The following is a 279870-nucleotide window of genomic DNA, read 5'->3' on the forward strand; positions in this document are numbered from 1 at the left end:
TGTTAAAAAATAACTTTGAGTATGGGTGTAATGGGCCTCCAAGGTGTGGTGTGAAGATGCCCTTTTTAATCTGTTAACATTTAACATTCTTGTTCCAATGCAATCGGCTCTGTATTATATGTATAAATAATGTCATTCTGCAATTGGGGAAATGGTCGCTTCAGGAGTACTTTTCATCTTCTAAGAGTGATATTTCTAATTCACAAAAAAATTAATATTAAAACTTTCTTGAATATACCATTTGTTTATCTTCTGTTAAATTGGCTCAACTTTTACTGTATTGTTTTTGTTGAATTAAATGTTTACACCATGTCCCTTGCAGCCCTGATGTGAGGCAGGCTCTTCAAGACCGTGGCTCATCCGGAGAGCCCTTCGGTTCTCTGGGCCCTTCTTGCCGTCTCCCCATCTTCGGCCTTTGTGGGCAGCTGCCCATGCGTGCGGACTGTGGTCTCAGGGAACAGTTTTCTCCTTACAGGTTCAAGTCCACGAGTCCACCTTCTGTTGTTGGAAGATCACACACGACTCTGTACGGTGAGTGTGAAAGTGCTTTGTTAAGGATGCAGAGAAAAGGCTGATGACAATTACATGGGATTTTTATTTGGCTGAAGCCAGCTGGTGAGCAGCTTGGTCATGCCCACGCCTACTTGTAGACGCTACAGGGAACTAGAATCATTACAGTGTAGCTGCCAAGTACTGGAACTTTTCTCAATTGAAGAAAATCATACACAGTTGAACCCTTTGAAGGCCTTTTTATGTGGTCAGATTCTAAACCATGAAGTGCCTAAAACACATTTCTCTTAAGTGATCCCATTAAACTGGGGGCGCGTCTAAGTGATTTTAGGCTAGAAAAGATGTGTCCACGCTCCATTTCCATCACTTCTGTGAACGTAGCAACAGGATAACGTTACTGTTGCAGAAAAGTCCTCATCCGCCTGGGTCTTGGCTTCCTTCTCAGAGGAGAGGAGGAGGGTCAGGCAGCCAGTTCTTCACCGGCCGCCGGGCCGGGCCGGGGCTGCTCCACGGGGACCTCCGCCACCGCCGAGCCTCCGTCACACGGCAGGGGAGCCTTCGCGAAAGGTGGAAACCACCGCACACCAGGACACCCCCTCGCTGTAAGTGAACGAATCAGGATTTATATGCTGTACACATTCAGAATGCCCTTCCTATGAAAACATCAGCACATTTTAGATAGTTTGGTATTCGTCATCTTAGTCAAAGCACTGGTCTCTAAGTACTGTCCGTCACACAGGAGACCTACGAGGAAGCCGCGCGTATTTCCGCAGATCAGAAAAGGCCGCCTCGGAACTCGAGTCCAGAATCCTGAGCCTTGCGGTCCTCCTGGGTCGACTCCTTTTCCTGTGAACTTCCCGCGTGTTTGTAGGAAGTGACGGGTGGGTACCTGGTGGCCCCAGGACAACAGCAGTGTGAAAAGTCCGAGGCCCCAGGGTGCGGCCCAGCTCTCAGCGCCCCGAGGCTGACGTCGCTCGGGGCGGTCAGCCCTACTAGCTCCGCCCACCGCCCTCCGTCCGACTCTGCGCTGCAGTTTGCGAGATGCATCCGTGCTGGGAACGCATCTTTCTTTTTTTGTCTGGTCCCCGGCCAAGTGGTCCAAGGTGGCTTCCAAAATCGGCCGGCCTCCTACCCGCCCCCGCCGGCCCCGCCGGCACGCGCCCCGCGGCCGCAGGCCCAGGGCAGAGGGTCCCCAGGCCGGCCCCCACCCCTCCTCTCGGAAGCCGCGGAGGGTCGGCTCGGCGCACCTGGTACGCTTCGTCGGCCCTTACTGCTCGCCTGGCGCGCTCTCATCCCTCGGCAGCGTCGCCCCTGCTCTGTCTCCTCGGGGACAGGTTTACCTCGACAGCCGGCAGGGCCGGGCTATTTGGACTGGCGTGTCCGCCCGCGGCCTCTGCCCCCAACCGCGTCTCAAACGTGGACGAGGGAGTTGGTCGGGGTGGTGATGAGGGAGCTCCCTTGCTCGGGTCTGCGGAGATGGGCCCTCCTGTGGCCCCAGGGAGGCTGAGATGGCCCAGCCGCCCGGCCTCGCAACCGGTCAGGTTTGGGGTGCATGGAGACCCACCAGCGCTCCGGCAGCAGGGCCCGGCGGCCTCCTGTGCCCCCAAAGCCTGGCCGGCGCCAGGCCCATGGAGCACAGAGACCTGGTGGACGCAGGGGCCCCCGGGGAAAGCGGACCCGCCCCCTGCAGCCGAGGCGGAGCCCCACGGGGCCCAGGGCACCGCGCCCGCAGGGAGGAGGGTTCCTTCTCAAGAAGGTACAGCGCCGAAGAACTGTAGAGAGGCCCTTCGCGTTTATATACTTAAAGGGGGTGACGATTTCCCTAAATTGTCCTTGCACGTGCCCTCACCCGGAGCCGGGCTCAGAGCGCGGGCCGTCCCTGGCCTCTTCCGACTCCGCCGAGCCCGCAGCGCCCCCGGGACGCGGCGCCCCCAGCCCTCTGCCTGCCCCGCCCCGACGCCACTTCCACCCGTGGCGTCCCCGAAGCCCCCCAGGTCTCCCCACGTGCACCGGCTCTGCCCGCCCTGGGCCCGCCCGCACCCGTGCCCATGGCTCCCCCTCCCCCGGGCACCGGGAAATGCTGGCCACGGCCTGGTCCCCCCCCCACCACGGGGGCCACGTCCACCTCCCCCAGCCCTGCTTCCCGTCCCTCCTGGCCCCTTGCCCTGCCCCTTCCGGCGCCACCGCTGCTCTGCCACCTCCCCTCCCTCCCCCACGGGAAACAGGTTTCTTCTTGTGCCCGCTTATTGCTGGCACCCCAGAAACGAAGCTGGGCACGCCCGCAGGCCATCGGGAAGCAGCAGCCTCTACTCACGGAGAAAGCTGGGCCTTGGGAGCTGGACCGGCGACCTGCCCGCGGCCCGCACCCGGGGGCTCCGAGGGCTGAGTGCCAGCCTGTGTCGTTCCTCAGTGGACGGTCAAGGGAAACAGTGAAGCTGCACCGAAGTCTCCCCAACAAAATCAATGCCCCTGATACACTCACAAAAGTCCAAATAAAGGAATGGATAATCAGGACACATGTTTAACTCAAAATATATTAAGATGCAAAACTGTAATGATAGCTTATTGTTTAATAAAAATCAGGGGTCTCCAATGGTATAATCTGGAAGCCAAACGTGCTACGACACTGGTGGTGATGGATGGACTAAAGAAGGCACCGTGTGCAGAGCCCTCGGCGGAACCAGGCCTAAATAATCCATAACAAAGCATAATTTCTGCTTTGATTCATACAAAAAATTACAAAATATTCCCTGCCCCAAATTCTTACGTTACGGAAATGAAACGAAACCCTAGAATGAGGTGATTTTACAAAGGTATTAGACCGGAACATACAGTACAGCCGCCTTTAGGATGCAAGCAGCCTCGGGCCGGCGGGCTGCAGGCCGAGGCGCTGGTGCTGGTCTGGGGGCAGCTCTCCCGGGCCGCCGGGCCGCTCGCTGGTGCCCCCGCCCCGCCCGCTGGTGCCCGGCCGGGCGGACCCGCCCCGCGCAGGGGAGCCGCAGCGCCGCTCAGCAGCCGCCTCCTCTCCGCGCTACCGTGGGCAGGCGGTGCTGTTTCAGGCTAGGCTTGACGTCCTTCTGTGTGTCTGTCTGTTAAAGAAAGTGACAGACACTCAGCAGAGACCGGGATGGGCGCGAGCGCGGCGCCAGGGGAACCAGTGGGACGCCCACCTTCTGGTTTGGGCCAACACACTTGAGGGGTCTCAGCACCGGGACCTTCCGCGTCGCTCCGGGGGCAAACACGGGCTGCAGCGCCGGGCTGGAGTACGAGGACAGCTTGGTCACTCCCGACAGCTTGAGCTCGGGCAGTTCCGTCACGCGGGCTGGTCCCTGTCTCCTGGGATGGTCCTTCTCTTGCTTTAGGGGCTGTTTCTAGAAACAAAGCAAAGGTCAGATGAACATACGATGCTTTCCCCTTTGTGGGAATAGGAAAAGCAGAAGGGGCTCTTCTGTACTACTTTTTTTTTTTTTTTTTTAATTTTTAAAATTTATTATTTATTTATTATTTTTATTTTTGGCTGTGTTGGGTCTTCGTTTCTGTGTGAGGGCTTTCTCCAGTTGCGGCGAGTGGGGGCCACTCTTCATCGCGGTGCGCGGGCCTCTCACTATCGCAGCCTCTCTTGTTGCGGAGCACAGGCTCCAGACGCGCAGGCTCAGTAGTTGTGGCTCACGGGCCCAGTTGCTCCGCGGCATGTGGTATCTTCCCAGACCAGGGCTCCAACCCGTGTCCCCTGCATTGGCAGGCAGATTCTCAACCACTGCGCCACCAGGGAAGCCCTGTACTACTTTTGCCTCATACAATTTCTTGACCGTGAGGCGTGACAGTGTGGTGACTGGACAACACGCACCGCGTCCCAGCCCTCCGGGAGTGCGGTGGCCGCTCTCTGGGCCGGGGCCGGGGCTGACAGCGGGGGAAGCCGCGCTAACGTGCGCCCGGCTCCGAGGGCCGAGGCCACGGTGACGCTTCCCGCTCGGACACCCTGAGGTCGGCCAAAGCGGCCTGCAGCCTGCTTCTGTGTGGCCAGTGCGCTAAGAACGGATTTCACATCTTCTAATAGTTGGAGAAGATTTCACGGCATGTGATTATGAGACTCCAGTTTCAGGGTCCACAGTTGTATTGAAGCCCATCCCCACCATTCGTTTACGTATGGTCCGCGGTGCCGCCGGCCTGAAGAGTGGGCAGTCGCGCCAGATGTGATGGCCAGCACAGCCTGAACCCTTACTCGGGGGCCCTGGCAGACAGCATGCGCCTCGGCTCTGCCACAGGGGCGCCCGCGGCGGGTGCCAGCAGGAGAGACCCCAACAGCTGACCAAGAGGGGGAGGAGGCCCGGCAGGGAGGGCAGTTAGGGGCAAAGGGAGGGAGGCTCAGCCGGGGGGCGCGGGTGGGCTTCGCCCCCTGTTGGTGGCCTGAGCAGCTGAAAGGGAGCTGCCTTCATCCGCCCTTGGAGGGAAGGCACGGGGAGAGAGGCAGGTCTGGGGGGGAGACAGGAGATCGGGTCGGAACAAGTCTGCCTTTTGGACACGCAGCTGGAGCCATCAAGCAGGTGGCTGGACACGGGGGTCCGGATTTCTGGAAAGCAGCCCGGCTGCAGGTATACCTGCGTCCTCGGCTCCCAGCGCAGTGTGACACTCAACAGATGCTGGGCTGAGTGAAAACGATGGAAGGCCACGGCTACCACAGGGCTTGGTGCCAGCCCACAACTGTAGAACTGGAGGAGCCGAGCAAAGGGGGGCCCGCGGCACGTGAGAGAAAGGCGGAGCTATCGCGGGATGCAGCTACGGTTTCTACACCAAAAAGCGTGCGAGACCACCTCCGTGCCAGGCGGAGCGCTCCCCTGGGGCCTGCGGCTCTCGCAGGGGCTCCGTGGCCGAGTGGGGACGGTCACCTGGGCCAGTGCTGGCTTCCCGGTGCCCCGGCTAGGGTCCTCTGCGGGCACGACGCGGTGACGTCTGCCCGGTGCTTGGGCACCGGCCTGGCCCTGCGGCTGGGAGGATCCCAGCCCGCGACGCCGTGGACCTTAGCTGGTGGCGCAGAAAGTGCCGTCTGGCGCGGCGGCAGGTCGCTGACGGGCGCCCTTTCCTGACAGATGTGGCACCTCCACAGGTGGCATCTGCGTCAGAGACACACGGGCCCCTGAGGGCGTCCGGTCCCAGCTCGGACGGCCTGATCGCTCAGTACCTGCTTGCTGCCCTCCTGTGCCGGCTGCCAGTTGTTACTGAGTGGTTCCGGTGCCACCGGCCGCTTGGGGCAGAGAGCGGAGGCCTTCCTCCTGGCCCTGGCCGGAGCCTGCTTCTCAGCTGCCCTACAGGACGGAAGGGACAAGGGGCGCCTCTGCTGAGAACACGGCCGCCACAGGCCTCCTCTGTCTCCAGCGCGGGCTTGTGCCTGTCGCCCCTCCTCTCATCCACGTGAGCCATATCCCGAGGAGCTTTTCCTTTCCTGTCTCAGCCTGACAGCCTCTGGGCTCCGGAGCCGTGGGCCCACCCCTGCCCAGTGACTCGAGTTTCCGGTCAGACGTCACCCACGTCACACACGCACGAGGGGACAGAGGGGTGGAGTCCGAAGCCCTCAGGGCAGGTACCTCCAATGGCAGGTGTCGCCCAACGCACGCGCCCTGGAACCTCACAGCGAGCGAGCTCAGCCCGCTCCCCCTGCCGTGTGCCACGTGACCCTCCGGGGCTTAACACCACAGCCTTGGCATCAACCGCAAAGCAGCCACAGACCCTCCTTCCACCCTGCCGTGATGACTAATCGTCTCCTTCTGGGGGAGGATACCAGGAAGGAGCGAGGCGCGGGTTCCCAGAGGGACCGGCACCGTTCCCGGGGACCAGGCACCCATCCGCGTGCCCGACGGGAACCCGGCAGGGCGCCTACCTCTGCTCTTGGAAGTAGGGGTGCTGCAGGGCCTGGTGGGCGGTGATTCTCTCATCGGGGTCATAGGCCACCATTGCGTGCAGGAGGGAGAGGCATTGCGGGGACAAACTGGCTGTCAGGAGAGGTATTCCTGATCCCTTTTTAAAAGTAAAATCAAAACTCATAGCTCTCGACCTGTATTAAAAGCCCAATGATAATAAACGATCACGCCATCATTTAGAGCACGTGGCCAGTCCAGCATCACGACCCTACAGGGACCTGCACTGAAGGTAACAGTTTACAATCTAAAAAGGGCGGGGGGCAGGGGGGCATAAAGCCCATAGAACACAAGATCCTCGTGGAGACCGTGGACTTTGGGTGAGAATGATGTGTCAGCGTAGGTTCGATGATAGCAGGCGTGCCACCCCGGGGCCGGTGCTGGTGGCCGGGAGGCTGTGCGCTGCGTGGGGCCAGGCGGTAGATGGGAAATCTTTGTACCTTCCGCTCAGTTCTTCTGTGAACCTAAAACCGCTCTAAAAAAATTAAGTCTGTTTTTTTAAAAAGGGTGGGAGGTCGTGAAATCTGTTATGCTATAAGTGTAAGAAAACTTTTTCTTGAGAAGACTAATACCACATTCCCACCAGAAAAGAATGAAATAAAGTTTTAAAAAAGAAAAAGAATCCAGCGTGGTTGTCATCTCCTTACCTCCCTAGGGTTCTGGGAGCTGCTGGGTGCTGCCCACCCCCCCGAGTCCCCCCCCTCCAGGGGTCAGTGTGGCCAAGGTGCCGGTGGCGGCTCCCCACGGTCCGTGCGTGCAGCCTGTGCTGGGGAGCCTTTCCCACTCAAAGACCTCTGTGGCCGGAGTGAACATTCCAGGGACAAAACCCGACTGCCGGGCTCGCGGGGTTGTGAGGAGGCCCCTGGGGGCGACAGAGGCAGGGCGAGTCCGCGGTGGTGGGGCGGCCCGGGGGGCTGCACTTACCGTTTGAACTTGGTGAGGGTCTTCCCAGCAGGCGTGCCAATGACGTCGTGGATCCTCGAGATCTGGTCCAGCTCGTTGGCTCCGGGGAAGAGGGGCTGCAGGCTGGGCGGGCGGCCAGGGCTGTGGTCAGGGCGGCGACCTCCCAGCAGAGGGACCTCCAGCCCCCCGCCCATGCTTGGGCCTTTCCCCTCCTACTGTCCCTACGGGTCGGTGTCTTTCTAAGGGACAGAGCCACACTCCCGAATCTGCACAGCAGGTGTCTCTGCCGGCTGAGAGATGAAAGCCCCCAGAGCCTCCTCACGGCCCCAGGGAGTTTTGTTGACAAAAATTCAGGCTGGGTCAGGTCGGGTTGTGTAGACAAATGAGGTCCGAGGAGCGTTTAGGTTTTGGAGCAGTCACGGATTTGGGAGTTGTGGATAAAAGATTTTAGACCCATAACACATTACAGGCCACAAAGAAGAGTTTAAAAACGTAGCTCTGATGGTAAGATGACTTCTATTCAGGGAAAACGGCAGGAGCTCAGGCCGCAGGGGAGAAGAGGAAACGCCGGGGAGCTGGACGGCTCTGAGGTGGGGCAGGCCGGGCACAGGGTGCAGTGAGCGAGGCTCAGCGTGGGCTGCCCCAGGCCCTGAGTGGATGCCGCCGGCACCAGCGCCTCTGACATCCCTCCAAACTGACTCAGGGATTTTAGCACAGGGGAAAAGATCATCTGTTGGTACTTTAGCATCAGTGAAGTCACCACTCTCCTTTCCAAAAATAGCAGTCACTTATCAATACGAATGATCTAGAATCAGAAGGCGTGTCCCGAAGGGCCCAACATCTGTATTTATCAAGGGGTCAGTTGAGCAGGTGGGACTGGACGACCCGGGTCCTGCCTGCGCTGGGCTGTACCATCCTGATGTGCGTCACCCCGACGTTAAATCCACCCACCCGTCCTGCGTGACCCACTACGAGCAGGTGCCGCCCCACCTCCTCCCGGGGCTTCTTCCATCCAGTGCCCCCGCCGCTGGTGGATGGGACAGGCCCTCCGCCCTTCCCGGGCCTCTGCCCTGGCCCTGCTGCGCCCAGCGGTGAAGCCCAAAGGCTGGGGGAGGGGAGGACGGTTAGGGCTGGGGCTTCCTGGCCTCCATCCAGCTCGCCCTCACTCCCGGGGCCAGAGCACCCCACCCAAAGGACTGCACTCTGAGGGTAGACGGGGGGCACCGCTCGCACGCCGCCCCCACGGCAGGCCCCACGGGGCGGCAGGAAGCAGGCCTCGACTCTGTTCCTTCATCTGGCTTCATCAGTCCTATCGCTGGTGAGGCCAAATGGAGAGGCCCACCGAGCCAGGGCTGGGCCGGGCCAGTGGGAAAGAAGTAACTGATGGTGTTCTTTCCTCCATACCCAGAAAGCAAGGAAAAGCGTTTGACACATTTCCTGTCGAGTTAAAAAACCACCACGACACCAGAAGGACTGTAAACTCTGCACCGTAGAGAGAGGGACTGGTGCGAAGCCACTGGACGGCCGAGCCCCGCGTGGACCGGCCTCAGGACCCTGACACAGCGCCCCCCCCACCCCCCCCACCCCCCCGCTAGCCCAGCAGCAGCTGCGACTCTGGTGCCACCTGGCCATCTCATAGAGCACGCAGCCCGCGCTCCACAGGTCCATCTTGTAGGTGTAGAAGCCATCAGTGAGGAGACACTCTGGGGCCCGGTACCAGCGGGTGGAGATGTATTCTGTGTACGGCTGCTTAGAATAGATACTCCGGCAGGACCCAAAGTCCCCTAATTTCAGGACATCCTGCTGCAAGGGGGGAGAGAAGCAGGGACAAATAACATCTCGTCAGGCAGCGATTGTAATACAAACCATTTCAAATATTTATACACCAACGGGAAAATTCCTAGCACCTAAACTAGCTTGTAGAACATAAAGTACTGGCTTTATAAGCACCTGAAATTGCCTCTAGCCGGTGAGGAAGTGGTATTTCTCTTCAGTGGAACACATTTACGAATATTCTGGCTATGTTTAACAGACATTTCAAAATGTCTACAGGTTTTGGAAATTTTTAAGTCGCAGTGTAAGTCTACAGATGAACTATACACCCTGGTCACATGCCCTGTTATGCCTCAAACTCCCCACCGCGTCCAGTGCTTCTGGCAGCTTGGTTCCCATTCGGGGGAGGCTGGGGGCCTGGCCTACACCACATGGGATCCTTGAAGGAAGTCAGACAGCCCAGGGAAACAGGTTTCAAAGTGTTTCTTCCATCTTCTCTACCTCTCACATTCAAGTAATAAAATTCATGCTGTCAATAAATTTGAAGCCTCTGGCACCTACAGCTAGAGCAAACATTAAACAGCAGTCCTCTTAGCCAGATTATCAAGAAACCTACGCTGACAGCCTTTTACCTCTGTTCCCATTCCCCAATACATTCAACAAAAATTACAAGGCATATTAAAAGGCAAGAAAAAATAGTCTGAAGAGACAAAGCATGCATCAAAACCAGACTCAGATATGGCGCGGGTTTTAGAATTTTAGAATTCCCAGACAGGAAATTTAAAATAACTATGATTAATTTGTTAAGGGCTCTAATGGAAAAAGAAGACAGCATGCAAGTTCAGATGGGAAACGTAAGCAGAGAGATGGAAACCCTAAGAAAACCTCAAAAGGAAACACTAGAAATAAAAAACACAGTAACAGGGACTTGCCTGGTGGGACAGCGGTTAAGAATCCACCTGCCAAAGCAGGGGACATGGGTTCAAGCCCTGGTCCAGGAAGATCTCATATGCCGCGGAGCAACTAAGCCCGTGCGCCACAACTACTGAGCCCATGAGCCACAACTACTGAGCCCATGCGCGCCTAGAGCCCGGGCTCCGCAACAAGAGAAGCCACCGCAACGAGAAGCCCGTGCACCACACGAAGAGTAGCCCCCGCTCGCCACAACTGGAAAAAGCCGGCATGCAGCAACAAAGACCCAATGCAGCCAAAAATAAAAAAAATTAAAAACAAACAAACAAAAAGCACTGTAACAAAAATTTTAAAAGACTTTGATAGACTCAACACAGCCAAGGAAAGAATCAGTGAGCTTGAAGATATGCCAATAGAAACTTCCCAAACTGAAATGCAAAGCAATAGAAGAACGTCAGAAACAAAACCGAACATCCAAGAACTGTGGGACAATTTCGAAAGGCGTGGTACACACACTACAATGTGGATGAACCTCAAAATAACGACGCTGAGTGAAAGCCAGACCAAAAAAGAGTACATGCTATGTAATTCCATTTATAGAACATTCTAGCTCGTCTTTGCCTGGGGACAAGGGACAGGGAGCAAGGACTACCAAAGGGCAAGAGGAGGCTTTCGGGGGTTTGGATTTGTTTGTGAAGTTGATTGCGATGATGGTTTCATGCGTGTACACATATGCCCAAACTGAGCAAATTGTACACTTTACACAGGTATAGTTTAAGGGCTTTCAAGTGAGACATATCAGAGCTCAAATCCTGCCTCTTCCACTTTTATATTTAGAGTGTTTAGAATGATAATTTAAATAGAGTTTATTTTTTGTATATAGTATAAGAAGGGTGCCTTTTTCCAGATGTACAGTTATGTTGATGGCATTTATTAAATTAACCACTTTTTTCCAAACTGGAAGGAAAAAAACAAACATGTTATAACAAACATGGTATCCATTGGGATTGAAAACATATCCAGTGAAAAGTTTTTATATTCTACCTTTATTCTGATATCAATTTTTCATATAAAAGTTCTTACCTTTATTAATATATTTTCTGGTTTTACATCTCTGTGAAATATTCCATTTCTACATTCAATATAAAAGGAAGGATAGAATTAATTGTACCTCATTCATTCAAATTCTCTTATACTATATTCTTAATGAACAGTAATACATTTTATGAATTTGAAAGCTGCCAGGTCTCCAAGTGCCTACCTGTGCATGTGATCAAGGGATTTACACAACTGGTACATATAGTGCATAATCTTTTTTTCTGATAATGGGTGTCTTCTCCCTGTGCCATCAAGGAAATAGGCAAATATGGTTACCAATGAATGGTCCATATCCCCGTTTTTGAAACAAAAGATGGAATCCATTTTTATTTAGCAATGTGTGAAAATCTAACTTCCTCAGTGAAAAATAACCTGGAGTAGTTCTAGGAAATATGGAGTCTATCTACAAAATATGCCATTTAAAACTCTACATACTGGCATGATTTCATTTAAAATCACAGAGCGCAAGGCCTTCTGATGGCAGTAGAACAGTGCTGAGCGATCACTGCAAGGGCAGCTCGGGCCGCAGGTCCTAACACAGCCTCGGGTGGGCCTCCAGGGAACCCTCCTTCACGCTGATTATGAGCTCAAATCTAGGGTTTTCCTCGGCTTCCTGGCTACACGGAGATCTCCGTCTTCAAGGGGATGGATCACGTTTTCTTAACCCAAGAAGACCAACGGCTGCTCTCACTTGCACAGCCACACGTTCCTCTCTGACAGAAGGAAGCAGTCACTGGGCGCCAGCTGACAGCGCCCTGCAGCAGCCTGTAATCTACACCTTCTCCCCTCCTGCAGCTTTCAGGACGCTCCGAAACTCTTAATACTACACTCCAGCATCAGAGCTGCCCTTGCTCTCGAAGGTGTCACATTTTACTTGATTTTAATATCAGAGGTATGTGTTTTTAAGTCATTAGGTTTTAAATCTGCAAAATACCCACTCTCACCTAACAACTCAAAAAACCACTTTCCCCTCCGTGAGCACATATCCCACTAGACATTTTTCATCCTAAGTTTGCAATTTCTGTCGAAAAATTAATGTATTCTTTTTCTCGCATAACAAGACTGTTTATGTTAATAATAGAAAGTAATTTAAATTACAAAATGTCTAAGTGCAATGAATTTTTTCCATGGCATACTATAATCTTTTTATTCTGTTTCACATAATTTATCATCAGTTTTCCAGAATTTAAATTGAAAGAATTAAAACTAAGACTTTGTCAGCTTCCCCCCGCTTGAGGAATTTTATCAAATTATTATCTATATAAAGGTGAAAAGAAAGTAAAATTTCTATTCTCTGTCACATGCGAGGCTGGACGAAGCTTCGTGAGGTTCGGCCCTCATCGGGCAGGGGGTCTCGCTGCCCACTGACTAGCCCGGCTCTCCAGACCCCCCTCAGCAGACTCCCTCCCAGCACAGGGCTCTCAGGACCCAGGAGCACCCGAGTCCCCTGGGGGCTTGTGAAGATACAGAATGCTCCCCATCCTCACCCCCGGCATTCCTGGTTCAGTAGGTCTGTGGCGGGGCCCCAAAAGCTGCCTTTCCAGCAAGTTCTCAGAATGGGCCGCCAGGCCTGGTCCCTCACCTTGGGAACTGCGCCCCATCATATCCCGCTTGTTTATCGAAGGCTCCAGCCACATTCACTTGGGGACGTTTCTGCACGCGCCCCCAAAGCTCTCCTGCTGCATGTTGTACTCATGCTGCTCTGTTCCTAGAAGCATCTGTCCCAGCCATATCCACACGTCCACATCTTATAGCATAAAACTGCCATTACAGTCATCTGAACTTGAACTCAGAAAAGGTGGACTCTTTTAGGAAAAGTCTAATCCATCCAATCTTCATAAGCACCTAGGGATCTTTTAAAAAGTAGATTCCAAGGCCCAAACCTAGACCCAGTGAATCACAAATTCAGGCGGGTGGGCCAGGAATCTGCATTTTCGGCTGCCTTCAGTCCCCAGTGGCGGAGGGCTCTTTGGATGCCTGCCCTTCCTTTCCTCCTGGGCCTCCCCCGCTCCACCCGTTCACAGCCGTGGGGCAAGGCCATGACGCCCTCCCCTGTCCTCCGTGAGAGTCCTGCCTGCACACGGGGGCTCCTAGTGGACAGAGGCGCCCTCATGAACCACGTGGGCCACTGGTCAGAACAACAGGAGTCCACACCCTTGACAAGGAGGGGACTGACCACTCACTTTCACACTGTTTTCCCAAAACAAGATCCTAACTCGCCAGGCCCCAGACTGCATCTGGTTCCCACCGGATTCTTGTTCACAAACATCTTGAAACAAATACATACAGTACAATTAATAAACCACTCTGAAGTTCCTTGTATGACCCTTTACTGAATGCCAGCAGACCGCAAACAGTATTTCTCTCTTTTGGCTCTCCCGACCAAATTAATTTTCCCAAGTTAATTTTTACCCGATATTCTCATTAAGAAGGTACTAAAAAACATCATATACAATACCAGCAATGTAAAAAATCTGAAGTGAACACAATGATTAACTATGGCATTGGCTGTCAGTACTAACAGAAGGAAAAGGGCCTCCTGTGTAGCCAGCGTTGTAACAGAATATCCAGCACGCTGCCTTCCCACAAGAGCCCCTGTACCCAGGCCTGCGCCTGGCTTTCCTGGTCAGGCTTGGGGTGCATTCTGGGTCCACCATGGCACAGCCAAATGCCCACAGTCTGCACTTGGGCCCGGAGGCTACGCCCGGCGGCACCGTGTGAGCACGTGTCTGCCACCGGTGTTTTCCAAAGGAGAGCCTTGCCTGATGGCGCCCGGTTCTGAGAGGAGTTACGGGGAGCAGGTGGGGTGTCAGACTCAGCATGGGGCTGGAGCCATCGCCAGCACCCCTCTCACCACAAGACACAATTCGAGGAGGGGTCCTCCCAGCTCTGCTCTTTGAAGCTGGCTCGTCTCAGGCAAGGGCTCTAACTTCTTGGAAGTTCAACTGCCTCACCTCTGTAATGGAGTTGAGCTCACAGAAGCAGAAAGAGCAAATGCAGGAACACAGAGCAAGCACACTATAAACTGTAAAGTAATAATGATGATGGTGGTGATGACAGCAGTTGACCTCGACTGAAGGCCACGCAAGCCAGCACTGCTCCAAACACCTCACACGTATTATTACTCCTCACAACAACCCTAAGAGTCAGACACTATGATTATCCCCATTTTCTAGACAAGGACTAAGGCTCAAAGAGCCTAACCAGGACCTACCATCATGAAATGCACACGGCACTGGGCATGCTCTACCCAGTGTGTTGACGTGGGACATCCAAGCTGCGTCAACACAGCCAAACTGGAATGGCGCTTCCCAGAAGCACCAGCATGAAAAGTAACAGGATGGGCTTCCCTGGGGGTGCAGCGGTTAAGAATCCGCCTGCCAAGGCAGGGGACACGGGTTAGAGCACCTGTCCAGGAAGATCCCACATGCCACCGAACAACTAAGCCCATGCGCCACAACTACTGAGCCTGTGCGTTGCAACTACTGAAGCCTGTGTGCCTAGAGCCTGTGCTCTGCAACAAGAGAAGCCACCGCAATGAGAAGCCTGCACTCCGCAACGAAGAGTAGCCCCCGCTCGCCGCAACTAGAGAAAGCCTGTGCGCAGCAACGAAGACCCAACGCAGCCAAAAATAAATAAATAAAATAAATTTACTAAAAAAAGAAAGGAAATGAATGAGCATTCTGCAATACAGGGGACTTCATAAGAATGCAAACAGGAGGAGGTTCCCTCTCAGAGGGATTATCTGAGCAGCGAACCCTGCCTCATGCTGAAGCATAGAGTAGAATGTCCAGCAGCAGCACAGCCGGGAAAGATGCTAGAAGGGGACAGGCTTGAGGAAGGGCTGAGCTGCCGCCGCCCTCTGCGCCCTCCTCACCGTGTCACCCAGCCGGCCTGAACGCCTCGCGGCTCTGCTCTTTCGCAGCTGAGTTCTGAGCAGACAAGACTGCCAGAGAAACACCTCCCGTGAGTACTGTACGTTTACAGCCCAGTACCGTATATTTAGATGCAACTACTGCACGAATGATTTTGAGAACTAAAACAAATATATGGGAACTACAAGCTTTAAAAGATCTTAGATTAGCTTTGAAATTATTCTACGTACCTCGTATTAGTTCATAAATATTCATGTCCATAAGTTCACATATTAGTGCAAGAGAACCAGATTTTCTGTCACTGAAGAAGAAAGCAGGTTTTTAAAATGTTTTTTTTCTTGTCTTCATCAGAAAAAATAATCAAATATTTAATTCATTTGTAAACACTTCTGATAAACACAAAGCACTCCTACATCAGACAAAGTCCAAAGTGTAATGATTGAAACAGCAGAAGTTTTGATTTTTAATCAACGTTTCAGGCAAAAGTAATTTTAAATAATAGTAAAACCCTACTTCAGGCAAAAATTCTAAAAGCCCCCCTCCCCACAATTTTTAAAGAGAAGAGTCTTGAAAATAGAAAAGTAACTATCAGCAGAAAGAAGAAATGAGGTTTGAGGAGCTGCAGAAGCAAAACAAAGTAGGATTTGATTCACGCTCTGTGGCTGCAAGTTTAGTTTTAATTTACCTAAATGACTTCCATGTGATTGGGATACATCAGTGCAGGAAGCAAAACCCAAAATCCAGCCGAGACAAAAGGGAGAAAGGTGAGTCACATCATGCCCCTGCAGTGTCACCCCCGGGCCCTGCTCCAGGCGCCCCTGGTGGGGCTGGAACGGGTCCCCGCTGTCACTCAGGACTGTCAGGAGGCCCACGTGCAACCGTGCGCAGAAGTGCTTTGCAGAGTGCACATAAACCATCCTCAGCACAGGCAGGGCTGTGACCGTCACACACAGACTGCGGTCTCTGGACCTGGCCCCGACTAATGGCTCAGAGCACGCAGGCCAGGACACCACACAGCCATGACAAGACATTGCATTTTGAGCTTAGAACTGTTCAGCCTCCTGATTAAAATCTCCTGCACTTTAACGGTCAGAGGCTGCGGTTTCTCGGCTGGTTGTACAGGCCAGGCTTCCTGCTGAGGGGCGCGGTCTCAGAGCTCCAGGCCAGGACCCCAGCCCCAGCCCCTGGCAGACAAGCCCCTCCAGACAAGCTGTGCTCTGCCTTCTTGATCAACAGGTAAACCTTACGGAAGCTACTCTATAATTAGAACAGAAATTAAAAATCCCCTGAAATTATGTCAATTGTAGTAAGAAAGGCTGCATGAGACCACACAGAGATGGCAAGTGGCAGCAATAAAGTGCAGTCCCTGAAAGAGGACAACAGGGGCTTTCCCAGTAGGTCACAACTCACACTTGGATGCCCAGGGCCACCACTGTCTACACAGAAGCCCAGCTGCTACAGGAGAGGAACCGTTTGAATGTTGTTTGCTTTTATGAGGTGGAGACACTGAAATGAAGGCCTTTCCACATTAGGACTCAGATACAGACACTGGTCCAAATAAGTAAGTGACTTAAGATAAAACAAAAATTATTATTCTCTGAGCTACAAAGCAAATATTTAAAATGTCTACCATGGTTTTCTTTCTTAAAAAGAGATTTAATAATTATCATCAAATTTAGATAATGTTTAAAGCCCCGAATATACTTACAAAACCACTTCGTGCAACGTAAGAATGTTTGGGTGAGGATTCAGGTGCCTCAGTGCTTGTATCTCTCGTAGATTGTTCACTTGCTCAATACTATCGTGTAGGTAAAAATAAATAACTAATTTATAATTCAGGTCAACTTTAAAATCAGGGTTATCAAATCATTATTTATTGTCTACAATCACAACTGAAAAACTCAAAAATATTTCAAGCAAGTTAATCAGATTTTATTTCTCCCATTAGCAACTGATCTTAAGCATACCTCGTTTCTACATTACCTTATAAAACTCAAGGTTCTTATAGCTTTGGACATATATTCAAACTTTTCCCATCTAAGTTCCTGAAAGAATACCTTGGTAGTTTCTCTTACAATTAATAAATATAGAAACAGATACTAAAATTTCCTATTAATCAGTTTATAGGAACTAACTGAGCAATGTAAATACCATCTGAAAATAAACATTTCACATTCAGACCCAGTCTTTTATTTTTTTTTTGAGATAAATATTTTAATTCAATATTTTTTAAAATTATTTTTTTAACATCTTTATTGGAGTATAATTGCTTTACAATGTTGTGTTAGTTTCTGCTTTATAACAAAGTGAATCAGCTATACATATACATACATCCCCATAACTCCTCCCTCTTGTGTCTCCCTGCCACCCTCCCTATCCCACCCCTCTAGGTGGACACAAAGCACCGAGCTGATCTCCCTGTGCTACGCGGCTGCTTCCCACTAGCTAACTATTTTACATTTGGTAGTGTATATATGTCCATGCCGCTCTCTCACTTCGTCCCAGCTTACTCTTCCCCCTCCACACGTCCTCAAGTCCATTCTCTGGTAGGTCCGCGTCTTTATTTCTGTCCTGCCCCTAGGTTCTTCAGAACCTTTTTTTTTTTTTTTTAGATTCCATATATATGTGTTAGCATACAGTATTTGTTTTTCTCTTTCTGACTTACTTCACTCTGTATGACAGTCTCTAGGTCCATCCACCTCACTACAAATAACTCAAATTCGTTTCTTTTTATGGCTGAGTAATATTCCATTGTATATATGTGCCACATCTTCTTTATCCATTCATCTGTCGATGGACACTTAGGTTGCTTCCATGTCCTGGCAATTGTAAATAGAGCTGCAATGAACATTGTGGTACATGACTCTTTTTGAATTATGGTTTTCTCGGGGTATATGCCCGGTAGTGGGATTGCTGGGTCGTATGGTAGTTCTATTTTTAGTTTTTTGAGGAACCTCCATACTGTTCTCCATAGTGGCTGTATCAATTTACATTCCCACCAACAGTGCAAAAGGGTTCCCTTTTCACCACACCCTCTCCAGCATTTATTGTTTGTAGATTTTCTGATGATGGTCATTCTGACTGGTCTGAGGTGATACCTCATTGTAGTTTTGATTTGCGATTCTCTAATGATTAGTGATGTTGAGCATCCTTTCATGTGTTTGTTGGCAATCTGTATATCTTCTTCGGAGAAATGTGTATTTAGGTCTTATGCCCATTTTTATACTGGGTTGTTTGTTTTTTTGATATTGAGCTGCATGAGCTGCTTGTATACTTTGGAGATTAATCCTTTGTCAGTTGCTTCGTTTGCAAATATTTTCTCCCATTCTGAGGGTTGTCTTTTCGTCTTGTTTACGGTTTCCTTTGCTGTGCAAAAGCTTTTAAGTTTCATTAAGTCCCATTTGTTTATTTTTGTTTTTATTTCCATTTCTCTAGGAGGTGGCAGACCCAGTCTTCTTTCTTATCTTTTTTTTTTTCTCTTTACAACTTTTTTTTTTTTTAAGATTTATTTATTGATTGATTGATTGCTATGTTGGGTCTTCGTTTCTGTGCTAGGGCTTTCTCTAGTTGCGGCAAGCGGGGGCCACTCTTCATTGCGGTGCGCGGGCCTCTCACTATCGTGGCCTCTCTTGTTGCAGAGCATAGGCTCCAGACGCACAGGCTCAGTAGTTGTGGCTCATGGGCCCAGCTGCTCCGCGGCATGTGGGATCTTCCCAGACCAGGACTCGAACCCGTGTCCCCTGCATTGGCAGGCAGACTCTCAACCACTGCGCCACCAGGGAAGCCCTTCTTTCTTATCTTTAATGAAGGCTGTACATTTTTTCAATGTCATTCACCTGGGGAGAGGTGTTCTCTTGGCAGGTGTGTCTTACTGCGGGCTTTTCTTTATGAAGACTGCTCTGCCTGCCACCATGTTCACATCCCAAATTACAATACAAGTAATAGAGGCTGACGGCCTGAGGCTGGCTGTCACCACCCTCCAGACTGACTCTTACAAGAGACCCCCTTCCCCACGGCTGGGCCCATGGGGTCATACCCAGTCGAATGACTCCATCCACCAGAGACTTAGTTCCCTGACCAGGGATCGAACCTGGGCCCACAGCAATGAAAGCGCCGAGTCCTAACCACTGGACCACTGGGGAATTCTTAGAAAGTAAGTTTTTCTAACCAATCGAATCTGTAGGAAGAAAGTCCTCAAGGTAAAGGGGGGAAAGAAGTGGTTTTATTCCTATTAGATAAAATAGATTTCACAATAAGGATTGTTACCAGGTATGATTTCATGATGATATAAAGGGCAGTACATCAGGAAGACATGACAATTATAAATGTGTATTTCTAAATAATAGAGGTTCAATATACAAGATGTAAAAACTGACAGAACTAAAGTAAGAGAGTTGGAGATTTCAACACCCCTCTACCATAACTGATAGAATAATCACTCAAAAAATCAGCAAAGATACAGAAGATCCTGACAGCATTATTAACCACCTTGACCTAACTGACATTTACATAACAGTATATTCAACACCTACAGATAAAATATGTTTTTCAAGTATATATGGAACACTCACTCAGAGGAACAAGATGCTGGACCAAAAGATCAATCTCAATAAATTTCAAAATGCTGAAGACTTATGGAACAGGTTCTCTGACCACAGTGGAATTAAACTAGAAATCACGAACAGTAAGCAATCCAGAAAATTCCTAAATATTTGCAAATTACATAACACACTTGTAAATAACCCATTGGTAAAGAAGAAATCACAAGGGAAATTAGAAAACATTTCCAAGCAAGTAATAAAGAAAGCACTTTTCAAAATGTATAGGAGGCAGGTAAAACAACGCTTAGAAGAATACTTATGGCTTTAAACGCTTATGTTAGAAAGGAAGAAATGGTTAAAATCAATGGTCTAAATTTTTGCCTTAAGAAGGTAGAATAAGAAGAGCAAATTAAATCCAAAGTAAGTTGAAGAAAAGCAATAATAGGGCTTCCCTGGCAGCGCAGTGGTTGGGAATTTGCCTGCCAACGCAGGGGACACGGGTTGGAGCCCTGGTCCAGGAAGATCCCACATGCCGCGGAGCAACTAAGCCCATGCGCCACAACTACTAAGCCTGCGCTCTAGAGCTCGTGAGCCACAACTACTGAGCCTGCGTGCCACAACTACTAAAGCCTGTGTGCCACAACTACTGAAGCCCATGAGCCTAGAGCCCGTGCTCCGCAACAAGAGAAGCCACCACAGCGAGAAGCCCGGGCACCGCAATGAAGAGCAGCTCCCGCTCGCTGCAACTAGAGAAAGCCCACGTGCAGCAACGAAGACCCAACACAGCCAAAATTAAATAAGTTAATTTAAAAAGAAAGAAAAGCAATAATAAAGAGCAGAAATCAATGAAATACAAAACAGACAAACAATAGAGAAAATTGACAAAGCCCAAAGTTGGTTCTTTGAAAAGATTAGCAAAACTGATAAACTCCCAGCAAGACCAATGGAGGAAAAAAAGACAAAAAACACAATACAACCAACTGATATCAGGAATGAAAGAGGGGATATTGTAACAGATAGATATTGAAAAGAGAAGGGAGTATTATGAACTGTATGTCAATAAATAGGACAATTTAGGTTAAATGGACAAATTCCTTGAAAAACATAATTACCAAATCTGACATGAAATAAAATTGAAAATCAAAATAGCCCTATGTTTATCAAAGAAGCTGAATTTGTTACTGAAAGTCTCTGCACAGGTGACAGAAGTGTTCGAAAATGGTATTATGGTGATAGTTGCACAACTGCACAAATTTCCTAAAATTCACAATGGGTGGATTTTATGATATGCAAATTATATCTCAATAAAGCTTTAAAAAATCTTACAGGGCTTCCCTGGTGGCGCAGTGGTTGAGAATCTGCCTGCTAATGCAGGGGACACGGGTTCGAGCCCTGGTCTGGGAAGATCCCACATGCCACGGAGCAGCTGGGCCGGTGAGCCACAACTACTGAGCCTGCGCGTCTGGAGCCTGTGCCCCGCAACGGGAGGGGCCGCGATGGTGAAAGGCCCGCGCACCGCGATGAAGAGCAGTCCCCGCACCGCGATGAAGAGTGGCCCCCACTTGCCGCAACTAAAGAAAGCCCTCGCACGAACCGAAGACCCAACACAGCCAAAAAAAAATAAATAAATAAAATAAATAAATAAATAAATAAATAAAGTAGCTATAAAAAAAAAAATCTTACAAAAATCCAAATTATTTGGCGTTGTTCTATGTGATTGTTGACTGTTCCATGGTGCGATGTACCATGTTATCACCCATTCCACTACTTCATTTTGTTTCTAGCTTACTGTAACAAACACTGTAGGGGGATGGGAGTGAAAGCTCCCCACAAAGAAAACTTCTAGGCCCGGTGAATTATTTTAAACATTTAAGAAAGAAACACTCGGGCTTCCCTGGTGGCGCAGTGGTTAGGAATCCACCTGTCAATGCAAGGGACACGGGTTCGAGCCCTGGTCCGGGAAGATCCCACATGCCGTGGAGCAACTAAGCCTGTGCGCCACAACTACTGAGCCTGCGCTCTAGAGCCTGTGTGCCACAACTACTGAAGCCACGCGCCTAGAGCCCATGCTCCACAACGAGAGAAGCCACCGCAGTGAGAAGCCCGCGCACCACAATGAAGAGCAGCCCCCGCTCGCCACAACTAGAGAAAGCCCGTGCGCAGCAACAAAGACCCAGTGCAGCCAAAAATAAATAAAATTAATTAATTAATTTTTAAAAAATGAAAACATATAACCACAAGAAGTCTTGTATAAAGTTTTATAGCAGTTTTATTCAGAGCAGTCCAAAACCAGAAACAACCCAAAAGTTCCTCAAGAGGAGACCAGATAAACAAGTTGTTTTGTAGTCATAGATTGGAATGAATACTACTCAGCAGTAAAAAGGTATGAACTACTGGTACGACAGTATGGATGAATCTCAAGGACTTTGTGCTGTGCTAAAGGAGCTGGACACGAGAGCACAAACTGTGAGATTCCATTTAATATGAATTTCTAGGGACTTCCCTGGTGGTACAGTGGGTAAGACCCCGCGCTCCCAATGCAAGTGGCCTGGGTTCGATCCTGGTCACGGAACTAGATCCCGCATGCATGCAGCAACTAAGAGTCTGCATGTTGCAATGAAGATCCCGTGTGCCGCAACAAAGACCCGGTGCAGCCAAATACATAAATAAATATTAAAAAACAAAGAATTGTATAATAATAACCAAGTGGGGAAGGAGACTGGGTGGAGGTATAGATTAAATAAAAATCACAGGGGCTTCCTTGGTGGTGCAGTGGTTAAGAATCCGCCTGCCAATGCAGGGGACACAGGTTCGATCCCTGGTCCAGGAAGATCCAACCTGCCGCGGAGCAACAAAGCCCGTGCGCCACAACTACTGAGCCTGCGCTCTAGAGCCCGCAAGCCACAGCTACTGAGCCCATATGCCACAACTACTGAAGCCCATGCGCCTAGAGCCCGTGCTCCGCAACAAGAGAAGCCACCGCAATGAGAAGCCCGCGCACCGCAATGAAGAGTAGCCCCCGCTCACCGCAACTAGAGAAAGCCTGCACATAGCAATGAAGACCCAACACAGCCAAAAAATAAAGAAAAAAAGAAATTTATTTTAAAAAAAAACAAACATAAAAAACAACTTGGTCATGTTGCGGGCCTTACACAAGTAACTAACTTCGTTATCTCCAAACTGAGACTTTGAGCCCCTGAGGAAAACGATCCTCAGCAGCTGAAAGCACCCCTCCTGACACAGTACTAATGAACTGGCTTATTAAAACCTTACCCGGACTTCCTATGAGCAAAGATTACTGCAAAAGCCATCAATTTCTGGGAGGAGGTGGGGTCAGAGGCTCCAAAACCAAGCTCCTTCTGCCTGTGACTCAGCGTGCTTTTCCTCTGTTACTGACTCTCGTTTCTCACATCACCCACACAACTGGGCGAGGTGACTGTGAGGGTTCCGTTAGGCAACGATAAGCAGAGCAGAAGTGGATTTTTAAAGGAACCTAAAATCATTCTTCAAGTGAATAAGATTAAACTGTTTTATAATGATGATAGATATTCCGGAACTCTATAAGCTAAAGAGATTATTTTCACAGTTGAAAAACAAAAATAAAACCAAAGAACAGCATAAAACTTGTGGATCAAGGATCAGTGACACTGGACCATCCAATAAATTATTAGCAATAATATTCCTAGAAATGACACCAAAAGCAGTTGTCTTTCTTCTAGAACTTTCTTCTAGAAACTATAAAGTCATTTCTTCCTGTAAATCAGAAATAATAGCAATACCCTTTTCATGTTAGAAGCTATGTGCAGTATGACTCATTCCAGATCCTCTATGGTCATCTTCTGTTTGTTTTGATTTTTTTTATATAAGTTTATTTATTTATTTATTTGTTTGTTTTTGGCTGTGTTGGGTCTTCGTTGCTGTGCGCGGGCTTTCTCTAGTTGTGGCGAGCGGGGGCTACTCTTCGTTGCGGTGCGCGGGCTTGTCATTGTGGTGGCTTCTCTTGTTGCAGAGCACGGGCTCCAGGCGCGCGGGCTCAGTAGTTGTGGTGCGCGGGCTTAGTTGCTCCACGGCATGTGGGATCTTCCCAGACCAGGGCTCGTACCCGTGTCCCCTGAATTAGCAGGCGGATTCTTAACCACTGTGCCACCAGGGAAGTCCTGTTTTGATTTGTTTTTTACTTTTAATTCTGAAATTATTTTAGACTAACAGAAGAGTTGCAACGATAGTAAAGGAAGTCCCCTTCACCTGGCTTCCCCTAATGTTAACATCTTACATAACATTTATCAAAACTAAAAATTAACATTGGTACAAATCTATTAACTACACTAGACACTTTATTTGGATTTCCCCGGTTCTTCCACTAATGTCTTTTTCTCTTCCAGGATCCAGGAGACCACACTTCAATTAAGATGTCATGTCCCCTCAGTCACCTCCACTCTGTGACAGCTCCACAGTCTGTCTTTGTTTTTCCTTATCTTCACAGTTTTGAAGAGTACTGGGCATGTATTTTGTAGAATGACCCTCAATTTGGTCTCTTCTGATGTATTCTCATAATTCAACTGAGATTATGGATCTTTGGGAAAGAACACCATGGAAGTGACATGCTCTTCCCATGCCACTTTATCAGAAGGTACATGATATCAATATGTCTTATTATTGATGATGTTAATCTTAATCATTTAGTTAAGCTGGTATCTACCAGGTTTCTCATTGTAAAGTTACTATCTTTCCCTTTCTATTTTCTATTCTTTATCAGCAAGTCAGCAAGTCTAGCCCACAGTCAAACAGAAGGAAAATAAGCCTCACCTCCTGGAGGAAGGAATATCAAACAATTTGTGGATATAAGTTAAAACCACCACAGTAATTAATAAATATTTGGGAGGCAATCACTTGAGGCTGTGCAGAAATTCTGTTCCATTTATTTATTTAAACTCTTTTTGGCCACACCACAGGGCATGCAGGATCTCAGCTCCCCGACCAGGGATCGAACCTGTGGCCCCTGCAGTGGTAGCTCGGAGTCTTAACCACCAAACCAACAGGGAAGTCCCAGAAATTCTGTTCTCTTTAAAGTTTCACCTTACTAATTTTAGCATTCATCAGTTTATCTTGCCTGCAGAAATTATTACTATGTATTCTAATGATGATTTTCCATTTCCCTCATTCCTCTGTATTTATGAATTAGAATTCTTCTATAAGGAAGAATTTTCCCCTCATCCCAATTTGTTTATTCATTCGGCCATTTATTTACATCAGTACACACACATGGTAATTTGAATGAAGAGGGAGAGAGAGGGGTGCACACATGGGTTAGTATACATACACACTAGCTCCGTCTGTTCAGAGGACCCAGACGTGCTGACATCCCAGGAGCAATGAGCACACCTGGTGCCAAGGTCTTATTTTCTAAATACCTTTCTCCAATAAAAGGGACCAAAACTCCTTTGAGAAATGGAAGATTCTAGGGGCAGGGAAAATACAAGATGAGCTTAGAGAATCTTGTAGTACCAAAAAGTAAAGAAGTGTTAAAAAAAAAAGAAAATGATGGGGGATGTCAAAGGAACATAGGAGCCAACTTGAAAGTGCTCCCCACGGCCAGAGCGGGCTCAATTTCAGCTGGAACAATTATCAAATAAATAACGATAGCACTGGATTATAATCGCCTATAGTTTTGGACGTATGTATCAAGAGCAAATGAGAACTCACAAGAGAAAACCCAAAATCCAACTCCCCGTGGGTTTAGATTACACAGGCTAGCAGACACCTATCAGAACTAAGCTGGAGACCCTGTCACTGATTCTGGACATCCAAGGGCCACAAAACACCACCAGCTCAAAGTGCATTTCCTTTTAAGTAAAGGAAATATGTGACAGTGGCTGACAATAACTGCCCCCCCACACACAAACTTTGAAAAAAAAAGTAAAGTATCACTGATTCAGTGGTATTTTATTTTAAAATATCTTTACTTATTATGGGATTTTAAAAGAAAAATATGTGTTCTAATCAACCACTTTTAAAGTTAAGACAATGAATTGTTTCTGAAATGTGACAATCACACGTCCTATAATGCAGGCCACCATCTGGTGAGTGTCTATCACGCACCCTGCGTCGCCAGCTCCTGTCTCCTCGCTGCCTTGGTCAGTCCTCCAGCGCCTCACGACAGGAAGCCAAGGCTCGGGGGGACGAGGCACTTCCAGCATCGGGGGCCTGATGGATCCAGGACACGCTTCACTGCTAGGAAACCACGGCCCTCAGGTAACTCCACATTCTCCCCAGGGACTGAGGTTACCCGAAGGTACTTTTCCAGATAAACTGAGTGTTTCCGCCTCCCCAGAGGACTGCCCTCAAAGCATTCTAATCTTCTTTCATGGGAATATTTCTAAAATGTTACAGATCCCTCTACCTTCCTGAAGGCACATCGGTGACCCAGTATGACCTCTCCTTGACGGCTGGCTCAACAGAGCGAACGCGACTGTGCATCGTTCTGACACAGCGACAACCCCAGGAGCGTCTAAAGTCTGCAGGCTGTTTGTCCGGTCCACTTTTGTATTTATCTCTTCACTAAAATAAGACCTGGCGGGGCTTCCCTGGTGGCGCAGTGGTTGAGAATCTGCCTGCCAATGCAGGGGACACGGGTTCGAGCCCTGGTCTGGGAAGATCCCACATGCCGCGGAGCAAGTGGGCCCGTGAGCCACAACTACTGAGCCTGCGCGTCTGGAGCCTGTGCTCCGCAACAAGAGAGGCCGCGACAGTGAGAGGCCCGCGCACCGCGATGAAGAGTGGCCCCCGCTTGCCACAACTAGAGAAAGCCCTTGCACAGAAATGAAGACCCAACACAGCCATAAATAAATAAATTTAAAAATAAAAAAAAATTAAAAAAATAAAGGCAGAAAAAAATTTTTTAAAAAAATAAAATAAAATAACACCTGGCAAGTCCTGCTGTCTGCAAGTACATCTACCCCTGAACCCGACAGAGTTCCCTCTCCACAAACTGCAACTGATCACTCCCAGGGAATATATTTCTCTAATCCTATCTGAAACTCATTTTTCAATATATTCAATAGTAACTGATTTACAACTAATTAAATCACAAGGACCTCTAATATCTTTTTTTTTTTAACTTTTTTTTTTTGGACCGCATGGCATGTGGGATCCTAGTTCCCCGACCAGGGATCAAACCCACGCCCCCTGCATTGGAAGCGCAGAGTCCTAACCACTGGTCTACCAGGGAAGTCCCTGGACCTCCAATATCTTTTTTTAAAATTAATTAATTAATTAATTAATTAATTTTTTTAAATTAATTAATTTATTTATTTTTGGCTGTGTTGGGTCTTCATTTCTGTGCGAGGGCTTTCTCTAGTTGCGGCAAGCGGGGGCCACTCTTCATTGCGGTGCGCGGCCTCTCTTGTTGCGGAGCATGGGCTCCAGACGCGCAGGCTCAGTAGTTGTGGCACACGGGCCTAGTTGCTCCGTGGCATGTGGGATCTTCCCAGACCAGGGCTCGAACCCGTGTCCCCTGCATTGGCAGGCAGATTCTCAACCTCTGCGCCACCAGGGAAGCCCCCCTCCAATATCTTAAATCTAAGGTTTCAATTATAAAAATCCAACATACACACAACTCTTAGGAACATATAGACTGTTTAAAGTGAGGCATACTTCTACCACTTAAATTCTTTGTGACCATCAATCATTGATATTGTAGTAAACTTGGACATGAATAAACTCCAGTACGATAATATAAAATTAGCCTATAATCCTCACTGCCCAAAGAACTCTGTTATGACATGTTATCCCATGAATACAATTTTCCCATTAAGTTGCTCTCATCGATTTAAACCTGTGTCTGCAGATGTAGAGAACAAACGTATGGACACCAAGGGGGGAAAGTGGCGGGGGGTGGTGGTGGTGGTGGGATGAACTGGGAGATTGGGATCGACATGTATACACTAATATGTATAAAATGGATAACTAATAAGAACGTGCTGTATAAAAAAATAAATAAAATAAAATTCAAAAATCAAAAAAAAAACGAAAACAAAAACCTGTGTCTGTATTTAGTCTCAAATAGGTCTCACGTTGCCTACCTTTCAAAGTGCTGTTTCATTTGTTTACATGCATAATAGTTTCCATCTCTCAGGTTCTGCATCTTCATGACTTCAGAAAACGTTCCCTCTCCTATTTTGCCAATTGCTTTATAGTCTATAAATGAAAACAATTATAAAAATAAAAGTTTACTTATGCATCTGTTTTGTACTCACTTCCAGATAGCAGACGTCTTTATCTGTAAAATAATCCAACGGCAATATATTGAGGATACTTCGCCTATGTTTTCTAAGGTTCAGTGTTGCCCTTATTTCAGGAGAAACTGGGCTGTATGTTGGCAACGCGCAGTCTCTGCTCCCCCTCGTGCAGCGGGGAACCACATGACCTGAATCCTGACCAGCGAGGAAAGGCTCATCTCCCCTATGAGATGCTCGCAGACCAAGCATCCACTGAGCCTGTCGGCCCAGGGAAAGTGGCGGGAAGAGTCAGAATGACAGTGCGTTGAACACTACTGACTGCCTGGGCAAGAGATCTCAGGACAAAAGTGAGCTCAGGAGAGAACAGCTACTTTCCAAGCAGAAATGGAAGCAATGAGAGAAGCCCAGAAAGCAAAAGTCTCTTTGGGTTGGAAAAGCTTCCGCAGCCCAAATAATAGGAGGATAAAACCAAAAAAACCTTGACAGAAAGCAGCTGTGAGACTTGACAGACAAACAAGCGAGTCAGCCTTGCACCAAGGTCACAGGAAGGCAGCCACTCCCCACCCGACCCAGGCGCTTGCCTCAGAGAGGAGAGACGCTCCCGCACATTGAGACAGAGAAGCAAAACAGCAAGGCCCCAAAGAAATACGACAGGCTTGAGAAGCATGCTTAGAAAAGAACCTTGAGTGTGGAACTGACCAGAAGCAAACAGATCAGAAACCTATTAAACAAACTTGGACCAAAAGGAGCCCATCACCTTTGGGTCCCAAACCGACATCAACACAGAGCAGGCTTTCAAAACTGTCCCCGCTCCAAAGGAGGGCCTCCCCTTCAACACCTCTTCTAGACAGAGCACAATTTTAACACCTTGTGTGAATTCTGATTTGAACAAACCAACAGAAAAAAGGCACAACTGTTTTTAGAATAATGTTTTTTAGAAATGATATGTTTAAAGATTTTAAAAGTCCTTATCTGTTAGCAAGAAGTACTAAACTGTTTCCGGATGAAATGATACTATGTTTAGATTTGCTTTAAAAGCCTATACATTCCCATTCACTTCTGCCGGAAGTATAAACTGGTATAGTCATGTTGGAGGGCAATTTGACAATATCTATTAAATATTTTAGATGTGTATATCCTTTGACCCAGCAATTCCAATTCTACAACTTATCCTGCAAAGCATACTTGCTCAAGTACATGTGAGGTGAGAATGTCAGCATAACATTACTTAATAGGCGAAAACTAACGCCCCCAAACAGAAAACGGTATAAATTAAATGCGGTTTATCTATACAATGGGATGTATTGAATATATTTGAAAGAATGACACAGATACACAGATCCTTAAAAATAATGTCCCTAAAGACAATACACATACACACACACACACACACCACAGTTTGCGGCTGCTCTGAGGGATAAGGTTGCAGGTATCTCACTATCTAAGTCAGGTATATCCCATAAGGAAAGTACTATTTTATTTAAAAAACAACAATAAAAAATAAAGACTCCAGGAAAAAAAAGTGATGGGGGTAAAAATGACAAAATGTTGATCACTGTTGAAACTAGGTCACAGATACACAAGAGCATTCACTCTACTAATTTCTCTACTTCTGGCATGCTTAAAAATTGCCATGATGAAAAGTTAAAACAAAAGGGCAAAACCTCCTCCAGGATCCTCCCTGCCCATGCCCCCTTGTGACTAGCCAGAATAGAAATGACCTCCAGGAGACCTTGGGAGCCATGACATAAAGATGGTGGAAAAGCCACCCGGAAAGACTCTCAACCAGGAATACCCACGTAGGACATTTACACGAACAAGAAAAATACCTCCTGGTATAAAGGCCATGAGAATTGGGGGTTTAACCATTACAGCAGCTAGTAAGCATTATCCTAACATACTAATATATAAATAAATATCATAATTTATAAAACAAATAGAATAGACTTTTCAGACTTTGTATTTGTAAGATTTCACATGTTTACATTTGTCTGAGATTTTATCCCACTTGTAAGTTACTATCTTAGCCTGTCACTGTTTCATGGATGCTGGCAGAAGACACAGCCTCTTGGATCAGAGACAAAGGACTTCATTTCTCATGGTACAGCAAGGCATATGAGCATCAGCATATTAGCATTGGTTCCCCTTGCCCCGAAGTCCCATGGGGGTGACAGGATGGGCCCAGGTGACACCTGCACACACAGTGGATTGCTTTACAGGAGAGGAATCTAGGGCCAATGGCCCAGCACTTTTCAACAAGCAGTAAACAAGATGGATAAGCCTTGCCATCTGGCACACTCAGCAAGAACATGCAGGGAAGCTCAGGGCCTGAGGCAAATTGTTTTCCCAATGGTTCATTACAGTTTAATACGTACATTAACCAGTTTTGCTGATACAGAGTACTTGGTATGGTATTACTCTTACTTATAAAAATTCATATATAGGTAATATGATTTTAATGATGCTTTTTTTCTTTTTTGGCTGTGTTGGGTCTTCGTTGCTGCGCGCGGGCTTTTCTCTAGTTGCGGCGAGCAGGGGCTACTCTTTGTTGCAGTGCACGGGCTTCTCATTGAGGTGGCTTCTCTTGTTGCGGAGGACAGGCTCTAGGTGCGCAGGCTTCAGTAGTTGTGGCACGAGGGCTCAGTAGTTGTGGCTCACGGGCTCTAGAGCGCAGGCTCAGTAGTTGTGGCGCACGGGCTTAGTTGCTCGACGGCATGTGGGATCTTCCCAGACCAGGGCTCAAACCTGTGTCCCCTGCATTGGCAGGTGGATTCTTAACCACTGAGCCACCAGGGAAGTCCCTAATGCCGCTTTTTAATCTTACTAAAAAATAACAATTTCAGTGTACATTTTCACATATACTAGCTTCAGGCCATGCAAAATAAGAAAATCCTATTTGTAATCACATATTTGTAGAAATTGGAAAAACTACTTTTCCCCCAAAACAGCATCTAACCATGTTATTACCATTCAAAATACTGTATACCACTACCAGACTGTAGTAACTGTCACAGGAAGAAAGGAGAACCTGTAACTGCTGTGCATATGGTAGATGCTCAACAACTCCTGAAGAGAAGGGTTGAAGAAAATAATTCTTAAAGCTTTTCACAAAAATTTATTTTCCAAAGATGATTTCTAGAGAGGAAGATAAAAGCACTGATAGTGTGAAGTGAGTTGAATGGTGGTCCCCAAAAAGACATGTCCTCGTCCTAAGCCCCGGTACCTGTGAATGTGACCTTATTTGGAAATAAGGTCTTTGCAGGTGTGATTAAGTTAAGGAGCTTGAAATGAGAACGTCCTGGACTATCTGGGTGGGCCCTAAGTCCAGTGACAAGTGTCCTTATAAGAGACACACAGAGAAAGTAGAATGGTGGTTCCAGGGGCTGGTGGGAGGGGGAAATGGGGAGGTGTTGCTGAATGGGTACCGAGTTTCAGTCATGCAAGATAAAAAAGTTCTAGAGATTTGTAGTACACAATGTGCACACAGTTAACAATACTATACACTTAAAAATTTATTAAGAGGGTAGATCTCACGTTATGTGATTTTTACGACAACAAGAAAAGAGAGACACACACATAACAGACGTAGAAGAGGAGCCCGTGTGAACACAGGGGCAGAGACTGGAGGGACGCGGCCACAAGCCAAGGGACGCCCGGAGCCACCAGAGGCGGGAGGAGGAGGAGGGGTCCTGCCCTGGCGGCCTCGGAGGGAGCGCGGCCCTGCCCACACCTTGATTTCAGGCTTCTGCCTCCAGAACTGGAGAGAAGAAATTTCTGTTGTATTAAGCCACCAAATTTGTGACAAATTGTTGCAGCAGCCCCAGAAATTTAACATAGAATGTAACTGATATCTTTTTTAATCTAAGGAAAACATTCATTTTTTTCACTAAAGGAGAAAGACTTTCTAAGCATAACAAGGTAAGAAGTCACTCAGAAGAGGCTGATTTATTTGACTACGTAAAATTAAAAAGTCTAGCACCTCAAGAAACACCCGAAAAATGGTTAAATAAATTATGAAAAAGCCATACAAAGGACTATTATACGGCAAATAAAGAGGGGTAAGGCAGCTCTTTAGCTTCTGACAGGGAATATCCTTTCAAGATATAGTATTAAATGAAAAAGACAGGGACTTCCCTGGTGGCACAGTGGTTAAGAATCCGCCTGCTAATGCAGGGGGACACGGGTTCGATCCCTGGTCCGGGAAGGTCCCACATGCCGTGGAGCAACTAAGCCCGTGCGCCACAGCTACTGAGCCTGTGCTCTAGAGCCCGCGAGCCACAACTGCTGAGCCCGTGTGACACAACTACTGAAGCCTGCACGCCTAGAGCCTGTGCTTCGCAACAAGAGAAGCCACTGCAATGAGAAGCCCGCGCACCGCAACGAAGAGTAGCCTCCGCTCGCCGCAACTAGAGAAAGCCCGCACGCAGCAAAGAAGACCCAACGCAGCCAAAAATAAATAAATAAAAATTTAAATAAATAAATAAAGACATAATTTTTTTAAAAAATGAAAAAGACACACGAAAGAATGGTGTGTAAACCGTGTTAACATTGCTTTCAAAAAAGTTTCCACACTGTGTCAGGCAGGATAACGGCCCCCAGCAATGTCCACGCTCTAATCCCTGGAGCCTGAGAATGTCAGGCTGCACAGCAGGAGGGAGTTAACGGCTACGACTGCTGACGAGCCGGCCTTAAAACAAGGGCGTGATCTCAGATTTACTGGGTGGGCGCAGTGCGTCAGCCACAGGGAGCTCACCAGTGGCAGAAGGAGGAAGAGGAAACAGAATCAGAGACAGGCGGGAAGATGTGACGCTTTGCAGGCGGAGGACAGACGGGAAGATGTGACGCTGCTGGCTTTGCAGATGGAGGAGAGGCTACAAGTCAAGGAGCACAGGTGGCCTCTGGAAGCTGGACAAGACCGGGAGACAGATTCTCCCCCGGAGCCTCCAGGAGGGATGCCACCCTGCCAGCAACTCGATCTTAGTCCAGGGAGATTCGTTTACGTTGTGTGGTTTTAAGCCACTGAGTTTGTGACAATTTGTTATAGCAGCAATAAAAAACGAATACAGGGGCTTCCCTGGTGGCGCAGTGGTTGAGAATCTGCCTGCCAATGCAGGGCACACGGGTTCAAGCCCTGGTCTGGGAAGATCCCGCATGCCGCGGAGCAGCTGGGCCCGTGAGCCACAACTACTGAGCCTGCACGTCTGGAGCCTGTGCTCCACAACAAGAGAGGCCGCGATAGTGAGAGGCCCGCGCACCGTGATGAAGAGTGGCCCCCACTTGCCGCAACTAGAGAAAGCCCTCGCACAGAAACGAAGACCCAACACAGCCAAAAATAAATATATAAAAAAATTAATAAAACAAAAACAAAAAACGAATACACACAACACTCACACATTTATGCTAACCTATACACAGAAGGAACACAAGAAAGTGCCACAGTGGTTACTTTGCGGGGGACGGTTTAGATGGGTGGGAGGGCAGGAATGGAAGAGAGACTCACTTTTCACTATATATCCATCTGTGCTTCTTTTTGTGTTACACTTTGTATATGTATTAATTTTTTAAAGTAATTAAAAACAATTTTTAAGGGGTGAGAGACATTTTCTTTATGATTCCTTTAAGGAAAATGGCGTTTGAGATTAAAAGGTAAGTATATTGATTTTTATATAATATCATCGTAAAGAAAGTGGCAATTTATGAAATATAAATAATTGACAAGAAAATTAAAAATAACAAAAACATAAGACACCACTTCACACCCACTAGAATGGCTAGACTCAAAAAGATAGATAACAACAAGTATTGCTGAGGACGTGGATAAGTGAGAACTCTCATACGTTGCTGGTGGAAATGCAAAATGGTGCAGCCACTGTGGAAAACAGTTTAGCAGCTCAAGATATTAAACGGAGTCCCACATGACTCAGAATTCCACTCCTAGGTATATACTCAAGAAAAATGAAAACATATGTCCAAACAATAACCTGTACACATATGTTCATGGAAGCATTACTCATAATAGCCAAAGGTGGAAACAACACAAATGTCCATCATCTAATGAATGGATAAACAAAATATGGTCTATCCATACAATGGACTGTTATTCAGCCACAGACACATGCTGCAACGTGGATGAACCCTGAAAACGTTACGCTAAGTAAAAGAAGCCAAGCACAAAAGGCCATTTACATGAAATGTCCAGAATAGGCAAATCCACGGACACGAAAGTAGATTAGTGGTTACCTAGGGTGGGTGGGGTCTGGGGGAAACGGGGAATCAATGCTAATTTCTTTTGGGGATGATGAAAGTGTTTTAACAGATGATGATGATGGTTGCACCACTCACTAAAAATACCTAAAATCACTGAATTGTATACTTTAACTGGGTGAACTATATAGTATGTAAATTGTATCTCAATGAAGCTGTTAAAACAAACAAATCTGTGATGCCTGAGTCAGAGCAGCGGTTACCCTGGGGACTTCCAGGACACGGGTAACACTCTGTTCCTTGATCTTGGAGCAGGTTACACAAGCATGTTCACTTTCTGAAAATTCAGCAACCTGTACTTGTAATTCGTGCAGTTTACTGGATGTATGTTATACTCCAATATTTAAAAATTGGAAGAAAAAAAGCAAGCCAAAGTTAGGAATAAGCAGAAAGTATGAGGAACAGAAAGATATACAGTAAAGAGTATATTCAAGGAAAGGCACAAAGAAAAACAGATTCAGATCATATTAATGTCGGGATAATCACATCCACAAATTCCCACTGCTGAGACCCAACAAGGAGCTGCTTTAACCATGGTTCTAGTTCCCAGGAGGACCAGGCCTTCCTGCTCTAGAGTTTTCCTGTTCTCAAGCTCACCCTTAATTGATTGTTATAATTATAATACGCTTCCATATTGTGAGCTGTAGTCAGACTTACTGGTCTTCACAACTGAAACAGACTAAAACAACCTCTTGAATGAGAACAAAGTTTAGGGGCCACTTATATTCTTCAACAGATCCCCCCCGCAACAGGGAGACTGGATATCCTCTGCCATGGTTAGCTCCAGAGAGCCTCTTCTGGTTCCCTGCAACAGGCCTCCATCCTATTTCCCAGATGGCTCCTTTGTCCTAAGTGAAAACCCTCTGGGAAGGACTGCCAGCCCCAGCACTAACATTTCTTAGTCCTGGCAACTAACAAGAGTTGGAGACAAACTACATTACACCAAGACAAAGAAACACATAAAGACAACAGCAGAAACAAAGAATGCTTGGGGCAATGGAATATGATTTTAGTACTAAGACCATTCCATTCATAAGTAAGGAAATCTGTACACTACAAGCCACAGTCCTCAGCAAACACTGCGATGGAAGCCAAGCCTCGCGATCGCCTGTGCCTTGTGTGAGAAGAGGGGGGGCCATCACACCGGGAGGGGCCTCCCTGCACATCATCAGCAGGGAAAGCCACCTGAGGGTGCTGAATCGCTAGACTAGCATTTTCCGAATTGAGTTCCTCAAAACACTAGTACCCCCCAAACACTAATGGGTATTCCACAAAAGGGGGTTCTATGAGCAAATAAACCTAGGAAATGCAGGGCTAAATAAAGAGAAACACGTTTGACTACAGAATTCCTCAGTGCTTCTCCCTGAAAAGGCAGTGTGTCTCTAGGGCACCGAGGAGGACACAGGAGGGGTGTGCTGTGTGTAAGCAGACATGTCTCCCAAGAATACCAGTCAATACCCCAGGGCTGCTCTACACCCCCAAACTGAAGACCTTTAAACTAAGCTAGCAGAATCCCCCTTAACCATGTCTTCCCTGAATAAAAAATTAACTGATCTAGTTCCCAGCAAGGCAGGATTTCAAGGCTATTCTGCCAGTTTTACAGTCCTTCCCACTCGCCCTCTAAGAGAAGTTGGCTAGAGCAAGGCAGGGCTCAGCCCTGGTGGAGTCTTCAGGACTGAAGTGTCAGATCCCTTCTGATAAAACCCAGAAGCTGTAACTTGCTTGACAACCACAGCTTAAACTGAATCCCAGAGCCTCTCTAAAACAGGTAACCTGCGCAGTAAGTCCTGGAAACAAGACACGTAAGATTCTTGGGTGAATCTCCCGAAAAGCTTCTTCAAAACAAACTGACCAAAATACAGGCCCTGTGGCTTACCACTAATCTGTCCAGTTTGGAACTTTATAAAACAACTTTGACCAATTTCTCAAGGAGCCTCCAAACTTGAAATTCTGTGGGAAAATTCAACCAGCCGGACCCTTTTACTGAGTGATACACCCTCCTGCCCTCAAGAAGACCCACCCTGACCTGCCTAACCCCACTCTCACTCGTCAAGCAATAGCCAGGGAATAGCTGCTGCTTGTTAAAACAACACCAACCCTTTCCCTTCTCTTGGATGGACTAGACTGGAATGCCCAGAAATTTCCCTGAAAGGAGACACAGTCTATTACTGTGCAGAAAAGAGTTCACATGGCAGGCCTAAGACCACTCTCCTTAGAAAGGTCTGCTTGCAAGGTCGGCCCTTGGGGAGGGTTTCCACCAGCCCCTGCACAATAAGAGGGACTCACGGCGCCCACACTGTCGGAGCGAGCAATGGGGTTGACGCTGAATCTGCTTTCCTCCTCGGAGCTGGGATTTGCTATGTTCTGGGCAGAGGGTGCCTGCGTTATCAGCGCCCAGTAAAAATCCTGGGCACTGGGGCTCTAATGAGCTTCCCTTATAGAAAATACCCCACACGTGTTGTCACAGTTTGCTGCTGCAAGAACTAAGCACGTCCGCCCTGTGTGACTCCACTGGGAGAGGGATCTTGCGAGCTTGCGTCTCGTTTCCTCCAGACTTTGCCCCACGTCCCTTTCTCTGCTCATCTCGCTCTGCACCCTCTCACTGGAGTGCGTCGCAGCCACGAGTACGAGCACATCCTGAGTCCTGTGAGTCCTCTGAGCAAGTCATGGAACCAAGGGGTGGTCTTGGGACCCGCCCCCCCCAACGCAATTTATGCTGTACTTCAGCCTAAATGAATTAAACATCCCTGGTGGTGTGACTACATCACTGTGGGTGTCAATAAAGATTTATTAGCATCAGCTATGCACTGTGCCATGCACTGAAGACAAAGATCAGTAAGACACAATCCCTCACATTGAGGACTTAGCATGTGTTCCTGTGCCCCCAGTTTTAGGTCCTTTACTTAAAAAGAGAGGCGGGGGAGAGAGCCACGCTCGTGTTTAGATAATATTAAAGGCCAAATGAATGAGTACACGGTGTCCAAAATTGAGTACATGATGCTGTAGATTCTAATCCCCCAGGACCAACCCGGTAGGTAGGCGTTAGAGCAGATGTTTTTCCACCTTCTGTACGTACCCTGTCCTCTGCCACAGACCTGCCCGTGGTCCACTTTGCACCTTCTCTCCATAGGGCCATAAGCCTCTTAAAGGCAAAGTCTACTATCTATTCTCTTTCGTGCCCTGTACATACTCAACAAATGAATCAAAGAGGAAATGTCAGGTCACACGCCCCATAATCTAATATTCCTATAATACCCCGGACATATACTGCAGGGGGAACTTTGCTGACAAATGAATCACAAAATTATTACTATTGACTAATTGGCAACCAACACTTTTTTATTCATCTGTCTTTAAATACTGGGTATGTCCAATCACAGTGAGAGAGAACTCTTGTCCCTTAGGTTACCTCCTTTCCCAGGTCAGACCATCCGCATAAATGCAACAGTGAGATTGGAAGGGTAAGAAGAATAAAATGACTGGAAGGGTGCTATTTAAATTAACTTCATAGCCCTGCAATCAAACTGTCTTTTATAAATCTATTTATTTATTTTTGGCTGCATTGGATCTTCGTTGCTGCGCGCAGGCTTTCTCTAGTTGCGGCGAGCGGGGGCTACTCTTTGTTGCAGTGCGCGGGCTTCTCACTGCGGTGGCTTCTCTTGCTGCGGAGCACAGGCTCTAGGTGCACGGGCTTCAGTAGTTGTGGCTCGCGGGCTCCAGTAGCTGTGGCTCATGGGCTCTAGAGCGCAGGCTCAGTAGTTGTGGTGCATGGGCTTAGTTGCTCCGCGGCACGTGGGATCTTCCCGGACCAGGGCTCGAACCCGTGTCCCCTGCACTGGCAGGTGGATTCTTAACCACTGCGCCACTAGGGAAGTCCCCAAACTGTCTTTTAGAATATGTTTTCATTAATATTAGTATGGATCCATGGATATTTATTTTATACTTCGGGATAATCTAATACTACTTTATCTTGTTGCTTCAAATTGTTCCAGCTTTGGCCTTAGGGAGCTCTTTCAGTTGGCTCCTTTGTCCCTTTGACATGCTCCCGTCAATAAGGGGTTTGTTTCTTTTTCAGTACTTTCTTACTTTCTGGCACTACAAAATCTTATGCATTTCCTGCTTCAGTCCTAGGATAAACCACTTCACCAAGGAGCCCTGGCTCCTTCTACTGGAAAAAAATATTTATTAAACACCAAGATCTGAACACTAGGTGCCAGGCACCATTTTTCACTTAATCATCTCAAAAGTCCCATGCAGTAGGCATCCCATTAACCCATCTTACAAATGCGGAACTAAGGCACTGAGAGGTTAGGTAGCCTGCCCAAGGTCACATCCATAAGCAGCAGGCTTTAAACACAGGGAGTCTGACCCCAAAGCATTTCCCAAGCACGCTGCCACTGCTGTCTTCCCTGAGCAGAACACTGTCCAGGAGACGCAGATAAAGTCACACACGTGACTTATAAGAGCAGTGACCACGGTAACAGATCCTTTCCAAAGTAACTGGCTCAGCTGACAAGGTCCATGACAAGAGCAGAATCTGGGAACCCCACTGCCAGTGATATAGGGACACATTCTTCGGTGTGAGGAGCAGTGAAAGCACAGCTCCAGTTGAGAGTGGAATAGTGATCTCTGGAGTCAGGAGTAGGGAGAGGGGACTGACTGCAAAGGAGCACAAGACAACTTCTGGGGGTGACAGAAAGGTTCTGTATCTTGTTTTTGTTTTTTCTGGGTTTTTTTTGGCCACACGATGCGGCTTGCTAGATCTCAGGTCCCTGATCAGGATTTGAACCTGGGCCCTCGGCAGTGAAAGCACACAGCCCTAACTGCTGGACTGCCAGGGAATTCCCAAAGGTTCTATATCTTAACTGTGGAGACACTACTGTCTATATTTGCCAAAACTCATCAAACTATACTCTTAAAATAGGTGAATTTTATTGTGTGCAAATTATACCTCAATAAAGCTGATTAATCTGGGAGATTTCACATTAAAAAATTCAAGTTAGATCCTTATTCCACAATACACTTAAAAATCGGTAAATGAGAATTCCCTGGTGATCCAGTGGTTAAGACTCCACTCTCCCAATGCAGGGGGCCCAGGTTCGATCCCTGGTCAGGGTTGCTGCCTGCCGCAACTAAAAGATCCTGCATGCCACAACTAAGACCTGGAGCAGCCAAATAAATAAACTAACTAAATAAATATTTAAAATAATAATAATAATAAATGCTGGAGAGGGTGTGGAGAAAAGGGAACCCTCCTATACTGCTGGTGGGAGTGTAAATTGGTGCAGCCACTATGGAGAACAGTATGGAGGTTCCTCAAAAAACTAAAAATAGAGTTACCACATGATCCAGCAATCCCACTCCCATGCATATATCTGGGGAAAACGCTAACTCGAAAAGATACATGCACCCCTATGTTCATAGCAGCACTATTCACAATAGCCAAGACATGGAAACAACCTAAATGTCCATCGACAGATGAATGGATAAAGAAGACGTGGTACCTATAAACAATGGAATACTACTCAGCCATAAGAAAGAATGAAATAATGTCATTTGCAGCAACATGGATGAACCTAGAGATTGTCATACTGAGTGAAGTAAGTCAGAAAGGGAAATACAAATACTATATGATTTCACTTATATGTGGAATCTAAAATATGACACAATGAAATTATCTATGGAAAAAAAAAACAGACTCACAAACATAGGAAACAGACTTGTGGTTACCAAGGGGAGGGGGTGGGGGAGAGATGGATGGGGAATTTGGGATTAGGAGATGCAAACTATTAAATATAGAATGGATAAACAACAAGGTCCTACTGTATAGCACAGGGAACTATATTCAATCTCCTGTGATAAACCATAATGGAAAAGAATATGAAAAAGAATATACATGTATAACTGAATCACTTTGCTGTACAGTAGAAATTAACACAACATTGTAAATCAACTATACTTCAATAAAATAAATTTTTTGTAAAATGATGCTTTCAAATAACATTTAACAATATAAGAAACTGTTCAGCCATAATTTAATACTAAGTGAAAAAAGGATGGTAGTGATCATACGAATACATATACATGCAGACTTGCTTTTAAAAAAAAGTCAACTCTGCACTTTATTTATTTAGGCCAAGCCCCACAGCTTGCAGGATCTTAGTCACCGAACAGGGATTGAACCCGGGCCACAGCAGTGAAAGAGCCGAGTCCTGACCACTGGACCACCAGGGAATTCCCAACTCCGCATTTTAAAATAGTTTAAGTACAAACTCCAAGTGTGCACCAGCATTCCAAGTTGGCTCCAGACCATCATGACCAGCCAGCAATAAATGGAACCCATAGCCCTGCAGATGGCTGCGGGGGATAAAGAATTACTTGTTTCCTCCATGGCTCTTCCAATAGACAAAGGGTCTGGGTGTAACAAGGATGAAAGGCAGGGGAGAGAAAAAGAGAAACACCCCTATGAGAAAACACTTACTTAGGAAAAGTATCTTCCTATTCTCTCCAACAGGCCTTTACTGTTAGATAAGAAACATTAAGATGAACACAAAGCACAACACAAAGTTATGAAGGATATAGAGCTATGCTAGTATAAAAAAAAAAAAAATCCTGCCCCACATTAACGGGAATAGAGAGAGTAAACAATCACTAAAAAACAAACCGACCAAAAAATCACCCAGACTCAAGGGCAAAGAAAAGTTTAAATAACATAGCTATATGAAAAAGGTAGATAGGGACTTCCCTGGTGGTCCATTGGTTAAGACTCCGTGCTCCCAATGCAAGGGGCCCAGGTTCAATCCCTGATCAGGGAACTAGATCCTGCACGCCACAACTAAGACCCAGTGTGGTCAAATAAATAAATATTTAAAAAATAATAATAAAACATTGTTGCTTTTGTTGTGGTCATCCATGTACAATGCTTGGTGTCAGTCTATTTATCTCTTGTAAAAATAAAATACAGTGTGTGTGTGTGGAAAAAAAAATAATAATAAAAGACAAACTCAAGGGTCAAGACTTAATAAAATTAATATTTTTTTTAAAAGGGGAGATAGAACAAGGAGGATAAATAAGTCTGTTCATATTAATTAAGATTCTATTCATTTTTACCAAACCAGATAGAACAAGGAGGATAAATAAGTCTGTTCATATTAATTAAGATTCTATTCATTTTTACCAAACCAAGGCTTGTTTAAGTGGAATTTAAGCCTTATTTAAAGCGTGAAAATGGAGTTCAAATTCATTTTTTGTGAAATTCTAAACCTGTCACACCCAAATCCAAATATTTGTATTCAAACACTGCTTCTAAAGATTTTAATCAAGGCAGGTGATAAGCATCAGAACGACGGGGCTTCACCAGTGGAGGGGTGAAAAGAATTGAGGGAGGTTAATTAGTGAGTATAACCCTCAACTAGAGCTTAAAAGGAAGAGGATTCAGCTTGTAATTCCCACTCTCCGTGAGAGATTAAGTATTTCAAACCAAATCACTAAAACAAGGTCAGGAACCTTCAATCAAGAAGGCTGTACCCAATTAATGACTTGCTGTAGTGTGGAAAATTGTGACCTGAATTACCAAACATAGTGAAAACACAAAAGGACGTAAAAGTATTCATAAACTCATAAAAATGGTGATCATTTTGTAATGTGCGGAAACACTGAATCACTATGCTGTGCATCTGGAACTAGCATAGTGTTGTAGGTCAATTATACTTTAAAAAAAACACACTTAGACTTTAAAATTTAAACTGCACCCTTTAACCCAATCAATGTATGCCACTGATAAACATGAAGAATTACTCAAAGATCTATGTTCAAACATCTTCATTGAAGGATCATCCTAACAGGCTACAGTACAACATATTTAATATAATCACATATAATTTTAGAACAAATACATACATATACACACACACACCTACACACAAAATGCACAGAAAATTTATGGACGTACATCTAAGAAAGTGTTACCCAGGACGGACTCTGCCCACTAGGGAAGGGTCCTGAGACTAATTTAAAACCTTTCACTGCTTGAATTTATCACAAAGCTATGATTATTTTTACTTAATTTTGTTTTATTTAAAGAGAAAAAGTTGCTAGTCGATGCATCTATTTATAAAACAGAAGGTGATATGCACACTAGGAAGGAGAGCATGGAACAACATTATGTGAAGTCCCTTGCAACTCTGATTCTATAAAAATACTGACATAAATTGTTACCAAACCAAACTTGGGTCCCCTCGCCATTTCGCAGTAAAGCCAGTCTACTGACACCAGGTTGTGGTGAAGGAAAGCACAGCATTTATTGTAGGGCGCTAGATAAGGAGTCCAGGAGAGCTAGTGCTTAAAATACCCAAACTCCTCAATGGGTTTCAGCAAAGCATTTAAAAAAAAATTTTTTTTAATTTTTATTTATTTATTTATTTATTTTGATTTGTCTGCACCGGGTCTTAGTTGCAGCATGTGGGATCTTTCTTGCCATGTGTGGTATTTTTAGTTGTGGCATGCAGGCTCTTAGTTGCAGCAGGTGGGATCTAGTTCCCTTCAGGGATCAAACCCAAACCCCCTGCATTGGGAGCATGGAGTCCCAACCACTGGACCACCAGGGAAGTCCCTCAGCAAAGCATTTTTAAAGGCCCAGTGAGGGAGAGGTGTCCCAGGGTATGTGATCAGCTCATGCACAATTCTCTGATTGGTTGATGGTGAGGTAACAGGGTGACGTCACAGGGGTTAACATTATCAATCCTTAAGTACCAGTAGGTCTGGGAGCTATTTGTTTATGGTCACCAAGTAGTTAATTTCTCCCATTTGGTGGTGGTTCTAGCACCTGTAAACTCAGGAGTTTACAGAGGACATGGGGGAGGGACATGGGGGAGGGGTCTGTCCCAGGAAGGCTCCATAGGGTCCTGCTCAGTTACATTATGAGGGACAGAAAGCTGAAACCTCACTGCAATTACAACAGATAATTTTTAAAACTCTCTCTGTGATATAATAGCAAACTGTTACTGCCTTCAGAACATGTAGTTTTTTCTCTTTTTATAGATATGTTTTGAATAATCCATTAAAAAGTACAGACAGGGGGCTTCCCTGGTGGCGCAGTGGTTGAGAATCTGCCTGCCAATGCAGGGGACATGGGTTCGAGCCCTGGTCTGGGAGGATCCCACATGCCGCGGAGCAACTGGGCCCGTGAGCCACAACTACTGAGCCTGCGCGTCTGGAGCCTGTGCTCCGCAACAAGAGAGGCCGCGATAGTGAGAGGCCCGCGCACCGCGATGAAGAGTGGTCCCCACTTGCCGCAACTAGAGAAAGCCCTCGCACAGAAACGAAGACCCAACACAGCCGTAAATACATAAATAAATAACAATTAAACTTTAAAAAAAAAAAGTACAGACAGGAAAAAAAATTGATACTCCCATTAGATTAGGTAAGGGTAAATTTTTTCAAAGTAAGGATCTGACTGATGTTTGCCATTCTTTCCCCTTTTACATCCTTGCCTTCCATCCACTGGGATACCAAATGATAACTCATTCACATTTTACCATGTACCAGACACTACGCTGTAAGTTTTATGTAGATTATCTCATTTAACTTTGAAACAATCCTATAAAATAGGTATTATTATGCCTGTTTAAAGATGAGTGTGGAAGGTTTTATTTTCCAAAGATGGCAGCCTCTAGATATCCCATCCCACATGCTCATCTCACTATGTGTCTTTGTCACTCCTCCATCGAGAGATGGGATCTATGTTCTCTCTTCTCAAATATGAGGGATGCAGAAGTAACATTATGCCACTTCTGAGGCTAGGTCAGAGAATGTAATGCTGCTTCCACCAAACTCTCGGGATGCTCCTTCTCAGAACCCAGCTGCCATATTGTGAGGAGGCCCAAGACACATGGAGGTTCTGAGTGCTATGTTCTGGCTGACAGCCCATGCTGAGGTCCCAGCTGATAGCCAGCACCAACCACCAGACACTTGTGTGAGGAAACTTCTGAGATGACTCCAGCTCCAGCCACCATCTAACTGCAACCACGTGAGAGACTCCAAGTGAAACCTGCTTAGTTGGATCCAGGCAACTCACAGAACCATGGGAGAGAATAATGATTGTTATTGTAAGCCACTAAATTGGGGTAATTTGTTACACAGCAATAGAAAACCAGAATGATGAAGAAAACCAGCATAAGAAAAGAAAGGTCGGTAACCTGCCAGAGGATACCTTGTCTGCCTGGCTCCAAAGCCCACACCAACTAAGCAACTAAGCTGTGTTACTCCTTGCTCCCTACTACTGCAAACGATGCAAAGCAAAAAGGAGGTGATCAGGAATAATCCACAGAATGATCAATATATCCCCAAGCACTTGGGCGTTGCCTGGAAAACAAATAAGAAAATACATCTAGGGGCTTCCCTGGTGGCGCAGTGGTTAAGAATCCGCCTGCCAATGCAGGGGACACGGGTTTGAGCCCTGGTCTGGGAAGATCCCACATGCCATGGGGCAACTAAGCCCGTGCAGCACAACTACTGAGCCTGCGCTCTAGAGCCCGCGAGCCCCAACTACTGAGCCCATGTGCCACAACTACTGAAGCCCGTGTGCCTAGAGCCCACACTCCACAACAAGAGAAGCCACTGCAATGAGAAGCCCGCGCAACACAACGAAGAGTAGCCCCCGCTCTCCGCAACTAGAGAAAAACCCGCACACAGCAACAAAGACCCAACACAGCTAAAAAAATAAATAAAATTAAAATAAAAATAAAAAAAAAGAAAATACATCTAGAAAACCGTAAAATAAAGACCAGCATGATAATCTAGCACTCCCAGCCCCACTCAATGACCTCAAGCTACAAGTCCAATTTCACCATTACACACTCTTCCTGTTCATTCTAATTCCATGACTCTGTGTCTGTGACTTCCTGTTCTGGAATATTCTCTCCACTGTTAACTATTTGTTAAGCATTTAATTAATGATCAGGACTTAAACCTGAAGGACAATAGGTTACACCAGCTCTCAGACTGGATTTTAAGGTAGAAGGAAGGGAGAATAAAGATGCACCACCAAACCAAGTAATTAAAACTACCAAAATGGCCATCTAAAAGAACATATCAAATAATACCTAATATATATTTTTAAAACCCCAGAAGTTAAAAGGATATAAATCATAAAATGCAAATGTTAACATATATATCAATGTGTATATATACGTGTGTGTATATATATAAATGCTAACATTAGTATTTTTTTTTATTAATAGCTACTTTATTTATTTATTTATTTATTTATTTATTTATTTATTTTTGGCTGTGTTGGGTCTTCGTTTCGTGCAAGGGCTTTCTCTAGTTGCGGCAAGCGGGGGCCGCTCTTCATCACGGTGCGCGGGCTTTTCACTATCACGGCCCCTCCTGTTGCGGGGCACAGGCTCCAGACACGCAGGCTCAGCAGTTGTGGTGCACGAGCCTAGTTGCTCCGCGGCATGTGGGACCTTCCCAGACCAGGGCTTGAACCCGTGTCCCCTGCTTTAGCAGGCAGATTCTCAACCACTGCGCCACCAGGGAAGCTCCAAACGTTAGTATTTTTAAAAGAGGATAGATACACAATAATTTACGCATACATACATACATATAGACGCACAGGAAACTGGTAAGAGTGGTTGACTCTAGGAAGAGAAGCACGAAGGGTCTAAGAGGCAAAGGTGAATAAACGGAACAATCAAATGATCAAACCTAGCTTCAACAAAACTAAGACATGCTGACATCGGACACTCTAGATGGGACACAGTGACAGGGACACGACTTCACCTCTGATGTATTCCTGACGAAAATATTTAAGCTAAAGCTAATCATGAGGTTTAGAAAACCGGAAGTGCCCATGGCTGTCGTGCAAACCTTGTCCTCTGAGCCTAGCACGAGTCACAACCACTAGCTATTTGCTTCCTAGGGCACAAGGACCGTCGCTGCTACTTTCAAACGTCTGCCTTATTAACATGCTTGTGAGATCTTGGTTCCCAGGCCGGAGGTCAGGCCTGAGCTCCTGTGGTGGGACCTCCAAGTCCAAACCGCTGGACTAACAGAGAACCTCAGACCCCAGGGAATATTAATCAGAGTGAGGCCTCCCAGAGGTCCTCACTTCAGCACCAAGACCTGGCTCTAACCAACTGCCTGCAAACACCAGTGCTGGACGTCTCAGGGCAAACAACCAGTAAGACAGGAAGAGAGCACCACCCATCAAAAAGAGAAGAAAAAAAAATGAAATGACAAAAAATTACGTTACAAATGAAGGAGAAAGGTGAAAACCTACAAGACCAAATAAATGAAAATGAAATAGGCAATCTACCTGAAAAAGAATTCAGAGTGCTGATAGTAAAGATGATCCAAAATCTCGGAAACAGAATGAAGAAAATACAAGAAACATTTAACAAGGATCTAGAAGAACTAAAGAGCAAACAAACAGTGATGAACAACACAATTACTGAAATTAAAAATACTCTAGAAGGAATGAATAGCAGAATAACTGAGGCAGAAGAACGGATAAGTGAGCTGGAAGATAAAATGGTGGAAATAACTGCCAGAGAGCAGAATAAAGAAAAAAGAATGAAAAGAATTGAGGACAATCCCAGAGACCTCTGGAACAATATTAAATGCACCAACATTCGAATTATAGGGGTCCCAGAAGAAGAACAGAAAAAGAAAGGGGCTGAGAAAACATTTGAAGAGATTATAGTCAAAAACTTCCCTAACATGGGAAAGGAAATAGTCAATCAAGTCCAGGATGCACAGAGAGTACCATACAGGATAAGCCCAAAGAAAAACACACTGAGACACATATTAATAAAACTATCAAAAATTAAATGCAAAGAAAAAATATTAAAAGCAGCAAGGGAAAAGCAAAAAATAACATACAAGGGAATCCCCATAAGGTTAACAGCTGATTTTTCAGCAGAAACTCTGCAAGCCAGAAGGGAGTGGCAGGACATATTTAAAGTGATGAAAGGGAAAAACCTACAATCAAGATTACTCTACCCAGCAAGGATCTTATTCAGATTCGATGGAGAAATTAAAACCTTTACAGATAAGCAAAAGTTAAGAGAATTTAGCACCACCAAACCAGCTTTACAACAAATGCAAAAGGAACTTCTCTAGGCAGGAAACACAAGAGAAGGAAAAGACCTACAATAACAAACTGAAAACAATTAAGAAAATGGTAATAGGAACATACATATCGATAATTACCTTAAATGTAAATGCTCCAACCAAAAGACATAGACTGGCTGAATGGATACAAAAACAAGACCCGTACATATGCTGTCTACAAGAGACTCACTTCAGACCTAGGACACATACAGACTGAAAGCGAGGGGATGGAAAAAGATATTCCATGCAAATGGAAACCAAAAGAAAACTGGAGTAGCAAGCCTCGTATCAGACAAAATAGACTTTAAAACAAAGATTATTACAAGAGACAAAGAAGAATACTACATAATGATCAAGGGATCAATCCAAGAAGAAGATATAACAATTGTAAATATTTATGCACCCAACATAGGAGCACCTCAACACATACAGAAAATGCTAACAGCCATAAAAGGGGAAAGCAACAGTAACACAATAATAGTAAGGGACTTTAACACCCCACTTTCACCAATGGACAGATCATCCAAAATGAAAGTAAATAAGGAAACAAAAACTTTAAATGACACATTGAACAAGATGGACTTAATTGATATTTATAGGACATTCCATCCAAAAACAACAGAGTATACTTTCTTCTCAAGTGCTCATGGAACATTCTCCAGGATAGACCATATCCTGGGTCACAAAGCAAGCCTTGGTAAATTTAAGAAAATTGAGATCGTATCAAGCATCTTTTCTGACCACAACGCTATGAGACTAGATATCACTTACAGGAAAAAAAACTGTAAAAAATACAAACACATGGAGGCTAAACAATATGCTACTAAATAATCAAGAGGTCACTGAAGAAATCAAAGAGGAAATCAAAAAATACCTAGAAACAAATGACAATGAAACCACAATGACCCAAAACCTATGGGATGCAGCAAAAGCAGTTCTAAGAGGGAAGTTTATAGCAATACAATCCTACCCCAAGAAACAAGAAAAATCCAAATAAACAACACTAAAAGCACCTAGAGCGCCTAAAGCAATTAGAGAAAGAAGACCAAAAATACCCAAGGTTAGCAGAAGGAAAGAAATCATAATCATAAAGATCAGATCAGAAATAAATGAAAAAGAAATGAAGGAAAAATAGCAAAGATCAATAAAACTAAAAGCTGGTTCTTTGAGAAGATAAACAAAATTGATAAACCATTAGCCAGACTCATCAAGAAAAAAAAGGGAGAAGACTCAAATCAACAGAATTAGAAATGAAAAAGGAGAAGTAACAACTGACACTGAAGAAATACACAGGATCATGAGAGATTACTACAAGCAACTATATGCCAATAAAATGGACAACCTGGAAGAAATGGACAAATTCTTAGAAAAGCACAACCTTCTGAGACTGAACCAGGAAGAAATAGAAAATATGAACAGACCAATCACAAGCACTGAAATTGAAAATGTGATTAAAAATCTTCCAAAAAACAAAAGCCCAGGACCAGATGGCTTCACAGGCAGATTCTATCAAACATTTAGAGAAGAGCTAACACCTATCCTTCTCAAACTCTTCCAAAATATAGCAGAGGGAGGAACACTCCCAAACTCATTCTACGAGGCCACCATCACCCTGATACCAAAACCAGACAAAGATGTCACAAAAAAAGAAAACTACAGGCCAATATCTCTGATGAACACAGATGAAAAAATCCTCAACAAAATACTAGCAAACAGAACCCAACAGCACATTAAAAGGATCATACACCATGATCAAGTGGGGTTTATCCCAGGAATGCAAGGATTCTTCAATATACGCAAATCAATGTGATACACCATATTAACAAAATGAAGGATAAAAACCATATCATCATCTCAATAGATGAAGAAAAAGCTTTTGACAAAATTCAACACCCATTTATGATAAAAAAAAACTCTCCAGGGACTTCCCTGGTGGCACAGTGGTTAAGAATCCGCCCGCCAACACACAGGACACAGGTTCGAGCCCTGGTCCGGGAAGATCCCACATGCCGCGGAGCAACTAAGCCCGTGAGCCAAACTACTGAGCCTGTGTGCCACAACTACTGAAGCCTGTGCACCTAGATCCTGTGCTCCACAACAAGAGAAGACACTGCAGTGAGAAGCCCGTGCACCGCAATGAAGAGTCACCCCTACCTGCCACAACTAGAGAAAGCCCGTGCACAGCAACGAAGACCCAATGCAGCCAAAACTAACTAAATAAATAAATGTATTAAAAAAAAAAAAACTCTCCAGAAAGTAGGCATAGAGGGAACCTACTTCAACATAATAAAGGCCATACATGACAAACCCACAACCAACATCATTCTCAATGGTGAAAAACTGAAACCATTTCCTCTAAGATCAGGAACAAGACAAGGTTGCCCACTCTCACCACTATTACTCAACATAGTTTTCGAAGTTTTAGCCACAGCAATCAGAGAAGAAAAAGGAATAAAAGGAATCCAAATCAGAAAAGAAGTAAAACTGTCACTGTTTGCAGATGGTATGATACTATACATAGAGAGTCCTAAAGATGCTCCCAGAAAACTACTAGAGCTAATCAATGAATCTGGTAGAGTAGCAGGATACAAAATTAATGCACAGAAATCTCTTGCATTCCTATATACTAACGATGAAAAATCTGAAAGAGAAATTAAGGAAACACTCCCATTTACCACTGCAACAAAAAGAATAAAATACCTAGAAATAAACCTACCTAAAGAGATAAAAGACCTGTATGCAGAAAACTATAAGACACTGATGAAAGAAATTAAAGATGATACAAACAGATGGAGAGATATACCATGTTCTTGGATTGGAAGAATCAACATGGTGAAAATGACTATACTACCCAAAGCAATCTACACAATCCCTATCAAACTACCACTGGCATTTTTCACAGAACTAGAACAAAAAATTTCACAATTTGTATGGAAACACAAAAGACCCCGAATAGCCAAAGCAATATTGAGAAAGAAAGACGGAGCTGGAGGATTCAGGCTCCTGGACTTCAGACTACACTACAAAGCTACAGTAATCAAGACAGTATGGTACTGGCACAAAAACAGAAATATAGATCAGTAGAACAGGAAAGAAAGCCCAGACATAAACCCACACACATATGGTCACCTTATCTTTGATAAAGGAGGCAAGAGTATACAATGGAGGAAAGACTGCCTCTTCAATAAGTGGTGCTGGGAAAACTGGACAGATACATGTAAAAGAATGAAATTAGAACACTTCCTAACACCATACACAAAAATAAACTCAAAATGGATTAAAGACCTAAATGTAGGGCCAGACACTATAAAACTCTTAGAGGAAAACATAGGCAGAACACTCTATGACATAAATCACAGCAAGATCCTTTTTGACCCACCTCCTAGAGAAATGGAAATAAAAACAAACAAATGGGACCTAATGAAACTTAAAAGCTTTTGCACAGCTAAGGAAACCATAAACAAGACAAAGAGACAACCTCAGAATGGGAGAAAATATTTGCAAATGAAGCAACTGACAAAGGATTAATCTCCAAAATCAAGCAGCTCATGCAGATCAATATCAAAAAAACAAACAACAAAAAACAAACAAACAGGGGCTTCCCTCGTGGCGCAGTGGTTGAGAATGTGCCTGCCAATGCAGGGGACATGGGTTCGAGCCCTGGTCTGGGAAGATCCCACATGCCGCGGAGCAACTGGGCCCGTGAGCCACAACTACTGAGCCTGCGTGTCTGGAGCCTGTGCTCCACAACAAGAGAGGCCGCGATATTAAGAGGCCTGCACACCACGATGAAGAGTGGTCCCCGCTGGCCGCAACTACAGAAAGCCCTCTCACAGAAACAAAGACCCAACACAGCCAAAAATAAATAAATAAATTTATAAAAACAAACAAACAACCCAATCCAAAAATGGGCAGAAGACCTAAGTAGACATTTCTCCAAAGAAGATATACAGATTGCCAACAAACACATGAAAAGATGCTCAACATCACTAATCATTAGAGAAATGCAAATCAAAACTACAATGAGGTATCACCTCACACCAGTCAGAATGACCATCATCAAAAAATCTACAAACAATAAATGCTGGAGAGGGTGTGGAGAAAAGGGAACCCTCCTGCACTGTTGGTGGGAATGTAAATTGATACAGCCACTGTGGAGAACAGTATGGAGGTTCCTCAAAAAACTAAAAATAGAACTACCATACGACCCAGCAATCCCACTACCGGGCATATACCCCGAGAAAACCATAATTCAAAAAGAGTCATGTACCACAATGTTCATTGCAGCACTATTTACAATAGCCAGGACATGGAAGCAACCTAAGTGTCCATCGACAGACGAATGGATAAAGAAGATGTGGCACATATATACAATGGAATATTACTCAGCCATAAAAAGAAATGAAATTGAGTTATTTGTAGTGAGGTGGATGGACCTAGAGTCTGTTATACAGAGTGAAGTAAGTCAGAAAGAGGAAAACAAATACCGTATGCTAACACATACATATGGAATCTAAAAAAAAAAAAAAAAAAGGTTCTGATGAACCTAGGGGCAGGACAGGAATAAAGATGCAGACGTAGAGAATGGACTTGAGGACACGGGGAGGGGGAAGGGTAAGCTGGGACGAAGTGAGAGAGTGGCACGGACATATATACACTACCAAATGTAAAATAGATAGCTAGTGGGAAGCAGCCGCATAGCACAGGGAGATCAGCTCGGTGCTTTGCAACCACCTAGAGGAGTGGGATAAGGAGGGTGGGAGGGAGACGCAAGAGGGAGGGGATGTGGGGATATACGTATGCATATAGCTGATTCACTTTGTTATACAGCAGAAACTAACACAACATTGTAAAGCAATTATATTCCAATAAAGATGTTAAAGAAAAAAAGAAAAAAAAAAAGCTAATCATGAGGAAACTATCAGACAAATCCAAATTGTGGGCCATTCTGCAAAACACATGGCCTGGATTCTGGAAAAATGTTGTCATCAAAGACACAAAAGGCAAGACACTGTGCCAGCTAAAGGACACCAAAAAGATATGGCAACAAAATGCAATGTCATTTTTGACTGGGATCCTGGAAAAAATAAAAACACCTGTAATGGATATTATTGGGATAACTGGGAAAATGTGAGATATAGACTGCATATTACATAACAGCATTGTATCAGCATGTTATTTGTACTGTGATTATGTAGGAGAATGTTCTTCTTCTTAGGGGATACTTGCTGAATTATTAGTGGTGAAATGTAATGATGTCTACAACTACTCTCAAAAGGTTCAGTGAAAATAAATAAATACATAATTAAGAGAGAGAGAGAAAATGCCAGAGCACAAGTGAGACGGCACACAAACATAAGGCAAAATGGTGCACCTAGGTGAAGGGTGTATGAATATTCACGGTACTCTTCCTGCAACTTTTCTGTAGATTCGAAATTTTTCAAAATAAATAGTTGGGAAGGAAAAAAGGAATACCGTAAACAAATATGTGTATATAACTCCACAGTATACGTAAAATATGTGTATATAAGTCCACACTTTACGTATACGCCATATACCAACTACCAACTGACAATTAGAATACAATGCAAATTAAACGTTATAACTACACCTAACATAATCTTTTCACAGCAAGAGAGGTCGGAATTTTTCTGCACTTCTGGCTCACAAGCATAAATGACAATTATATCCGTAAAGTAACGTAAAAAAAAAAAAAAAGAAGAAGACCACTCTAGTTGTTACACTTGGATTGTCCATAATGCACAAATCGAAGCACAGGTAAATGTCTTACCCCTACCTCATTTCACAACTTCCCAGTACACTCTTTCACTAAAAAGTTGTTTCAAAATTTCTATAAGGAAGTTCCGATAAAAACACTACTGCTTGACCCAAAAATAATAATAAAAGCAAATGCACAGCCCAGCTTTCCTCTCAATTGTCCATTAAACCAATGTCAATAAAAGGCAGGAAGCCACACAGTAACCGCTCACTACATTACTGCCGAATGTTCAAGAAAAGAATCTCAGGTTCAATCCAGCCTTTTAAAAAATTTAAAAAAATTTTTTTTTTCAGTCAACTCCCCAAACTCTAACATAACCTCGCATCAAAATAAGCGTCATCTGGACTCGGGTCGGCGCTGTGGGACCCCTCACGGCCCCCAGAGAAGCCCCGAACCCCTCGGGCTACCCCAGCAGGCGCGGGTTTCGAACAGCCCAGGGAGGTTTGGGGTCCCCACCCTCGGTGCCTCCCACCGCCCTCTGAGCGGCTGCGGAAGCCGGCCCCCGTCCCGCCGCCACTCTCCCTCTCATCCCGCCTCTCCCCGGCCCCACTCAACTCTTCATCATGGATGCGGAAGCCGGCGACAACCCCTTGCCGATAGTGGAAGGAGAAGAAAGGGACAGAAAGGGTGGCCCCTGGCTTCCACTCCTTTGAGGCAGGGTCCCGAACTAGGACCTCCGCGGTGGTCCCTAGATGGAGAGCGTTAGGATCCGGCCGCCATGTTGTATTCCTGTCACCCTAGCAACCGTCTGGCCCTGAACGCCTCGAGGCCGTAGCCCGCGCGTGCGCAAAACGCCCTGTCCGCGTGCGCAAAACGCCCTGTCCGCGCCCGCCAGCCCTAAGTGTACGCGTGCGCACTGCGGCCCGCCTCCTCGCTCTAGTTGCTAAGCAATCTCCGGCAGCCTCAGGCAGTTCCCTGCCTAAATTATTGTGTAGGCGGCCTTCCCTGGGATCGCTCTCCCCAGCGGTCCTGAGAATTTAGCGATTTGGGACCTAATGCCTGGACAACAGCCTTGAGCTTTAACTGGCCTGGGACACACTAAATAATTGTCAGTTGATACCTGTTCTTTGCAGGTATTGTTCTCATCTTACAATTGAACATCCACTAACTTTAATATATTAATATTAATATATTAATATAAAATAGATAATACATTAACATGATTCAAGATTCAAAAATAACGAAAACAGAGCTAACAAAGTGGAAGTCCTCCCTCCTACCCCTCCGTCCGCAGTTCCTCTCCCCATAGGGTAGATCTCCCCAAAGATCTCATGTTATATGAGATCTTTTATTCTTTTATTCCCTTTTTGTTGCACCAACGGTAGCATAGTATAGATTCTGCTCTGTGTTTTGTATTTTTTACTTGACTCTTTAACTTGGAGATTTTCCCCTACCAGTACCCAAAGAGCTTTATTATTTTATTTAATGGCTATACTAGTTCATGGTTGTACCATCCCTTATTTAACTTGTCCTCTACTGATGGTCATCTAGATTGCTTCTTTTTTAAAAAAATGTATTTATTTTAATTTTATTTATCTTTGGCTGTGTTGCGTCTTTGTTGCTGCGCGCGGACTTTCTCTAGTTGCGGAGAATGGGGGCTACTCTTCCTTGTGGTGCACGGGCTTCTCATTCCGGTGGCTTCTCTGGTTGCGGAGCATGGGCTCTAGTCGCGCGGGCTTCAGTAGATGTGGCGTTCAGGCTCAGTAGTTGTGGCTCTCTGGCTTAGTTGCTCCACGGCATGTGGGATCCTCTCTGACCAGGGCTCGAACCCGTGTCCCCTGCAGGCGGATTCTTAACCACCGCGCCACCAGGGAAGCCCTAGGTTGTTTCTAATAGCCTGATCTTTCAAACACTGCTGCAGTGACCAGCCCTGAATATATATCATTTCCTATATGTTTATGTGTACCCATAGGAGAAATTCCTAAAGTGGAGCTGCTGAGTCAAAGCATATCTGCCTTGATTTTTTTTTTTTACTTCTGTTTAAAAATGTGAGTCAAAATTCACATAATGTAGAATCAACCATTTTAAAGTGTGACATTTAGTACGTCCACAATGTTGTGGAAGCATCACCTTTATCTAGCTCCAAAACATTTTCATCACCCCAAAAGGAAACCCTAAACCCATTAATCAGTCTCAAAATCATGATGCTAAGTGAAAGAAGCCAGACACTAAAGGCCACCCTATTGTATGATTTCATTTACAGGATATTCCCAGACTAGACAAATCCATAGAGACAGAAAATAGATTAATGGCTGCCAGGGGCTGGGGGAACGGCTGTGAATGCTAACAGGTACTGGGTTTCTTTTTGTGGTGTTGGCAACGTTCTGGAATTAGATAGTGGTGATGGTTGCACACCTTTGTAAGTCTACTAAAAGCCGCTGAATTGTACATATCAAATAGTTAGAATGGTATGTTATGTGAATTTTATCAATTGAAAAAAACAAAGGGTGGTTATTGCTGGTATTATTATTGTTGATGGTACTGTCTTTGTTGGCTCTGAAAAGCCACATCTAATCTCTCCAGATCACTGGAATTTGATTTCTCTCTTCTTTCCTTGTGGTCTTTCCCCTTATGTGGGGACTTGTCTTTAAGTCACATTTATCTTTCTCTCACTGTCTCTTTCATGTTCCTTTCTGCCACCCAGGTGGGTTCTAAGCTCCTTGGGCAGCCCACCCACCTGTCTTTCATCTCTTCTGGAGGCAGAGCGAGTTTCTGGATATTCATGGAATACCTGTTAAACAGGCGAATGCAGTTAGCAGGTGAGCCCCTGCCTCATCGATTCCGATGTGCATTTTCTGTTCACCTTCACTGTGGACAAGTAGTAGTGAAATCCTAAAGGAGACCAGGTGGGTCCTGATCCTGAGGAGGCGTTAGAGCAAGGCGCCCCCTGTAGGTAGACGCGGCATTGGTGTGCCTCCGCAGGTGAGCAGGGGCTAGTGGACTTCAGCCCTCAAGTGCCACGCAGCCTGCACCCTGGTCCACAACCTGCACTTCGTACCTGGAGGCCCTGGGAGAGGGAGCGCGGAAGGGCCTCCGGAATGGAAGATCAAAGGATACAAACAGGGACCTTAGCAGGAAGACAAAAAGGGAATTGGTGCGAGAATTTGCCCAGAGCAGTGGTTTTCGATCTTTAGCCTGCACCGAAATCACCTGCCTTCAGGTGACTCTGGATTCTGCAGGGCCCCACCCCCAAAGTTTCTGAGGTGGGGTTTGAAATTTCGCGTCTCTAACAGAATCCCAGGTAATGCTGCTGCTGCACTTTTTTTTTTTTTTTTTTTTGCCACACTGAGTAGCTTGCGGGATCTTAGTTCCTTGACCAGGGATTGAACCTGGGCCATGGCAGTGAAAGCGCTGAGTCCTAATCCCTGGACCACCACGGAATTCCCAGCCTTATTCTTTTTTTAATTCTAAATAGACTAGGAAATACTACTTCGAAAAGCAATTGCTGAGGAAGGTCTCTCCCTATAGTTTATAGACAGAGGGGTCAGCCTTTTCAGGTTTCAGCTGTGTGGCCTGGTTAACCTGCTTCCTTAGACCACTCATGCCCTAAATGACAAAAAAGAATTGGCAGATGAGAAATAACAGGCTGTGAGCCCCTCCAGGGAGGGCCCCGCCCTGAGCCCCTTGCCCGCCCAGCGCACCCAGTGCCAGCAGCCAGGCATATATTACGTGCTCAAAAGACGCTTGTGAAACGGAGCTAGCCTGCATCCCAGGAGCTCTGCTTTTAAAACTCTGCCGGAACGCTACCTAATTATAGCCACTTGCACTTTTGACTCATTCTAAAACTGTTCCTCAGACAGTCCATCCTGTATCCTAGCACTAGCTTTTCCCTAATTTCCAATGTCAAGAGATTCAGCCGTTAGGCTATGTTTAGCAGACAATCTGTTTCTGCTGAGCATCTTAATTAACGTTCAAACCAGGAAACGGGCAGAAGTTAGAAAGAAAAATTAGGAAGGACAGAAATTTCAAACATGTTAACCTTGGTAAGGTGGGTAAAATGCAAATCTACCTACAGATATTAGAAATTAGATTCGTTTTAGAAAATAATAAGGGGTTCCCTGGTGGCCTACTGGTTAGGATTCTGGGCTTTCACTGATGAGGCCTGGGTTCAATCCCTGGTCGGGGAATTGAGATCCCCCAAGCCACGCCACACAGCCAAAATAATAGTAATAATAATAATAATAATAAATGTATCTCAGAGGAAACTAAGCATGAGCAGGAATATGAAATAAGAGCAAGAAGAACGTTAGCCATTCAAATTAACACGAAGAATGGTGGTTAACCAAACACTATGAATGAGATTGTGGTCTAGTGTGGATGCAAAAGAGGTCCAATGTCAGGCTAGAGAGACGTCTATGCACTTTTCTTACAAAAAGGCACATGGAACAATAGACTTTTTTTTTTAAATGCAAGAAAAGTTTTCCTAGAAGGAGAATAGAAAAGTTCCTAAAATGTGGGCTTCCCTGGTGGTACAGTGGTTAAGACTCCGCCCTTCCACTGCTGGGGCGCAGGTTCTATCCCTGGGAGGGGAAGTTCTGCATGCTGTGTGGTGGAGCCAAAAGAAAAAAAAAGTTCTTAAAGTGCTAGGGGAGTGAGGGTCACACCGGGTGACCCCAGCCAAGTTACAGGACCACTGTTTCCTCATTTCATGTACAATGAGGATAAAAATACACTCTCCAAAGAGTGGTGGTGAAAATTAAATACCATGTCCGTGGTGCACTATACAATACTGTTTGATTTTTGCCCAGAGTCTGAAACTGACCAGGACCCTGTGGGGCTCCAGGGCACAAAAGCCTTTCTGTGTACCCCATTTCTTGTTTGCAGGAAATACGCTTCATTCAGCCTCCACGACCTTCCCTGAATTACAAAGGGGAGGTTCAAACAGTTGCTAATAAGGAAGGGAGGGGACTCGGAGACAAGGGGGGAGCAGTCAAGCCAAGGGGGAGATGGTGGGGGTGGATTGGGAGTTGGGATTAGCAGATGCAAACTGGTACATATAGAATGGATAAACAACAAGGTCCTACTGTACAGCACAGGGAACTATATTCAATATCCTGTGATAAACCATAATGGAAAAGAATATGAAAAATAATGTGTATATGTGTATAACTGAGTCACTTTGCTGTACAGCAGTAATTAACACAACATATAGTAATTCAACTATACATCAATAAAAAATAAATTTAAAAAAGAAAACAATAGTGCAGCCTTGGGGCGGAGTCCTGGTTCCCCCTCAAGGGATACACATAACAATATCTTGAGCCGTTTTGCAGATACTGAAGCTCCCACCAGGTGGGAGAAGTTAACTGTCTGCTGCCCACAAGCACGGAGACCCCAGACCAGTTGGAACCAGAAGGTTGATGATGCCGACTCCCACTTACCTCACCACCAACCAATCAGAAGATTGTCCACTAGCTGATCACGCCCTCTGTGAACCATTACTAGAAAACTCCTCACTACCCTCTCCAGGTTGGGACACAACAGTTTTGAGGGCATTAGCCTGCTGTGTCCCCCTTTGCCTGGCAAAGCAATAAAGCTATTCTTTTCTGCTTCACCCAAAACTCTGTCTACGAGATTTAATTTGGTATCCGTGTACAGACGCCAGATTCAACAGCAAGTCTAACACAGGCCTGGCACAGAGCAAATGTTCAATAGATGTTGTTGACTAATCAAGAAACATCATCAGCTGTCACCTGCTCTGTCATTCCTCTATGACAGGGGCAAGGCAATGATTTTCACTGATTATTGAGCATCTAGGACAAACTTTAATCATTGATAGGGAAGAATGAAACAGGCAGACTGACAGGGTGTAGAAGCCATGTGGCCTGTTGTTGGGGACCCAGAGAGGGGAAGGGCTTTGCCAAGATCACCCACTTGCTGGTGGCCACCCAGGGCTCTGACCCGAGTCTGCGGCTTCCAGCTCTCTGTGCCTCTATAGCTGTCTCTTGTGTCTAAAAGAGACCTTTGTAAAAGCTTTGAAATGATTGTACATACTCTAAGGAAGTACATTTTTTAAAATGTATTTATTTTATTTATCCTTTTTTTTTTTTTTTTTTGTTGGCTACGTTGGCCATTGCTGCACGCGGGCTTTCTCTAGTTGAGGTGAGCAGGGGCTACTCTTCGTTGTAGTGTACGGGCTTCTCATTGCGGTGGCTTCTCTTATTGCGGGGCACAGGCTCTAGGTGTGCGGGCTTCAGTAGTTGCAGCGTGCTGGTTCAGTAGTTGTGGCACACGGGCTTAGTTGCTCCACAGGGTGTGGGATCTTCCCAAACCAGGGATTGAACTGGTGTTCCCTGCATTGGCAGGTGGGTTCCTAACCACTGTGCCACCAGAGAAGTCCCAGAAGTGCATTTTTTTTTTTTTAAACGTTTCTTTAATTAATTAAGTAATTTATATTTATTTTTTTGGCTGTGTTGGGTCTTCGTTTCTGTGCGAGGGCTTTCTCCAGTTGCGGCGAGCGGGGGCCACTCTTCATCGCGGTGCGCGGGCCTCTCTCTGTCGCGGCCTCTCCCGTTGCGGAGCACAGGCTCCAGACGCGCAGGCTCAGTAGTTGTGGCTCACGGGCTTAGTTGCTCCGCGGCATGTGGGATCTTCCCAGACCAGGGCTCGAACCCGTGTTCCCTGCCTTGGCAGGCAGATTCTTAACCACTGCGCCACCAGGGAAGCCCCAAGAAGTGCATTTTTTAAAGTCCCCGGAACCAACTGATTTGTTGTAGCAAATTAGAAGCAACATCTGAAAAACCCTTCTATTTGTCTATTTTTCTTTTGTATTGTCTAACAGCTTTGACATAGTACATATCGTACAATGAAGCATTTCATTTCTCTTCCCCCCCTTTCTTTCCTTTTTTTCCAGAATCAACGGGCAAGAAGTCAGCTTCAGTACTGAAAGTGTTTTGCTCTCTCCTTGTCTGTGTGTACCAGGGCCCCGAGGCAAAATAAAAATGTAAAAAGAAGGTTGGAAAAAAGTTCAAGGAAATTGTCCAGGAGACAGACAAAAGAGAGAAGAAAATTAGAGAATCAACCCAGAAGGTCTGACCTCTGAAGAATGGTGTTCCAGAAAAAGAAAAGAGAGCATATGAAGTGAAGGAGGTGGTCAAATCTCCTTCAGGAACATTCATCAGAAATGTTTCATCAGGATGAAGGGACATGTTTCCAACTTGAAAAGTCCCGTGGGATGCCCAGCACAATGAATTTACCATTCATTCAACAAATACTTATTGAACACGTGCTACGTGCCTGGCACTGTTCTAGGAAGTTGGGATCCATGAATGGAGGCAGAGATCAGAGTGATGCTTCTACAAGCCCAGGGACATCAAAGATTGCCAGCAAACCACCAGAAGCTGGGGGAGGGGCATGGACCAGATTCTTCCTCAGAACCTTCAGAAGGAACCAACCCCAAGGACACCTTGATCTTGGACTTCTGGCCTCCAAAACTGTGAGAGAATAATTCTGTTGTTTAAGTCGCCCAGTTCGTGGTATTTTACTATGGTAGCTCTAGGAAACGACTAGAGTGTGCCTTTATTTTCATACCAAAGGATCCAACTTATAAGCAGAATGACAAGTTTTATAAGTTGAATTTAAAGCAAATGACTATTTAAAATCCAAGGTAGCGGCATGAGCCAAAGTCCCCCCCTCGGACATTTAAAAACCCGAGTAATAATACTCAATACCGTTTAATTCTGATCATGTATGTTTGCGTTTTCCTAACTCAAAGAATGAAAATTAGGGATTGTTTGTCTTGGAAGCCCTGTAAGATGGAGTGAGAATGGCCGGACAAGTTCAGAGACTTTTGGAGAATAGCAGTGGGTAAAGGCCCAAGCCCTCCGTCAGCACCGGGCTCCGAGGAGCCCAGGCGCCCAAGTGCGAAGCTGACTACGTAGATCTAGGGTGCCCCCTGCCGTCTATATTCAGTCACTGCGTCTCCCCAGCCTCGGGTCCTGGCCTTGGAATAGACTTGGCCAGGAGCGCCCCGCCCACTCAGGACACGCGGCTGGAACACCAGGAAGGAAGGTGATAGTGGCAGAGGCAATGCGGGAAAGGAGCTGGTTAGGTGAGGCCTTTCAAACGGCTGTTACTCTGGCTGCGGGATGGCCAGATACGGTACAGGATGCCCAGTTGAAGTTGAATTCCAGATCAACAACTAATACTGGTTGAGTACAAGCATGTCCCAAATATTGCATGGGACATACTTATTATGCTAAATTAGTTGCTAAATCTGGCAACCCTATCAGGGCTGGGCCAGAAGGGGACAGTGTGGACAGAAAGAAATAACTTTATCTGACTTGCTTTTTTGTTGTTGTTGTTGTTTGTTTTTGATGTGGACCATTTTAGAAGTCTTTATTGAATTTGTTACAATATTGCTTCTGTTTTATGTTTTGCTTTTTGGCCCCAAGGCATGTGGGATCTTAGCTCCCTGAACCTGCACCCACTGCACTGGAAGGTGAAGTCTTAACCACTGAACCGCCAGGGGAAGTCCCCATCTGACCTTGCTTTAAAGTGTAAGATAATTTTGGAATTAGCTCGTTCATCCATCTTGTAACTGAGCACAACCCTATGGGACCTTCCCGGGACAGACCCCTCCCCCATATCTTCTGCTCTAGGTCCTCTCGGAAGTACCTAGATAATAGATAATAATAGATAATAGATAATAGTATCTGATGCACATTTCCTGAGTTGTTTTACAGATGCTAAAAACCACCACCAAGGGGAAGAAATTAACTACTTGATGACCATGAGCATGAAGCCCCCAGACCTACTGGTGCCTAAGGATTGATAATGTTAAGCCCTGTGACACCATCTTGTTACTGCCATCAACCAATCAGAGAATTGTGCACAAGCTGATCACGTACCCTGCAACGCCCCTCCCTCACCTGGCCTTTAAAAATGCTTTGCTGACTCCCATCGGGGAGTTGGGGTATTTTGAGCACTCGCACTCCTGAACTCCTTGCTTGGTGCCCTACAATAAACGCTGTGCTTTCCTTCACCACAACTCGGGGTCAGTAGATGGGCTTTACAGTGAATGGGCGAGGGGACCCAAGTTTGGTTTGGTAACAATCCGATTCCTATTTATTAAACACATATTATTGCAGACAGAGTGCTAGGCTCTGGGCATTCAGCTGTAAGCAAAATGGACAGGATGCCTGCCGTCACGGGCAGCTCACTCTACCCCCTTGGCCTACATTTATCTGTCCTAATCAAGTGTCCCAGTCTCCAGGAACTTGCTCAACCCTCCACCACCAGCACAGTTTACTTACAGCACAGCACCTAAACCTTTCCACTCACTCTAACACCTGTCTTTGCTACACTGAGCTCCGTGAGGACAGGATTCGGTCTGTTTTGCTCGCAGCTGATTCCCTGGGGTTAGGGCATTGCCAGGGTGAATGAGAATGTTTTGACCGAGTGGCTCTTTGTCCGCACTTGGTTCTCCAGCCTTCCTGGTGGTGGGGTGAGCTACTTCACATCTTTTCAGTTAAATCTCTTCTGTTAAGATTAGCTAGAGTTGGCTTCTGCTGCTCGCAACAGGGAACCTTGATGAGACATCTGCCGTGGGAGATGGTTACCGCTTTTTGGAGTAATCAGACCAGAGCCGTGGACAGTGTGAAAAGCTGGTGCTCCCCTCCTGTACTCCTGGAGCGTCTGCCCCAGAAGCACAGGTGGCTAGGGCCTCTCAGAGACCAAGAGACCCCTGGGACATACAGGTGGGGGAATGGACATCTTTGAGTTTTGTCTTTCCAGCATTTTTTCTCCTTTTTTTTGCATACAGACCCTATGCCTTTGCAGTGGCTGTCATATTGCCCATTCTGCCCCTATTTTATGATTTATTCATGTGCTGAATAGCAAGAGAGGGCAAAATGACAACAATTTCCAGACATTCCAGAGGAGGGGGAAGGAAGAACTATGCCTTACCTACTTGAAGAAACACTGAGGAACCATTTTAAATGACATTTTCAATTACTGAAGGATATGCTTATAATAGAATATTAAGTACAAAAAGTAACATAAAAATTATATTCTTTTTAACAAGGTTGAATTGAATCTATATATATATATCTATATCTATCTATCTATCTATCTATATAGATAGATAGATATTTTTTAATACACCGTACAGTGAAAAAAGATTGGCCAGAAGGATGCCAAGTCTCCAGTAGCCGTTGTTTCGGGGCGGTGGGGAATTCGGTGGTTCTTTTGTCCTTTATCTGGTTTTCTGCATTTTCCAAGCTGTATTTAGCCTTGCCAAATGCTCTTGATACACGAAGTTTCCATGCTGCAAGGATTTTCAGAGATGACTACAAATTGCACTGAGTTGCAATATTGGAAAATCCTACTCCCGAATTAAGTTTTAAGAGCAGCTTGCATTTCCCCTGCGAAAGCCTCCGATTCGCTGTAAGAAGTCACCTCCCTTCTCCTTAAAGGCCCCAGGGTCTCAGTTGTTTCATCTGGCCAATGGGGACGACAACAGCCCTCCGCGGGAGCCGGCTGGGAGTCAGTGCGGTGACTCCGCCTAGAGGCGCTTGGCCAGCTCACGGCCCGGAGCAGGCGGAAAAACCTCGTAGGTGCGCCGGCGGCGGTAATGTGTCGAGTGGCCGGTTAGCTCAGTTGGTTAGAGCGTGGTGCTAATAACGCCAAGGTCGCGGGTTCGATCCCCGTACGGGCCACGAGTACGGCTTTTTTTCTTTCCCTCCCCCACGTTATGGGTTTCTTTTACAACTGTAACTGTCTTTGAAAAATATGCCTTTTGAGTGCTGTGCACCGCGTGCAAACAGGAGGGAGTCGCGGAATCATTCTGGACTCGGCCCGGAAGTTGGGGCAGGCTGCCGGTGGGGAGGGAGGGCAGCATCCCGCGCGGGCTCGGGCTGTGACTGGTTACCCCAAGTCCCGGCGCTTTGCAAGCCTGAAGCCCACTTAGGGTCTTGCTTTAGGATGCTCTCAGTTGCCACCACCGGTTGTTACCTAATGCAGAGCTTCTGAGGCCCCTCGGGGGGAGACCTCAGTTTTCTGGAGTTCTTAGAATTGAAAATCCAGGCTTGGAATTCATTCATTCCCCCCTTTTTTTGTTTTTTTTTTTTGCTGTTGTTTTGGTTTTTGTTTTTTGAATATGGAACTCTTCAAGAATTTGAGTGTCATCCTTGCGCGAGGGCCATGCTAATCTTCTCCGTATCCTTCCTATTTTAGTATATGTGCTGCCAAGGAGAGCACCATTCCACACATGTTAATGGAGAGCCTACTGCATGCCCGGCATCCTAGTCTAGGCAGGGAGCAGTAAATGAGAGACACAAATTCCAACCCACATGGAAACAGTGACCAGCCAATGACTGCCATGTTTTTAGTGAGGCCCTTCTGGTTGTGGAAGTGTAAGCAGATTGGGCATCAGGCAGGAGAAAGAGAACCAGGCATGGCTTTCTTGACATGAGAGAAGTCCTTTCAGGCCTAAGTCATTTTGTGATCTAAGCCTGGCCACAATGCTTGCTCTTGAACAGGTCTCAGTAACAATGATCTTAAGGGAACGAAAGAACAAACTGTTATTGAGCTAGAGAAGTAACAGTACCAAAGATAATAAATCAGTTGTAAAGACTCCCAGTTCTGTTTCAGTGGTAAAGATTAGCCAGAAGCACTTTCTTGAGCTATTTTGCAGAATTTAAACTTTCTTCACCAGATCTACTGGAACCTAAAGATTGATGATGTTGACCTTTTCTGACCCTCGTGATTTCAATCAACAACTCTGCCCCAGTTCTAGGCTGAATTCTCCTCTGCACAAGCCCCTTCATGAATATGCATATACCACCCAAGCCCCTTCATGAATATACATATACCACCCAAGCCCTTTCCACAGTTTTGCTATTTGGATTGACACCTCTTTGAGAGAGATCCCTGGTGTTCTCCTTACTCTCTGCAAGTAATACATCCTTCCTTCTCTCAATTTTTGGCTTGGTTGTCTTTTGGTTCCACACCCACCAAGAGGCGAACCCAGTTTTTGGGTAACAGAAGCATCTGGAAACCTCTTGCTACTTTTTTGTTTTTCAGAGAGCTCTTAGACTTCACGTTTCTTCCTCCTGGTTCTGCAGTGTGTAGCCAGAGGGCAGCTGGATGAATTTCTCACTCATAGTCCAAATCAGGCATTTTTAGTTTAACAAAGTCTAGCTTTTTAGGGTGAATGCCATATTATATCAGGGTCCAACTGTAACCGAAAGTGGGTTCTGGCTGCTCGCTGCTCAAAAGCCAATAAAGAGGCAAGGTTGGTGGAAAGGAAAGTTTGCTTTATTTCAGATGCTGACAGTGAGGGGAGGGGGGTGGCAGGGAGTGAGGCCGGACTCCTGTCCAAAGGCCAACTCCCCACCACCGACAACCAGTGGGCAAGAGCTTTTATAGACAGAGGGAGGGGCTACATGCAGAAACAGCACAGTCAGCTCTGACGGTCATCTTGAAATTTGCGGTGCTCTAATCAGCGTCATCTTGATTGTTTTCAGTACAGTTAATCTTCAGTTCCAGGGTCGGTTTGTTCCCATTTCTTTGGGGCCAATTCTCAGAATTGTGGCAGCTTCTGTCATGGCTACGGTCTGGTCATCATGTAGTTACTTTCTTCCACCTGGTGGGGATTTCAGTACCTACAAGACAGCTCCCAGGATACGGCTCAGAATACTATGTATAGCCCTTGAGGAGGAACTAAAGGTCCTTGACTTTGCTTTCTGACTAAACTATTATTGTTTTGTCCTGTTTGACTGTCTTCCTTTGCTTCTGTATTTTCTCACTTCTCTGGTTACACTTATTCTTTGGCTAAAGTTTTTCTACAGACAAAAGGCAGGCGGAGGACATGGCGGGGAAAGACCATAAAGTCCGGCTCCATTTCACAACCATGCTTGAAAAATCTCCAGTGAGAACATCTACTAGATCATTCATTCTTTTTTTTTTTTTTTCCCCAAGCCCTGCAGCTTGCCGGATCTTAGTTCTCAGACCAGGGGTTGAACCCGGCCCAGCAGTGAGAGCACTGAGTCCTAACCACTGGACCCTGAGGGCGCTGTTCTCAGCTTGTCACGGGGCCATGGGGGCAATCATTCATTCTTTTCTTAAATAGGTCTTAAGCTCTGACTTAAATCTGTAACGGCTCAAGGCTTAAAGCCACAGACCACAGGCTTAAAGCCGCTGGCAAGCGCTCAGTGTGTACTAAAAGTGCCCACTAAATGCCAGCTATGGGACCGTTGTTATTATGAACAGTTAGAAGGAGAACCTAGGGCTGCTGACCTCTAGAATAGACACCTGTACACTGGTTGCATTTCACACCTTGGATGTGTGTTACAGGCACCGTGTTAGATGTGGGGACCTTGCAGAGGAGAAGCCAGCCGAGGTTGCTGCCCTCAGAGCCCATACTTTCCTAAACAAGGGCTTGAAGGGGTCCAGAATACACCTCTGCGGCATAAAAATTATTTTGAGCAGAAGCCATTTGAGTTCCTGAAAAGCCTCATCTGCCTAAAGTAGAGCCTTCCAAAAGAACTCAAAAGAATTCATTTGTCATAAATCCCCAGGGAACAATCAGGCAAGACTGACTTTTATCACTGGAGAGGAGAAGCTGGCATCACACCTAAACAGGCATTGTCATAAAACTATCTTATCTCCCATCTACTCTAGGTAAGAGCCTATTTATCTTTCCTAAGTTGTTTGTTTTCCGGTAAGTGCCCTCTCCACCCATCCCCTCCCCTGTTAAGATAATACTATATAAGCCCCACATTCTAACTGCCTCTTTGAGTCACATTTTTCTGTGAATTCCTGTAGGTACATGAATAAAAATACATTATTAAAAACGGCCTTTTTTCTTGTTAATCTGTCTTTTGTCGGTTTAATTCACACTCCCCCAGAGACTGAACCTGAGAGGACAGAGGAAAAGTTTTTCCTCCCTGACAGGCTCAAAAAGATAAATGGGATACTGTGTTCTAGATGAGGGGCAGTTCTTGGCTTAGGGATCAGAGAGGATCTTTCTGACATCTGAGGATGGAAGGATGAGAAGGTCTTTCTAGCAAGAAAGAAAGGAAGAAAGAAAAAACAAAAGGATTAAGAAATTGAAACAGGGACTTCCCTGGTGGTCCAGGGGCTAAGACTCTGCGCTCCCAATGCAGGGGGCCCCCGGTTCGATCCCTGGTCGGGGAAATAGATCCCACATGCTGCAACTTAAAGATCCCGCATGCCTCAAGGAAGATCCTGCATGCTGCAACAAAGATCCCAGATCCTGAGTGCCGCAACTAAGACCCGGCGCAGCCAAATACATAAATATTGAGGGAAAAAAAAAAAAGAAATAAAGAAATTGAAACAAATTCCACAAATCTAATCTCCCCTCTGGCCAATCCTTAGTGAGGCTACTAATGATAGACGCTGCAGGGAGCATAGCGAATGCGAGAGTATTGACCATGATGATGATGACGATGGTGGTCCTGCGGAGAGAAAAATGATCAGAAAGTTCACTGGAAACTTCTCAAACACCAGCCTGGCCCCCAGCTGCCCCCACCATGAGCATCATGGCATTCACCATATTATACTGCAAATGCTGGTTTTGTCTTCCTTCTTCCAGCCTAGACTCTATACAGAGGGCAGCGATGATGACTCACCCAACAAGCGCTTAGTGTTTGTTGATCAATGGCTCTATTGCCCCCTTGAGACAGGTGCACGCACTAGCGGCTACAAGACACGCGGAATCAGGAGAGTAAAAGGCGGGGAGACTGGGAAAGGATGGGCCGAAGAAGTGGGGGCGGTAGAGCTGCGGACTGAGCTGTGAAGAGGGGTGGGGCGGTTCATTCGCTCGTTTGTTCATTCATTCATATTCGTCCATCATTCATTCCCTGAGCGTGCACCGCTGGACACTGAATGAGTAAAACTACACCCTCGAGGTGCGCCCCGTCTGGGTGAGTGGGTAGGGAGGAGGGGGCCGGCATGGAAACAATTTCGGGGTTGGGGAGCACACTTGTTAAAAATGCACACTTTGAGGGACCTCCCTGGTGGCGCAGTGGTTAAGAATCCTCCTGCCAAGGCAGGGGACACGGGTTCCAGCTCTGGTCCGGGAAGATCCCACATGCCGTGGGGCAACTAAGCCCGTGCGCCACAACTACTGAGCCTGCGCTCTGGAGCCCACGTGCCACAACTACTGAAGCCCGCGTGCCTAGAGCCTGTGCTGCGCAACAAGAGAAGCCACCGCAATGAGAAGCCCGCACACCACAACGAAGAGTAGCCCCCGCTCGCCGCAACTAGAGGAAGCCCGCGTGCAGCAAAGAAGACGAAACGCAGTCAAAAATAAATAAATAAAATAAAACAAATTTATAAAAAAAAATTCACACTTTGAACCACCTCTCGGATATATTAAATCGGAAGGTGTGGAGGTGGGGCCTAGGAGTCTACATCCAGGCAGGGTCTTCACGTGACGTTGAGAACATTTGGCCAGGGTGATGTTAGGGCCGGGGCTCTGGAACCTCGAGGACCGTTGCCTGAGAGTTCCCGAACAGCTCCTGGAGGAGGTGATATGTGAACGATAAATACGTCCACGACAAGCCCTAAGAAAATACGGCCGGGTCCTGTTGTTGGCGACGCGGTGGCAGAGCCGGGACAGCTCAGGCCCCGCCTACCGATCTGCTCGGTCAGGTGCGTTCGCCTTCCGAGGTGTCTTGGCCTGCGGGGCACTCGTAGCTGCCCCCTTTCCCAGGTGACGCACATTTGAGCGGCCGGCGCTCGGCGACCCGGGTTCGAGTCCCCGCCTCGGCCGTCATGGCGGACGCGGAGCCGGAGGCTGAGGACGGCAGTGAGGATGGCGGCGGCGGCGGCCGGGCTCCCGCAGGCCAGAGCGGCAGCGCCGCGCGCGTGGCCCCGCTGGGCCCCGAGCAGCTGCGGCGGGTCCTGGAGCAGGTGACGAAGGCTCAGCCACCCGCGAAGCCGCCGCCGCCGCCCTTCGTGCTGCAGGACGCGGCGCTGCGGTTGCGGGACGCGGCCCAGCAGGCCGCCCTGCAGCGGGGTCCCGGGGCCGAGCCCCCGCGCCCGCCGCGCCTGCTGCCGCCGCAGGTGAGGCGCCGGGAGGGACCTCCGGGGAAACTGAGGCCCGGAGGGGGCCGAGGCCTCGCGGCGGGCAGGCCGGAGCTCGCGCCCGCGCTTCCCCTCAGGCCTTAGAGCTGCCCAGCCCGAGAGACCGGTGTCCGCCCGCACAATTCAGGGCGTCCCCACACTCAGCTCCATGGGGACCGCAGGCCACCCGCACCTGTCACCGCCCCAGCGTGTTCAGCTCCTCCCCCGCGCCGGGCCCTCGGAGCCTGTGCCCGTGGCGGCCCCTGCCTGGGACCCAGCCCTCATCAGGGCTCCTCCGTGCCGCCTGGCTCCTCTCGCAGTCCTTCGTCCGTTCATTCCGCCTTCCTTGAGCACTCGCGGTGTTCCGGGCCCTGCCCGAGGCGCAGCGTCGACCGCAGCCCTGAAGAACGTGAGGCACGTTGTGGGCCTGACACGGGGGCTGCTGTAGAGGGAGCAGTCCTTAGGCCTGACACCGGAGCGGAGACCTGAATGAGTTAGAAGGACATTAAGAGGAGAATTTTCCAGGTGGAAGGTGCTGCGAGTGGCCGAGACTCGGGACAGAATAAGTACATTGCAGTAACTTGGTGCAGGGCTTGTGGCAGTGCCTGTGTCTGTAACCCCAGTGACAAATGGCCCAGCACGTGCCCGACATTCGCTTAATGAATGACATACGTGAAAGCACTCTGTATACTGGCCAACATCCTTTCTCAGCGGTGCTGTTTCCCCGTCACACAGCTCTTGGCTGCTAGGAAAGCTGGATCTAGAACATGGTCTTCCGAGCCCAGAGGGTCCGGTGTAGCACCTGAAGCCTGAGGTCCTTCCCATCACGTGTAAAGTCACATCCCCTTTCAGCACTGGGCTTGTAAAGGACAATGCTTCTCACTCCAGAATTGCCATAGATTGTTCTTGCACTAGAATAAATAGGCAGAGAATAGAATCAGCAGTCTTCACAGGGTTTCACTTACGGTTTTGTTTTTGACTGGGTGATTTTGACAGTTTAGAGGCATACCCAGTTGGTCATCAAGACTGGAAAGGTTGTCTCACTAAAGTTTGGGAAGACAAGTATGATTCTGCCCAAATGCCATACTTCATAGAGGTGGGACCTTGGGTAACGCGACCTCTTTGGGCTTTAGTTTCCTTACTTGCAGGAGGTTTGGCTCCTTGGGTGAGCTTTCCAGCTCGTACTCTGCTGGAGAAACAGATGCTTCTCCCATAAGCCCTGCACAGCAGGTCTGTGGAGTCAGAAGGGTGCCAGTGGCTCGTTTGCCGGCCTCTGCTCCGTGCCCGGCGCTGTGCTGAGCCGCTTGGCTCTCAGCAGACACACAAAAGTGCTTTTATCAGCATTTTACAGGTGAGGAACTAGCTCAGAGGGGTTGAGTGATTTTTGCCCAGGGTCCCCCCTGTGTGGCTACTCTCCGGGGCCTGTTGAACGTGGCTACAGCTTTTGGGGTTTGGTAGCTTAGGAAGGAGTCCAAAAATGACGTGTTCCAGAAAACGAACGCAAACTTAGGTAGCATGACTGTGTTCGGTAGCTAATCTAGTTGGAATGATATAAGTTCTACCTGCATTCACGACGATGTAATTTTGCAGTCTGTTCAGCTAATATTCTTTGCCCGCCTCCCCCCCGCCCCAAGCTGTGCCATGGAGGCCACAAAGACAAATCAGACGTGTACCTTGCCCCTAGGGAGGTTATGATGTCACCAGGGAGGTAAAACATGACTCAGGATAACTTCTGATCAAGGTCAGAAAGCTAGAGGTACGATAAAGAACTAAATGCATTGAGAGAAAGGGAGAGGTTATTTCTGGCTGCGTGGATCAGAAGAGGTGGCATCTGAACTAGATCTGCAAGGGTGGGTCCAAGTTGAAAATACAGGAGAGGAGAGGCAGTGCTGGAGGTGGGGCAGGGTGTGCCTTTGGAGATCCCCGGCCCCGTGGTTCTCTGTCGGGGGTGGTGTGGATTAGGAGGCACAGACCAAGTGGACGCACTCCCACAGGTCAGCCCCTATCCCTCCCATCCTTCCCGTTCCTGCCCCACAGAAACATTTTCAGTTTCCTACCACGCGGCGTGCCCTTTCTCATGCACCCCCGCGTTCACACGTTTTTCCTTACACCTAGACTATGTGTTCCATCTGGCAAAAATTCTACTCAGCCTTCAAGGCCCCCCGTGGAGGTCACCGCTTCTGGGAAGCCTACCAGGCCTGAACTCTTCCTGCCCCTCTTACTGCACCCCTTGCACCATGGTGTCGTTTTCCTATCGGTGTTCCTTAGGAAACCTAGTCTGCCTTCAGAATCATCAGTGGAGCTTTGAAAGTACAGATTTTGAGGCGGGATATCCTGAGTCAGCAGGTCTGTAGCTGACTGAGGTGGGGCAGGGGAAACACCCCCTCCCCAAAGGTGAGGCTGGGACTTAACTTTTGTTTGTGTATTGGCACCCAGAGATACTTAGCAAAACTTTGTTGAATGAAATAGACATATAAGAAAGTATCAAGTATAGTACCCACTTGGTAAACTGGTCTGGAAAGCAGATGAAAGGATTAGACCAGCTTGGCCACTTGTGGTAATTCTAAAGCAATAGGATTTGGCATGCGTGTTGGGGGGGGGGGTTCTATCTGTCTGTCTGTCTTTAATGGCATTATCTGGTAATACCCCAAGAGCTTAGAGACACATTCTAAGTAATTGGTAGTAAAGTGAAACAAATGTGATTCTTAAAAGATGTGCAAGTAAATCTAGTTGTCATTGGATTCACAGTAGCCCAGGACCAGCTCTGTACCCTTCCTCAAAAACCAATATGTTGACTTGTCTTTGCTGTTTGTAGTAAGTGTATAACATGCACTCAGACAGATACACTCCAGCTTGATGTCAGTGAGGGTTTCCATTCTGTCCTGTGTGATATTTTTATTGACCCTCTACTTGGTAGAGGGTTGAGTCCAAAGAGGGCCTGTTGGTGACCCCAAGTTGGTGGTTCTCAACTGGGGGCAGTTTTGCCCCACGGGGGGTGTTTGGCACTGTCTGGAGACATTTTTGATTGTCACAGCCTGGGGAGTGCTACTGGCATCTGGTGGGTGGAGGCTGGGATGGCGCTCAACAGTGCACAGCACGCCTGCCACGACTCACTTACTGGTCCGAAACGTCAGTTATGCTGTGGTTGAGAAAGCTGGCTCTGGGTGATGAGGTTTGTCTGTCTTTTCTCCCTGGAGAAAGATGCTCATTGTTTCTGCTCGGTGAGGGCAGGAGCCTTGTTTTGCTGCCCCTTCCCCGAGCCCATGACAGCTGTCTCGGTAACACCTGCGGCGCTGTGTCGGGCACCCGGGCACTGCTCAGTATTTGTGGAACCTTGTTGGCAGCAGCCCTTCCCTTCGGTGGGTGCTTTGCTGTTACAGACAGTGCTGCCTTGAACCTCCCAGACATACATCTTTGTGCCTGTGCCAGTGTTTCTTCTGGGATCCAAGAAGCAGGATTGCTGGGGATCAAAAAGCACATGCATTTAAAACTTCTTTAGATGTCAAAAAAAAAAAAGTTGGTGAAGAAATGCAGCCCCACTCCTAGGTGTGTACCCTGGAGAAACTCACACGTGTATACACACACATACGTCACAGCACAGAGCAGACCAGAGTGCAGGGCTGGCGACCACCTGTCCTCTGACAGGAGAACGTTGTTCTCGTGCTGCAGAGCAAGTGAACGCCTGAGAGCTGCACACCCCAATATGGATGAATTTCACAGGCAAGATAGGGAGGAGAAAGCCCCGACAAGATACCGGAGATGATATTCACTGACCTAAAGCTTAAAAACACATCAAAACGGAACTGCGTATTTTTAGGGATATCTACAAGTGTAATATAAAGAATGCATGAGAATGGTAAAGTGCAGATTCAGGATAGGGCGAAGAAAAAGGCATGCGGGTTGGGGGCATAGCAGAGGGCTTTCCCTGGGTAGTAATGTTGCATGTTGTAAGGTAGGTGGTAGCGACCTGAATTACATAGTTCTTCATGGCTTTTTTGGTTTCCAGAATTTCACTGAAAACTTTTAAAAAAGAGGCCACATATTGAATTGAGTCCAATTTAGAGTACTAAGAACTCCAAGTTAATACACCTGTGGTAAAACTATCAAGAAGGATATTCATGAGCTCATTTGTGGGTCATGACTGGTATTTTTTTTTTAAAGTGATGTAGAGTAGATACTATCAGAAGGCATTTATGTAGGAATGGTAAGTGCATGAACTTTTTATTTTGTTTATATATGCAAATGTTTCTGCCAGCACGAGGGGTGTGACGTAAAATAGATTACTGTGGACTGGGCAGAAAGGCTGAGAAACACCACTGTAAACAGTACAGATACATTATATAGACATTTTTCTATGTAAGATGCGTAAGTTAGAAAAAAATCTCAACAGTAGATTTAAGATGAGAGTAAAATTGCAGAAATGTTGATAAGCATGGTGCTTCTTTTCTCCTTCTGTGTTTAAGCAATTGGAAGCCATTTGTGTCAGGGTTACATCTGGAGAGACGAAAGCTCAGGAGAAGCCGATGCCTGCACTGGCCACCATCCAGCCCAAGACAGCCAGGCCGAGCCAGCCGCTCGGGAGACACTGCAGCGCGCTGGGGCTCAGCGTCGCCAGCTCTCGGCTGCCCAGGCCGCAGACCCTCCTGAGCCCCGGGCCACGGCCGCGTTTCCCGAGTCACCCACCTCAGCCTCCCGTTCAGGTGTTCGTCCAGAGGCCACCGCTCGCCCTCCGACCAGTCCCTGCGCGGAGAGTCTTGGCCTCTGAGGCCCTGAGTGGACAAGGCACCACGCCGCCCCCTCTGCCAGCCTCTGACCCGCCGGCAGGAACATCTGCTTCATCCAGTCCAGCAAATTTATTTATTTCCAGCTCGCAAACAAAATGCACCAAGAAACTAAAAAAATCTTTAAAAGTGAAAACACGTTCTGGACGGATATCTCGACCTCCCAAGTATAAAGCTAAAGATTATAAATTCATAAAAACAGAGGATCTGGCCGACGGTCACCCCTCAGACTCTGACGACTACTCAGAACTGAGCGTGGAGGAAGATGAAGACCACAGGGGAAGGCAGGCGCTCTTTGATTTATCGAGCTGCTCTCTGAGGCCCAAAACTTTTAAGTGTCAGACCTGTGAAAAGTCATATATAGGAAAGGGGGGGCTCGCCCGGCACTTTAAACTGAATCCAGGCCATGGCCACCTGGAGCCTGAGCCGTTGCTGTCTAAGAAAGCCAATGGGAGCATGATCCCGGGCCCCACGGAGGGCAGGACCGCCAGCCTGGCATCCCCGGAGCTGTCCACGCCAGCTCTTCTAAGTGAGGAAGGGGCCCGCTCAGCACGGGGTGGCCTGCAGGTAACGTTTCTGTCTGGTGATAGCGTCCTGATTCCTGCCCATCCTTTTTTTTTTTTTTTTTTTTTAATCTTTTTTTTGGCCACGCTGTACGGCATGTGGGATCTTAGTTCCCTGACCAGGGATCGAACCCGCGCCCCCTGCATTGGCAGCACGGAGCCTTAACCACTGGACCTCCAGGGAAGTCCCCTGCCCATCAACCTTAAGTTAACTTTATGGTGTCTGCACTGCTGCCAGGTAATCGAGGAGAAGTGTGTCTTCCGTCTAGTGCAGACGGTTTACTGATGGGAACGCAGGCACCAGTCCTGTAGATCCGGTCAGTAAAACTAATCGCAAGCACTCTTGGCTGATGCTGACATGACTGTGGTCCTGGGAAAGGTCCAAGTGGGGGGCGCCAGTCCACAGGGCTGCTTCCTGGGGCGTCCGCAGTAAGACGTCTGCTTGCCGTGTTCTCTCCTTGCTTTGCCCCTTCCGAGACTCAATCAGACAAAGCAGATACGAGTCACCGTGAGTTTGCATCACCACGTCAACGTTTATTTACTGAAATTTTAACTTACCCAACATGTGTGGTGAGCATTTGTGTGCCGTGTACAATAGGTCAGTTATTTAAAAAACAGCAGGTGGATCACTTTAACAAATGTCAGGCCTCTGTGGTCGCCCTCATCCCACTTTGTCTTAAGCTTCCTTCCTTTTCCTTTGACTTGTGTTAGCTGTTGTTCGTTATTTGTAGTTTTCAGACGTTAAATAGAGAAACCGGCGTTGGAACTGATGTGACTACTTGATGGGAGTTTGTGACTTTAGGGACCTGGAAGCTGTTGAAAATGCGTGTTTGCCTGCTCGTGGCGACCTCATTCCCAGCAGCGGACGGGGTTCCGGCAGGAGGGCCGAGGCCGGCTTCTGCTTCCGCTTTCACATCCGCTCCTTGGGACCTGAACAGACAGACACCTCCTGGGCCCAGGAGATCTGTACCGAGTGAGGCCTAGTGGTAGAACCATGGGACAGCCCTGTGTTAGGATTCAAAAACATTGTCTCACCTTGCAGCCTCAGTAATAATAGTAATAACAGTCACACCGTTTGTTGCACGCCTGCTTTGGGCGGGAGCATCACGTACATTCGCTCAATCCTGTGAGAGCCCTAAAGGCAGGTGCAGGGGTCCCTACTGGAGACGAGGCGCGTGGGGCTCAGCGGGGACGACGGGCTCCCCGTCGAGGCACGCCTAGGACTCTGTCCGGGCTGGGGTTAGACCCAGGTCTTTTGACCTCAAAGCCTGCACTCTAGGCCCGGCTGCCTCTGCTAGGAGGTTCTACGCCTCTCACAGCTGGCAAGAGCCCGACTTTCGAGAGACCTCTAACTTTTCTTAAGTTGTGGTAGGACCAGGATGCCCATGTAGTTTGTCACCCAAACCCAGACATTCTGAGAATGAAAGGGGCACTATTAATCATTCCAGGAGACAGCAGGCGCAGCCAGGACTGCCTCAGACAAACTGGACGACCAGGCCGGCTGGCACCTTCCATTTCCTTCAGTAATGAAATCTTACACCACAGCAAAAGCAGCTTCTGGATATCTGACTTCTGGAATTTAGGCACCTAGCCTTGCTCCAGACGGCTTTGAGGCCGTGGGGTCCCAGAGCGGCTCCCTCCAACCAGAACTATGTCTCCTCTCCTCTCCTGAGTCGGCCGTGGATGGCCACGTGGTGCTTAAGGCCACAGGCAGACCTGGCGTTCCTCCTGAGGATCCATTTTAATGAAGATTTGGAGGGAAGATTCTTTAAGAGGACACACTTTGTGCTAGCTTTCCTTGTATTTAACCTTCCACCAGTCCTGGGAGATGTAGGTGTATTATTCCTTTTTTCAGAGGAGAAGGAAATTGGCACAGAATGAGGAAATAGCTAGCTAGTGTTAGATCCCGATTCTCTTTCCAAAGCTGTGCAAATCCATGGAGACAGAAAGTAGATTAGTGGCTGCTGGGTCTGGAGGGAGGGAGGAATGTGTGATAATGTGTAGGGTTTCTTTGGGGGATGATGAAACTGTTCTAGGATTAGATAGTGGTGATGGTTACACAAGCTTGTGAATATCCTAAAATCCACCTAATTGTATGTTTCCAAAGGATGAATTTTATGGTATTTGAAATACATCCAATAAAAAATAATTTTAAAAATCTAAAAGTCATGGGTAAATTATGAATTAACAAAATTCAGGTCAGTTTTTAAGATGGTAGTGACATCAGAAAAGTCTTTTGTTTCATTTTGGGCAACACCCCAGGGTTAGGGTTTGTCAGCCCTGACTTGCAGGGTAGTATTCGTCTGGTGTCTTAAAGGGATACTTGATTTACGTGTAAGATGCATTGATTATAGTTAATGTGTCTTAATTATGCAAAGAAGAAGAAGTTAGCAAGTTCCTTGCTTTTGACTTGACATTGTTCTGCTTTAAGGTTTTCATCATGGTGTATAAAGCATGATTATTTTATTTTTGTTTGGGTGTGCAACCCTATCTAGAATGGTCAGTCTGTAGACGTTGAAGAGGCGCTGGTGTCTGAACCAAAAAATGGAAGTTTTTCAGCCCTTTTGGGATCAGAGAGACACCCCGGACCTAGAAGAAGCGGCTACTGCGTGGCCCTCCCAGAGCCCAGCACCGCCGTCCTGGAGCAGAGCGGAGCGGTTCGCCCGCAGGTGGGCGTTGGGGCAGTTTGTGCACAGGGCCCAGCAAGGAGCAGAGCCAGGCTCCTGGAGGTGCGTCGCTGTTAGAACCCTGTTCTTGAAACCTGTGTCTCTGGCATCGTACGTGGCGGTTCACTATTAGGTTTCTGAATTTAGAAGTAAAATACCCAGTTTAGGTCAACTAAACAGTTCACCTGATATGTGTAATCAGATGAAGTGTGTAATAAATTCAAAGACAGCATTATCTGAAATAACTCCTAGGTGTACCTGTTTGAAATGACCAGAGGGCCTTAAGTATAGAGCTGCTTGCCTTTTTCAGTTTTAGAATAATTATAAGCTGTGTTTTCATGGAAGCAGTTTAGAAAACAACAGAAATGGTTTTCTGTTTTTTTGTAAAAAGTTTCAAGGTATAAAAGCATGTTTCAGGTTTCGAACTCTAGAATCTCCATTCCACCCCCTTGAAAGTAAGTTTTTCGAATTTAGTTGGATTGGCTTAGAAAAGCGGAAACCCAAACTTACCCAAATTGTCTTTGACTAGGATGTATTTATTTGCCTGCTAATGGCTGGATGAGTATCTTAAAGAAAAGAAGTGAAAAACAGCAGGAGAGAGCACGAGATAAGTTAGTGAGACAACTGGCCCCAGAAAGAGTGGCCGCCGTCAGGGGCCCGGCCTCCCGGCTCCTACACACGAGCTTCCCGCTGGCCCCTCGGCGGCGCCGGCTGCCGTGCCTCCTGCTCGGTTCCAGCCGTGCCTCGTTTCACTGATGCCCTGACCCTTAGCAGCTCCACTTAGGTGAGAAACCTGAACCTCACAGAGGCTGTTAACTTGTACCAGGTCACCCCGCAGGTCGGTGGCGGATCCAGAATTTGGATCTGAGACCAGTGAGGCGACCCTAGCACGTCACCTTGACTCGCAGTGCCACACCTGTCACACACAGAGTCGAGGAGTGCTCCGAACAGCACCGCTCTCGATCTCACAGACGGGAGTCTCCCCAGAAACGGGCATTCATCTACACAGGAACTGGGTGTCCGTCCAGTATCGGGCCCTGTCCTGGCTGGGCGGGGACGCTGTGCAGGGGGAGAGGTGCGGCCAGAGCAGCCAGCGGCAGCACTGCCAGGTGCGCGTGGCTGGGGAGCGGGGGACCGAGGAGGCGCCCCCTCTGCTGCCGTGACGCGCGTCCTGGACGTCCGGACGTGGGCCAGGCCGCAGAGGGGCCGTGCCCCGCACGCCCGCCTTCTCACGCCTCCTGAGTGCTGGAAACCAGCTGCTCGTTTTGCTCTAAGGGCTCTTGAAAGTCACGATTAGACATTTTTATCTTGCAAATGAAAAGGTTTTCCTTTTGCTTTTTGACTGTTTTATGACCATCTGTGGCTTCCTCGGAACCCCTGCCAGTTTGCAGCTCCCAACTGATGGCCCTTCCTAAGCCCTGAGCCCATGACCTCCCTGAGCCTTGTATGACTGTTTCTAGGACTTGTCGGTTTTGCCCTGACATTCTTGCCTCCCTGGGTGATCTCACCCATCCTCCTGGTTTCTCAAACCACCTTCCGTCTGGTGACTCTCACGCCTGTACTTCTGTCCAGACCACTCCCGAGCTTCAGAGCTGATTTCAGGCATCCCCACCTGCTGTCCTGTAGACCCGTCCACATCCTGCCAGAGCCCACAGGCTGGCTTCCTGCCCCACCCCCTGTTATCAGGGGGCTGCCCACGTGCTCAGCTGGGAGCCCAGAGGCACCCATGACCCCTCTTTTCCCCCTTCACTCACCCCTCCCCCATCCTGAGGACTGAGGATGGTGCCCTCCCTGCATCCTCCCCTCCCCCACCTTGGGTCCTAGTCTCCTCGTCTGTCCTGCCTGTACGTGTACTTTGGTGGTGGTCTCCTGGCAGCGGGCTGCCCTGGGATTTGCTTGCATTTTCGTCTCGGGCACTAGTTGGTGAGCCCTGGAGAGCAGGAAGCACGTTTCCCCACCGCTGTGTCCTTCTCCAGGCGCCCACCACTCGCTCAGTGCTGTCGTGCGGGAGCCAGACTCTGAACCCAGCGTCGACCACGGGGCTTTGTCAGTGTGCGAGCAAGTGTGATACTTAACAGGGCAGAACGTTTACAGTCGAGAGGCGCGTAATCACTGAGAATTTAGGGAACTTTCTGCCTTCTGTGTTCTTTGCTACAACAACTCATTGGCTGCTGGGAAATTCTTTCCATGCTTTCAGAGATGTCAAACGCTTTCTTCTGGTAGTTTCTCCACCAGTGTGACCGGGAGGATCTAGTGGAGTTGGCTCTGCCTCTGCTGGCTCAGGTCGTGACCGTGTCTGAATTTCTTCTGATGAAGGTGAGTCTCCTTAGTGTTTCTAAGTGATTGAGGGGATGATTTGAAGCTATTTAGAAAGGCGTCCTTCGTATTTCCTTAGAAGGAGCCAGGCCCTTGGGAATCCTCTCCCTCCCCCAGGACAGAGCTGAAATGAGCCTGCCGGCCCTGCCCGGATGCCCGGCACACGGCTCTCAGGCAGGCCGCGCGTGGACTCCGTGGCTGTTTTCACTTTGGGTGGGAGGAGCGACAGTCACCTTTCTCCTGGCACCCACCCACCCTGCCAGCCTCCTCCACTGCAGCTCTGCCCCCGGTGAGCCCGCTCTGAGATGCGGCCTCACCGCCGGCACCCACGCTTCCTGGAGGCACCCCGAGGGGCAGAGGCCTGGCCCTCCCTGGCCTGCAGGCCCCAGAATGTGCCCGTTTTCGTCCTCAGGGTCTTTCTGCCTTCCCGTACCGCTCCCCTGGCCACCATCCTCTGGTGGCCCTCATCTGGGCTGGTTTGTTTCCTGGGCCGCTTCTCCCAGGCCCATTCTGGTGCCCCCCACCGAGCACAATGCTGGGCACACGTAGGCTCTCGCTGGGGAGCGAAGGCAGTGCCTGTGTTGATGGCTGCTGAGGGCTGAGGAACTTGAGTCCTTCCCTCTTTCAGATTTCTCTCTGTATTTTCCATTTCATTGCCTTGGGTTTAAACATTTTTTTTTGTCATCTTTATCTTCACTAAGGTTGAAAAACGTCATCTAGCAAAACCTTTCTTCCCAGCTGTGTACAAGGAATTTGAAGAGTTGCATAAAATGGTTAAGAAAATGTGTCAAGATTACCTCCGTAGCTCTGCTCCCTGTTCTCTGGAAATAAACAACAGTAAGGTAACAAGCTCACAAGAGAGACTCGCTCTTATAGCCGAAAGAAGGCTGTCCATTAAAAAAGGAGAATGTTTATTTTAGTAGTGACATCTTCACAGTCAACTTCTTCTAGCTTTTTCTTCCGTCAAGTGCAGGGTTTTTTTCTTAATATAAAAGCGATACATGCTTTTTTCAGAAAACTCGGAAATGCAGATAAGCTAAAAGAAAATTGCAAACACCCATAATCCTCCCACTCACCGATGATCACAGTTATTAATAGACTGTGTCTTCAGTGTGTAGGTGTTTGCAAAGGGCTGAGTTACACAGGGACCAGTAGTTATTGTTTGTGGTTGCGTTGACAGAATTCTCATTTCAGTGTCATTGCCTTTAGCTATATTGGGTCCTTGACAAAAATATGTTGTGAACTGATACGGATATACTTGTCTTGGATCAAACCCTTTGCTGGGCAGAGTGTGGCCCGTGGTCAGGTCACCCAGGGGCCTCTCGCTGTGTCCAGCACGGAGACTCAGGTCTGTGCCTCCACCGAGCAGCTCACTGACTCCTGGCAAGTCCCTGCACCCTCCACCCCTCTGCCAAAGGGCAGCACTGAGTTCACGGGCTTTTCCGGCTCTCACGTGCCGGGGCTGTAATAGTCTGGTTTCGCCAGACAATTGAACAACATGGATGGGCTTGGAGGGCATTATGCTGAGGGAGGTAAGTCAGAGGAAGACAAATGCTGTATGACATCAATTATATGCGGGATCTAAGAAATACAACCAGCTAGTGAATACAGGTACATAAGTAGGTCAGAAGGTAAATACGTGGTGTCAGGTTTACTAAAAAATCACTCACACAACAATGAAGACTGCTTAGGCCATGTTGACTTTGACTGCTCCTACCATTTGATTACACTGGCGATGGAGCTGCCTGTCTGTGATTGGAAAGGTGAGTGTTTTCTCAGTGCAGAGCAGGTACTTCTGTAGCAAGAAGTCTTAATCTACACTGTAATATAATACATGGGTTTTTTGGGTTTTGTTTTTTTTGGTTTTTTTGGGTCATGATCATTAGTTTTATACAAATTCAATATTTAATATAACCTAATAAACTCTTTTTATTTTCTTAAATCATATATTTTAAAAATGCAATGGATTCTTTGCTAAGCCTCCCATAGATGCCCCCGTTGGCAGTGGTCACCTACCTGTTTATAAACCGTCGGTTAAGCCGGTGTGGGAACCATCCTGTTACGGAGCAGACATGATGTGCACGGACGCTGTGCATGCTCACTGGGACCCTCCTTTGTGGGCAGTTCGGGATGTGACGCAGCCTCTCTGGAGCGAAGACAGTGGCTCTGTTGGCAGGGGACACTGTCAGGTTGTTGGGCACTAAGCTTGCCGACCCCTGTTCTCTAGCTTAACTGTGACCTGCTGCCCTTCCTTCCTGCCCCACCCCTTGCCTGCTCTATGGTGTTCTCTTTATGCTGTCCAGGTATCAGTGATGATGGCTGTTGGTTATTACCTTAACATCCAGTGCTTTACATAGGTTTTGCATAGGGAGTCTAATCTAATCTTTACAAAGTCCCTTCAGGGCAACTGTGGTCTCCCTCATAAGATAAGGAGACTTAGCAGGTAGGTGGCTGCCAAGGTCACCCAGGCTCTGAGCAGAGATGCTGGGGTCCAGCTCTGGCTCTCAAACCCACATCCTTTCCACCAACTGGGAAAGGAGATCTGGTCCCAGAATAGGCAGGATTATCTTTCTGAAGATACCAGTGAGAATTCAAAAAAGGAGGAATAATGGGCAAGAAAGTTACCATGGTGTGAGACTAACATTATGAAGCTTGTGACGACAATTTATCTTCATTTTTCCCACTGTTTAGGTGGCACCTTGCTGTACAAAGGGACTTCATAGATTTAAGCTCAGCCCTTTGTTCTTAAGTGTTGACATGATTCCGAATCTTGTGTTTTGAGTGGAGCGTCTCTATGGGCCCCTTTCTGCTCAGGTTGCCGAGTCCTTAGGAATCACAGAAGAATTCCTGAGGAAAAAAGAAATACACACGGACTGCACTCCTCCCAAGTGCACCAGCCGAGAGGAGGACCGGGAGGCGCTGGAGGACGCTGGCCCACAGAAGAGGGAGAACGAGGTGGGCATGGCCGTGCGGGGGCGCCCGGCTACTGTCCGTTCAACATTGGATTATTGGGGTTGGATCTCTTCAACTCACAACACTGTTTTCCAGGAAGAAAAGGTGCAAGGTGGCCTGTTTCTCCCTAGTCTTAGCTGGTTGCATCTTCTCTTCCTAGACCGCAGAGGAGAGGCTGGCTTCGGTGAAAAGGACCAGAAGAGAACCTGTGCCCCGGGACACCACAGAGTATTCTGCCGATGGTGGAGGCCTGCAGGGGCCGGCCTCATGCGCCCCAGCGGCCAGTGCGGGTAAAATGCTCTTTGCGGGGTGCACCCTGGGGCTCAGAGGCCTGCTGCTCGGGTGGGTGCCCCTGTGGCCACGTCTCAGAGAACCCTCTGCTTTCTCAAGAGTTTTACCCCAGCCTCCCAGTGTTCTGTGGGTCCATGTTTATTCCCTGTGAGTCTTGGGGTCTTTGGGGTTTTCTTGCGTCCCTTATTGAAATGAAGAGCTGCCTCGTGGTACTGAGTCGGTTGTACCTGGCGGGGGGGGGGGGGGCGGGTCCCAAGAAGTTAGGCAGACCTGAGACCAGGGACAGGTCCCACGGACACACCAAGTCCATGGCTTGGCTTTCGTGAGACTTGGCCCTAAGTGCCAGCTGAGAGTTAACATTCGAAAATGAGACATGTTCTAGCTTTTATTTCGGCTCTAGCCAGAACTGATCAATGAGACAGTTGGAACGTACGGCAGGCATACTGAGAATGATTATATAACTTTCTAAAATCTTATCAGGGCTGCCTGATACCTTGCCTGATCCTAAAGTCTCTAATTTAAAGAGGCATTCTCCATTCTAGAACTTACTACCTAATTCTTCCGGAGGGGAGGGCCGATTTGTTCGTTGAGGACGATGAAGACCCTCTGGCACCTGCTTGGAACACAGCTCCGCTCCCCTAACTAGTCTGGGTTTCCTCTTTTAATTTCATCTATTCTTGGAAGCTACCAAGTAACAAGGAGGGTGGATGCTTTCATTGCTGGGGCAAGACAATTACTTTGGACTAGCTTGTTTTGGATAGTGAGCACAGTGACCGGCCATAGCAGTACACAAATGATTGTCTGTTTTCCCAACTGTTTAGGTTTTGCCCCTGGAGTAAATGGGGGCGCCTCTCACCCACCTGAAGAAAGTCCCATGATGCCGGCTTCTGAGCTCGACAGCAGCACAGCACAGGCGGGCCAGCAGCTGAAAGCGTTTGCTGACTCAGCTGCCGGGAGTGGGTCTGCAGACCCTGCTCTCTTGTTTCGAGAAGCCCGTGGGCCGGGGGTTTATACTCAGTTAGGAAAACCAGGATCGCTGGCCCAGGTGGCAACGTCCTCTGGGGAGAAGGCCCAGGAACACTCGTCAGAACAGGACGCTGGGGACGGCCCGGGAAGCCGGGCTCTCTGCGGCACCGCGATGGCCCTGCCACCTGGCCGGCCTGGAAGTGCAGAGGCGGGAAGCCTCCGCGAGGTGTGTAGCCCCGGCGAGGTCCTGCTTCCGGAGGCCGCGGCCCCGCCGCAGGAGAAAGCATGGTCCGTGGACGTCATGCCAGCCGGCTATGCCTACGGCACCACATCCGAGCCGGGGCCTCAGCCCAGCCGGGGCGGATTGCGGGGTCCTGAAGGGGGCCTCACAGGCCACGCGGGGGACTTGGACCAGTCGCCCTGCAGGACTGAGACACCCGCTGACCGGAGGGAGCTGGAGGGCATCACTGCCGTCAGGGAAGCCATGGCTTTTGAAAATGCCAGTGGGGGCCCCACGTTGCTGTCCCAGCGACAGGAGCAGATATTTATCCAGACTTCTGATGGGCGTATCTTGTCCCATCCAGGCTCCGTAGTGTCTGGGGAGGGGGATGTTGTCATGGTGACCGACACAGAGGGGCCTGCCCTGCAGGCGGGCCCCCCGGAAGGGGTTCCTGTGGAAGCCGTGGAGACGGAGCCCCTCCGTGAGCCGGAGCCGGAGCTGCAGTCCTAGATTTGTATGTATTTCACCCGGAGGTCTACTTCGAGGAATGTTTATTTTTCTAATGTGAATACTGACACACAAGTGAACATTTTATTTATAAAGAATAATGTCTTTCTACCCCACTGTCTACCTTTTTCTACATCTTGCTCATTGTAATAATGGCAGATACGTTACCTGATAACAAATTCCTGATAACATCTAACTCCTAGGAGCTTTTGACAACTTTTGCAGTTAATACCACTACACTATTTCTTGAGTCTCCCCTGCTCCCCAGTTCCAAAAAACTATGCCCCCTTTCTCTTCGGTGATATGCTGCTCTTTCACCAGACTTGGTCCATACTAGAAGCTTCTTTTGGGCTCAATAAAAAAATATGTAAGCTTGCCATCTGGGCAGCATTTTATTGGGAAGTAGGAAAGAAAGTTGTTTCTACTGACACATTATGGATGAGGAAAGTGAGGCATAGGGATGGGACCCCCAGTCCTTTGATGTCCCACATGTAAAGTCACTTATCAAGATCTCTCTTTTTTTGGAATGTGTTCCTTGGCTCTATTACGGAGAGAGAAAGGGAGGGCCATTTGCCCACACTCAGACGAGAGCATCAAGAGGGCACAGCTGTCCTCTGCCCCCAGTGGCAGAGACTGTCAGGAGAGACCCCGGGCAGGCGGAGCTGGGGGTCGTGGGCCGCACCCCCTGGTGCTGTGCTCCCGCCAGGCCCGCTGTGGAGGGGCGGGCTTTATTCTTGGGGGGCCGCATTGCCTACAGCCCTCTCAGGGACTGGGGGCGTTTTCCGGTCCTCTGACTTGATAGCAAAGCGGGTCCAACAGGAAGAGAAGGGCAGGCGTCCCTGCAGGACGGAATGAGTAAACCACAGCTGCTCAGGAGCGTCGGGCTCGAGGGTCAGGCCGTGGCACTGGTGCCGAGAGCTCAGCTTCTCTGTACGCTGGTGCCCAGTCCAATCTCGGAGACAGAGTTTTGGGTGAAGTAGAAAAGGACAGCTTTATTACTCTGCCAGACAAAGGGGGACACAGTGGGCTCCTGCCTTGGAAAGACCATGTGTCCCAACCCAGGAGGATTTGATAAGGAGTTTTATAACAATACCTCCCAAGGGTGGGGTTGCTGATAAGATGAGGGGGTGTGCAGGGTCTCAGGTGGCCGGGTCTCCTAGTCTTGATGAGCTTCTCTGGTCCCTTTACTCTTGCCTCCAGTGATTTCTTAGCTGCTCCTCCCTTGATTAGCAACTGTTCGAACCTGCCCTTTGGAACCTAGGGGAGGTCATGGAGGCTGCAGTCCTGCCTACAAGAAACGGGGGACAAAAAGGCCTCCATGCCCGGGAGCCCCACTGGGCCCCGCTCGGTTTCAGCACATCCTGTGGACTCAGGGGCACTTCTCGGGAACCCAGAGCCGCGCGAAACCACTGGGGGTGCAGTCCTGGGGTCCTGGAGCGTGGGGGTTAGGACTTCAACACACGACCTTGGGGGGACGTATCCAGAGCATGGCGCCTCTCAAGTACACACGTGAGCCGCTGGGCATTCAGGGAGCTGAGTGGCTCTGCTCCAGAGGTGGTCCAGACCCAGGTCGCTTCCGCACCTGGGGTGCCCTCTTCCCAGAGGTCTCGGAAGGCTCGCCGCCTCGTGTGTCTGCTCCATCGCCCGGGAAGTGAGGAGGGGCAGGAGGAGCGCGCGGCCTGCCAGGGCCGCGATCTGGAAGACGCACACGGGGCCTCTGCTCACGTCTCGCTAGTCCTGTGGCCACACCTTGCTGCACAGAAGGCTCTGAGGCCTCCTCCTCCATAGGTAGCCACACGCCAGGTAACACCTAAATGAAGCGGAGAGTCGATACCAAAGGACGAGCAGCCAAACCCCTCCCCCAGAGGGGTTAAAACTCCTTCGGGTCAGTCTGGAGAGGTGGTAGTAACAGCTCTGAAAAACCTCAGCAGCTTGAAACAACAGAGGGGCGTGTGTCTCCTGCTCCCAAGTCGTCTCACTCAGAGGTCGGTGGGGGACCCAGCAGGGGCAGCCAGAACTCAAGCACTGCCGGCGGCGCCCCCAGAGGGAGAGAGCTCCGCGAGAGGTTAGACCCACCACGAGAGGCATGTCAGTGGCCACAGGGTCCCACCCAACCCCAAGGGCACTGAAGTGCAGGCTTTCCATGGGCCGGGAAGGCAGGAGTCTGGGAGTATTTGGTGAATAGCACGAGTGGTTGATCAACAGAGGTCACATTATCACTGATGACATGCACTGTTGTTCACAGCTGTGCTGTGTTCAGTACCTTGTGATTACTTTGATGGTTTGTCTAAGCTTTTGTGTTTCCTGGAAAGAGAGAGAGAGGGAATTTTTTTTTTTAGTTTTCATTAAATGTACTTATCGTGAATTCATCTTGAACTGCTTCCCCAACCCAGTTCTGTTTTTGTGGATTCTACCTGTTAATATTTCTTTACTGTCTATTTTGCAAGATTTCCAGAGGCAGAGCAGATATCTGGTGATCAATCCACTATGCTTAGAAGTCCAATATGGGTTCTCCAATGGCTTCTCTGTTCCTTTCAGATAGAAGCTGTCCTATTAGTTGTGTAATGACTTTGGAACTCAGCAAACTCAACAGCCGAGAGCTCTTCCATCAATTTGATGCCTCTTCCATGTGTGAGGGACCCCTGGGCTAATGCCACGGGACACTTGGCTCATTCATTCGTTTGTCCTTTGCAGTGAAACGGAGCAGGACCCTGTGGGACTCCCGGGCACAAGTCTTTCCATGTCACCCATTTCTTGTTTGTAGGAAATTGGTTTCATTCAGCTTCCATGGCCTTCCCTGAGTTCCAAAGGGCAGGTTCAAACAGTCGCTAATCAGGGAACGGAGGGGATGCAGAGACAAGGGTGGAGCAGTCAGGAAACAAGAGTGCAGCCTTGGGGCAGGGTCCTGCTTCCTCCTCAAGGGGTACACGTGACAATACCTTTGAGCTCTTCTGCAGAACTAAAACCCCCAACCAACAGAAGACGTTAACTACTTGATGAAGCACCCTTTATTCCAGAGAGGCCACAGTTCGATGATACCGCCTGATGCCAGGTGATATTTGGACTGAAGGAACGAGGGCCCGGCACAAACCCTCATCCTTATCAGCAACCCCACCCCAGGGTGGGACACACAGTTTTGAGGGCATTAGCCCGCTGTGGCCCCCTTTGCCTGGCAAAGCAATAAAGCTATTCTTTTCTACTTCACCGCAAACTCTGTCTGCAAGATTCAATTCAGTGCTAGTGCACAGAGGGGGGGTTTTGGCATCAGCAGCATTGATCGTTTCCATTAGTTCTCCTGGGCAACCTGGGTGTCCGGGGACGAGGCATCACGAACACAGGAAATGTCCTAGAAAGGGCTAGAAATTCTTCAGGGTCTCCTCTGAAGAGCATTTGTGCTTTAAGTACCACACCCCACCCCAAACATAAAACTGACCTCGTGCCTCGGAGGGCGGAGGGCCCGTCCCGCCTGTCTGGCTCAGGACTGCAGCCTGCTGTCTAAGCTGCAGGAAGCAGGGGGCAGGCTGCCACTTTTGCCGAATGCTGACCAGGCGGTTTCCAGACTGCAGGACATCTGACAGGCTGCTTTTCTGAGGGTTAGATTTTAATAAATACTGCAAAGGAAAGAGAAATTCTAAGACATGTTGCCTTTAAATGCTTTGGCTACGCCAACTTACACAGTGAGATATCCTTTCGCTCAAAATACATTCCCATCATATATAAAGTCTTTTATTTTGGGAATATTTTCTTTCTTTGCCTGGGAAGCACTTGTTCTTTGCCTGGGATGCTAGAAGTTCAGTTTCATGAGGTTACATCCTGTATCACACAGCATGAAGTTTCTTAGATTTCTGTTTCTGGGGAGCAATGGCAGGACTGACCCCTGATATCTGGTTGCAAATATTGCCAAATTATAGGATTTATGCCCGGAGAATGACATGGAAGACACTTCACTTGGCCTGTCACAGCCTCAGTACAAAAATAGGGGTAATTTTTTGGGAGCCAGTTTTCATTTCCATGACGCTGGTCTTTGCTCAGTGACTCTACGGTACTTTAAAGATTAGTTGTGATTACAAAACTAATACGGTCCCACAGTTTAAACAATACGCAAAAATATTAAACCAGGGATTTTCTACATAAATGTAATCTATGTAAAATACACCTCATTTACAAAAACAAGATCACTTAGTCATTCTGTTGAGGAACTCATTTATTTCGGGCAGAAGTCTTCATAGTGACACATTCACAATAGGTGCAGATGACGCTGAGTGGTGGACGGCAGGCAGCAGTGATAACCGAAGAGAGCTGGTGAAATGATCAGGTCTGGAAGATCCTAAGGTCAGTGGGTGGCTGCGCCAGAGCACGGGGCGTGATCCCGGGGTGCGGCGGGGCGTGATCCCAGGGTGCGACAGGGGCCGTGATCCCGGGGTGCGGCAGCGGCCGTGATCTCGGGGTGCGGCAGGGGCGTGATCCCGGGGTGCGACAGGGGCCGTGATCCCGGGGTGCGGCAGGGGCCGTGATCCCGGGGTGCGACAGGGGCGTGATCCCGGGGTGTGACAGGGGCCGTGATCCCGGGGTGCAGCAGGGGCGTGATCCCGGGGTGCGACAGGGGCGTGATCCCGGGGTGTGGTAGGGGCGTGATCCCGGGGTGCGGCGGGGCGTGATCCCGGGGTGCGACAGGGGCCGTGATCCCGGGGTGCGGCAGGGGCCGTGATCCCGGGGTGCGGCAGGGGCGTGATCCCGGGGTGCGGCAGGGGCGTGATCTCGGGGTGCGACAGGGGCCGTGATCCCGGGGTGCGACAGGGGCCGTGATCCCGGGGTGCGGCAGGGGCCGTGATCCCGGGGTGCGGCAGGGGCGTGATCCCGGGGTGCGACGGGGGGCGTGATCCCGGGGTGCGGCAGGGGCGTGATCCCGGGGTGCGGCAGGGGCGTGTCCCGGGGTGCGGCACGGGGCGTGATCCCGGGGTGCGGCATGGGCGTGATCCCGGGGTGCGGCGGGGCGTGATCCCGGGGTGCGGCACGGGGTGTGATCCCGGGGTGCGGCACGGGCCGTGATCGGGGTGCGGCACGGGCCGTGATCCCGGGGTGCGGCACGGGCCCACCCAAAGGACCGTCGGCCGTGGGAGCTGCAGAAGCTGAGGTCCAGAGCCCAGAGGTGCGCGGAGCCTCGCTGGGAGGTCACAGCGCTCGGTGGCCCGTTTCAAGCAGCATGCTTTCCAGAAGCAGCGTGCTGTCGGCCTCCAGGTAGGGCTGGTGCAGCCACATGGAGAGGAAGCTCAGCGCCAGGTCGCGGTCGGCCGTGTGCGCCAGCTGCTCCACGACGGTGCGCTTCAGGCGGAGCTCCCGGCTGTACATGTCGGAGAGCTTGCGGGAGACCTCGTCTGAAAGGAACGCGAGCCGTCCTTGAACAGTGGCGTTCAAGGGGGTACCCTTGACTAGGGACGACCTGCCACTGTTTTTTTTTTTTGGCCACGCTGTGCAGCTTGCGGGACCTTAATTCCCAGACCAGGGATGGAACCCGCACCGTCCGAAGTGAAAGCACTGAGTCTTAACCACTGGACAGCAGTGGGACTTCGCAAAGCTCCTCCTTAAAAGCTAGAGTCAGCGACAGCACAAGAGGAAGAAAGGCTCCAGCTGGTGCAGATTAGAGTCAGATAACATGGTAAATAAGTGTCATGAAATCAAAAAGTACCTGTTACCTTTTCCACCGGACTCTTAGGAACTGGCAATCATTATACATAGCAGACTGACCTCAAACTGACAATGTTCAATAAACACGTTACATTAGGTGATTTTCTCCCTTATTTAAGTCTCAAAGCAACATCAAATAGCTTAGTCCTTCTTTTAAACTAAAAAAGCAAAAAAACAGCCCTTACCTCACAGCTTATTTAAGTAATGGAGTTTGTTTTCCCAGCAGTCTTCTTCCATGGGGCTGGCTGAAGTGACCCCCCCACCATGTACTTTTTAAATAAAACAAAACAAAAAGCAAAAACCCATCCTTCTTGAAAAACAAAAACGAGATTGCTGCCTCTACAGAGGAGGCGAAGTGCATTCTACCTGTTGGCCTTAAAGGGCTAATAATGGCAACTTGCTTCATGGGTCTCTAATTACATTTAATATTCTTTGCTGATTAGTAGGTAATTAAAGGCAAGAAGAAACACTCCTCTAAGATGTCCTCATCTCCTTCCTTCCCAATGGATCCTCTTCAATTGAATTTCAAAGCCTGTCAGCTTCTTAGAGGGCCAGATCTAAATGACACCAAATGCTCTCATAACCTACCCCTGAAAATCAATGCAGAAAGAACTACTTACAAAAATAGGCTGTGGGCCACGTGTGGAACAGGGTGGGCCGTTTTCCCTCCTCCCTGTAATGGTAATCTTCTAGTTCACAAATCCCCTTGGTAGTGGAAGACAGCTTTTCCATTTTCATCTGTATTTTGGTCTGAAAAGATATTAATTTAGAATATGAGATTAGTATTTGAAATCCTGTCTTAGATTCAATAACTCTAAGATTTCAAAGCTAAGAAATGTAAGCCTGTTGAGATCGTAAGTCCAATGATCCAACGCCATTAACTCCATGTGCAGCAAATTTCCAGGGAGAAGGAGACTGACAGTTGCTACGACTTCACTAATTTGGATTACTTCAGTAATAAAGCCCACATCTCCAGTGCTGGAGAAGAGGAAGCTTGCTGGGTCCCGCTTCATTAAGATTTCCAAACATCACTAATTTTTTAGCACCAAAGACCTGGAGGGGTGGCAAGGCAGGCTCTCGCTTTTACGGAATGAGAGGAGAAGAGGCATTAAGTGAGCTCATTTCTGACTCTTTTTTAAAAACTTAATTAATTAATTTATCTTTGGCTGCGTTGGGTCTTCGTTGCTGCACGCGGGGGCTACTCTTCATTGCCGTGCGTGGACTTCTCATTGCAGTGGCTTCTCTTGTCGCGGAGCACAGGATCTAGGCGTGCCGGCTCAGTAGTTGTGGCGCACGGGCTTACTTGCTCCATGGCATGTGGGATCTTCCTGGACCCCAGGGATCAAACCCGTGTCCCCTGCCTTGGCAGGTGGATTCTTAACCACTGCACCAACCAGGGAAGTCCCTCATTTCTGACTCTTATGAACTGCCTTTGAGTTTAATGCCAAAAGTTCGGCCTCTGTGCACCAGTGTCGAGTCAAATCTCAGAGACAGAGTTTTGGGTGAAGTAGAAAAGAATAGCTTTATTGCTTTGCCAGGCAAAGGGGGACACAGCGGGCTCCTGCCCTGAAAAACTATGTGTCCCCAACCCGGGAGGATTTGATAAGGGGTTTTATAGCAACAGTTCAAGGGTGGGGTTGCTGATAAGATTAGAGTGTGTGTGGGGCCTGCACTCCTTTAATCTGGTCTCACGTGGTCTTCTCCTAATCTTGATGAGCTTCTCTGGTCCCTTTAATCTTTCTTTCTTTCTTTTCTTCCTTCCTTCCTTCCTTCCTTCCTCCCTCCCTCCCTTCCTTCTTTCTTTCCTTTCTTTTTTTCTTTCTCTTTCTCTCCCTCCCTCCCTCTCTCTCTCTCTTTTCTTTCTTTCTTTCCCTTTCTTTCTTTCTTTTTCTTTCTTTCTTTCTTTCTCTTTCTTCCTCCCTCCCTCCCTCCTTCTATATCTATCTATCTATCTATCTATCTATCTATTTATTTATGGCTGTGTTGGGTCTTCATTTCTGGGCAAGGGCTTTCTCTAGTTGCCGCGAGCGGGGGCCACTCTTCATCGTGGCGCGCGGGCCTCTCATCATCGCGGCCTCTCTTGTTGCATAGCACAGGCTCCAGACGCGCAGGCTCTGTAGTTGTGGCTCACGGGCCCAGTTGCTCCGCGGCATGTGGGATCTTCCCGGACCAGGGCTTGAACCCGTGTCCCCTGCATTGGCAGGCAGATTCTCAACCACTGCGCCACCAGGGAAGCCCCTGGTCCCTTGAATCTCGCCTCAGGTGGTTTCTTGGCTACTCTTCCTTTGCTCAGCAACTGTTGGAACCTGCCCTTTGGAACTCAGGGAAGGTCATGGAGGCTGGAGTCTTGTCTACAAACAAGAAACGGGGGACGGAAAGGCTTCCATGCCCAGGAGCCCCACAGGGTCCTGCTCTGTTTCCAGTTTACTGAAACCTCTTTGAGGCTTGTTTCCTTGTTTATAAAATGGTAATAACGAAAGGCAGCCCTACACACTTCACACAGGAAGGAAATGGTGAGGACGTGACATGGACGGTACCTCAGTGTACGCCAGGCTCTGTGCTGCAGCACAGACAAAGTGCCTGCTTCCACAGGGGGTCGGGGGACTAAGTTAGTACTTGTGGAGCACCTGGTCGGAGCTACGTAAGGGTTTGTTAAGTAAAACAAATGGGTGAAGTACCAAAGATTCCAGATATCAGCAGCATGGGTCTACTAAGACCACAAGTCTAGGTCCTAAGTATGGACTTAGCTTTATGTACACAGGGGGTATAAGCAAAGATATATAAATCGTCAAAATCTTAATTCCTGGGCTTCCCTGGTGGCGCAGTGGTTGAGAATCTGCCTGCCAATGCAGGGGACACGGGTTCAAGCCCTGGTCTGGGAAGATGCCACATGCCGCAGAGCAACTAGGCCCGTGAGCCACAACTACTGAGCCTGCGCGTCTGGAGCTTGTGCTCCACAACAAGAGAGGCCGCGATAGTGAGAGGCCCGCGCACCGCAATGAAGAGTGGCCCCCGCTTGCCGCAACTAGAGAACGCCCTCGCGCAGAAACGAAGACCCAACACAACCAAAAATAAATAAATAAATAAATAAAAAATAAAAATAAAGGAATTCCTTTAAAAAAAAATCTTAATTCCTTGCACTTAGTCCTTCAACCACCCTCCAATTACATCTGAAGAGGCATGCACTAAATTTAGCTAACATGAATTTTTAAAGGACTAGACTCCTTTCCCAAATCTTTCCAGGTTCGATATTTCACTTGACCCAACCCCAAGAGGCAGGACTCACCATTTCCGTACCACAGGTGGGAAAATGCTCAAGGTTGCTGAGCTAGGGAAGGACGAGGCCAGGACTTGATACCACGCTTTCCGACCCCAAGTCTCTTGACACCCAGTCCTAAGCTCTCTCCTCTGCGTCCTGCAGCAGCTCCACCTAATGCTAAGAAAAGCTGATAAAGGTCAGGAGAGCCAAGAAAATCCTGGAGGCTTGACACCGCCGGGCCAGAGGTGCCAGCCCCATCCTGGGGCTCACTCATCAATGACAATACCGAAGTCCCACGCACGTGCAGCCCTAAGGTGACAGCAGCTGGACACGCTCTCAGCTCCACGTCCCCTCCCAAAGCCAACAGCCCACACCTCGAGATGTTCGTCCAGCTTAGGGACAAGGGTGCCTCCACCCTCTACCGATGTCAGATTCAAGACAAAGTCAAGTCTGGGAAACCATTCTCTCTAAAGGATGGAGGAAAACAGGAAAAATAATATCAATATCCTTATAACATCAACATTGGTTTTGAACCTAAGAATGAGAACTAATTCTCAAATCACTTTATTTTACTTTATATTTTGGCCGCGCTGTACGGCTTGCGGGATCTTAGTTCCCTGACCAGGGATCGAACCCAGACCCCCAGCAGTGAAAGTGCAGAGTCTTAACCACTGGACCGCCAGGGAAGTCCCTCAAACCACTTTAAAATAGAATAAATTCACTGGAGCAGAACTTTGGGGCCTGACAGCTAGCACCCGTGGTCAGCCCAGGCTTTGTCTGAAGACCCTGGGAACTCAGGTCACTATGGGCACGCAGTCACCTAAAACCTTGTAGCCACTTTCAGCTGCCCTGCCAGGCCACGCCCCCTCACCCTGGACCCGTGCTGTGGGTAGAGGGACCAGAGACAGGACGTGTCACCTGTTACTGCTCAGTCCCTCAAGCCGCTGGCTGGATGTTCTGGACCTTGACTCTACCTCCTAACATCCTCCCAGGCCGTCCCTCCTCCGTGCGGGTCAGTGGGACTGAGGAAGGGGTCCCGTGGTACCAGACAGCCACTTAAGAATGGGGAGAACCAAGGATGGACAAGTAAAACCCGTCAGTCATTCCTGACATGCCTGAAATGGAAGGCAAAATGCCTCTTCCCCCTCGTCCTGCGCAGACGCTCTTCCCTAACGAGGTGTGCATATGTATAGAGTTATAAATGAGGACTTGTGAACTAAAGAAAGCCAAATGGCATTTAGAAACAAAATCCTTCCCAGGGTTTTCACATTTTATAAAAGTCACATTAGTATACGTCAGAAGTGTTTCTCATTTTAACCCAGTTTGGGGATTCTGTGAAACGTTTTATGGCAGAAAGGAAGATGGAGGGTCAGGGATGAAGAGGTTCTGGTGGGAGTGTTGCCACATCTAACGAACGACAGACGACCGAGCCCAGCATCGTGTGTGTAACTTTGTTGGCTGTTTAAAGTATTTCAGCATACACAGGGAACTGTATTCAATATCCCTTAATAAACCATAATGGAAAAGGATATGAGAAAGAATATGTATTTATATGTCTAACTGAATCACTTTGCTGTACATCAGAAACTAACACAACATTGGAAATCAACTATACTTCAATGAAACAACAACAACAAAAACTGACAATTAGGGCTTCCCTGGTGGCGCAGTGGTTGAGAATCTGCCTGCCAATGCAGGCGACACGGGTTCGAGCCCTGGTCTGGGAAGATCCCACATGCCGCGGAGCAACTAGGCCCATGAGCCACAACTACTGAGCCTGCGCGTCTGGAGCCTGTGCTCCACAACAAGAGAGGCCACGATGGTGACAGGGCCCGCGCACCGCGATGAAGAGTGGCCCCCACTTGCCGCAATTAGAGAAAGCCCTAGCACAGAAACGAAGACCCAACACAGCCATAAATAAATAAATAAATAAATAAATAAATAAATAAAATTAAAAATTAAAAAAAAAAAACAAACAAAAAAACTGACAATTAAAAGCTAAGTGTGGGACTTCCCTGGTGGCGCAGTGGCTAAGAATCTGCTTGCCAATGCAGGGGACATGGGTTCGAGCTCTGGTCCAGAAAGATCCCACATGCCAGGGAGCAACTAAGCCCGTGAGCCACAACTACTGAGCCCGCGTGCCACAACTACTGAAGCCCACGCGCCTAGAGCCCATGCTCTGCAACAAAAGAAGCCACCGCAATGAGAGGCCCGCGCACCACAAGGAAGAGTAGCCCCCACTCACCGCAACTAGAGAAAGCCTGCACGCAGCAACGAAGACCCAAAGCAGCCAAAAATAAATAAATAAATAAATAGATTAATTAATTAATTAAAAAAAAGCTAAGTGTGACCAGGAAATAAATAAATAAAATATTTCAATATAGGAACTTAGCCATTCAGTTTCTTCTCTTTCAAGCAATATGTGTGCCCATGCTTGGTCCAAACAAAACCACTTGCCATAATCAAATGGGTTAATTTGGGGAAAAAAACATACACATGGTCAGTTTTCAATTGGGTCGTTCTGGAAATTTCGATTGATTACTCTGCCTGTGTTAATTCTCTACTGGTCCAGAAGTCTAGGTCTAGAACTCAACTACTGGAGACACAGCTGTGAACCTGGAGATAAAACAAAGAAAACACCAAGCCCACACACCTTATCCTCCAGGCTTCCTGTGAGTGGGGCTTAAAACAAAGTGACTGATGACCCAGGCCTGTCTTGTTCCTGCTTGAGCACCAGGTGGAGAGCCTGGGCAGGGGGGCAAGTGTTTCTTATCACAGCACAATCCGAAGGCAGCATCACAAAACAGACGGGACAACTACAAAAACCTAATCATTTATTTAGAGGAGACAAATAGCCCCATACACGGCAAAATATCCTGAAGACAGTATCGCATTTCAATCAAAGAAAAGGCTAAATCACCGAAATGTTCTCAATGCACTATTTATTTTTCTCATTTTAATGATTCAGAAACCATTACGTCTTACAATGGATGTGATGTTTAAAAGGGCAGTGCTTCTTTCCTGAAAAACTCTTAAACCTATAGTCCGCCTCATAATACGTGGAACCCTAACTTTGAATAAGTGGTATCTTGAAGAAATACAATTATATTTGACATATTCTGTTTAAAAAGGCAAGGAAGCATGTAAAACATTAGAAACATTTCCATCAAGAAAGGTTAAACTATACAGACTTTCTATGTTTGTGGGGAGCTTTAGTTAGTTAGTTCAAAGGTGTGCAACACCTTATCCCTGTGTCTGGCCGAGATGAGGTGCTTCGTGCACACGTGGCGGCCAGCATGGTGGGTACTGACACCCAGACTTTAGTTCAACAACATATAAGAGCATCTCTTACGTGCGAGATCAAGCCTCACAGGTCCAATCCAGCTCAAAGCCTATTTCTGTGCGTCCCTTGAGCTAAGAATGGGTTTTACATTTTTAAGTGGTTGGAAAAAAAAAAAAATCAAAAGCAGAATATTTTGTGACACATGAAAATTATCTGAAATGCAAAGTTCAGCATCCATAAATAGAGTTTTATGGGAACACAGCTGCACCCACTCGCCTCCGTACTGTCACTGAGTAGAGGTGAGAGTGACTGCAGGGTCCCCAAAGCCTGACACACTTCCTGTGGAGCCTGGGAGTGGGTGAAATTGCCCTGGCAACACGCAGGACTAAAAGAACCAAGGTCTAGGACAGCATTTTGGGAAACAAGATTTATGGGACACGTAGAGCGAGAGAGACCAACGGAGGAGGTTGAGGAAGGAAAAACGAAAGCCTGGTGAAGGAAAGCCCGACCCACCACGTGGAACGCTGCGAGGCGCTTGTGCAAACGCGACACCCGGGGATCCCTGCACCTTACCAGAGCATCCAGGGTGGTCTGCAGCCCCTCGCACAGCATCTCGAGCTCCCTGCTGTATTCTGTGTGCTCCTTTTCTGCATTTTCATCAGAAGCCAGGCTGCTGCTCTCTAATCCTATCGTGTCTTTGCTCCTGGACAAGATGGAAACGAGTGGGAACAAAATACACTCCACAGGCTTGCCTCATTTCGTTGTGATGAACCCTTGAAAACTCAATATCCACGTACTTATGTCATCATCGACTTTTTCCATTGGCGTCGTTTCACGTCATCACGTTTACATGTTATTTATATATACAACGAATGTGTCCATCCGCTACTCAATTCTGCCCCAGAACAAGTCAGTTCAATCCAGCCCTGTGGCATCCTCAGGGGGTAAGACACGGATCATTTCCTCAGAGTCCAACAGCTAGGAATGCGTTTTGTAAACGGAAGGCTGTGACCCACAGCGCCTGAAATTAATCTAGTGGGGCCACAATCAACAATTAAGGAACAAAATTAGGGACTTCCCTGGTGGTCCAGTGGTTAAAACTCTGCGCTTCCACTGCAGGGAACATGGGTTGGATCCCTGGTCGGGGAACTAAGATCCCACATGCCGTGTGGCACGGCCAAAAAAAAAAAAAAAAAAAATTTAAGGAAAAAAATTAAACATTAGAATAGAAAATATCAGAGAGCATCTTATGCAGTAAGGTAAGAACTGTTTCATGGAACTTGCTGAGCAGGAAAAGGCAGCAGAGGGCCAACGTGTGTGATGTGTTTGAAAGAACTGGAAAGAGCCAGGGGCCCAGGCCAGAAAGTTAAGACTCTAGACCCTGGCCAGTAGACAAAGATATACAAATATATAATTACAACATTGAGAAATTAAAACTACACATATATAGATCCATACTCATGTTTCTCTTCAGATCATATAAATCTTTCGCATTTTACTAAAGATGCTCGTGGGTAGGAACAAGCTTGAGTCTTGCTTACATTTTTGGAGGCCTTGCATAAGCAAAGCTGATTAAAAAAAACAAAAACATAAATATAGGAAAGTGCAAGAACAGTAAAGCAAATCTTCCAATTAGAATTGGCAACTGCCAACAGTTTTTTTTCACCACTCCTTTGTCTTTTTAGAAGAACTTGCTAAGGGAAAACATGCCCCTGTGTGTCTCCTCTGCTCTGAATACCCCTCTCTACTTCTGACACCTGGTCATCAAAGGGAGGGGGGGCGGTTCTCCACACCAAGCAATTCTCAGGTTCTCCGGACACCAGCTGGGTGTCTCACAATGTAACTCAATCCTGATACTGTCTACCAGAGACAGCATCAGATCCCACAGGTTAAGGGCTCTGTCCCACAAGACTGCCCCCGTCTCAACTTCAGACACCAATCACAAGTTCAGGTTGTTACCTGTGCTTAGGACCGACCAGCTGTCAATTGGAAGTTCCCACGACCCCCTCCTTGGGTTCAATTAATTTGCTAGACCAGCTCACAGGACTCAGTAAAACAGTTTACTTTCTAGATTACTGGTTTATTACAAAGGATATTAAAGGATACAAATATCCTTTATTCATATCCTTTATTCGTATCCTTTATTCATATACCTGTAGACAAGAGGTACTCAAGGCAAGGTCTGGAAGGTCGAGCAAAGGAGCTTCTGTCCCTGAGGAGTCTGGGGTACATTTCCCTTCAGGCACATGGAAGCGTTCTGGTTCCCCAACCCGGAAGCTCTCCAAACCCCCGTCCTTTTGGGTTTTTACGGAGGCTTCATTATGAAGGCATGATTGATTAAATGATTGGCCATCGGTGATTAATTCAACTTCCAGCCCTTCTCACCTCCCTAGAGGTGAGGTAAGGGGGTGGGGCTGATAGTGCCAACTCTAATCACGTGGTTACTGCCTCCCTCCTTAGGGTTTTCCAGAAGCCCCCTCATTAACACGAACTCAGGTGTGTAGAAAGGGGCTTGTTATGATGACAGGAGACTCCTTTCCCCTTTATCACTCTGGAGCTATTCCAGGAACTGGAGAACAAAAGAACAAATCTTAGCGTAACTAAAGATTCTCCCATTGCTCATATCCCTAAGGAAATTATAAGGGTTTTAAGAGCCGTGTGTCAGGAACAGGGACAAAGACCAAACATATATATTTTTTTACTATAAATCACAATACCACAGAAATAAAATGCAGCATTATGAAGTGATACTTCTTCCTAGAAGATACCAGTGTCATGAATTGAGTCTGTATCCTTCCAATCCATTTTTATAATTTTATATACAGATATAACCATGAACAATTTGTAGTATAATTTTGCATTTAAAATGTACACACACAGTTCATACTTGCATGCATCATTTTATCACTTGCTTTTTCACTTTATATAATTTATCCATGTTCCTAGAGACTACCCTTCCCATTCTAAAAGACTGCCATGAAATTTCTGCACAATCATTAAGGGTGAAGAACACAGAGCAGACTTTGTAGGTACTTACAATAAACTCATTTTCAGGTTGGCAATATTATTTGCAGTAGCAAAACCTCCATCATTGAGGGTTTCCCATTTCAGGATTAAATTATGCCAATCGGCTGCATTGTCCTTAATTTTCCTTGCACTGACAGATAAGACAGGTTTTCTGGGCGTTGCACTTCCAAGAGTCTTTGCTGATAGGGAGCAAAAGAAACATAATATTATGAAATTCATGATCACGGTTGGGGGGAAAACCCAAACTGTTCTAATTTGCAACAGTAAAACTATCGGAAACACTACATCCACTGGACAAATCACGTTGTGGAAATGAAGATGTGTGGATGAATGTGAAAGTCCCTGGAACAAGACAAAACACAATTGTTTTTACATTTTTAGGTCTCACCAGATATATGAATCCTCTCGAAGCTTAATGGCTCCACGAAGTTTTACCCCAAGCACTTTGACCACTTTCAAAGGTTGGGAAGGAGGTGGAGCTGTGACTTTCCGCTACGAGGCTCCGATGCCCCTGCCTTACTGCGCCCATTCTCCAGTCTCTGGAACTTTGATACCTGACGTTTGCTCGGAGCTTTGTGGGTCAGCAGAGCTCATCACTCCAACACACTGACAAGGCTGAACCCCAGAGATGCAGTGATGATCTCCACGCTAGGAATGCAGGAGGAGGTCCAAAGGCCTTCAGGACCTGGCTCCTCTGCCTCAACACTCACCTCAACCCCGACCTTGAAGCCCCTCGATCTCTAGCTAAAATCAACTACTGGCAGCTCTTGAAAAGTCCTTTGCATGTGCAGTTCTCTCTGCTAGAAAGCTCTTTCCTTCCTCGGGCTAACGCTGCCCATACCCCAGGACTCACCCAGATCCCAGCTCCTGTGGGAAGCAACACCCAGACCACTCAGGCTGTTTGGGCCCTCCCAGCCCTCCTGTGCCCTCTCTTCTTCTCTACTTAGAATCCTTCAAAGGCGTCTCATGGCCCACAGGATAAGGTCCAAATTCTGAGAGAGGCCCCTTAAGCAATCCAGGACACACAATGGCGGTATAGTTTGGAGTCTAGACTCTGAAGACCAGAATGATTGGGTTTGAATCCCAGCTCTGTCACTGCCAGTTGTACAATCTTGGGTAAGTTAGTTAACCTCTCAGAGCCTCAAAGTGCCTATCTGTAAAATGGGGATAAAATATATCTACTACAAAGAGTTGATGTGAAGATCAGATAATATAGATAAAGTTGGGAATTCCTTGGCAGTCCAGTGGTTAGGACTCCACGCTTCCACTGCAGGGGGCGTGGGTTCGATCCTTGGTCGGGGAACTAAGATCCTACACGCCACGCAGCGCGGCCAAAAAAACCCCCCAAAAAACATATACATATATGTAAAGCTGTGAGGGTGTGAGGGCCTGGCACGTGGCAAGTATCCAACATAGGATGTATTACCACAAGGCCCTCTCCAACGTGTTTTTCCCACTACCACCAAGCAATAAACTCGATTCTGACACTATCTATCTGGAGATGGCATCAGATTCCACAAGTTAATGGCTCAGTCCTGTAACACTCTCCCCCGCCTCCACTTTAGACACCTGTCTCAAGTCCAGGTTGTCACCTGTGCTTCTGACCTACCCGCTACAGGTTGGAGGTTCCAAAGACCCCCCTCCCCAGGATTTGATTAATTTGCTAGAGTGGCTCACAGAAAACTCAGGAAAACATTTTACTTACTAGATTACTAGGAAGAGCCAGATGGAAGAGATGCATAGGGTAACATACATGGGCAGGGGTACAGAGCTGCCAAGCTCTCTCCAAGTGCCGCTCTCCCTGCGTCTCCACCTGTTCACCAACCTGGAAGCTCTCACAACCCTCTGCTTTTGTTTTTTTATGGAGGCTTCATTACATGGGCAGGATTGATTAAATGACTGACCATTGGTGACTGACTTAACCTCCAGCCTCTCTTGCCTTGTTGGAGATGGGGGTTTGGGGGGTGGGGGTGGGACTGAAAGTTCCAGCTCTCTAATCACATGATTGGTTCCCCTGACAACCAGCCCCCATCCTTAGGTTACCTAGGAGCTCCACTTTTAAATATCATATTGATTTTTCATTCACTCTTTACTTATACAACTAACCAATATTCGCCAAGTGCCTACATTATGCCAGCTGTGGGGGCTGAAGTGACTGAATTAGATAGACCAGGACCATTTTCATGGAACTTACTTTCCAAAGATGAGGTGGATAACAGACAATTAGATGATCATCAGTTTAGATCATAAGTGCCACAAAATAAAACAGGGTCTTGTGTTAGCATGAACCCCTGAGACGTTGTCATTTAGGCTGAAACCTGAATGATGAGAAGTCAACAGCAGGGGCCCTAAGGTGAGAATGAGCTTGGTGAGTGTGAGAAAAGAACAAGACCAGTGTGGCTAGAATGAAATGGAGAGAGATGAGACAGTCAGACAGCTAGAAACTTATAGGCCAAGATAAGAAGCTTGGGTTTATTCCAAGTCAATGGAAAGCAAGCAGTAAGCTTTGAGTTGGGAAGTGACATGATCTGATGTAGGTTTTTAGAAAGTCACTTCCACAAAGAAGTCCTCCTGGACCCGCAGGTTGGGTAAGGACTCACTGCACTATATATCTGGAACACCCTGTACTTCATTGAGCTTCATTCATGACACTCACCAGTGTAGTGTATTTGCTTGTTTAATGTCCAGTACATTCCTTGATAGACTGTTAAGTTCCACCAGAGTAGGGACTAAGACTGTCTTGGTCCCTCTCATAATCTCAGCACGTAGTAGGTGCTGACTAGAATGTGTTAAATGGAGAAAAAGCTCTTACCACCTGTACTATAATCTTCTAAGGGTTTCCCTCCTCCAGTAGGGGCTCCTTGCGGGCGAGGACCACATGTGATTCATCGTGTCTGACCCCTACCCAGCACATATTTAGGAACCAAAAACAATGTTCTGACTTGAAGAAACTCACAGTCTAGCTGGGAAAGAGATCAGTTATCAATCACAGGGCAGGGCAGTAGCACAGTGGCTACGTTACTTATCCCCTCCGAGCCTCGACTCCCCACCTGTTGACGTTACTTCATGGGATCGCTGTGCGCCTCAAACGGGCTGATCCACTGAAAGTACTTAGAACACGATTTGGCGCACAGTGAGCACTCGCTGAATGATAGCTTTTATTACAAGCAGAAAGCTCTGTGGCCGGGAATTCTGAGGGGAGTTCAGGGAAAGTGCTCCGCTGGTCCTAATTTATAACGACAATTACAATTTGAGTGTCAGGATCTGCTGACACTCCTTTGCATCATCTCGTTCTACACATGAAAAAATCGAGGCTCGGCAAAACTGACTCCCGGGCCGACCGCAGAGCCTGATCGGGGCCAGCGGGCTGGGCTGGGGCAAGGGACGGACCGTCATTCAACCCGGGAGGCCTCCGGCCTCAGGCCAGCCCGAAGATCAAACTATAACAATGGTACCCTCCCTGCCTGGGGGAACTTGCCCTTCTCACGCACCTTCCATGCTGGCCGCAAAGATCCCGGGAGAGACCCGGAGCCCCGCCCACGCACGCCGGAAGTCCGGCTACGTCACTTCCGATCCCGCCCGCCCCCTCCCGAGGCTCTGCCGCTCTAGCCGCCGGCGGAGCCAGCTGCTGCTCGTCGGTGCCGGCCCCGTTGCCCAGGGAACGGGCTCCCGGCAGCCCCCGCGGTTCGGAGTTCATCCCCGCCTCCTCCGGCCCGGCGGGGCCGAAGAGTCCGGAGGGGCTGCAGCGGGAGGTGAGTCCCGCGACGCCGCCCGGCCCCGCGCCCCTCCCTCGGCCTTCCCGCCGCCGCTCACGCAGCCCCTGGGCCACCCTCCCTCGCCTCAGGGTCTCACTGCCCGTTTCGCCCCCTTTCCCGGACTCCGTCTCGCCCGCGCCGGATGGCCGAGGCCGAATGCCCTGGCACACGAAGCGCCACGCTGCCTGCCCGGCAGAAGCCGGCAGTCCGCCGAGGGAGTAGTCGTCGCCCACCCCTCCTGGGCGCCGCGGGTCTGCCGACGCCTCCCGCGGGCCCTCCGCCCCACGCGACCCGGCTCGCTCGCCCTTCCCCTTCCGCGCCTTCCCTCCCCTGTGCCGCACCCTCGCATCCCCTTTGCGCCGCCGGCCCGAGGCGCCGAGCTCCGTGGTCTTATGATTGGCGCTGCGTCCTATCCCCCGAACTTCTCAGTCCCCGTCCCTTCATCCACCCACCAGCGCCTGGCACCACGCCTTGGCATGTACCCAGTAGGTGCTCAGTAAGTGTTCATTAAATGGATAAATGAACGACTTGTCTCCCAGTCCTGCCTTAAGGCCTCAGAGGCAGAATAGTGAGTGCAGGTTGAAGAGTGGGGTACCCTGGAATCAGACGCGGCTCACAGCGCTGCCCCTTCCTAGCTGTGTGCTCAGGGCAAGTGATGTCTCACTAAACTTCATGTTCATCATCAGTAATGTAGGGATGGTAATAGTTTCTAGCTCTGGCTTGGTGGAAGGATTAAACGGGTCAGTGCGTGTGAATTGCTCAGCACCGTGCCTGGCACGCGGTCCATTTCAGTAAAGGCTAGCCCCTGCTCTCCTTACCCGCATACCCTACTTCCTTTTCTCCTCCCTGCTCTTTGTTCTTCCTCACTCTCTCGCTGAGATTCAGGAATTTTATTCTGTTCTGTTGCTTCTGTTAACATTTGTAGGCAGAGTTTGGGGTACCAGCATGGATGTACCTTTGCCTTATCTGCTGGAGTGATCAGTTGCCCTTGGGGTTGACTTCCTCCTTGTAGCCAAGGTCTTGAGAACTTTAAGGAAAGGAGTTCTGGAAATCCCCAAACCCAGATCCCAGCCTGGGCAGAATCTGGGAATAAAGCCACTGTAGCCCTTGTGGTCACCAGTGACTCCTGCAAGGAGCTGCAGCAGCATTTTGTACTTTCTCTCACCCAGCTACAATGTACCTTGATAAAACTCTGACCTTGCCTTTTTTTTTTTTTTTTGCCAACATCTCTTGTTGGTTCATTCAGCAGATAGTTATTTGGGGCCTGTTGTATGCCAGCCACAGTACCAGCTTCTAGGAATGCTGTGGTGGACCAGCCAGACCCAGTCCCTGCCCTCAGGGAACTTTCACACTTGAGAACCAGCAGGCATAGATACAGGGGATGCTCTGTTTGAGTTTTCAGGACTGGCTTGGAGACTGGTGGTGGGACAAGGAAAGTCCCCTTCGGAAGGAGTGACTAGTAAGTAGCTTTTGTTAGGTTTAAGTTATTTTGTTGTCACATTGTCTTTTTCAATAGAAGACTGGCTCCTACTGGATTTGTTTTCAGTTTTCTCTTAGAGAAATTACACTTCAAGTTTGAGGAAAGTCTCACTTCATATTAGCTTCTATGTAGTTTGAACAAAATGGCTCCTGGAACTTAATGAGGAAAAAGGGAAGGAAACAGGCGTCAGGCAGAGCAGTTGATTAAACTTAGAATAAGTGAAGAACAGATGAGGAAACAGTTACACACATAATGAAGACAAGCTTCGGAGTCGAGCATGGAGAGATTTCTAGATACAGTGGAGCTCAAGGAGCTTGATAGAATCCAGAGGGAGTAGTTGATCGCTCCGTGAACTGCTGAGGTGGAAGTGAGCTGTTGTTCAAAGTGTGTGTCAATTTTAAATGAACATATTCTTTGGATCCAGACATAAAAGACCAGTGAAGTTTTGCATAATGATGGATGTAACTGAGGTAGAGTGGCTATTTATATTTTGTTCTGTCATACTTGGGGAATTCTGGCACAGTGTTTTGAGGGAGATTAATTCAACAAATATGTGTTGAGCGTTGATTGTACCACACTCCCCATTGGTCTTTTGAAGCGCTGCAAATTTGTGGATGAACAGGCTGTAGATGAAGAGTAGAAAGAAGCCATTGAGGAAGATAGAGAACAAATCATGATGGTGCTGTGTGATAACTGCCCGCAAAGCGTTCCGTGAAAGCAGAGAAAGACCAACTGAGTGTCCGAGGGAGGCTGAAGGCTTCCTGTGGAGAACTTGTTCTTACAAGATGTGTGTGGGGGATGGGGAAGGAACGAAAGGGACTTTGCAGAGACACACAGGTCGCGGTGTGTTCCGGGACTGTGGTGGCTGCAGTGTGGAGTATGTGGAGGGAAGAGTGGCCTGAGATGAAGCTGGACGCAGACTGGTTTGTTGAACTGCTCAGCTTCACGCTGTCGTCAGGCTTTAGACTGAGCACTGGCTCGCCGGCGGGCTTGGGATCAGAAAAGTGACAAAACTTCATCTGGAAGATAAATGACTGCCTCCATCTCATTATGTTCAGCCATAAGATTTTAACATTTAAAAGAACAGTGGATGTTGTAGCCAGACTTCAAAAATAGACTGTATGGGAGGGAGACACAAGAGGGAGGAGATATGGGGACATGTGTATACGTATAGCTGATTCACTTTGTTATACAGCAGAAACTAACACACCATTGTAAAGCAATTGTACGCCAATAAAGATGTTAAAAAAAAAAAAAAGACTGTACAACAGGGAGTGACTGACTGTCACTTCCTAGAGATTTTGGAGAGAACCCTTAAACCATTAGAGTTGTCAGGGTGCTCTGGCAACTTCCGATCGCTGTACTAAGTAGATGATTTAGACTATGTGTTATTAGTCCTAGCTCCAATTTTTAAAAACTGCCCATCAGGCATTTGGGTGCTATCAGTCAGTGTGAAAGTCAGCTCCCACCTTCCAGGTGTATGGGATTGTGGTGCTAATGGGGGAGAGAATTATCCTGCCTCAAAGAAGAGTGTTTTGATGTTTTGTATTTTTTTTTTTTAAAGTATTTGTTTATTTATTTATTTATGGCTGTGTTGGGTCTTCGTTTCTGTGCGAGGGCTTTCTCTAGTTGTGGCAAGTGGGGGCCACTCTTCATCGCGGTGCGCGGGCCTCTCACTGTCGCGGCCTCTCTTGTTGCGGAGCACAGGCTCCAGACGCGCAGGCTCAGTAATTGTGGCTCACGGGCCCAGCTGCTCCGCGGCATGTGGGATCTTCCCAGAGCAGGGCTCGAACCCGTGTCCCCTGCATTAGCAGGCGGATTCTCAACCACCGCGCCACCAGGGAAGCCCTGATGTTTTGTATTTTTAATGGAAATATTCAGGACCAGGGAAGCATTATTGATTTTAAAGATTGGATTGAGAATATTCTTTTGCTGTAAGACCTGAAGTTAACATTTTATTTATTCATTCAACAAATCTTTATTGAACATCTACTCCGTGCCAAAGATAGTGTTACGTATGAGCCTTTTCATTGGTAAACGAGAGAATTTATGTTGTTTACATTCTCATGAGAGAGATGATCATTAAACTGTTTATCAAATAAAGTAATTAAAGGTTGTGATGAGAATTATGAAGGACATAAACAGGATGATATGTTAGAAGGAAGAGGGGAGTGATGGATACTGTAAGTGATCTGATCAGGGAAGGCCTTTCTGAAGCCTGGTGTGTGGAGAGAGATGAACGATCGTAGGGGGAATAGTCAGTTCTGAAGCCTGAGGAGGGAAGAGTGGGCCAGTGGAGCTAGAGCTTGGGGGATGAGTGGAGAGAGGTGGAGATGTGATGGGGGAGCCAGGAAGGGGTCAGACCACATGGCCTGTAGGCCACAGAAAGGTATTTGGTTATTCTCAGAGCACTGGGGAACCACTGTAGAATGTTGAATAGGGTGAGTGGTATGAGATCCAGCCATTTCTCTTTCAAAGAACTTTTTTTTTTTTTAAACACTTTTTTTCAGAGCAGTTTTAGGTTCACAGCAAAACTGAGGGGAAGCTACAGAGATTTTCCGTATACTCCCTGCCCCACCCGCATGCATGGCCTCCCCCTTATCAGCATCTCCCACCAGAGTGGGGCATTTGTTACAACTGATGAACCTGCACTGATACAGCATAATCACCCAGAGTCCATCGTTCACCTTAGAGTTGGTGTTGTGCGTTCTGTAGGATTCGGCAAATGTGTAGTGACATGTATCCATCTTTATGGTGTTAGTATTTTTATTGCCCTAAAAATCCTCTGTGCTCTGCCTACTTATCCCTTCCCCTCCCCCACACAAACCCTGGCAACCACTGATCGTTTTACTGTCTCCATAGCTTTGCCTTTTCCAGAAGGTTACAGAGTTGGAATTATATAGCATGCAGCCTTTTCAGATTGCCTTCTTTCACTTAGTAATGTGCACTTCAAGTTCCTCCATGTCTTTTCATGGTTTGATAGCCCATTTCTTTGTAGTGCTGAATAATATTCTAGTGTCTGGATGTACCAAAGTTTATTCATTCACTTACTAAAGTGCTAGTTGCTTCCAGATTTTTACAATAATGAATAAAGATGTTGTAAACATCCTGGTGAAGGTTTTGTGTGGGCATAAGTTTTGAACTCCTTTAGATAAGTACCAAGGGCTGCAACTGCTGGATCATATGGTAAGATTATGTTTAGTTTTGTAAGAAACCTTCAAATTTTCTTCCTAAGCGGCTGTACCATTTTGCATCCCCACCAGCAATGAATGAGAGTTCCTGTTGCTCCACATTCTCACCAGCATTTGGTGTTGTCAGTGTTCCAGATTTTGGCCATTCTACTAGGTGTGTGGTGGTATCTCGTTTTAATTTGCATTCTCCTGATGACATATGATGTGGAGCATCTTTTCATAAGACTTATTTGACATCTGTATGTCTTCTTTGGTGAGGTGTTTATTAAGATCTTTGGCCCGTATTTTAATTGGGTTGTTGAGTTTTAAAAGTTCTTTGTATATTTTGGATAACAGCCCTTTATCAGATAGGTAAGTTTTGCAGTTTTTCTCCCCATCTGTGGCTTGTCTTCTCCTTCATTTGACATTGTATTTTGCAGAGCAGAAGTTTTAAGTTTTAATGAAGTCTAGCTTATCAGTTACTTCTTTCATGGATCATGCCTTTGGTGATTTTTTTATTTAATTAATTTATTTATTTTTGGCTGTGTTGGGTCTTCATTGCCGGGCACGGGCTTTCTCTAGTTGCGGCGAGCGGGGGCTACTCTTCGTTGCGGTGCGCGGGCTTCTCACTGTGGTGGCTTCTCTTGTTGCGGAGCACAGGCTCTAGGCACGCGGGCTTCAGTAGTTATGGCACGTGGGCTCAGTAGTTGTGGCTCGTGGGCTCTAGAGCGCAGGCTCAGTAGTTGTGGCGCACGGGCTTAGTTGCTCCGCAACATGTGGGATCTTCCCGGACCAGGGCTCGAACCCTTGTCCCCTGCAATGGCAGGCGGATTCTTAACCACTGCGCCACCAAGGAAGCCCGCCTTTGGTGATATTATTTAAAATGTCATCACCATACCCAAGGTCATCTGGGTTTTCTCCTATATTGCCTTCTAGAAGTTTTATAGCTTTTGTGCTGTACATTTAGGTCTGTGATCCTTTTTTTTTGGCTGCGTTTGGTCTTCGTTGCTGCGCGCGGGCTTTCTCTAGTTGCCGAGTGGGGCCTACTCTTCATTGAGGTGCTTAGACTTCTCATTGCGGTGGCTTCTCTTGTTGCGGAGGACGGGCTCTAGGCGCTCGGGCTTCAGTAGTTGTGGCTCATGGGCTTAGTTACTCCGTGACATGTGGCATCTTCCCGGACCAGGGATGGAGCCCATGTCCCCTGCATTGGCTGGTGGATTCTTAACCACTGTGCCACTAGGGAAGTCCCTGTGATACATTTTGAGTTAATTTTTGTGAAAAGTCTATGCCTATATTCACTTTTTTATATGTGGATGTCCAGTTGTTCCAGCGCCATTTGTTGAAAAGGCTGTCTTTGCTCCACTGTTTTGCCTTTGCTCCTTTGTCAGAGATCAGCTGGCTGTATTTATGTGGGTCTATATCTGGGCTTTCTCTTCTGTTCTGTTGATCCATTTGTTCTTTTGCCAGTACCACACTGTCTTGATAATTGATGCTTTATAATAAGTTTTGCAGTTGGATAGTATCAGTCCTCTAACTTTGTTTTTCTCCTTCAATATTGTGTTGGCTATTTTGGGTCTTTTGTCTCTCTATACAAACTTTAGAATTATTTTGTTGGTATCCACAAAATAACTCATTGGGATTACACTGAATCTGTACATCCAGTTGGGAGGAATTGACATCTTAACAATATTGAATTTTCTTATCTGTGAACATGGGATATCTCTGTTTACTTAGTTGTTCTTTGATTTTGTTCATGTGAGTTTTATACTTTTCCTTGTATAGCTCTTTACATATTTTGTTAGATTTATACCTAAGTATTTTGTTTGGGGGGATGCAAATGTAAATGATACTGTGTTTTTTTTTTCCTTTTTTTAAACATCTTTATTGAAGTATAATTGCTTTACAATGGTGTGTTAGTTTCTGCTTTATAACAAAGTGAATCAGTTATACATATACATATGTTCCCATATCTCTTCCCTCTTGCATCTCCCTCCCTCCCACCCTCCCTATCCCACCCCTCTAGGTGGTCACAAAGCACCGAGCTGATCTCCCTGTGCTATGCGGCTGCTTCCCACTAGCTATCTGTTTTACGTTTGGTAGTGTGTATATGTCCATGCCACTCTCTCACCCTGTCACATCGCACCCCTCCCACTCCCCATATCCTCAAGTCCATTCTCTAGTAGGTCTGTGTCTTTATTCCCGTCTTGCCACTAGGTTCTTCATGACCTTTTTTTTTCTTTTTTTCCCTTAGATTCCATATATATGCGTTAATATACAATATTTGTTTTTCTCTTTCTGACTTACTTCACTCTGTATGACAGACTCTAACTCCATCCACCTCATTACAAATACCTCCATTTCATTTCTTTTTATGGCTGAGTAATATTCCATTGTATATATGTGCCACATCTTCTTTATCCCTTCATCCGATGATGGACACTTAGGTTGCTTCCATGTCCTGGCTATTGTAAATAGAGCTGCAATGAACATTTTGGTACATGACTCTTTTTGAATTATGGTTTTCTCAGGGTATATGCCCAGTAGTGGGATTGCTGGGTCGTATGGTAGTTCTATTTTTAGTTTTTTAAGGAACCTCCATACTGTTCTCCATAGTGGCTGTATCAATTTTTTTTTTACATTCCCACCAACAGTTCAAGAGTGTTCCCTTTTCTCCACACCCTCTCCAGCATTTATTGTTTCTAGATTTTTTGATGATGGCCATTCTGACCGGTGTGAGATGATACCTCATTGTAGTTTTGATTTGCATTTCTCTAATGATTAATGATGTTGAGCATTCTTTCATGTGTCTGTTGGCCATCTGTATATCTTCTTTGGAGAAATGTCTATTTAGGTCTTCTGCCCATTTTTGGATTGGGTTGTTTGTTTTTTTGTTATTGAGCTGCATGAGCTGCTTGTAAATCTTGGAGATTAATCCTTTGTCAGTTGCTTCATTTGCAAATATTTTCTCCCATTCTGAGGGTTGTCTTTTGGTCTTGTTTATGGTTTCCTTTGCTGTGCAAAAGCTTTTAAGTTTCATTAGGTCCCATTTGTTTATTTGTGTTTTTATTTCCATTTCTCTAGGGGCTGGGTCAAAAAGGATCTTGCTGTGATTTATGTCATAGAGTGTTCTGCCTATGTTTTCCTCTAAGAGTTTGATAGTGTCTGGCCTTACACTTAGGTCTTTAATCCATTTTGATTTTATTTTTGTATATGATGTCAGGGAGTGTTCTAATTTCATACTTTTACATGTACCTGTCCAATTTTCCCAGCACCACTTATTGAAGAGGCTATCTTTTCTCCACTGTATATGCTTGCCTCCTTTATCGAAGATAAGGTGACCATATGTGCGTGGGTTTATCTCTGGGCTTTCTATCCTGTTCCATTGATCTATATTTCTGTTTTTGTGCCAGTACCAAACTGTCTTGATTACTGTAGCTTTGTAATATAGTCTGAAGTCAGGGAGCCTGATTCCTCCAGCTCCATTTTTCGTTCTCAAGATTGCTGTGGCTATTCGGGGTCTTTTGTGTCTCCATACAAATTGTGAAATTTTTTGTTCTAGTTCTGTGAAAAATGCCAGTGGTAGTTTGATAGGGATTGCATTGAATCTGTAGATTGCTTTGGGTAGTAGAGTCATTTTCACAATGTTGATTCTTCCAATCCAAGAACATGGTATATCTCTCCATCTATTTGTATCATCTTTAATTTCTTTCATCAGTGTCCTATAATTTTCTGCATACAGGTCTTTTGTCTCCTTAGGTAGGTTTATTCCTAGATATTTTATTCTTTTTGTTGCAATGGTAAATGGGAGTGTTTTCTTAATTTCACTTTCAGATTTTTCATCATTGGTATATAGGAATGCAAGAGATTTCTGTGCATTAATTTTGTATCCTGCTACTTTACCAAATTCATTGATTAGCTCTAGTAGTTTCCTGGTAGCATCTTTAGGATTCTCTATGTATAGTATCATGTCATCTGCAAACAGTGACAGCTTTACTTCTTCTTTTCCTATTTGGATTCCTTTTATTTCTTTTTCTTTTCTGATTGCTGTGGCTAACACTTCCAAAACCATGTTGAATAATAGTGGTGAGAGTGGGCAACCTTTTCTTGTTCCTGATCTTAGTGGAAATGGTTTCAGTTTTTCACCATTGAGGACAATGTTGGCTGTGGGTTTGTCATATATGGCCTTTATTATGTTGAGGAAAGTTCCCTCTATGCCTACTTTCTTCAGGGCTTTTATCATAAATGGGTGTTGAATTTTGTCGAAAGCTTTCTCTGCATCTATTGAGATGATCATATGGTTTTTCTCCTTCAATTTGTTAATATGATATATCACGTTGATTGATTTGCGTATATTGAAGAATCAATCCTTGCATTCCTTGAATAAACCCCACTTGATCATGGTGTATGATCCTTTTAATGGGCTGTTGGATTCTGTTTGCTAGTATTTTGTTGAGGATTTTTGCATCTATGTTCATCAGTGATATTGGCCTGTAGCTTTCTTTCTTTGTGACATCTTTGTCTGGTTTTGGTATCAGGGTGATGGTGGCCTCGTAGAATGAGTTGGGGAGTGTTCCTCCCTCTGCAATATTTTGGAAGAGTTTGAGAAGGATAGGTGTTAGCTCTTCTCTAAATGTTTGATAGAATTCGCCTGTGAAGCCACCTGGTCCTGGGCTTTTGTTTGTTGGAAGGTTTTTAATCACAGTTTCAATTTCAGTGCTTGTGATTGGTCTGTTCATATTTTCTATTTCTTCCTGGTTCAGTCTCGGTAGGTTGTGCATTTCTAAGAATCTGTCCATTTCTTCCAGGTTGTCCATTTTATTGGCATAGAGTTGCTTGTAATAATCTCTCATGATCGTTTGTATTTCTGCAGTGTCAGTGGTTACTTCTCCTTTTTCATTTCTAATTCTATTGATTTGAGTCTTCTCCCTTTTTCTCTTGATGAGTCTGGCTAATGGTTTATCAATTTTGTTTATCTTCTCGAAGAACCAGCTTTTAGTTTCATTGATTTTTGCTATTGTTTCCTTCATTTCTTTTTCATTTATTTCTGATCTGATCTTTATGATTTCTTTCCTTCTGCTAGCTTTGGGGTTTTTTTGCTCTTCTTTCTCTAATTGCTTTAGGTGCAAGGTTAGGTTGTTTATTTGAGATGTTTCCTGTTTCTTGATGTAGGCTTGTATTGCTATAAACTTCCCTCTTAGAACTGCTTTTGCTGCATCCCATAGGTTTTGGGTCGTCGTGTCTCCATTGTCATTTGTTTCTAGGTATTTTTTGATTTCCCCTTTGATTTCTTCAATGATCACTTCGTTATTAAGTAGTGTATTGTGTAGCCTCCATGTGTTTGTATTTTTTACAGATCTTTTCCTGTAATTGATATCTAGTCTCATAGCGTTGTGGTCGGAAAAGATACTTGATACGATTTCAATTTTCTTAAATTTACCAAGGCTTGATTTGTGACCCAAGATATGATCTATCCTGGAGAATGTTCCATGAGCACTTGAGAAAAATGTGTATTCTGTTGTTTTTGGGTGGAATGTCCTATAAATATCAATTAAGTCCATCTTGTTTAATGTATCATTTAAAGCTTGTGTTTCCTTATTTATTTTCATTTTGGATGATCTGTCCATTGGTGAAAGTGGGGTGTTAAAGTCCCCTACTATGATTGTGTTACTGTCGATTTCCCCTTTTATGGCTGTTAGTATTTGCCTTATGTATTGAGGTGCTCCTATGTTGGGTGCATAAATATTTACAATTGTTATACCTTCCTCTTGGATCGATCCCTTGATCATTATATAGTGTCCTTCCTTGTCTCTTGTAATAGTCTTTATTTTAAAGTCTATTTTGTCTGATATGAGAATTGCTACTCCAGCTTTCTTCTGATTTCCATTTGCATGGAATATCTTTTTCCATCCCCTCACTTTCAGTCTGTATGTGTCTCTAGGTCTGAAGTGGGTCTCTTGTAGACAGCATATATACGGGTCTTGTTTTTGTATCCATTCAGCCAGTCTGTGTCTTTTGGTGGGAGCATTTAATCCATTTACATTTAAGGTAATTATTGATATGTATGTTCCTATTCCCATTTTCTTAAATATTTTGGGTTTGTTATTGTAGGTGTTTTCCTTCTCTTGTGTTTCTTGCCTAGAGAAGTTCCTTTAGCATTTGTTGTAAAGCTGGTTTGGTGGTTCTGAACTCTCTCAGCTTTTGCTTGTCTGTAAAGGTTTTAATTTCTCCATCAAATCTGAATGAGATCCTTGCTGGGTAGAGTAACCTTGGTTGTAGGTTTTTCTCCTTCATGACTTTAAGTATATCCTGCCACTCCCTTCTGGCTTGCAGAGTTTCTGCTGAAAGATCAGCTGTTAACCTTATGGGGATTCCCTTGTGTGTCATTTGTTGTTTTTCCCTTGCTGCTTTTAATATGTTTTCTTTATATTTAACTTTTGATAGTTTGATTAATATGTGTCTTGGCGTGTTTCTCCTTGGATTTTTCCTGTATGGGACTCTCTGTGCTTCCAGGACTTGATTAACTATTTCCTTTCCCATAGTAGGGAAGTTTTCAACTATAATCTCTTCAAATGTTTTCTCAGTCCCTTTCTTTTTCTCTTCTTCTTCTGGGACCCCTATATTTCGAATGTTGGTGTGTTTAATGTTGTCCCAGAGGTCTCTGAGACTGTCCTCAGTTCTTTTCATTATTTTTTCTTTATTCTGCTCTGCAGTAGTTATTTCCACTATTTTATCTTCCAGGTCACTTATCCGTTCTTCTGCCTCAGTTATTCTGCTATTGATCCTGTCTAGAGTATTTTTAATTTCATTTATTGTGTTTTTCATCATTGCTTGGTTCCTCTTTAGTTCTTCTACGTCCTTGTTAAATGTTTCTTGCATTTTGTCTATTCTATTTCCAAGATTTTGGATCATCTTTACTATCATTATTCTGAATTCTTTTTCAGGTAGACTGCCTATTTCCTCTTCATTTGTTAGGTCTGGTGTGTTTTGACCCTGCTCCTTCACCTGCTGTGTGTTTTTTTGTCTTCTCATTTTGCTTATCTTACTGTGTTTGGGGTCTCCTTTTCACAGGCTGCAGGTTCGTAGTTCCCGTTGTTTTTGGTATCTGTCCCCAGTGGCTAAGGTTGGTTCAGTGGGTTGTGTAGGCTTCCTGGTGGAGGGAACTAGTGCCTGTGTTCTGGTGGATGAGGCTGGATCTTGTCTTTCTGGTGGGCACGTCCACGTCTGGTGGTGTGTTTTGGGGTGTCTGTGGCCTTATTATGATCTTAGGCAGCCACTCTGCTAATGGATGGGGCTGTGTTCCTGTCTTGCTAGTTGTTTGGCATAGGGTGTCCAGCACTGTAGCTTGCTGGTCGTTGAGTGAAGCTGGGTCTTGATGTTGAGATGGAGATCTCTGAGAGATTTTCGCCATTTGGTATTCCATGGAGCTGGGAGGTCTCTTGTGGACCAGTGTCCTGAAGTTGGCTCTCCCGCCTCAGAGGCACAGCCCTGATGCCTGGCTGGAGCACCAAGAGCCTTTCATCCACACGGCTCAGAATAAAAGGGAGAAAAAAATAGAAAGAAAGAAAGAGGATAAAATAAAATAAAATAAAGCTATTATAATAAAAAATAAGAAAAAAATTATTAAGAAAAAATTATTAAGAAAAAATTTTTTTTAATATTTAAAAATAGATTTATTAATTTTTTATAAGAAAAAAAATTAATTTTTAAAATAAAAAATATGAAAAAACTTATTAAAAATTTTTTTAATTTCTAAAAATAGAAAATAAGGAAAAAATTATTAAGAAAACATTTATTAGGAAAAAAATTTTTTTAAGTAAAAAAACAAAAAAAAAAACAAAAAAAAACCCCCAAAAAATGGATGGACCTAACCCTAGGACTAATGGTGAAAGCAAAGCTGTGCAGACAAAATCTCACCCAGAAGCATACACATATACACTCACAAAAAAAAGGAAAAGGGGAAGAATTAATATCTCCTGCTCCCAGAGTCCCCCTCCTGAATTTGGGCTGATTCGTTGTCTATTCACGTGTTCAACAGAGGCAGGCACATCAAGGTGTTTGTGGAGCTTTAATCCGCTGCTCCTGAGGCTGCTGGGAGAGATTTCCCTTTCTCTTCCCTGTTCGCACAGCTCCTGGGGTTCAGCTTTGGATTTGGACCCGCCTCTGCGTGTAGGTCGCCTGAGGGCGTCTGTTCCCCGCCCAGACAGGACGGGGTTAAAGGAGCAGCTGCTTCGGGGGCTCTGGCTCACTCAGGACGGTGGGAGGGAGGGGTACGGATGCGGGGCGAGCCTGCGGCGGCAGAGGCCGGCGTGACGTTGCAGCAGCCTGAGGCGCGCCGGGCGTTCTCCTGGGGAAGTTGTCCCCGGATCACGGGACCCTGGCAGTGGCGGGCTGCACCGGCTCCCCGGAGGGGCGGTGTGGAGAGTGACCTGTGCTCGCACACAGGCTTCTTGGTGGCGGCAGCAGCAGCCTTAGCGTCTCCTGCCCGTCTCTGGGGTCCGCACTGATAGCCGCAGCTTGCGCCCGCCTCTGGGGTCCGCGCTGATGGCCGCGGCTCACGCCTGCCTCTGGGGTCTGCGCTGATAGCCGCGGCTCGCGCCCGTCTCTGGAGCTGGTTTAGGCGGCACTCTGAATCCCCTCTCCTTGCGCGCGCCATGAAACAAAGAGGCAAGAAAAAGTCTCTTGCCTCTTCAGCAGCTGCAGACTTTTTCCCGGACTCCCTCCCGGCTAGCACCGAAGCCGGAGCCTCAGCTCCCAGCCCCCGCCCGCCCCGGCGGCTGAGCAGACAAGCCTCTCGGGCCGGTGAGCGCTACTCAGCACCGATCCTCCGTGCGAGAATCTCTCCTCTTTGCCCTCCGCACCCCTGTGGCTGCGCTCTCCTCCGTGGCTCCGAAGCTCCCCCCTCCGCCACCCGCAGTCTCTGCCCGCGAAGGGGCTCCTAGTGTGTGGAAACCTTTCCTCCTTCACAGCTCCCTCCCACTGGTGCAGGTCTGGTCCCTATTCTTTTGTCTCTGTTGTTTCTTTTTTCTTTTGCCCTACCCAAGTACGTGGGGATTTTCTTGCCTTTTGGGAGGTCTGACGTCTTCTGCCAGCGTCCAGTGGGTGTTCTGTAGGAGCAGTTCCACGTGTAGATGTATTTCTACTGTATCTGTGGGAAGGAAGGTGATCTCCGCGTCTTACTCTTCCGCCATCTTGCCCAGACCGATACTGTGTTTTTAATTTAAAATTCCACTTGTTCATAGCTGGTATATAGGAAAGTGATTGACTTTTGTATATTAATCTTGTATCCTGAAACCTTGCTATAATTGCCTATTAGTTTCAGAAGTTTTTTTATTGATTCTTTCAGATTTTCTACATAGATGAACATGTCATCCACAAACATAGTTTTATTTCTTCCTTCCCAATCTGTATACCTTTTATTTCCTTGTCTTATTGCATTAATTGGAACTTCCAGTAAGTGTTGAAAAGGAGTGGTGAGAGGGGGACATCCTTGCTTTGTACCTGATCTTAGTTGGGGAAGCTTTTTTTTTTTCATTTTTTTATTTACTTATTTATTTTTTATTTTTGGCTGCATTGGGTCTTCATTGCTGCGCGTGGGCTTTCTCTAGTTGTGTTGAGCGGGGACTACTCTTTGTTTTGGTGTGCGGGCTTCTCATTGCGGTGCCTTCTCGTTGTGGAGCACGGGCTCTAGGCGCATGGGCTTCAGTAGTTGTGGCACATGGGCTCTAGAGCGCAGGCTCAGCAGTTTTGGCACACGGGCTTAGTTGCTCCGCGGCATGTGGGATCTTCCTGGACCAGGGCTCGAATCCGTGTCCCCTGCATGGGAGGTGGATTCTTAACCACTGCGCCACCAGGGAAGCCCAGTTGGGGAAGCTCTGAGTTTCTCAACATTAAGTATGATGTTAGTTGTTGGGTTTTTTTTGTAGATATTCCTTATCAGGTTGAGGAAGTTCCCCTCTGTTTCTGGTTTACTGAAGTTTTTGTCATGAATGCATGTTGGAGAGCTGATTCTACTTTTTTTGTTTTGTTTTGTTTTTGGGGTTTTTTTTTGTTTGATTTTTTGGGCTAATAGCTTCATTGAGATTTCACATACCATATATATTAACCACTCAAGGTGTACAATTCAGTGTTTTTTAGTATATTCACAGAGTTATGCAACAATCAGTTTTAGGACATACCACCCTAAAAAGAAACACCATACCCTTTAGCAGTCATCCCCACCCTCACTCTCTTCTCTCGGCTTCAGGCAATCATTGCTGTACTTTCTGTCTATAGATTTGCTTATTCTGGCCATTTGCTGTTTCATATAAATGGAATCATGCAAATGTGTGGTCTTTCGTGTCTGGTTTCTTTCACTTAGCATAATGTTTTCAAGGTTCATCATATTGTAGCATAATATATCAGTACTTCATTCCTTTTTATTGCTGAATAATAGTTGCATGGATATACCATGTTTTGTTTATCCATTCATCAGTCGATGGACAGTTGGGTTGTTTTACTTTTTGGCTTTTATGAATAGTAATATGAAATTCTGTATACAAGTTTTTGTGTAGACATATGTTTTCATTTCTCTTAGGTATATAACTAGGAGTAGAATTACTGGGTCATATGGTAACTGTATGTTTAACCTTTTGAGGAACTGCCAGTGACTGCCACATTTTATTTTCTACCAACAATGTATGAGGGTTCCAGTTTCTCTACATCCTTGTTAACACTTATCTGTCTTTTTGATTATAGCCATCCTAGTGAGTGTGAAGTGATATCTCGTGGTTTTGTTTTGCATTTTCTCTGATGATTAATGACATTGAGCATCTTTTCATGTGCTTATTGGCCATTTGTATGTCTTCCGGGGAGAAATGTCTATTCAGATCTGTTGCCCACTTAAAAATTACCTTTTAATTATTAAGTTTTAAGCATTTCTCATATATTCTGGATACGAGTCCTTTGTCAGATGTATGATTAACAAGTATTTTCTCTCTGTGGGTTGTCTTTTTACTTTTCTTGATGGTGTCCTTCGGAGCACAAAAGTTTTTAATTTTGTTGAAGTCAGAGAGCTTATTCTGACTGCTCTGTGTGAATCTGGATTCCAGGGACAGGTGTGGAAGCAGGAGAGCAGTTGTTACGAGAACAATGCAGTGGTCCAAGTGAGAGGTGTACTGGCTTTATCTCAGGCAGGGCCACAGAGTTGGTGAGAAGGGGCCAACTGTGAGGTAGGTTAGGACATAGAGCTGATGGAACAAGGTGAGGGATTACTGTAGGGGTGAGGGAGAGGGAGAAATCATGGATGAATGCTAGGGTTTCAGCTTAAATAATTTTTTTTTCTTTTTTTAGAGGGAAGGATTTTTTAATTAATTAAGTTATTTATTTTTGGCTGTGTTGGGTCTTCGTTTTGTGCGAGGGCTTTCTCTAGTTGCAGCAAGTGGGGGCCACTCTTCATCGCGGTACGCGGGCCTTTCACTATCGCGGCCTCTCTTGTTGCGGGACACAGGCTCCAGACGCGCAGGCTCAGTAGTTGTGGCTCACGGGCCTAGTTGCTCCGTGGCATGTGGGATCTCCCAGACCAGGGCTCGAACCCGTGTTCCCTGCATTGGCAGGCAGATTCTCAACCACTGCGCCACCAGGGAAGCCCTCAGCTTAAATAATTTTGATCCAAAATTTGATTGTGCTGTCTGTTACCTGCTACAGAATTATGATAGTTTTTAATGGAGTTTGGCCAGCGAGTCCTGCACTCCCTTCTTACACATTTGAAGTTGCTTTTGATTGTATGATCACTGATTGTGCCAAGGAGATGGTTCCAGAGACTCTGACCTTCCATATTACCCTCTAATACTGCCTAAGCCACCTCAAATAAACATATTTTCTAAGTGAGACTAGTGTGCCTGCTTTACAAGTGCAGTTTCGAGGCAAGTCCTCTGCCCCCTTCTAACCAGACTGCAATCTCAAAGCCCCTTCTGTGTAGAGATTATGGAACTCTCAGTGAATAGTATCAGTTCAAGGGAATGAGTTTTTGAAATCTAAATGTCATAATTTGACAGAGCTACTTTGAGGAAAAAGACTTTTAAAGGAGGAATTAATATCAGCTGACATTTGTGAAGTGCTTAGTACCTCTGCTTGCTTCCTAGGAGATCTCATCAGCTAAAGTGGAAATTAAAACACTTTGAGAAAATCTTGGTTTATGAATATAGCATGTTCTCTTGGTTTATGAATATAGCGTGTTCTCTGCAGTTTTTTTATATGGTCACTAAAAATCTTATTCTAGGGAAGTATTTAATGACATGGCAAATGCTCATGATTTATTAAGTGAAAAACTGTGTGTGTTTACACACATGTAGCTATACCCTATCTATATATGTAACATGTCTCTATGATGGGATTATGAGTGGCATTTATTTCATTCTTTGTACTTTTCTGTATTGCTACATTTTTGATAGTGAACATTTATAACTTTTATAAAAATGAAATTTTATTTTAAAAAATCACGTAAATCATGGTGCATCAGTGTTTGTGTGCACACACGCATCAAGGAAGTACATCTTTTCCTGCTCCTGTGATGCCCTTCTGCTTGAAGCTGGAGAGGAACTGTTGAAATGAGAACATTTCTCGCCTGTAAGGTGGAGATAACAGTGGTGCCAACCTCCTGAGGTTTTTTGTGAGGATTTAATGAGTTCGTGCGCTAAAACAGTTTCCGTTAAGTAATAGTGTTCACTGTTACCATTGTTGCTATTTTCATTGTTAGTTTGGCTTTAGTGTCCTCCTTACAATGATCTACGTGCTCTCCCAAGGTGTCTGACTGCGGCTGTTCTCGCTTGTGTTTGCCTGATAGCCGTTTCATTTTCATTTGATTTCGGGGTCATGTGGGTTTTGCCCACCTCTCTGGAGTACTTGTACAAACCAAAGATTGGGGAGCATGGATATATTTTAGCCAAGGCAGTCTTGACCTTACAAAGTTGTAAATTTATGAAGTATGCTGCTGTATGGACAGGATCAACATTCACCGTCAAAATTCCACTTAAAATTATATGACCCTGGGCAAATTTCTGAACCTCCCAGAGCTTCAACTTCTGCTAAAAGAGGGTATATTAATGTTCTTGACCATTGCAGAGGGACTTATTACTGTTTGCTTACCTTTAGGAAAGGTGCTTGTAAGTTACCCTGCCTGCTTCACTGTATGTGTTGTCTATTGTGGCTGTCAAATGAAATAGGAGTCTGAAAATGATCTAGAGGATTTTTATTCCAGCATTGAACTGGGGCCATATTGGAGAAAAGATGATATTTTGTTTCTTTTCCATTCTTTTTTTTTTTTTTTTTTAATATTTATTTATTTATTTATTTATTTATTTATTTATTTATTTATTTATTTATGGCTGTGTTGGGTCTTCGTTTCTGTGCGAGGGCTTTCTGTAGTTGTGGCAAGCGGGGGCCACTCTTCATCGCGGTGCGCGGGCCTCTCACTATCGTGGCCTCTCTTGTTGCGGAGCACAGGCTCCAGATGCGCAGGCTCAGTAATTGTGGCTCACGGGCCTAGTTGCTCCGTGGCATGTGGGATCCTCCCAGACCAGGGCTCGAACCCGTGTCCCCTGCATTGGCAGGCGGATTCTCAACCACTGCGCCACCAGGGAAGCCCTCTTTTCCATTCTTGAACTCACTCCTTCCTTGCAGATTTTCCTTTTTTATAACTCATTCATTTATTCAATAAATACTTAGTGTGGGACTTCCCTGGTGGCGCAGTGGTTGAGAGTCCGCCTGCCAATGTAGGGGACACGGGTTCGAGCCCTGGTCCGGGAGGATCCCACATGCTGCAGAGCAACTAGGCCCATGCGCCACAACTGCTGAGCCTGTGCTCTAGAACCTGTGAGGCACAACTACTGAGCCCGCATATTGCACCTACTGAAGCCCGCGCACCTAGAGCCCGTGCTCCACAACAAAAGAAGCCCGCGCACCGCAACGAAGAGTAGCCCCTGCTCTCAGCAGTTAGAGAAAGCCCGCGCACAGCAACGAAGTCCCAATGCAGCCAAAAATACATAAATAAATAAAATAAATAAATTTATAAAAAAATAAATTAATTAATACTTAGTGCCTCCGACGTGCCTGACCCTTTTCTAGGTTCCAGGGGCTAGAGGGGTAAGTGAGGTGAATGTGGCCTGTGCTCTTGGGCGTACAGACCAGTGGTGGAGGGGCCAGGCAGAGATGGCCATCAGCAGCAGAGGAAGAGGATGTGTGGGGAAGGAGAAGCAGGGGGTGGGGGTGTGATAGAGAGTCCTTTGGAAAGGGCTGAGGCCTTGAAGGGCAAAGGCCTAGATTCAGGTCTTGCCCGTGTGGTCTTGAGCAAGTCTTGCGACCCTCTGGCCCTCAGTAGCTTATGTAAAAGTTTTTTTTTTTTTAAGTGCTTCTATAGCACCTTGTTTTTTTAATTTATTTTATTTAATTAATTAATTAATTTATTTATTTATTTATGGCTGCGTTGGGTCTTCGTTTCTGTGTGAGGGCTTTCTCTAGTTGCGGCAAGCGGGGGCCACTCTTCATCGCGGTGCGCGGGCCTCTCACTATCGCGGCCTCTCTTGTTGCGGAGCACAGGCTCCAGACGCGCAGGCTCAGCAATTGTGGCTCACGGGCCCAGTTGCTCCGCGGCATGTGGGATCCTCCCAGACCAGGGCTCGAACCCGTGTCCTCTGCACTGGCAGGCAGATTCTCAACCACTGCACCACCAGGGAAGCCCAAGTTTTTTTTTTTTAAATTAGAGTATAATTGCTTTACAACGTTGTGTTGGTTTCTGCTGTACAATGAAGTGAATCAGCTATATGCATACATATATCCCCTCCCTCTTGGACCTCCCTCCCACCCCCTCCCAACCCACCCATCTAGGTCATCACAGAGCACCGAGTTGAGCTTCCTGTGCTTTATAGCAAGTTCCCACAGGCTATCTATTTTACGCATGTTAGTGTATTTATGTCAATTCTAATCTCCCATTTCGTCCCACCCACCCCTTCCCCTCCTGTGTCCACGTGTCCATTCTCTATGTCTACGTCTCTATTCCTGCCCTGCACATAGGTTCATCTGTACCATTTTTCTAGATTCCACATATATGCGTTAATATACAATATTTGTTTTTCTCTTTCTGGCTTACTTCACTCTGTATAACAGACTCTAGATCCATCCACATCTCTACAAATGACCCAACTTCATTCCTTTCTATGGCTGAGTGATATTCCATTGTATATATATACCACATCTTCTTTATTCATTCATCTGTCTTTGGACATTTAGGTTGTTTCCATGTCCTGGCTATTGTAAACAGTGCTGCAATGAACCAGTTGGGGTACATGTGTCCTTTTGAGTTATGGTTTTCTCAGGGTATATGCTCAGTAGTGGGATTGCTGGGTCATATGTAGTTCTATTTCTAGTTTTTTAGGGAATCTCCATACTGTTCTCCACAGTGGCTGTATCAATTTACATTCCCACCAACAGTGCAAGAGGGTTCCCTTTGCTCCACACCCTCTCCAGCATTTATTGTTTGTAGACTTTTTAAAAATACATTTATTTATTTTATTTATTTATTTTTGGCTGAGTTGGGTCTTTGCTGCTGCACGTGGGCTTTCTCTGGTTGCGGCGAGCGGGGCTGCTCTTTGTTGCAGTGCGCGGGCTTCTCATTGTGGTGGCTTCTCTTGTGGAGCATGGGCTCTAGGTGCGCGGGCTTCAGTAGTTGTGGCTTGCAGGTTCTAGAGCGCAAGCTCAGTAGTTGTGGCACATGGGCTTAGTTGCTCCATGGCATGTGAGATCTTCCTGGACCAAGGATCGAACCTGTTTCCTCTGCATTGGCAGGCGGACTCTTACCACTGCACCGCCAGGGAAGCCCTGTAGTTTTTTTTTTTTTTAATTAATTAATTAATTTATTTATTTATGGCTGTGTTGGGTCTTCGTTTCTGTGCGAGGGCTTTCTCTAGTTGCGGCAAGCGGGGGCCACTCTTCATCGCGGTGCACGGGCCTCTCACTGTCGCGGCCTCTCTTGTTGCGGGACACAGGCTCCAGACGTGCAAGCTCAGTAGTTGTGGCTCACGGGCCTAGTTGCTCTGCGGCATGTGGGATCTTCCCAGACCAGGGCTCAAACCCGTGTCCCCTGCATTGGCAGGCAGATTCTCAACCACTGCGCCACCAGGGAAGCCCCCTGTAGATTTTTTGATGATGGTCATTCTGACCCGTGTGAGGTGATACTTCATTGTAGTTGTTTTTTGTTTGTTTGGTTTTTTTTGGCTGAGTTGGGTCTTCGTTGCTGCTAACGGGCTTTCTCTAGTTGCCGAGCGGGGGCTACTCTTTGTTGCGGTGCACGGACTTCTCATTGCGGTGGTTTCTCTTGTTGTGGAGCATGGGCTCTAGGCACACCGGCTCAGTAGTTGCAGTGCGTGGGCTCTAGGGCATGCAGGCTTCAGTAGTTGTGGCGCGTGGGCTCTAGAATGCAGTGCTCAACTAAGCACATGGGCTTAGTTGCTCCATGGCATGTGGGATCTTCCAGGACCAGGGATCGAGCCTGTGTCCCCTGCATTGGCAGGTGGATTCTTAACCACTGTGCCACCAGGGAAGTCCCCTCATTGTAGGTTTGATTTGCATTTCACTAATAATTAGTGATGCTGAGCATCCTTTTATGTGCCCCTTGGCCATCTGTATGTCCTCCTTGGAGAGATGTCTATTTAGTTCTGCCCATATTTCAATTGGGTTGTTTGTTTTTTTGATATTGAGCTCCATGAGCTGTTCGTATATTTTGGAGATTAATCCTTTGTCTGTTCCTTTGTTTGCAAATATTTTCTCCCATTCTGAGGGTTGTCTTTTCGTTTTGTTTATGGTTTCCTTTGCTGGGCAAAAGCTTTTAGATTTAAATAAGTCCCATTTGTTTATTTTTGTTTTTATTTCCTTTACTCTAGGAGGTGGGTCAAAAAAGATCTTGCTGTGGTTTACGTCAAAGTGTGTTTTTCCTATGTTTTCCTCTAAGAGTTTTATAGTGTCTGGTCTTACATTTAGGTCTTTAATCCATTTTGAGTTTATTTTTGTGTATGGTGTTAAGTAGTGTTCTAATTTCATTCCTTTACGTGTAGCTGTGCAGTTTTCCCAGCACCACTTATTGAAGAGGCTGTCTTTTCTCCACTGTATGTTCTTGCCTCCTTTGTCCTAAATTAGGTGACCATATGTATACGGGTTTATCTCTGGGCTTTCTATTCTGTACCATTGATCTATATTTCTGTTTTTGCCAGTACCATACTTGTCTTGATTACTGTAGCTTTGTAGTATAGTTTGAAGTTGGAGAGCCTGATTCCTCCAGCTCTGCTTTTCTTTCTCAAGATTGCTTTGCTATTTGGGGTCCTTTGTGTTTCCATACAAATTGTAAAATTTTTTGTTCTAATTCTGTGAAGAATGCCATTGGTAATTTGATAGGGATTGCACTGAATCTGTAGATTGCTTTGGGTAGTATAGTCATTATCACAATATTGATTCGTCCAATCCAAGAACATGGTGTATTTCTCCATCTGTTTACGTCATCTTTGATTTCTTTCATCAGTGTCTTATAGTTTTCTGAGTACAGGTCTTTTGCCTCCTTAGTAGGTTTATTCCCAGGTATATTATTCTTTTTGTTGCGATGGTAAATGGGATTCTTCCTCAATTTCTCTTTCTGATCTTTCATTGTTAGTGCATAGGAATGAAAGAGATTTCTGTGCATTAATTTTGTATCCTGCAACCTTACCAAATTCATTGATTAGTTCTAGTAGTTTTCTGGTGTCATCTTTAGGATTTTCTATGTATAGTCTCATGTCATCTGCAAACGGTGACAGTTTTACTTCTTTTCCAATTTGTATTCCTTTTATTTCTTTTTCTTCTCTGATTGCCGTGGCTGGGACTTCCAAAACCATGTAAAAGTTTGTAGGGTAAGGATTAAATGGGTGAATGAACACTTCATAAAGTATAACACGCTGTGTGATGATATATAACATGCTTCCCTTTATTGAGGGAAGCTTTGAATCCAAATTTTCCGGAGGTGTGGGTGTCAGTGCAGAACAGATAGGAGGTGTTGTGTAGCTGAGGTTCTGAGTGCTGTGGAGGCTGTGGCTATCCAGCCGGGGGACATGTTTCTCCACCACCTCGACACAGTGAGCTTATTCCTACGTCTGGATTGGTCCACTGTTCTCCTAGTGCAGTGTCTTTACTGTTTCTTTTCCACACGCTTTTTTTTTTTTGGCCATGTGGCTTGCGGAATCTTAGTTCCCCGACCAGGGATCGAATCTGTGTCCCCTGCAGTGGAAGTGCGGACTGCCAGGGAATTCCTCTTCTCCACATGCTGTCCTTCCTGGTGGGCTTCAGAATTCTGGATGTTTCTGGTGAAGCTTTCTCCACACTCTAGTCCACACTGCTCTCTCCCTCTTCTCATTAAGACCCACAGATTAGCACCTAATCACATCTGGTTTTATGTCTCTTCACAGTTTCTTTTGCCTCCCTAACTAGATCATAAGCTACTTGAGATTAAGAACTATTTTTAATACTTTTTCCACCCCTTCTCCTCCATAGCATTTATCACAATATAAATTACAGGGGCCAGCACATGTTAAAGTGAGTTTTGAATTAAAATGCTCAAAAGTGATCTTAATGACACTTGTTTTACTTTCTCTGTTTAATTCAGCTCTGACTATAATTCATACCCACCTGAAATTTCCTCGTTCCCACTATTATACCTGACTTCTCTTTGCATGACTAGATGTTGAAAGCATTATAATGCCTTGTTCTTTAGCCCCCAGGTTTCCCTAGATGCCAGTTAAAATTCCTTGTCCTGCTTGAAGATCATCTGTGGAAACGTTGGCCATGGCATCCGTATCAGAGTCTATTACATTCAGAGAGTTCTGCCCTTTGTACTATCTCCTCAATGCCATTCCCACAAAGATCCAGAAGGGGTTCCGCTCCATAGTGGTCTACCTCACGGCCCTGGACGCCAACGGGGACTACATTGCCGTGGGCAGTAGCATTGGCATGCTCTACCTGTACTGCCGGCACTTGAACCAGATGAAGAAGTACAACTTTGAGGTGAGTCGTGCTTGTCCTCACCTAAGCATGTGTGAGCCCTGGCTAATGTTTAACATGCTTGTGAGCTCCAGGACGGGGTAATTTACTTCTGATTTGCTAGAATATGGCCTGAGTGCCCTTGCCAAACAATACTTTACGACCATTTTTAATTGAGGTGGAGTACAGCTAAAAATGTTGATGTTTTAACTTTTTTTCCTGCCTCCAAAAATCCAGAGTTACTTTAAGAGAGAAGATTATAGTGTTTAACACTTAATAGAAAACTTTGAAAGTAGGCATGTTTTTCTAAGTGTTTTCTTTTTTGTTTTGGTTTGTTTGTTTTTTTGGCTGCACCGTACGATATGCAGGATCTTAGTTCATCGACCAGGGATCGAACCTGTGCCCCCTACAGTGGGGGCGTGGACTCTTAGCCACCAGACCACCAGGGAAGTCCCTCTACGTGTTTCCTACGTGTTTTGTTTCTCAAAATACCTTACCTGACTTACTCAAATAATCTCTAGCTACTCTGGTGAAATTACTGTGAAAACAGGATTAGGATCAATGTTGGCTGGCTGCCAGAACACGTGCCTCTTAAAGGAGGTCATTTCTGTAGAGCACTGCCATTGGGGTCTTGACCGACCTCTGTTCTGTGCTGGTTGACTCAGGCATCTCCGTGTATTGTAGGTGTTGGGGAGGTGGACTGAATTCACCCTCTGAGTTGATACCTGTGATTTACGAGTGCTCGGGTTTTGTGAGAGACTCAGGGGTGACTGAGTTGTGTCTCCCGCCTCACAGCCTCATGGGGTTCTGCTCTGCCTGTGGTCAGTGGACCTTTACAGCCTAAGACAAGGCTTTTGTGTTTAAGAGAAGTGTTTACAAATATCTATATTTTAATCAGTATTCAACTTAAAGTTTAACTTAAAAAGTTAGTGTTTGTTAAGCCTCTATACTCAATTTAGAATAACACAAATGGTTAGCATGCATATAGCACTTACTGTGTGCCAGGCATTATTGTAAACCGTTACATATATTAACGCATTTCATCCTCACAAGACTCTGTGAGGTAGATGATGTTTTCTCATCCCCACGTCACCAGGGAGACAACTGAGGTACCGAGAGGTTGAGTGACCTGTGAGGTGGTTAGGAAGTGGTGGCACCATTGTCTGAACTTGGGCAGATTGGCTCTAGAGTTTATATTCGTATTTTTTGTATGAAAATTAAAACTCTTGCTATTTCTTTTCTTTATTTAATAGCTTATGGATTTGACTGCTCAAATTCCCCACACATTTAAAACCATTACATAGTTAATCTTTAAAACTATGGTTATGGATTAATATATCTGAGATCTCTCAGATACTTCAGCACTTAACAAAAAAGACTTATGAATCCAGCAGTGAACCCCTAACAGGATAGACCAAAGAAATCCATGCCCAGACATATCCTAATCAGACTTCTAAAAACTAAAGACAAAGAGAAATCTTAAAAGTAGCCAGAGAATGACACATTACCTGTAAGGGACAATGATTTGAATGACCGCAAATTTCTCATCAGGAACTATGGAGGCTAGAAGACAGTGGTACAACATTTATAAAGTCTTGAAAGAACAGAATGGTCAGCTCAGAATTTTTACACAATAAAAATATCTACTAGGAAAGAAAGTGAAATAAAAATATTCTCAGATGAAGGAAAACTAGGAGGATTCATTGCCAGCAGACCTGCTCTAAATAATTGCTTCAGGAAGTTCTTTAGGCAAACGAGAAACGATACCAGAAGGAAACTTGGAACATCAGTAATGAAGGAAGAATAATAGTAAATACAGTAGACTGTTTCTCTCCTTATGAGTTCTTTTTTTTAAAAATAAATTTATTTATTTTTGGCTGTATTGGGTCTCCGTTGCTGTGCGCAGGCTTTCTCTAGTTGTGGTGAGAGGGGGCTACTCTTCGTTGCGGTGCGCGGGCTTCTCATTGTGGTGGCTTCTCTTGTTGCGGAGCACGGGCTCTAGGCGTGTGGGCTTCAGTAGTTGTGGCATGTGGGCTCAGTAGTTGTGGCTCGCGGGCTCTAGAGCACAGGCTCAGTAGTTGTGGCACACGGGCTCAGTTGCTCCGCGGCATGTGGGATCTTCCCGGACCAGGGCTTGAACCCGTGTCGCCTGCATTGGCAGGCGGATTCTTAACCACTGTGCCACCAGGGAAGCCCTTGAGTTCTTTAAAATATACTTGACAGCAAAAATTATAACACTGATCGAGTTTTCAGTGTGTATACATGTAGTAATATATAAGATAACTATAATGTAAGAGGGGAGAGTAAGGGACCTATATGGTAGTAAGGTTTCTACATTTTTTTTTAATATATATAATTTTATTTATTTATTTATGGCTGTGTTGGGTCTTCGTTGCTGTGCGCGGGCTTTCTCTAGTTGCAGTGAGCGGGGGCTACTCTTCGTTGCGGTGCGTGGGCTTCTCATTGCTGTGGCTTCTCTTGTTGCGGAGCATGGGCTCTAGGTGCGTAGGCTTCAGTAATTGTGGCACGTGGGCTCAGTAGTTGTGGCTTGCGGGCTCTAGAGCGCAGACTCAGGAGTTGTGGCGCACGGGCTTAGTTGCTCCATGGCATGTGGGATCTTCCCGGACCAGGGCACGAACCCGTGTCCCCTGTGTTGGCAGGCGGATTCTTTTTTTTTTTAAGAATGTAGGAGTGCTATTTATTTATTTATTTATTTTTTGGCTGTGTTGGGTCTTCGTTTCTGTGTGAGGGCTTTCTTTAGTCGTGACAAGCGGGGGCCACTCTTCATCACGGTGCGTGGGCCTCTTACTATCGCGGCCTTTCATTGTGGAGCGCAGGCTCAGTAGTTGTGGCTCACGGGCCTAGTTGCTCCGCGGCATGTGGGATCTTCCCAGACCAGGGCTCGAACCCGTGTCCCCTGCATTGGCAGGCAGATTCTCAACCACTACGCCACCAGGGAAGCCCGGCAGGCAGATTCTTAACCCCTGGGCCACCAGGGAAACCTGGGTTTTCTACGTAGATGATCCTGCTTGCTTCTGAAGAAAGAGTTTTACCTCATCTTTTCCAGTCTGTATGCCTTTAATTTTTTACTTGACTTACTGTGCTGGCCAAGACCTCAGTATGGTGTCTGCAGTGAGAATATATGTCTTTGCCTTATCTTTGGGCCTTATCCTTGGTCTTCACCATTACATTAGCTATAGATTCCTCACGGACACTTTTTATTTCTGTTTATTTCTATCCTAGTTTTCTGAGAGTTTTTATCATGAATGAGTATTGAAGTTTGTCAGATATTCACTTGAATCTGTTGTGATGATATGATTTCCTTCTTTATTTATATGTTATGTTACATGAATTGAGTTTTGGTTATTATTCCAACTGTGCATTACTCTTTTAAACCCCATTTTGTCATGATATATTATCCTTTTGTTTTTGGCCTCATGGCACGGCTTGTGGGATCTTAGTTCCCTGAACAGGGGTTGAACCCAGGCCCTGGCAGTGAAAGCACCAAGTCCTAACCACTGGACCACCAGGGAATTCCATATTATACTTTTTTTTTTTTTTAATCTTGTTGTATTCCTTTTAGTAATATTTTGTTCAGATTTTTTGTCTCTGTATTCATGGAGGAATATTGGTCTGTAGCTTTCTTATGATGTTTCTGTCTGGTCTTTCTTATTATACACATAACTATCTAGTGTTTTCATTCTATATTTAACTACTCAAGTTGGACATTATTATTATTATATTTTATAGTCACTGTTTAGATTCCCTCACAGTTTTGCCAACGTCTTTACTCACCATCCCTTGTTACATCTCAGTTCTTCCCTTTGCAGCCATTTTCCTTCTTGCTGGAGTACATCCTTTTTTTTTTTTTTTTTTAATTTATATATTTTTGGCTGCGTTGGGTCTTCGTTGCTGCGTGCGGGCTTTCTCTAGTTGCGGCGAGCAGGGGCTACTCTTCATTGCGGTGCGCAGGCTTCTCATTGCGGTGGCTTCTCTTGTGGAGCATGGGCTCTAGGTGCGCGGGCTTCAGTAGTTGTGGCTCGTGGGCTCTAGAGCGCAGGCTCAGTAGTTGTGGCGCACGGGCTTAGCTGCTCCACGGCATGTGGGATCTTCCCGGACCAGGGCTTGAACCCGTGTCCCCTGCATTGGCAGGCGGATTCTTAACCACTGCGCCACCAGGGAAGCCCTGGAGTACATCCTTTAGTAGTTCTTGTGTTGAAGTCTTTTGGTGGTAATTACTCTTGATTTTTTTGTTTGTCTGAATGTCTCTTTGTCTTTGAATTGTTTAGAGGTATACTATTCAAGGCTAACAGTTTTTTCCTCTCAGCACTTTGAGGATGATACATCTCAACATCCATTGTTGAGATGTCTTTTGTTAATAATTGTTCATATTTAGTTATTTCCCTTTTTTCTCTGACATATTAATATCTTCTCATTGCCTTTGAGGTTTTACTGTTTCACTACAAGATGTGTATGTGTGTATTTCTTTTCATGAGTCTTGTTCAAGGCTCGTGCTCCTGAGGATATAGGTCTTTCATCAGTTTTGGATAATTTTTAGCCCTTATCTCTGAAGACGTTTCCTTCTCTTATCCTCTGTTTTCTTTCCTTCTGGAATCCCAATTAGATGTAGGTTGGACCTTCATATTCTATTCTCTATGACTCTTATCTGCCATATTTTTTATCTTTTCTTTGCCGCACAGGTCTGTCATCTAGTTCAGTAATTTTCTTTCACCTGTGACTAGGCAGCCTGTTTAGTCAGGCTGCCCCTGAGATTTTACATTCTTTTGATTCTTTTTCATTTCTGTTATTTCTGATAATAGTTTGGTCTTACGTTTTGATTTCTTTTTACATTTCTTTAACATTTTTTTTTAAGATTTATTTATTGATTGATTAATTGATTGATTGCTATGTTGGGTCTTCGTTTCTGTGTGAGGGCTTTCTCTAGTTGCGGCAAGCGGGGGCCACTCTTCATCGCGGTGTGCGGGCCTCTCACTATCGTGGCCTCTCTTGTTGTTGCGGAGCACAGGCTCCAGATGCACAGGCTCAGTAATTGTGGCTCACGGGCCTAGTTGCTCCGCGGCATGTGGGATCTTCCCAGACCAGGGCTCGAACCCGTGTCCCCTGCATTAGCAGGCAGATTCTCAACCACTGCGCCACCAGGGAAGCCCTCTTTAACATTTTTAAGCATATTTCTTTTTAATTACTGAAGCATAGTTGATTTACAATGTTTCAGGTGTATAGCAAAGTGATATATATTCTTTTTCAGATTCTTATCCATCATGGGTTATTACAAGATATTGAATATAGTGCCCTGTGCTATACAGTAGGTCTTTGTTGTTTATTTTATATATAGTAGTGTGTATCTGTTAATCCCCAATTCCCAATCTATCCCTCCCCTTAAGCATATTTCTTTTATGTTCTGGGTCTCCTCACTCTAAATGAAATACTTGAGTCGGGATGAGGAGTTGTCCAATTCTGTTATTGCTTTCTTTAGTTGATTCTTCTTGAGGGGACCTATTTCCCTGTGGTCATGTCTAATTGTGAGCTATGTGGCTGATCCTAATATGTGGGAGCACTAAGGGCCCTGGGTTGAGACTGTGTTCTACAGATGGGGTTGATGGTCACTCTGCCAGCCACCTTGGAGTGCTACAAACACGGAAGCATATCAGGTAAAGTGCCTGGCATGAAGGTTCTTTTCAGTGGGAAGGGAGAATAAATTCAAACTCTGGTGCCGGATACGGCAGCTTTGTGATTACAGAGTCTTAGGAACCATTCTTTTTTATTCACTCCAGTCAGTGCCTGAGATAAGACAAAGGTCCTTGTCAGCCTCATTTCCCAGCAAATGGATTTTTCCCTCGTTTACACTTTCACTGAGAGTTAGGTCTTCAGGGATTCTGGCTTCAGCAGGGGCTGTCGGTTCCAGCTCCCCACCTCGCCTGGCCTGAGGCCTTGTCCGCATTAACCATGCTCACCTCAGAGAGTCAGGGGTCTGGGTGTCGGCCGGATTGCCCTACGCAGCCTGTAGCTTCGGGGCTGGCTTCTGTTCTAGTTTGACAGTATTCTTTTTGTTTTTGGCTCTTGTAGATTTTCTTTACTTTCTAGAGATCAGCTATGCATTTAAAAGAATGTTTTATGTATCTTATTCAACATTTCTAGGTGTTTGGAGAGGAATGTTTTTCAGAATAGCTAGAGAGTGTTTTTTAAATAGCATTTAAAAGAATGTTTTATGTATCTTATTCAACATTTCTAGGTGTTTGGAGAGGAATGTTTTTCAGAATAGCTGGAGTGTTATACTGTGAGAAGTTGAAACTTCATATTTTGTTTCTGTCTGAAGTATAGTTAGATATTGATAATCTGATTCTTCGGATGTTTTGGTTCTTAAGTCAAGAACCAAATCTATTTAATAATCATATTAAATAACGTTAAGTCAAGTTTAGTACATTGGTTTATTAAAAGCACGTGTACAAGCATTGCATGTAGATATTCAGGCTTCCAGCCCATCTGAGCAATGATTTTTATTTTGAAACCATTCACTCAGAAAAAGTACACAACCGTTTTGATTTTGTGCTATGATGTGGCAAGATCTCCAATAAGTGATTTTGATTCCTGATGTAGTAGCAGTTTTTATAATTACAAATTCCCAGGAAAAATATTCTCTTTTTAACATTCTGTTGCCATTTCAGATGATACACATCTAAAGCATGTTATGTCCCTTTCTTCCCTCAAAGCAGAGGTGGAACCATCACTCACATTCCCGCACTCCTTTCATTCTCCTTCTTGTCCAAAGCCGACCACACCTTCCATCTCCACGGCCATGGATCTGCTCAGAAGGCATAGGGCAGCGAGGCAGAGCAGGGCCCCTGTAGGGTCACACTTGGGCGTGAGTCCTGACTCTTGATTCTCTCTAGCTTTGTGACCTGAGACAAATCACTTCACCTTTGTAAAATGAGGATAACTCCAGCACCTGCCCTCTTGGTGGTTTGAGGACCCCAGGAGGTAACGCCTGTGAAGCGCTGAGCAGGTTGCCCGTCACAGGACACGCGTGACTGAGAGAGCGTCCCTTACAGAGAGAGCCGATGTGCTGTTCATCACCGCTGCCCTCCTTCCGACCGGGTCTGCATACTCTTCTTTCCTCGTCAGGGTTTACTGCCCTTGCACCTGTTCAGTTTGCCACTTCCCTTGACCGGGCGCATACTACCTCCACCTGAACTATCGCAGGAGGCTCCCAGCTGGTCCTCATGCCTGGTCCCACGCCTTCCTCCTTCCATCCTGTTCCTAATGGGGTTACCAGAAACACCTCTGACTGATACACCTGCAAAAGCAGGCATCTCCAGGGGTCCCCCTTTTCCTTCCTGTAGCTTAAGATCCAGGTCCCTTACCCTGTATCACGATGTGGCGCCAAGTGTATTTATAGCCCATGAACATACGCTGCAAGCTGTAAAGTGGCAGATGAAAGTGAGCTCAGTCACTGCCACCCCCACTCGCGGGGGGGCAGCCCTCCATGTGCGTGTCTCATTGCTACAGCTCAGCTTTGAGAGGGCGGGCCTGCGCCCTACTGTGTATTACCATAGCAGCTGACTCAGTACCCTGAATGCAGAGGGGAAGCTTGCGTATTTGACAGATTGATTACCATCTAAATTACTGCATCAGGGATCAAAATGGCTTACTGAAGATCTTGCCATATGTCTTAGCAAGGTTGAAATGGTTGTGTAATTTTTCTGAATGAGTGGTTTCAAAATGAAAAATGATCATTCAGATGGTCTGGAAGCCCGAATATCTGTATTCAGTGCTTGACATGTGCTTTTTAATAAACCAATGTATTAAGCTTGAGTTAGTGTTATTTAATGTGATTATTGATCTGAGAACCAAAACACGCCAGGGATCAGTTTATAAAGCACTCCCAAATGTATTGTCTCATTGATCCTCAAGCAAGCCTGTGTGGCAGGTACACACCGTGGACTACAGTCGGTGGATGACTTGTCCACGTTGAGCGAGAAGAAAGGAGAGCCTGGGTCTGGGATAGCTCTTCTGATGCCAGACTCCAGTTTTGAGGGGAACTACCGCTCTTATCCAAGTTCCTTAGTACTCTCTTGATAAGAGCTCAGTGTATTCATACTTGATTGATCAGTATTACCTTTCTCAGAAGTGCAGTTTTAAAATATTGTCAGTTCAGGGACTTCCTTGGTGGTCCAGTGGTTAAGACTCTGCACTTCCAGTGCAGGGGATGCAGGTTCAAATCCTGGTCGGGGAACTAAGATCCCACATGCTGTGTGGCACAGCCAAAAAAAAAAGAAAACACTTGTCATTTCAAAGATAAAAAAACCTAGAAAGAAAAAGAGATTAATTATCTTTCTGAATTGTATACATTTTCAATCAGGAATATATATAGGCTGCAGTCCAATGAGGTTTTACATTCCATTGGTAGGTAATGTTTCATAGTCTGAAAGCTGGCCTGGTGACAGGCCCATTTATTTTGTTTTTCTGTGTGTTTTTTTTTAACATCTTTATTGGAGTATAATTGCTTTACAATGTTGTGTTAGTTTCTGCCGTATAACAAAGTGAATCAGCTATGCGTACACATGTATCCCCATATCCCCTCCCTCTTGCATCTCCCTCCCACCCTCCCTATCCCAACCCTATAGGTGGACACAAGGCACTGAGCTGATCTCCCTGTGCTATGCGGCTGCTTCCCACTAGCTATCTGTCTTACATTTGGTAGTGTATATATGTCCATGCCACTCTCTCACTTCGTCCCAGCTTACCCTTCCCCCTCCCTGTGTCCTCAAGTCCATTCTCTACGTCTGCATCTTTATTCCTGTCCTGCCCCTAGGTTCTTCAGAACCTTTTTTTTTTTTTTTAGATTCCATATATATGTGTTAGCATATGGTATTTGCTTTTCTCTTTCTAACTTACTTCACTCTGCATGACAGACTCTAGGTTCATCTACCTCACTACAAATAACTCAATTTCGTTTCTTTTTATGGCTGAGTAATATTCCATTATATATACGTGCCACATCTTGTTTACATCTTTTTTAAAAAATTTATTTATTTATTTTTGGCTGTGTTGGGTCTTCATTGCTGCACGTGGGCTTTCTCTAGTTGTGGCGAGCGGGGGTTGCTCTTCATTGCGGTGCGCAGGCTTCTCATTGTGGTGGCTTCTCTTGTTGCGGAACACGGGCTCTAGGCACATGGGCTTCAGTAGTTGTGGCTCGCGGGCTCTAGAATGCAGGTTCAGTAGTTGTGGCGCATGGGCTTAGTTGCTCCGCGGCATGTGGGATCTTCCCGGACCAGAGCTCGAACCCGTGTCCCCTGCACTGGCAGGCGGATTCTTAACCACTGAGCCACCAGGGAAGCCCGTGCCACATCTTCTTTATCCATTCATCTGTTGATGGACACTTAGGTTGCTTCCATGTCCTGGCTATTGTAAATAGTGCTGCAATGAACATTGTGGTACATGACTCTTTGAATTATGGCCCATTTGTTTTTGAATGTTTCCTCTTTCAGGGGAAAACGGAATCCATCACGGTGGTGAAACTGCTGAGCTGCTTCGATGACCTGGTGGCTGCAGGCACAGCCTCTGGGAGGGTTGCAGTCTTTCAACTTGTATCCTCGTTGCCAGGGAGAAATAAACAGGTAAGTACTAATCGTTTTAGCATTTCTTAACTTCTTGGCAAATTCCTCATGTCTTTTAAAATGAGGAGTCCTCATCTGCCAAGAAAATACTTGCTCAGAAAAGCCTCACTCTGTGCTCTTTATAATCAGATGACATTTTTGTTCCTGGTAGGACACTTGGGAAAAAGCATATATGGGTAATTTTGCTTAATATTCTCTGGCTCTTCTCTGTCAATTTTAAAGGTAAATAGACAGGTGGACCCTTGTGCAGGTTTTTGCATGGAAACAACTTGGGAACACCCGCTTTTCCATAAACAGGAGGGATTGCGTAACACCTTGTTCACATCTCACAGTGTTTATCCTTGTCTTTTTTCTTGTGTGTATTTTCATCGTTTATTCATAGCTTCGGAGATTTGACGTCACTGGTATTCACAAGAATAGCATAACAGCTCTGGCTTGGAGCCCCAATGGAATGAAATTGTTCTCTGGAGATGACAAAGGGAAAATTGTCTTTTCTTCTCTGGATCTGGATCAGGTAAAATTATTTTCAGAAATATTGGTTGTCTTATATTTGGAGAAATTATAGTAGTTGGTCAACTTGAATTCTTGATTATTGTCCCTATTTTTTTTTTTTTGTCTGCTGTGCCGGTTGGCTTGTGGGATCTCAGTTCCCCAACCAGGCCACAGCAGTGAACCCAGGCCACAGCAGTGAAAGTGTGGAATCCTAACCTCTAGGGCACCAGGAACTCCCCGTTGTCCCTTTCTAATCTCAACTGTTGTTTGTAACATTTTCTTTCAAGGGCTTTTCTAATGCTTTATAAGCTTCTACTTCTGTATCTGAAGAATTGGCCTTTGTTTCTTCTGGAACATACACTTTTTTCATTCTCCTGTTTTCTATTGCTACCAATTAGAAAAGTAGTCACTATCAAACCTAATTCCTTGAAGAGTTTGTTGGAGGATGTGAAGCGTTTCACAGTCATGACTATTGTCAACTGAAAAAAAAAAAAAAAAAGCACAACCTAAAAGTCGAGAATTTTTATTCAGCAGACTTACTGAGGACTTAAGCCCGTAGACAGTCTCTCACATGACTCTGAGGGACTGCTCCAAAGAGATAAGGGAAGAGCCAGGATATATAGGAGTTTTGCAAAAACAAACCAGGTAGTTGAACATCAAGATTTCTGCTAATTAAAGAAAAAACAAACATCTCAAGTTAATGACTTCAGCGCTTTTCTGTGTATGGGAAGATACCAGAGTCTGGGCTCACTGAAATCATTCCTTTGATACACACCTTAACTGTCTAGGGCCAGGAAGTATCCTGTTCTCTTGCGTCCTGAACCCCTTCAGCTGCACTGTTGGGGGCGGCCGCTGTGGCTGATAGCTGCAGCATCCTTTGTTCATCCGTGTGGCGGGCGGCATTCTCTGTCCACACTGTGGACGGAGGTCAGTGCTTCCAGTGGGTGGTGAGCTCGCCCCAGCCAAGCTCTGGTTGTGTGGGAGAGAGTGGTGGGAAAGGAGGAGGGTTGGTGGTAGCAGGGAACCTAGCCCCACCCTCGTATTTGTCATTTCATTTAAGCCTCACAACAGAGCCCTAAGCTGTGTGTGCTGATCTTCAGTCAGTAGATAAGAAACCCAGGCTCCAAGGGATCCAGCCATGAGCTGATGCCTGACAGAGCTCAACTTCAAACCTAGGGTGTGCTCCCGTTGCGCGTGTGGCTTTATGCCTGCCTGTGCTTTGTTTTGTCACACCTCTGCTCAGTTAGAATGAACTCCTTGGTGGCGCAGTCCTTTCGTTTTCTTATTTGTAGCCGTCATTCCTAGTGCGTCTAGGAATTCAGCAGTTACTAGCTGGATGACTTTTAGTCCCTCTGATCCGAGACTGGCCTGTCTTCTACGAATGTTCTCTAGCAGTAGTTCTCAAACATTTTGGTCCCAAGACGCCTTTGCACGTTACACTCTTAAAAAGAGGATTCCAAAGAGGTTTTGTTTGTATGGGTTTTATATCTACTGAGTGCACTATGTTAGAAATTAAAACTGAGAAATTAAAAAATTTTTATTAATTTTATTTTGAAATAATGAACTCATTATATGTTAACATAAATAACATACTTTTGTGAAAATAACTATTTTCAAAACTACTGCTGAGAATTCCCTGGTGGTCCAGTGGTTAGGACTCCGCACTCTTACTGCCGAGGGCCTGGGTTCAGTCTCTGGTCGGGAAACTAAGATCCCACAAGCCATACAGCGCGGCTGAAAAAAAACAAAGCAAAACAAAACTTCTACTGCTGTTTGCAAGAGTAGCATGGCTTTACATTTTTGCAAATCTCTTTAATGTCTGTCTTAATAGAAGACAGCTGGATTCTGCATTTAGTCTGTCACAATACATTGTTTTGGTTGGAGTACGTAAAGAAAATCTGGCCTCACACAGACATGTAGTGTGAAATAGGAGGAGTATTTTAATAGCCCTTCCAGAGAATTGTGGATATTCTTTAATCACATCCCCAAATTGACTAATGGTCGTTTCTTTAAAGGTTGGTTACAACATGAAATCTGAAAGCATACAGATGAATTTTTCTCACTCTGTTACAGTGAAATCCATTGGTCTCTCTTGCACTTAGAATGGCTCCTTGACCCACGTGTGATTTTGTAACATCGTGCGTTGATCACTTGGAAAATATTGATCTACTGAGTGATGCACATCTTCCAAATGTTGAAACATTTTATTATATAATATCAAAGAAAGCACCTTTGTTAATATTGCCATCATTCTGATGAGAAAAGTCTTTAGCTGTTGGGAATCTGTCAGGTTCACAAGGGTGGATACAAGTTTTCAAATTCTAATCTTCACTTGTAAACTTGCATTTTATTATCAGCAACAAATACTATCACTTATTTTCCCTGAATTGACAGGCTCACTTTGTTCTTTCTGAGAAAATGCCTGCCAAATACCCAAGTTTGAATAATTATAGTATTTCAAGTAAAAATGTATTTTGTGAAAAAAAGCAGCTGGTTGAGCTCCCAGCTCATACAATCGCACAAGTGCTTCCTCCTTGAGAGAATGGAAGTACTTCAGCATCAGCAGGAGGGCTGCGTGCATGCCCTGTTTTGTCACACAGAATACAAAGATAGGCATACACAAGGGTCAGGATAAGATGGAATTATCAGTTTCCTGCATCAAAGACCTTCTGAAGTGAAATTCATGTTTTTGCTGCAAGTGCACAGTGGCTGAGGGCACCGTGGCAGCTACCGGATTTTGGTGCCCTGCTCACCTTGGGCCCATTTGAGCTCAGTAGCTCTACCAACCATCAGTACAAACCACAGCTTGGTGGAAAAGGCAGATAAAACCTAGTATTATAATGAAAATGGTTTTGACCTCGAGAGGTCCTAGGGACCCTCAGGGACCGTGGACCACACTTTGAGAACTGCTACTCTCCAGGAAAGCATTTTGTTAAGGTTTTAAGGGTCCGACCCCATATTTGTACTTTCCTGCTATCACTCCCCCAGCCTGAGTTGCACAGAGGGGACACTGCTCATGCATGATGTCGGGAAATGGAGAGAAAAATCACCTGCAGAAAGCACTGTCCTTAGCATACAGATCATTTTTTCCCAGCTTTATTGAGGTTCTGATCATTTTTTTTTTTGAAGACACAGGTATTTCATGAGATTTGCAAAAAAGACGTGTGTTTTTGCACAATACGGTACAATAAATTTAATTCCATTACAAGCTAAGTCAAAAATTGAAAAGCTACAGTCTGCATAACTGCAAAGGTGGGAGGGAAATCTGGCTTGATGTCCTTGGTGTTTGCGGGGTAGTGGGGATTTCCCTGTCTTGATTGTGCTGGTGGTTACATAACTGAATGCATTGGTCAAAATGTGTAGAATTGTGTATCTAAAAAGGGTGAATTTTACTGTATGTAAATCTTACCAATGGATCTGATTGCTGCTCCCTCTTTCCCTCCAAAGGTCTATGACATTGCATCAGTATTTCTAAACAATTAAAGAAACGGGTTCAGGAGAAGAGTGGCTTATAGGAGCAGATATTTGACACCAAGAAATATAGTTTGTGTTAGCAGTAAAATGCCTTCTAGAACTTTACTTTGTTCTTCAATATACTTAATATCATTTTAATTTCTTTCTAACCTGTTTCTTCTGACCCTTTCAGTAGGCAAGGATATAACGTCCCCACGATTGCTTTGAACTCTTTGTGGGGGAGGAGGGCAATGTGGACTTTGACCGTTGTCACAATAATATTACAGAAAGTCCCATTATGTTCTGTTGGAATTAATAATACACATGGTGCAACATATTTCTGCTTAATCTTTATGGATTCTTCTTTGAACCGTGTACTGAGAACATTTTTTTAAAATTATACAGAATTTTTAAATGTTTCTTGGCCAGCTTGATGTAGCCTGACATAGATGGTAACCCTGACTGTTTTCTCGTTAGTGAGGACTTCTGCAAATAATTTCATTGCAGTGGGTTGACACTGGATCCGGTGAGAATTAGAGCATTCGTTTTAAGGTAGACATTGACCGAAACGCGGGCTCAGGAGGGACGCGGGCCGGTGCTCTCAGGCTGGCGCGGGTCACTGGAGTGCGCCGCGCGGCGGGCCTCACCTGGCGTCTCTCCGCAGGGCGTCTGCCACTCCCGCCTGGTGCTGGAGGAGCCGGCTTCCATCGTGCAGCTGGACTACAGCCAGAAGGTGCTGCTCGTCTCGACTGCGCAGAGGAGTCTGCTCTTCCACACCGAGGAGAAGTCTGTCCGGCAGATCGGAGCGCAGCCACGGAAAAGGTGAGCAGCACTGCTCTCGAGGCTCGTGGTGACGGGACTCCAGGCAGGTCCCCAGCCTGCCCGCCACGTGTGGCTGCTCCAGTCCGCTCCCGGCGGGCCCCCTCCTCCACGACCCGGGTCAGGGGTCAGGGGTCAGGGTCAGGCTCAGGTTCGGGTGGGAGCTCGCTCCTCACTCCCTCCGCGCGCCGGCCATCGTGAACACGGAGTGACCTCAGCAGGGGAGGTGCTACCGGTTGTGTCAGCTGCTGTGGAGCCGAGTGGGGGGCGCGGGGAGAGTTCACATGGGCTCTAGCCCGGCCTGGGGCCGGGACAGGTCTGGAAGGGGTCAGGGCCGCTGGCTGGGAGAGGGCCCCTCGCTTGACCTGCTCCCTGGACGAACAGTGGGTCCAGTCCCAGCCCGCCCGGGGGAGAGGCGGAGGGGCAGGACGGCACGCGGGCGGGGGGGCGCGGGGGGCTGGGTGGCGCGGCGGGGGAGAGTGGGCAGCCGGCGGCTGGGCGGCGGGCGGGCGGGCGTCAGTGAGGGCCAGCTGGTGGTGCTGGGGGTACCAGCCTCCGGTCCTCTCAGCGTGCGTTGTGCTGTGTCCCGGGCTTTGCAGCAGCACAGAGCAGGTTTATTCTTTTTCTGCCTGGCGGTCCGTGGCTATTAAAAGACACTCGCGCTTCCCCTTTGGCTTCTGCTTTCCACGCTGAATACCCCCTTAATTCCACCAACAGTTTGGTGTTTTTATAACAGTAATCTCCCTATTGGCCCCTGGAACACTCAGCGGAATTTGTAGCTTGGGCTTAGTGGTTGTGCAGAACTCGGTCGTGACTTTCCCTCTGCCAGGGTCCCACTCTCTGCTTGACGTCTCGTCCTGGCTTGTCTGTCGGTGTCTTACTGCCTTGTGTCTTTTTGGAAGGAAGGTGGAGTGTAAAAAGAGAGATTTAAAAACCAGTTACCTCCACATGGATCGTATACCCAACAGTCTTTCTCTTCAAACCTGGCCTTCTAACCTCCTGTGTGAAACCTGAGCAACCTTGCGTGAACCTCTCCTGGTGCGTTTGTGTAGCCAAGTCTTTCGGCAGCTTGCATTAGAAGCATACTCTTGCCAGGCACCGTTTCAGGATGCAGAAACAGATAAATGGGGCCCGTTTCTCCTAGGGAGCTGTGTTAGAGAAGTGAGGGATGACAGAATGAACGGAAACGTTTTTAACCTCTGTGTCCTGAGGGCTTGTGTCTGTTGTGTGCCGTGTTAGATCGTGGTTGGAGAAGGACGTCAGCCACGCCTGCCTCCTGGGAGTGGCGCGCCATGCGACAGTGTCCCTCTGGGCGGCACACGGTGGGACAGCGGTGAGCCCGGGGACGGGCCTCTGCCCTCAAGTACGGTAAAGGTCTAGGCTGCGGTCAGTGCTATAGAGGCAACGTCAGGGTGAGGTGTCGGCTGGGGGCAGGGCCTCTCTTAGACAGAATGGTCAGGAAAGGCCTCTGGGGAAGAGATCTGTGGGCTGAAGCCTAAAGCATGGGAAGAGCGTTCTGGTCTCGGGGAACAGCAGATGCCAAGGCCCTGGATCGGGCCAGGGCCTGGAACGTTCGAGGAGCCAGAAGGGGGCTGGGGTGGCTGCGGAGTGGTGGGCCGGGTGCTGGAAAGGAGGGCCTGAGCCAGCCCGGGGCGAGGGATGCTGTCACCCGCGTTATTCTAGGCGAGACGGAAAGCCAGTGGGGGGCTTCACGCAGGAGAAGGACTGTCTGAGCTACCCTGGATCTGCCTGGAGACTTAGTTGGAGAGGGGCAGGCAGGGAACAGTGAGGCGGCTGCTGCAGGAGCCGGGGAGTGGCACGGAGCCCTCGCCTGGGTACCCGGCATGGAGAGGAGAGGGGAGGGGGATGGAGGGGTAATGGGGTGAATCGGACGTAGGGGGCGACGGGGAGAAAGGAACAACAAGAAAGGGTTTCCGTGCCCTTGGCTAAAGCAGCTAGACAGCTGGTGAAGCCATTTGACTGAGCTGGGAAGACCAGGGTTAAGGTCTGGGCTTCAGGAGTTCTGTCTTGGGGGTGCTGCATCTGAGACGCCTGTTAGGTAACTAAGCAGCAATCACGGTCCAGCGTAACACACACAGGTCGGAAACTCAGGGAAGGGGTTTCGGCCAGAAGTGGAAATGAGGTCACCAGATGCAGGTGACATTGAGACTGCTGGCCTCGGATGAGGTCACCCAGGGAGAGTGTGTATTCATTCAACCTTGGAAGATCCTTTCTGAGTCTCTGCTGTGTGCCAGGTGCCCTTCTCAGTCTGGGGAGACAGCTGTGAACAAGGGGGACAAGAGCTCTGATCTTAAGGAGCTCACGTTCCTGTGAGGGAGGCAGACGTTAAATATGTTCTAGAATGTTCCATAGTAATAAACGGGTATGGAGTTAGCAAGGATGCCTGCCTCAGCGGGTGTGTGTTTAGGGTAGGCAGGCGGGGGGAGCCTGAGCAGATTCCTGAGGGAGGATGGGAGGGGCAGCGAGAACCGCCTCAGAGAAGCCCTCGCGGCAGAAGCACTGCCTGTACCAAGGGTTGAGGAGCGCAGGCCAGGTGCTGGGGGGTGGGGGAGGCTGGGGGCGGCCCATCCTGTGGGCCCTGCTCAGGGGCTGCTTTATGCCAGTGCCATCAAGAGTCAGGAGCGGCCTTGACCCAGGGAGTCAGTCTTGCTGCTGCGTGAGGCGGGCGAGGGCAGCTAGCTGTTCAGGGAGGCTGGCAGGGGCTCCCGGGCGATTCAGGGCCTCACACCGGGCCGGGGTGGTGGGGACGCTTTGAAGGCAGAGCCGACGGCTGTGTTGGCTCCGGGGTGTGAGAGAGAGGCTCCCTCAGAGACGGTGGCCTGAGCGCTTGGCCAGGCGGGGCTGCTGGCTACTGGTGTCGAGAAGGCTGGCGGAGGAGCCGCGGCCGATCTCGGGAAGCAGGTGGGGCCGCAGCTGTGCACGCGGGGGCCGTTAGCCGTTAGACAGTGTTCAAAGCTCTGGGACGGAGGAGCTCACCTGGGGAGTGAGTGTCACTAGGGAGTGGGGAGGCCTCGCATTCTGGGGCACTCCATTGCTTGCGTGTCAGGGAGAGCCGTGTCGGAGCCGCTGATCGGCCCCGAGAGGTGGGCTGAGCCGGACCTTTGGCTCTGGCAATGTGGCGGCCGCGCGTGCCCGCCCTCGTGGGGCACAGGCCGTGGCATTGGAGGGGCTGAGGGAGGCGGAGTGGGCAGCGAGCGTAGACAGGACTCTTTGTAGGCGGGGACGCAGAACTAGGGGCTGCCTGGAGGGGACCGCGGGCTGGCGAGAGGTTGGATGGAGCGTGTGGCGGCGCGTTGGGCGGCTGCTGTGGGCCGGCGGGGAAGCCGGGCTCGGGGACGGGCGCAGGGAGTGCCGGAAGACAAGGTCGTCCTCTCCTGACCCAGTCTGCAAACCTCCTCAGGTTGGACAGGACAGCGTGTATGCTTCTCCCAGAAAATCTCAAAGTCCCCAGCCATCCCCAGACGTGTGTTCCGTCTCGGTTCTCCTCTGTGTTTGTGTTGGCGCCCTCCCCGTGCCTGTCGCTGTGTCCTGCGGTCCAGTCGGGAGGACCGCCCCGGGTCGGCAGCACCTGCGTGTTGCAGTCCGGGCCGGGTGTGGGGTGTGGAGCCTGCGCCCCCGCCAGAGCCACACCGTGCCCGTCTGGCGGCCTTTGGGCATGTGGCCGTGGAGACGACTGTCCCGGCTTTGGCTCGTTCTCCCGTTCCAGGCTCTCTGTCTGTGCTCAGCATTATTGTACATAAGTTAGAACTCACCATTTGCTGGTTAGAATTTGATCACCAGCAACACTTCTTTCATATTAGTGTGGCTCATAAAGGGAATTAAGGTGTCTTTTAAAGTCATCAGTGGTTTTTCTAGAAATCATCTCCACCAAAATTAAGAAGCTAAGTTAATGTGTTTGTGATTTTAGAATCCTGCAGTGCTTAGACCTTAAAAGTTGGAGTTTTTGTGTCTGATTCAGAATGACATCAGCAAGTGCTGCAGAATCACCCTGCAGGCAGGTGGTGGCCGCGCGTCTGGGGCGGAGGACAGTTTGCACCGGCTGTAGCTAGTTATCCCCAACTTAACTGCCTTCTCCCAACCCGCTCCCGACACATTTCAGCAGCTCCTCAGAGCCAGCCCCACGCCAGGCCCCTGCTCAGCCTGTCCTTCCCGAGGGTGCCCGCTCCCCTCTCTCAGCCTGGGCGTTGTCCACTCCGTGACCAAGGCGTAGCCTTTGATGCCCCAGTGGAACGTGCCCCCTTTGTCTGCAGCCCTCGAGCCTCAGAGATGGCACCTCGCGGACCTGCGTCTCTGCAGCACGTTCTAAGACAGGGCCGAGACCTTCCTTTTGTGCATCTTTCACGTTGCCTGCAGCGTGTAGTCTCTTACATGGTGCAGGAGCTCACTAAATGTTTGTTAAAATGAATGCTTTAGTCACCTAAGGTGAAGTGACAGGAGATTTTTTTTTTAAATAAATTTATGTATTTATTTTTGGCTGTGTTGGGTCTTCGTTGCTGCGCGCGGGCTTTCTCTAGTTGCGGCGAGCCGGGGCTACTCTTCGTTGCAGTGCGCGGGCTTCTAATTGCAGTGGCTTCTCTTGTTGTAGAGCGCGGGCTCTAGGCGCGTGGACTTCAATAGTTGTGGCTTGCGGGCTCTAGAGCGCAGGCTCAGTAGTTGTGGCGCACGGGCTTAGTTGCTCCATGGCATGTGGGATCTTCCCGGACCGGAGCTCGAACCCGTGTCCCCTGTGTTGGCAGGTGGATTCTTTACCACTGCGCCACCAGGGAAGTCCAGCAGGCGAATTCTTAACCACTGCGCCACCAGGGAAGTCCGACAAGAGATTTTTAAGAGGACTTATTAGTAGAAGGAAAATAGATTTGAAAATTGGATCACCAAATAGAAATTTATTTGACAGGAAAGGCAGGAGGAAGAGGTTATAGGCTACCGTGCCAGAGTTCCTTTGGGTGTCTCTATTTAGACAAGATTTGCAGAACAAATCGCTAGAGGTAATAATCAGAACATGATGCTGATTATGGAGCTGTCCATGAACCATCTACAGTGTTAGGTTAGTCTAACGATCTTGATTCTTGGTTAGTCTAACAATCTTCAATTCAAAGCTGAATTCGATATTCAGTGTCCTCCTTGGACCCTGTCTGGAAGGATTTAGTTACTGAGGTGCCAGAGGAGTGTAGTGAGATGCTGAAGTGCAGAGAAACACCCAGATAACTTTATCTGCGTGCCTTTGTGAGATGGGCCCTGTGGATGCCTCCCTGGGGGTTGGGTGTGCTGTGTGCAGTGAGGGTGAGGAGAGGGCCCAGCACCCACCCACAGGAGCACACGATGGTAACAGGGGTAGAATTAGAGGCAGTTGAGCGTTTGTGGGGACTTACAATGTAACAAGCATTGCTTTTTTGTGTCTTCATAGATTGTCATTCAGTCCTCACATCAGCCCTTGAGATGGGAATTATTATTCCTGGTTTACAGACTAGGAAACTGAGATCCATACCACATAGCTATTAAATGTCAGGGCTGGAAATTGAGCCCAGGTGTCGACCTAAAGCCAGTCCTCTTTCTGCTGTTCAAAATCAGAGAAATACTTTGGAGAGAGAATCAGCAGGACTTACGGTTAAACTGAAACTCTTTTAAATCAATTTATTTATTTATTTATTTATTTTTGGCTGCGTTGGGTCTTCGTTGCTGTGTGGGCTTTCTCTAGTTGTGCTGAGCGGGGGCTACTCTTCGTTGCAGTGCATGGGCTTCTCACTGTTGTGGCTTCTCTTGTTGCGGAGCACGGGCTCTAGAGCACAGGCTCAGTAGTTGTGGCACACGGGCTTAGTTGCTCCACGGCATGTGGGATCTTCCTGGGCCAGCGCTTGAACCCATGTCCCCTGCATTGGCAGACGGATTCTTAACCATTGCGCCACCAGGGAAGCCCCCAAACTGAAACTCTTTTAATATTTGAACTCTGGTGGACGTCTGAGATTTGGCAAAGATGTGGAGCAATGAGAACTCATAGATTGCTGATGAGAGTATAGGCTGGTGTAAACACATTGGAAAAAGTTTGAAGTTGTCTTCCAAACTTGAATCTGCTTTTACTCAACAGTCCAGCAGTTACCCAATAATCCAACAGTTACACTTCTGAAATACCCTTGACAAACTCTTACACCTGTGTACTAGGAAGTTATTTGCAGAAATGCTCATAATGAGCACTATTCAAAACAACGAAGTGGAAATAATTCAAATACCCTTCAACAAGAGGGTGAATAAATTGTGGAACACTTTATAGCAGTGGAAATGAATAAGCTACAGCTTTTTTTTTTTTATCCACAAGGATAAATCTTAGAAATATTATGTTAAGTTAAAAGCAAGTTGCAAAAGGATGCAAATAGCATCGTACTATTATTTTTATACAAATGAAAGGCAAACAATACTAAATTATGTAGCGTTTAGGAGTACGTAGGTATGTGGTTAAACTATCAATAAAAGCAAGGGAATAATGAACACAAAATTCAGGGCTCACACATGAGGAGCGGAGTGGGCAGGGACTCTTCGAGCCAGAGAGCATCAGCAATGTGACTCCCGATTTATTTCCAAAGTTGAGGGATGGGTTCCTGCATGTATATTTCATTATTAGGCTTCAAAGCATATATATTCTTTTGTTTGTATTAGATATTTCATGATATTAAAAATAGAAAAAAAAAAAACCGAAGCCGGAGGATCAGAATGGAGATTGGTCCCTCTGATGGGTTTAAGAGAAATTCTGAAAGTGCTGCCCCAATTCTGTACCTGAAGCTCATTCACTGGGATGTTGGGATGAGCACAGCAGTCAGATGTTAGAAGGAACAGAATTTCAGAGCAGGAGCGGATGCTCAGTCCTGGCTCTGTCACCTCTGCCTCCGTTTCCTCTTCTCTGAAACGGGAGTCGTGATACTTGCCTCACAGAGCTGTGTTGAGGGTTAAAGGAGAGTGGAGATAAAGCCCTGTGTGCAGGGTAGAGGCGTAGAGTTGGTGGGGTGGGATGCACCGCTCTCCAGGTGGAGCTGGGGAGCCGAGCGGGAATCGCGGCCGGTACAGTGGTAGCGGTTGGACTGGCCATTGCTGCTGCAGGATTCGCAGGGGGTCACGCTTTGCAAGCCACGAAGCTCACGGAGCCTCAGGTAAAACAAGTTGTTCAAAGTCTACTGAAATCTGCCTTCAGTGGTGGCTATTACAGAGGTGGGTTTGAACCCAAAATGACAAAACGGGAAGCAGCATTAATACTAGGTGTAAGCCCTACTGCCAATAAGGGAAACATAAGAGATGCTCATCGATGAATTATGCTTTTAAATCACTCAGACAAGGGAGGATCTCCTTATATAGCAGCCAAAATCAATGAAGCTAAAGATTTACTAGAAGGTCAAGCTAAAAATGAAGTAAATGTATGATGAATGTTAAGTTCTTACTCACTTATGTATATGAGTACCGCTGGTACATTTTATAATAAAATGCCTCAAAGCTACACATTTTAAAAATTAGCATAAGCTAAATCAAAGCCTTGGTATAAATTTGAGGATTTAAAATCGGATTATAGAATATTTGTAGGTTAATACTCAATAATTATGGATAAATGCATGCCATTTGAAGTGTTGTTCATTACTCATTTGTCAAATAATTTGGTACCTATTTCAAGACAAAGTGAACAAGATAGTCTCTCCTTGAAGGAATCCCCAATCTGATGGGAGACTGATAAAATGATAATTAAAGTACAATGTGATAAATATGATGGAATTAGCACAGGTTGTTATAGTAGGGGCTCATCTCATCAGGACAGAAGGCTGTTCAAGGTACAGAGGACTCCCCCAGTCACTTAGAACCTTGAACTTAAAAGTGAATTTAGCTACAACTTAACCTAAGAAATTGATCTAGGTATGTATTTATCACTTTGTCAGTGATAAATCTAAATTGTTTCAGATTTCATACATTAAAAACTGTAACAGCATGATTTAAAAAAAAATACACTGTGTGCAGTAACCGGAGTGTGTGCTCAGCGGGCGCACGCTTCTGAGGACGCTGCAGGGGGCGCACGACAGAGACCAGCTCCTCTGTGGCCTCAGGGCTGGCCGGGCGGTTCAGTTAACCAAAAAACACATTGTAGAAGAGGGTTCGAAAAAGAATCAATCTTGTTTTGGCTTAGTCCAGAAATTCTTGTTAGAGTTAATATCGGGGGTTGACAGCTAGCACTTTAAATCAGTCCATTCTCTTTCTTTCTTTCCTCCTTTTTTTCTTGTAATTTCAGCACTGGGAAATTTGGTGCTTGTTTTATACCAGGACTTTGTAAGCAAAGCGATCTAACCTTGTACGCATCACGGCCTGGGCTCCGGCTGTGGAAGGCTGACATCCATGGGACCGTTCAGGCCACGTTTATCTTAAAAGATGTCTTTGCTGGAGGAGTCAAGCCTTTCGAGCTTTACCCGCGCCTGGAATCCTCTGAAAAGGGAAGTTGCAGCTCTCCCGAGAAACACCTGGGGATTGTTTCATGTTTCTTTCAAGAAGGCTGGGTGTTGAGTTGGAATGAATATAGTATTTATCTTCTAGACACTGTCAACCAGGTAAGTAAAGTGATTGTACCACATCTTTGGTGTCTAGAGGCAAGAGAATGTTTATAGACTATTCTGCTTCACTTCTCAGATGATAGAAGGAACAGTGTTGATTCTGATGCTTTGCTTTTTCCATTGGGCCAGTCAGGGAATCCAAATGAAGGTTTGGTTGTTCTTGTAGATTTGAAAAAATATTTGGTTTAAATATTCATAGTCCTGTCCCCTGCTAAGAAAGTGTGTGTGTGTTTTATTTAAGCACAAAATTAAACTTGTTCTTTATAATTTCTTTGGATCACGTGTTTTCTAACTACCAAATTACTGTGAGCGTATTTTTTTTTAAAGTACATTTTTTTTAAAGTTAATTAATTAATTAATTTATGGCTGTGTTGGATCTTCGTTTCTGCATGAGGGCTTTCTCCAGTTGTGGCAAGCGGGGGCCATTCTTCATCGCGGTGCGCAGGCCTCTCACTATCGCGGCCCCTCCTGTTGCGGAGCACAGGTTCCAGACGCGCAGGCTCAGTAGTTGTGGCTCACGGGCCCACTTGCTCCGCGGCATGTGGGATCTTCCCAGACCAGGGCTCGAACCCGTGTCCCCTGCATTGGCAGGCAGATTCTCAACCACTGCGCCACCAGGGAAGCCCACTGTGAGCGTGTTAAATGAAAACTCAAACGTAATGGAAGCAGTAAGACGGGGACTCACTCCCCAAGGCCCCCGCAGGGCGGCGCTGAGGTGGGCGGGGGCTCTCTCTCCAGCTCTCCCTCCGCCCTGTTCCCTCCACCCTGTTCCCTCCGCCCCGCTCCCTCCGCCCCGCTCCCTCCACCCTCTTCTTTCACCCTTTTTTCTCCTACCCACATGGAGCCGCATTGTTTTGCCGTTTTTTCCCCACTTAATGATGTGTTTGGACAACTTTCCAGCGTTATTTTTTTTTTCCAGCATTATTAAATCATGGTAGGAAACAATTTCTGTTTAAATCAGGATGATGAGAGGTTATTGCCAACAGGGGTGGAATTAGGAATTTAAAAAAACCAAAACTGTGTAGTTTCAGTTTATTCTTAAGAGCAGAGCTTTTGCTGTTTTGTAAGTCGTCTCCTCACCCCACGCCCCACCCCCATCCTGCTCATGTTCTTCCTTCTTGAAGTCAGCAGGCCTCTAACAGACGCCCTTTTCCTTATAAGCAGCGCTTCACTGTAGAAATCAAAGGGTTTTCTTAGTTGTGTGAACAGAAAATGAAATTCGTCTACAAGGCTTCTTAATAATGATTGTTGTCAGCCATGCCTGGTACTACTGGTTTAGTAGAAAGAAAAACTGACCTTTTTCTTCTTCCCGGGAGATTCTGGTCTGGTTCTACCTATAACCAGGAGTCTCTCATCCGCCTGGCTTGGTTTCCCTACCTGGAACATGGGGAGGGGACTGGTGAGTTGGGTTAGGGAATCACCAAGGTGCCTTTTAGCCCTGAGTTTGTTTCTTTTCTTAAGGAACGTTTTGAAAGACATTTTTGTATTCTTCCCCAGGTGTAGAGAACACAGCTTTTCTTCTTTTTCTGGGTACTCTTTGAACTTAATGTGCACTTGTTAATTGGCGGGGTCAAGATGCGGTGTAATTGGACATCAGTTCCTCTCTTCTGAGCACTTACCCAGGGCTTTCCCCAGTAGGTATAATTAACTTCATCTTATAGATGGAGAAGTGGAGACAGAGGACCTGGTCATGAGCAGACAGTCTGAACATGGCAACATGATTGAAAGCTTTCAAACTACTGTCAGGATTATTAAGAATTTACAAAGGACTTAGACTCATTTTCTCTTCTATAGTGAACTAGTCTCTTATTTGCACTGTTGACTGAGAAGCAAGAATTTTTTCTTAAGTCAGGGATGTCCTGTGTTTTGTTTGCTGTCTGCTTTCAGGTGACGTTAGGGGAATCCTCCCTCCCTCACTTACTCATTCAAAACCAAGGGTTGCAGTGCCTACTAGTTTCTCCCACAGGACTCCGCACGGTAGGGGGCCTAGACCTGCACACATTCCAGCCCAGGAGAGACATGCCAGGTGGGGGTTTGTGTAAAGCGCTGCGAGCTCTGAAGAGTCCTGGGCGTTGCTGAGGAGGGTGAGCTTGTCAGGGACGCTTCCCAAGGAGGCGGCCTCTGAATCGAGTTGGAACTCTCCCAGTGAGCAAGGGTCAGGGAAAGAATTCAAGCAGAGCGCGGGACGTCGTGGAGGAACAGGGCTGGGGTTTGGACTGGCCAATTGATGCACCTGAAGCCAGATGAGGGCAGTGAGCGAGCGGGGAGCAAGGCGGGGAGCGGTTCAGAGGGTGGCCGAGAGGCGGGGAGAGACTGCTCGCTCAGGCTCATAAATTTACTGGCAGGGGGTACGACTCGGTCACACATCCGTCAGATATTACCTAACTTTGGATTGAATTACCCTAAGTTTCAGAAGTCATGATAACGAAGAGCAGTTGTTTGACTTATTTGGATTCCTACCCATGCTTGTACGATTTGAACTATTACTATTGCATGGTTTTGTGATTTTTTTTTTTTTTTTTTTGGACAGGCCACAATTGCTGGTTTGGAAGGATCAGGTGATATCGTGTCTGTTTCCTGCACAGAAAATGAAATATTTTTCTTAAAGGGAGACAGGAACATTATAAGAATTTCAAGCAGGCCTGAAGGACTAGCATCAATAGGTTTGTATTTGTTGTAAAATGTTATAAAATGTGTTTGTTATAAAATGTATTTGTTACAAAATTTGTTATAAAATATATGTAATTACAGTTTGTGATGTATAAAATGTTCCATTTTTTTGCTCGTTAAATGATTGTAGCTTTTTCGAAACGAGGTGTTCAGAGGGTTTCCTTTGATTCTGAAAAGATGGTTTGTGATACTTTTCTTGAAGGTTACCTGCTTTCAGGCTTACATCAGCCAGGGTCTCACATTTGGTGGAGTTGCTTCTGTGGGTCTGGAGGTTGGGGAGGTTGGGTGAGTAGGAAGGAGAACTCGACACCCACCTGACTGATCTCCATCCGACACTCTGAGACAGCCTGTGGGATTGATGCCTAAGATTTTAGAACATTTCAATCTGTCACCTGGGACACGTTTTTTTACCTTTAACATAGTTCTTCCTTGTAGTATTGATTATTCTCTGTGCTTTTGACTTTTTTTTTGGTAATTCATATTTAAGCCCAAATTCTAATGAGCAGAGAACCTTCCTCTGTGTTGCCGTGCACGCACACGGCCATGGTACTTTATGTGTCTGTTCCTGGTGGTCGCAACAACAGCCGTGTGGCCCCTGCCCCGCTGCCCCTCCCCGCCTTGTCATCACTGAGTTGTGCTCGCCATCTTCCAGAGACTCTGCTAAGCGCTTAACATTCACGATCTCGTCCAGTCCTCCGAACAGCCCCGTGCGGGAGGGCCCGGTGCCCGAGGTGAGGGCGGTGCCCACAGATGCCAGCGCCTCGTGGGGCCTCTGAAGTTCACCAGGCAGTTGCACAGGCGTCCTGCCCCCGCCTTTCCCCAGCCAGGCCGCCTTCCTCCCTGGGGCTGGAGCGGCCTTGGCCCTTCCTCGCTCACTGTGCCCCTGTCCTGACACTGCTGCCTGGGTCTCCTCGACGAGGCCTGCCCTCCTCGGGTGCTGCCTTCTGCACCCCTCCCCCTCATCATTCAAGACTCGGTCGGTATCGCTGCGCTTTTGATAACTTCTTCCAGTTGCCATAGTTGAGTCAGTCTCTCCTCACCGCGTTCCTGGGGACCCCTTTCCTGCTGCTCCTTGACTTCACAGTCATTGACTTACCACTTACCGTACAAAAGATTAGATTTTTGATTGTAAGGCTCTCGTGACTCACCTTGTGGCCCTAACACAGCACATGGTTTGAAGAAGACCCTAGCATGTTAGTCAATGGTGTCCTCCTTTCACAGATTAGAAAATTGAGGATTGGGGTAGTGCGTGACAAGCCCCAAGTCACCGTCCAGATTTCCGCTTCAGCCGCTGTTTCCCCTGCCTCGCCAGGTTAGTCAGGAGGGCCCGCCTGTGCCATGGCTGTGGGCACGCCACTGCGTCCCTCGGGGCTCTTGGCCACAGGGCCATCCTCGGTGTTTCTACTCTGACCAGCGTCAGCTGATGTCTGAGTGACCGCAAGAGAGGCAGCGGGGATCCTGGGCAGGAAGTGGGGCTCCCTCCCTCCAGCACGGGAGGGAGCGGCCTGCCTGGGACACGGCTATAGCGTTTGTCTTTTAAATGTTAGAATACGAGGTTTGGCTGCTTGGAGAATATAAAAAACAGCCTCACTTTAGCCAGATGTTTAGCCTCAAAAAGACGAAAATGAAGTACTAGCTGTCTCTGTCCTGAATTTATAATCTCCCAAGAGATGGCAAGAAGAGAGTGAATTACCTCTTAAGTCACAGAGGGCAAGTTGGGGCGAACATCATTCCAGGGTCGTAACTGTCATAGAAAGGGAGTGAGCTCTACTCTTGAGCCTGTGAGCTGGGGGCCTTAACAGTGTCACCAAGGGGCAGTGCTGCCTACAGGGGAGAAGTGACCAGGAGCCACGAGGCCAGTAGACTTCCTGCAGGCGTGCAGATGCTCTGTAACTGCACAGCCCACACGTGGCTGCCGAGTACTCGAAATGTGCTGAGTGTAGCTGAGGAACTGGATTTTAAGTTTTGTTTCATGTCTGTGAATTTGAATTTAAATAGCTACACGGCTGGTGGCTACTGTCCTGGCCGCTGCAGCTGCAGACCAAGATCTGCCTGTGTGATCTTGTGTGGCCTGCTGCGAGTCACTCCCCTGCCCTGCTCGTCCCCACTGTGCGCTCCAGAGCCTGCAGGCGGCCCTCGTGGCCCCCGGTCGAGGCAGGAATGCCCGCCCGTCTGGGTGAGGGCCGTGTCTCCATGCCTAGAACGCGTCTGGCACGCAGTAGGTACTCGGTAACAAAAGGATGGCTGGATGGTTCAAAATGGGCCCCAGTCCTGTGCTGAGGGTCCTGTGGCTGGAACCTCCTGGTGTCGTGGTGAGAGGAGGACGTGTCCATGGAGGTGGGGACAGAGCGCCAGGACCCACCATCCCACTGCCAGTCCTGCTCTGCTCTCTCTCTTCGCACACGGACCCCTGTAATGAACTCCTCTGTTTTGAGTTTGCGCTAGTGAAAAATTACCTTTCCCTCCTTGAACTTCGAGAATTTTTATTATAGGTACGTGTGTGTTTTTCAAAGGCCCCTGGAGTAGTTGTTTCTTGGCTGCACCCCGGGGGCCCCGGCAGTGAAAGCACGGAGTCCTAACCACTGCACCACCAGGGAATTCCCTCTAAGCCCTTTTTTCTTCCTTATTATTATTTTTTTTTCTAAGCCCTTTTTTAATAGGCATCTCACCTTTATATATTATTTGTGAGTTGAAGTGAGAAATGCTCTACCTTATGATAGTCCCTTACTTTGAGTTATTTACAAAAGACAGCTGCTGTGAGTTATTTTACTGATTTTGATACATGAACTTCCTGGAGAACAAAAACCATGTGTTGGAACCTGTTGTACAATTCTTTTAGTTTCGCTGGTTTCTCTGAACTTAGCAGGCTGGTATTTAGGGCTGGCAAACCTTAATAAGAGCACTCCATCTTTCCCTCCAGTAACCATGGTAAAACTGACTCTTCTTTCTCAGTGCGGGACGGTCTGGAGACGTCGGGATGCCCAGAGCAAGTCCACGGGCAGCGTGCGGAGCAGCCGCCGGGGGCCACGCCTTCCGAGACGAGGCTCAGAGGCTCTTCCGTGGCCAGCTCCGTGGCCAGCGAGCCCAGGAGCCGGAGCAGCTCTCTCAACTCCACCGACAGCGGCTCCGGGCCGCAGGCAGCTCCCGAGCTGGGCAAGAGCAGCCAGCTCACCTCGAAGAGATTCAGCGTGATCAGCTCGGAGGACTTCGACCAAGAGCTCATTGTGAAGCCTCTCAAAGTGAAGAAGAAGAAGAGGAAGAAGAAGACAGGTACCATCCACGGCCGAGCACACACGACCTCCTTCCGCCCCCGTGGGGCCTTGTACCAAACTCTCTGGGAAGGCTGCTGCTTGCCGAGTGAGCACTGCCCGTTCACTGGAAAGCACAGAAAGCGGATGTCTTTCCTCCTTGAAGGAGTTTTACTGTGAAATATTTATACATTATACACACACGTAAAGCATTAAACTATATGTAACATACCACCCTGCTTAACAGGGCTGGGTGTTATACTTTTCAATATTTAAGTAAAAATTTCAGTTTATTCATGTACATCATTTATTAGACCAGAGATTCTATGAACCTGGAAGGAAGGTCATGGAAATCTTTAGATGGATCAATTTATGTTTAGTGTAGGGTATGTCATCAGATATGGGCTTTTTTTTTTTTCAGGCCGCACTGCACGGCTTGCAGGATCTTAGTTCCCCAACCAGGGATTGAACCTGGGCCCTTGGCAGGGGAAGCATGGAGTCCTAACCACTGGACCGCCAGGGAATTCCCAGATACGGGATTTAACACTGAATTTTAAAAAATTTTTTACTCCTTGGTGCCTGCTGAGCCTCTCTAGCTAAAGATCACTGCGATATTGAAGGAAAATGTTATCAGATCCCTTAGCATTTCAATAATTAAAGGAAATTGGTCTGTGATCCATTTATTCCTTTGTTTTTCTTAGTTAACATTTCTTGAAGGAGACCTCAGAGCCCATCAGTGTGTACAATATTTGCATCCATTTAAAACATCCCTGCATTGGGGTAATTTGTATTTAAGAGATTTATTCTTCACCAATTAGATATCCTTCATTTAAAATGCTTTTATCTTAAGCCAAAATTTTGTTTTTTAGTTAGTGTCTTACTGGAGTCATGCCTAATCTTAAACGTTCTTCTTTTAAACAGAAGGTGGAAGCGGGACTACCTGCCCCAGTTCCCTTGAATCGACTCCCTGCTGGGAGTGTCCTGGCGATAGCCCCCAGTCCCTGAACACGGACCTGCTGTCCACCACCTCGAGTTTGGGCAGCATCGTGGATCAGTCCAGCACAGGGTCTCCTGACCAGGAGTGCAGTCTCAGCGGTGAGGCCAACAGTGTCCTGCCAGAATACAGCGACCCCGAAACATTTAGTGTCTTGGAGGTGCCCCTCCCCGCCCCTGACTCATTGAAGGAAGAAGGTGACGGAAGAACCGAAATCCCACCACGTGACGGCGCAGGCGAGACGCAGCCGCCTAGTGGGGTGTTGAGTTCACCCTGGCATCCGAGGGAGGACGCGGAAGGGGGTGATGACGTCGCGGAACTCGAAGAGGAGCCCTGTCCCGTGAGCGGTGGGCCAGGGAGCGCACAGTCACCCTGCCGAGAGCAGGGCAGCTCAGCGGAGGCCCGGGAGGCGGGGGGCGTGGAGCCTGCTGAGCCCCAGAGCACTCTTCCGGAAGCCCCCCTCCCGGGCTCACCCCCGGTGCCTTCCAGCCTCAGCTGGGCTCCCGGCACTGAGCGGTGGCTTCCAGCGACCAGAGCTGAGGAGCCCAGTGAAGGGCAGGGCTTCCTGAGGCACCTGGGGGCCCCAGGCCACCTCGGCTCGAGTCCCCGGCACGCTGTTACTGACGATGACACAGGCCAGCAAGCAGTGGCTGCGTCCGAATGTGACTTGGGGAGCGCAGGAGGACGACGGCCTCGCTGGGTCTCTGCCTCGGTGGCCAGCGCCCGTGAGCAGCCCTCACGGGACCAGGCGTTGACGTCCAGTGACGAGGAGGACATCTATGCCCACGGGCTGCCCTCTTCGTCCTCGGAGACGAGCGTGACAGAGCTGGCAGGGAGCCGCTCCCTGCAGGACCTGCGCCCGCCGGGCACAGACGAGCCCGGGCTGCTGAAGTCAGAGGAGGTAGGTGCGCTCCTTTCTTAAGGGAAATCATTGGCAAACTGATTATATTTTTCTGTTTATGCAAAGAAATTATATTCCTACTGTAAAACCTGTATGCCAGGTGTTTGGAAGTCTGGCTTTGGGGGATTTCCAGCGCAGGGATCTAGAATGGCGTGCACTCCTGCTGACCTGTCACCCCTGCTCAGTTACCCACTTTACCAACAAAAGCAGCCTCTCCTTGTTGATTCCGGCGGGGCCGGCCCAGCACGGGCAGCTAGTGCTAGTCATCCCAGAGGACGGCTGGATTGGCCTGGGGGCCGCTCCCAGAAACCAGTGGCGAGAGGCCCGTGCACCTGTGGAGGGGAAGGCGCTGCCCCTCAGACACGCGTCTCGAGGAGCCGTGTCTCCCTGACCTCCAAACAGCGGCGCCTGGGCTCCCCTGCAGGCTGTGGAGAAACCAGGTTTCGAGTGTCCACTTTCCTGGGTCGGGTTCTGCCCAGCCTGTGCAGTTAAGAGACGATTATTAGCTCTTCTTGGTCATTTTATATAAAAAAGTGGCTTTTAAAAAGTGCTTGTTTTCCTTAGCAAGTAATTATTATTTAGCTGTATTTGGTTTCAAAACTGTGTATTGTAACCCTTCCTGCTAAGTGGATGTGAGGTGTGGATTATGCGTGTGAACTTACAGCCATGTGTGCTTTCCCCAGATGTGCCTCTGGATTCTCCGTCCTGATGATGTGTGGCATTGGGGCAGCTCTCACCACGTGCCAGGTGCCATGCTAAGCACTTTACAGGTTTAACTCCTATACTTCTCTAAAAACAAAACCCACCAACTAGGTGCTCCCGTCTCACAGGAGGAAGTGGAGACTCAGACAGTTAAATGGCTTTCACCAGGTCGCATGGCAGGTGGGGCCAGGGTGGCCCAGGGCCCTCTCTCTCAAACCTCTGTGCTGTCTGTCCTGCCTCGAAAGTGAAACGTCCTGCTTATTTGTTGTAAGACAAAATGCCCTTTCACTCAGTCTTCCGCGCATTCACCCTTTCGTGAGTGCCTTCGGCTGCCAGACTCTGCGTCAGGTGCTGGGGACACTGCAGTGCTCGTGACAGGCAGTCGTGGATCTCAGAGTCCTGGACACGTGTGCAGATCCTCCCAGTTGAGTGGGACTCGGGCGATGGGGATGAGCAAAGTGCAGGCGGGGTGCGGGGCCCACCAACCATGGCAGGAGCCAAGCAGCTGAGGCCGAGGGCGTGGGCAGTTGGCATTCTAGGCCAGAACTTTAGAAAAGTCCTAGGTGAGGGGGCACCTGGTACTTTGAGGACCTCCCCCAGCCTTCACCACTCCCCCCCTTGTCCCCCTCCAGAGAGCTGGAAAGCCACATTGTGTTGGGTTGGGGGGTGGGTAAGGCGTGTCCTGGTGAGCCAGGGCCAGATCGAGAGGGGTCGGGTGCCGTAGTCTGTGAAGCAGTGGATGTCCACGTGTGGGTGATTGTGCAAATGCGTGGGTTTCTTTTTCAGTTTTGGAAAGCTGTTAAAGTGCACACTTTATTTAGCTTTGATTTTTAAAAGAACCCTAACATCTAAACCTTAATCAGTCAGGCAGTGTCTTGGCCAGATTTCCATCAACCATATGACATGCCACGTGTCCGATGATTGGATCAGCGCTTGAAAAAATATGGTGAAAAAAACAAAGATAGTGGTAGTGCCATTTCTCCTAACACATCTGTAATGATTAGCTGTACAAAAAATCAATTTGCATACAAGTGGGAAGTGAGGTATACCTGTAGAATAAAACCAGATCCTTTGAATGTAAGCACTAGGTGAGGGAAGAGGTTGTAGTATCTGTGACAGAGTGTTATCCAGGAACGTTATGTAGGGGACAGCCGCTCCCACTTCACAATGTTTCTGTTAGAGCTGGTCCAGAGATAGAGGGCCGACTTAAGTGACTGCACACTTTTCTTATTGACATGCAGCTGTGTCCTCTGCCGCAGAACTCAGCAGGCTCTGTCCTTGTTAGTTTGCAGAAAGCTGGATGGGTTACTCCGGGCCGGGCTACGGCATTCTCAGCTTGGCGGTCTCCGAGAAGTACATTTGGTGCCTGGACTACAAAGGCGGCCTGTTCTGCAGCGCGTTGCCGGGCGCTGGGCTGCGCTGGCAGAAGTTTGAAGATGCCGTCCAGCAGGTGGCAGTCTCACCCTCAGGTTCGCCTCCCAGCTCCCTGCTTCTTGCCCCAGGTGTAGACGCCCGAGCACACAGGGACCAGTCCATTCAGCAGACTTGCCTTTTCCCGCAGGTTTGAGGGATTTTCTCCAAAGAACGCGGATTGCTGCATTTGACATCAACTGAAAATAGTGTAATTGCAGTTCAGTTTTTGGTTTTTTATTAATTGCAGTGGTAACACATGAACATGTTTTGTAAGTTATACAAATAGCTTGCATTTTTGAGTTTTTTTTTAGAAATATTAACATACAAATGCCTTATAAAAATAAATCTGTTTCTGTTTCTTAGTGTTGTTGTTTTAAAACTTATTTATTTATTTATTTTTGGCTGCATTGGGTCTTCGTTGCTGTGCGCGGGCTTTCTCTAGTTGCAGTGAGCGGGGGCTACTCTTCATTGCGGTGCGCGGGCTTCTCCTTGCGGTGGCTTCTCTTGTTGTGGAGCACGGGCTCTAGGTGCGCGGGCCTCAGTAGTTGTGGCACGTGGGCTCAGTAGTTGTGGCTCGTGGGCTCAGTAGTTGTGGCTCGTGGGCTCTAGAGCGCAGGCTTAGTAGTTGTGGCGCACAGGCTTAGTTGCTCGGTGGCATGTGGGATCTTCCCGGACCAGGGCTCGAACCCGTGTCCCCTGCACTGGCAGGCGGATTCTGAACCACTGCGCCACCAGGGAAGTCCCTTAGTGTTGCATTAAAGCAACTGAACTAATGAAGATGGGCCCGTGGTTGTGTTGGATAAGTTTGGATTGTTTGGTTTCTTTCTTAGAAATTATTCTGTAATGAGCTATATATATGCTTTGGGTGAATAATCTACTCCCTGACTGTGAAAAGAAAATGCCTTCCTTCCTTCATGCCATGATCAGGTCATTTTCAGTGAGCTGGAGCAGACGCTTCCTGGATGAGGTTCTACCCCCTCATCTATACAGAATAATTTGCTTGTTTGTCACAATGTTGGCCGCTTTACCTATTTGGGGGATGGCGAGTGGAACAGAAGTGTGTCTGTGTATCGTAGCTGGTTTACTGTTAGGACGTTGGAATGCAAGGCAGACGACACTGAGCCTGTGACCTCCCCTCGCCCTCTGTGCTTTGAGATGGATTTCCTCTAACTCTCCTGGTCTTTGTCACTGTGTAAAATACCAGTTTGTTCAGGGTTGTTTTGTTCTATCTCTTTACCTCTTTGAAAAATATTTTTTTTTAAGAGACTAAGATAATAGCCTGTCCCATTAGCTGGCTTTATATAATTATGGGTTTTAATTCTTTTCCTCTCAGTTACCTTTGGGTTCGTCTCCCCAGCCATGTATAAACTTTGGTTTTTTCCTGATTATGTGAATTACTGTGTGTTTCCAAACCGTTCAGCCCTGCGCTGCTCTAGCAGGAGCTCTGTCTCCACCAGGGTTGGTGCTCGGGCCGAGCGGTCCTGCAGGGCCCCGTCCAGCGTGGGCACCCCGGCGGCCGCGGGCTTGGCCAGCTGCCTCGCTTCTCACACCTCCCTCGGCGCCTCGTGCCAGACCCTCTCGTCCAGCCCTCCGTGCTCTCGGTGACTCCGGTGGTTTCTTAGACGCCACCTGCACCTCCATAGACGGCCTTCCTGTCTGCCCTTCTCCTTCCCTCCCCTTCTTCTATGTATCACAGTCCCTTTCTAAGTGAAAAAAGGGACAGCCCAGCTCAAGTGCTTCCTTTCCATCTGCACCTTGTCCATGTGGCTGGTCCAGAATTGACCCACTCCCTTTGAATCCCTGTCGGACTTTCGGCCTTTCTCAGGACACTGACTGCGCCTCCTGAAGGTCGCTTGGGTCCTCACCGGGCACACCTAGCAGTGCTGGCGCTGCCTCTCTTCCGTGTGATGAGTGCCTCTGACGCACCAGCTCTGTGTGCCGTGTCCCTGATGCAGCCTCACCTGCAGCCTTCCTAGCAGCCTGTACGGGGCAGACGATCCCGTTTCACAGATGAGGAAATGAGGCTTGGAGACACTGAGTGACATGACGCCCAAGCCACACGGTGGGGGGTGGTGGCAGGGGTTCAGACCTCGGCGCCGCAGGCTCTTTCCCCAGTCGGGGTGGAAGCAAAGGGGGGTGTGTTGTAGAACTCTCTCTTCCCCACAGCACCCAGAATGGACTTCTGGGGGTGAAAATTCTCAGTATTTATTGGACAGTGAATATAATTTTTATTTCCACAGGAGCCCTTCTCTGGAAGATTGAACAGAAATCTAACCGAGCCTTTGCTTGTGGAAAAGTGACCATCAAGGGGAAGCGTCACTGGTACGAAGCTCTGCCCCAGGCGGTGTTTGTGGCCCTGAGCGATGACACGGCCTGGATCATCAGGACAAATGGGGACCTGTACCTGCAGACAGGTAGCTGCAGGCGGCGCCCCAGCGCCCGTCGGGTCTGGTGTGATTGCGCTTTGGTAGCGACGTGCTTAGAGACAGGGACCAAGAAGCTAGAAGTCAATTTAAATGAAGACACTTCTGGAAAGAGAGTATTTGCCATTGGAATCTATTAGCAGTTTTCTGCTACTGACTCACATTCAACCCAGGACAAATTTAGGGCAGGAATTAATAGAATTATTTAGCGAGGCACAGAAACAGAATCTTATTCTCCTTACGGCTAACCATTGCGTATCCCTTATCCTGCAATGTCAGATCTGAAGAGGAAAGAATAACAGAGAAATGGCATTAGAATCATTTTTCCCTTCAACTTATGGCTGGATTTTTTCAGCTAGGTCAAAGCCCTGCTTCTATACGCTTACTTACATACACGTGGGTCAGGAAAAAACAATGAGAAATAATTTGCTCTAAATAGCAGTTTATCTCATCCTAGGAAACTGCCCTGAGGGGGACCTTTAGCAGCTGGAAGAGACACAGTGGGACTTGTTTATTAAAAATAAACTGTAATGAGAGTCAGTGTTTACGCACTGTCAGCAAAATGAGATACGGGTTTCCAAAAGCAATGTGATTCACCAGTGCCTGGAAACGATTACGGGGCAGGAGCTCTTTTTCGGATGTCAAGAGGCCGTACTGGATTTATGTAAATGTCAATCTTTTAACCATTTAATATTGCTGATTCCAAGAGAAGGGTTTTTTTTTTTTAAATAGATTTATTTTATTTATTTATTTATTTATTGGCTGCTTTGGGTCTTCATTGCTGTGCACAGGCTTTCTCTAGTTGCGGCGAGCAGGGTCTACTCTTGGTTGGGGTATGAGGGCTTCTCATTGTTGCAGAGTACAGGCTCTAGGCATGCAGGCTTCAGTAGTTGTGGCTCACGGGCTCTAGAGCGCAGCCTCAGTAGTTGTGGCGCATGGGCTTAGTTGCTCCGTGGCATGTGGGATCTTCCCGGACCAGGGCTTGAACCTGTGTCCCCTGCATTGGCAGGCGGATTCTTAACCACTGCGCCACCAGGGAAGCCCCCCAAGAGAAGGTTTTAATCTCTGTTATGAACTGTCAGCCAGGGATGATTCTCTGAGATTTTTTTTTTTAACATCTTTTATTAGAGTATAATTGCTTTACAATGGTGTGTTAATTTCTGCTTTATAACAAAGTGAATCAGCTATACATATACATACATCCCCATATCTCCTCCCTCTTGCGTCTCCCTCCCACTCTCCCTATCCCACCCCTCTAGGTGGTCACCAAGCACCGAGCTGATCTCCCTGTGCTATGCGGCTGCTTCCCACTAGCTATCTGTTTTACATTTGGTAGTGTATATATGTCCATGCCACTCTCTCACTTCGTCCCAGCTTACACTTCCCCCTCCCCATGTCCTCAAGTCCATTCTCTACGTCTGCATCTTTATTCCTGTCCAGCCCCTAGGTTCTTCAGAACCATTTTTTTTTTTTTTTTTAGATTCCATATATATGTGTTAGCATACGGTATTTGTTTTTCTCTTTCTGACTTACTTCACTCTGTATGACAGACTCTGGGTCCATCCACCTCACTACAGATAACTCAATTTCGTTTCTTTTTATGGCTGAGTAATATTCCATTGTATATATGTGCCACATCTTCTTTATCCATTCATCTGTCGATGGACACTTAGGTTGCTTCCATGTCCTGGCTATTGTAAATAGAGCGGCAGTGAACACTGTGGTACATGACTCTTTTTGAATTGTGGTTTTCTCAGGGTATATGCCCAGTAGTGGGATTGCTGGGTCGTATGGTAGTTCTATTTTTAGTTTTTTGAAGAACCTCCGTACTGTTCTCCATAGTGGCTGTATCAATTTACGTTCCCACCAACAGTGCAAGAGCGTTCCCTTTTCTCCACACCCTCTCCAGCATTTATTGTTTGTAGATTTTTTGATGATGGCCATTTTGACCGGTGTGAGGTGATACCTCATTGTAGCTTTGATTTGCATTTCTCTAATGATTAGTGATGTTGAGCATCCTTTCATGTGTTTGTTGGCAATCTGTATATCTTCTTTGGAGAAATGTCTATTTAGGTGTTCTGCCCATTTTTGGATTGGGTTGTTTGTTTTTTTGGTATTGAGCTGCATGGGCTGCTTGTAAATTTTGGAGATTAATCCTTTGTCAATTGCTTCGTTTGCAAATATTCGATTCTCTGAGATTGAAAGCCCTTGAACATCTGGCTCGCTCTCAGATGTGGGAGAGCCGGCATCCTAGCAGCTCCTGCTTGAGCCCAGAGGGCAGCCTTGCCAGCTCTGGGCCACATGCCGGCCCTGGTCTCTCCAGCCTGGTTCCCATGTCTCCCTTGAAAGTGAAAAATAGCTGGAAAGGCATACGCTCGTCCAACTTCCAGTGGCATCTGAGTTTCGTTCCTGCTGGGGAAACAGGGTACTTCTGGCCTGGGGGTGAGGAGGGCCTTAGGAGTCACCTGGGCAGTGGTTGCAGACAAGCTCAGAGCACCCAGAGCTACTGGGTTGGCGTCTCCAGGGTTGTCCTGAGGGTTTGCAGTGTAAGAAGTCCAGGAGGTGATTCCTACCTAGTTGAGTTTGAGGAAATGTGGCCCAAGGACTGTGATACCGTAGGGTGCTGTTGCGGTCGGGCAGGGAGCGCGCTGAGTTCTGAGGCCTGACTGCAGGCTGAGGCTGTGGAGTGATACGGGGCTTAGGGGACAGCTGCTGCGTCAGCTCCCTTAGGAGTGGCCTTGAAGCTCGTTAGACACAGGTTGCAAAGAGGTGGGCAAGAGCCCTGGGTGGGGAGTCGGGGACGCTGAGCTCTGGCCCTCACCTTCCATCTAGGAAATTCGGGGTTTTCATTTTAGCAGTGGAAGCCCCGCGTGCCACGTACAAACCACCCGTTGGAGGTGCTCTGCAGAGGATGCCTGGAGCCCTCAGATCCCTGTGGGCCCAGGGGCAGCTGCGGCTCCGAGGAGCGCGGCCACAGAAGACGGCTCTCGGCCTGGGCCCTCCTGGCTCCGGAGCTGGCTGCTCTCCTGCACTGGGCTTTCACGTTCTTTTGGAACATTTTTAGCTACTCTGGGACACCAGAGGATTCGGAATTGTTATTCCTCCAGTTTTCAAAGAGCATCTGAAAACAGTTCAGGTGGATATTATATTCAAGCACAATCTAACTATTTTATGTTGAGTAGACCTTAAAAGGAGAAAGTACTCATTATGAAAGGATATAGCAAAATACCAAAAAAGAAAAGTAAGCAAACAGAATGAAAATGAGGTGTGAAGTCCTGATTGTGTGTCTTTGGGGGCTTCCTGTCCTTCTCCCCGGCAGGTCTCAGCGTGGATCGCCCCTGTGCCAGAGCCGTAAAGGTTGACTGTCCGTACCCACTGTCCCAGGTCGCAGCCCGGAACAGCGTGGTGTGGGCGCTGACGGAGCAGAGGGTCCTCCTGTACCGGGAGGGTGTGAGCAGCTTCTGTCCTGAAGGGGAGCTCTGGAAATGCGACATCGTCAGGTATCGGGGGAGGAGCAGACACATTTTCAGCGTCCTGTTTGTCCCACTCTCTGTTCTTTGTCAACTTGACTCTTCTTAAGGGACCCATGTGAGCCTCTCCTGGGCAGAGCTGGTTCCCTGGAGGTTTCCAAGGTCGTGGTGTTCGCTGGGATTGACAGAGCCAATTTCAGCAGCCTGACCTTGAAGACACTCTGTGCCTCTTTCTGACTGGCAGACTGGACATTGGGTCAGAGCTCAGTTTTATAAATGCTACTGCCCTCCTGTGTAATCTCAAGCCCCACACGGTCACGAGTCTCTCGTGATGGTCTTTCTATAGAACTGCCCAGTGTCAGATAGTTTCCGTTTAGAGTCTCAGATGACTTAGGGCCAAATATTTTTCTTTATTATCCTCCTAGTCAGTTGAAATTAATCTCTGAATTGCAATTTATTTCGTTACTTTCTACCAGTCAAAATTTTAATTAAAGAATTACTGTCAGATCATTTTGCTGGTGTGAAATTATCAGTAGTCTTTAGGAATATTAGATTAGGATACTCTCGGTTTGAATTGAGCAACCCAGTAAACTTGAGTGAGCACCTGTTGTGAGCCAGGACCGTGCTGGGCTGAGTGAGCGTGACCCTGCCCTGCCCTCGAAGAGCTCCCCATCCGGGGCAACCAACGCCAGTTAGCGTAGATGGTCCTGAGCCGGAGAGGGACGCGCAGCACCGAGGACGCCTCGGCTTCCCCTTTAGAGGTCAGGCAGGCACCGTGCAGACTGGACCCGCGGCTCAGCCTCGAAGCTGGCGGGGACGTCACCGGCTGGGTGGGAGGAGGGCATTGCCCGCAGAGTGGGCAGCGTCTGCCAGGCTGCAGCTGCCCAACACAGCCTGGCACGCTGTGGAGTTTCTGTTCGCTTAATTGGTGAAGGCAGAGGTGGGGAGATGGGCCACTCGGGGCCTGGAATCCCTCATGTGCCTGCTCTCTTCTTCCCTGGGTTAGTTTCCCTTAAGAGCTCCCCCTACTGTCCTGGGCCTTCAGGGAGTCTTTCAGACGCCCCCTCGCTTCAGAACAGTATATATCGCACAGTCGTTTAACTCGAAACTCAAGCTTCCTTCCTCGGAACTTGTCTCTTGTCCCACACTGAGCCCCCCAGGATGCTTGATGCCGGCATCCTAGACGCGCTGGGGGCCATGAATGCGGGTGCTGACTCCACGCTCTCTTCCTCGTTTCCAGTGAAAGGCAGGCTTTGGAACCTGTCTGTATCACTCTCGGGGACCAACAGACCCTATGGGCCCTGGACATCCGAGGACATCTGTGGTTCAGAACTGGCATCGTCTCCAAGAAGCCCCAAGGGGACGACGACCACTGGTGGCAAGTAGGTGTTGAGCTCCCGGGCCACGTGCCTGGGCGCCTCCCTGAGTCGGGGGCTCCGCTCTCCCTCTTACAGCCCCTCTCTTTTCCCTTATGAGATCGGGGGCTTGGAGTAAATAAACAGTGTTCGCTTTTACTGTTGGATGAGTTAGACTTTGCTGTATTTGAGCACACTAGAAATATCAGGGCACAACAAGGCTCTGCTGTATTCAGTATCCTATGATAAACCATAATGGAAAAGAATATTAAAAAAAAAAAGAATGTATACATATGTATACCTGAATCACTTTGCTGTACAGCAGTAACTAACACAACATTGTAAATCAACTATACTTCAATTTAAAAAAAAACAGAATTATCAGGGATTTCATCACAGGACGTAACTTGTGAAGCTCTCTTTGCTTAAATATGTAGGCTTTGTTTATTTATTTATTTATTTATTTATTTTAAAATTTATTTATTTTTGGCTGCGTTGGGTCTTCATTGCTGTACGCGGGCTTTCTCTAGTTGTGGCGAGCGGGGGCTACTCTTTGTTGCAGTACGCGGGCTTCTCATTGCAGTGGCTTCTCTTGTTGTGATGCATGGGCTCTAGAGCACAGGCTCAGTAGCTGTGGCGCACGGGCTTAGTTGCTCCGCGGCATGTGGGATCTTCCCGGACCAGGGGTTAAACCCGTGTTCCCTGCATTGGCAGACGGATTCTTAACCACTGTGCCACCAGGGAAGTCCCTGTTTATTTATTTTTTAATTTTGATGTTATTTAGAAATTTGTCATTATATGCCAGATAAATCCAGTGACAGCCATTTGAAGACCTAGATAATAATAATGATTAATTCTGGAGGAATGTACTAAGAAGAAAAGAGATTAGACCATAGATGTGAAAAACCCAACCTACAATTAAAATTCACTATCTCTGCTTGTACAAAAGGCCTCGTAAGTAAATGGTATTTCAACGAAGAAAGGGGAATTTTCCCACATGCCCCCAGAAAAGTAAACACTTTGAGAAATAGTAAAGTAGGGGCTTCCCTGGTGGCACAGTGGTTAAGAATCCGCCTGCCAATGCAGGGGACACAGGTTCAAGCCCTGGTCCGGGAAGATCCCACATGCTGCGGAGCAACTAAGCCCATGCGCCACAACTACTGAGCCTGCACTCTAGAGCCTGCAGCCCACAACTACTGAAACCCGCATGCCTAGAGCCCGTGCTCCGCAACAAGAGAAGCCACCGCAGTGACAAGCCTGCGCACTGCAACCAAGAGTAGACCCCGCTCGCCACAACTAGAAAAGCCCGCACGCAGCAACGAAGACCCAACGCAGCCGAAAATAAATAAATAAAATAAACAAAAAGAAATTAAAAAAAAAAAAAGAAGTAGTAAGGTATAATCAAGCTAACTTTTGCCCTTTTGGCACCATTCAGTGTAACCATAGCGCCCGTGGTCCCCCAGCGTGGCAGGTAAGGCTGTGCTGGCATCGGCGGCTGTGGGATACACAGCAGCTCTTGAGTGTTCTGTCTGCATTGATTGGTTCAGATGTTATTGTCGCCTTAGACTTGCCTCATCGAGGCAGGTCTTCCAGTGGCTGCTCTCAGGTCTTTCAGATGAGGATGTGGAAAAGTAAGCTGTGTTTGCTCTTTGATGAGTATGTGTGTATATACACAGTCTCTAATTTAAAACGCCAGGTACTATTTGAAAAGTTACACAATTGATTGAAAATTACCCTCCCTTTATTTGTAACCATATTATATGGTTTTATACACAAACACACACACACACACACACACACACTCAAGTGTAGTAGATGTACTAAATTCTGTCTTTAAGTAGCCTAAAGAAAACTCGTTATCATTTTATCGTAATATTCAGAACATTGTCTTCAGAGAAATTTGACAGAATCATCTCTGAGGTGTTTGGAAACAGAGTTATTTTAATTACTATAAGATTGATTCCTCTGTAGTGCTAGAGCCAGCATTATGTTTGGCTGTTAAACCTTTCTTTTCTTTTTGTTACTTTGCATCCTGCTTGTCTGCCAATCCTGGGTGCTGGGACTGAGCCTGTCACAGACTTTCTGTGTGGCCTGGCGTCATGCACACCGAGGAAGGGCAGAGCTCCCGGGCCATCACACGGCAGCGTGGCACTGGTCCCCAGGTACCTGCCCAGCGTCCTGTGGGCTCTGATGGAGTCCGCCTAGCCAGGCTGGCACGTGCTCTGCTCTTCAAGAGAAGCAGGGCCGCGGGCTCTGCAGCAGGGCCCCGGGGCTGACGTGCTGACACCGTTTCCTTATACCTCAGTGCAGGCAGCAGCTCACAGTCAGTGCGAGCCCTTTCACAGATAAGAAGGGCCACAATCGCACGTGTACTACAGTACTGGTTTTTATAATAGTTTCCTTTTTGTGTGTTTTGTTTATTATGCATTAAGTTCCCTATCCTAAGTGATGTCACTTTCACTCAGCACTTCGCTGTGTGTGACCTGGGAGTGTGGCCTGCACGAGGCTGTCCTAGGCGTAGGGCGGTGACGTTCTCTGTAACCCAACCCAGCAGGGCAGAAGTACATGGAAAGTCACGCAGAGTCAGAGAGCTTTCTAACAGCCAGAGCTGGCCGGCAAGGGAGAGGGTTCCTTAGAGGGCAGCACCCTGGAGAAAGATCTCTTTCAGGAATGTGAGAGAAGCGTGTCTTGAATCTGAGCCCGGGTGCATTCTACACATCCAGGACAGGTCTGGTCTGTGCTACTGCTCTGGCATGATTATTAACAGTCCCAGTTAGGTCATGAATTGCTTCATCACCCTACTTACACTACCTTTTTAAACCCATATTATGATCCTAAGTATTGTACACTGTTGTCCCTTAGAAATTCCTAAATTTTAAAAACAAAATAATCCTTTCTCACCCGGGTCGCAGGGTTTTCAGAACCCAGGAGGAGCATGAACTCAGAGAAAGCTGCTGTAAGAATTAGAATAAAAGACTTATAGGGTGCAAGGGGGTGATAATCATAAAAATAATACATGCTCTTTGTAACAGGTCCATGCGATAAAAAAGTGTATAAAATAAAGGGTGAACGTTTTCTTCCATCCCTCTGAATCCACCCCTCGGAAGTAATCACAGCCAGCAGTGGGGGGTGTCCTGCCACACTCCTCTCCAGTCCTCACACAAATGCACACGTGCACCTGGGTATTTGGGTGTTTGAGGGGTGGGGGCCAGGCCCTTACCTCTCAGGCAGCAAGCATACACAAGACGCTTGTAACTGCACTGAGAGCAGGGTGTCTGCCCGTCTCCCCTCCAGGTGAGCATCACAGACTATGTGGTGTTTGACCAGTGCAGCTTGTTCCAGACCATAATCCATGCCACACACTCGGTGGCCACAGCGGCCCAGGTGCCTGTTGAGAAGGTGGCGGATAAACTGCGCATGGCGTTGTGGTCTCAGCAGCTCCAGTGCCAGCCAAGCCTTCTAGGGGTCAACAGCAGCGGCGTCTGGATCTCCTCGGGCAAGAATGAAATCCACGTCTCTAGAGGAAGTCTCATCGGTGGGTGAATCACTTCATTTTCACGCCGGCTTGATAGGCAGCTCCTCTTTAGAGCCAGCATTTAAGGAAAAGCTTTATGATCTCAAGTGGAAAAGATAATTTAGTGCCAGTGGTATGAAGTGTCTGGAATGGAGGCATTCCCTCTGCTTTCTATCAGTTCCCTCCTTTCAGTCTGTCATTCCTACGGCTTGGATACCAGCGTCTGGATGGGGTGCGATCACTTCCCATTAGGAACCTATTAGGCTCTAAGAAGAGCACGTGGAGCTCATTTTTATGTTAATAATTTCCAGCTAAATGAAAAAATCCTCCCATTCCTGAAGAGCCTAGTAGAAAAAATGATCGCACTGTTGAACATGCAAGGCTCTGGCCAGATCTGTAAACATAGTTGTAAATCCACGTTTACCCACTGGGGCTTCATTTCTGTGAGTGAACCCTGCTTTGTGAATTTTCCCCAGCTCTCCTCCCCCCACGTGGCCGCCCCCGACCCTGGGCTGGACAGTGCTCTGCTTGTCGGGCTGGCTCTTGCAGTGCTGGCTTGGGTCTCCTACTTGGAGGACACTCTAGAACCAGCTGTAAGGGGTTTTGAAGACCAGTTGTAGTCTAGAACTAAAGTTCTGAAGTATGTATGGTTTTTCTTTCTTCTTTCTTTAACATACTCTTCCCATTATTCTTTCTAGGCACTTACTGGAATAACGTTGTTCCCCGGGGGACAGCTTCTGCCACGAAGTGGGCCTTTGTGTTGGCTTCCACTGCTCCCACAAAGGAAGGTTGGTTGGGGAGTGCAGTGCACGGGTTACAACCATGTTACAGCAGTCTGACAGTTACAGCCATGGTCTGACGTGGCCTAGTCGGGGCGGGAGCATGGCCGTGGGGCCCTCAGGAACTGGATGCGCTGGTGTCACAGGCCCGCAGCCCTCGTTGGCTGAGCCGAGGGCCCCCGAAGCTGGATAGGCCTGCCCAGGAGAGGACGACCTGCTGTGGTGATCTGAGTGGGTCTGGAGGCGAGCTGCCCTTCCGAAGGAGGGGAGCGTACAGTGTGACCTATGAGGCCGGCCGCTGTTGACTTCAGCGACATGTCTCAGGGCCAGTAGGCACCAGGCTTCTCTGGGTGCCTGGCCATTTCCCCTGTGAATTCTGTCACTTCCTCACAGGCTGGTTTACAGCCTCTGGCTGGCCTAAGTCCCACTGTCGTGCCCCTGGTAGGGCAGACCTCCCAAAGCCCTGACCACAGCTCGGGGTTTGGAGCCAGGAGAGGCAGTGCAGCTACCCCAGGAGCTGGGAGCTGGGGCAGTCAGGCGGCCCCAGCGGAGGCCGAAGCCTCCTCCCAGGATCGCGCTGAGGGTCAGATGAGAAGATGGCGGGCGTCTCTGGTTCAGAGGGAGCAGTTGGTGAGTTCGAGCCCGTAGTCCCACTAGGATGTGCAGAGCTTGGTCAGTACAACAAAGTGCTTCCTCCCCAGATTGTTCTGACCACAGTCGTGCAGTGAGTAAGCTCTGCAAACCACAGGTTCTTTCCCAAGCTTGGCACAGGTCACTTGGCAGCAAAGCCTGACCTGAGCTGATGGGAGGCTCCTTAGAGTCTCCGTCTGTCCTGCTGACTGTGACGGTGACGCATTTTGTTGCAGGAACGTTGCTGCACGTCGTGGGTGGGTGGGGGGTACTGCTGGCTCCTGGGCTGTTCCGTAAACGTATGGCATACCCATTACCTTATGTTTTCAAGATCCAAGGTAATTTTGAATTCCAGACCATAACTGGTCCCAAGTTTTCGATATACTTTAGATAATATATTCTGACTGCGGTTTTAACTTCCCCAAGTGTGGTTTGCACTTTAAAGTGAATTAAATCTGAAGGACTCTAAAAATGGGGGAGAGAATGAAAGCATGTAATTTTGAGGTGAGGCTGGGAAGAAAAGGCTTTGCAGCTTGCCGGGCCTTTTCCAGCAGCCTCCGCCCCGCCAGCCCTCCCATCACCCGCCACCAGGACAGGGGAGGTTCCTCGGTGCCGTCCTTCCGAGGCAATGCCGACCTTGCTCCCTCTAGGATGCTGGTTAACACAGCAAGTTGAACGCTTCCCGGTCCATTATACAACGTCCAAGGTCCGGGCCTCTGAGGCAACGTTGTGGGCCCCCTGAGGTCTCGTTAGCCCAGCTTCCTTTCATTTCTTCCAAGTGTGTCGGACTTGTTTCCTATGAACTGGCTGGTCCCGGAGCGTCCCCCTGAGTCCTGGCTGCTCCTTCCCCGAGGTGGGGAGTGAGGGTGGGAGCTGGGCAGCCAGACTCTGCAGGCAAAGGCTGCCCGAGAGCCTCGCCGGTGACGCCGTGACCTCTCCGCAGGAAGCTCCCTGTGGCTCTGCCAGAGCAGCAAGGACCTGTGCCGCGTCAGCGCCCAGCACGCCCAGTCACGCCCGTCCACCGTGCAGCTGCCCCCCGACGCCGAGATGAGGGCCTACGCCGCCTGCCAAGACGCCCTGTGGGCCCTGGACAGCCTCGGCCAGGTGTTCATCCGGACGCTGTCCGCGAGCTGCCCCACGGGCATGCACTGGACGAGGCTGGACCTCTCGCAGCTAGGTATGCCCGCCCCCGCCGCCAGGCCCTGCCTCCCGGCCTCATCGGGAGGGGTGCCCGCCCGCTTCCCGGGGCCCTGTGTTCAACTCTCGTGAATTCCTGTAGGCTGCCTGGTCGGTTGCTGGATTTCAGCAGGTCAATTAGCCGCTCCTGCAGGGTAATGGGCCTCTTAAGAATTTCGTGAGGAGCTTTTCTTTCCCACGCCTTACGGGTCGCAGGGTTTTCAGAACCCAGGAGGAGCACGAACTCGGAGAAAGCTGCTGTGAGACACGCTCGAGGTGATGCAGTGGGTGCAGCTGCCTCTGCTGGTCTGTCTGAATGTGGCGGCTGCTTTGTGCGCTTTCCGTCTGGGGGACCCGGGGTCCGCGGCCCGCAGCCAGGAGAGCGCCCAGGCCTCCCTCCGCTGGAGGGGTGTGTGCCGCTCCCGCTGCCGCCCTTCCCTGAGTCCCCCCCGCAGGGCTGCAGGCAGCCGTGCAGCGTGAGGCCGTTTATAAATCATTCATTCCTGTTCCGAGGAGTACGGTGATAGAACGAGCCCACACCCTGAGGTTATCCCCTGGGCAGAGGGGCAGCTGTGGCTGTGAGAAGGTGCAGGCTGCGCCAGGCAGCTCCAGAGTGCACGCGAGCCTTAGGGATTCTTCCCTGCCCAACGGGTGCCCATTTTGGTGAACTGACAACCAGTATTTTGTTTGTTAGATGGTAGAATTGAATTTTACAAGCATTTAACATTAGAGAATTCAACCACATGTACTCGTTTGAAAAAAAAAAAAAAAAAAGGACAAAGAAGGCAAGAAGGGAAGGGAGGACGCCTTGTCCACCTCCCGCCCTGGCAGCCCCTGGCCGCGTCTCCAGCTGACGGGCCTCTCACCGTCCCATGATGCGCAGAGGCATCGTCATTCTTTCGTCCCACGAGGCCCCCAAATACAGCCCAGCTTAGCTAAAGAAGCAGGTTGGTTCTCCACTAAAGAAGCAAGCTTTGTTCCAAGGCTAGGAATTTTCCAGGGTCATTTTGATTATGCTTTTGGCCTCACTCGCACCCTGTGTTTTGAACCTAATCCCAGCCCCAAGGCCGGTCCCCGTCCAGCTTCTGAGAGCGCCTGCCAGCCGCCATCGTCGATGGTGATGGACCAGCGAGGCTGCAGCTGGCCGTGCCTCTGCCTGCCAGTGCGGGGCCGCCCTCCCGCCGGCCCCGGGGAGCCTTTCCTCGGTTCAGAGGTCCTGTGGGCCTGAGCCACCCTCCTTTGGCCCCCAAGCAGACCAGGTTGGGAGTCTCTGGAGGTAAAAAGGCCAGGGCGAGGTTGGTGTCCTCCTCGCTGCAGGATCCTGGGAGCGCTGGGGGCCCTGCCCTTGCCCCACTCTGGGGCAGAAGCGGAGCTCGCTGCCCGACACCCCCGCTCAGAGGAGGCCGCTGTGCCGCAGCACGTGCCGAGAGAACGGCCTTGAGCGCAGCCTGGCCTCCGGGCTCCGGCCCCCGGCTCACGCCTCCCTTCCCGTTCGGTCCCGTCCTCCCGCACTGGCGCACTGGCCAGAGTGTTACAGCCTCTGAGGCGGCTGGCTGGGTTTCCCTGGGGTCGGTGGCCGTTCTTTCAAGGGGAGTGACTCAGCTTTGGTGGGCTTGAGTCTCACTTTCAGAGTGGGAGGGGCCAGACAGGGCCACCCTGGGTTCAGGATGTGCTTTGGCTTTCCCTGCGTGCTGGGGGCAGGGGTGCGGGAGCCGAGAACGGCAGGCTTTCGCAGAGCCGCCCTGCCTCTTGCCTGCAGAATCGTCCGGAGTCCAGCCAGAGTGGGTCACACAGACCGCAGGTGAGGTGGTTGGGCCCAGGAGCGGGGCTCCCGGCGGAGGCAGGGCGGCAGCGGGAGTGGTGCTAGCCGCGCGCAGAGCCGGGCCCCGGGCGAGCTGCCGGGTCATCTTCAAACCTCAGTCCTCTCCTTTCTGAGGGTGACAGCAATCCCCGCCCCAGAAGGATGGTGCAAGTAAGCATCGTGTGCAAACGCAACCTGTCTCAGGCAGGTGTGACGGCCTAAAAGCTGCCAACTCCTCAAGCTGCTGGGGGAGGGGCGGTGCTCGCTCGTGTCTGGCGCTGTGCGTGACGGGGGCTGAGTCCAGGAGGCTCTGCCTTTCTTAGTCTTTCCTGCCCTGAGCTCTGGATTTTGTTTATCTGGGTTACTGGCCGATACTGAGAGGATGGGTAAAGACTTCTTTTACCATTTTCTGAACGTCCTGGGAGAACGAAGCAAGTCCAGAGTTGGTAGGCAGGGGAGGCGTGCAGGGAACAGCAGGAGGGGTGCTGGCCTTCCACGTGCCAGGGTGGGGGGCAGCGAAAGGCAGGTCAGGGCCACCAGCTGCTCTGTTGTTTGGCTCTTTCCAGGGATGGTCTGTGTAGCCTGTGGGACAAAACGGTGAATCAAGGTTTCTAAAAAAAGTATTATTTATATTAGGGGATGCAGATTTTGAGTTCAGGTGTGTGCTCCCTGCCAGTGTCCGTGGCAGGCTGTCATCCGGCAGCACTCATTGGAGAGTAGTGAACAGAGAGTGTAGTAACGCAGGTAACATTAATGCTGCCTTGCTTACTTGCCTGGGGTTACCTGGGACGCTTCATTGTTTTAAAAGTTGGCCATGGTGGTGCTCACAGCAGTGAAAGGAAGCACAGCCTTTTCAAGACTGTGGTTCTACATGTGAGGATTCTGTTCAGTAGCAAACTTCTCTTTCCCAGATGCACTCTTTTTTGTTTTTTGGAAGTATAGTTGACATACAATATTATATTAGCTTCAGGTGTACAATATAGTGATTCGGTATTTTTATAGATTACACACCATACAAAGTTATTATTATTGTTTGTAGTCCCTGTGCTGTATGTTACATCTTTGTAATTAATTTGCTTTTTATTTTTTTAATTAAAATTTTTTTTTTATTTTTTATAAATTTATTTATTTTTGGCTGCATTGGGTCTTCGTTGCTGCGTGCGGGCTCTCTCTAGTTGCGGCGAGCGGGGGCTACTCTTCATTGCGGTGTGCGGGCTTCTCATTGCAGTGGCTTCTCTTGTTACGGAGCATGGGCTCTAGGCACGTGAGCTTCAGTAGTTGTGGCACATGGGCTCAGGAGTTGTGGCTCGCGGGCTCTAGAGCACAGGCTCAGTAGCTGTGGCGCAAGGGCTTAGTTGCTCCACAGCATGTGGGATCTTCCTGTACCAGGGCTTGAACCCATGTCCCCTGCAATGGCAGGTGGATTCTTAACCACTGCACCACCAGGGAAGTCCTTAATTTGCTTTTTAAATGGTAGTTTGTATCCCTTAATCCCCTTCACCTGTTTTGCCCCTTCCCCCTTCCTACTCCCCTCTGGTAACCACTAGTTTGTTTTCTGAATCTGAGTCTATTTCTGTTTTGTTGTATTTGTTCATTTATTTTGTTTTTTTAGATTCCACATATAAGTGAAACATGCAGCATTTGTCTTTCTCTGTCTGACATTTCACTAGATGTAACACTCTCCAGATCAATCCACATTGTTGCAGATGGCAGGATTTCATTCTTTGTTAAGGCTGAGTGATATTCCATTGTGTGTGTGTGTATGTATATACACACACACACACCCCACATCTTTATCCATTCATCTGTTGGTGGACACTTACGTTGCTTCCACATCTTGGCTATTGTAAATAGTGCTGCAGTGAACAGCATGCTGGGGTGCATATATCTTTCCAAATTAGTGTTTTCGTTTTTTTCAGATGAATACCCAAGAGTGGAATTGCTGGATCATATGATAGTCCTATTTTTAATTTTTTGAGGAACCTCCATAATGTTTTCCATAGTGGCTGCACCAGTTTACATTCCCACCAACAGGGTTCCCTTTCCTCCACATTCTTGTCAACACTTGTTATTTGTTGTCTTTTTAAATCTTTTTTTTTTTGGCTGCACCAGGTCTTAGTTGCAGCACGTAGGATCTTTGTTGCCACGTGTGGGATCTTCGTTGTGGCATGCAGGATCTTTAGTTGGTGCAATGCATGTGGGATCTAGTTCCCTGACCAGGATCGAACCTGGGCCCCCAGCATTGGGAGCTCGGACTCTTAGACACTGGACCACCAGGGAAGTCCCTTGTTGTCTTTTTGATGATGGCCATCCTGATGGGTGTGAGGTGCTATCTCATTGTGGTTTTGATTTGCGTTTCCTTGATCATTAGTGATGTTGAGCGTCTTTTCATGTGCCTGTTGACCATCTGTATGTCTTCTTTGGAAAAATGCCTATTCAGGCCCTCTGCCCATATTTTAATTGGACGGTTTGTTTATTTGATATTGATTTGTCTGAGTTCTTTACAGAGTTTGGATATTAACCCTTTATCAGACATACTATTTGCAAACATCTTTTCCCATTCAGTAGGCTGCCTTTTCATTTTGTTGATGGTCCAAAATATACTCTTTTTCCTGACTTCACTCCTCTGTTCCATTAAATTCTGCTGGAAAGGGCAGAATTCTCTCTGGCTGTTTTTGCTTCTCTGCCGGCCATTGTGGTTGTCAGTGTCTCTTCCACCTACCCCAGAAGATCTCCTGGGCTGTCTTACCCTCTGCTTCCCTCCCGCCACTGCCAGGGTTAGAGCTCCCCCTCCACACCTGCACTGCCATAGCCGCCTCATGGCTCCAGGTGTGCCCACCTCCTGCCATGGTTGCCCGATCTCTCCTAAAACATGGCTCCCGGGCTATGCCCTCGACGCCCTGCAATCAAGTTCCAGTCTTCGGGGTAGCACCTGGTGCCCTGGCAGCCTGACCCAGCCTGCCTTTCGAGGGCCTCGTGCAGCGGGGCTCCGGCCACCCGCCATCGCTCTTCCCTGTGTGCCAGGCCCGACTGGGCCCCTGGGGTCGCCTCTCTTCCCGTGGCCTAGAATGTCCTCCCTGCTCTCGCCTACTTCAGTCAGCACCCCCACCCCGGGGCTTCTCCCTGAGCTTCCTGCTCCTACTCTGTCCCAACAGTCACTTTGGTCTGACCTGCGAGGAGTTTCCACATGGAGGCGGAGGGGCTCTGCCGGCAGGGACCTTGTGCACGGCCACATCCACACGCAGTGGGAAATCGGACTGTCAGGGCGATCTGTCGTCGTTTGTAACTCCATTTCTAGCTGATTCTGGGATATGAGTTTCGATTCCTTGTTACTGATAATCACAGATAAAACTGTCTTAACAGCAGGTACAAGATGTCTTCACCTGTAATTCATCAGTCCAGCTCCAGGTTGCCATCCGCCTGCCCAGGGCATGAGGTAGGAGATGCTGGCTTTATCAGAGCTGTTCAGAGATGTGCTTCACCTGGTTCCCTTTCAGTCCTGGCCTCTACAAGCGTTCTGACACTGAAAACAAGAAACAAAAGCCCATCTTCCCAGTGCCGAAAACGTGATCCGGACTACCTCATGCTGGCACTGACCTTGAGCAGCTCCAGGTCATTGTAAAGTCTGGAATGTCACCAGCCTTTACATTGCAAGCAGACATTTCAATTTCAAGCATGACTTTAGCAAAGTATCAAGTCATGAACATGATTTCTGCCTTTAATTTCTTTTTTTTAAGAGGTAGCATCTCTCTTTTCTGCTCCTATACAAATTACCAAGTCAGTTGCTACTTTGGGATTAGATTAGGAGAATTCTTTTTCTCTCTCTCTCTTTTTTTTTTTAATTGGAGTATAGTTGACTTACAGTGTTGTGTTAATTACTGCTGTACAGCAAAGTGATTCAGTTATATATACATTCTTTTTTTTTTAGCATTTTAATTTATTTATTTTATTTATTTATCTGATTTTGGCTGCGTTGGGTCTTTGTTGCCGCACGTGGGCTTCTCTAGTTGCGGAGAGCGGGGGCTGCTCTTCATTGCGGTGCGCGGGCTTCTCATTGCTGTGGCTTCTCATTGTTGCAGAGCATGGGCTCTAGGCGTGCGGGCTTCAGTAGTTGTGGCACGTGGGCTCAGTAGTTGTGGCACGTGGGCTCAGTAGTTGTGGCTCGCGGGCTCTAGAGCACAGGCTCAGTAGTTGTGGCGCACGGGCTTAGTTGCTCCGCGGCATGTGGGATCTTCCCGGACCAGGGCTCGAACCCGTGTCCCCTGCACTGGCAGGCAGATTCTTAACCACTGCGCCACCAGGGAAGCCCTACATTCTTTTTTTTTAATATTCTTTTCCATTATGGTTTATCATAGGATACCTAATATAGTTCCCTGTGTTGTACAGGAGGACCTTGTTGTCCGTCCAGTCTGTATATAATAGTTTACATCTGCTATCCCCAACCTCCCACTCCATCCCTCCCCTAACCCCGCCCCCTGACCTTGGCAACCATCAGTCTGTTCTCTATGTCTGTGATTCTGTTTCTGTTTCATAGATAGGTTCATTTGTGTCATATTTTAGATTCCACGTATAAGTGATATCATATGGTATTTGTCTTTCTCTTTCTGACTTACTTCACTTAGTATGATAATCTCTAGTTGCATCCATGTTGCTGCTAATGGCATTATTTCGTCTTTTTATGGCTGGGTAGTAGTCCATTATATATATGTACCACATCTTCTTTATCCATTCATCTGTCGATGGACATTTAGGTTGTTTCCATGTCTTGGCTATTGTGAATAGTGCTGCTGTGAACATAGAGGTGCATGTATCTTTTTGTTGTTATTTTGTTGTTGTTGTTGTTGTTGTTTTATTCTGCATGTATCTTTTTGAATTACAATTTTGTCTGGATATATGCCCAGGAGTGGGATTGCTGGATCATATGGTAGCTCTATTTTTAGTTTTCTGAGGAACCTCCATACTGTTCTCCATCGTGGCTGCACCAACGTACATTCCCACCAGCAGTGCAGGAGGGCTCCCTTTTCTCCACATCCTTTCCAGCATTTGTTATTTATGGATTTTTTTTTGTAGATTTTTTTAATGATGGCCATTCTGACTGGTGTGAGGTGGTACCTCATTGTAGTTTTGATTTCCATTTCTTAGATAAAGAGAATTCTTCAATTAAATGTCTAGCTACTGAACCCAGTTATAGAGACTGAATATGGAATTTTATGATTTATGACAGTCCTAGTTTTTGGAAGAAAATTTGCATCATTTAGCAGATATTTAAGATGCTCATAACGTTTGATTTCCCAGTACACATAAATATGCATATGTCAGGCACTGGAATGTTTAGCAAACTAATGCAATTTGTAATTGAATACATCTGGTCACAGCATTTAATGAAGAAATATTCAGTGTCGATTCGTGCCTTTAGGTAACAAATAGGATTATATTATATAGTAATTTATGCAAAAAAGTGTCTTGTAAATAGTAAAACACCAAATAAATGCCACTTTTTGTTCTAAAATATATGTTTAAAAAGTAATCCTAAAGGGAAAATGTCTCATCTGTTGAATAAAGTAATTAAAACTTTTTTTTTTTAATGGGAGGGAAAAACAAAATAAGGGGAAGACAGGAAAATCGCAGCATGTCTGTGTTAGTCGGACTAACACTGTTATAGTAACGAGTCCCAAATACCAGCGACGTAACACAGTGAAGGTTGCTTTCTGCTCCCGCGAAGTTGGCTGTCGGCCTGTCAGTCTTCCGATGGTTGTGGTAGTGGTTCCCAGGTGGTGGCTCACTGGCCCCCTGCGGTGCTCTGTGGCTCTGCCCCTGTGTCCCTGCGGCAGGGGACAGCTGAAAGGCAAGGCCCTCTTGCCAGCTCTTTTATGGTTCAGTTCAGAAGTGACAGATCCCTTCTGCTCGCAGCCCATCGTCCAGAACCAGTGATGGGGCCCCGCTTAACTCCAAGGGACACTGACGAGCCAGGGAGTGCTGGGGGGGGCCAGTGTTCTCTGCCACCTGCCCTGACCTCATGCACCTGCACCCAGGCAGCCTGGGAGACCCTCTGCGAAGTCGGAGACTACGGGAAAGCCCTCAGTTAAACGCTTTCTTCTTTGACCTGTCTCTTCAATTCAGAATAAGCTGATTTATACACTGAAGTGTATATTCTAGCAACCTTTTATGTTTGATCTAAAAGAACGCTTGCCTTGTAATATGAACTCCGTGTTTCACTGGTGGTGGTGTTATTCGCTGCTAATTCTGAGGTGCTGACCCAGTGTGTTTTTGTCACCACATAACTCTCTTCACATGAGCAGCTACCACCTGTAGTTCCTGTTAGGGCAGGTTGACGACTCCAACATAAAATTATTTTTTAATTAGCATTTTAAAATTAGAATTCGTTTCTCGGCCGTTTCTGGAATTTACTGCTGAAAGTACTTTATTTGGATCGCTACAAATCTTTTCATGGGTAACGTTAGAGCTCTGGGATGTCTATTTTAACTCCCCGGTAAGACATTCTATAAAAGATTTTAAAAATACAGCTAATTTCAGTATAAGAGAAATCATCATCTTCAGGAAATGTACAAAGGGATACTAAGAATTTTTTCAGTAGTAGTGGGTTGATACTTTTAAGCGAAACACATGTGACGAGATTTCCCCTTAGCAGGATCCGTGCCGGTGCGTTGTGGTGTAGGCACCTGGGCTGTCATCTGTTAGCGGTGACGACTGTGCGAGGCAGCCAGGAGCAGCGCTGCCGGTGCATGTCGCTGCGCCGCCTTTTCCCTGCTTCACAGTCAAAACGGGTCATCCTCTGACTTAGCCATCAGAAGACAAACCATTCAACCTGATAAAACGGGCAAAAGACTTGACAGACGCTTCACAAAAGAAGATACACAGATGCCCCCCATAAGCACATTAAAAGATTCTCAACCTCACTAGTTACCAGGGAAATGCAAATTAAAACCATGACAGGATGCCACTTTACACCTGCTAGAATGGCTGACAGAGGTGCCAGAAGTGGATGCTGGTGAGGGTGTGGGCCACCAGCACACACCGCTGGTGGGCGTGTAAAATGGGAAGACTGGCGGTCTCTTTCCACGTTAAACCAGATATCTACCCTATAGCCCGGAGCTCCACTCCTAGGTGTTATTCAAGAAAAAAAACACATGTTCACAAAAAAAAGTCTTCTGCAGGAATGATGATAGCGGCTTTACTCCTAATAGCAAAAAGTGGAAATGGCCCAAATGCCCATCAGTAGGATACACCACTAACTGTGGCGTTTACATGCAGTGGGCTCATACTCAGCAGTAAAAAGGAGTGACTGGATGAATGTCATGAACAGAACATCACACTGAGTGAAAGAAGCCAGGCCCAGGGAGTGCATACCTGTGATTCTGTTTTTACAGTCATATAGACCAGACTGAACAGATACGTGGCGATAGAAATCAGAAGAGTGGCTGCCTCGGGGCAGAGGGGCAGAACTTTCTTGAGAAAGGGGCTTGAGGGAACTTTCTGGGGCGATGACAACATTCCATAACTTGATAAGCCATGGGTTACCCAGGCATGTTCATCTGTCAAAAGTGAGGGAGCTGACCGTGTAAGATCTGCGTGTTCACGGGATGTGGGGCCCCGGAGGTCAGAGGTGGCTGGCGGGGAGGGTCAGGCTGGCCTGGGTTCAAGCCGCGGCCTGCCCTTTGCCTCCCGGCTTCTCGGTGTTGTCTCCCGGGGTCTGCGTCCTGACGGCCTCACGCATGAGCTGGGGCGGCAGTAGCCATGCATCGTCGCGCAGGTCAGTAACTATGGGCTGTTGCTCTTTCTGCCAGATAAACTATTAATCAAATTTCTCTTTGAAGACTCCTCCCATTTCCTTTCCTCTTAAAATTGGCTTAATAAACAAGGAGAAATATAAAAAGAAAAATGAAGATCCTGGGAGGCTTAGTTAGTTAATTTTAATTCTAATTAGGATCAAGATTACCTGAAAGAGGGACTTCCCTGGTTGTCCAGGGGTAAAGAATCCGCCTGCCACTGCAGGGGACATGGGTTCGATCCCTGGTTGGAGAACTAAGATCCCACATGCCGCGGGGCAACTAAGCCCCCGCGGCATGTGGGATCTTGATCTCTCGCGCCTCAGCGAGAGAGCCCGCATGCCCTGGAGCCTGCACGCCACAGCCAAAGAGAGAAAACCCACACGCTGCAACTAGAGAGAAGCCCGTGCACCACAACGAAGATCCCGCGTGCTGCCACTAAGACCCTACGCAGCCACAAAAAAAAAGATTACCTAAAGAATGAATTCCCTTGCCCCAAATCCAGAATTTGCTGGTAATAGTCACGTATCTGATGAAGCTAATGATGGGGCCCACATTGAGATATTAATTCCCGGGCTTGGTGGCTCAGGGCACTGTCCGGGTGGCATCTTGATTACTCTGCCCGTGGCGTGCAAGGGCTGCTCTGTGGCGCGGGTCAGGTGCCAGGGCAGCCAGAGGCCTTGGTGACTCCCGTGCGCTGTAATGTTCTCGAGCAACAGAGTTCACGTGCAAAGGCAGCAGCATCTCTTTCTTTGAAGTGTAAAATCAAAGTTCATAGATTAAATGAAACATGAGTCATCTTACAAGAGTAATTAATGTGTGTACTTTTTCTCTGTTTGTCTATAGGAGCTGTAAAACTGATGAGCCTGGCATGTGGAAATCAGCACGTCTGGGCCTGTGATTCCAGGGGTGGAGTTTACTTCCGCGTGGGTACCCAGCCTCTGAATCCCAGTCTGATGCTTCCAGCCTGGATAATGATTGAACCGCCTGTCCAGGTAAGCAAAAGTTAACTGATACTAACTTGCTCGTCAGTAAGCTGCTCGGGTGCTGGTGTCGGGGAGAGGACCACGCCTGCGAGTGTGGCCTCCCGGCCACTGGGGGAGGAGGGGCGTGTCAGGGAGCCTGGGGGCTAAGGTGTGCCCCAGGTCAACACACGCTCGTTCACTGGCATCCCACACCTGGAGTTGGATATTTGTGAAGTTCAGGGCCGAACAGATTAACGATTATCTGAGCCAATGCTGCATTTTTTCTTTCTCAAAATAAAAGTGTTTCATTTCTAACTTTTTACAGAATGAATATTATTTTTGAAAACATCAAACAATATCCAAAAGTATAGAGAAGAAAGTAAAAATCATTTTAAAATCTTGTCATGGAGATAATGTATTATCATTATTTTGTGAGTGCCTTTCCTGGTTTGTTGAAGAAATTCTTCTTCTCGTGCGCCCCATCCCCTCCCCCGACCCCGGCCATATTTCAGTTTACCACGTATCCTAAATGTTTTTCCTTTTCTTTTGACTGTTCCACCACTCGAATCAGAAGCGGGAGTCTGATTTTAGTGTACTGTTTAGTTACCCTTAAATACCTGATGGGCCTGGTTGCTATGTTAAGTATATTTCTGCTAAAATTTGTAAGTGGGGGGCTGTGATTTAATGAGAGTTATTTGCTCTAACTGTTGGTAGTCCCCACTTTGTGACTTTGTTGGGGAAAAAAATGAAGTTGCCATATGCAGAGGTGGCAGTGTGGCAGGAGTGGTTAGTCCTTGAAAAAAAAGTGCTTAAACGGGGAGAAGAAGGAAATCAGGTGTTTGGGTGAATGCCTGTGTTCATGACTGTCTACATTTTGGGCATCACGAACCCTCAGGGATGGGGCAGCTGAGGTCAAGGTGCAGGGCTGGTCATGAGGACCACCAGTCCTGCCCGTGGGACACGGGGCCTGTGCTGGGAGACCCTACAGTTGGACAGGAGTCAGGTCCCGAGTTCTTTCAGGCCATTGGTCAGCGCTCATGGCCACGGGGAGGCGGGCTCCACGTGGATCTTCGTCCTCACAGGGTCCTGCGAAGAGCGAGTAGGATCGCGTCTGTGAATTAGAAAGCGCTGTGCAGACGCCCGCTCCGCGTTCGTCTGCACACGGCGGTGCGCTGACAGCCACGGTCAGGCGACAGGGGAAGGCGTTGTCGCCGGCACTGTGGGCTCTGCTGGTGCGCAGCGAGGGTGAAGGCAAGCCGACCTCCAGCTGGTTTCGTTGCTGGTCTGGAGCCCCCTTAGACGAGGCACCCTCTTGTTGCCTGCTCCCGTGGTATGTCGTTGTCAACCCCCGACAGCTTTATGTTATTTCTTAAAGAGTTACAATTCACCCTTCTACAGCATACAACTCAGTGTTTTTTAGTATATTCGCAAAGTTGTGCAACCATCACTGCTATCCAATTCTAGAACTTTTTCACCACCCCGAAAAGAAGCCCACTACCTATTGGTAGACACTCCCTTTTCTTCCGGAACCCCTGTCTCCTCAGCCCCTGGCAGCCACTAATCTACTTTGTATTTCTATGCACTTGCCTATTCTGGATTTTCCTTTTCCATATAAATGGAATCATATAATACGTGGCCTTTGTATCTGCCATCTTTCACTTGGCTTCACGTTTTCAAAGTTCATCCACGTTGTAACGTGTGTCAGTACTTTATTCCTTTTTATGACTGAATGATATTCCCTTGTATGCATAGACCACATTTTGCTTATCCATTCATCAGTTGATTGACATTTGGGTTGTTCCTACTTTTTGGCTACTATGAATAATGCTGCTGTGAGCATTCGTGTACAAGACTGTGTGGACATGCGTTTTCAATTCTGCTGGGTGTATAACTTTAAGTGGAATTGTGGGGTCATATGGTGATTGTATGTTTAACTTTTTAAGGAACCGCCAGACTGTTTGCCACAGTGGCTGTACCATTCTACATTCTGCCAGCAATGTATGAGGATTCCAATTTCTCTACATCCTCACTGCAAAATTTTTCTTGCCCAGTTTTTAAATTCTACCCATCTTAATAGTTGTAAAATGGTATCTCATTGTGGGTTCCTTTTAAAAAACAGGGTAAAAAAGTTTATTGAAACAGGAAAAATTAATTTTTATATTGTGTGGGTTACTGAATGTTCTGATTTATATTAGAACAGACCTGTAGAGAAAGGAAAGCTGATCTGATCCAACTTGGCACTTTTTGCTATAATTCATTTGGTTTTTATTGTTTGTTTTTTTAAGATTTTTTTGATGTGGACCATTTTTAAAGTCTTTATTGAATTTGTTACAGTACTGCTTCTGTTTTATGCTTTGGTTTTTTGGCCACGAGGGATGTGGGATCTTAGGTCCCTGACCAGGGCTCGAACCCGCATCCCCTGCATTGGAAGGAGGATTCTTAACCATTGGACCGCCAGGGAAGTCCCTCAATAGGGTTTTTAAAAATTTAGATATAATTGACGTATGGCATTGTATTAGTTTCACATGTACAACATAATGATTCAGTATTTGTATATCTTGCAAAATAATCACCACAGTAAGTCTAGTAAACATCTGTCATGATACGTAGTTACAAATTTTTTTTTCTTGTGATGAGAACTTTGAAGATCTACTCTCTTAGCAGCTTTCAAATATGCAGTAAGTATTAACTATAGTCATACTGTACATTACATCCCCATGTCCTTGTGATTTTGATTTGCTTTTCCCTAACGACTAATGAGCATCTTTTCATGTGCTTATTGGTCATTTGTATATCTTATTTGGAGAACTAAAATATTCAAATACTTTGCTCATTTTGTAATTGGGTTGTCTTTTTATTATTGAGTTGTAAGACTTCTTTATATATTCTGGATAGTAGACCCTTTTAAGAATTATGATTTACAGATGTTTTCTCCCATTCTCTGGATTGTCTTTTCACTTTCTTTATGGTGTCCTTTGATGCACAAAAGTTTTTTATTTTGATGAAGTCCATTTTATCTACGTTTTCCTTTAGTTGCTTGTGCTTTTGGTGTCACATCAAGGACTGCATGAAACTGCGAATTCCTCTTCCTTTCAACATTTAGATTCTAGAATAACCTCTAGGAAGCAAAGCTAAAACTGGGGGAAGAAAGCTTTACTTGGAGTGCTCTATTGACTGTGGTGATCTACAGCTTTGCCCAGGAAAATGGCCAAAATAGAACAAATTCACATGAAAGGGCCTCAAAGCTGTGCTTTGAATAAAGTAGTGATTGCTAAATAGGCTGTTAAACATTAACTATTTCAAGTAGTTCCGCTAAATGAGACCACATTTTCTTATTCAGTAGCTTCAGTGTGCTGTAGAAGAAATGCACTTGGCCGTGGAATTTGTAGATAGAGAGTTGGTTCCTGTGGGGGCAAAAAACAGGCTTTACATTTGCACAGGCCCTTTGCTGCGCTTTTCCAAGCCCTGCTGAGGACCAAGGCCGGGGCCAGCCACTGCCTGCCGGAGCTGCGATGGAACGCTGTGTCCAGGCAGCGTGTCACATGCTCGGCGGCCTCACACTCAGTGTTTTAGGACAAAGCCTACCTTTAAATTGAATTTCAAATTCATCTTAAAGCTGCAGAGGGTTCTGAGAAGACTAGTCCAGGGGCGGGGTGGGGGTGGGGTGGGATGAGGCCTTGTTAAAAGGTTTAGAAAGGGGCTTCCCTGGTGATGCAGTGGTTAAGAATCTGCCTGCCAATGCAGGGGACACGGGTTTGAGCCCTGGTCCAGGAAGATCCCACACGCCACGGAGCAACTAAGCCCGTGCGCCACAACTACTGAGCCTGTGCTCTAGAGCCCGCGAGCCACAACTACTGAGCCCACATGCCACAACTACTGAGCCCACGTGCCTAGAGCCCGTGCTCTGCAACAAGGGAAGCCACCGCAATGGGAAGCCCACGCACCACAACAAAGAGTAGCCCCTGCTAGCCGCAACTAGAGAAAGCCCACGCTCAACAACGAAGACCCGACGCAGCCAAAAGTAAATAAATTTATTTTAAAAAAAGATTTAGAAAATCAGGACAATTTGGTTGAATTCAAGTATCAGAATGTAAATGGGGTTTCCATGTTTTGATCATAATCGACCTCTTTTTAAAAAAAATTTATTTATTAATTATTTTTGGCTGCTTCAGGTCTTCGTTGCTATGCACGGGCTTTCTCTAGTTGCGGCGAGGGGGGGCTACTCTTCGTTGCGGTGCGCAGGTTTCTCATTGCGCTGGCTTCTCTTGTTGCGGAGCGCAGGCTTCAGTAGTTGTGGCTCACGGACTCAGTAGTTGTGGTGCATGGGCTTAGTTGCTCCGCGGCATGTGGGATCTTCCCGGACCAGGGCTCGAACCCGTGTCTGCTGCATTGGCAGGTGGATTCTTCACTACTGCGCCACCAGGGAAGTCCTCGACCTCTTTCTGGTTTGTTTTATTTCTTCTTGGATGTGCACATCCTGGTCTACAGGTAGGATGTGTGCAGCTGAAGCAAACGGACACGGTAACAGATACTAAAGGGCACAGAGAAGTGAAGCCACAGGGATCTTCCGAAATTAGCAGCGGTTTCTCTATTTCTGTGTCCCTTTCTCTTCTCTGGTAAAACATCCCTCCTGTAGGAGTTTTGGGGTGAAGTTTTAACAAAGTACTCAAAACGAATGACTCAGTTTTCAGACTTGCTAACATTTGGAAGGATGTGGAGAAAATATTTATAGTTGTGTTTAGCATCTTTTCTCTGGAGTTTGCCGCTTCAGTGGGAGACTTTTCTGTCCATAGTAGAGGTGTGTGCAAAGCGCGCCCAGTTGATGCTGGGATTCCGCTGCACGGGGGCACTGAGTGCCCGAGTGGAAGAGGCTCGTCCAGCTGCCCCACCCGCACCGGCCCCCCCGCTTCCTTCGGAGCATGCTCGCTGCCCTCCCCTTGCCCCCTCCGCCTCCAGAGCAGTCGCTGCTCTTCCCTAGCCCGCCCAGTGTCCTGCCCTCCCCTTGCCCCCTCCGCCTCCAGAGCAGTCCCTGCTCTTCCCTAGCCCGCCCAGTGTCCTGGCCTCCCGTAGGGGAGGCTCCAGCCGACTCTTCCTGTGTGGACTGGCCCATCTGGTCTCCGGGGTCGTTTACTCTGCCTGGATTATAGCTTTTCCTGGAAAAGAGAGAAACTAGGACAACTAAGACTAATATGACTGGTAAATGGCCAAACGAACACTTAAAAACTTACTTTAAACTCAGCTGCTTTGGGTAATTTTAGCTCTATGAACAGAAAAACACCAAAATAAATATGCAAACATGATAACAGGTAATCCCATGAGAATGCCATGCTCGCAGATGCTGCCGGTGGGCACAGAACTTGATGCTGCTTTACACATCCAGATCTTTAGAGAAGTTCACAGCTAGCGTCAGGAAGGCTTGCGTTGGAGAGGCGTTAGGGTTAGAGAAGTCCCCCACCCCTGCTGGGCCTTCCATTGACTCGTCTCGGGGCACCGGGAGCGCGCAGGGCGCAGGGAGAGCGGCCCTCACTCTCTGCTCCCGTCCAGGGCGGCTCTGGGCAACCCTGGATGCTGCTCATACTTCCTCCGCGGCTGGCATAGGTCACAAACACAGGGGATGGAGATGGCAGAAGGAGCGGGGCACCCACACCCCTAAGCCCAGCTCTGCAGGTACAACCAGCCGCCTGCTTCTAAGAGTTTTGGGATGTTCTGAAGACTCGTGTTCCCTCCTGACATAAAAGTACAAGACCTTGGGGGTAATTAAACCAGATTCCTCTCACTGCGTTTGGGGCACCATGGGTTAAATCCCTCCTCACATCCCAGTGAGCGATACCACACAGAGACACGACACGGCATCCTGGGACACGGAGCTCAGAGCTCCACGTGCCAAACATGAGACACAGTCGCACCTGACAGTCCCGCTTTTTTAGTAAGAGAGAGAGAACAGCGTTGCTAGTTACATGCTTAGTGTCTAGGAGGTCCCTGCTCCTGAGGATGTTGCCTGGGGTTCGTGCTGAGGCCCAAGTTGAGTTCTGCAGGGTGCGTGCCGCATGGGCAGCGACATCCCCTGCACGATGCTTCCCAGAGGAGGTTTTCTTCCCGTGGAGAATAAAAATGTCAGTTACCAAGTATGTCTGATGATTCTGTTTTTGTTTAAAAGAAAAATAAAATTATGTGCGGGACTTCCGTGGTGGTCTGATGGTTAAGAATCCACCTTCCAGTGCAGGGGACGTGGGTTAGTTCCCTGACCAGGGAACTAAGATCCCACATGCTGTGGGGCAACTGGGCCTGTGTGCCACAACTGTGGAGCCTGCGGGCCACAACTAGAGAGCCCGTGTGCTGCAACTACAGAGCCCACGCGCTCTGGATCCTGCGTGCCACAACAAAGAGCCCACGCTCCACAACAGAAGATCCCATGTGCCTCAAGTAAGACCCGACACAGCCAAAAATAAATAAGTAAATAAATATTTTTTAAAAATTGTGTGTACATTGAAAAACTCTATAAAGATATACAGCAAATGATAGCAGTGGTTATAGCTGTGTGGTGCTGTTGTGGCTGATTGTTTTTCTTCCTTTAATTCACTTCTATCTTGTGAATATCTTGCAATGAACTTATATTACTTATGGAGTAAGTTCATAACTGAATAACCTAATAAGAATCAGTCTTGGGAAATAATCAGAAATGTTCGCAAAGCTCTTTGTTTTTATGCTGTTTATGACAGTGGAAGCTTGACTGTGTCCAGTGCAGACAGCGAGGCCACATAGGGGAGTGAAGCAGGGGTGACACCCGCCCTTGTAAAGAGTCTGCTTAGCAGATTATCACAATGACAGTTATTATAATAATTACGGATGGGGACTTCGCTGGCGGTCCAGGGGTTAAGACTTGGTGCTTTCATTGCCGAGGGCCCGGATTCAATCCCTGGTTGGGGAGCTAAGATCCTGCAAGCCACGCAGCGCGGCCAAAAAATAAATAAATAAATAAAACGCATAGGCAGGGCATTACAACAGTTGTTATGGCTTTATCCTTTATGTTCTAGAAGCTGGGGAAAGATTGCACACGTTAGGTAGAAAAATGGGAGCCATAAAAAAGACCCAAATCAAACTTTCAGGGATAAAAATTGTAATCCCTGAGATGCAAATCCCCTGGCTGAGATCAGCGGCAGTGTAGACATCGCAGGAGAAAAGGTGAGCTCGAAGACACAGTGATAAAAAGCTTCCAAACTGAAACAGAGAGAAAAGAGACTGGAAAAAAAAATGCAGGGCGTGAGTGAGCACAGGACAACTTCACGTGGCCTAATATAAATGTAGTCAGAGTTCCAAAGGAGAAGAGAGAGGGGGAGGTGACAGGAAAAATACTTGAGGAAATATGGCTGAAAATATCCCGAACTTGATGAACTAATTATGTTGAGTGAAGAAGTCAGGTGGAAAAATAATACATATTATAATGATTAATTTACATGAGATTTAGAGAACGCTGACTCATCTGTAGCTACAGAGAGCAGTGGTTGCTTGGGGACCTGTGGGGGCAGCAGGATTGGGGGGGGTTACGGAGGAGGGGCGCGGGGTGTCAGCAGTGTAGGCATGTGGCAACGATGATCAAATTGTACCTGTGTTTTTTTTTTTTTTTTTTTTGGTTGCGCCACTCGTTTTGTGGGATCTTAGTTCCCCAACCAGGGAGTGAACCCAGGTCCCAGCAGTGAAAATGCTGAGTCCTAACCACTGGGCCACCAGGGAATTCCCACAAATCATACGCTTTAAATGTGTGCGTTTTATTAGATGTCAGTCACACCCCTGTAGAGCTGTTTAAAATGTATCAAACAGTTAAAAAGTTGAAAGGAATGTGAGAGTGTGCGGGGCTGTGCTGGGCGCTGCAGGGGAGCAGGAGTGAGGGAGGCCGCCCCTGAAGGGAGGTAAAGGTTAAGTGACCAAAGGCAGAGGGGGCAGTAGGTCAGGGTAGCAGCCAGGAAGGAAACCCAGGTCACCAAGGGTTGCCAGCTCTGGCTCCTGTGGACGACGTAGTCCTTGAACTGGGCCTGGCAGACCCAGTGGGCACTTCCAGTGACCAGCAAGTAGTGCATTTGGCCCAGTGTTGCTGAGTAGGGAAAAGTGCTGCTCCGCGGTGCTCTGGGCAGGACGGTTCGTTGCTGGGGACAGTCCATTCTTGGGGACCATCCCGAGCCTGGTGAGACGTCAGTTTCCTGTGCCTCTCGGCTCTAAATCCTAGTCGTACCCATCAAGACCCTCTGGGAGGGTAGGGTGCAGGAAGGGCATCGTGTGACAGGGGAGACTCAAGAGGTCCTCGGGCTCACGCTCTGGGGCAGTTGGCTCTTGGCCTGGAGAGTTTGCCGTTGACTCCAGGGGCAGTGGGTGTCCCCGACGGCTGGGGCGCGACAGGCTCTAGGCAAGGAAGGCCTGCAGTGAGCCGTGAAACTCTTCGGCCTGGTTCCCTGGATCCAGAGTGCAGGTCTGTGAGACGCAGGGCTGGGGTGGCAGGTGCGTGGGGACCCTGACGCCGAATGTTTGGGGCACAGGAAGCCAGTGTGTGTTGGGGTCCAGGCCTCTCGGTGACGAGACCGGCTGCCCCCGCCGTGCCTGCCAGCTCTGTTGCCGACCCGTCAGGTCTCGCTGACGTGGCGGGAAGGCGTGGCGGCATTTCCCCCTCAGCAGCAGGGGACAGTGCTCGGGGACACAGCGGCCCCTGGGGCTCTGCCAGCCAGGACCTCCAGTGGCAGAGTCTGCTATTTGAAGTCAAAAGAACCTGAACTAAAAGTTATTTTTTTCCATATGAGACCAAATGACCTTGGGCAAGTTGTCCGAACTCACTGGCCCTTCATCTCCTGACCAGGAAAGTGAAGAATTACATCCACCTGGGGACCGGCTGAGGTACTTGCTGAGAATGTCCAGGCCTGGGTCCCTCCCCTGGAGATCAGCTCAGCGGGATGGGGCTCAGGCATCTTGGTTGGTTGGTTCTTACTTTAATCAGAGTCACACACGTAACTACACAGGTTACACGTCAGCTGGTTCTACAGGTGTGCTGCAGGAAACGCGTCTCCCCGCCCATCGCCCCCCGTCTAGAGAACTCCTTTCTTTTGGCGTCATCTCCCTGAATAACTTCGTAGGGAGCTGCGTCTCTATCCTTCTAGCTTAGGGGTTTTCGGTTGACTCCTGCTGGAAGGGAAGGGTGCCTGTCCCCGCAGCCGTGCGCCCGTCTCCCTGCTTCCATCCTCGGGAGCGGTGGTGCTGTGATGGGGCACACGCCCTGCAGAGCTGAGCCGGGCAGTAAACTGCACTCCGTCTGCTTGTCCGCACGACTCTCTGTTTTCCCTGGGCTCGATCGTTGTCTTTTTTTCCCATCTGGTTTTCTGTGTTTCACATATTCAACCCCAGACTCTCCCTGCCAGCTGTGTCCGTTTCCCTTCCGTACACTCGGGCATGTGGGCTCCATCCCATTCTCCTTGGAGTCATCGGTCCTGGATGCTTTGGCCGGCCCTCTGGCCTGGTCACTCTGTCTTCCTGGGCCCCCTTTGCCTTGCTCGTGCTTTGGATCCCTTCTCTCCCGGATCCTGTGTCTTCCTCTTTCTGTCTCTTTTTTGGTGGAGTTTATCCTCTGGTCGGTTCCTGAGAAGGGTTTGTAGAGGTAACTTTTGGAGGCATTGTGTGTCTGAAAGTCTTCGCCCACATTCATCCTTGACCTTGTATGAGTATAGCAGTCTAGGTTGGAAATAGACTTCCTTTAGAATTTTAAGGTCTTCTTCTGTCATCTCCTGGTGTCCAGTATTGCTGTTGAGAAGTTTGAAGCCATTCTGATACCTGATCCTTGATATTTGACCTGCTTTTTCTCTCTGGAAGTTTGTAAGATCTGTTTGTTCCCAGCGTTCTGAGAGCAGAGAGTGATGTGTGCCTGGGGGAGCCTGTTTTATCCTTCGTGCCCGGAGCCCTTTCAGCCTGGAGCTCGTGGCGTTTGTTCTGGGATGTGTCCTGTTCCCCTGTTGGCAGTCACCTTCTGGCCTCTGCCCCTCCCATTTCTGTGTGCTCTTTCTGGGCGTCCTGCTTTCGTACTGTGGACTTCCTAAAGTGGCCTCTACTTTTCTTACCTTTTCTCTCCTATTTTCTTTTTCTTTATGTTTTTATCTTTCTTCTTTATCCTGCAATCCCCCTATTGGGTTATTTCTATAAAAATACACACGCGCGCGCGCACACACACACACACACACACACACACACATACACACACACACACACAAACATATACTTTTTCTTTTTTGGGGCCACACTGTGAGGCTTGTGGGATCTTAGTTCCCTGACCAGGGGTTGAACGCAGGCCCTCGGGAGTGAGAGCATGGAGTCCTAATCACTGGACTGCCAGGGAATTCCTCTGTGATTATATTTTAAATTTCTGGACACTCCTTTTGCTGTTTCACAGTGGTCGAGTCTTCTCTTGCCCTCAAGGACGTTTTTGAAATTTCTTCCCATGCGTGGTCTCCGTGTCCCTTGAGTTGCCTGCTTTCTGTCTCTCCTCTGTCTTCTCCACGCAGAGGCTTTCTGTAGACATTGGCGACCTTGGTGTAAGCGGGGGGCCCACAAGCCTGGCTGGGGACCCTGAGCGTGCGTGAGACTTGCTGGCTGCGGTCTCTGCGTGGCGATCGGGCTGCGTGGTTTGCTGGGGGGGTCTCTGCTCTCAGCTGCTGAGTCCTTTCCTGCTCATTCTCTACTTTCCAGCCTCCAAAGTTGTGTGGCAGTTTTCTCCTCTTGTCATTATCCTTGTGAGATTTGAACTTAAACAACAAAAAAAACCTCTTCCACTGTCGCTGTAGTGTTGTTTCTTTCAGAAGGGACTGCAGGGATGGATGCGTGTGTTCCTTCTGTTATTGCCCAGGAGGCTGTGGGCTTTTCAAAGCCCTGCGGGTGATGCGGACACACACCCAGTGCTGAGAGCCATGGTGTAGGTCCTCCCTTCCAACTCCACACTCGTGGTGGCAGGGCTCTTCAGAGGGTGCCCCCTCCCTCCTGCCCGTTTTCCTTGAATCCTCTGAGCATCTCTGAGTGGTGTCGAGGTGTCGGTGCAGCTGTCTGTTACACACTGAGTCGCTGACGAGCACAGTGGTGCTGCCTGCAGGTGAGGGAGAAGACCTCCAAAAATGGAGTCTAACGCTGTTGGACGGAGCGGCCCCACTTTGAGGGCAATTGGTTTTCTGCCACTTCTTTATTTTTTTCCCCACGTCGCCTTTTTCCCCATGGCTCCATTTGAACACCTGTTGTTTTGAGCTTTCATCCCCTCAAGCCCTGTTCCTAAGAAACATTAGCCTTCCCTGGGGGATTTGACCCTAAGCCTTTCTTCTCGTTCCGGAAGGCTGTGACCCCCAGTCCAGGGCCGCCAGGGTACGGATGGGCCTCCCCAGCCCTGCAGCAGTCCCCTCACCAGTCTCTAACACCCGATGACCCAGAGGTTAAAACAGACACCCAGGGATCTGTCCCAGCTGACAGGTGTGTGCGAGCACCAGGAAGGGTCTGCATGCGGTCCCAGGGGAGCAAACCACAGGTCACCTCCAGGGACCTTTCCCTCCTGGGCTTTGCTGCTCTGGACGGCCAGCCCCAGGCCGCCTGGGCAGCAGCCGGTGAGCAGGGCCTCAGCACCAGGCATTCAGTTGAGCAGCTGAATGTGAGAAGCTCTTGGAGGCACCTGGGACCAGCACCCTGGGATAGAGTTTCTGCAGACCTCGTATCACAGCAACGCTGGAGCCCTGCCGCTGACCACGGGCACAGTCACCCGGGCTGGGGTCCGCGCCCCAGTGGTGAACAGAAAGAGCGGTCACGGCCGACCTCACCAGCCCCTGCTCAGGAAGAACGGAACGTAACAGCTGCCCAGGAAACCTGTTTCTGAGTGATTTTCTTTAGCACATCCCCCTGCAGGTAGCAGATGCTGTGTCTTGCTGGATTCAGGCCAGCTGCGGGGGCCGAGGAGATTGCAGGAGCCGGCACAGGAATCCCCAGGAGGGAGGTCCTCTGGCTTTGCAGTCAGCCAACTAGAGGAAGAAAGAAGCAGAGGAACTTTGCTCCCATCCAGAGTCCGGCATCTGGGTGCCTTGCTCAGCTGGGTCAGCAGTTTTAGCAGTGCAGCTCATTCTCCAAATAAAACCCTGTGCTTCAGCCAAACGTGTTCCACCAGTGCTGGCAGAGCTGCTCCCGTGCACCTGCCCTGGGTGCCTGCCGCAGGGGTCCAAGGCAGCTCGCAGAGCGGGGCTCGCAGGCCTCGGGGGAGACCACTGGGCGGCACGGCCGGCCCAGGGCAGCCAGAACCGCCGTGTCCCAGACTCAGAGCGTGAACACCTGGTAGGGGAGCCTCGCAGGTCACCTGCTCACCCTGCAGCTGAGGACACAGAGCCCGGGGAGGAGGGGATCTGCCCTGGGTCACACGCTGAGTTGAAGGCCAAGGTGTCTGAGAGCCTGCTTAAATACAGGCTGCTAGCACTGGTATCCGGGTCTCAAGCTTCTGTGAAACGAGAAGGAATAGACCCGAGGCAGCACGAGGCTCTGCTGCAGGAGAAAAAGCGCGGAGGAACTAAAACGACCAGACGGACCTCAGGAAGCGCAGCCACTCTGGGGCCACGTGCCCAGGGACGGCCGGAGGGCTTCCCTACAGCAGCCTCGGGGCGCTCGGTCCAGACCCCAAATCCTCAAGGGAAGGCACAGTTCACTGCGTGTCACAAATGTTGGGGGATGCAGGGTTCATTAGGACAGAGGGAGGGCACAGCTTGGAGGGGAAGGAAGGGGATCGAGAAAGCGCGACTGGCCGCCACGAGGGGTTAGGGTTTCTCTCCAGAAGGCGTCTTTCGCGGTGGCGTCTGTGGTGCTCTGCAGGCTCTCCGATTCATCCACCTTGGTGCTCCTGAACCATTCCTGCTGAATTTTATCCAAGGTCACATGAAGTCCATACCAGAAGGATCTGTCTAGATAAACGTTACCTTTGGCTGCAAATTTTTCATTTTTTTTTCTTTTCTCCTGGATTTATTCACATTCTGGCTGAGGGAAGTGTGTGTGTGTGTGTGTGTGTGTGTGTGTGTGTGTGTTCCTTGGGACAAAGGCTCAGTCTGCTACAAGTCTGGAGAAATCTGGTCTGAGCCCCAGAGCCATGGGCAGGACCCTCACTCCTCAGCCTGAGTTTTGTCAGTTTTCTCACCCGGGATACGAGGGGGTTGGGCTTAGCCGGTCTCCTGCATCCCTTCCAGCCCCAAATCGGTTTTGGTGAGCCCTTGATTCAGAAAAGCCAGAGCTTTTTAGTAAGAGGCTGTGTTTTCTCTTGAGCTGGAGTTGGTTGTGCTGCCCTCCCTCTCCTCACGTGGGGTTCCTGAGCCTTGCTGCCCCCCGATATGCCAGTTGCATGAGGGTTTCTTGAGCAGAGGCTCTGTGAGACCAGCCACGCTTGGAGCTCTGCGGGCTGTGAAAATGGAAAAGCGTGACGGATTCCGAGTCTGCCCAGCCCCGAGGGGATTGGGGTATGGGGGGCACACTGGGGAAGGCCTGGTGGGATGAGCCTGGATGGGGCCCCTTCGGGCTGGGAGATGGGGCAGGGGGTCCTTCAGGAGGCCAGTGAAGCAGGTGGTTTGTGAGATGGGCCTTGCAGAGCAGGGAGGGTTTTAGCAGCAGACTTGCAAAGGGGAATCCAGAGGTGGGGTGCAAAGTCCTGTTTGCTTAGAGCCAAAGCCCAGCACTGTTGGGCCTGGCCAACCATGAGGCCAGAAAGGGGGTGCTGCTGGGAGAGGGTGCAGGGCTGTGGGGGGCGGGGGTTACCCTGCAGGTAGCAGGGACCATGGCCAATGGTGCAAGACAGTTACATGCCCAGTGCAGATTATCCTGCAGCCCCAGGTAGGATGGAGACCAGTTCGGAGGCCCCTGAAGCAATTGAGGCCACACACCACAGGGTCCAAGCTTGCAGTCTCACGAAATTGGGTAGAAAACCAATGTTAGTGAAAATAGCTGAGGGAGGGGTGGATGACCTCTGGGTTGCACACTTCTGCCTGCCTCAGCTGCCACCAGCGGAGGGGAGGGTGACCGGTGACCAGGGCCATCAGCTGTATCTCTCCATTGTCTGTGATTACCAGAGTCTTATCCTATGAGTGTGTGGTGTTTTTTTTTTTTTTTTTTTATTGGAGTATAGTTGATTTACAATGCTGTGTTAGTTTCTGCTGTACAGCAAAGTGAATCAGTTACACATATACATATATCCACTCTTGTTTTAGATTCTATTCCCATATAGGCCATTACAGAGTACTGAGTAGAGTTCCCTGGGCTATACAGTAGGTTCGTATTAGTTATCTATTTTATATATAGTAGTGTGTATATGTCCATCCCAATCTCCCAAATTATCCTTCCCCCCCCATCCCCTGGTAACCACAAGTTTGTTTTCTACATCTGTGACTCTGTTTCTGTTTTGTAATTAAGTTCATTTGCATCCTTTTTTTAGATTCCATATATAAGCGATATCATATGATATTTGTCTTTCTGTGTCTGACATACTTCACTCAGTATGACAATCTCTAGGTCCATCCATGTTGCTGCAAATGGCATTATTTTGTTCTTTTTTATGGCTGAGTAACATTCCATTGTATATATGTACCACATCTTCTTTATCCATTCATCTGTCAATGGACATTTAAGTTGCTTCCGTGACCTGACTGTTGTAAATAGTGCTGCAGTGAACACCGGGGTGCATACATCCTTTCAAATTATGGTTTTCTCCAGATATGCCTAGGAGTGGGATTGCTGGGTCATATGGTAGTTCTGTTTTTAGTTTTCTGAGGAACCTCCATACTGTTTTCCATAGTGGCTGCACCAATTTACATTCCCACCAACAGTGTAGGAGGGTTCCCTTTTCTCCACACCTTCTCCAGCATTTATTGTTTGTAGACTTTTTGATGATGGCCATTCTGACCGGTGTGAGGTGATACCTCATTGTCGTTTTGATTTGCACTTCTCTGATAATTAGTGATTTTGATCATCTTTTCATGTGCTTTTTGGCCATCTGTAATGTGTGGTCTTCAGAGTGTGTGGTCTTACCACAACTAACTTAGTGACTGTAGTCCGAATTCTTGGGGGGATATACGAGACGAGAAGCTTGGAGTCAGAGTTAACAAGTACTGTATGTAACTCGAAAACAAGCTTGTCTTGATTCCAGGAAACACAGAACCTGTCACATTTCCAGTTCATGTTATCTAAACTCAGCTGTATTTTCGCTGCATCTGGCAGCTAAGATGAATCCCTTAACCTGAGAACGGTCACTCTGGGCCCCCAGGCCGGTGCACACGGCAGCAGAGCCTTTGGAGTCCCAGTTTGGGAACAGTCCATCACGTGAAAACTTCACCCCTTAACTTCAACATCATGTCTAGTCAAGATCTCAGTTTATAAATTGTGGAGAGTCTCTCAGTTAATGGGAGAGAGTAATGGTGTATCCTGTAACACTGGTGTTACTTGTTCATAATAATGAGTAACGAGTGCTTATCTTTTGAGAACATGGGGTGTTTACAGTCACGAGCAGCCCCTTTGATTTGTAAATATCAAAGCAGGTTGGTGGCTGTGATCTGGGTGCTTCCAGAAAGGGGGTGTGGCTTCCTCCCCATCACTCGCACTGCAGCTCATCTTGAAAGGACATTTAAAAATAAGCAGGAACAGGCGCACACCCACACACACTCACACACTTGCACACGTACACACACACACACATACTGTCTCACAGACTTTGGAAGCACACCAAGATTATACATAATTTTTTAGCATTTCCAAATGATTTTACATCTTAAATTCCTTATTTATCCATTTTACAAATTGCATCCTTCTTCTTTCTTTTTTTCATTTTTATGAAGTTTTGAATATGAATAAACCAGAATTCTAGGCTGCCTGCTTTTTTTTCTTATTGAGATTTTTATTGTGAAAACTGCAGATTCACATGCATTTGTAGGAAATAACAGAGACCCTGTGTACCTTTTACCCAGTCTCCCCCAATGATGACATCTTGCAAAACGATAGTACATTGTCACAACCAAGGCCTCTCTACTTTATGTTTTTTAAAAAATTGTGGTAGGGACTTCCCTGGTGGCGCAGTGGTTAAGAATCCACTTGCCAATGCTGGGGACACGGGTTCAAGCCCTGGTCTGGGAAGATCCCACATGCTGCGGAGCAACTAAGCCCGTGCGCCACAACTACTGAGCCTGCGCTCTAGAGCCCACGAGCCACAACTACTGAGCCCGCATGCCACAACTGCTGAGCCCGCATGCCACAACTACTGAGCCCACATGCCACAACTACTGAGCCCGCGCGCCTAGAGCCCGTGCTCCGCAATAAGAGAAGCCACCACAGTGAGAAGTCCGCACACCACAACAAAGAGTAGTCCCCACTTGCGGCAACTAGAGAAAGTTCAGCACAGCAACGAAGACCCAACGCAGCCAAAAATAAGTAAATAAATTTATTTAAAAGAAAAAAAGGGGCTTCCCTGGTGGCGCAGTGGTTGAGAATCTGCCTGCCAATGCAGGGGACACGGGTTTGAGCCCTGGTCTGGGAAGATCCCACATGCCGCGGAGCAACTAGGCCCGTGAGCCACAACTACTGAGCCTGCGCGTCTGGAGCTTGTGCTCTGCAACGAGAGAGGCCGCGACAGTGAGGGGCCCGCGCGCCGCGATGAACAGTGGTCCCCGCTCACCGCAACTAGAGAAAGCCCTAGCATAGAAACGAAGACCCAACACAGCCAAAATAAATAAATAAATAGCGTTCCCTTTATAAAAAATAAAAAAACAAAAAAAACCTACATGATCAGAAATGCAAATTAACACAAATATTAAAAAAAGAAAAAAGAAAAAAAAATTGTGGTAAAATACACATACATAAAATTTACCATCAGTGGCATTCAGTGCGTTCACAGCGTTGTGTGACTTTTATCACTGCAGATAACTGTGTGACTGCAGTGTGACACAGTCACACAGTGACTCTGTGTGACTGCAGAGCAGTTGCATCATCCCAGAAGGAAGCCCTGCACCCAGCAGCAGTCACTCTCCGTTCCTCCTGCCCCCCAACCCCTGGCAACCACTAATCTGCCTTCTCTCTGTATGGATTTTTCTCTCCTGGATGTTTCATATAAATGGAGTCATACAATATGTGGCCTTTTGTGATTGGCTTTGTTCACTGAGCATCATTTTTTAAAAAAGTATTTATTTATTTATTGGCTGCGTCAGGTCTTAGTTGCAGCACATGGGATCTTTCGTTGGCTCTCTAGTTGAGGCGCGGGCTTAGTTGCCCCACGGCATGTGGGATCTTAGTTCCCCAACCAGGGATTGAACCGGCGTCCCCTGTATTGCAAGACAGATTCTTAACCACTAGACCACCAGGGAAGTCCTGAGCGTCATGTTTTTGAAGTTCATCCATGTTGTATCAGTATCAGTACTTCATTCTTTTTATTGCTGAATGCTATTCCATTGTATGGATAAGACCACATTTTGTTTACCCACTCATCAGTTGGTGGACATTTGGGTTGTTTCCACTTTTTGGCTACTGTTAAGAGTGTTGTCATGAACATTCGTGTAGCTTCTGTTTGAACATCTGTTCCAATTCCTTAGGTATATATCTATGAGTGGGATTTCTGGGTCGTGTGGTAATTCTATGTTTAACCTTGGAGGAACTGCCAAACTGTTTTCCACAACAGCTGCACCATTTGACATCCCCAGCAGCATATATGAGAATTCCTATTTCTCCATATCCTTACCAATACTTGTTTTCTATTTTCTTTTTTTAGCCATCCTAGTGGGTGTGAAATGATACCTCACTGTGGTTTTCATTTATATTTCCCTAATGACTAATGACGTTGAACCTCTTTTCATAATGTTTGTTGGCCATGTGTACGTCTTCAGAGAAATGTCCATTCAAGTTCTTTGACCTTTTTAAAATTCAGTTGTCTTTTTGTTATTGGATTTTATTTTATTTTTGTTGTTGGATTTTTAAAGAGTTTTTAATTTTGGATACTGGACCTTTATCAGATATATGATTTGGAGATATTTTCTCCTATTCTATGGGTTTTTTCACTTTCTTTATGGTGTCCTTTGATGTACAAAAGTTTTTAATTTTGATGAGGTCCAACGTATCTTTCTTGTTATTGGTGCCATATCTAAGAAACCATTGCCAGATTTAGCTCTTACATTTATTTATTTATTATTTATTTATTTATTGGCTGCGTTTTTTGGTTTTCGTTGCTGCGCGTGAGCTTTCTCTAGTTGTGGCGAGCGGGAGCTACTCTTCGTTGCGGTGCGTGGGTTTCTCATTGTGGTGGCTTCTCTCGTTGCAGAGCACGGGCTCTAGGTACTTGGGCTTCAGTAGTTGTGGTGCACGGGCTCAGTAGTTGTGGCTCGCGGGCTCTAGAGTGCAGGCTCAGTAATTGTGGCTCACGGGCTTAGTTGCTCCGTGGCATGTGGATCTTCCCGGACCAGGGCTCGAACCCGTGTCCCCTGCATTGGCAGGCAGATTCTTAACCACTGTGGCACCAGGAAGCCCTTACATTTATTTTTGATCCATTTCAAGTTAATTTTATATACCGTGTGAGTTAAGGGTCCAGCCTCATTCCCTTACGTGTGTGCTGTCCAGTTTTCCCAGCACCATTTGTTGAAGATTACTGTTTTCTCATTGAATGATCTTGGCAACCTTGTCAAAAACTACTTGGCTGTATAGATTTATTTCTGAACTCTCAATTCTATTCCACTGATTTACATGTCTATCCTTATGTCAGTATCACACTGTTTGATTACTGTAGCTTTATAATAGTTTTGAAATCAGACAGTGTGAGTCTTCCAACTGTGTTTTTTATTTCAAGATTGTTTTGGCTGTTCAGGGGCCCTTGTAATTCCATACGAATTTTAGGATCAGCTCTTCCATTTCTGTAAGAATACCAGCTGGGATTTTGGTAGGGATTTCATTGAAATCTGTAGATTGCTTTGGGTAGTATTGCCTTGTCTACTTCACAGTGTAGAGCGCTGTCTTACAGAAGGTAGTGCACAGAAGGAGGGCTTGTTTAGTCACTTCTGGGCTCCAGCCCCGAAGTCTGATGTGGAAGGTCTGGCCCCAAGCCCAGGAATGTGCCAGTTTAACAAGGTCCCCCACGAGTCCCAGGGACTCCAAGGTTTGAGAACCACTCTGGCCTTACCCATCTTCCCTAGGGAGGGGTCTGGGGTTCAGCAAGAGCGAGTTTCCTAGTTTGAAAATGGCCAGTTCGTGGGCAGGAGTAGTCTTCACAGCTACTTCCTATTCAGCCTCCTCTTGGCATTCTGGCCCTGCGTGACCTCTGGGAGTAAGGTCATTGGAATTTGTTCCAGTTGACTTTTGTGAAGCAGCATTTTTTGGGCTGAGTTCAGGAGCTCTCGGGGTGGCAGAGGGTGGGTGACATTTATGGAATCTTCCTGTCTTTTCCATACTGCCTCCACCTTAACCCCTTTTCTCCCAGAGGCCAGGGTGGTGTGCCTATCTGACCTGCACTGAGTCCTCGATTCGGCTGGGAGGTCCTCTTGTTCATTGCGTCTTGTTTCTTGCCATCAGACCTCGGATACGTTTCCAAACCTCTCTCTGTCTGAACACCTCTGATCTCAGAGCCCTGGGGCCCAGCAGACCTTGCTGGGATCTACTGAGGAGACAAACCTTGCAGGTGGTGCCCTGCCCTTCGCTTCCCGCCCCAGCCTCGGCCCCGCAGGCCGTGCTCCCTCCTTTGCACATGCTCTTGCTCCCCGGCACACTCCTCCCTGCCCTTTTCTCCTGGTTCTTTCCTGGCCGGCCTTCAGTCTCACTTCGGCCGACAGCTCCTAGGGCAGCCCTGCCTGAGCGCCTGTCTGACCCCAGGTACGTGCTCTCAGAGCACCACGTTCTTCACCTCTGTAGCTCCCCTTACCTGTTTTGCAGCCTTACATGTCCTCGTGTGACTGTTTGATTAACGACGTGTCTCTCACCAGACTTGAAAATCCAGGAGTCAAGAAGATTGATCCCCAGCACCTAGCACAGGGCCTGGCACGGGGCAGGCGCTCAGGCAAACACCTGCTGGATGGTTGGGGTTGGTGGGAGGTCGGTGGAGGCACGAGTGGGCGGGTGCGGTGATGGGTGGGCGGGGTGAGCAGTGACAGGTACATGATGGGTGAGTGGGTGGGTAGGTGGCTGAGTGGCTGGCTGGCTGGCTGGCTGGGAAGCACCAGTCAGTGAGTTTCCAGAACCTCCTTCCTCTCCACTTTATCAAACAACACTCCTTGGGACCTGCTGTTTGACTGTCCTTCAGGACACACAGGTGACTGAGACACCTGGAAAAGACACAGAACATCGCCAGGGCCGTGACCCAGTGTCCCAGAGGATGGTGGCAGCGTGTGGGGCTGGCGGGGGCGCCTGACAACTCTTTAGTGCCGCCGCCTCCCCTCCCGGGACAAGACCTGTCTCTGGGGCAGAAGTCCACTGCTCCTCTCCCCGCCTCCCACCCCCCAGCGACCCCAGGACTGCACCTGCCCCTCCTCCCCTCCTGGAACCCTAACAGCCCGCCTCCCTGCGTCCCTGTCCCTCTCCCAGGAGCTGACTTGTCCAGGTAGCCACCCCGCAGCCTCGTTCTGCCCTGTGGCCTCTTCTCCTCTTAACCCTTTGCAGTCTGGTTCAACGGCCCCGGCTGTGCCCTCCACCGCCCCTCTGCAGGCCTCCAGGGGCTGCTAATGGGCTCATTTTGTGTTCCTCCTGACCTCTGAGTAACACTTGCTACCACTGCTCAGCCCTTCCCGCCGCTTCTTTATTATCCTATTAGTTAAAGTGTTTTCAAAGAGCCCCGCCCCCGCCTGCCCACCACCACTGGACACCAGAGTGACCAGTGGGGCATTTCAAATGCCGAGGCCTGGGCCCTCAGGGTGGTTGGCGTGAGCAGCCCGTGTTGAGAATCAGAGCGGGGACAGCGTCTCCTGGGTCCTCCCCAGCGCCCCCAGCCGAGCTGTCTCTCAGCTGGATTATTCCGCCAGCTTCCAGCACAGGGCTCAGCGCCTTCCCGCTTCCCTGAGGTCGGTCCTCGCAGCAGCGGTGTCCATTCACGTCACTGCTCTCTCCATACCTCCCTTAGCACGGAATCTGCTGCCTTCTCGCCTCTCCCTCCTCACTCACCGGCCTGCAGGCTGGCGTGCCCCTGCTGGGGGGACAGGGTCAAGGACGCCCCCATTGCCATGGTGTTCCCCTGGCCCCTCTCTCCCCGTTACACGGCGCAGCCCTGGTGTGTTTGCCTGGCCCACCCCCAGTGGAATGGAGGCTCTGTGAGGACAGAGGCGCGTGGTCTGTCTGCAGGGGCGGTTTCCCCGGCGCCCAGCATCTAAGGGGCTCAGCAAGTGACCGCGTGGCTCCACGGGGAGGCGCGTGTCCAGGAAGCAGCCGCTCCGAGAGCTGCGGGGGTGGCGTGGTGTTCCGCGGAACCCAGCCCGGGAAATGCTGCAGGATGACCCCCCTCGTAGGATGTGTCCCTACGGGTGCCTTGCTCATCCTCGTGACGTGCAGTCAGCACTGTCCCTGCTTTTACTCCAGCGGCTTCTGCTCTCCTGTCCTTTGAGAACTGGCTGATGTCCTTGCCCCTGCCGCCGCCTCCCCTGGGAGTGCGGTTCAAGTCCCGTCCTGACGTCATCGGGTTTGGGGGCGGGGGGAGCGGCTGCTGCTCATGCCCTGAAAACCCGCCGAGCTGTACACTTAGGATTTGTGTTGTTTTTTAAAGGTATGTGACCCTTCAGTAAAGAGCTGTCTTTTATTGGATGAGAACAAGGGAAGGGCTGGGCTCAGGCACCGGCTCAGAGGGAAGCAGGGAGCCTCGTGTCCATGCCCCCAGCACTTCCAGGATCCAGGGAGCTCAGCCCGGGCAGGTGTAGCTCCCCCGGCCAGGAGCTGTGTGGGATTGTGCAGGGTGGGCTGCAGCCTGCCCTGGGCACGAGGGCGTGTGGGGGAAGGGCAGGCCGGCCGAGGCCCCGAGGAGGCAGGGAGGCACGCCGAGGAGTTCCCGCTCTACTCTGGGCAGTCGGGAGACGTGGCAGCGAGGCAGGCAGGCAGGCAGCAGGGGTCCCACAGTGTCTGGGCAGCCTGGTGACGGGCGGGACTGGGCCCAAACCGGGCAGTGGGGCCGGGGGGCCGAGGGGGTCCAGGTTCAGAGCTGTCCAGGAGATGACGGGAGCCCGAGGAGGGAGAGGAGAGAGAAGGGGCGCCGGCTCTCCTCCCGGCCCTCCTCCTGCGAGGGCTTCTCCCCCGCCTGCCCCCCGCCGGCTCTTCCCTGCCTCCAGGTCACAGCCGTCTTCTCTGTCTTCCCACTGCTCCGCTGCCTGGAAGTCCGTGGCTTCCATCAGCGCTTTACTGCTCGAGCCTCTCAGGACTCCGGGGCTGGGGTGCGGGCAGAGTGCAGCATGGACGGCCCTTCTCCGCTTCACCGCGGCGGGGCCTCTGTGGGCGGCGCACTCCTCTCTCCCCCCCCCCACGGGGCCTGCGCACCGCACACTTCTCCACGCCGGCCGGGCTCTGAGAGGAGAGGCTGACGCTGCCTGCTCCTCGAGACCAGGCTCGGCCCTGCCAGCGGGATGCTTCCGCCATGTTGCTTTGGTCAGAGGAGTGCGAGGCCGGATTCCAGGGGAGGGGCTCAGACCCCGTCTCAGTGGAGCCGAAGAAGTCGTGGGAAGGCAAGGAACGCTCTCAGTGTTTATGTTCTTGCCTGAAGAGGACTTAGGAGGCTGCTCAGCTGAGAGGGCCCGTGGGTTCTGGCTGCGTCTCTCACAGGCGCACGGGGCGCCGCCGGCGCGTCTGTGCCCAGCGTGGTGCGCCCACCGACCGCAGGGCCCTCCATCCTCCACCCGCTCCCTGCAGCCCCTCGTCCTCTCTGGAACGGTGTGGGGAGGGGGAGGATGCTGGGCCTCGGGCGCCCCTCCCCGAAGGCAGGGCTGAGCAGGGCCACTGGCCTCCTCGCCTGCTGGTTCCCGGTTCCTGCGAAGCTCGCGGCAGCTGCGCGGTCGGCCTGGCTCTCGGCCTGGCTCTTGGCCTGGCCCTGTCTGCGTGACGAGCAGAGCCGAAGAGGGGGGCTCGGGGCATGAGTGGGGAGACCCATCTCCGCAGACACCCGCCTCGACCCCTCCCCAGGCTGCCCAGCCACCCTTGATCGAGCCCCCGGGCCGGTCCACACACCTTCTCCCCGTGGACCCTCTGTCCCAACACTCTCAATGGCAACTGCATTTTTTGGTGTCTTTTACCTTTATAATTTATAAAATTTAACTTTTCATTTTGAAAAACTTTAGACCACCGGAAAATTTGCAGGCAGATTTCAGTACCTCCCGTAGCCTCAGGTCCACCCAGAGTCACCCACTGCCAGCACTGGGCCACGTGTGCTTTGTCTCCGAGCGTAAAGCTGTGAACAGGGGCTCGTGAGGACCCTCAGGGGCCAGGCCCCCTGCCACCTCCCCTTCCCCTGCGGCACCTGCCGTCTGTCGCTGCCCGTTAATGCAGCCCGCCCCTCCTGGCCCGGCATTCCGCAGGTCTTCTCCCGTGTCCTCCTGCCACCTGGCCCGTCTTTGTTCCCCAGGACATGCAGCACTGAAGAGTTGGGGCTCCCTGCTTGGTGGGAGGTCCCTTGGCCTGGGTCTTCGGGGCGTTTCTGTCCCTGTGAGGCTGCGCTCTGGGGACAGGCCTGGTCCCCCCACCCCCTTGCCCGCCGCCCCTGCCGTGCCGGGCTGCCCTGGGCGGTGCGGGAACTGCCCTCCCCAATCATGTGCGCCCACCTCCTTCCCTGAGGAAAGGCCCTTCCTGCTTCCAGCCCGCCGGGGTCGCCCTGGTCAGCGTCCACTCCAGCCCCAGCGACCAGATGCTGTGGGCCCTGGACAGCAGGTGGAACGTGCACGTCCGCGTTGGGATCACCGAGGAGATGCCGGTGGGGACCGACTGGGAGCACGTGCCAGGTAGAGGCGCTGGGTGGGCGGTGGCCACTGCGGCCACACTGGGGCCTGGTTTGTTTCCGAGGCTCTGCTGAGGCAGGTGACAGCAAGCGTCTACCTCAGTGTTCCCCAGCGTGGGGACCCCGCAAGCAGAGCGCCAGCCCCGTGTCCTTGGGTTCCTTGTGGGACGACCGTTTCCGGACCGCCTGGGCTCTGGTCCTCGGGTCTTGGGCTCTTGCGGCCTCGCTGGCCCTGCAGACAGGGCGTCCTTTCCCGGGGCTCCCACTCGGTGCCCAGCCAGGGGGAGAGCAGGCTTGCGGGGAGGGTCGGTCCGTCCCTTCTGCGGCCAGGGCCGAGGGCAGACGGACGCTCCGTTTGCCTGCAGGGTTGCAGGCCTGCCAGCTGGCCTTGAGCGCCAGGACCGTGTGGGCCCGCTGCCCCAACGGGGATCTCGCCCGACGGTACGGCGTCACCGACAGAAACCCTGCCGGAGACTACTGGAAGAAGATTCCTGGGCACGTGACGTGTTTCACAGGCAGGTGCCGGGGCGCCGGGGCTCCCGTGGACGGCGTCGGTGGGGCTCTGGCGGGGGGCCGGGGCGGTGCTGCTCCCCCGGGGCTGGTTCACCCCAACGAGAGCCCATCCCAGGGTCACACCTGGCAGGGGCCACATAGCGCCTGGACTCTGCCAGGGTCTCCCGGGAAGAGGACGGGGCACTGGGCCGCCCCCTTGAAGGCTGAGGAAGCCGAGGCGCCGGTCGGGGGGTGCCCGGGGCCCCACCGCTAGGCAGTGTGCGTGCAGACGGGGAGCCGGGCTGGGGAGTGACGGGCGTGCGACTGGCTCTTGTCCCCGCAGTGACCTTGTCAGACGAGCTGTGGGCAGTGGGCCCCCCCGGCTCCCTCCTGCAGCGGCTGACGAGGACTTGCAGCCGCTCCCACGGCGCCCAGAGCAGCCCGGCCACCGCCCCCCACCCCGAGGACCTGGACGACGAGTGGGAGGTCATCTGAGGGAGCTCTCGGCGGGCAGGCCGCCGAGACTCGTGTGGTGGACACGGGCGGTTTTGAGTCACTCGCCCTTGGACACGCCTCGCCCGCTCTCGTCAGACACGTCTAGCCAGGTTGGACGCCCCACTCTTGCTTTCCTCCGTGTTTGTTTCCATCTCGTTCCAGAACCCACAGCCTCGGCCGAGAGGTCCGGAGCCGTGGCTGTAGCAGCAGTGCCTCTGAACTCCCGCTGAGGCCGTCCCCGAGTGGGACGGTGGCCGCTCCAGTTGCATGCGCTACGGTTACCGTCATCTGCCGCGGTCACCTTCCCATCACTGACCGCTCCCGGGCCCGTGGAGCCCAAGGTCCGTGCCGTCCACCTGCTGAATATGTTCCTGGGATGGCTTCGTCTCCATCACAGGGTCCCTCCACCTCCTCTCTGAGATGCAAGCCCCAGCACCCGTTCCCCGTTGGACACACCAGATGGGAAGCCAGCTGTGCCAGGACAGGAACACACGCGTAGCGACATGCACACGCCACGCACGCCCTGCCTGCCCGCTCCCAGGGGGCCAGGCTCGCCTCCAGCAGAACAATAAAGGCCAGTGGGTGACCCGGAATACGGAAGTGTGCGTGTGTATCCGAGGCAGGTGTGGTGGGACGTGGGAACCTTAGCCATGTTAGTGACATAGGAATGTCTTAGGGTGACACTCAGCCCTGCTGCTGGTGACGTCATGAAAACCAGAAGCACCTTCAGAGGATGAATCTACTAATTCTTGCCTTTTTTGTTTGTTGTATTACAAACCTACATGAGATACCTCACTTGAAATCAGATCTTACAAATTTAGAAGAGAAATGTATTTTCTGAAACCAGGGGAAGGCCTTTGATTCCTTCCCCTGGTGTATCCTGCGCCTGCACCGTTCTCGGCTGCAGCCTCAGAGGGTGGACGCCGCCCTGCGTGCCCTCGATGTGCGGGGCCGCCACGGGACCTGCCTGCTGGCTGCGAGTGGCAGCCAGGCAGTGTCGGCGGGCATCTGGGTGGGTGCCCAGCGAGGTTGAAACGGGGGCCTGCTGTGGCCACGTCCGACTTCGGTCCCTGGGCTCGGCCTGCAGTGCCCACGCTTGTCGCTGGCATCTGAGCTGTAGGACTCGGCAGCCCAGCCAGGCATCCGCCCTGAGCCCGCCACCGCCCCCCCCCCTCGGAGGCAGCCCCACGGAAGGACTCCAGCCTGGCTGCTTTTTTTAGCCTGCCCTTGGCCCGGGGCCCAGTTACTCAATGCCTGTTTTCTACTAAGCAAGTGTGTCCCGGAGCCCCCAGGCCACAGGTGAAGAGCGGTAAGATTTGTTCTCTGACAGGACCCAGCCAGCCGCGAGGATGGAGGCTTTCCAGGCCTAAATGAGGGCAAGATGCTGAAATCCAGACCTTGCTCACTGCTTCCCTTTTACAGAACCTTTTTCTCCAAGCCTGGTGGCAGCAGAGGGGGCCCAGGCCGGCTGAGGCCCCTCTTCTGCGTTTGTTGTGCCTTGCCCAGCTCCTCAGATGGCAGCGCTCTCCTGAACCCACGGGACTTCAGTGCAATTAAACCCCAGTCCAGTTAGTTTGATACGTTTAAACTACTTGTAGCCTTTTTTTTTTTTTTTTTAGTTGTGCTTTGAGACAGTGCAATAAACTAGACTTTTCCGAGCCTAGTCGAGTCTGATGTCTGAGTGGTGAGAAGGTGCCCTGAGCGGGCACTCAGGAAGGCTGTTCCCACTGGTGCCGCAAAGAATCTGCTGCTGGTGTTGCCAGCCCAGCCCCACGGCCAGGAGGGTGTGGGCAGACGTCATTTCGTGACCAGTTTGCCCGGGGGCTGTCCTGGGGGAGTGCCACTGCAGAGGTGGCCCTGGGGAGGACACCCTACCGTGAGGCAGAGCTCAGGGCCGCTGTGGGCAGGCTCTGGGGGCTCAAGACCCTGGGCCTGAGTCTCCATCCAGGACATAAAACCAGATACCAGAAGTGCCGTAGTGGAAACCAGCACGTGGAAAAAGGTCACGTTCATGACAGCAGCGGGATGCATCACGTGCCAGGAAACAACCTGAACAAGAAGTGTCAGACTCAGTCGAGGGCTGGCCAAGCTTTACTGAAGACTTCCAAGAAAGCCTGAATTGGGAAGGCAGTCGACATTCCTGATGGAAGACCACAGCCATTGTGCAAAGAAAAAGACACCAATCCTTTCCAAAGGCATTTATGGCTTTCACTCAATTTGTCAAAATCCCCACTGGGATTTTTTTTAGTTGGGGGGAGGCAGAGAAGAATCCATAAAATAATGTTCATACCCACAGACACCCCCCCTTGGCTGTGCCAGATACGCTGCGAGGGTCTCGTGTGTGCAGCTTCACGTCCTCAGTAGGGCCCTGAGAGGTCAATACCGTTAGCCCCAGTGAGACTCAGAGAGGCGAAGTAACTTGCTCAAGTCGACACAAGGAGCGCTGGGATTGGAGCCTAGCTCTGTGGGACTCCAGACCTGTGCTGTCTGACGCCACCTCACCGTCTTGAGAAGAAGAAACAGATGAGGATTGCCAGGAGTGATGACGGGCCAGCAAATGAAGTAGGACGTGGATGGAAGGGCCAGTGACGTCGGGCAGCCCAGCGAGGCCCACGGGGAGTTAACAAGGTGAAGGCGGCACGCGGGTGAGAGGACGGTTAACTGATGTGGCCCGCTACTTAACCATTCAGACAAAATAAACATTAAGTGGATTAAAGAATCTTAAAACTAGGGGGCAAAAAACAGTATCTGATTTCTGGATGGCAAGCACTTTCTAAACTCAAAAGTAGTGGGAAGGGCTTCCCTGGTGGCGCAGTGGTTGAGAATCTGCCTGCTAATGCAGGGGACACGGGTTTGAGCCCTGGTCTGGGAAGATCCCACATGCCACGGAGCAGCTGGGCCCGTGAGCCACAATTGCTGAGCCTGCGCGTCTGGAGCCTGTGCCCCGCGACGGGAGGGGCCGCGATAGAGAAAGGCCCGCGCACCGCGATGAAGAGCGGTCCCCGCACCGCGATGAAGAGTGGCCCCCGCTTGCCGCAACTGGAGAAAGCCCTCGCACGAACCGAAGACCCAACACAGCCAAAAATAAATAAATAAATAAATAAATAAATAAATAAGAAAATCCTTTAAAAAAAAAAAAAAAGTAGTGGGAAAAGTCAGAGGAAAATACTATATAGATTTGATTTCAAAATATAAAGATGCTGTGAATTAAAAACCCCCCATAAAATTAAAAGGGGAAATAATTGCAACAAGTCGGAGGAACGCCGAAGACACACATATGGACAAAGGAGATGAAAGGGCGCTGCTTAGTGAGCACCCAGGGCACATGGAGCAAGCAGGGAGCCCCCTGTTGGCACGGCCCTTCTGGGAAAGCCACCGAGTGTCCAGCAGCAGCCTTAAAACCCTCAAGCCCCAGAACTCCTACTTCTGGAAGCCTGTCCTCAAGAACAAATCCTAAGTCAGGGTTAAACATACAGCGCAGCATCGTTTGTGATTGTGAAACACTAAGAACAACTGACGTTCGGGAGCATTCCTCTCATGAAACAGTACGCAGCTGTTAAAAAGCAGGTGTGTTCCTGGGGGAAATGTGTTCTGAGCAGTCTGTCATGCAGTTTTATCATAGCAGCGTTAAATCTCTTGGGCGTGGTAATGATCATGTGAGTTTGTAGGAGATCATACATACAGGGAGAGGTAGATAATGCCAATGGACACGTTGTACTCTTCTAACTTTTGGTGGGTTTGAAATCTTTTTCATAATTCCAGGGGGCAGAGGAGGGGCAGAAAGACACTACACAAGCAGCTGGTCATGGTGGTCACCTGTAGTGTGTACCTTTTTGTATCTTTTGAATTTGAGCCATGTAAATGTGTTATTTATTCCAAAAATAAATAAAATTCACATTTTAAAGACTCAGTTCTCTCTAACATCAACTCTATCGTATCAGCGCTAGCTGAATCAAATATCACAAAGTAAACACCAAAGGCTTCTCAAAAATCGTATTTACACAATGTTTTACAGTATATGGAAATGCTTACTCTACAGTAAGTTTTTAAATACTAGATTTGATCTGATGTCATGTGAAAAAGTATGCATAGAAAAAAAAAATTGAACATATGTATATATGTGCATAGAGAAAAACAGAAAAAAATACACCGAAATGCTAGTCGCAGCGGTTGTCTGGGTGGTGGGATGCCGCCAGGCGGGCGGGCAGCCTCTTTATCTGGGAGCCGCGTGGAGGGGGCCCTGCCACATCCTGCCCTGGATTTCTCTGCACAATCCGAGTGTTCTACCATGAGCATGCATTCTATCAGCAGAAATTCTTTATAAAATCACTGAAGATGTGGGAATTCCCTGGCGGTCCAGAGGTTAGGACTCCTCGCTTTCACTGCCTGGGCCCCGGATTCAATCCCTGGTCGGGGAACTAAGATCCCGCAAGCCGCAGTGTGGCTAAAAAAAAAAAAAAATCACTGAGGATAGAAATCTCTTATCTTCAACCTCTGCCTTGGTTGGGATGGTTACACGTGTGTTGACATTGGTCATGACCTCTCAAACCACGCAGTTAAAGTCTGTGCATTTATTATGTCAAGTATGCCTCGATTTTAAACTGTAGCAGGACAACACCAGTCACCGTGGAGCAGGGCTGGTTCGCGTCCACACACTCTGGAGCAGAGGCCTTCCCCACCTGCGCCTGTTTCCCCTCCATCCCGACTTCAGGAAGCATCCTTGTTCTGAACAGGACTCCGGGTAACTTAGGAAACTGCTCTCAATACAGCATTTTAAAGTTGAAGAAATTGACAGGAAAGGAAATCAGCGGGAATATCGAGGTAGTAACGGGATAAGTTAGCACACGAAGGAGGCACAGTCATGCCACCACGGCCAAAGTGGGGGCAGAGCGGGGGCCTTGTGGCCACAGGCCATCACAGGGCTGTGTGTCCCTTTCGGGCTCCAGGCACAGGGTCACAGTACTTCGGGGAGCAGCAGCCCAGCCTTCTCTGTCCTCCCCAACAGGTGTCTGGGGTGCAGAGATTCTGGCCCCTGAGCTCTCCGGAGTTGGAAGTTCCCTGGGCCCCTGGGTGGGCATGGCGGGGCCCGTACTGGCAGGAGTGGGGTTTTCCTTAGACAAGGTTCATGGAATGAAGGAAGTGAACAAACGAACCAAGGCGCTTTGCCCCAGACACATGGGCCTTGTCCCAGGCAGAGCCATTGCCTTTGAGAAGCCATCAAGGCCACCTGCCAACAGCCAAGAGCTGAGTCTCCTGGCTGACTCTGGCCGTCCCCAGGCCTCCCTGCTCATCGCCAGGGTGGTAGTGGTGACTGAGGGTGCCGGAGGGCCCAGAGGAGCGATAAGGCCAGTGCCGAGGCCCGCCCGCCCTCACTCGGCCGGCAGCAGCGGCCAGATAACCATGAGGCTTCTCCGCCCTGCACTGCTGCTCTGGGTTCTCTGCTCCCACGGACGCCTGGGGTGCCCTGAGCCAGGCGTCCCCAGTGGGACTCAGTGGGAGCTGTGCCAGGAATCAGGCCCCGCTCTGCTGCCACAGGGCTTCCTCAGCCTTCCCTGTGGCTCCTCGTCCCACCCAGCCGCAGCCAGGACACCCGGGGCTGCCGCCCCCGCTGCCCTCCTGCCCTGCACCCCTCCAAGCTATGAAGCTGTGCTCCGGCTGGGCCCCCTGCGGTGGTGCCCACAACAACTCCTGCCCGGATCCTGCCCTGCGTGCCAGGACCAGCCCAGGGGCCGCCTCCTGCTCCCCGGACAATGGGTTCTGTGGGGTCCCCGCCAGGGAGCCCCCGCAACCTTGCATCACTCCATCCCCAGCCCAGGGGGCTCAAAGGAGTTTGTCACCAAAGGGGCAGCTGTAGGTCTAGCAGGGAAGCGGATGGGGGCCTAGCCCTGAGCCTTGGGCCAGGAGAGCTAACCCCACAGAGGACAGAGCTGGGACCGGGGAGACATGAGGGGGAAGTCCGCACACCCAGGTCCCCCATCAGGTGCCCAGGCTCTTTCCAGGCAGAAGCTGCTTGGGCACGAGGGCGCCAAGAGTTCCCAACATCTCCCTAAGCCCAAAGCCCAGAAGCCACGGCGACCTGCTGCTCTGGTCTGTGCTTTCCACCTCCTCCAAAGGAACGCACCCTCCCCCAGCAACGCATCCCGGTAAGAACCAGGGGACTCCTGATGTCCCAAGTTTTAAGCTAGAAGAGATGCTAGTATCCACTGCCCCCAAGTGTCAAGGTTCAGAAAGGCTATTTAACTGGGCCAGGACACACAGCAGGAGGGGAGAAGCCCTCACTCCCACCCAGAATCTAGGATCAGCACTGGGCCGTACACCCCTCCATCCCCCCTCCTCCCCACCACGGCCGTGTGCCCACCCACCCTACACTTCCCAAGAACGGGGGTCACATCCTTTCCAGGGCAGGTAGGGAGCTTGGAGATGCTCCAAAACCCCTTTGTAAACAGCTGGGGACACTGAAGCCCAAGGCAGGGGTTTATCCAAGGTCACCCTCAGAGTGGGTGGCAGGTGCAGACCAGAACCAGGCCCCCTGGCAGAGCTTTTCGCTGCCCAGGCCCCTTCCACAGCCCCCTTCCGACGGCCCACCACCCTGGACTCTGCCACCACCACCCAAAGCCCCTTCGGCCCCCAGGCATGCCCCCCTCGGGGACACTGGGGGCAGGGTGGGCAGTGGGTGCCCCCAGCCAGGCGGTCACTGTTCATCGGGCAGATCGTTAGTCCTCTGCTCCTGGCAGGACATCGTGGCCCTCCAGCCCATGCCGGCGCGGGTTGAATTTCACGGCCCAGCAGAATTCCCGGGCAGGACAGCCTGGCCATCCCCGATCCCAAGGCTCCTCGGGGCACGGACCCAGCTTCTCAGCCAGGGTCCCTTTGTCCTGAAGGGTCAACCAGTCTCCATCTTCAAACCCTTCCTGCGGAAACCAGCTCTACTGGCTGAGGCTGGAGGGCCCGCCCACGGGGTGACGCAGCCACCCCGGTCAGGAGCCCCAGGACTAGGTACCTGCTAGTCGCCAGAGGAGAGAGCCAAAGGGGCGACCACGACAAGTCCAGGCCTGGGCTTCTTTGGGGAGGGGGCAGTCCCAGTGACAGCCAAGGAGGAGGCAGGTGGCCAGTACGGGACGGGGGCAAACAGGAGGCACAGCCTGGGTCCTGCCCTCCACAGCTCGGGACCTGAGGCCCAGCCCCACAGGGGAGTGGTCGAGGCCCCACCTGACGGGGCAGAGAACCTCCGCCCAGAGCCCACGGGCGGTTCCCTCGGCCTCCAGGCCTTTTGCACACGCTGTCCCCCTGCCTGGACACGTCAGTCCACCCCCCTGCACCTGCCCAGCTCAGCTGTCTCTCCCTCTGGGACACCTTCCCAGAGGCTCTAAATCAAGATGGGAGGCCGCTCCTCAGGGTCTGGGTAGTGAGCTGAGGGCAGGGCCCGGCTCTCAGGCGTCGCCTGACCCCGCAGCTCAGCTCCACGCAGGGAGGCGGGGAGCTGAGCGCGGCCGGATCCAGAAGACCTGCAGCTCCGGGTCCGCCTGCCCGTCCTTGCCCAGCCCCCAAAGCACACTACAGACAAAGCAGAGATTCTGCTGTCCAGAGAACAATATATGTAAAGTGCCGGGTACAACGCTCTGAAAAATAGTATTCTCCAAAAATCCAGCACCCGGGGTGCCCCCGCAGTCTAGCCCTTGCCCGTGAGGTCCAGCGGCTGCAGGAAGGGCGGCAGTGGCAGCTCGTCCAGGGCCTCGGGGAAGCGGCCAGGCGAGATGGCGGTGACCAGCACCTGCATGGCGCGCGCGAAGAGCGAGGGTGGCGCCAGGCCCGCCAACCACTGGAACTTGTCCTCGCCCAGCAGCCGCTGCCAGCGCGGCCGGTCGCCCAGCAGCTCGCGGCGGGCCGGGCCGGCGGCGTCCGCGGGCGTGTACAGCGCCAGTAAGTCGAGCAGCAGCAGGCGGCGCTGGCGCGGCTCCCCGGGCGCAGGCGCCCCGACGGCGGGGGCGGCCCCGGCATCACGGCCCAGGTGACGCAGCAGCAGCTCGAGCGGCGTGAGGCCGCCGCCGTCGCGCAGGCCGGGCGAAGCGCCGTGGCCGAGCAGCAAGAAGAGACACTCGGGGCGCGCCAGCTCGCAGGCCACGTGCAGCGACGTGCCGCCGCCCTCCACGCGGCTACAGCCTCGCCGGTCGAGCAGGCGCGCGCGCTCCTCGGCCGGGAAGTCGCGCACGGTGCGCAGGATGCGGCGCAGGATGCCCACGCGGTTGTAGCGCACGGCCAGCGCCACGTGCGGCCCGGGTGCCGCGCAGCAGCGGAAGCCGGCGCTGGGCGGCGCGAGCGCGCGCCGCGGGAACGTAGCCAGCAGGTAGTGCGCGTATGCCTGGTGGTCGTGCACGAGTGCGTAGAGCAGCGCCTCAGACGGTGAGTAGGCGGCGGCGCGCCCGCGCTCGTCCCAGTGGAAGGCCTCGCTGGCGCGCATGTCCTCCAGCAGCCACACGGGCAGCAGGTCGCGCACGGCCTGGTAGAAAGCGAACGACGACTTGCGGCACTGCTTCTGCGCCTGCGAGCGCGCCGCGCCTGCGCCCTCGGGCCCGCCGTCCGCGCCGCCCCCGGGCCGCCGCGCATCCCACGGCATGCTGGCGGCGCCTCCCGGTCTCAGGGCATGGGCCTGGGGCCGACCACCTGCGGGCAGAGGGAAGCGCAGTGAGGGTTGAGGATCCGGGCGGAGAGGGGTCTCCCGTCCAATCCTCACAGAGCCCCACCTGTCCGGGCCTCTCTCGTACCTGCCCCCAGCCTCCGACCGGCCCTCCCAGTAACTCCTCACACCTTCCCTTTTCTCCTAGGCCCTGAACCACCTCCCACATCCTTGATCTAGCTGCGCCTGATCGCCCTCCCCGAAACTGTCTTGTTCTCCGGTACCTCTGCTAAAGATGCCCTTCCCTGTCCCTGCCCTCACAGCCCCACCTACCGTCAAGGCCACACAGAAACCCCACACCCCGTCCAGCCCAGGGACCCACTGGAAGAGTTCCTGCTCCCACCTGTGGTAGCTGCATCAAACTCCAATCAAGGGAAAAGCCAGGTAGGGGACTAGGAAAGCTGCATCCCACATCTCAAGCTGAGCCAAATCTTTTCTGTAGCCCAAGCTCCCTATCCCCAACCCCATCTAACCTTGACCCTGTTGTCTGACCCCCGACTGCGGTCGGGGTCCCTACCCCAGGGACCTAGACTCAGAGCTCTAGACTCAGACCTACCTGCCTAGTGCACCGCGATTACCTAGTTCTGTGTAGGTGGGTGTATTACTGTTCCCTGAGCCTCAGCTTTCTCATCTGTAAGAAAGAGGGAAGGCAGTCTGTGAGCCACAGCAGGAAGTGGGGGCCTCTAGCCTTCCACCCGAACATGGTGTTTACTGGATGTCACCGCCCCCAGCTCCTGGGAGGAGGCAAGAGGATGAAATCAACCTAGAAACTGGCGTGTACACTCTTCACAGTCTGTAAATCCCCTCCAGGTCTGCTAGCTCCCTGAGTCTTCCCAACGACTAGAAGAAGCAGGTACTGTCATCCCATTTTCCAGTAAGGGACAAACTTGTCCAAGGTCAGTTGGCAAGTCATGGTAGAGATAGGCCTGGAACCCAGATCTCCTAACTCCTATTTCGGGCTCATTCCAGAAGTGGGGGGACCCCCAACCTACAGGGAACCCAGCTTGAGCCCTAACCTTGCCCTCTGAGCCCCCTGCGCCAACCTGAGCCCTGACCTCCAATCCCTGGCCCTGGCCCAAGCTCCCCACTGCGTTTTCTCAAGGGTAAGCCCTTGGTCACAAGGGACCTGGGTCAGCGGATAAACTGCGTCCACACACACTGGGTAACTAAGTTACAGAGACGGGCACAGGGGTTGGGGGCTGAAGCTACAGCACCCTTTTGGGGACACCGTGACTGGAGTAACCCCCCACCCCTGGGTCTCCGCGCCCCGGGTGTACCCTGTGTGGGCACTGGGAGCGGGGCAGGTTACGTAAAGTTGAGCCGCCCCACGTCACTGGGCAGCGAGTCACGGTCGCGGCTCAGTGAATGGGGGGTTGGGCCACCGAGGGCAAGGCCGCGAGCCCAGGGCCGCCCGCCAGCTCCTCCCCGTCCCCCACCGGCGGCACGGCGGGACCCCGGGTGGCCGCGGGTCGCGGGTCGAGGCCAGAGTGTCTGCGGGCCGGTGGCCGGCGCAGCGAGGGCTGCACCTGCGTGCGCGTGTGTCTGGAGGGGATGAGGGGGGCGGCGGCTACACGCCGAGCCGGCCGAGGAAGGGGGACTCACCTTGGGGGTCGGAGGGGCCGCTGGCCTGGCGTCCCCGCCCCCGCTGCGGGCCGGAAAGCTTGCTGTCCCCCCGCGGGTCGGCGCGCAGGCGAAGCTCCCAGGACAGACGGACGGGAGGGTGCCGCCGCCGCCCGCGCCCGCCGCAGCCGCGCTCTGAGCCGCCGCGGCCAGATCGCTGGGCGGCGGTGCCGGCGCCGGCGGCGGGCGGGCGGGCGGCGGGCGGCGCAGTGCGGCCCCGGCCGGGCAGGACCGCGGGGCCGCCCGCCGCCGCCATTGGCCCGCGCTGCCGGCCCCCGCCGCCGCCCATTGGCCGCCGCGCTGCACCATTGTTACGTCACCGGTCGGCGGGCGGGGCGCCCAGGGGGACCCGCGGAAAAGTTGGGAGAAACTTGAGGGCGCGCGGGGGGCGGGGCCGGGATGGGGAGTGAGCGGGGCGGGGCTCCCGGAAACCCGAGTGGCCGGCGAGGAAAGGGTCCGGGCTTCGAGCTCCCGGCGGCGGGAGACCCTCGCCGGGAAGGGCCCCTGGGCCCCGCCTGCTGTGCCCCGGCTCAGTGAGAGACTGGGCGCGCACTTAGGCGCCCCGGCTCCGCCGAGCGTGACTTTCTTCGGCACCCCATGAGTCGTATTCCACGTCCCCTTTACGCTGACCCTCTGTGACCTTGGGGATGACCTCCTCCGGGACTGTTTTCCGGGACTGTACGTGGAGGGGTCAGGGCGTAGGAACTGTGACCCCTAAGGGCCCCGGCCGCTTTCTGCCCGGGAGGGTCGGGGCGTCTCGAGCCCCTGCTCCAAGCTGACTTTCCCAGGGAACGAATGGATGAACGGATGCAGACAGCCATTTATGAGGGCCTAGTGTGTACCAATCTCTGTGCTAAACATACTTGATTTCAATTCAGTTTTGCAACCGGTAGCAGTGGGAATTATGACCCCTAATTCACCGGCCAGGAAATCGGGGCTCACTGGGAGGTGACCTCCAAGTGAGGAGCAGCCAGAAGGGAAGCTGGGCGCTTCCCCTTCTTTCCTTCAGACATTTGTGGTGGACGGGGCCCTGACCACCCCGGCCTCTCCACAAGGGGGCCAAAGTGTGGAGCACACACGTGCCAGAGACCCACCAGATAGCCCCACCCAAAATGCCACCCACCTCAGTGCAACATGGCCCTGCAGGCCCTACCATACCTCTCAGGGGGTCCATGATCACCACCAGATTTACAGAAAACGATCATGGGCCAGGGGTGGGGGGTACAGGGAACACTGGGCTGGGAGTCCAGGCTCTACCTCTGCCCCACCTCACCTGTCCTCTCCTCCCTGCTTTAGTCCTCAGTCTCCCTACAATTTCTCCCAGCTGTCCTGTCCTGTTCCAGACCTCTCTGATGGGTGGGGCAAAGTGAATGGAAATCCTGGGGTTGCACGGTTGACACTGGCCTTCTGGAGACCCCAGACCCTGGGAGACAACGTAGGGAGGTGGTGTCCCAGGTGAACTACCTGTGGCTCAAGACGCTAGCTGCCCTGCTCCCATGTCCCCATTCTATTCTTCAAGGGCTGGAGGTGAGACCTCACACCGTCTCCATGGCTACCGGTGGAATGAGGGTGACAGGGCATCGGCTGTAGGTGCCTGGTGTGCAGCTGGCCTCGGGGCAGGTCTCTCTCCACCCCTCGAACCCTCCTCGCCTCCCCCTTTGACTTGCCCTCCTCACTCTTCGCTGGGTTTCCCCAAGGCCTCTCTCAAAATCGAGTCTGACCCTGAAACAGGAGGGAAGGGGGCAGGGCACAACCTTTAAAAGAATGACACAGCCCGAGGACACGACACAAACTGAATAGGACCAAAGAGGTCCAAGATGGTGAACAAGTCAACTTCCACTAGACCTTGAGCCTCAGTATACGCTCCTTGTAATATATTAGCGTATGCTAAATGACACACCCACAGGCGCCATGACAGTTCCAAGGCCAACCATAAAGGTCTAAAGGTGGGCCGTGGCTCAATTCCTGGAAATCCTCACCCCTTCCCTAAAATAGCTGGAATACTCCTCCCACTCATTAGCCTGTGAAACTACCCACCCCTACAAGAACTGGCAACCCTGTTCCCTGGGGCCACTCTCACCTTCTGAGACAGCCCACACTCTGTCTGTGGAGTGTGTGTTTCTCTCTAAATAAATCCACTTCTTAACCTATCACTTTGCCTCTCACTGAATTCTTTCTGCAATGAGACATCAAGAACCCGAGCTTCATTAAGTCCTGAGACCAGGTGTGTGATCTCAGTTAAAAGACCATGGGTTCAAGTCCCAATCTGGGTTTGGCTGGGTTTGAGTCCCAGCCTGTGGGTCCAAGTCCCAATCTCAGTTGCACGGTTTCAACCCCATTTCTCCACTACTTAAGAAAGCTTCCCATGGACATGGACTTAGCCAGAAAGACCAAGTGGGGCAGAGGAAAGGCATTCCTGGCCTGGACACAGCTGGAGCAAAGGTCTGGAAGTGGCAGAGGGAGGCTCCAGAGGTCAGTTGGGAGGGGCCGGGAAGCATAGGGCCTTGAATGGCTAGACAAGGAGCTTGGGTTTGTCCAAGGACCTGGAGGTTTGGAAGTTAGTGGATTATTTCAGGCATACAAAATGATAATATAACTTTGAAATGCCTGGGAGCCCCTGAGCCGGTTTAAGAACTAACATGTGGGGAAATCTGAAGGCCTGCGTGCCTGTCCTGCCGCCCAGTCCCAGCGCCGGCGCTTTCCCACGGTGGCAGCTGACACTGTAACCCTCTCCATCACGCTGTCAGCGCTCCCTCTCAGCAGCTTGCCTTTTTCTCCCACGGTCGCTTTTAGACTCACCCTCTGGGGGACGCGCCGCTCTGGGGCACACGTCATCTCTGTTGAGTCTTCTGCTGGTGAAAGCTGCCCCCTGTGCCCAGCACGCGTGTGGTCCCCCAGTGCTGCGGTGAACACCCTGCCCGCGCCTCCGTGGGGCTGTGGCAGAGTCTGGGGCGGCGATGGGGGGAAGTGCTCCCCCAAAGGAAGCAGCGTCCTGTGTCGGGTTGCTGCCCTCTGAGGCTGCCAACGGGGCGGGGGGAGGGGGTGGGGGTGGGGGGGTGGGGAGTGGGCGGAGGAGGGGCAGAGGGCTCAATTCCCGGAGAGACTAAGGGGGCCTGGGGGCGGGCGGAGTGCCCGGCTCAGGCCTGGCTCACCAGCACAGCCTTCTAAGTATGGCTTTGACCTTTGACCCTGTCATGCTCCCCTCTCTCCTAGGAGAGCTTGTCCCGCCCCCCCGCAGGCAGGCGGCGGCGTCCGTCCGTGTGCGGCCAGGTCGGAGGGGTAGTGGGCGAGGCTGCAAACACAGACGGACCCCGAGGTCAGTGGGAGGACTTCGGGGGAGCCAGGGCTCTGAGCAGGGGCTGCCTCGAGTTTTCTCAGGCTCCCTCTCGCCGCGGGGAGCAAACCCCAGGAGGAGAGGGTGGAAGCCCCAGTAGCCGACTGGCCTGGGACGGGGTGGCAGGGCGAGCGGCATGGAGGGCACTGGGGCAAGCAGCGAATTCTGTGTGGGCTCTGACCAACTGGGGTGGGTGTGAGAGGGAGAGAACAATCTAGAATGCCGCCCGGGTCGGGGAGGAGCAGGGGGTGGGGCGTCCCTGAAGATGCCTGTCAGCCACCTTGGTGTGTCCATGGTAACGGGAGGTGGAGGGAGAAGCCCCGCTGGTGACATATAGCTGGGGGTCACAGGAGAGAGAAGGCACTGAAAGCATGACACCAGGAGTGAAGACTCGGGGACTTCCCTGGCGGTCCAGTGGCTAAGACTCCGCACTCCCAATGCAGGGGGCCCGGGTTCGATCCTTGGTCGGGGAACTAAGATCCCACATGCCGCAACTAAGACCCAGTGCAGCCAAATAAATTAATTAATTAAATAAAACATTTGCAAAAAAAAAAAAAAAAACGGAGTGAAGGCTCGGAGGCCAGGCTGGAACGTCTAGCATGTAGGGATGGGGAGAGGCCCTTGGAAGTCAAAAGGGCCCAGGTGTCCAGAGGAGGAGGGAGTGGCCACCTGGGACAAGTGCCACCAGCGGGTCAGGAGGATTTGGCTACATGGAGGTCATGGTGCCCTTTACAGAAGGTCATGGGACTGCAGGAGAAGCCTATGTGGAGAGGAGAGTGGGGGGAGGGACCGGGAAAGATGTGTAGGGAGGAAAGGGGGCTGGAGGTAAGTGGGTTAAAGAATAAAAGAGCAGAGAGACTCCCCTGGTGGTCCAGTGGATAAGACTCCGGGCTCCCAATGTAGAGGGCCCGCGTTTGATCCCTGGTCAGGAAACTAGATTCCGCATGCTGCAACTAAGACCCGGTGCAACCTCAATAAATAAATAAATAAATAAATAAATAAATAAATAAAAAAAAACTGGAGCCACGTGTGTGTGTGCATGCAGGCACGTGTGCATCTGTGCACATGGCTGGCATGCTGTGCCTGCATGTGTGTACACGTGCGTCCGTGTGCAGTGTGCTGCACCTTGCGCATGTGCGCATGTGTGCGCATGTGTGCAGCACACTGATGCGGCAAAACACTGATGCAGGGCAGACCTATGGAGCCATGACCTGGAGGCCAGCAGGGACCGGGCTGCCACGAGTGGAAGGAAGGCCCCTGCCACGGGCATGGACAGTGTTTCCTGAGGGGCAGAGGGTTGGGCGTGGATGCCAGTGAGAGCACAGGTAAAGGTGAGTCAGAGAAGTCTACTCAGATGGCTTCTATTTTCCAGGTCATTCGCTGAGAGTGCCAAGGGGTGGAGGGCGGCGCTTGAGGAGAGGGGTTCATTGACCACAGGGAGATCGTCCCTGACCTGAGCCCCAGCTGCCCCCAGCAAGCCCAGCAGAGCCTGTCATCAGAGCAGGGGGGATCTGGCAGGTGGCCCAGGGCTGGGAGCACAGCTCGGGGTTTGCGCTGCAGGTAGAGAGGAGGGCGGGCAGCTTCCTGGGGAGGAAGCTGGTGCCAGACAAGCTGGGTTCTAATCACCACTCACCAGCTGTGGGACTTGGGCTGCGTAACTGCACCTGTCTGAGTGCCAGTCTCTATCCGTGACATGAGTCAGGTGGATTTTCGATCTCAAAAGGAAGTTGGGGCTTCCCTGGTGGCGCAGTGGTTGAGAATCCGCCTGCCAATGCAGGGCACACGGGTTCGAGCCCTGGTCTGGGAGGATCCCACATGCCGCGGAGCAACTAGGCCCGTGAGCCACAATTACTGAGCCTGCGCGTTTGGAGCCTGTGCTCTGCAACAAGAGAGGCCGCGATGGTGAGAGGGCCCGCGCACCGCGATGAAGAGTGGCCCCCACTTGCCGCAATTAGAGAAAGCCCTAGCACAGAAACGAAGACCCAACACAGCCATAAATAAATAAATTAATTAAAATTAAAAATTAAAAAAAAAACACACTACATACTAAGATCCAGCAATCACACTCCTTGCTATCTGCCCAAATGACTTCAACTATTAAAAAAAAAAAAAAAAAAAAGGAAGTTGGGGCTTCCCTGGTGGCGCAGTGGTTGAGAGTCTGCCTGCCAATGCAAGGGACATGGGTTCGAGCCCTGGTCTGGGAAGATCCCACATGCCGCGGAGCAACTGGGCCCATGAACCACAATTACTGAGCCTGCACGTCTGGAGCCTGTGCTCCGCAACAAGAGAGGCCGCGATAGTGAGAGGCCCGCGCACCGCGATGAAGAGTGGCCCCCACTTGCGGCAACTAGAGAAAGCCCTCGCACAGAAACGAAGACCCAACACAGCCAAAAATAAAATAAATAAATAAATAAATAAAAATAGAATGACTAATACTCTTAAAAAAAAAAAAAAGAAGTTGTTCCAGGGGACAGGATTGGCCAAGGCCAGTATGGGAAGTGGCCAGGACCAGGGGAGGGGGGAGGGGAATCCCTCACCCACCCCCACCTCTCCTGGGTCCTGCACTACCACTACTTGGCTGGACTGGGCCAAAGCCCACCTGGCCTCCAAGGGTCTGCATTCAGAATGTATAAGGAGCTCCTGCAACCTGTTAGAAAGATTAACCCAGGAAAACGGGCGAGGGGTATGAATAGGCAATTCACAGGTTGGCCAATAAACCCATGAAGATGTTCAGCTCTGTAAGAAATGGGTAAACGTACAAGCTCTTGTTTTGCCTATTGGCAGAAACTGAGGATACCGAAAACAGCCTGTACTGACAAGGTCAGGAATCAAGCCCTCACTCTCATGCAGAGGAGGGGAGGGCAACTTGGAAGGCGCCACCAGCAGCGAAAATGCTCGTGCTCTCGGGTCCACCAATTTCTTTTGTAGGTATCTTATCCCAGATAAATACTGGCCCAAGTGCCAAATTCCATGTACGATGCTCACTGCTTTGGTTTTGTTCACTTGTTTAATTCTTTACAGTTTTATGAAAGAATTCAACCTTAATTTTACAGGCAGACCTCAGAGGTATTGCAGGTTCTGTTCCAGATCACCACAATAAAGCAAATATTGTAATAAAGTGAGTCACACAAATTTTGTGGTTTCCCTGGGCATATAAAAGTAATATTCATTCTATACTGTAGTCTATTAAGTGTGCAATAGCACTATGTCTAAAAAAACAAGGCACATACCTTAATTAAAAAAAAAACTTGGGGCTTCCCTGGCGGCGCAGTGGTTGAGAATCCGCCTGCCAATGCAGGGGACACAGGTTCGAGCCCTGGTCTGGGAAGATCCCACATGCCGTGGAGCAACTAAGCCCGTGAGCCACAATTGCTGAGCCTGCGCGTCTGGAGCCTGTGCTCCACAACAAGAGAGGCTGTGATAGTGAGAGGCCTGCGCACCGCGATGAAGAGTGGCCCCCATTTGCCGCAACTAGAGAAAGCCCTCGCACAGAAACAAAGACCCAACACAGACATAAATAAATAAATAAAATGTAAAAAAAAAAAAAAACTTTATTGGTAAAAATACTAAGTATTATCTGGGCCTTCAGTGAGTTGTCGTGGTAACATCAAAGATCACTGATCATACATCATCATAACAAATATAATAACAATGAAAAGATTTGAAATATTGTAAGAATTACCAGAACGTGACACAGAGACAGGAAGTGAGCAAATGCAGTTGGAAATATGGCGGTAACAGACTTGCTCGACGTAGGGTTGCCACAAACCTTCAATTTGAGAAAAACATAATATCTGTGGAGCACAGTAAAGTGCAATAAAATGAGGTCTGCCTGCATATTTTATTTCTAACTATTTCAGAGTAAAACCTTTGAAGAGAATACAGGTTAACTACCAACTGTTAAGCAGGTACAGTCCCTGCTGTGTTTTTAATAATAAAAAACTGGAAACCTGGGACTTCCCTAGTGGTCCAGTGGTAAAGAATCCGCCTGCCAATGCAGGGGACATGCATTCGATCCCTGGTTAGGGAACTAAGATCCCACATGCCACGGAGCAACTAAGCCCTTGCGCCACAATTACTGAGCTCGCGCACCTCAACTAGAGAGCCCGTGTGCCGCAAACTACAGGGCCCACGCGCTCTGGAGCCTGCGTGCCGCAACTAGAGAAGAGAAAACCCACACTCCACAAGTAGAGAGAAGCCCATGCACCGCAACGAAGAGCCCATGCGCTGTAATGAAAGATCCCGCGTGCCGCAACTAAGACCCGATGCAGCCAAAAAGTAATAATAAAATAAATAAATAAATAATAAAATAAAATCTTAAAAAAAAAACCAAAACCGGAAACCTCCTAGGTGACCATCCAAAGAGGAACACCAAAAATAATCATGATGCATCCGTCCCAGCTGGGATTTTTGCATCCTTCCCAGCTGGGCACTGCTCCTCTCCTGGCTCTTGGAGAGGGCCTTGTGTCGGCCTGAAGCCTAGGGAGCATCTCCCTCAAATCCGCCCCCACCACCAACCCAATGTGAGACTCTCGCTGGTGTCTCTGGGTCCATGTAGGATCCCTGGAAACAGCCGTGCCTGAGGACTCAGGCTTCCTCATTAAATGAGCCAGTTGAGTTTTTTATTTTTTAATTTAATATTTAATTAATTAAATAAATGTTTAATTTAATATTTATATTAAAGTATATTTAGTCTTTAATAATTTTATTTAATATTTTATTTAATATTTAAATAATCCAGTTTTTGGGTTAGGCCAATTGGAGACAGGGGTTTATCACTTGAAAAAGGCCTGACTCCTTAGAGTATTTGCTCAAGACAGTCCTTGTCATCCCAGCATAATTATAATAGTGTCCCCCTCACTCTCAACAGGTCCTGGTTTAGGAGGTAAGACCTACAGCTGCCACGTGACTAACGCACGCACAGCCCGGGTATCATGCAGCCACAGGCAGCAATAAAGAGCCTGAGTTTCCTCATCTGTCAAGAGGAGATAAGAGGGCCTTCCTGAGAAGTCACTGAGTTCTTGCAGGACACGGCAGTAACAGAGCTCCTAGGATTAATTTTCAATATTTCAACATAAAAATGTTAAAAGACCCGTGCCCCTTGCGTCGGGAGCGCAGTGTTGTAACCACTGGACCGCCTGGGAAGTCCCCCTATTGTTTGAAAAATACTGGAAGCCACACACTGGTCTGTGGACTGCAGGGCCTCCTGGGGAGAACATCAGGGAGGTGGGGGTGGGGTGGGAGGAGGAAAGGAAGGGAGGAGGGGGAGGAGGAGGAGGAGGAGGAGGAGGAGGAAGGAGCTCTTAGCTTTTACTCTCTGTACCTTCTTTATGGTTTGAGTCATTCACAAGGGGCACATATTCAAATATTATTTGCATAATTAAGGTAAGTGTTTAAAGAGGCAGGTCCCGCGGGCAAAATGCTCTCTCAGCCGTCATCTCATGGGCTCGCAGGGGAGGTAGGCTGGATTATCAGCCCACTTTACAGGTAGGGAAACAAGCTCAGAGAAGGGACAGGGCTTTGCCCACAGGGCTGGAGCATATAAGCCTCGTCCAGGCCTAGGAAGGGAAAGCTTTGGTTTCGTGAGTTCCCAACCCCTTGTGAAAGCTGAGGAAAGTTCTGCTAGAAATCTCTCCCACTCACAGGATGGAGGGGCCTCAGATGCAGGTTGGGATGGTGGGCTGGGGCCCCTCGATCCCTTGCCAGGGGACTCAGATGGTCAGCCAGCCCTTTTGAGCAGCTTAACTCAGTAATTCAACTAATAAGCCCCTGCAGCCTGCCCTGAGGACTAGAGGGGAGTGGGCAGGAGAGGCTTCCTGGAGGAGGAGGCTACCTGAGATGAAGAGGAGTCACCTGCACCCCTCACATCATCCCCTGGACTCTGTGTCCAAACACCCCGCCCCGCCCCCCTCGCTACTTCATCCCACCTCCCAGGGCCAGGCTGCCCTGGACTCTCCAGGCTCCAGCTTCAGCCCCAGCCTCTTAACGCCTGAGGGGATCCCGTCACATCCAAGTCAACTCAGCCCTTCTGCTAGGAGCCCTCCCTGCTCGAAGATGCCACCCACCCGAGTTGAAAACCCCTGCTCTGCCTCAGGACCAGACCCCTTCACATTCCACGAGAACCCTGGCCTTCGGGCCTCAGGGCCGCGAGCCCTTGCGCACGCCGTTGCCTCCACCTGGACTGCCCATGCCCAGAAGCCCACACAGACTCACCGCAGGTGCCACCCGGCTGAAGGAGCTCGCCCAGCCTCTCTGGGCTCCACCACAGCGTCCTGCACTCCTGGGAGTTTCTCCTCTGCCCACAGCCTGTCCCTGCGGGAGGGTAGTAGGTGCCCCATAAATACTGATGACTAAGTGCAGGAGTTGATCAGGCTGGGGGTGGGGTCGGGGCCGGCCGGGAACGGGGGGAGCAGGATGGGTAGGAGTCTGGCGGCCCAGTCACCCTATGGGGAGTGTGGGCCAGTCCCTGGAGGGCGGGGAGCAGGAAGTACATGATTCATCTCTTTTGCACCAGAGTCCCAGGCACCAGGAGCCCTGAGCACAAGGGGGACTCGGCCGTGGCCCAGCCCAGGTTCCGGCCCACCCAGGCAGGAGCCCGCAGAGCGCAGACCTGGCTTCTCCTGGGGGAGGCCAGCTCTGGCAGGGGCAGGACGCTGGCGGGGCAGGCCGGCTGGCCCCCTCCCTGAGCCTCCCAGCACGGAGGGGCTGGACGCCGGCCTGCCTGTGCCACCTTGAGCGCATCGCTGCCCGCTCGGGGCTCCACGCCCAGGCCTCGGGCTGCCCTGGGAGAGCGGGCAGCACCCCGTCCCTGGGTGCTGAGGGGGCACAGCCAAGGTGGGCCGGGCCAAGGGCAGCCCACCACTTCGTTGCACCTCCCGCTTTCTTTTCCACTGTCCCCTTCGGTAAATAGTTGTGGTTTGCAGTGAAGAGAGTCAGCAGGGGAAACTAAGGCCTGGCCCTGGTCACCCAGCTCAGATGAGTCCTAAGGATAACAGAGGCCCCTCCTGCCAGCCGCGCGCAGGAACCTCCCGCTTCCCAAGACCCCCGAGCAGTCGGGCCTGGATCCCCGCGTCTATCACTTTCTCTCAGGTGACACGAGGGGAAACTGAGGTCCGGGGAGGCGGAGCCACTCAGCAAGGGGCTGGAGCGGGCGTGGGGGGACAGGGACGTCATCTAGGCGTATGGGACTCATCGGGTCCGGGGCTTGGGGAGGGAGGTCCCCTTATCTGATCCCGCCGTGCGGCCCCACGGAGGAGGGGGCGAGGCCCTGGCTGGAGCCACTGTGGGCCGGGCCTCAGTTTCTCCATCCGCTCAGAACTGGAAGCGGTGTCCTGTCCCACCGCCCGGCGCGGGCCGACACCGCCCCCTGGCGGCCGCGCGCGTCGTCGCGGCCCTCAGCCCGGCACGGGGCTCAGCGAGGGAGCGGGGCCGGGGTGCCCCAGGTCACTAGCGGACAGGGGACAACTGAGCGCCTTGCCCCAGCGGCGGGATTCGCGGGTTTGGGTCTCCACCCACGAGCAGCCCACCCCGCTCTCCACTCGCCACGTGGCCGCCGCAGGCCCCTTCCCATTCTGGGTCTCAGTCTCCGCCGTGAAAGAGCGACAATCGTGCCCACCCCACGCCTGTGGCCACTCGGCCGCCCCCTCAGGCTCCTCGAGCCCCGCTTTCCTTACCCACGCCTGGTCCCCTGGGGTTAGCAGCCCCTCCCTTTCCTCGTGGGCGGGATCACTACCCCGATAGGCCAATCCGAAGTCCGGGGGCGTGGCGGGGGGGGGTTGTCCGATGGGGAGGGCGCGAAAAGCGAGGGGGGGCCCCGCTCTGCGTTTCCCCCTCCCCTCGCATCACTTCCTGGGGCACCCCCTTCCAGGGAGTCCTCGAACCCCGGCAGGGCGCAGGGTGCGGAGGGCAGCTCTCCGGGAGTGGAAGAGGCCGAGGGGTGCTTCTGTTTCCCGTCTTCGAAGTGAGGACGATCGCTGCCCCCCTGGTCCCCGTAGGTAGACAGCCACAAGGCCCCCAACCCCGCCTCTGCCCTCCAGCGCCTGCAGCGGCCTACGGGCCACGGTGGCCCCCGGGGACCCGCTCTGCCCGAGCGCTTCGCCCAGCCCTACCTCTCCCCCAGGGAACGGAACTTCCTGCTAGCTGTTCCTTCGCTTGGAATGCTGTCCACCCAGCTGAGCCTGCTGCTTCTGCAAGCGGCCTAACCGCTCCTCTCCAGGGGAGGGCTCATCGTACCCGGCCCATTTTACAGAAGGCTGACACTGAGACCAGAGTGTTCAGAGAAGGCGGCCACAAGGGGCCCAGCTGGGAGGTGGCTTGCAGGGAACTTAGCTGTCGGTTGTGACCCACTCCTGGGCCCCCCGCCCCCATGTCACTGCGTCCCAAGCCTGTCCTCTGCTCCCACTCCAGGGAGCAATGGACGGGACATGCCTAGCGGAGCCCACTGAGGGTCCAGTGCAGTCTGGATGGGAGGGTCAGGGATCCTCCGGGTGTGGCCCCTCACTCTGCCACCCCCTGTCCAATGGGGCGCTGAGGTCCTAGAGGGGCAGGGAGGGCCTTACCAGGTGTCGCTAAGGTCCTAAGCTTTCCTGATGACTACTGTGGAGGGTGCACAGAACTGGGCAGGTGAGGAGACAGTCAGTAAGGCCTGGGAGGGGCTTCCCAGCTCCAAGGAGGGGGAGGATTAGGCAAACTGCCAAACTCCAAGAGCAATGAACAGGAAAGTGGGAAGGAGGGTTGGATGGGTAGGTGGGCTGCAGTTATTATGCCAATGAGCCCTGAGAGACAAAAGAGACTTCCACAGGTGTATCAGTTACCTACTGCTGTGTAACAAACAACTCCACAACTGTGGCTTGAAACAACAAGGATTTTTTATTTCTCACCATCCTCTGGATTGACTGGACAGTTCTTCTGCTTCATATTTTGTCCTCTGGGATCATTTATACAGCTGCAATTAGCTGAGGGCTCAACTGGGGTGAAACGTCCAAGGTGGCTTCACACACATGGCTGCAGTTGATGTTAACTGTCAGCTTGGGAACTCAGCTGGCTGCCAGCATGGGCTGTCATCTCAGGTACAGTGGCCCTCTGTATCCACAGATTCCCCATTCCTGGATTTAACCAACCAAGGATCGAAAATATTTGGGGAAAATATTCCAAAAAGCAAAACGTGAATGTGCCTGTTGCCAGCAAGGATTTACACAGCGTTTACATTGTCTTAGGTATTATATGCAGTCTGGAGATGATTAAAAATACAGAGGAGGGTGTGCCTAGGTTATATGCAAATACTATGCCATTTTATATAAGGTATTTGAGCATCCTTGGATATTGGTATTTGCGGGGGTCTTGGAACCAATCCCCTGTGGATACCGAGGGATGACTGTACTTTGGTTCTCCTCTACTTGGCCTCTACACAGGGCTAACTTGGGCTTCTTCACAGCATGGCAGCTACGTTCCACTGAGAACAATCCTCAATATGCAAGAGAGCATCAAACTTCTACTTCCATCATATTTGCTAATATTTCATTGGCCAGAACAAGTGACATGGCCGAGCTCAGCAACAATGTGGAATGAGACCTCCCCAGGACATGAATACTAGGAAGCATGGTCCATTGTGGGGCACCAACTTTACAGCTTACTGCAGTGGGAAAGGAAGGAAGACAGACAGGAGACAGGAAAGCTTTAGTGGCCGGAATAACCAAGGAAGCCTCCTGAAGGAGGAAGGGCTTGGCTAAAGAGGGCCTGGGAGCTCTGTTTTCCTCCCTGCTCCCATCTTGGGGCCCATGGAGGATGGAGGATAATCATCCACTAAGTAAATACATAAACTGGGAAAATATCTGGAGAAAAGTGCTCTGTGGACAATGAAAACAGGGTGGTGATAGTGTGATGGGCAGGTGGGACAGCTGTTTTAGATGAGGTGGTCAGGGAAGGCTTCTCAGAGGAGGTGATGTTTAGGCTGAGTTCATACTGACAAAAGGAGCCAGGCTTGGGGAACGCAGAGGGAAGTGAACTGCAGGCAGAGGGAACAGCTGAAGCAAAGGCCCTGAGATGGGAATGAGCTTGACACCTTTGAGGATTAGAGGGAAGATCGGGGTGGTAGGAGGGGAGTGGGCAAGGGGGCAGCGTGGGTACGGCTGGATTGTGTTGGATCTTGTAGGCCTGGACAGTGAGGCTGGCCTTTTCTCCAAGTGCAATGCAGTGCCTCCCGAGGAACAATATAACTCAACCCAAAGTGCATCTACTGAGCACCTACTGTATGCCAGGCATTGTTCTAGGCACTTGGGACTCACTGGTGAACAAAACAGAGGAACATCCCTGCCCTTGTGGAGTGTGATCTGATTTGGGGATTTTTTAAAAAAATCACTGCTGAAAGGGAACAAAAGGAGGTGGCTGAGTGCAAGGAGAAAAAACGGAGGAGGTGGAACCGTCAGGCCTAAGAAGTGGGGGGTGAGGGATAAGAAGATAATTCAAGAATGAGCTTGGGAGATCGTCTTCATGACCTTCGGTTAGACAAAGAGGTCTTAGATTTTTTTCCTATAAAACAAACAAACAAAAATGATAAATTGGACCTTATCAAAATTGAAAACATTTGCACTTCAAAAGATACCATTGATAAAATGACAAGATAAGCCACAGACTGAGGTAAAATATTTGCAAATCACATATCCAGACTATATCAATAATTCTTTGAACTAATAATGAGACACAACCCAGTTTTTGGGGGGGGGGCGGTTTGGCCGTGCTGCGCAGCCCTCAGCAGTGAAAGCGCGGAGTCCTAACCACTGGACTGCCAGGGAATTCCCACAACTCAGTTGTTTTTTTTTTTTAATGTGCTGTAGTTTATTTATTTATTTATTTATTTAGGCTGCGCTAGGTCTTAGTTGCGGCGTGCGGGATCTTTTAGTTGCAGCAAGTGGACTTCTTAGTTGCGCCATGTGAACTCTTAGTTGCAGCATGCATGCAGGATCTAGTTCCCCAACCAGGGATTGAACCCGGGCCCCCTGCACTGGGAGCGTGGAGTCTTACCCACTGGACCACCAGGGAAGTCCTCCACAACCCAGTTTTTAAAGGGGGCAAAAAATTTGAACAGACACTTCACCAAGGAAGATATATACAGATGGCCAATGAGCATATGAAAACATGTTCACCATCATTAGTCATTAAGGAAATGCAAGGTAAAACACAATGAAATACCACTACACACCTATTAGAATGTCTAAAATGAAAAAGATGGACCATATCAACTGTTGACAAGGGTGTGGAGCTAACTGGAATTCTCATACATTGGGAGTGGGGTGCAGCCACTTTGGAAAACAATTTGGCAATTTCTTAAACTTACCGTATGACCCAGCAATTCCACTCCCAGGTAACCATTCAAGAGAAATGAAAATCTATGTCCCCACAAAGACTTGTACATGAACATTCACAGCAGCATTGTTCGTAATAGCCAAAAGGTGGAAGCACGTGTCCACATGCCATTAACTGGCGAATAGATCAAGGAATTGTGGTCTATCCATACAACGGGAAATTATTCAGCAATAAAAAGGAACAAACTCTGATAAATGCCACAATAAGGAGGAAGCTCAAAAACATGATGCTAAGTAAAAGATATCAAACACACCAATGGTCAACAAGAATGTATTGCACACTTAAAATTGTGTTAGGACGGTAGATCTTATCACAATAAAATACAACTTAACAGCGCTATTTACAATAGCCAGGACATGGAAGCAACCTAAGTGTCCATCAACAGATGAATGGCTAAAGAAGATGTGGCACATATATACAATGGAATATTACTCAGCCATAAAAGGAAATGAAATTGAGTTATTTGTAGTGAGGTGGATGGACCTAGAGCCTGTCATACAGAGTGAAGTAAGTCAGAGAGAGAAAAACAAATACCGTATGCTAGCACATATATATGGAATCTAAAAAAAAAAAAAAAACAGTTCTGACAAACCTAGGGGCAGGACGGGAATAAAGACGCAGATGTAGAGAATGGACTTGAGGACACGGGGAGGGGGAAGGGTAAGCTGCGACAAAGTGAGAGAGCGGCATGGACATACGTACACTACCAAATGTAAAATAGTTAGCTAGTGAGAAGCAGCCGCATAGCACAGGGAGATCAGCTCGGTGCTTTGTGTCCACCTAGAGGGGTGGGATAGGGAGGGTGGGAGGGAGACACAAGAGGGAGGGGATATGGGGATATATGTAAAAAAAAAAAAAACTTTCAAAAAAGAGAAAGAAACCAAACACAAAAGACTATGTATTGTATGACTCCATTTTCATGAAGCGTACAGAAAAGGCAAGTACAATATATAGATATGGGAGCAGGTCGGTGCTTGCCTGGGGCTGGGGGTGGGAGCAGGGATTAACTTCAAAGAGGCGCAGAGAATTTTGTTGGAGGGTGGAAATGATCTAAAACTAGATTGTGGTGATGGTTGCCCAATTCTATAAATGTACTAAAAATCATTGAATTATGCCCTTTCAACTCCAGAAATTTCATCGTATATAAGTTATACATCAATAAAGCTCTTGAGAGAACAAGAGAGAAACCAGGGCTAGGCCTTCAGAGTGGGCTGGGGCTCAGCTGAGGGCCCACCAGTGCTGGAGACAGCCCTGAGCCTTCCAGGTTTCAGATCCCAAACCCTTGGGGGCCTGTGTAGTGTTGCAGTGCCCTGGGGTGCCACCCCTTGTCCCTTAGGCCAGGAACCCCAGCTGCGTAGGAGCCCAGATGATGTGGGGATACCTTCTAAGTTGTGTACAGAAAACCCTCCATAAGGGAATGAGGCCTGTTTTGAATGATAAATGCTACAAACCAGAAGAAGTTACCCCCCTCCAAGTCTGAATTCTCCCAGTCTGGAGAAATGCGCTTCCTCCCAGTAACAAGCTCCAGGCCCAGCGGAGGCCCCGCCCAGCTGCACAGGTGAAGTGGCAATTAGTACAGGGCGATTAGGGATGCTCCTCTCTTGGGATGGGGGGCGGACACTTCGGGGAGGGGAGATCCGCTGGGAGAAGTAGAGCCTGGCGGAGAGCAGCACACACACACCACTCCTCCCCCGAGCCCCGTGGTCTGGAACCCACAGACCCTGTGCGCAGAGACTCGCTGAAGAGCCGGTGCAGAGAGTCCCACCTCCCAGCAGGACACCCTAGGACCTGGGTTTTTCTGATCTAGGCAAGGCCGACAAAGCACAGGAGCTGAAGTCCTCACTGTCGGGCTCCCTGAGTGAGAAAAGGGGCGCTGGCAGGAAGGCACGGCTGCCCAGGAGAGCAAAGCGGCGTCTGGGGAGCCCCTGGGACCCCCTCCTCCACGCACACAGCCACAGCAACTGTCCAAACACCAGGACCCGGGTGCCTCGTTAGGAGAAGGGGCGCCGGCGGGTCTCAACCAGCAGCAGGACCCCCATCACTCCTCCCGCCCTTGTTTATAGGCAGGCTTGGCGTTCAGGGGCAGTCAGCTCAGACCCTGACCCTCAGCCTCCCGCCTGCAGGGGATCCTCCGGGGCCCACCTCGGAGGAGCCACGGGAGCTGGGAGTCTGAGGGCAGTGCGGGCCACGGGAGAACCACAGGTCCCCAGGCAGCCCCACGTGAGCCCGCTCTCCCCACCACTGATTGGACCAGGCAGAGCACCTGACCGCAGAGAGCCCATCCATTGGCTGACCAGTGACCTATCAGGGTGGCCTGGTGAGAGTACAGCTAATCAGGTGCCTTCTGGGATTTGGAGCCAAAAGAGACCCAGAGGGACACGCTGGGCGGTGGCCGGTCTCCGGGCTTGGTCTGGGTAGAGCTGACGAGAAAGAGGAGAGCCTTGGAGAGGGAAAGACAAGGAGAGAGGCCTGGGCTTGGCCTCCGCTTGACGGTGCTCCGACTTTCTCAAAACCTAGTGGTACCCAAGGCATGCGGGGCCTTTCACTCCTCCACCGTTATTCTTGGATGTTTATCCTTAAATCACCATCACTTTGGCGGCGCCCTAAGCATTCATGTCTGTGAAGTGTGATGTACTTGTCATTTGCTACAATATGTGTTCAAGTGAATTCGCCACCATCAAAAAAACTACCTCATTTGCACACCCATGTTCAGAGCTGCATTCTTCACAGTAGCCGAAAGGTAGGAAAAAACCAAGTGTCCATGGATGGATGGATGAATGGATTAAAAAAATGGAACCTATACAGACAATGGAGTATTAGTCAGCCATAAAAAGGAAGGAAATTCTGGCACATGCTACAACATGGATGAACCTTGAGGACATTATGCAGAGTCAAAAAGGACAAATGCTGCGTGATCCTACTCAGATGAGGTACCAGGAGAAGTCAGATTCGTAGAGACAGAAAGTAGAAACGGGTGGTTGCCAGGGACTGGAGAGAAGAGGAGAGGGGAATTCTTGTTTAATGGAAACAGTTTCGATTTTGCAAGATGAAAAAAGTTCTGGGGATGGATGGGGGTGAGAGTTGCACAACAATGTGAATGTATGTAGTACCACTGAACGCTACACTTAAAAATGGTTAAGGTGGTCCATTTTACGTAATTTGTATTTTATCACGATTTTTAAAAATGAAATTCCTCCAGGCACCCAAGAGCTCATCCTACCCTCGGATCCACCCACTGAGCGAACCTGGAGGGCCTCTATGCTGTACAACCAGAAGTATTCGTCTCCCGGGTGGACTTGCTGTGGTCCTGGCCAGGGCAGAGCAGCCAAGCCAGAACGCCCTCACCCAGCCAGGCCTTGAGACTGAAGAGTGAAATCTGGGCATTTCACTCACCCGCAAGGAGACATCACAGTTGCCAGTGGGAAAACTCGGATCCAAGTGGCCGGGCAGGCTCTCCTGCTGGACCATCAGTCCTAAGTGGACTTAGGAGCCTGGAGTCAGGGGAGTCAGTTATGGGGGTCAGCTGGATCTGCTCCAGGTGGCCCCCCTGGAGAGAAGCCTCACAGCAAGGCAGGAAACCCTCATGAAGCTCCTCTTCCTGGAAGCGGTGAATGGAGGACAGGCACTGCTCACTGCGGCCTCAGTCACTCTGCATCTTCAGTCTCCTGAGTCTGCCCAACACAGCTTCTGATGGACCCGGTCTCCCTGTACAGAGTGAAGCCCTCCACAGAGCCTCTTTAAAGTTCTTGGGGGCCTGCTCTGTGCCAGAAAAGAAAACAGCATCCTGACTACCACTCCACCTACCTCCATCCCCACACTGGCCTCGCTGGGGAGTGAAAGCAGAGAGGAAATGGAGGCTCAGAGAGGTTAGGTGATAAGGCCAGGGTCACACAGCTGACAGCATCAGAGCCACAACTGGAAACCAGTCACTCTGACTGCAAAACTCACGCCCTCCTAAAACTTTGCTTCTCAACTAGGAGTGTGAGTGTGTGTGCGTGGCGTGGGGTGTGGGGGAATAGCCACGGGATAGACACAGATCAGCTTCCAGAGCATCAGGTTTAGTCAGGCATTTGGGGTGAGAAGTGGGAAATTGAGTGACTGCATAAAACCTAACTCTTGTTACTGAAGCATTCCCATCTTAAAGGGACAGAGCCCAACACCCACATGAATATTTCGATAAACCAAGGGATTCTGTGCTAGCAGCAGGTCCCATCCTCTGAGCTCACTGGCCTCCACAATTAAGGAAATGTTGGTGGAGAAGTTCGAGAAGCTTGTGTTCCATCTGCCACTTTGCGGAGAAAGCACCACCCTGTTTCATGACGCGCTTCGTGATGACTCATCAAACAGAAGGATGGGTCCCCTGGAATGCAAGGGTCAGCAAGGGTGTCGTTTGCGGCTGCCTCCCAGGCCCGCTAGTTTGGCAACGTGCACGCCAGCCCCTCACCCCAGAGTCCTGCTCATCTCTTCTCTCTGAGTCACAGAGAGAGGCAGGCAGGGCAAGGTGCCATGTGCCCACTTGACAGAAGGCAGCACTGACGCCCAGAGAGGCCAGGGGCCCATACACACAGGAGGAGAGGTGGAGAGGTGCTGAAGGGGTCTGGTGGGAGGACTGTGCCCCCAGCCCCTCGTGCTCCTCTGGGCTTGACCCTGATTCCAGCTGCCCAGCCCTTGCCAGGCAGTATCTTGGAGGGGGCGAGGGGGCTGCTGCTGCTCTCACCTGTCTCGGCAGGATGAGGAGGGCTCAGCGAGGGATGCAGCTACACCCTGAATTCCTGGAGCCCGAGCCTGGCCCCAGGGGCAAGTGCTTGTTTGCACTTCCAGGCTAAGTCATTACAACCTGTGTCAATAAGGGGGAGCAGGCAGGTGCTTCTGAGAACAGAGCCTGGGCAGGTGCTGGGTGGGCTAAGGGGCTTTGGGGCCCGTGAGGGGAGGCTGAGCAAGGGAGCTCCCACCCCATTCCTTTCAACTAGAGCTTCTCGACTTTAAGAAGGGATTTTGTTGTTGTTCTTGGGCCTCTGAGTAAGATTTCCTTCCTTGGGGGTTAAGCTACTAAAACAACATTAGGGGCCCCTGCACTCCCATGAGGCCTCAAGTCACAAGCCCCAGGGTCTGCTCTGCACCAAGACCTGCTTGTTCCCTGTGGGGCCTCCTTAGAGAAGACACCCTGGGAGAGGAAACAGACCCAGCTGGAAACCCAAAATACCAGTGGCTACCATAAGATGGAAGTTTAGTTTTCTCTCATCAGGAGCCTGGGCTCCTTCTATACGTGGCTCTGCCATGCACAGTTTTCATTCCAAAGATCACCTTGTGCTCCAAGATGGCTCCTGAAGCTCCTGCCATTATATCTGCATTACAGGCAGAAGGAAGGAGAAAGGGGAGCAGGGTGTGCCTTGTTCTTTAAGGACCCTTCCTGAAATTAAACACTATTTACATCTAGGCCAAAACTTAGTCATATGGCCACACCTAGGTGTAAGAGAGGCTGGGAAGTATCTTAATACCAGGCAGCAAATGCCCAGATAAACCTTCAGAGGTTCTATTTCCTTGGACACTGGAGGTGGTGGGGTGGGAACAGGAACCTGAGGGGCGGTGAGAGGTCTCTGCCCCAACCACTGGCAAGCTGTGTGCCCTTGGGCAAGTCCCTTCACCTCTCTGAGCTCCTGCGTGTCTCTATGAAATGGAGGTGTAGGAAGAATGTCTCCAAGGCCCTTCCCTGCCCTGACATTTCGTGACCCTGCAGCAGAGAGCCCACGGAGGCCAAAACCAAGGGTAGAACAGCTCCTGTTTAAAAGGTGCCTGTTCCAACACTTACAGATTCGCAGCAGCCTAAAACTTGATTATTGATTTTCAACCTGCAACCTGATTAACACAGACAGGGAGACCGTTGGGGGGTGGGGGGAGGGAAGGCCCCCCAGGGTCATCCTGAGACAGGAGGGATCTGAGGGGACAGAGGACGGCTGGACATCATATCTCTTAGGGTCACAGAGGTGGCAGGGGAAGAGAGGACCAAGACTGGGGATGGGTGCCATGGGGGAGGGACTCGGGGGCTGGTGAAGAGGGACGGGGGAGGGAGGAGGTCACCACCAGGAGCTGACATGGCTCTCTGGGGGCGGGCAGGTAGGAAAGAAATCATGGGTGCTTTTCCTCCCAAGCCTTTCTATGGCTCCCTTTTCTCCTAACCTCACCCCTTGTACTACTGTGATAACAAATATTAAAGAGCTCTAGGGAATTCCCTGGTGGTCCAGTGGTTAGTGCGCTTTCACTGCCAGGCCCCATGTTCAATCCCTGGTCGGGGAACTAAGATCTCACAAGCAAAAAAAAAAAAAAAAAAGAAACTCTAAAAAAATTTAAGTAAGGAAAAGCCATCTGGCCTGCTGGGGAGCCAGGGCTCCGGGACACTCCACTTGCTGTTCTCAGGCCCCTGAGGGGCTGGCAGGAAGGGGTAGGGCCCTGGGGAACTGCAGGGGTCTGCTATGACCCAGGCCTGGGGGCGGCTTGCGACATGTGTGTAATCAAAGGGCGATTCCGGGCAACCAGGCCCTGGGAGCGGCCCCTCCCTCCTCCCTTCCTGTCCCTTGACCCCCATCTCTGTGGGGTGGCCCCAGCAGTCAGGCAGCCGGGAAGCATGTCCCTGTGACAGAGCAGATTTCCTACTCTTTCTCCGGGCCTGAGCAAGGCCCTGGAGTGCCTGGACTTACTGTGGGATGGGGTGAGAGGTCCAGAGGGGCAAGAAGGACATTCTCCCTGTTTCAAGATGGGTGCTCAAGCTGTTAAATACAAAAGCCTCGTGACCTTGGTGGTTAAGAGCAGGGATTCTGGACCAGACAACCTGGGTTCAAGTCCTGAGCCCTACACATACCAGCTGTGTGACCCCAGACAAGTTACATAGCTCTCTGTGCCTTACTTTCCTCACCTGCAAAATCAGGAGTTGTGAGGTTAAGTGAGATCCCCTATAGCAGCCCTCAGAGCAGCCTAAGTAAGTGCTTAGTGAAAGCTAATAGTATGATTGAGTACGGTCAGTGACAATGACGGGAAACGTAGGGGACTGACCTGCCCCTGACGAACGTTGAGGGCACTGGCCACACCACAGCCTTGCAGATAAGCCAAATCCATACTGGCCGGCCTGCTTCCCCTGGCGAGGCAGACAGGAGGGGGCGTGGAGGTGAGGCTTGTTTAAAAGGCAGACGCCAGCCTCCTGCTCCGCCCCCCATCCCTGTCTGGACTCTCCGCTGTAATTCGCTCCTGGGCAATTCCCACACAGACACTCTGAGCGCAACAGGGCTGGCAGAGGGCTTCTGGGGTCCCCCAAGCCCTCAGACCTCGACTGCTGTGGCGAGGGGACCTCCAAGGGGGCCCGGAGTAAGCAGTGGGCACCTCGACCACCAGGGATGCCCAACACAGTCCTTCCCTGGGCCTGCAAGGCCTGGGGCCAGCTGCCCAGTCACACCCCCAGCCGAGCCCCCGACCAAGGCCCTCAGGGGCCTGCGTGCTCGCGGAGGCCCCAGGCCGGGGCAAACCTGCTCTCTTGGTATCTGAGCCCCTCTCTCCGTGGGTCCCTGATGTGGAAAACTTCCTTCCTCAGGCAGGAAGCTTCCTCAGGCAGTTTCCCCTCCTCCCAGGGCAAGACCTGGAGTCTCTGTTCCTGTGTCTGTCAGCCCGACTCTGAGGGCCACGGTGTCTCCGCCTGCATCTTGTCAGGGGCCCAAGAGGCCAGTGCTGAAGGCTCACTGACCTGGCTTCAGATCAGTTCTGCCACTTCCAGGCTGTGTGGCTTCAGGCAAGCCACTTAACCTCTCTGAGCCCACTTCGTCCGTAAAATGGGGGAAACGTGAGATTCTTGTGAGGCTGTGAATAGCATCTGTTGATCTGTGTGTTTCTGTCATTCAGACTTTCCTACTTTCCACAGACATTTGCTCAGCAGCCCTTGGTGCTGTGTCCTTGGCTCCCAGGGCGGGAGATGCAGGCGCCTGCCCTGGGGGGTGCCCACTTCAGTGGGGGATAGGAGGTCAGGGCCCACCACGCTGGCTGATGTAAATAGCAGGAGCTGTGATAACGTGGGAGGGGGGAATTAGTTCTGAGGACGGACGGATGGGGAGGGAAGGCAGAGCCTGGCCGGCAGGGCCATGGCATGAACGAAGGCCTGAGGTGTGGACACTTAGGGCTGCAGGCAGGGTGACTAAGCGGTGTGCAGCATGGTGGGGGCAGGCGGGGATGCCTGGGCAGGCAGGGAGGTGCCGTCTGTAGGGATGAGCTGCGGGGAGGGGCCGAGGGGAGCTCCAGCCCGTCCGGGCCAGTGCACTGCCCACCGCACGCCCCGGGGTGCCTACGGAGAGATAGGCCACGGACAGAATCTGCGATTGAGCCCAGCTGCCACCCTCCGGGGCCTGCACTGCCCGCCTGGCCTTCCAGGACTCGGCGGGGGGGTGGGGGTGTTGGGCCCCAAAGCCCTGCCCCAAAGTGGACCTGGATCTTGTAGAAGGCTCCAGGTGTTTAAAAACCAGCCTCCAGCCCCGCCCCTCCGAAGTTCTTGGCACTACTTCCAGGTTAATGGGGTGGGGCGGGGGGCAGGCAGCCCGGCCCGGGGCAGGCCGTGTGCCAGGCTGGCCCTTCCCCGGTGTTATCTGGCCCTCACCACAGCCCCTGAGATGGGGTTATTACCGTTCCACAGACTGGAGACTGAGAGCAGGGAAGCGTGAAATGCCGGGGCTTTACGTGGACCCCTGGGGGCTCAGATCCCCTCCTCTAGGCCTGGCCTCCGCCACAATTTGGGGCTCACTGAGGCTCTGTGGAGGTCCAAGGTCCAATTAGGACATCACTTGACGCTCTAGTCAAAGAAGCTCCTCCCAGGGCCTCCAGAGACACTCGGGGTGTGCCCTCACCCCAGCCTGGGGTGGGCTCCGGGCATGCCCTCTGCACCCATGACCATGCTGCTCCCGAGGCTGGGCACGTGCCAGCTCCCCGGCCGCCCAAGCAGGGGCGTACAGGCTCCCTGGCTAGGTTTCTCACACGGCCCCAAGCGGGGGAGGGGGGGATGCCTCGTTACATCAGCCCCCGAAGCCACTGAGCAGAGAGCACGCTGGGAACTGAGCCGCCGGAGGCCCCGCCCCCGGGTCTCCCGGAGCCCCGCCCCATCCTGAGCAGCCGCTGGGGCCAGGGCCAGCAAGGCATCCTGAGGACACTGCAGTCCTGTTCTGAGAAGGATGGGTGGGTTGGTGGGTGAGCTCCGCGGGGCCCTGGTTTCCTCCTCCACGGATGTGGGCATTGCTCCCTCCCGGTGACCCTGCAGGGCAATGACAGAAGCCTCCAGGATGGGGTTGAGTCCCAGTGGCAGGATGCACTCACCCAGGCTCCGAGACTGGGAGATTCCGGAGAAGAGCCCCAAGATTCTGCAGGAAGAGCTCCATTCTGCCCGGCCCTGGACCTGGGAGCCTGAATGAAAAGCACTAAGCTGCATGGAGGACAGTGACGATTTTACACTCTACCCCCAGCAGCCCGAGCTCTGGAGCACGTTCTTGGCCCAGCATTCCCTGTGCTGGGGTTCTGGAGTCTGGGATCCCGGGAACTGGGTTCTAGCCTCTGGGGTCCACAGCCCCTCTAGTGATCTGGGAGGGAGGTGAGCATAGTGGGGTGGAGAGGGCAGCTCCCAAAGTCCACGAGGTCCACGTGCTCAGAGCCCGGCCCCGCCCAGGCAGCTGAATCGGAAGCCCCTCGTTGCACAGAAGTGGAGACTGAGGCCTGGGTCTTCGGAGACGGCCAGGGATCTGTCCCAGAGCGCTTTTGAGCCAGGGATCTTGGGGGTGGGGGGGTGTGGCCACCCATGACCCAAGACAACACCCGGGTCCCCGCCTCCATCAGCAGGAGGCCACTGCCCTTTGGGGTCCGGCCTCTGTGGGTGGGGAGGATGGAGGCCCTTCCTAGGGAGCCCGGAGTCTGTGCTGCTCCTTCCGCCAGAGCTGGCAGCCTCCCACCCCCATCCGGTCTCCTCCTCCAGAGCCCGGGATTGGTTGGCTCCCGCCAAGAACGCCCACAGCCTGCCAGGCCGGGTGGGGAGCACACTCGTGCCCGACCCCACCCCATCCTCAGAGCTCCTCTAGGCTCTAGGTGGGTCTTCCTGGGAGAAACTGAGGCCCAGGGGGAGTCAGGGCCCCCCGGCCCCCACCCAGGCTCCACAGGAGTTTCCAGACACACTTTGGAGGCTGTGCTTCAGTGGGGTCTCCCCACCCCCTCTTTTGAACCGTGAGAGTGATAAAGGGCAGGCTGCCAGGCCTGGAGCCAGGGCGGGGGTGAGGGGGGTGGAATGGGGAGTTGGCAGGGGTCCTGGCAGGAGGCCGGCAGGGAGAGAGACCAGGGCGCCTCTTGGTGCTCCCTCCTGACGCCTGCTCCACCCCCTCCTCAGCCCCCCTTCCATAGCCCTCATCCTCCCAGCAGGCTGCCCAGCAGGCTAGGAGGGGCCCCGGGGCCCAGAGGGGCTACAGGGCTGCGCTGGGAGGCCCTCTCCACCACACACACTCCCAGGCGGCACAGAGGGGGGTCCTGATGGGACCCAGGGCTTGGGCAGCTGGCCATGCACGTCCTCTTAGCAAGGGTACACGTCGCCCCTGCAGTTTGTCCTGGGGTGCTTGGCAGGGTGGTGTCTGAATTCAGAATGAAGGAGGCCAAACATTTTCTTCCGCCTGCTGTGTCACCTCCCAGGATGGAAGTTCTGCCTGCACGCAGGTTGAGCATGTTGGGTGACAACTGCATAGGGGCCTTTTTGTGTGTATGTGGTGGGGCTGTGGGCTGGGATGTGCCCGTAGGTGATAAATCTCTGTCTCGCGCGCGCACACACACACACACACACGCACGCACACACACACGCGCACGCACACACACGCGCACACACGCGCGCGCACACACACGCGCGCGCGCACACACACACGCGCGCACGCACACACACACACACACACACACACACACACACACACACACACACACACAGGTACTGGGACATCCAGGGCAGACTTCCTGTTCCAAACACACCTCTGTCCCTCCGTCAGCTTGTCTGGAATTCCTCCTGAGCAATCTTCTAAGTAGAGCACACGTTCCCTAAGATGGAGGGGCCGCGCCCAAGCCTGGAAAACAGACAAGGCTTAACCTGCCTGAGTGGCAGCTTCCTCACCCGTAAGGCAGGTGAGTTACCTGCTCCCACCTCACAGGGGTTCAGTGCAAGCGTGGCACATGCTGACGCATGAGAAGCGCTCAGACGACATGCCCAGGACGCTGGGAATGTGGATAGGATGTGGAGGGCTCCTGTCCCTCACCCTGCTCGGCTCCTTCCTCGGGAGGGGACCCCAGCAAGGGCGGTGGAGCTCTGTCCGCCGGCTCTAGTTCCCCCGCCTCTGTTTCACCGGCTGGAGAAGGAGGTAAGGGTCTGTCCTCTCCAAAGGTTTCCTTGTATCTGGTTCACTCTACTCCCTCTTCCTTTCTTTCCTTTCACACTTTCTTCATCTTAATCCCTTTAAGCCCCATGAGGCCTGGACCTTGTTGGCCTCTCTTAAACTGCGTCCCAAGTGCCAAGGCAGTGATCAGAGACCCCGCTGGATGCGTGGATGGAGGAGCCCCCAGCCCAGCACCCAGGCTGCATAGCTCGCTCATTCCGCGGCTCATACAACCACACCCGTGCTGGAGGCCAGCAAACTGAGGCTCACGATGTGAAAACCTTGCCCAGGGCCCAGGGCCACGCCTGACTCTCAGACACCCGAGGGACTTGGCCTTCCTGGGCTCCTTCCTCCACACAAAACAAATAACAAAAAACAAAAAACAGAAGTTCTATTTTATGACTGCATTAGTATAAAGAATATATTAATAATATATATTAGAACATTTTCTTCGCCCTAAAAGTTCCTTTTTTTTCTCCTTTCTGATTTTAAACAGAACTGAAACAATTCATGGGCCCCTAAAGGACTGTGGCCTCAGGCACTGTGTCGCTGTATCTGAGGAAGGGGAGTTGGCCTGGCAGCCTCCTCCCATTGGAAGCTGACTTGAACCCAGGTCTTGAACCAGGTCTTCTGCACCCCCAACCTCTTCTCCCCACCGCCGGCCACTTGGGGAAGGACCTGGTGGATTTTTGCTGCTTTTTGGCATTTCTTACGAGCCATCTTATGGCTTTGAATGTCTTGTTTCTGAGTGCTTATAACAACAACGATAATTAATAATAATAATAGGGTGGGATGAATTGGGAGATTGGGATTGACATATATACACTACTATATATAAAATAGATAACTAATGAGAACCTACTGTATAGCACACGGAACTCTACTCAATGCTCTCTGGTGACCTAAATGGTAAAGGAAATCCAAAAAAGAGTGGATATATGTATATGTATAACTGATTCACTTTGTTGTACAGCAGAAGCTAACACAACATCATAAAGCAACTCTACTCCAATAAAAAAATAAAATAAAATAAATACAATGTTAGCTGTAATCTAAAACAAAATAAAAAATAAAAAAAATAAAATAACAACAACAATAATAATAATGCTAGTCCTTCACAAAGCCCTTGACACTTTTCAAGCCCTTTCATCTCTGTTATCTGATCCCCCCAACAATCTAGGGAAGAGCAAGGACAGCCGCCGTTACTTCTGTTTTATAGCTGGGACAACTAGGACACGGAGGACAGATAAGTGGTCCCAGCTGGTAGGACCAGAGCCCCAGGCTCTTTGCACACCCTCTATCTGCAGTTTGGGTGAGCACGTGGCGAGGAGGGGCCTCGGAAACCTGCCTGGGTGAGGTGGGAAGGTTGGACATCAAAGCGCAGGAGGGGGAGCGGTGAAAGGAGGGGCGGGCAGGTGGGGCAGAGGGATGGCTGAAGGGGAGGAGCAGGAAGGTGTAAGCAGGGGAGTGAGAGGTAGCTTCTGGCTGCCCATGGGAGCAGGAAGAGCCCAGTGTAGCTTTCTGGAAGGAGCTGAACTGAGGGGGGCGGTGTGATTACCGGGAGGAAGCGAAGGGGACCACGGGGATATCTGGGAGGCACAACCACTGAGCCTTGGTGACTGATGGGGTACAGAGGTAAATGTGGGGGTCGATAGAGATGTTCCCCAGATTTAAGCACTTAGAAGCCCCAGAAGTTGTAAAGGCCATAGCACGGTAGGTAATTAAACCGTAACAATGCAGCAGAAGCTTTCTTAACCCAGCTGCACTTAACCAGCTCACTACATAGAGCCACTCCACACCCTCTGTAAAGCACATGGGCAAAAACTGACGTTTGCCACTGACCCTTTCCAAAACCCGCCCACACCCATCCATGACAATAAAGTGGGTACACTTTCTAGGAGCTCTTGGAACCTTTAAGCCATCCTCCCACCCCAGCCAGGGTAGAAGCCCCCGAGAGAGGCTTCTCCATGCCTACCCTAAGCTTCTGCCCTACTCGTTGAGATCACTGCCTTGTTCCCCAACCTCTTTATACCCTGAAACACGTTACTGTGAGTCCTTTGAGTAATACACAAACTGCTGAAATACAAGTGTGAAAAGAGAGTCACTGGGCCTATGAAAACTAAGTTGGCAAGTTGGAAAGACCTGTTCATAGCAATTTAATTTTTAAAACTGCTATTGAATTAGGTATAGATGAGACAGTTGTAAAGACCAGGGGAAAATGTAAACTCTCAGAAGGACCCTGAGCATAGATCTGCTCCCAAGCTCCCCAATGGGAGGCTGGTGGCTTCAGGTCCTGGCGAAGGGGGCCTGGCCGCAGGGCTGCTCAGGGCGTGGCACCCCACGCCCCCAGCAAGAGAGGAGGAGTGAGCACCCAAAACAGAAGTTAGTCTTTTTATAAACTAATCTCAGAAGTGACCATGCCATCAAGTCTGCTCTTTTCTATTCCCTGGAATAGGTCATTACTTTCCGCCCACACGGAAAGAGGCGGAGATTATGCCCAGCTGTAAATACCAGACGCGGGATCATTTGGGGTCTTCTTGAAGGCTGTCCACCACAACCTCCCGGAGAAGATGTCCCTTTTGAGTGGGATGAGGGGTCTTCTTAGACTCTAACACCCTCGGAACGGAACCCTTATTGTGCCAGGAACTTTACGCGGACCCCTCTCTACCACACTATGAGGTCAGCACTGTTATTACCCCCATTTTGGGGGGCACAGGGAGGCAAGTAGCTTGTTCTCAAATCCCACAGCCTGTAAGAGCTGGAGCAGGCTGGAATTCGAATCCACACGCGTTTCAGCCCAAGGACGAAGTTGGGCTGGGCATGGGGTGTCTGAGGAGCCTGCAGAACGTGGGCTCTAAGTTCCCCCAGGGCAGCCGTTATTTGGGTCTGAAGTTCAGGAACAGGCAGGTTGGAACTGGCACGGGGTGGGCGCCCTTAGCTGGGGGGGGTTGGGGGTGGAGGTTGATGAATCCCAGGGAGGGGAGCTCCCCCCAGGAAGAGTGGGTACAGACCGGGCAGAAGAGGGCTCTGTGTCCCAGGGCGGCCAGGGAGGTGGACGCCGTAGGGGAGCCGAAGGCAGAGCGAGGGTGAGGGAGGCCACGAGGGAGGCGGCGGGCAGGAGGGGTGGGTGCGTCTAGGAGCAGCCTGGCTGTGACAAGGCACAGAGGGCTGGACAGCTGTTGAGGAGGTGTAGGGTCAGGGGCTGAGGGGTTAAGGTTTCTGCTCGGGGTGGCCAGGTGTGGGGCTGGGGCCACGCCCTCTACAGCGCGGTGCTGCCCCAGACCCCAAGCAGGGTGACACCCCCGGATGCGGCCTCTGAGGTCACCGGCCTCCAGGCAGGAGTGTGTCACGGGTGCCCCACCCAGAGGCTGTGCCCCCTCTCCAGCCGGTCCAACCAGCTTGCTGGGCACCCTGTTGGCTGTCCTCTGCCCTCATCCCCTGCTGCCCCTACCACCTTTCATGGAGGAACCCACCACCTCAGACCAGGCTGTCACAGTGCCAAGTGCCTCCTCCTCCAGGGAGCCCTCCTCCTCTGGGAATGGTTAGGCCTCCTAACCATTCCCAGACCTTTGGAGGGGGCAGAGGAGGGATTTGTGCAGAGAGCTGCAAGAATCACCCCCCTCCCCCAGCAACAAACACAGATATTTGGTGGTTTCTCCCCAGAACCAGCTTCCCAGAACTCACCAGGTGTGACAGGCCCCGCAAGCCCTGTCCTCCTTCCCAGTGGCCCTCCCTGCCCCCCTCCTGATCAGAGGCAAAATCTCTCCAGCAAACACTGGACAACCTCCTGGCTGCTCCCCTGATTCCATCTGACCGCCCGCTCCTCAGTGAGGCCCAGCTAAGCCTCAGTGCACGCGGGGCAGATGCCATCCAGCGTGCTGGGCCCTCGCCATCTGGCCCGACCTCGCTCACAGCTGGCTTCCACCCCTCTTTGTAGCCCCCTGCATCCTGGCCCACCTCCATGCCTTTGCCCAAGCGGTTCCGCTGCCTAACACCAACCCTCCCTTCTCCAGATGAACAGATCTGTCCCATCCTTCAAGGCTCGGCTCAAAGCTTGCCTGCTGAGCTTGAAAAAGCTACCTAACTTCTCTGGGCCTCAGTTTCCCCGGCCGTAACAGGAAGCAAAGCGGCCCCTCCCTTGGGGAGCTGGGAGGAGGGAAGAAAGCTCGGCCTGCATGGGGCCTGGTGTGCAGGAGGGGCCCCCGAGCCTCGCGGCCTTCTGGGCACACCCGCCCAGCCCGCTGTTCTCCTCATCCCGGCCAGGTGCTCGCTAAGCCTTGCCAGTTGGTGACGAAAGCACGGGCGGCCCATCCCCATCCCCCAAGAACCAGCGAAGGGCCCCTAAAACGCGGCCCAGGAGGCCCAACGGGAGAACATCTGTGCGGAGCTGCTGGGAACGGGCGGCGGGATGAAATCCGAGAGCCCAGGGCTCCCCTCCCGGCCGCGCCACAACCGCAGGCGCACAGCCTGACGGGGGGTGGGGGGGTGGGGTGGGGGTGGGGGTGGGGGTGGGGTGGGGGGTGGGGGGGGCTGGGTGTGTGTGTGCGTGTGCGTGTGTGACTGTTTCTGACCGCTCAGCCCCGGCTGAACTCAGGGAGCACCCGGCCCCGCCCCCAGCCGTGCGCCTCGGCTTCTGCGACTGTAAAATGGGGCGATGGCACCGCCTCCAAGCCGTGCCCCTAACTGCGGGCCTCTCGGAGGACAGTTTATTGTCCAAGACCAACAGTAATGCACAGTCACTGGAAAAAAACCCCGAAAAACTCAGAAAATAACTCCCCCTCCCCCCAAAAAAAACCCCAAAATATTTGTGACCCGGGCTCCACCCCCAGAAATACCCTCGCAGCTGCCGGGAGCCACTAGAGGAGCGCTCGACTTCACGAGGCAGCTTTTATTATTATCCCACGTTTCGGGTGAGGAGAGGGAGGCACAAAAGGGGCCAGGTGGCCTCCAAGGTCTCAGGAGGGTGGGGTGTCGTCGAGATTTGAACTCCCGCCCCCACCCCATCAAGGGCTGCACGGTTTTCCTTGGTAAGGACGCGCCACTGCCGGGTCACCTCCCCCAGCTCAGCCTGGGGGACAGCACCGCGCGCCACCGCACGGCCCGGGGACCGAGCAGCCCGCTTCGACACCCGCAGGGCTTGCGGACGGGGGTGTCGTGCGCGGACGCGCCGTCTGTGGACTTGGGGCTCCGCGCCTCCGGGGACCCGCGGGGGAGCGGCTCCCCCCGCCCAGTGCGCATGCACCCCTCCGCGTCACGCCCGAGGAGATTAAGTTGGAACTTTGAACCCTGTCCCCAAGCCCTGATGGGGAGCATTAATCCGATTGTTTTCAAACCCTGGCCTTGCAAACTCCCCCCGCAGCCAGGCTGCCCGTCCCCTCTCTCGGGCTGGTCTGCAACGCTCCCTGGTCTTGTACGGAGGGGGATCGGTGACCCATTTTACAGGCGGCAAATGGGGCAGGGCAGTGACTTGACCAGGGATTTGAGTCTTCCAGCGCTCTTTCCTGTGCGTGTGGACGCCTCCCTCGCCCCGCTGGAGGCCCACCTTATCCCGGAAGCCTTCTCTCCACTTAGTGACTCACCCCCCACCCCCACCCCGCCCGCCCGGGATGGGTCCTTTGTTCAGTGCCCTGGGTGCCTGCTGGGGAGGGCACACATGTGACTGCTTCTTCCTCCAAGTCGCCAGCCCTGCTGTCTGGGCTGGACCACTATGGGGTCTGGAGCAAAGTCATCCTGCAGCCTTGCACTCCAGGCGCTGGGCTCCGTGACCTGTGACAGCTCTCCAGGGCTGAGTCTCCTGGGGCCCCAGGGCTGCTCCCACTCCTCTGGGCTCACCCTGAGGGGTCCTCTGGCCAGCTTCCAATGCCTCCTTCTTCAGATAAGAGCACCCCGGGGTTCCAGGGGGAACCGTACCCAGCCAGCCTGCAGGCATATGGTATGGTGGGTGGCACCCCACCCTCCTAGTTCTGGGCCTGGCAACCAGCATTCCCCCCTTTGGTTTGGAGAAGGGCACCCAGCCCTGCAGGTGGGGAGGGGGCTGGTGACCTGATGCTGCCAGGGCTACCTCAGGCAGGGACCCCATCTGAGGGAGGGTGAGGGGCAGAGAGCATAGTTCTGGCGTCACAGAACCCTGGGCTCAGCTGAGGCTGAGGCTGGGTCCACACTGCACTTGTCCGTTTGGCTTTTTGGCTCCAGGCTGCTTACAGCACGTCCCCCTGGCCCTGAGCACCCTCTGGACTTGGTTATCTCTGCACTCTAAGCTGCAAAGTGGGTTTTGCTGTCCCGAGTTCCATATTCCTGCATTCAACACCTACTCTCTGAGATAGCCTCGGGACATGTCCTGAGTGACACAGACACAGCCATGCCCCCCACGGGTCTTACAGCCTGGGGATGGTACAAGGTGGTCTGTGCCCCAGAACTACAGGGAGGGGGATGTCAGAGGGGCAGGGGCCCAGAGAGTCCCTGAGGAAGAGACACTGAGAGACCTGCAGCGTGACTTTGGAAATGACTAGGGAAAGGTCTGGAGTTGGAGAGATAGAAAGGGCTCTAAGCAGCTGGCCCTGAGCCTGGAGAGGAATCCTGGTCTCCCTTGAGAGAACAATGAGCTGGGGGCAGGGCACAGAGGCGGCCCCGCAGAGCACTGTGGGCCACTCGCAGGCCTTTGGATCTTGGCCTAACAGCACAGGAGGGCCACGGATGGGTTGAAAGCAGGGGCGTAGTGCAGCCAATTAGGGTTTTAATAGATCCCCCTGGCCCTGGTGCCTTCTCAGGGCTCTGCCAGCTTGGGAAGAAAAGAATTTCTTGCTCCATCAGGCAACCCTGCAACCTCCTCACCCTGGTCGGCTTTGTGGGAGGATAAGGGAAATGGATGGGATGCCCATTTTGCAGATGTTTGTCGATGCAAGATCCTGGACCACTTAGAGAAGGCTTCCCAGGAGAGGGGCCCTAGCCTGCAGACGAGTAGGAATCACAGGAAGATATGCCAAGAGGCAGGGTGGGGGTGGAGGAGTACCAGAGAGGGAACAGCATGTGCAAAGGCACAGTGGCAGGAAAGGGCACAGTGCGCCCAGAAAACCCCCGAATTAGAACTTGAGCGCAAAGAATTTGGAGTGTGTCTGCGCAGGTGTCAGTGCCTCTCTCGGAGGCTGCGAAGGTGCAGGCAAGGAGCAGCAAGTGGCCTCTGAATTGGGTGGGCTGGTGGTTGCAGGAGGTGGGTGGTGGAGGATGGGCAGAGGGGGCAGGAAAGACCACATCAGAGCCAAGGCTGTCAGATGGGGGAGGGTTAGCTGGTGGACAGAGGGGGGAGGTTAAACCTGGAGAATAAATCTCATGCTTATCTCCGCTTCCTCTGGAAACTTTATAAAAACGATGGCAAAAAAGTTTAAAAAGGTATAAACACGAGAGAGGAGAGGACTGCAGATGAGAGGTCCAGCACATTTTAGGAAGATAGAAACTGACAGGACTCAGCAGAGAAGGGGGACAGCTACCTATGTGCCTCCCTGAGGTGGTATATACAATAGACCAGCACGCATAAACCAGCAGAGACTGGGGGGACTAGGCTGGGCTCTGTGGAAGGTGGGGGCGGGTCTGATGACAGCCCTCCTGGTGGACAGACCCTAATATGACCCCGATGATTTCCTGTCCCCTGATGTTCCCACCCCTGTGTAATCCCTTCCCCGGAGTGCAGGCAGGACCTGTGACTTGCTTCTAACCAATAGAACGTGGCACAGGTGATGGGACGTCCCGCCTCCGTCTACGCAGATGAGGGGGAGACTCTCCTGGCGGGCTGCATGAGGTAAGCAGCCATGTAGAGGAAGCCCAAGAGGCAAGGGACCGTGTGTGGCTTCCAGCCACCAGCCCGCAAGAAGCCAGGGCCCTCAGTCCCACAGCCACAAGGACAGAAATCCTGCCGGCAACCGACAGAATGAGCTTGGAAGCAGATTTTTTTCCCCCCAGCCGACCCTCCAGATGAACACACAGTGAGTGGCACCTTGATTGCAGCCAAGTGAGACCCTGAGCAGAGGACCAGCTCACCCAGACCTCCAACCCCTGGGAAATGTGAAAGAATAAATGTGTGTTGTTTTCAGTTGTTCAGTCTGTGGTCATTTGTTACACAGCATAGAACATGTGTACACTCCCAAGCCCTCCCACAGCTGCTCACCATCTACTTCCCTGTTTCCACCCACCCCACCCTCCCCCCCTGCAGAAGACAAGATGCATCATCTCTGGAGAGAGATTCCAAAATCAGGGCATCAGGCATGGCAGAGGCAGGAATGAGTGTGGAGGTGAAAAAGATGCTTGAGTGACCACAGCGTCTCAATCTTTCCCTGTCCTGCTCCTGGAATGCCAGGAACCAAGCATGTGTCCCCAGGTGGGAGATTGGAGGGGTCTTCTGTGGAGACCCAAAAGCACCAGCACGGGAAGATTCCTGATCACTCACTGCCCCTTGCTGTAAAGGCCATGTGACCTGCTTTGGTGAATGAAGAGAGAGTGGAAGTGCCGTGTTGCTCTTGCTGAAAACTTGAAGAGTCATCCTGTGGTCCTGCCATTGCTCTTTTCCCTCTGCCATAGAAAAGCGTGTCCTAGAAGGGGGCAGCTCCTTCAGCCCAGGTCCCAGGATGAAAAGGACACATGGAGCAGAGCTGCAGCAACCTGCAGACACCACATAACATGAAGCAGAAAGAAACCTTTGCTGTTGTGTGTCCCTGAGATTTGGGGGGTTGTTTGTTACTGTAGCATAACTCAGCAAAGCTGACTGATGCACCCAAGGAAGCTGTCTGGATGCCTGAAAATCCAACAGGGAGTCCTTCCACACACAGAGATTCCAACTGGCCTGTCCGTGCTCTACGGTAGTGTGAGTGGCAGCCGAGGATCACCAGGCATTAGAGGAAACCCTCCAATGGAAGAACAGAGACCAAAACGAAGAGAGAAAAGGAAGTAGGGTGAAAAGAGAGGATTCAGGGGGCAGAAGAAAATGTCAAAACAAATCCTAATTCCTTAGAGAGGACATTAAACCAGAACGATGTTATTTGTTTTAATGGAGCAAAGAGCTTGTAGAAGTTTAAAAGACAGTAGTCAAAATAAAGGGTGGGAGGCTTCCCTGGTGGCGCAGTGGTTGAGAGTCTGCCTGCCAATGCAGGGGACACGGGTTCGAGCCCTGGTCTGGGAGGATCCCACATGCCGCGGAGCAGCTGGGCCCGTGAGCCACAATTACTGAGCCTGTGCATCTGGAGCCTGTGCTCCGCAACGAGAGAGGCCGCGATAGTGAGAGGCCCGCGTACCGCGATGAAGAGTGGCCCCTACTTGCCACAGCTGGAGAAAGCCCTGGCACAGAAATGAAGACCCAACACAGCCATAAATAAAATAAATAAATAAAATTTAAAAAAAATAAAAAATAAAAATAAAGGGTGGAAGTAAAAGTTAGGGAAATCCCCTAAAGAGTAGACCTAAATGACAAAGAAATAGAAAATAGGAAAAGAGAAAAACAACAAAATTAGAGGATGAACTCAGGAGTGCTAAGTCCAAGTACAGGAGTCCCAGAAGGAGAGGTCTGCAGGGTATGAGTTCCCAGAGTGCAGAGGCCTGCCCTGCACAATAGTTGCACAAAGACCACCCCACCCTGCCCCCCAGGTAGAGGGGTTCCAGAGCACCAGGGCTAAATCAAAGATCCTAAACAGTTCCAGAGAGGAAAAGAAAGTGTCATGAAAGGACTGAGGGTCAGAGAGGCTATGGGCTTCTCAACAGCAGCCCTGGGAGCTAAGAAGGCAATGGAGAAATGCTTTCAAAATGCTGGTAAAAATGATTTTCAATTTGAAATTCTATATCTAGCCAAGCTATCACCAAGCATGCTGTTGGATGAAGACCTTTTCAGATGTGCAAGGATTATACTAATCAATCTTCCATGCACCTTTTCTCAGGAAGCTGCTGGAGACAAGGAAACCAAGAACAAGAAAGACGTGGGATTCGGGAAACAGGGATCCAACCCTAGAGAGAGGCAAAGGGGGATCCCAGGTCAACAGTAGCTGTGCTGAAGGCCCAGAGAGCAGCTAGCATGGATTGTTGCAGGAGGGGGGCTTCTGGGAGGGAAGTTGTGGGGTGGTGGGGAGGACAGATTTTGTGATAGGTAGGAGATAGTATTGAGAGATTGTTCAAGCATTGGGAAGATTTAGTGATGGATACAAAGTAAACTATTAATAATCTATTGCTGCATAACAAATTGCCACAAATTTATCTTACAGTTTCTGTGGAAGTCTGGGCATAATTTAGCTGGGTCCTCTGCTCAGGGCCTTGCAAAGCTACACTCAAGGTGCTTGCTGGGACTGCAGACTCATCAGAGGCTCGACTGGGGAAGGATCCACTTCCAAGCTCACTGAAGTTGTGGCTGGAATTCATTTCCTTGCTGCGTAGGACTGAGGGCTTCAGTTTCTTGCTGACAGTTGACCAGCAGCTGCCTTCAGCTCCTAGAGGCCACATATAGTTACCGTGGCCACACAACACGGCAGCTTGCTTCTCTAAGCCAGCGAGGGCGCAAGAGATGCCAGCATGATGGGCTCTGCAATCTTATACTGTATCACATAATCATGTATATCCTACCGCCTTTGCCATGTTCCATTGGTTAGAGTGAGTCACCGGTCACGCCTGCACTCAAGGACAGGGGCCACAAAAGGGTGTGAACACCAGGTGGTGGGGATCTTTGGGAGCCACTTTTAAAGCAGCCTAAACAAAGCTAATTATTAACTTCATGAAAAACTAAAAGTTAAACCGGAAAGGAAATTCAACCATAGTGCATTACTTGACTCAGTAGCAAACAATGTTTATATAATCATTACGATGAAACAACTGAATATTGGTTGAACCAAAAATTGTTACACATTGGTAATGGGAAGTGACACAGGGAGAGTGTGTTGTGTGGGTGTTTTGGGGGGGGATATGTGAGAAAGCTCAGCCCTTGTCTTCTGGAAGAGGAAGTCACTAGATAATGGCTCAAATTGGTAAATCAAGTAACAGCAGCACAAGCATGTTGTTTATAAACATGGAGATAAAATCCAGAAGAAGCCAAAAGCTTTGACTGGGGTTGTTTCCGGGGAGGGATGGGGGTGGGGCAGTTGGGGAGGGGCTGCTGCTTTACATTCTAGGCCTATTTATCTTTTAAAATTCTTTACATGTCATGTGCATATACTTTAAACTATTGCATTACTTCGATAAAAATACACATTAATTAATAGAGAAAGAGATAAGGAGGAGGAGGAACATTCCCTGGTGTAAACAGTGAAGTCCCCAGGGGTCCTGAGCGATCAGAGCTTCTCCTTGCCCTGGGGGAAGGGGCTCCACAGATCCAGGGGAGCACCCGATTGGCACATACACGAGGGAATATGGTAACCGGAGCTTCCATAGGGAGAATACGGTAACAGCCCGGGGCCGGGGAAGTTGCGGTGCTTGGAGGGTTTGGGAAGGAAGCGGGGAGGAGGGAACGGGGATCCCCCCCCAGGGTGGGGGCATATCACCCTGGGCCTGAGGTTCCCCCCACCCTGGTAGTCCCCCTCTCCGTAGACATTTCTTGGGAAAACTCTGAAGGCTCCAATGAGGTTTCGCTTTGTTTTTCGTTCCGTAGATTTTGTATAATTTGTTTTTATCTAAGTAATAAATGTTTCTGGTAAAAACCCTGGGAAGTTCAGGATGACTTGGAAAAGCACAGCCCAGCTCTGATGCCCGGCAGGGTGACCGCCGTCAGGCTGTCTGGATTTCCAGGTGTCCTCCGGTTCCTGTCGATGTCAGTCTCTCTCCCCCAGGCACGCAGTGGTCTCTCTCTCCGCACCCACGGTCTGCGCCCGCTTTATTCACTTAGCCACCCGTCCAGGCGCTCTTTCCATGACAAGACCTCCAAAGAGGGCCATCTTGCTCCTTTTCCAGGCCCCTGTGCCGGGAGCGCCCAGACCCCAGTGGGGAGGGTGTTCAGGTCGAGCGTAGGGTTTTGCTCTTAGTAACTCAGCTGCAGCTGGGACACCTCCACGCGGCCTGCCAGGCTTTCTTGCCCCCAAGGCCCTGGGAGTCTGGCTGGGAACACCGGTCACAGGCTGGAGTCCAGGCCCTCACAACAGTGAGGCCTGAACATCTGAGGAGGGCCTGGTGCACAGGAGCTGGGAAGAGAGGAACGGTGTGAGGGGTGGGAGGAGAAAGGGGTTTCTGGGGGTGTCTGGCAACCCCTCAGGGCACAGGGCCGTGCTGGGCTGCCCACCTGCCGGCGGGGGGCGGGGAGGGGGCTGGGACTAGTGGAGACACCCCTGCCTGGAGCATAGTGGTTGGAGGGCAACTCTGGCTTCGCCACTCCCTCCCTGCACATACTTTATTTTTTTAATTAATTAATTAATTAATTAATTTCTGGCTGCCTTGGGTCTTCGTTGCTGCGCGCGGGCTTTTCTCTAGTTGCGGCGAGAGGGGGCTACTCTTCGTTGCGGTGCGCGGGCTTCTCATTGCGGTGGCTTCTCTTGTTGCAGAGCACAGGCTCTAGGCATGCGGGCTCAGTAGTTGTGGCACGCGGGCTCAGTAGTCGTGGCTCGTGGGCTCTAGAGCGCAGGCTCAGTAGTTGTGGCGCACGGGCTTAGTTGCTCCGCGGCATGTGGGATCTTCCCAGACCAGGGCTCGAACCCGTGTCTCCTGCGCTGGCAGGCGGATTCTTAACCACTGCGCCACCAGGGAAGTCCCCCTGCACCTACTTTAAAGTGGCCTTGACAACTTGCTTAACCTCTCTCGGCCTCGGGTTCCTCATCTGCAAAATTCGGGTGACACCAGCGCAGCTGTCGTGGGAGGCGAGGCAGGAGACAGCGGGGCGGGCAGAGAGAGGAGTCAGGGGACCCTCCCCGATGGGACTGGGCTGTGAAGGCAAGAAAATCCTCCTGAGTTGCATCGGAAGTGGGTGTGTGTCAGAATTTTGGTCTTAACGGCCGGCCCCTGTGGCTCTAGCCCCTCTTGCGGCGGGGCCGGCACCCCGGCCCTCCGAGCCTCAGCTTCCTCAACCTAATAACGGGCACGGCAGCCCCACCCTGGAGAGACGTGGCTGTGAACGAATAACCCTACTTCATTTCCAGCCCACGTGCCCAGGGGCCCCTGCAGCCCTGGGATGCACCAAGCCCAGCCTCCCCTTTGCTCTTCCTGGGGACAGTTTGGCCAAGTCCCACTTGCTGTTCTGCTGGGGAGCCCGAGTTTGGAACAGGCACATTTCCAGAGACAAGGAGTGTCACCGAGTCCGAGGCCCTGGGGGTGTCTGGGCTCCTTCCCTGAGCTCCCTGGCCTCCCACAATCATGGCTTGGGACCTAGCAGTGGAGGAAGTCCTGACCATGGGGATGGGGTCCCAGAGGAAGGGCTGCTGAACAGCAGAAGTGGGGCTGACCACCAGGCTTTCCCTCACTCTAGAAGCACAGTGGGGACCAGCCCAAGTGCAGGGGCCTGAGAGCAGTAATGGCCCAAACACTCTCCCAGGGACTGTTGGGGGTCCCAGTGCCTGGTCCCAGATCTCCAGGTCAGGTGGAGGTTTCTTTCTGGGCACGGACCATCCTCCCCACTCCTACCCTTGCTCAGAGCAAGGCCTGCAGAGTTCTGACGCAGACCCCCACTTGCCCCTGACCAGGGACACGTGGCCTCCAGAGCTGGCTGCTCCGCCGTGGCTGCGGGAAGGATATTCTGTCCCATGCCCTGTGCACTCAGGTTCAATTACAGAAAGGAGAGAAAAGCTTATGGAACAGAGCCTACCCTTACAAAGTACCATGTCTAGCCTATCTTATTTAACTTTTTTAACACTTTATTCGTAGTTGTCCCAAACTGGAAACAACCCAATTTCCCATCAACCATGAATGGATAAGCAAATGTGGTATATCTGTAAAAAGGAATGCCGCTTTGCAGTGAAAATAAACAAACTACTAATACACACAACATCATGCGTGAATTTCACAGACATTACAGTGAGTGAAAAAAATCCTTGTACAACGGCTACGTACTGTATGATTCCATTTATGTGAAATTCTAAAACAGGCCAAGTTAATCTGTGGTGACGGAAAGTGGATCTGGGGTTGCTGGGGCCCCGAGGATTGATGGGAAAGGGGCACTGAGGGACATCTTGGGGTGATGGAAATGCTCTATATCATAATTGATGCATACATTGGCTAAAACGTAAAGAACTAGATACTTAAAATGGGTGCATTGCACTGTATGACAATTTTGCATAAAAGAAAGAAAATGCTAGTTGTTCCATAAATTGATTTCATGACCCACTAATAAATCAGTGGTCCGCCACTGGGCTGTGCTAACATCTGTGGAAAAGAGGGACAGGGAAGTATAGATGTGTACACGGGAAACCTGACCATGGTGGCGAGGTGGGGAGATTGTTTTGGGAAAGGAAATTTGAGGGGGAGCATGAGAGCAGCTAAGTGGGAGGGATCGGTACATGCAGGGGAGTCGGAGGACTGAAGACCCTGAGGTGGGAGGGTCACGAAGCACTGGGGAGAACTGGTGGCCCTTGTGGCCTGAGTGCTTCTGGAGGTCGGATCTTTGTCCACTTTGTTCTGTGATGTATCCCCAGCGCCTGATATGTAGTAGATTTTCATTAAATGATGAACGATAGAAGAATGAATGCTGGGAGCAAGGGAGGGTAGTGTCAGGTGAGACTGGGGCTCAGCTGGCGAGACTGTGAGGGGCTCGAGGCCACGGGGAGCCCACTGGCTTTATCCCCATGGAAGGATGAATGGATAAATAACGGGGTTTATCCATCCAGTGGACTATATTCAGGCCTTAGAAAGGAAGGAAATTCTGACAGATGCTACAACATGGATGAACCTTGAGAATGTTATGCTGAGTGAAATAAGCCAGTCACGAAAGGGCAATCCCCCATGATCCCTCTTATGGGAGGGTACCTAGAGTAGCCAAAATCTTAGAGACAGAAAATAGAATGGTGGTTGCCAGGGGCTGGGAGAGGGGGAAATGGGGAGTTGTTTATGAGTATAGAGTTTTAGTTTTGCAAGATGAAAAGAGTTCTGTGGATTGACAGTGGTGATGGTTACACAACGATGTTTATTACTTAATGCCACTGAACTGCACACTTTATTATTATTATTATTTTAGTTGAAGTATAGTTGATTTATAACGTTGTGTGTAGTTTCTGGTGTACAGCAAACTGATTCAGTTATACATATGTATAAATATATAGATATATATTCTTTTTCATATCCCTCCATTATGGTTTATTACAGGATATTGAATAAAGTTCCCTGTGAACTTCACACTTTAAAATGGTAAATTTTTTGTATATTTTTACCACAATTAAAAAATAATAATTAAACAAGAAATCCTCCCTTGGCTCTGCATTGCCTCATGGCAGACCAGCTACATAATTTGCAGGGCCCAGTGTAAAATGAAACTGCAGGGACCCTGCTCAAAAATTAAGAATTTCACATGGGCAACAGCAGAGCATTAAACCAAACATGGGCTCTTCTGGGCAGAGGACCCCCTTGGGATTGCACATCTCAAGAGCCCAAGGGGCTGGCCTACCCCCACGCCGCCCCCTGGGGTCCTCCTGTGACCAGGCTTTCTTTCAGCTTGGGGAAGGGCCCCAGACTTCTAGCCTCTGGGACTTTGTCTATGCTGTTCCCTCAGCGTGAAATGCCCTTCCCCAGCAGTTTCCTGCAACTTCAGATCCAGGCTCAGCTCCTCTTAATAGCAAACGGGGCAGACTGTGTTGTCTGCTCAGTGAGGGTGGGGACACCTGGGTCTCGTCCTGCCGCAGCCCAGCACCAACCCCGGGCCTGTCCAGGCCCCAGCTCGCTGGCCATTAGATGATTGAAGCAACTCAACCCAAGTCATCATGTTTTATTCAGAATAATGACAGTGGCTCTCAAGTAGTGGGTAACTGCCGTGTCCCAAGGCTCCTGTGGCTTTCCCGCCACATGAGTCTCACCCATGTGACAAGCGCGGGAAGGGGCGCAGAAAGGGGAGGGGCCCTCCCCAGGACACTCAGCCCCCGCCCCAAGGGGAAAAGGCAGGGTCTCCGCCTTTCGGGCAGGTTCCCAGGCTTCTCCCTGGCGGCGTGCCCGCCCATTTGCCGGGTCAGGACACCGAGGCCCGGCCTGGAAGTGACGGCGGGGCCGCCGAGGCCACCGCCGGCCGCTTCCCCGCCACCCCCGGCCGGGCCCTCGCAGGCAGCGGGTGGAGGAGGCGCGGCCGGGAGCTGCCGGGAACCGTAGTCATGGTGACCGCGGGAGACAAAGAACCGGCGGCGCCGGCGATGCGGGCTGCGGGGGAGGCGCCGGCCTCGCGGAGACCCCCACGGAGGCCCCGCGGCCCAGCCGCCGCCAAACCCTGGCCTCCGGGTGGCCTTGGGCCAGTCTCGCGCCCTCTGGGCCTCAGTTTCCTTATCTGGACAACGGGGTCGGGACCCAGTAGCTCCTCCAAACTCTCGCTGGGTTTGGCGGTTCTTTTCTTTCCTTTCGCCTCCTCCTCCCTCGGAAAAATAAATCAGTCTGGAAGGTCCTCGCACGGGGGACCTGGGGAGGGAGTGCTGAGTTCTGCGGGGGGCGGGGGCAGACTCCTCCCTCCATCATAAGAGGAGACAGGCCAGGCAGGGGCGAGGGGAGGGTCCCCTGGCACCTGTTGAGGCCCCGGGCAGCCCCTCCCAGCGGGGGGTCAGGCTGTGGGGAGCTATGGGGTGACCCGCCTGATCCCCTCTCTTCGCCTGGCCCTTCCTCAGCATCTGCCACAAGCCAAGGGTCCCACAGGACCAGGCCCTATTCCCCTGGTGGCGGAGGCCCACGTCACTCCACTTCCAGGACAGTTGTGCCCTCCTGGTGGGTAGGCCAGGCCCGGCCTGGCTCCCCAGCTCCTTCCTGAGAGCACTGTTAGTCTACAGGCTGGGAGACACTGGTCCTCCCCTTTACCCCAAGCTGGGCCTCAGTTTCCCCATCTGTAAAATGGGATGAGCAGAGGTTTAGATTCTGGCCTCTTGCAGCCCTAGGCTCCCCAAGGCCTGTTCCAGTCACCATGGGCTGGTCTGAGGTGTGGTAGGGCCCAGGGCCCCTCTGGGCTGTGTGTGCCACCCCAGGTGCGTGAGGAGTGTCTGCAGGTAGCAGGTGGTCTCCTTCTATGCCCAGCCCCCTTGGGCTAGACTCCAAGCCAGGGGCCCAGCCAGAGTGAGGGTTGGGTCTGGTCCCTGCCTTCCAGAGCCCACAGACCCAGGACCCAGCAGAGGAGGCCAGGTGGGGCCCTGAGCTTGATTCCTCACCTGACACTTGGGGGTGATCCCAGTTCCTCTCAGTGTGTGGTGATTCTGACCAGTGGGGATGGGGATGGAGTGGAGAGGCCATTCCTAACGGGCAGAGAAAAGTGATAGGTCACGCTGGGGGGTCTTCAGAGAGGCTCAGCCACTCCTGTTGCTCTAGCCCACCCTCAGGGGGCTCGGTGAGGACACCAGGACCCCCTGCAGGTGTGACATCCTCCCTGCAGGTGACCTAAGGCAAGCCCCACCCGTGTTCTCCCACTAGGAAGCAGGACCTGGCTAAGTGCAGCAGTGCCTGTAGCAGCATGAGATGTAGATAAACTGTGTCAGATGGTGAATGTCCTCCTGCCCTGCAAATCCCGCCCCCTGCAGCCCTCAGGCCCCCTGGATCCTGAGCCCCGGGGCTGCTGTCCTCTTTTTCCTTCCCACCGTGGCCCCTTGAACCCTGCTCGTGTGTCTGAAGAGCTGCCTGTGATACCGTGGGGGCGCCCCATGGAGCCCAACACCCCTGCCCAACTGGGAGCAGGAGACTTGGCGGGGTGGGGGGGGCACTTTGGTGGCAGCCCTGCCAGGAATCACTCAGCCAATCAACAAACTGCAGCATCACCCAGCCACGGGGTGGGTGTGGGGAGGCAGGGAGGGCCCTGCCATGTCCTCCAGCCGAGTAATTCCCGAAGTTCAGAGATCCTCAGCCCAACCTCCCTGGGATGGGGAGTTCCCATCCCCATCAGGGCAGCCATGGACCCCCAAACCCTGCCCCATGACAAAGGCCAGCCTTCCTGTGCACACCTGGGCTAACATCCCTATGTGCTCAGGTCCCATGGGCAAAGATGAAGATCTCATCTTGGCCTCACTTCTGTGGAGACTCAGAAAATGTCCATGATGTGGCCCTGCCCACCCCCCTCACCCTGTAATGCAGGGGCCAGCCTGGGTTACCTGGGCTGTGGTCGGGGTGGGCTGTGCGGTGGAGAGTGCCCTCCAGCTGAGCCTGAAGCCTAGACCAGGATAGATTAGAAGGAGCGGGAAGGGTATTCAGGCAGGCGGCACAGTCTGGGCAAGGGTGCCTTGACGCGTTGGCAGCAGCAGGAAGACAGGCCTGCCTGAAACAGAAGCTTTTCAATGGGTGCAGCGCAGGACGATGGCAGGTTCTGCGGGGTCTCCAGCAGCCCCTCCTCCCTGCTCAGCCATGTGGTCCCAGAATTTGTGCACGGGGTCAAATGTATATGCTGGGTTTTCCTTATGTATAATCTGCGATTCATACCACTCTGTCTTCCAGAAAGAATTAGCAACAGCCTACAGAAAGTCAGAAACAATGAACTCATAACAATAGGAACAGATAATATTGAACAATGAAGAATGTGGAGAGACATGCATTTTCCAATACCAGGGCATTATTGATCAGTAATTGGGCATCAAATGTAGCTATGAGTTTCCTGGCAGGCAAAGCATAAAGGGAATGAGAATGGGAGGAGGAGCTTCATTATTTGATCAAGGGAATTACACCAGGAATTAGGAGACCCACACTTATTCCCAGAAAGAAGCTCTCCAGTGAACATATACCCCAAACCTCAGGCAGCAGATGTTTTTTTTGTGGGAGAGCCTGTGGGAACAGACCAGAAATAGCTGTGAGCTGGGTAGGCGCCCTTAGGGCCCTGCCTGCTGTGTGGTACCAGGGTGTCCTGTCTTCTCTGGGCCTCTGGGCCAAGGCTAACCCAACCCTGCTGCTCTGGGTCTCAGGACCTTAGGGGCCCGGGGGCAGGTCATCAGGAATGCTGCCCTGGAGCCTCACCAGGGCTCCCACCATGGCACCGCCGTGCCCTCCCTCTCCACACCGCAGGGCGCCTGAGGGCAGAGGCTCTGCTCACACTGGTTCCTCCCCTGCCTTTGCCCATGCACTTCCCAGTGCCTGGAATGCCCTTCCCACCCTTGTCTGCCTGGCAGACCTCTAATTGTTCTTCACCCTTCACTCAGTTCACATGTCCCCTCCTCCAGCCCCTGCACTGACCCAGACAGCACTCTTCTCCATCCTGGTCGCACAGTCCCTTTACTGGTCTGTCTCCCCCGACAGCCAGGGAAAGGACACCGCTCTGTGTGGGCATGACGTCTCTGTCCCTCGAGGTCCCAGTGGTCATGCCGGGCTGGCATCGGGAGAGCTGGGCCTGGTGTATTTGTGGAACCATCTGATAGAGAGTGTCCTCTGGGTAGGAAAAGACAGGATCGGCCTCCCCTCAGTGCAGATGGGGAAACTGAGGCCCTGAGATAGTCAGTGATGGGACCCCAGGCTGCCCATGGTGCCAGAGCTGGGGCCACAGCCAGGGTGGCTCCCTTAGGTGGGGGAGAGTGGCACTGAGACTCAGAGGGTCTGGCTCCTGGGGTTCAAGTCCCTGCTCTGCCACTTTCTCACCCACGTGACACGGAGCAGGTCACTTCTCCCTCTGGGCTTCAGACTACTCCTGTGCACAAAGAGGACAATGACAGAGGATAGCTTCACGGGAGCCAACAGGTTAATCTGTGGAGGCTAGAGCTCAGCTGGGCTGACCCCGATGAGGGGAGCCTTGGGTACCACCTCCTCGGCCTCCATACACCCTCCCCCAGCCGGAGGCAGAGCCAGCGGCCGCTCTGCTGCCCTTTCCCCTCCTACCCATCGTCCAGCAGCGGAGACTTGGACCAACCGGACAGGCTAGGGAAGGGCACTCCAGGCAAGGGAACGCAATAAACCAGAAGGAGGGATGGGATCAGGCAGGGGCCATTCTGGGAACAATTTGGGATCAGGTTCCTTTTTCAGCAGTCCTGGGCACTCAGGTGATGGGAGAGGCTGGAAGGGACCAGACCACAAAGGGCCTCAAATGCCAGGCTGAGGAGCTTGCCTTTTGCTTGGAAGTGGCTGGGAGTCGTCAAACGTTTGGAGCTGGGGTGGGCCGAGGTCGTGTAACTGGGGGCTGAACTGGAGCATCTGGTGGGGACCACATGAGTGGTATAATGGCCTCCAGGACAAGGGGGCTGTTGGGCTGCTGCAGCGCTGGCCCCAGTACCCAGCTCAGGACGGCACAGAGCAGACCCTCCGTGAATGAATGAATGAACGAATGAGGCGTGTACTCGGGATTGGAGCCGCCTAAGAGGTGGGCCCGCCTGTCCCGTGAGTACTGCAGCCCTAGGGAAACTGCCTGCGGAGGGGCTCTGCACGTGGCTGTGATTCCCTCAGCCCCACACTGGGCCCGAGAGAAGAGTGCCTGTGTCCAGAGATGGGAAATCACCGGGTTCCGTCTTGGCTGCAATTATATTTGGGGATCCAGCCACCCCCCACATAGCACCTGCCAGGCATTCTCTCTAGGAAGCCACAGCTGTCCTGCAGGGTGGGACAGGTGGAATAGAGGGGGGCCGCCCCTGTAGTCACCCTGGAGCTCTCTCAGACCACCAGGCGACCCAGGACCTGGGACCCACCAAGATCACAGTTCCCATTCCATAGCCAGGGGACTGAGGCAGGTGGTGAGTGGCCAGCCCTGCTGTCCACTAGCCATGAGGTCTGGGCAAGTCACTTCCTCTTTCTGAGTTATATCATAAGGGAAGGGCTAGAGTATGTGATAGTAACAAACGACCCCAGAATCTTTTTTTTTTCTTTAATTTGCCTACAGATTTTTTTTTAAATAAAAGGTTTATTGAGATGCCATAAAATTCCCCATCTGAAATGTACAATTCAGTTAGTGTATTCACAGAGTTGCGTAACCGTCACCACAAACAATTTTAGAACGTCTTCATCACCCCCAAAAGAAACCTTGCACTCATTAGAAATCCATCTCCATTAACCCACTTCCCCCCAGCTCCTGGCAACCACTAATCCTTCTGCCTCTATAGCATTATCTATTCTGGATGTTTCATATAAATGGAATCTTATATGTGGCATTTTGTGACTAATTTACTTACCGTAATGTTTTCAAGGTTAATCCATGGTGTACTTAATTTCTTTTAATGGTTGAATACTATTCCATCATATGGATAGATCACACTTAAAAAAAAAATTATTTATTTATTTGGCCGCGTCAGGTCTTAGTTGTGGCACACGGGATCTTTCATTGTGGCGTGCAGGCTTTTCTCTAGTTGTGGCGCACGGACTCAGTAGTTGTGGCGCATGGGCTTAGTTGCCCCATGGGATCTTAGTTCCCCAACCAGGGATCGAACCCACGTCTCCTGCCTTGGAGGGTGGATTCTTTTTTTTTTTTTTTAAATTTTTTTTTATTTATTTATGGCTGTGTTGGGTCTTCATTTCTGTACGAGGGCTTTCTCCAGTTGTGGCAAGCGGGGGCCACTCTTCATCGCGGTGCGCAGGCCTCTCACTATCGTGGCCCCTCTTCCTGCGGAACACAGGCTCCAGACGCGCAGACTCAGCAACTGTGGCTCACGGGCCCAGCTGCTCCGCGGCATGTGGGATCCTCCCAGACCAGGGCTCGAACCCGTGTCCCCTGCATCGGCAGGCAGACTCTCAACCACTGCGCCACCAGGGAAGCCCTCTTTTTTTTTTTAATTAAATTTATGTATTTATTTTTGGCTGCGTTGGGTCTTTGTTGCTGCGCGCGGGCTTTCCTCTAGTTGCGGCGAGCGGGGGCTACTCTTTGTTGCAGTGTGCTGGCTTCTCATTGCGGTGGCTTCTCTTGCTGCGGAGCAGGGGCTCTAGGCGCACGGGCTTCAGTAGTTGTGCCTTGTGGGCTTAGTTGCTCCACAGCCTGTGGGATCCTCCCAGACCAGGGCTCGAACCCGTGTCCCCTGCATTGGCAGGCGGATCCTTAACCACTGAGCCACCAGAGAAGTCCCTGGATAGACCACATTTTGTTCATCCATTCATCAGTTGATGGACATTAAGTTGATTCTACTTTTTAGCTATGATGAATACAGTAATGCTGTTATGAGCATTTGTGTACAAGTTTTTGTGTGGATGTAAGTTTTCATTTCTCTGGGGCGTAGACCTAGAAATGGGATTTCTGGGTCTTATGGTAACTCTATGTTTAACATTTTGAGGAACTGCCAGAATGCTTTTCACAGTGACTGCACCATTTCACATTCCCACCAGCAGGGCATGAGGGTTCCAGTTTCCACACATCCTCACCAACACTTGTGATTGTCTACCTTCTGGGTGTGGGATCTCACTGTGGTTTTGATTTGCATTCCTCTCCTGACTAATGGTGGTGAGCATTTTTTGATGTGTTTATTGGCCATTTATGTATCTTCTTTGGAGAAATGTCTATTCAGGTCCTCTGCCCCATTTTAAATTTTTAAAAAGTTTTATTGAAGCATAGTTGATTTACAATGTTGTGTTAGTTTCTGGTGTACAGCAAAGTGATTCAGATATATATGTATATATATTATTTTTCATATTCTTTTCCATTATGGTAATATCCACAGGATATTAAATATAGTTCCCTGTGCAGTACAGAAGGACCTTGCTGTTTATCTTTTTCTTGTTGTTCTTGTTGTCTGAGGTGTATTGAAGGTATCACAGCACAGCAGGAAGAGTCAAATGGCTCCACACAGCGCTTTGAAATTCACCCCAGCTGGAGGCTGAGTGACCTGCAGGTTGGACAGACTGCCAAAGTCCAACAGCTTCAGCATTTCCTTAGTGTCAGGATCTACTTCAGTGATCTCCTGATCCAGGGCTGAGACCTCAGGCACGTAATTATCTCTTCTCTCTCCTCCTGCAGCTTGATGGAGATACCTCTCACTGGGCCCCTCTGAATCTGCTTCATCAGACATAGCCTGCTATCTTGTTGCAGAGCGTCTTGCTGGGAATAAAGCACATGTGCTTGTTGGTATGGAAGTCGTTGCCCAGATGAGTGTAGTACTTCTCAATGATGACCCGGGCCGCCTTCTTCATGGTTTTGGTGCAAACATGGCCCATGTTTGCAGGTCCTTGGCAAAAGAGTGTTTATTTTATATACAGTAGTTTGTATCTGCTAATCCCAAACTCCTAATTTATCCCTCCCCCGCTTTCCCCTTTGGTAACCATACATTTGTTTTCTATGTCTGTGAGTCTGTTTCTGTTTTGTGAATAAGTTCATTTGTATCATATTTTAGATTCCACATATAAGTGATAGCATATACTATTTGTCTTTCTCTGTCTGGCTTACTTCACTTAGTATGATAATCCCTAGGTCCATCCATGTTGCTGCAAATGGCATTATTTTGTTCTTTTTTATGGCTGAGTAGTATTCCATTGTATATATGTACCACAACTTCTTTATCCATTCATCTGTTGATGAACATTTAGGTTGCTTCCATGTCCTGGCTACTGTGAATAGTGCTGCTGTGAATATTGGGGTGCATGTATCTTTTCGACTTAGAGTTTTCTCCAGATATATGCCCAGGAGTGGGATTGCTGGATCATATGCTCTGCCCATTTGTTTTAAATTAGACTTTGTTGTTTAGGTTCACAACCCAGCTGAGTGGAAGGTAGAGCTTTCCCATATGCCCCTCCACCCCTGTCCATTTGTTAGTGGCACAACACAGCAAGGGACATTTTCTTGCTCTTGTTTCATGGCCATCATGGGCTGGCAGGGTCTCTGTTCCAAGTCTTCTCACTCTAGGGCCCAGGCTGATGGAGTTACACTGATCGCCATGGCAGGGGGAAGAGGAGGAGGAAGTGTTAAATCACCTACGGGCTCATAAAGCTTCCACTCAGAGAGGATGCATGTCACTTCCACTTGCATCTCAGTGGCAAAGTGAGCCACCCAGCCATGCGTACCTCCAAGGAGACATGCAGTCTTCCCATGGGCGTGGAAGGAGAGGACTCAAATCTCTGTGAACAGCTCTAATGACTCATTGCAGTTAAATAAGGTTCTTCCCTGCAGGACTTCTCAGTGCCTTTACTGTACTCTTGCTCACGGTCCCTCTCTGGAGGGAGTGGGATGCAGCAGGCAGAGTAGGCCAGATTTACTCACCTGGGGAACCCTAGTCTCCCAGAGCATCTCATGGGACGAGTGTTCCCTGGACTCCCCTTTGGGAACCACTGCCACTTCCTAGAGCAGAGGTGGGCAGACTTTTTGGAAAGCATCAGATAGAAAATAGTTTAGGCTTGGCAGGCCCTGTGAACCAACTACCCAATGCCGCTATTGTAGTGAAAAGCAGCCACAGGTAATATGTAAACAAGTGGGTGTGGCTGTGTTCCAATAAAAGGTTATTTATAGACACTGAACCTTGAATTTCATATAACTTTCTGTGTCACACACAGTATAGTCTTTTTCTTTTGATTTTTTTCAACCGTTTAAAAAAGTAAAAGCATTCTCAGCTCACGGGCTGTACAAAAACCAGTGGTGGGTTAGATGTGGCCCGTAGGTGGTAGTTTGCTCACTCCTATCCTAGAGGATAAAGCCCGACACCTTCGCCTGGCATTCAAGCTCCCTCACGTTCCCAGGCCTCGTCTGCTGTCACATCTCCATGCAGAACCTGGGCTTGGGAAATGGTGGGTTGTTTTCCAGGAAAAAATCATATTCTTTCACTCCCGGGGGCCTTTGCACAGGCTGTTCCTCCTGCTGGGAGTGTCCTTCCAGCTATTCTAGGTTTGGGAACCCTGCGGCCTCTCTTGGCCCCGTGTAAAATCAAGAGCTGCCATCCCTGCTGGCCCCTTCACTCCCAAGATGCCGTCGCCTCGTTGTATTCTGATTTTTCATAGACATGTTTGCTTCCCCAACTAGGCCATGAGCTTCTGGAGGGTGGGGACCTTGTCCTCCTGAATTCTGATCTCCAGGACCACTAGAGGGAGAGCTGGCATGGAGTAAGGGCTGCTGAGGAGGGAAGGAAATGGGACCAGGTTGGTGGGGGGAGCTCCACGTGGGGATCCCCGCCCCAGCAAAGGTGCCGAGGTGGGGATGAGTTTGGGACCTGGAGGAACCTGAAGACCAGTCTGCTGCAGCTGGGTGGGGGGTGACAAGGGACACGTGTGGGGCTTCAGGGTGATGCAAGGGAGGTAGGCTTGGTGCGGCTCAGCAGTGGGAGCCATGGAAGGTTCTTTAGCAGAGGAGTGGCTTGATGAAATTGATGTTTGGCGTGACCTAGCTCCCACCTCGGTTCTGGCCAGTTCCAGCCCCTCTGGCCATTCTCCGCGGCCCTGGAGCCTAGTGGAGTCTGTGAGCTGAGCTTGGGTCCATCTGTCTGTGACTGAGAATAGGGGGCACTTCCCAGCTTTTGAGGCTCCCTCTTGACACTTCTCAGAGGTGTCCAGATGAGAGTCCTGAACCAGCAGTCAGAAGGCCCATGTTCAAGTTGTGGTTCTGCCCACCCAGCTTCCTGTGGGGTCTGGAACAAGTCACTTGCTCTCTCAGGGCCTCATTTTGCACATCTGTCAAATGGGAGCAATAGCCCCTGTGCTGGAGGCCTCCTGGGGTTGCTGCAAGGGTCAAATAAAGCTGGTCTCAAGGGGACTGGGACCGGGATAGAGCTGACCTTGATGCGGGAACCTGTCGCTGTGTCCCTAGCAGCCGGCATGGCGGGACACTCACGATGTGTGGAGCTCACCTGAAGAGGGAAGGAGGCTGATGGGAATTCCCTGTCAGCCTAGTGGTTAGGACTCAGCACTTTCACTGCTGGGGCCCGGGTTCAATCCCTGGTCAGGGAACTAAGATCCTGCAAGCCGTGTGGCATGGCCAAAGAGTGAAAGAGGCTGAGAGTGGGCTTGAGTGAGAGGGGCTCAGGTCTCTGAGATTGTTCAGAAAGAACCGCTCAGACCTCACTGGCACTGGCACGTGGCACGTGGGCCCTGCGCTCTAGGATACGGGCAGTGCAGCTTCCTGCAGCAGGTAGCATCTGGACCTGAATCTGAGGCAAAAGCCTTCTCATTTTACAGATGGGGAAACTGAGGCCAGAGAGGCCCCGGATAGGCTCAGGGGCCCTCGGGCTGCCAGAGGTGGAGCCAGTCCTAGCCCAGGTTCAAGGCCCCACTGCCCTCTGCCCTGGTCCATGTGCAGTGCCCAGAGAGTCTTGGCCACCGTGCCCTCTCCCCGGGAGACACAGATGCCAGGATGTGTGGGGAGTCAGTGCCGCTAATTAGTTCCATCATTTCTGGCATCTCACACAGCCTTGGGGAAGTGGAGAATGTCATTGTCAAAGTATTTTTGAATATTTGCCTTCTCAGCAAGAAGATGTTGTGAGAACACTGCGTCTTGAATACGAGTGGATACTAACAAAGATAACAAGCACCGAGAGCTGGAAGGATAGGGGAGCTCCAGAGAGAGGCCTGGAGGAAACCCTGGAGCTGCCGGTCACAGCTGCTTCGCTCTGCCCCTCTGGGCCCTGTGTCCTCACCCTAAAACGGCTCATTCATTTATCAGATGTTTATGGAAGCCCACCGTGTGCCATGCACTGCTCTAGGTTCTGGAGAAACAAGAGAGAACAAAGCACACAGAAATCCTTGTCCTCAAGAGGTTGCCATCCTAAGGGGGAGACAGACAGTACAAATCCATAAAATATGTGAGCTGGTGACACGTGCAAACGAAAAAGTGTGTTGGGTGGAGGGTGGCCTGTTTCAAACGAGTGGTCAGATCTGAAGGAGGTGAGAAGTGAGCCGAGGGGGTCTTTAGGTGAAGAGCATTCCTGGCACAGAGAACAGCAGGTGCAAAGGGCCTGAGGTCTGGGTGTGCTTGGTTTGTTCGAGGATCAGCAGGAAGGGTAGTGGGGCTAGAGCCAGCTGGTGACACAGAGGAGGCCAGATGACAAGACAAGGTCCAAGAGGTCACTGGGGGCCTGCTTGGGTAGGGCCTTAGGAACCACTGGAAAGCCTTTGTTTCCTTTCCGAGTAAGATGGGAGCCAATGGAGGGTTTAAAGCAGGGGAATGATGTAATGTGGTTTCTGTTTTTTTAAATTTTTTTTAAAGTATTTTTTAAAAATTTATTTTATTTATTTATTTTTGGCTGTGTTGGGTGTTTGTTGCTGCACGCGGGCTTTCTCTAGTTGTGGCGAGCGGGAGCTACTCTTCGTTGTGGTGCACGGGCTTCTTATTGCGGTGGTTTCTCTTGTTGCAGAGCACGGGCTCTAGGTGCGTGGGCTCAGTAGTTGTGGCGCGTGGGCTCAGTAGTTGTGGCTCACGGGCTTAGTTGCTCCATGGCATGTGGGATCTTGGTTGCCCGACCAGGGATCAAACCCGTGCCTCCTGCCTTGGGAGTGCGGAGTCTTAACCACTGGACTGCCAGGGAAGTCCTGGGCTCCAACTTTGGTCCCTCAGTTCTCCTGTGTGTGTGTGTGTGTGTGTGTGTGTGTGAAAATACACCTAACATAAAATGTATCACTTTTGCCATTTTGGCTTGTATAGCTGAGTGGCTGTTAAGTACATTCATCGTGTTGTGCAACCATCTCTAGTATCTGTTGCAGAACCAACAGGAAACCCCGTCCCCATAAACAGCCACTCCCGTTCCCTCCTCCCCCAGCACCTGACAACCCAAATCTCCTCTCTGTCTCTATGGACTATTCTGTATTTCATAGAAATGGAATCAGACACCGTGTGACCTTTGGGGGCCGGTTTCTTTCACTTAGCATGTTGTTTTCAGGCTCATCCACTTTGTGGCTGGGTCCATACACAGTTCATCCCTTTCTTTGGCTGGGTCCCTCCATCCTTGGCCAGCTCTGCGAACTTGAGTTGCACAGTCTCCCACCCTACATCATCGGGTTGTCAGGAGGACCCTTAAATACATCAGGAAGTAGAGAACCCACTTCCCACTGGGCAGAGGGGGCGGGCCTGGTGCCCACAGTGTGGACGGGAAGGCTTTGGGGGTTTGCATAGTCCGGGGTGACTCCTCAGATTTCCCCACAGCTGGATTTGGTACCAGCTCTATCTGGTAGGTGAAGTCAGTGACCACTCTCCCACCTGATTTTCAGCTTCCAAGATTTTGCTGTTGTTTTTGTCCCTTTGTTTTCCTTTTGGTGGGGTTTGGGGCAGGACCGAAGGTGAACAAATGGGCTCCACCAACCATCTTTCCATTCCTTCTAAGGATTTCTGAGATTTTTGAAGCAGCCCTTGGGGACAGGTTTCACCGCTCCTTGGAGCGGAAGCAGGGGCACGGAGGCTGAATGGGCAGAGGCCACACCCGGGAGAGGGAGCAGGGCTGGCCCAGGTCTGCCTGATTCCTCCACTGGCTCTGCAAATGTCAGGCATTTGGTAAAAGGGCCCTGATGGTATTCGTGTTGTGCCCCCACCTAAAAGGATGCCATCCTCTTGGGCCACTCATCAGAACCCCTCACCTTTACCGAGGCCCACGTGTTCTAGGCCAGTGAGAGGACAGATGCCGGCAAGACAGATGTTCGGGGGAATTCCCTGGTGGTCAAGTGGTTGGGACTCCGTGCTCTCATTGCCGAGGGCCCGGGTTCCATCCCTGGTTGGAGAACTAAGATCCCACAAGCTGCGTGGCATGGCTGGGGAAAAAAAATAATTAAAAAATTAAAAAAAAAAAAAAGACAGATGCTCAGGCCGTAGGGAGGAAGGCTGGTGAGATGGTGGGAGGACCGAGGAGGGGCTTTGGCTGAGCCCTGCCCTTGGGCCACGGCAGTCCTTCTCGCAAGCGGCCAGGTGGCCTTCCCCGGTCCTCCGCTTCGCCTCCATCACCCCCAGCAGCCCCCTACCCCACGTGAGTGAGCAACAGCCAACAAGAACAAAGAGCCACAACTGTCGTTGAGATGAGGCTGAGAGGGCGCTGCAGGGGGAGGCCAGGGGGGCGCTGGAGGCGGGAAGGCTCCCCGAGGAGGTGATGGCCGAGTCAGGTGGGGAGCGGTGCTCCAGGCCAGGAACAGCCTGTGCAAAGTCCCCGAGGAGGTGAGGGAGAGGCCGGGAGTGGAAGGCGGGGAGGGAGACGCCACCCCTGGGGGCCTGGAGCTCTTTGAGGGGGGCTTTGAATTTTATCCTCAGCAGGAAGCCCCGGGGGTTGTGAGCCGGGGAGGGCAGGATCCAGTCCACGTTTCAAGGATATCCTTGGTTGTTCTGGGGCGAAGGGATGGTGTCCGACATTCAAGCAGGGAGGGGAGGAGGAACAGCCCAGGTACCCCCTACCCTGCCCAGGAGAAGGCCCCCTGCAGCTCCTGTGGCGGTGACCTGGCTCCAGGACTAAGCGCTCCCACGCCAACTGCCAGGGCCATCTGTCTCCCCTGTCTGTGTGTCTGTCTGTCTCAGGGGGGCTTTAGCAGGTTTGCCTTTTTCGGACACAGCATCCTGTGGGGTGAGGGGAGGAGGGGGTCCTACTCCCACTGTCGCTCCTGTAGATAAGGGGTGGGTCCTCGGACAGGAAACCACATGCCGGAAGGCAGTTTCTAGATGAGAGAAGGAGCGCTCCTCTCTCTGAGGGTCTGAATGTCTGGGTGCAGCCAGGCGGCAGCCTGAAAGCCGGCATCTGCCAGCCACGGGGCTACCTGGGAAGCCAGTGCTATGCTCAGCATTTATTGCCCAGCGATGTTTACGCTCTGACTCAGGTCTTGTTTAAATGTCCCAGCCTGACCCCACGACAGTCAGCAGCGGTGATTTAATGAGCCCTGCTGTGCGAGAGGCTCACAGACCACAGAGTAGCCTCATGGAGCTTACTCTCCAGAGGGAGAGAAAGGCAGTGCCACACATAGACCATTATAATTGTGATCGGTCCCAGGAAGGAGGATCACAGGGACCTGGGCTGGGACAGGGGCCTCAGGCGGTCAGGGAAGTCAGAAGGGCTCCCTGGAGGAGGTGACCTGTGAGCTGAGACATGAAGGAGTGGGCCACGTGGCCTGGTGGGAGCAGCATGCTTGGGGCAACCCCGGGAAAGGAGGGGTCCCCAAAGTGTGGAAACATGAGACAGACCTAGGGCTGGAGGGTCACTGGGCTCTAGCGAGGAGACCGCCCTCAGCCACCTGTAGGCCTGGGGCTAAGGTCTGTCTCAGCTGGTCCTCTCACAAGCCTGTAGCCCCTTGAGGGGGTCACCCTCGGAGGCCCCACGCTTATCCCAGGCCTGTGGCCATCTCCCAAATTCCCTTGGGGAGGGCTCTTACATAAAGAGTGAAACATTCCTGAAGGTACTTAAAGAAAGAGTGGGAGGAACTGGGCAGGAAGGGCCTGGGCCTGATACTTCCACTCCCAAATCCCACCCTGAAGACAGGCTGTGGCTTGGCCTCTGACGCTCATTGTAACGTGGAGGTCGAGGCTGCAAGACTTGACTTGGGGCTGCCATAATGCACAACGGGGACCTGACCGAGCAGGGACCTGACTGAGCAGGGACCTGTGAGACAGGAGCCTCAGGTGGCCTTCCTGCAGTCACCATTGCTGGCCCTGGCATCCGGGCCAAGTCAGAACTTCATCCGCAGCACCCGAGGCGGCCGGTGTGGAGAGCCGGACCTGAGATCTCCAGGCCCAGCAGGGAGGCTTTATTGAAAACAGTTTTATTGAAACAGAATTCATATACCATACAATGTACCCATTTAAAGTGTGTAATTCAACGGTTTTTAGTATATTCACAGAGTTGTACAACCAGCACTACCATCAATTTTAGAACATTTCCTCACATCAAAAAGAAACCCCATTCCCATCAGCAGTCACTGCCTAGTGCCCTCCTCTCGCAGCCCCTGGCTACTAAAAATTTTCTTTCTGTCTCTATTCATTTGCCAACTCTGGACATTTTATATAAGTGGAATCATATAGTATGTGCTCTTTCGTGACTGGCTTCTTTCATTTAACATAATGTTTTCAAGGCTCATCCATGTTGTAGCACATGTCAGTATTCTTTTCCTTTTTATGGTTGAATAATATTCCATCTTATGGGGGAATTCCCTGGCCGTCCCGTGGTTAGGACGCTGTGCTTCTACCACAGGGGGCAAAGGTTCGATCCCCGGTTGGGGAACTAAGATCCTGCAAGCCGCGACACGGCCAAAAAAATAAATTAATTAAAAAATGAAGTTAAAAAAATATTCCATCTTATGGATAGACCACATTCTGTTTATCCATTCATCAGTTGATGGACATTAAGTTTTATCCACTTTTTGGCTATTGTGAATAACACCACTACGAGCATTTGTGCCCAAGTTTTTGTGTGGGCATATGTTTTCATTCTTTTGGTTATATATCTAAAAGTTGGATTGCTGGGTCATATAGTTACTATATTTTTAACTTTTTGAGGAACTGCCAGACTGTTTTTCAAAGCAGCTGCATCATTTCACACCAGCAGTGTATGAAGGTTTCAACGTTTCCACATCCTCCCCAATACTTGTTATTACCACTCTTTTTTATTATAGCTATCATAGTGGGCTAGGATACCTAGTGGTATCTCACTGCAGTTTTGATTTTCATTTCCCTGGTGGCTAATGTTGGGCAACTTTTCATGTGCTTATTAGCAATTTGTATACTTTCTTTGGAGAAATGTTTATTCAGATACTTTACCCATTTTATTCATCTTTTATTATTGAGTTGTGAGAATTCGTTACATGTTCTAGATAAAGTCCTTTACCAGGCATGTTTTGCAAATACTGTCTCCTACTGTGTGGACTGTTTTTAACTTTATTGATGGTTTCATTTGCAAAAAAAAAAAAAAAAAAACCCAAATTAAAATTTTGATGAAGTCCAATTTATCTACTTTTTTTCTTTTGTTCCTTATGCTCTTGGAATTGTATTTAAGAAGGCTTTGCTTACTCTAGGTCACTCCTTGTGAAGTGAAGATTTACTCCTGTGTTTTCTCCTAAGAGTTTTATAGTTTTAGCTCTTACAGTTAGGTACACAATCCATTTTGAGTTTTTTCCTTTGGTTATTAACACATTAAGTAACAAGATCTGGCAGCAGGTCTAGTATCTTCTGTAATTTTGGAGATGAGTGTACACACTGTTCTGAGATCTCTCCAACATGTAATGTGATAAGACAGTATCATGATTTCTAGGGGTGCCAACGTCCCAGCCATTGCTAATACCGCCTACATTCATAATTGACGAAAATACTAGATTTCAGTTAAAGTTTCATTTAAATAAACCTGTAACTACCCTCCCAGGTTCATGGTACCCCTGAAATCTAACCAGACTGCAGGTTAAGAACTCCTAGGATGGGACTTCCCTGGTGGCACAGTGGTTAAGAATCCACTTGCCAGTGCAGGGGACACGGATTTGAGCCCTGGTCCGGGAAGATCCCACATGCCGCAGAGCAACTAAGTCTGCGAGTCACAACTACTGAAGCCCACGCGCCTAGAGCCCAAGCTCCACAAGAGAAGCCACCGCGATGAGAAGCCCACGCACCGTAACGGAGACCCAACGCAGCCAAAAGAAAAGAAAAAGAAAAAGAACTCCTAGGATGGCTAAAATTCCTGCCCTGTCTCAGTTTCTGAAGAGCCTTGGGGGGGGGAATGAACCCTCCCAGGACTGGCTTCTGGCTGTTTTCCTGCCAGCCCACACCCTGCCTTCTGCCTGGTCCAGCTTTGGGGAAGCTATTCCTTGCCTGGCAGAATTTTCTAACAAGCCATCTAACAATAATACTAAAACAAAACAAAAAAAAGCAGCAATAAGAATTATAAACACTACGTGTAGGATCAGACAAGGCATTCTGCCCACATCCTCATCCCTGGTCCTCCCAACATCTTTAGGTGTCTGGTGAGGCCCGCGGCCGCACAGCTACGTGGCTGAGACCTGCCGGCGAGTGGGATTGCACGGTTCAGGCGGAAACTTCACCTCGTGGTGCCTCAGTTTCCCTACCTACAAGGCGCGGATGAGGCGGTCAGAACCGTGTACACCCAGTGGGAGTACTGGGCGGATTAAAAGCGCTGACGATTTCTACACAGAGAGCACGACCAGGCACAGTTACACCCTGAAGATATTAGCTATTATCTTTAAGCCTTTCACAGGGGACAGGAAGGTGCTATTTCTCTGCCAGCGTCTCCTTTCTCTGGTTCTGCACAGGATTAATGCCTAATTATTCGTAACATCCAGGATTCTTTGAGTTGTAACAGAAAGTCCAATCGCTCTACTTAAAAAGCCAGGATTTCAGGCCTGGCTTATGCGGTTTGGACGGTGGGGAGAGGTCAAAAGATCCTATCAGGACTCAACCGGCCTTTCTCCACAGACTGGTGGGGTAAGAAGGGCTCCCTGGAACAGGCCCTGGACCTGTGGGCAAGCGAGCCCCCAGGCGCAAACGCCTCCTCCAGCTTCCAGCCCCGGTGGGGCCTGTCCTGCCTGCCCCATCCCTGGCCCTGCTTTGGAGGTTCTAGGCTTTTTAGATCCTTAGGTCCTGATTTCACAGAGAGAGAGAGAGAGAGAGAGAGAGAGAGAGGTCCCTTCCTTCCTGAGAGTTCCAGGAAAAAGTTCCAGAAAGACCCTTGATTGGCCTGGCTAGGTCATGTGCCCTTGTGGAGCCAATCACTGTAGCCAGAGGTCTGGGGTGCTCTGATTGGCCAGGCCTGGGTCACGTGCCAGTTAGAGATGGGGAAGCCCCAAGCCAACCACCGGGAGGAGGATGTTGTGGATGGGTTGTCACTTGGGAGACGCTGGGCTGACAAAACCAAAGGTCCCCCTTATAGGGCATATTTCGTGTTGTCTTGGTCAGTCCTCAGCTGTGCCAGGAACCTTCCCCTCACCAGGACTGGCTCCTGCTCTGTGCACCCACGGCAGCCTGTGTTCCCTTTCATTATTTCTCACTCTGCGGTTAATGAGTGCCTACTGTGCATCAGGCACAGAGAAGGGGGCCCGGGAGGCACCCCAACGACTACAGGTTGGAAGGAGAGGCTGGAAGCTGCACAGGGGACTGACTGAGGGGGAGCGGTCTGTGAAGTAGGAGGGGAACCAAGGTCCAGACAAGAGAGGGAATTTCCAGAGGGAGGAGTGGCGGACTCAGGTGCTGCTGAGAAGGGCAGTGTTCCCGGAAGTGACCGCTGGATCGGGCAGCCGGGAGCTTGTGGGTGACCTTAGCAATAGGTAGGAGTAGGCACACAGCCCTGCTGGGGTGGGGTGAGGAGAGACTGGGAAGGGAGGGAGTGGGGAAGGCAGGTATGGACACGTCTTGGGAGTTTTCAGTCTTCTGTCTTGGGAGTAGAGAAATGGGGAGGAGGCGGAAAGGGGCTTGCGAGCAAGGAAGAGTTTTTCCCCTTTTCTTGGGAAAATGCTAGCCAAGGGGAAAGAGAGAGAGAGGCTGATGGTACAGGAGAGCAGCAAGGGGAGGGCAGCCGGAGGTGGGTGCCTGAGATCAAGATTGGGGTGGGAGAGACCGAGGGGGAGGGGGGTGCCAGGCAGGCAGATGTGTCAGTTTGGGGACTGGAAGATGAGAGCCCGTCTGATGGATTCAGTTTTTCCCACTGAAGAATGAGGTGAGGTCACTGGCTGGGAGTGAGGGCAGAAGGGGCTGTGGGAAGTGCGAGGAGAGGAGAGAAGGTGTGAACTGTTAGTCTCAGAGGGTGGGAGAGAGTGTCACCGAAAAACCTGGTGGGGCTGCTGACTCTATGGAGTGCCAGTTTGAAGTTGTGAGCTCACAAATTCCCGATCAGAAGGGCTGTGTGTGGGCCACCTTCCCCCACCCCAAACAATAGGCGGGGGCAGGAAAGGGGGTTTCCTTCAGGTTGAGGGGTTCCCTATGGTGGAAGAAGAGGGGCTGGAGAGATGGAATCTGTAAAAA

At 49.8% G+C, this 279870-nt stretch overlaps 6 protein-coding genes, 3 non-coding genes and 2 pseudogenes across 21 annotated transcripts; 5 read left to right on the forward strand and 6 right to left on the reverse strand.

Annotated features, from left to right (window-relative positions):
• Positions 1–2959: 2959 nt before the first annotated feature.
• Positions 2960–53677, reverse strand: MOK (MOK protein kinase). 4 transcript variants are annotated; one of them, XM_057544289.1, is made up of 12 exons: positions 53476–53677; positions 27606–27720; positions 16692–16781; positions 15214–15284; positions 11272–11350; positions 11094–11142; positions 8950–9128; positions 7347–7448; positions 6386–6559; positions 5690–5813; positions 3681–3881; positions 2960–3599 (listed from the first exon to the last, which is right to left on the reverse strand). In XM_057544289.1, exons 1-12 carry the CDS (start codon positions 53483–53485, stop codon positions 3519–3521), a joined length of 1275 nt encoding a protein of 424 aa, XP_057400272.1. In that variant the 5' UTR covers positions 53486–53677; the 3' UTR covers positions 2960–3518. The 4 variants fall into 4 exon arrangements, with proteins under 4 accessions (XP_057400272.1, XP_057400273.1, XP_057400274.1 ...); XM_057544290.1 differs by lacking the exons at positions 15214–15284; positions 16692–16781; positions 53476–53677; XM_057544291.1 differs by lacking the exons at positions 11094–11142; positions 11272–11350; positions 15214–15284; positions 16692–16781; positions 53476–53677 and having other exon boundaries at positions 27606–27702.
• A 9827-nt stretch (positions 53678–63504) lies between these two features.
• Positions 63505–63578, forward strand: TRNAI-AAU (transfer RNA isoleucine (anticodon AAU)). The gene has a single exon. It is a non-coding gene; the product is annotated as a tRNA-Ile (tRNA).
• A 434-nt stretch (positions 63579–64012) lies between these two features.
• LOC114237283 (U6 spliceosomal RNA) lies at positions 64013–64119 on the reverse strand. Its single transcript, XR_003622979.1, has one exon. It is a non-coding gene; the product is annotated as a U6 spliceosomal RNA (small nuclear RNA).
• Positions 64120–68623: 4504 nt separating this feature from the next.
• Positions 68624–84325, forward strand: ZNF839 (zinc finger protein 839). 3 transcript variants are annotated; one of them, XM_057544297.1, is made up of 8 exons: positions 68624–68952; positions 73416–74300; positions 76792–77025; positions 79186–79278; positions 79980–80120; positions 82093–82233; positions 82391–82520; positions 83343–84325. In XM_057544297.1, the coding sequence occupies exons 1-8, from the start codon at positions 68662–68664 to the stop codon at positions 84215–84217; spliced, it is 2790 nt and encodes a 929-aa protein (XP_057400280.1). In that variant the 5' UTR covers positions 68624–68661; the 3' UTR covers positions 84218–84325. The 3 variants fall into 3 exon arrangements, with proteins under 3 accessions (XP_057400280.1, XP_057400281.1, XP_057400282.1); XM_057544298.1 differs by having other exon boundaries at positions 76792–76965; XM_057544299.1 differs by lacking the exon at positions 76792–77025.
• A 4100-nt stretch (positions 84326–88425) lies between these two features.
• CINP (cyclin dependent kinase 2 interacting protein) lies at positions 88426–103050 on the reverse strand. 2 transcript variants are annotated; one of them, XM_007176184.2, is made up of 5 exons: positions 102960–103050; positions 99479–99647; positions 97015–97144; positions 90520–90649; positions 88426–89589 (listed from the first exon to the last, which is right to left on the reverse strand). In XM_007176184.2, the coding sequence occupies exons 1-5, from the start codon at positions 102964–102966 to the stop codon at positions 89387–89389; spliced, it is 639 nt and encodes a 212-aa protein (XP_007176246.1). In that variant the 5' UTR covers positions 102967–103050; the 3' UTR covers positions 88426–89386. The 2 variants fall into 2 exon arrangements, with proteins under 2 accessions (XP_007176246.1, XP_007176245.1); XM_007176183.2 differs by lacking the exon at positions 102960–103050 and adding an exon at positions 102125–102247.
• LOC130707576 (basic proline-rich protein-like) lies at positions 88526–89182 on the reverse strand. Its single transcript, XM_057542714.1, has one exon. It carries the CDS (start codon positions 89180–89182, stop codon positions 88526–88528), a length of 657 nt encoding a protein of 218 aa, XP_057398697.1.
• Positions 97896–98011, forward strand: LOC114236967 (U5 spliceosomal RNA). Its single transcript, XR_003622800.1, has one exon. It is a non-coding gene; the product is annotated as a U5 spliceosomal RNA (small nuclear RNA).
• A 19-nt stretch (positions 103051–103069) lies between the features above and the next one.
• TECPR2 (tectonin beta-propeller repeat containing 2) lies at positions 103070–210307 on the forward strand. 5 transcript variants are annotated; one of them, XM_057544294.1, is made up of 21 exons: positions 103070–103220; positions 126637–126926; positions 136409–136537; positions 136920–137051; positions 141147–141304; positions 149577–149889; positions 152423–152555; positions 155515–155832; positions 156732–157705; positions 158389–158475; positions 159693–159876; positions 162061–162234; positions 165563–165743; positions 166954–167095; positions 170339–170603; positions 171281–171370; positions 172935–173168; positions 183602–183750; positions 207524–207665; positions 208027–208176; positions 208497–210307. In XM_057544294.1, the coding sequence occupies exons 2-21, from the start codon at positions 126708–126710 to the stop codon at positions 208646–208648; spliced, it is 4326 nt and encodes a 1441-aa protein (XP_057400277.1). In that variant the 5' UTR covers positions 103070–103220; positions 126637–126707; the 3' UTR covers positions 208649–210307. The 5 variants fall into 5 exon arrangements, with proteins under 5 accessions (XP_057400277.1, XP_057400279.1, XP_007176247.1 ...); XM_057544296.1 differs by having other exon boundaries at positions 170363–170603; XM_057544295.1 differs by lacking the exon at positions 103070–103220 and adding an exon at positions 103454–103719.
• On the forward strand, positions 142594–148725 carry LOC103016784 (mitochondrial import inner membrane translocase subunit TIM14-like; annotated as a pseudogene).
• A 5913-nt stretch (positions 210308–216220) lies between the features above and the next one.
• Positions 216221–228558, reverse strand: ANKRD9 (ankyrin repeat domain 9). Of its 3 annotated transcripts, none has more exons than XM_057544210.1 (3): positions 228490–228558; positions 217879–217953; positions 216221–217309 (listed from the first exon to the last, which is right to left on the reverse strand). In XM_057544210.1, the coding sequence occupies exon 3, from the start codon at positions 217260–217262 to the stop codon at positions 216318–216320; it is 945 nt and encodes a 314-aa protein (XP_057400193.1). In that variant the 5' UTR covers positions 217263–217309; positions 217879–217953; positions 228490–228558; the 3' UTR covers positions 216221–216317. The 3 variants fall into 3 exon arrangements, with proteins under 3 accessions (XP_057400193.1, XP_057400192.1, XP_057400194.1); XM_057544209.1 differs by lacking the exon at positions 228490–228558 and adding an exon at positions 218925–219153; XM_057544211.1 differs by lacking the exons at positions 217879–217953; positions 228490–228558 and adding an exon at positions 218925–219153.
• A 39253-nt stretch (positions 228559–267811) lies between these two features.
• LOC103017920 (40S ribosomal protein S17-like) lies at positions 267812–268193 on the reverse strand (annotated as a pseudogene).
• Positions 268194–279870: the final 11677 nt, after the last annotated feature.

Source organism: Balaenoptera acutorostrata, chromosome 3, assembly GCF_949987535.1.
Source record: "Balaenoptera acutorostrata chromosome 3, mBalAcu1.1, whole genome shotgun sequence".
Classification (NCBI taxonomy): domain Eukaryota; kingdom Metazoa; phylum Chordata; class Mammalia; order Artiodactyla; family Balaenopteridae; genus Balaenoptera; species Balaenoptera acutorostrata.

Bases quoted from the DNA above. Each gene is read 5' to 3' on its own strand.
- LOC130707576 (XM_057542714.1), bottom strand. From the start codon at position 89,182: ATGCCGCACCCCGGGATCACGCCCCGTGCCGCACCCCGGGACACGCCC.
- TECPR2 (XM_057544294.1), top strand. From the start codon at position 126,708: ATGGCATCCGTATCAGAGTCTATTACATTCAGAGAGTTCTGCCCTTTG. The intron at 126,927-136,408 runs GTGAGTCGTGCT...TTCCTCTTTCAG, and splicing joins TGAAGAAGTACAACTTTGAG to GGGAAAACGGAATCCATCAC. The intron at 173,169-183,601 runs GTATGCCCGCCC...GTTTGTCTATAG, and splicing joins GCTGGACCTCTCGCAGCTAG to GAGCTGTAAAACTGATGAGC.
- ANKRD9 (XM_057544210.1), bottom strand. From the start codon at position 217,262: ATGCCGTGGGATGCGCGGCGGCCCGGGGGCGGCGCGGACGGCGGGCCC.
- CINP (XM_007176183.2), bottom strand. From the start codon at position 102,161: ATGTACTGGACATTAAACAAGCAAATACACTACACTG. The intron at 99,648-102,124 runs GTGAGTGTCATG...GCTCCCTATCAG, and splicing joins CAAGCAAATACACTACACTG to CAAAGACTCTTGGAAGTGCA. The intron at 90,650-97,014 runs GTAAGGTGCAGG...ATATCTTTTCAG, and splicing joins AGACCACCCTGGATGCTCTG to ACCAAAATACAGATGAAAAT.
- MOK (XM_057544289.1), bottom strand. The intron at 9,129-11,093 runs GTAAGAACTTTT...CCCCCCTTGCAG, and splicing joins CAGAAAATATATTAATAAAG to CAGGATGTCCTGAAATTAGG. The intron at 3,600-3,680 runs GTGGGCGTCCCA...TTTCTTTAACAG, and splicing joins GTGTTGGCCCAAACCAGAAG to ACAGACACACAGAAGGACGT.
- ZNF839 (XM_057544297.1), top strand. From the start codon at position 68,662: ATGGCGGACGCGGAGCCGGAGGCTGAGGACGGCAGTGAGGATGGCGGC. The intron at 68,953-73,415 runs GTGAGGCGCCGG...TCTGTGTTTAAG, and splicing joins CGCGCCTGCTGCCGCCGCAG to CAATTGGAAGCCATTTGTGT. The intron at 77,026-79,185 runs GTGCGTCGCTGT...TTCTTCTGGTAG, and splicing joins GCAGAGCCAGGCTCCTGGAG to TTTCTCCACCAGTGTGACCG.